Below are 288,358 nucleotides of genomic sequence, written 5' to 3'. Positions count from 1 at the left end.
TCAAAGCCAGCCTCCTCCCGTGCCCTGGTTTAACCATTACAAAATAAATAGATCTTATATTATAATAGCTCATCGTCTTAGGTCGGGACATATTCCATCAAAAAGTTTTGGATTCCTTATGAAAAAAATTGGCTCTCCTAATTGTGATACATGTGGAACTAAAGAAGATTTATATCACTTGTTGATAGAATGTATCAAATTGCAGACTCAGAGACAAGTATTGTTTAGGAACTTAAAACTTTGTTCGTTCGATGTTGGGGCAGTGCAAAGTATTCTAGCGGATCCCTTATCAGAATCTGCTAGAATGATTTTTGATTTTTATAAATTATCCTTTGTTTGATTTATGTAACTAGATTTTAGTAATTGAGGTATTTTTGTTTAAGTTTTTTGTGCGTGTTCCGATTATTTTGTAAAAGTTATAATGGGACTGGCATGTCCTTGTAGGACAAAAGTCCCTAAAATCAATAAAAGAAAAAAAAAAAAAAAACTTAAGAACTAAATATTTACAGATAGTTTTGGTATAAATCATGTCCGCGTGGAATTGTGGCAAGAATGCTGGCAGCATTTCCCCGTTGAATCGCTATGCCGATTCTCTGGGCAAAAAATGCACCAGCCCTCTTGTCACCAGTGGTGGCAATAAGGCGAGGTGTTATCTCATTTAAAAATTTTTTAGCGCTGCTACTCCAAGGTCCAAGTGTTTCGACTGCAAACGGCACAAAGATGTAATTTGGAATTAGTGACGAATATTTGTGCCGTTTAGTCGTTTCAGCTTTTTCCGCTGCGGCTCCCACTTTTAAGGCTGTTTCCCTGACATGAGACGGAGCAAGTGTGTCAACGCAGGTTGCGTCCCACAAAAGCGCCCGTCCCCTTTCCCAGGGAACCAACGTCAATCCATCAGGTCTCTTGCCATCATTGCGACTAATTCCAGTTGGCTCGATAAGAGCAGGAACGTCGATGGTGGCAAGAGCTCTTTTTATGATATCGTTTAGGGAACCGTGGCGGGAAAACCTACCTGAACTCTTGTTACAGGAAAGGCCGTGTAGTCCGAAAGAATTGACCTCTTTTCCGCACGGACATCTGTGTTCAAAGCACAGTGGAGCTCCCAACCGGAGACCGAGAGCAATTCTAAAACTTTCATTGTCTAAAAGTGTCCCAAGATTTTTTGACGGCATTGCGTGTAACCAGTGACCTGACTCTTTATTTGACACAGCTAGAAGCCTGGCACGGTTTTTGTCACTTGTAAGATTTTGCGTCAAACTTATATGAGTATTGTGAACTATTGGTATATCCCAAAGTTTTTGTTTTGTAACGTCCTTCGGGATATCGCCATTAGGACACATTAACTTCCAGTTTTCTATTGCATCTGTAGCATCTGTAATTTGGACTGAATTAGATTTTAAGATGTCAGAACATAAACCCTTGATACTATGCACAGAAGCAAGAAACGCAGGAAGAGCGACACTAGAAATTTTTCTCACGCCGATGCCACCATCTCTAATTGGTAAAGTAGCTTGGGTCCATGAATTTTCATCAAAAGATAAATTTAGAATTTTTTCTAATGAATTTTTTAAAGTGGCATCAAGTTTTTCGGTCATTCCAGGAAAATTCCAAATTGGGCTTGCGCGTAAAATATACATTAATTTTGGGACAAATAGACAATATTTTAATATAGTGTAGGCAATATGAGAATTTAGAGTGCCCAATTTGTCAGTGTTTTCAACAAATATTTTAATTTTATTATCCAAAATTGGCTGTATGCCTTCATCAAAAAGCGGTGCACCTAGAAGACAAAGTGTACTTCTTTGAAGTATTTTTAAATTAGGAGCAATTTTATTAAATAATTCCGTTGCCAAATTAATTTTGGAAAGTGATAGAATATCTGTGAAGAAAATTTCACATTTTGAAAAATTTAATTTGAGACCAATTTTATCAAACTCGTTTTTAATTTTAATTAAGTCTTCAACGACATCGTCCACTTTACCTCCTATGGTTCCATCATCTAGGTACCATATGTTCAATTTTGATTTTAAATTTGAGATACATTTGTGGATACCTAGACTAAAAAGAGCCGGTCCTAGTGGGTCTCCTTGCTGAACGCCGACATTAGAAAAAATTGTATTTTCGCCGAAAAGTAGTTTAGATAGTGAACTGTAACATTGCCAAACATAAGGATAAATTTCAGGAAGATGTAATGAAACTTCGTTAAGCAAGGTTGCTCTGTCTAAAGAATTAAAAGCATTCTTTACATCAACTTTCAGCAGAACTTCAGCCTCATTACTTTTTAAAAAAGTACGAGCCGCGTGAACTGCTGCTTCACAGCCTCCTTTGCTTCCAAAGCCCAATTGTATTGGTTGAAATTTTGTTTTTAGGCTGGAGACTATGTGTCTACATGCCAATTTAGACGCCAGACGGCGAAATGTGGTCCCAATAGCAATCGGACGGATACTACCGTCTTTTTTGTTAAAGGCACATAGTCTTGCACCGTAAATATGAGACAAAAAAGATGAAGATATCTTGCCAGATAACATGAAATTACAAAGATTGGTTATGTCATTCAAGAGAGCCCTGCCAGCGTCACCAGCTGAGACACTCACAAGATCTTTAAGATGTTGTGGTGTGATGCCGTCTATGCCGCTAGCAGAGCCATTTGTGAACGACATAATTGCAGCATAGGTGTCTTCATCTTCAACCTGTAAAACATTATTGAAAATAGGTGGACTTGGGAGCAAGGACGCCGGATTCGGTAAGGGATGCTTTTCACGTAAGGCTTCTAGCGTTTTATTATCAAAAGGTGCGAGGGTATCACTAGAGAAAAGAATGCGAGCTGCATTCTTAAGATCTCCATCCATTGCTTTATTTTCAATAATTTTACTAGAATCAGAATATAAAGGTCGTGGGTTTTTAGGAATGATAATCGGAATGTCTAACAAGCTATTCTGTTTTAATTTAGTTGATAAAGAACCATTTTTGGTTTTATCAACATGTAAAAATTTGTAGGAAAACAAAAAAAGATTTTGCCAGGCCGAATCAGTGTCCGAAATACATTTTTTAATTACAGATGATAGTGATCTAGCTAGAGACATCCTCGCTCCTCTAGGAGCTCGTTTAACAAGCGGGATATTTTGGTGACATTTTAAAATAAATTTTTCAAATGGAACCGAATTATTATCACTGGTTACGGTTGATGAAGTATCAGTTAAAATAGGTAATGAATGCACTAATGGATCGCTGTGGCAACGGGTGGTGTGAATTTTTAAGCCTTTGCGGCCCCTAAACAACTTTCCGTTAGTGCATTCTGGACAAGTGAAAAGTTCCGGTTGAGATACATTGGTTGTTTTAAAACTATTTGACATATTATCGCACTAAACAATGTACACTTAAATACACACACATAAAGTCACTATAATGGCGTTGCTGCGGCGTCGGCAGCACGAAGACCCGCTGCAGGGGCACCCGGCTGCTTGCCTCAGGCCGCCGTCATTGCTCGGCAACGCCACGCTCAGGAAATCTGAAAAAGAAAAAACGTTAAAGCGGAATCTTGTAATTTATATATAATTCCGATATTGTCGGAATTATTTTATGCAATTTGATGTCAATTTAATCAAGAAATATGATCGAAATAATAAAATATGAAAATAAAATTTAGAGAGAATATTTTTGAAGTTGACATCAAATTGACATCTCCATCATTTTGTATGTACCTAGATATGCATTTCTGTCATTCAAACACGGATGTGTAAAGAACGTGTGTCTAAAACGACTTTTACGATACAAAATTAAAGAAAAAATGAACACAACAACAATAAAATAAACAAATGCTTCTATAATTCAATTTTTAAGAAAATAATATAAAAATCCATCGTTTCCCTTAAACTAAAACCTTGCGAATAGCCCCTCTATTAAATAAAATAAATATGAGAAAATATAGTGTTTGATAAGCAGTTTCAAAATATAAACAATCGTTCTGGTGTTATGATGCGAGCATTTGCCTTGATGCCGACGATCGGGGGTTCGATTCTCACTTGTAGCAGAAATTAGCATTTGTACAAATAGTCTGGTCTAGATCGCGTGGATGTATCGCACCACCATGCCTCGAAGAGCACATAATGACATTGATCCTGGTTATTGTGATAGGCACGTAACGATCGACGACGACGACGATAGATAGCTCATGGCAAGAATATCCATATCCATATTACCTGCCAACCCGCAGTAGAGCAGCGTGGTGGAATAAAAATTCTTTAATACAGGAAAGAAAGGCTTTTGTCCAGCTGTGGGACGCTTAGGGCAAATTCAGTTCAGTTCAGTTTAAATGTAATTTTTTACCCACGTTAAGACATACCTTTTCTTCGTTAATGTGTTATCCGGTTTAATTCGTTTTAAAGTACAGTGTTTAAGTATTAAAATAATAATACTACATAGTTGTTGCAAACGTATTCGACAATTAGCATGTTAGTGTAATCATTTGAGGATGCTTGAATTTGGATGAAGATAAACCAAACATGTAGTACAACGATTTTTTAAATAATTCTTGCTTGGTTGATTCAGCCTGTTTTATTTTTATATTATTTTATTGAGAAAACCAACAATTTTACAAATTATACATCTTATAGCCAATAATAGGTTTCCCTTAAATTAACAAATGACACTGTAATAATCAAACTTTGTTAATGTTAAAGTTAAACAACAAAATAATAAAGTAAGGAATTCAAGGATGCTATCAACTTAAACCTATCGATATTATAATTAGACAGATAGACCTGCACACCACGCAAAACAAATCAAGTAGTGAGAAACATTGTACAAACGACAGCACATCGAGCCAAACATCGCGACGTCTTATGCAGTTGTAATAGAGACGAGTTCGCAACGAGAATGTGGCGGTTAAAATTTGTGCGAGTTTTTGATGATATCTGTCACCTTCTTTTTAAAAGATAACTTGTCTCTGAGCGATTGCTTTTGTCTCCTTATATGCGATAATTATAATTGTAAATAAAACTATAGCTACAAAAATGTATGTAGAATAAATTTTGCTTTTTAACCGACTTCCAAAAAAGGAGGAGGTTCTCAATTCGACTGTATTTTTTTTTAGGTTATGTATGTTACATCAGAACTTTTGACTGGGTGGACCGATTACAACAATTTTTTTTTAATCGAAAGGTGGTGTGTGTCAATTGGTCCCATTTAAATTTATTTGAGATCTAACAACTACTTTTCGAGCTATATCTAATAATGCGTTTTTACTTGACGCTTTTTTCGTCGACCTACGTTGTATTTATACCGCATAACTTTCTACTGGATGTACCGATTTTGATAATTCTTTGTATTCTTTTTGTTGTAAAGGAGATATCCCTAGTTTGGTACCATGATAAGGAAACCAGGATCTGATGATGGGATCCCAGATAAATCGAGGGAAACTCTTGAAAATCCGCAATAACTTTTTAATGGGTATACCGATTTTAATAATTTTTAATTTTATCGAAAGCGGATGTTTATCATGTGGTCACATTTAAATTTTATCGAGATCTGATTACTACTTTTTGAGTAATCTTTGATAACGCGTAGTTACTTGACTATTTTTTCCTCGATCTACGTTGTATTACTCGTCGATGTAATTGAAGTCGGTTTTTTTTCGTTTGCGAGCAAACACAATTATTTACTGTTAGTAAAGTAATTGTATTGTAGTGTACCGACTGCTAATGAGCAATTTTGGGACATGACCTGTTCTATTACTTATTAAGGAATAATCCGCTTTGCTATTTACCTTTTGGATCAAACTGTTTTATATTTATGACTAATAATAAAATAAATTAAGTATATTATCAATGAGATAAAGCTACGATGCCTAAATTGTAATAATTAAAAATAAAATTATATTATAGGAAAAGATGAAAAAAATTGAATATAAAATTTTACTTATAACTATATTCTACCTTAATCTGTACGTGGCGATAGAACTAATACTGATTACAATTTTATAATCATAATCTCCATCAACGATTGTCGACGCGTGCCGTATCGCTATCAAATTATCACAAAACTTGGAATTAATGTTGTCAAAACCCACAAAGCTCTAAAATTACTAAGGTCCGGCTTCGCCTTTTGTCGATAGTGCTATATCTGAAGTATAACGATATCAAAATTTAGCGAATGAGCTATTTAACGGTTGAAGTAATTAAAAAATGTAGCTATCTCCACCGACTCTTTATTAAAGAATAATAATAATAATATTTAAAAAAAACAATGTTCACATAGCAAAATATACAATATAATTCCAAAACAACGTGCTCGTGGTAAAATATAAAATAGAATTAATAAATTGTTAAACATAAATTATAAAGAAAAATTCAAAATACGAATTCTTGACATTTATCAAAAAATATTTTTATAATCAAAATAAAAACAAGAAATGAGATTTCGTTATTATTTCCATATAAAAAAGTCTATTTATATGGATACGCCACATAACCTATAAAAATTCTGTTATAATTTTGTTTTGCACTATTAGACTCCACTCTTTGCGTCAAATATATTAAACTAACACACCAGGAAATTTCCTGCTCAAAATATGAAGCAGCCCGACTGGGGTAGTACCGAGGTACCTTATAGAAGATCACAGCTCAATTACACTGCTTTCAAGCAGTTTTGTGCTCCTGTTGATGAGTAAGGTGACCAGAGCTCCTGGAGGAATTGGGGATGGGGTCGGCAACGCGCTTGCGATGCTTTTGGTGTCGCAGACATCTATAGGCTACGGTAATCGCTTATCATCATTTAAGTCGTACGCTTGTTTGTCAATCTACTTATATATAAAAAGATATTCGATTTCGTAACCTGCTGTTTATTATATGTGGTGAAGTAGGAATGGTCTATTTTACTTATCTTCTACTTCTAATATTATGGGTTGACTGGAAGAGATATCTTTTAGAGATAAGTTCACCCTTGCTAACTTCCTAGATTATAATCACTATTGTAAATTTGCTTAGTGTAATAAAGAATATATAATAAATCCTATTAATGAGTATCTTATGTTCGCGATAACTTTATCAGTAAACGTTGAAACAAGCTCTAAGGTTCACTTTGCGATTTTTACAATGCGTGCCGTATCGCTATAAAATTATCATTAAACACAATTTTAATGTTTTCACAATTATTAAATAGGAGAAGTACATGGCAATATTTTTCGAACTTGCCGTGGCATAGCTTTAGCTGTATCTGTAAATGCATGGATCTTATCAATATATAAAATTATCGTTATATTTATATGCAAATTAAATAGTACATCATATAAAACATTTTTCTTAATAACCCCTGCGAAGTTAATGAAAATCCGCGCTTAATTGTATCGATCCTGAGCTTGAATGCTGCCGTTTATTTACCTGAATTCTAAATAGTCTCCCCTCTTCAAATTACTCCACTCAACCAAAAGCAAACTCTTTAACTAAGGCAGACTGTTTCTGCTAGTTACACTGTTAGTATGTATATATGAAAAATAATCTCGTGGTGCTGTTAAAACTGTTCTACAAAACAACAAGAACAAAACTATTATGATGTCACACTAGGGAATATATTATAATATATCTAATATGACATCGTAGCTCTACGGCTAAACTTGAAGGATAATCATTAAATCGAAATAACATACTGTAGACATAGTATATATCGAATAGGATATACTGATTACTTGTTTAAAAAAAACAATTCAAAATGATTAACCGACTCCTAAAAAAGAGCATCTTTAAAGCAGCATAACCGATTTATATAGTGAACTTTAAGACCAAATAGGTCACTTCAAAAAATTAATTAGTGGTACTATTTATTATTTCTATTTTATACACAATGAGTATTATGGTTATTCATTTTAATAATTATGGGAGCTACGGTAAAGCATTGTTGGCTATAGTCAGTCATACAATAAAATAAATTACCACCACTTCATGATGTATTATTTGCCCTTACAACAAAATTTAATTTTTATCTTTAATTTTAAGATATTTTTAACCTTAAGTAAATATTATTAAGAGTAAGATATCAAATAACAACAACCCCAGCACGATCGTATAAAACCCTATCTCACTCTGACACTAGTTCATTAACTCTATTTGTCACTTTCCGAACAACTGGTGCGGCTATCATTAGAATACAAAAATTCAGATTGGAAGTGTTTTTTATCTGTTTTCAAAGTCATACTCCCAGTGAACACGACCAAATTTATTACAATTTTTAAACTTAAGTTTTCAAATATCAGACTTGTCGTATTTAAACCAAAATTTGGGGATGATGCCTAACTTATTGATTTTTTTATGGTAGAAACTAGATAAACTAAGGATGTTTTTAAAATTCTTTTAAATAAATTATTTTGTTGCTATCATTTTTTTTTTTTAATCTTCGAAGTTATAATTTTTTTTGCACTTTTTTTTTTAATTATTTCTTTTATGTAGCACATGATTTTACTTTTAGGGTTTATTTGTGTGTGTATCATTTAGGACCCAAGGTTTAGCTAAATTACAAAAAAAAATCAGGAATTTATCTCAATTATTTACGAAGTTATGATCAAAAATAGCGCTAAGATCGAAAAACATTGAAAAAATAAAAATAAATCATATCTCCTAAACTATAAAAAATCAGATCATATACATAGGGGTGATTTGGAATCCCTAAGGGATGTTCTAGCTCTGGACTTCCGCTTGACAGTCTTTCCTGGGCACCATGTATATATATATGACTTGGATATATGTATCGTAGCTGAGTTAACTTTCTTTTGAATTTTTTTATCAGTCAACTGAGGAATCGGGATATTCAAGAAATAATCATTATAGATAAGTGTATAGTGAAATGATAATAATATAACAAAAAGTTAAATTAATAGTTCCGTCAAAAAAGACAAAAATAAGATTAGAAGTTATACTTTATCTAGCTAGTCAAGCTTACTTCACGTTACTAACTTCTTCTTCGTTAACTTACTTCAGGTTGTCGGATTTTTTGCGCCAAAAGAAATATAACTTCAATAAAATAACTTCTTCTTAATTGAAAAAAATATATATGTATTTACTAGCTGACCTGGTGAACCCGAGTAGAAATTTTTTCGTCTTCCTTAGAAGGACCGGACCAGGCATGCCTGATCAGGACTAGATAAGGCATGTAACGCAGATGATTGGTCTGGACCTGATCAGGATGAGATGAGATTTCCTGATCGGGTCCAGATCAGGAAATCTCATCTCATCCTGATCAGGTTACCATACTTGATTATATTTTACATCAGACTATCCTGATCTGGACCGGACCGGGTCCTGATCCAGTATGCCTTACCATACTTGATTATATTTTACATCAGGCTATCCTGATCTGGACCGGACCGGGTCCTGATCCAGTATGCCTTACCTTACTTGATTATATTTTACATCAGGCTATCCTTATCTGGACCAGACCTGGTCCTGATAGAGCTTGCCGGATCTGGCTACCTCATTCTTTCCTGATCCGGTCCAGATGCATGATCTGGTTGAGTCTGACCTTTTTTCTAGTCGGGAACTTCGTACGACATATTTTTTATTGTTGCTATAAATATATTGCGGTCGTTAATCGAAATAAAATATTGCCTATATTTTAAGTTGGACAAAGCTACAAACATGTCTGTGCGAAATTTCATTAAAATCGGTCCTGTATTTTCTGAGATTAACACGGACAAACATCATGACATGAGATTTTATATATTACTAGCTGCTCGGACGACTTCGTTCTGTCAAAAGATAATAGTAAATTTATTTTATTTTATATATTTTTTTTTGTATTAAAACCTGCCGTGGGCCTTAAGGAAAATAAAAAAAAATAGCCGAATTGGTCAAGCCATTCTCGAGTTATGCGCTTAGCAACATTTATTTTTATTTATATAAAAGACTAGCGACCTCTATCCGTCCATATTTTTTTACACAATACGTAATCACCCGTAATCACCAACATATCATATATTAAAACCTCCGAAACGCATCTTATGGTATAAGTTCCGATCCGATCCGGTTTTCCGATCGGTTCAGTAGTTTTTGCAGTATAACCAAAAATCGGCTCTCCATTTATTAATATATATATATTAATACGTGAAGCAAAACCTTTGTACCCCTTTTTACGAAAATTGCGCGGACGGAGGAGTATGAAATACAGAATGCTAATATTTTTTTTTAAATTATGCATTAAAAAAAACATTACACATACTAACATATATTTGAGAAGACACACGCGTCAATCAAATTGAGAATAGATTATGGACTATAGATTAATATTGTTTGTTTTTACTCAAACATATAATAACCAATATGTATATATGTTTAAACTTATCACTTCGGCCTATTGCAGTCCTATAGGCCACATAGGCGTCCACAAGTTCGCGCAAAAAATGGTGTGGCTCATGTGTTTTGCCCATAGTCACCACGCTGGACAGGCGGGTTGATGACCGCAGGGCTGGCTTTGTCACACTGAAGGTGAATATGCAACTTACAATTTAAATTAATTATGGCCGATTTTCGACCAATGGGCGAGCACTAGTAGACAGATACATATATATATAACCAAAGAAACCTTATTTTACTTACGCCTATTAGCGCCATCTATGAATTAGCTACAACATTACACCATGTAAAAAAAAGCTTAATAGCCATCTGTTATCGAATAGTCATAAACTATATCTGTTTTCACAATTTGTCAATAGACATCGCTACCAAATAAACTCTATATTCTTAATTTTCTAATAAATCTTATATAATTCGTAACATTTGGAGTGTGATATTCAAGGGTGATATCAATTCAAAGTTCACGTAATATAATGTCTATAATGTAACGAAAAACAAACTTAATAAAAGAATAACTGATTATTTTTTGTAACTTTACATTTTATCATTTTATATTATTAAATTATTATTACCTGTTGTTACAGTGAACATAACAATACATATTCTTTAATATTTACAACAATCAACCTATAGTCCCAATTTTCCAAAGGTAACGATGAACGTATGAATGGACAAACCAGAGTAAGATTTCGTTGACATTTTCAAAATAGATAGATAACCCTAAAAAGGTTACATAATTTTCTTACAATTCAAAATCAAAATCAAAAACAACTTTGTTCAAATAGGCCCCCAGAGCACTTTCGAATCGTCATTTTAAAAATTAAAAATAATATATAAACTGTGTTTTAATACAAAATTAGTAACATGTTGCATAAAATACAGCATCACTAAGTCCACACATCTTTATCAATTATGTCATCCTGCACCGAATATTAAACTATATTTATCAATTTTTTTTAAATAAAAACTTTTAATTTATGTTGAAACAATTCCAAAATTGTTTGTGGGAAAGAAGGCGTTTACTTTGCGTTGTCGGAAACTTGGAGTTACAATCTCATTATTACTATTTATTTCAAAACAATGAATATTCTGGTGAATATACATAATATTGTTGTAAATATAATGCGACCACTTTAAGATCTAAAATAATATTAAAAATTGAAAAAAATTGAAAAAATTGCGACAGGGTTAGGACATTATTAATAAATATATAAAATCCGTTATTTCTGGAGTTAGGAACTTTCACTTTACATTTAAATCATTGACGTTTCGTATAAAAGTGCGTTTTATTTATGCATAAATATGTTTTTAACCTTTACTTAGATCTGGTTAGGTATTCGTTAAAAAAACGAGTGTGCTTTAGACTAAAGTTAAAATGTTAGCTTCATCTAACGTATATCTCCCTCTCAACTTCCGTTCGCCTCATTTACTCCCGAAGTCAAGCGTGGATACAAAAGTTTTACTTCAATAAATAAATAAACCAATGTAATTTTTTTTAGTCTTGGTGTAATTTTTACCCCTCAATATATCTTAAACGTTTTCCTGACATATCTTATTTTTAGGGTTTTGATTGCATATAACACAAATAAGTATCCAAGCGTTTACAAAAATTCTGTATGGCAAACCTAAAAATGGTTTGACACCTAAAAAAAAAAAAATCAGACGAATGTTCCATGAAGCGTAAATAAGAGCCATCTTTGCAAGCAGTCTAGTAGTTCTGAACCTAAGGGCCTAAAAAGTAAATGGAGTAAGGGCCTGTTACCAGTTGTGGATAACGCTATGTGACGGATGACAGTATCCGACAGTAAAAAGTTCTTCTTAATTTTATTAAATATATGATTATTTAATTATTATTTAAGTTAAATTTTTGAATTATAATACAAGTGATTTAGGAGTAGTTATTGATAGCGACGCGTTGACGCAACGGTTACAGCACTGGACCCCTACACATCATAAACATTTGTATTGGCTATACTGCTATACAGATGTTTGTGCAGTTTGTGCAGTCCTTGTGGGTCTCCCCACCGTGCTTCGGGGAGCACGTTAAGCCGTCGATCCCGGTTGTTATCATGTACACCTGATAGCGATCGTTACTCATAGTAGCGAATATATCCGCCATCCTGCTTTGGATCAGCGTGGTGGATTAAGCTCTGATTCTTCTCCTACGTGGGGAAAGAGGCCCAGCTTAGGGATATTACAGGCTGAACCGTCATTTATACTAAACTTGTTTTCGATAAACATCTAACCTCTATCTTACAATTAAAAATTATTTAATATTTTTTTTACCCGTTGCGAGTTTCGAGACCTCTTCTAAACGTGTAATTCTGGACGATAGCCCTGTAAATCCCTTTTTAATATTTTTTATTAAACCGTCAAAATCGATCGAAAATTGTTGCTATTCACCCCTTTTTATTATACAAACGGCCACTATTGACGTTAGAATTTTGTTGATGCCTTTGCCGCTGTTCATCTGTCTGTGTCTGTGGCAAATGGCAATACTGAGTGGATGTGGAGTAAATTGAGTTGCTGAATTGAAATGCATTTTTCGGTACCTTTAAAATTGTATTTTAAATAATTTTAGTGGAAATTTAGTGTTATGTATTATAATGTCGTTAGAGATTTTCAAATTATTAAGAACATTTTTTAGATTTTATGTCATTGACGGCTATTTTTATAACCTAAATTAGTCATCTAGTGAAGATAAATGAAGAGGTGACAAACGTTCTCGGGATTTGCATTAGTATAAATATAATTTTACATCACTAATGCTATATTTAAGTACCTACTGTATTATTCTGTGATGAATTACGGCGGTGATATTATCAGAGATTTTTTTGGTAAGTGAAATCCAATAAGTCACTATTTCATGTATGCTACAAAATTCTATGGAACTTGTACACGCCCATTCTCATACATATAAATATAAATTTTCTAATATTAACGTATCATACACGTTATGTTTTAATTATAAAATGTGAAATAAATGGTATAAACATATTGGCAAATATAATGTTTTACAAAACTAACTTCACGTTTATTTTCATGTAAAAATTTATTTTAATAATTACTTTAAAATATGTATAATGTTTAATAAACTATCAACCTAAAAAAAATTTAAAGTTAAGTAGTTAGTAATAGTGTAATATATTTTATAATATAAATAAAATCAAGTATATATTAAAGTATTTCTTCCATTAGTGCATGTTAAGGTCCTGACATGAAAAACAAAAATATGGATTTAATATAATGAAGAACAGATGCACATTACAAAAATCAATAATATACATTATTATGTTTGTCATAAGTAGAGCGGATTATATGCAATATAAAAAGTTTGTTATATGCATGCAAATATGCATATGCGAAATTAAATGATAAATTTTAGAAACCTCCGAAAAAAGAGAAAAGTAAGTTTTCAAAAAAAGAGAAGAGTAAATAAATTTTTGATAGGCGATAAATAAGTACAGTAACATTACATGACATTATAATTATTTAAAATTTTTGTAAACGTAAACAATCAAGTATTTTTCCAAAATTTCAATGGTAAGATTGTCTTCTACCATTTAGAATATTTTTGTAAGTGGAAAAGGTTCGTTCCACATAGACTGTTTTCTTTATATTATTTTAACTGTCAAAACAAAAGACGCGTGCGGCTACTGACTGCATTTCGGGTTGAATTTGCTATATTATCACTTTTATCACATTTGGGAACGCAGGGTGAGTGCAGTGCACTCTGAAAAATATTGTAAATATACCAATAATATGCATCATAACTAGATGTTAGGTAAAATATGCTATTACCGCTGAGAATGGCTTAAATAAGCAAATGCATATGCAAATATGCAAATGCATATAATCCAGTCCCTAGTCATAAGATTTATTTGCTTTACTATTTACTACTACTAAAACAAGATTTGATGTATCTAATATTTCTAATTAGGTATGTTAAAAATTAAAAGATATAGTTATTCATGTTGTTATGTCATATTTACATTTTCAACTTAGTGTATAAAACATATTCATTAAGTAATTTACGAAGCATAAATATCACAAAAATTATGATACTTCACTTCTTATTTATTATTTCAACAGTAAAATGAGAGCTATCATAAAGTTATTAGTAATCTTTGTTATCAAGTGATTTAAGTAAGGACTCTGATACTAAGAAAATATATCATTTCAATAGAGTTTTAACTATCTGTGCCGTGCAGTAGTACCTACATAAACTGTTTAGTAGTTTTTTGTGTGACAGAATAACAAATATCTATGTTTTTATTAATCCATCTTCTTAAAGTTACATTGTGTTGTTACAGAACTAGAAATGATATTAATTATGACTTATACAGCATAGCAGCTTAGACAATTCTTACTTTTGAATATTTTGTTTTGGTTCATTTATATTTGTTTGACTGAATCAACATATTTGAATAAGTTTTTTATACAGCTAGTTCGGCATACGAGCATACAACTCACCTGATTGTAAGCGATTACTGTAGCTTATAAATGCCTGCAATACCAGAAGGATTGCAAGCGCTTTGCTTTTCCTTCCCTCAATCCCCCAAGAGCTTTTTTATTTCTTGCTATGCTCTACCTCAGAGAAATTATACTAAGCAGTATGGACTAATAATTTATAGAATACTTACCAAGTATTAGTAAGAGATAAGTATTTGAATCTGCAAATTGACATTGACAGTTAAATTTACTATTCTTACACCAATAATGTCCAGGTCATAAGGTCGTAGTCTATTTTGATCTAAAAAACAAAGCGTTTGTTAAATTCCATTATTTCACTCTAAATACATACTAACATTTGATAATTAGCATTTTATTTGAATATATTGTGCGTTTCTAAAACAAATACTTTTAATTAAGTTATTCAGATGATTTATTTATTTATGACAATACAATCATTTGCATAGAAGTATCATTGACACTAATTGAAGGATTTGTAAGAACATTGACAGCTCTTGAAATACAAGGATTAATCTAACATTATGGCCTTGTTGAATTAATAATTAAATGACTGCAATTAGTATAAACAAAATTCAAATAAATACATACTAAGATGAATAAAACTTATTAAATAATCATATTATAATATAATCTTTACAAAATGTATGATTTTTTGATGTTTATTGCTGTAGCATGAGTCTAAGAACATATTTCTGATGTAAATGAATAATTAATGAGGCATTCTCTACTTTCTTAAGCATACATGTTAGAAACAATATCATTAATTGTAGATATCATACTAACAATTCTTATACAGTATTTATTCATTTGTGTTAAACGTTAGTGTTTGTTATTAATTATATTCTATGATTTATACTGATAATAATACTTTATTGCAGATATTCTATCAAAATTGTTCCAAGCTGACAATTCTGTTGCTGCTGTGATACAAAATCAGTTGGTAAGCATTATTTTTATCACATTATTTTGTATTTTTTAAATAAATTACTCTACTTACTACTTTATTTACTTTACTTATTAAAAATTATCATTGAATTGATATACTTATTATCTTTTTTTATAATAATATTCCTTCTATACAGACAATTTTTTTATGCATTTAAATATTTAGACATATTCCTAATTGATTATTTCAAAATTAAGTGATAGATACACTATGTTTATCAGTGTGTAAAAAAAAGTATTTAATGTCATGTAGACTAATGACTAAATGACTCATTGGTGAAAGTCATAATAATTAAATTGTATTTGAATCGAACATTACTCATACAAACCCATTAAACTATTAGGTAATGATGTACAATCCCGGCGAGAAATTTATGGGGTTGGGGGGAAAGGGGGGGTGGGAGGTAGTGTGGGTTTTTTCACACCCCCCCCCCCGCCCCGGACAACTATTTTCGTGTAAACCCCGTTGTTACAGAGATATCGTGGTCGAAGTTTTGAGGTTCAATTTTTAAATCGGAAAAAATTAACCTACCACCTTTAAGGTTAGAGTAACGCTTGGCTCCGGCGCTGCGGGAAGTGCAGCCCTTCCGCCCTTGCGTGCGAAAGCACGCTCACTCCTTTCCGCAGCCGCTCCTCTACGCATTCGTTCGCGCGCTTTCGCACGAGGGGCGAGGGCTGCCCTCCCTCCGCGCCTCCGGCTTAAAAAAACACTAGGGGTAGGGCAGACCAAGACCACGTGGACAGTGGGGAGCTCCGATTCGATTTTGGGTATTTTTCGAATTTCTATACCTATATTCTAGCACCCAATGTTACTAATTTTATTAGAATAATATTAGAATATTATGTCTGACGCGTTATTTTGTTTAAAAGTGTCTATTTGTCAGTCGTTAAAGGTCAGTTCGTATCGTATTTTGATCTTGCAGTAAAGATCGTTTTTACGTAAATTTGTTCAAAAATAACGCGTGATAGTCGCAGTACGGAGCATGAGTACACTTACCGCAGCACCGGAATTAAGGTAGAGTCAGAAATAACAAAAAATGTAACCTCCGATAAAAAAATCTATCTGTATTGTACATTATACTAACAACCAACGAGCAACTATTATTACTAACATAATGTATGTCGGCGATACGCCAGAGTTTCCTCGTTCGGAGTCCATTAAAGTGAAAAACACACTAAGATTTTCTCGTTTATTAACGCACAGTTGCTCGTATAGAACAACCTGATCTTTTCATAAATCGACTGCTTTTATAGTTATCATACAATCAAATACAACTCCTTTTAAAATTAACAAATAAATTAGATACTGTAAAATAATTCTTGAAATACATCTTAATATTTATAATAAATGTTTTAACGATTTTAAATGATTTATATAATATAAAGGTTACTTAATTTAATCTGAACAAACATTAATTTGAACAAACATTAGCAATGTAAAGATGGCGCTGCAAGCAAGATTCGAAATGAAATTTAAAAAAAAGACTTATTGCATAAAATAATAAAATTCAGTACAAAATAATTATATTAATTAAAATAGATATTAATTTGAATATTTACACAGTAAATTGAGTATTTTAACAATAAATGAAACATTAAACGTCTTCAAAGCATTCAAACAGTCAAAACAGTGTCTATTAAATATCAGATCTCAATAAGTAACGGTTTTATGTTTACAAAGTAACTATTTAAATCTTATACATTTTAGATATTCCTATAATATATTCACTTTAACAATAAACTAAAACATAAATATCAATAGTTTCCAATTATTGCCGATAGTCGGCGATTTGCGCCCATACGGCCATACTGACTCCAGCGCGTCCCTTGCGCTGCTTTTATGACATAATTTCAGGTGAGACCTTGCCCATACTAGGATCTAGTCAACACATAAGGCATCACCCATCCTGGGATCTAGCCGACACACAAGGCATCACCCATCCTGGGATCTAGCCAACACACAAGGCATCACCCCTCCAGGGAATTAGCCAATAAGACCAGGTTTAAAAGGATACGCATGGTGGCCAGCCAGCGTTTTAGGAAGGATACTGGATAGGAAAAATAAATTTCACACACATTAATAATTACAATGAATCACAAATCATATAAATTATCAACACATATGCAATTATACAGTATCAAAATTGCCCGCAAGGGAAGTGGAGGCACCCTTGGTCTCCACTGATTTCTCTGCCCATACGGTCAATTCGTCTGAGTTGTCAGAATCATTGAAAGGGTCTGATTGAGCTATAGGAGCAGGACGTAAGGCATCGTGACTTGCAATCTTTTCTGAACAGCCACGAAGATTAACATGCTTAAGTTTATATCGATCATTTGGTAATATTTCTAAAATTTCCATTGGACCTTCATATTTAGAGCCTAACTTAGTAGTGTGTCGTTCATGGCGTCGCATTAAGACGAAGTCACCGACTTTAAATGGATGGATTGTGGCTTTACCTTTATCAAAACGAGTTTTATCGCTAAGGGACCGCTCGTCCATCCGTTTTTTAGCAATTAATCTAATTTCCTCTAAGTCGTCTGTAAGTATGTCATCGTCAATTTGTAATATTTTAATGGCAGGTGGGGAACATCTTTTTCCTAATAATAATTCCATGGGACTTTTACCTGTACTTTTTGATATTGTACAGTTTATAGCTAATTGTAATTCTTGTAAAGCTGTGTGCCATGGCCGACTTAGTTCTACAACAGACATATTATCTTTTATAACTTTCATTAATCGTTCAACCTGACCATTAGCCCTACTCGCTCCCTTTGCTACTACGTGGTGTTGAATGCCATATCGTTCGCAAAAGTTTTTAAACTCTGTAGAAGTCATACTTTTATCTTGGTCGGTAATTAATCGTGATGGAGAGCCGAATATTGAAATTAGATTTTGAAAACACTTAATAGCAGTTTCGCTTGTACGATCATTTGTGTAAATCATATGGACATACTTCGTGAAGCCGTCAATAAACACAAAAGCATATTCTGGTTCATTGCGTTTTCCGTTCATTCTTCCAGTTATATCTGCATGCACGGTATGGAAAGGAACAGTTATTTTGTCAATGGGATGTAAAGTCACCTGTCTAGCACCAGATGCTCCTTTTCTTACTCTACACATGACGCAATTTTCTACAAATTTTCTAACTAATCTGGTCATATTAGGGAACCAATACTGCTCTCGTAATTTTTCAAGGATCTTTTCCCAGCCAAAATGTTGAAGGTTATCATGATAATGAGATATAAGATTCCATCTATAATTACGTGGGACTATAATTAACTTATGAGTCTTGTTATTAATCTGTACTTTACGTCTTAGTAATTTATCCTGAAGTATAACGTAAGTATCGGAGATATTTTTGGGAATCGAATCACTTTTCAATTGCTCAACAATACTAGCCAGAGTTGAATCGCGTTTTTGTTCTATAAGGAGCCAGTTGTGGTCAAGAGTAGAGGTATTAACGGCCCATATTAAGGGTCTTGATTTTTTAAATTCTAAACACTGGTTTAATCGACGTTCGTTAGAATTTTCAACTGGGTTACGACTGAAGAAGTCAGCATGGGCCAGTTTATCGCCCTTGCGGTATTCAATTTCAAATTGAAAATTTTGTAAGAAGGCCCACCACCTATGCACTCTGGGGGTTAGGTCGCGTTTGTGCCTTGAAGCTTTTAAGGAATTACAGTCTGTGACTACTTTAAATGACCGGCCATGAAGGAAGTGGCGAAAATGTTTTATAGCTTTCACAACTGCAAGAGTCTCTAATTCGTACGAGTGATATTTACTCTCTGTATCTGAAGTTCTCATACTAAAGTAAGCTACTACTAAAGGATTCCCGTCTTGTCTCTGAATCAATACGGCGCCATAACCAATTGAGCTGGCATCTGTATGTAGCTCCGTTGGCAGTTTCGGATCAAATATAGTTAAAACTGGGGAAGATGTGAGAATGGTAATTACTTCTCGTCGAGCAAGTTCATGTTGTTCAGTCCATTTAAAGGAAACATTTGCTTTAGTTAGATTGTATAAAGGAGCCATGATTTTAGAGAAATTGGGTACAAATTTCCGGAAATAACCAGCTAAGCCGTTAAATTGCCTAACTTCTTTTACATTTTTAGGCGTGGAAGAGTCAGTAAGAGCCTGGATTTTTTTCGGGCTTGGCCTAACAGTGCCATTTTCAATAATGTTACCAAGATACTCAATTTTAGTTTTGAGGAAAGAACATTTGGCAATATTTAGAGAAAACCCAGCCTGAGTTAACCTAGTCAAAACAAGATTCAAATTTATCAAACCCTGCTGTACAGATTCAGATACAACCAAAATATCGTCAACATAAACTAAAGCAATATTATCTTTATAATCACCTAAGGCGGCATTTATCGCACGTTGGTATACGGAAGGGGCATTGCATAGACCAAAGGGCATTCGAAGATATTCAAACTGCCCATCCGGCGTCACAAAGGCTGTCTTCTCGATAGAGTCTTCTGCTATAGGAATACCGTGGAAACCGGAAGCCATGTCTAAACAACTATAATATCGAGCTTTGCCTAATCTATCAATTTGGTCTGCTATAAGGGGTAAAGGATAATTATCTCTAACAGTATTTGAATTTAACTCTCGGAAATCAACGCAAAGTCGGTCCGTGCCGTCCTTTTTCTTAACTAATAATATAGGGCTGCTGAACGGGGATGAGCTATCTCTTATTATACCATTTTCTTTTAAGTCCTTAATAATATCCCGGACTTTCTCACGTTCCATAGGGGACAAACGATATGGTCGGCGTTGCACGATCTTATCGGGATTTTTTAATCTAATTTTTAGCTCCCCGGTGGTCACCTGTGACACGCGGTTCCCAGATGTGAAACTATCCCTGAACTTATTGATAATACGATAGATTTCTTTAACTTGAGTTGAGTCAGTAATGTCAGTATCTAATTCAAAAGAGGGTGTCAAATTTAAACATTCATTGATAAAAAACTCGCGATTAATAGATATATTTTCCTCGGTAAGGGTAACGCTAAGGCCGGGTATTTTTAGAAGATTAAAACCTATTAAAATATCAAATTGAGTTTCATTATCACCTATTACATAAAACTCGAGCTCTAAGCGAACGTTATCAATTTCAACAATAGTCGTAATGCTTTGTTTTGAAATAACTGTTTGACCCCCAATACCGATAAACTTCACATTAACTTGCTTACGTTTTCCGGCAACGGAGCCAGCTATTTTCTCTCGAATTAATGAACAGTCGGCTCCAGTATCAAAAAGACAGTTATAACTTTTATTACCAATAATTACATTAAAAGTGCTACGCTTAATAGATGAACAATAGTTAACAGTTTTATTTGAGGTGTTACGTTCATCACTTTGACGGCGGTAACAATTTTTCTCCAAGTGACCCTTACGATGACAGTATTCACACTCAATAAACTTAGTGTTATTAAGACTGCCACGGTAATTAGAATTATTATTTGATTGGGGTAAAACAGGGTTGGTTTTAGAGGTACTTTTGCAGTCTCGCGAGAAATGACCTGGCTTATTGCAATTAAAACATATGACTTGATCCTTTGAAGGTCCCGTGAAACGTGGTTTCTTAACATCATTATATTTACTCTCTCTATTTTCAATTTTACGTTTTCGGAATGTTTTTAATACCGATACTAATTTGGGGAGTGAATTGGGGGTATTTCTCAACAACTCAGAACGAATAAACTCAGGATAAATACCTGTGATCAGTGCTTCCACTACCTCGGCATCGGCAGCTTCTGGTCGAACCCTCCTGAAGAGCGTCCAAGCCGTTGTAGCATATTCAGCGTAGCTGCTCGCTTGATCCGAAGTGTAGCTCCGCCATTTCTGCACGTCGTCCGCGTACCGGAACTCAGTACCAAACGTATGAATCAGCTCTTCCTTCACTTGTTCCCACGTGGTTGAATGTAGTGACCAGGTGTCAGCCCATGTCTTTGCTCGTCCTCTCAATTGCAAGATGGCCTTCATTCGAGCTTCATGGGGCGAAATATTCAATTTCGTAATTGTTTCGTCCACGTTAGCACACCAGTCCCTGATGTCATGCGATCTTTCATCAGGGTTGAACGGCGGTAGATAAAAGTCATGGTGCCGCCGTAAGGGTGCAGTCTCCGTAGATAACGTCGCTCTCGCAGCGCTTGTCGCAGCAGTTTTCGTTATGGAGGTTAGGAGACCCATCACTTGTTCCATAGTAAAGGTTGTTTCATCTGGAGGCCCTGTGAAGTCTTGGGGCTGTGATCCCACCGCTGCTGTCGGCGATACGCCAGAGTTTCCTCGTTCGGAGTCCATTAAAGTGAAAAACACACTAAGATTTTCTCGTTTATTAACGCACAGTTGCTCGTATAGAACAACCTGATCTTTTCATAAATCGACTGCTTTTATAGTTATCATACAATCAAATACAACTCCTTTTAAAATTAACAAATAAATTAGATACTGTAAAATAATTCTTGAAATACATCTTAATATTTATAATAAATGTTTTAACGATTTTAAATGATTTATATAATATAAAGGTTACTTAATTTAATCTGAACAAACATTAATTTGAACAAACATTAGCAATGTAAAGATGGCGCTGCAAGCAAGATTCGAAATGAAATTAAAAAAAAGACTTATTGCATAAAATAATAAAATTCAGTACAAAATAATTATATTAATTAAAATAGATATTAATTTGAATATTTACACAGTAAATTGAGTATTTTAACAATAAATGAAACATTAAACGTCTTCAAAGCATTCAAACAGTCAAAACAGTGTCTATTAAATATCAGATCTCAATAAGTAACGGTTTTATGTTTACAAAGTAACTATTTAAATCTTATACATTTTAGATATTCCTATAATATATTCACTTTAACAATAAACTAAAACATAAATATCAATAGTTTCCAATTATTGCCGATAGTCGGCGATTTGCGCCCATATGTACAAACCTCTATCTACCTTTATAATGAAGACTGTTTTTGCTTTACTTGGTACTTGGTACTACAATATTGGTAGGTAAATAAAAAATCTTATACAGACACTTAAAAAATCCAGCAGTTGTTAGAAGGGCTCATCTTTTCTTCATAATGCACGATTTTTGGAGAATTATTGTCACTTTTCCAAGAGACATCTTTATTTACTTTTTTGCATAAAGACGGCATTCTTGCCCTTGTCCACTAAAAATAAATCAACATTTTCTATCATCACTAGCTCAGTGCGGCTTGCGGAAGAAATACCAGCCTACACGTGAACAGAGCTTCCGCTGTATGGAACTTTTTCTTCTATACAGACTGAGTTATAGCGTTCCCCGGTCTTCTATACACTCTTTTCCTCCCATCGTGCTTGTATAAACAGAATCTAGACTCGTCTGAATTACTTCGAAGATTTCGCAATGCTTGAAGACAAGCCTTCGAGCAATGCGTCCTGTCTGTGTTAACATACAGGGGGAAGGGGAGGGGAAAGGGCTGGTCCACAAGCTTAGAGTCGCTCAACGTGCAATGGAACGGGCTATGCTTGGGGTTTCTCGCAAAGATAGGATTAGAACTGAGACTATACGCGAGACGACGAAAGTAACCGACATAACCCACAGAATTAACAAGTTAATGTGGCAGTGGGCTGGTCACCTGTGTCGTAGAACCGATTGCCATTGGAGCAGACGCTTCCTGAAGGGTAGACCGCGTCTTGACAAACGCAGTATGGGACGTCCTCCGCTCCGCTGGACCAATAATCTATGTAAGATTACCGGTGTAGGCTGGATGAGGATTGCGGAAAACCGGAATGTCTGGTGCGAACTTGGGGAGGCCTTTATCCAGCAGTGGACAGCAATAGGCTGAATGAGACTCGTCTGAAAACATAACCATTCGTTCTTTAATTCTAACATCAATATAATAGTCTGGGTGACTAATATTCAATAGTCATTTTATAATAAATTGTAAGCATGAGGGGTATATAATAAAATCAGTCGGAGAAAAAATCTTTTCGTATTTTCTTGTAAAAAGTTGAATTTTTTTTTTTTTTTTTTGGTTGTATTGTAACTGGCTGTATTTGATACCATGAACAGGTGACATTTTAAAAATTAAATTAAAAAGTAAAATATTTCCTGCCACTTCATTTGTTTTTAAAGAGGGAAAAATGTGACTCAAATCGCGATAAAAAATTTGTGAGTTTTATGGACCTAATGCAATGTCAGTATTTGAAAAATTCTGGATATACAAAAAATCTCGATATACGGGTCTCATCACATCACATGAACTCACTGAAAGAAACCTAATGGACGCTGTACTCGTTTGCGATTCTCTCTAATGATATCGAAGTATCGAACTATTTTTGTAGAAATTGATCACTGGTGACGAAAAGTGGATCACCTACGATAAGAATGTACGAAAGAGAACGTAGTCAAATTTCAGTGAAGCTGCACAGACTATCGCGAATCCCAAGTTGATATGTAATAAGGTGATGTGTTGTGTATGGTGGGATTAGAAAGGCATCATTCATTATGAGCCTTTACCGTCGGACAAAATCATCGATTCGGATTTCTACTGTCAATAACTGATGAGACTTAGTGATGAAATTGTGAATAAGCGGCCAGAATTGATCAACAGAAAATGTGTGGTCTTTCATTACAATAACGTCTAACACACGTCTTTAGCCACTCAACAAAAATAGAGAGGGTATGACTCGGGAGTCTTTATACATCAACCACATAGCCCCTTGTTCCGGCTAATGTCTGAAACGGCTGGACCGTTTTCTACGGGACTTTCACTAGCTGATGTAGTAAGGAGTAACTATTAGGCTACTTTTATTTTAGAAATTAATTATTTTATAACTCTGCGAACTGAACAATAACTTTTTTGTTAAATTCCACACGGACGAAGTCCCGTGCACAGCTAGTATAAAATAAAAAGTAACTTTTTGCCCGATCTAATTTTTTAATTACGTATAATAATGTTATAGTTTTTAAATCACTTTACAACTCAGCAGAAGTACTAAATCTAAGGTTGATTTTCTGTATTATTTTCGTGTTTTATTAGTTAAAATCAAAAATTTATGCGATAATTTTATATTTAAGTAAACAGTTAAAAATCAACAACATAACGATGACCAGCATATTTACAATAAAACCGTTACAATTTTATTTTGTAACAAAGTAATTGTCATTGAAATAATATTTGCATTTCTAGTTACGAGTACTGTGCTAGTGTTTGTTATTTTTTAACCGACTTCAAAAAAGGAGGAGGTTACTCAATTCGACCGTATATATATATATATATATATATTTTTTTATGTATGTTTGGGGATAACTCCGTCGTTTATGAACCGATTTTGATAATTCTTTTTTTTTTGGAAAGGAGATATCCCTAGTTTGGTACCTGATAAGGAAACCAGGATCTGATGATGGGATCCCAGAGAAATCGAGGGAAACTACTTTTACTAGGTGTACCGATTTTGATGATTTTTAATTTAATCGAAAGCCGATGTTTATCACGTAATGATTACAACTTTTGGAGTAATCTTTGATAATACGTATTTACTTGACAATTTTTTCGTCCACCTACGTTGTATTACTTGTCGATATAATTGAAGTCGGTTTTTCTTCGTTTGCCTGCAAACAATTATGATTTTTATCTTTAAACTTTGTCATAAAGTCTGTAAGTATTGTTTTCAATTATCACAAATCAATTCTTACAGTAAATAAATTACAGCCTAAATATACATCAGCGGCCTTTGATGTTCAAAATATTGCCACGACGTTGCCAAGTTTGTTTTTGTTTACTTGTTATTTTCTAAATTTGTCTGATAATAGTGCTTTGTGGAAGGAATCAAGCTGTGTGGCTACGGTAGTAAAGAATATAGCCACCCCATCTCTTCTCGTGGGTATCGTAAGAGGCGACTAAGGGATAACACAGTTCCACTACCACCTTGGCACTGTTAAAGCCGACCGATGGCGGGATAACCATCCAACTGTTAGTTTTAAAATACACAGATCGAAGACGGGCAGCAGCGTCTTCGGTGCGACAAAGCCAGCCCTGCGTTCACCAACCCGCCCTGCGGTCACCAACCCGCCCTGCGGTCACCAACCCGCCCTGCGGTCACCAACCCGCCCTGCGGTCACCAACCCGCCCTGCGGTCACCAACCCGCCCTGCGGTCACCAACCCGCCTGCCTAGCGTGGTAACTATGGGCAATACACGCCATGTGAGTTCACGCCATTTTTGACGCGAACTTATGGAGGTCTATGTCAAGCAGTTGACTCTGAGAGGCTGAAGTGATGATGATGAGTGCTTGGCGAGAAAGTATTAGTAAAATATTTGTTTCAAACATTAATTATGCACGATTAGTGTGTAAAAATACGATTAGAATAAAAACAGAATCTTTAGACATGAGTTATTCATCTTTAGCGGTTCAATTTCAAATGACTCGATTTTGAATCTTATTTTTCTATTTTAATTTTTATCTTTATAATGTCTTGTTGTTGTTTTCTTTGATGTTGAATCAATTTTTTCTTTAAAAAATATTTTATTATGAAGAATTGAAGGGAACTCTCCACTTCTTCAAAACAAAATCCTTAAAAGTGACCTAGGAGAGCTGTGACATTTTTTTACTGTAAGGGACATATTTCGCTTAAGGACGCTATCACATTTTTCTACATATATCAGTGTTTTTCACGTACCATTTTAATTAATTAGGAGTCACCCTGAGAGGATATCTTGGTTTCAAATGAAAGATAATATATTCATCTCCGAGTGACACCATAAAAATTCTATAGCCCCATACAAACTTTTCACACAAATACGGTTTAACCATCACAGAAATCGCAAAAAATTAAAAAAAGACGGGTCTGAATTGGAACCATTATAGCCTAAATACACTGCACTAAGAAAAATAAATACACTAAGAAATTGTTGCTTATTTAGTCCTCTATGCGTAGCGCTAGATATTTTATATAAAAATAAATAATATTTCCATTTATGAGAAAAATAAGAAACGCTCTCAAATTTCTTCATACATTTTTTACAAGTGAACCATCGTCGTTCGTCATTCCGCGCCGAAACGCGCTCATGGAAGCACGCCTGTATCGCTTCAGCGCAAGTAATAATTACGTAAAAAATGAGTTCCTTGTGTGTACTGTGCTTGGACGAAATTGATACTTCACAATCGATTGTCTTTGCTATGCATCTGGTTTATATATAATAATAAGTAATCTTCGCAATTTGTCTTCTTTTCAACCGACTTCAAAAAAGGAGGAGGTTACTCAATTCGACCGTATATATATATATATATATATATATATATATATATATATATATATATATATTTTATGTATGTTCGGAGATAACTTTTTCGTTTATGAACCGATTTTGATAATTCTTTTTTTGTTGGAAAGGAGATATCCCTAGTTTGGTACTATGATAAGGAAACTAGGATCTGATGATGGGATCCCAGAGAAATCGAGGGAAACTTTCAAAAATCGTACGGGTGACTAGTAAATTTAATCATGTTTTCATTAAGTACTGTAAAGCACTACTATTTAATAAAGGTCTGGAGTCAATCTGATGATGGAGAAGAAAGAAAGTCGAGGGAACTCTTCAACAATTTATAGCAATTACCTGCTTTTTGATCTTAATTCGTTTCTATTGATGGGAACTTTGCACCTGTATTAGTTATAAGTGCCATTACAGTCTGATGATGGAGAAAAAAAAATAGTCGAGGGAACTCTTTAACGATTTATAGCAATTACCTGCTGTTTGAACTTAATTCGTTTCGATCGATGAGAACTTTGCACCTATATGAGTTACAAGTGCCATTACAGTCTGATGATGGAGACGAAAGATATTCGAGGAATTACCTGCTGTGTGGTCATCTGTGTCACAGGACCAGGTTTGATGATGGAGCCCATAAACACTCGAGGGAATTTCTTAACAATTTACAGCAGTTACCTTTTGCTGTTTGACGACCGCTTTGATATAATGGTGCATGTGCCGCGTCGGCAGCGCCTAAACACTGACGGTCGCGGGTTCAATTCCCGCTTGGAGTGGATATTTATGTTTATACAAATATTTATTTTCAGTCTAGTTGTTAATCCTTGTGGTTCTCCCAACCTAGCCTCCGAGAACACGCTAGGCTGTCAGTCCCGGTTGTTATTACGTACACCTGATAGCGAACTTTACTCATAGTATGTCGACGCGTTAGCGCAGCGGTCACAGCACTGGCTGTTGCGCTGGCGTTAGTGGGTTCAATCTCCGCGCAGGACAGACATTTGTATTAGCCATATAAGATGTTTGTCATGATCTGGGTGTTTGCGCTTGTGTATTGTGTATGTTTCCGGACCCCCGACACAAGAGAAAAAGCATCCTTGTTAGGTCTACCCATCACTAAAAATTGTAAAATAAAATAATTTTTAACAAAAAAAAAACCGACTTCTAACAGGAAACTAAAAAGTGAAAAATAAACTTACTTAGTACAAAGTAATTCGTATTTTGATTTAGTTAATCAGAAATGATTAAATAAATATTTTATAATATTGAAGTTTCCTGTTTGAAGTCGGTTTTTTTTTTTTTGTTAAAAATTATTTTATTTTAAATTTAGATTCATCATCATCATCATTGTTCCGTTTGCAGAGTTATAAAATAAATAAATTTCTAAAATAGAAGCAGCCTATGTTACTCCTTATTGCATAAGATATATCCCAGTGAAAGTACCGTCAAAATTGGTCCACCCGTTTCAGAGATTAGCCGGAACATACCGACAGACAGACAGACAAAAATTGGAAAAATGTTATTTTGGTATATGGACCGTGTATACATCCGTATGCATTTAATAAAAAGCAGTATTTTAATATAACTAAAGGACACTCCAATTTTATTTATTTGTATAAATTGTTTACGTAAAATATGTTTATATTATTATAATGTTAAAACTATAATAATATAACTTAAAATTGTATGTGATTTTGAATTATAAAAATAAGCGTATTATTATCTATTATATTTTATTGTATAGTACGACGAACGAGTAGTAGATACCCTGACGCCTTAAGACATCGTCATAAACAGACAGACATAGGGGAGAGGTTCCGTGAATAGTAGGTACTTAGTAACAGTTACCAAGTTCGACTTTAAACTTACAACTAAATTTACTAATCAATACCAGTAAAATTAAAAATTAATACTTTCAAGTACCAAGATTAGTTACGTCGGTACAAAATCGAGCAGATAGCGGTATCAATGTGTGCGTACGCGTAATGTTATTGTGTTGCGATTTAAATACCTAAACTTGAGCGAGTGAAAAATGTGATAGCGTCCTTAAAAAACATTTCATAGTTCTGACTTATTTGATACTAGCGACCCGCCCCGCCTTCGCACGGGTGCAATGCTGATACTAAATATACTACAGAATGTATTTATTTATAGTGTGAAGCTAACTTATAGCATGGCTATTAACATAATAACAACAACATTCAAATATGCGTCGTTAGATTACACGTTGTTACAGAATGCGTTGAAGAAATAAAGTTTTACTGCTCGTTCCCCGTAGGTGATAGCGTGATAATATGTAGCCTATATGTTGACCCAACTTCTTAATAATATTCGTGCCAAATTCGAAACAAATCCATGCAGTACTTTTTGAGTTTATCCCGGACATACATACAGACAAACAGACAAAAATTCTAAAAACTATATTTTTGGCTTCGGTATCGATTGTAGATCACATCCCAAGTATTCCTTTAATAAAATATTCAATGTACAGGTTTGATTTTCCTACCATTTTATTATATGTATATATAGATAGTGGTAGCGCCACTCCTTCCCTTTCAAAAACAATTATCAAAATGAATTAGTATTATGGTTTCTAAAAATTTCAACAATAATAAAAACTACTTTTTCTGTCACAACTACAACCTAGTTAAGTTGTGACAGCATTGTGTTTAGAGTACCTATTTGATGAAAAATACTATTAATATTAATATTATTGAGGGAGGGCGTGAACGCCTGACCCTAAAAAAAAAAATTAAAAATAACATAAAAATGACAAAATACATGCAGTAAAATAAGAAATCGTAAAATTTTAAACTGAAAGGTATTTTTTGTGTATTAAATTGCGTCAGCCCTATATAACGCCTCTCGAGTAATTGTACCTTCCGCCTCGTGTATTTCACATGTAGTCGTATGTCCTGTCCAAACGCCTTCATAGACGGCGCTATTATACTATAGTAGAGGAGCCCACGATGCTAAATGGGGATTTACTCGAGCGTCATAGAGACCTATTAGGTTACAAAGCTTAGATGATAAGAAGAAAAAAATGTTATATAGTATATACCTTTATATCGGTGAGGGAAGCGGCTATACATTTTTAAATATGTAAAAAAATACTGTTGCATGGACATACTCGAGCGCGTCAGATATTGATAGCATCAATGTCCTACGTATTTTTAATAATGTACGTATGTTAATCTGATCGTTTGCACGATGCTGGTGGTTGTAAGGGTTAAAAATGAAAAAAATAAATTTAATCGAGCGCGTCAAATTTTCTAAGGGGTCGTTAAGTGCACCAAAAAAACTCATTCAATAATCTGACGATTTCGATCTGACGCAAACTCGTGGACATTATTATAATGTGCAAAAAAAAATCGCCATTTTTAAATACTCAAGTGCGTCAGATTAAGATATATATGGTTCATCTTTATGTTTTAGACGTGCTGTCTCATAATCTGACGATTATCTAGAGGGATTCGCCTAATCTGACATCAATTTTTTTTTTAATTGTTTATATTCATTTCTTCAACTTCATTTATTGAAAAGCTCAGGAAATAGCATGTAAATAAATAAGTATATGATTTTTTAAGTAGAATACTTGTATTTGTAAGAAAATAATTTTAAAAAAATGCTAAAAATATTTAATTTTTTTAAAATTAATTGATTAATTAATCATCATCTTTATCTTCATCACTAGAATTATCTTCCTATTCTGGCTAGATTTCATCCTCAGATTGCGTATCTGTTACAAAAAGTCATTAAAATATTTGACTATTTTTTTTTCAATGGATAACGTGTTTTTTTAATTATTGGAGGAAAGAAATACCTTATTCTGGAGTATCTTCATGAATATCAGGTGTTATGACTACATCTTCGTGCTGTTATACGGGTTCCCAGTGAAGAGTTTAAAAAAAAACGATTTTTAGAAACTACAGAATTTATTTATGGGATTGAACAATATTTCTCTTAAATTAATAAAATAAAATACACGAGAACTGGTATAAAAAAGATATGTGACCGATATGAGGGATCCGAGCAGACTGACGCGAAGTTCTGTCCCTACTGCTTCGTTGGAGACAAAATGCTGATGCAGCATCTAAGGCTTGCATTTCAGCGCAAAGAGGTGCATGTACTAACAGTACGCTTTCGACAGTTGATCACCTGCAAACCAGATCATATTGAATTTTCCGTCGACAGCTTTCCATCCATAGTCCGTTGGTAAAAGATCAATAATTTTTGCATTATGTGCATTACTCCAAAAGCATGCAATGAATCTTGTGCGTAACACTTGCTGGAGTAACTCCGATTCACAGGGCGGCAAGTTGCACGCATCGTAATTCCGGACACTTAAGGAAAAGGGTTGTGATTTGTCTTTTACCTGTACGTCCTATTGAAGATGACAATCCTGACTAGATTGACATCGTCTAACTTTTTCAACCCATACAAGTGGTAAGTAAGACTGTATGATGGTAAAAGAATCCTGTACATTATGTTCCTTTGATCCCAAATCCAGAAATGCTTCTTGGAAAATTTCTGAATTCATCAGATATTGCAAAGGTTTCTTTTTCGCTCGTCGTTATAATGCTGGGTTGAAATCGCAACCAGTGAACGCATGCAAAGCTGTAAGCGCCTTCGAAATTTTCAGGCCTAATTTTTTGTAGAGAGTGGATACGTCAGTGTATTCTTAGTGCAGTGTATTTAGCTATACTGGTTCTTATTCCGTCTTTTTTATTTTTTTGCGATTTTGTGTGATGATTAATACGTATTTTGTGTGGAAACTTTGTATGGGGTTATATAATTTTTATGGTGTTACTCTGGAGATGAATATAATATCTTTCATTTGACACCAAGACATCCTCGCAGGGTTACTCCTAATTAATTAAAACGATACCTGAAAAACACTGATATTTGTAGAAAAATGTGATAGCGTCCTTACTTTAGCGTCGAATTTTTGTTATTACGGTTTGCGGAAATCGTCAGATTATGTATTTCTCGTTATCCTTGTATTATTCCCTTCAAAATAAAAACAAAATTATCTACGCTCGAGAATATCAAGATGACGTTTTTTTTCCAACTTTGCTGCCCTCCCCTTTCTTTACGTCACTCTCAAATTGTCAGATTAGTGGAATATACACTTTTTAGCATGTAAATAACTCACCCTACCTTAATCTGACGCGCTCGAGAATTTCTGATGATCATTTTTTTTTTACTAATCTGATCCTTTATCCTACACGTTCGACTTTATATATGGGGCTCATATTTGGTGGAGGTACTGAACCGGGTACAAGGTATCCCCTGTATATTAATTTGCCGCGCTGTAGTAAATCCCGAAATCCCCGCTTGGGCTCCCCTGTTACTAGATGATGATATGCTAAATGTTCATACTGCTTTAAAAAGTAGTTAACAACTAATCTGTAGGTAATAAAACCTCAACGCTATAGAAAATATACAAAACCATCTTAAATTATATTACAGTGTAAAATAATGAAAGACATTTCTAGCAATGCTGCGTAAATTAAAAAAATAAAATAAAATCGGGTGACGTAAATAAGAGTATGAGGAAGTATATATTTGTTTTTTATTCCTTTCGCCTACTGGAATAAGCAGATACTAGTTTAATTTACCCTTTTAATGACTTATTGATATAAATTTTGCATACCTAATTGTATTTAACTTACGTAGGAGTATTGTAGTGGCCCAATCTTTTTTATAATCAGTAGTATTGTATTGTAACTATTTATATATTTACACTTTTTTGCACACCAACACAAAAAGTAACAAATTTAATTAGGTAAACAAAAATAATAAAGTTGCATTAGTTGCAACAGGCGGCCTTATCGCTAAAGCCGCGATTTCTTCCAGGTAACCTTTGGGCAGAGGACTAGAATTGATTGTTAGTGGGGATATGGGCACAAAATATGTATTATCAGACATAAACTATATGCGTTTATTTTTTGTTTTATACTATCACTCCCCTTAACAGTCAATTTTCGCTTTATTTATTAAAGTATATTCGATTGTACAAACTCAAAATGTTACCTACCCAAGGTAGCTATTTCAAAAACGTTTATTGTATGTAGCTGATCGAATGTTTTATTATGTTGTTGTTGGTTACAATGTTGTGAATGAATGAATGTTGCTTACACATTTAAAACCTTTTAAAAGGCTCGGTGTTAAACTATCGTTTAATTAATTAAATATCATCAAAATCGTTTAAGTAATTTAAGAGATTTATTATATAACATATGAATGGTGTGAGCAGTGTCCTCATACGAGCATTGCAATCTCTTTATAGGGATTCTAGTGCTTGTGTGAATATAAACGGGGCATACACTGATTGGTTTAATATCGAAAAAGGTGTTAGACAGGGATGTGTAGCGTCACCGTGGCTGTCTAATCTGTTCATGGACAATTGTTTGACAGATTTAAAAGATAATGAAAGGTGGTTGAGAATGAATGAGTTACTCGTCAAATGTTTTCTCTATGCTGATGACCAAGTATTACATCCGTCTTCGGCCGAGGAGTTGCAAGAGATGGTAACTGCTATGAGTGGAGCTTTTTGTAAGAAAAGGAATGAACATGAATGTAAATAAGACGAAAGTGATGGTGTTTGAAGTAGATGAGGCAGTGACAGACTGCAATATCGTGATTGGAGTTGAACAAATTGAACAAATGAATGAGTTTGTGTATCTGGGTTCAAAGCTTACAAGATATTGCAAGTGTGAGAGTGATATTGAAAGAAAAGTGAATGCAGGAAACAGGGTGAATGGGCCTTTGCACTCCTTTATGAGCAGTCGGAGGGTGTCTAACAAGGCTCGCTTGGCTGTGCATGAGGGGGTGTTGGTTTCGATACTCATGTACGGAAGTGAAAGTTGGGTATGGCAGAAGAAACATGAAAGCAGAATAAATGCAGTTCAGATGAGAGCGTTAAGAAGTATGATAGGTGTTAAACTGAGTGACGGGATAAGAAATAGTGAGATAAGGAAACGTTGTGGTCTGAAAGAAGATGTAGTGACAAAAATTGAGAAAGGTATGCTCAGATGATTTGGCCATGTCGAGAGAATGAGTGAAGAACGATTGACGAAAAAAGTGTATAAGGCGAGTGTGAATGGAAGGGTTGGAAGGGGTAGACCTAGGCGGACGTTCCGAGACCAAATAAGGGACGTCTTGAAAAAAAGCCAGGTCAAGAGTACCCTAAACCGAAGAGCATGTATGAAGGGAATAATGAAAAAGGACGAAGCAAAAGAAGTATGTAAAGATCGTAGCAAGTGGAAAGAAGTGGTTTCTGCCTACCCCTACGGGAAAGAGGCGTAATTATATGTGTAATAAAAAGAAGTTTAAGAAAATTTATCCAAAAAATATTGAATTACAATCTGTATGCAGAATTAGCCTCACTATGATGTTATATTTATATATAAACCTACTATCATACCTACGGGTGCGCCGGATGGGGCAAGAAGCGCTAATGCGGAGGTAGGCGGAGGACCTGGCGGAGCAGCCGTACGGCACACGCGTAACGGCTGCCATGCGCCCGGTCCTTGAGCGGTGGATGCGCCGTCTGACGCAAGTTCTCACCGGGCACGGTTGCTTTGGTGAATACTTGTGTCCGACGGCCCAAAGTGAGCCGACGACTAGATGTCACGATTGTGGCACGGCGGTGGACCCAGCACACCCTCGAGGTGTGCCCGAAGTGTGTTCACATCGCTGATGGTTGCGCTAGCAGTCGCGGGTTCGGTCCCCGCACATGAAAATCATTCGTATTGGCCATACAGATTTTCGTCGTGGTCTGGGCGTTTGTGCTTTTATGTTTGCGGATAGTGTGTTTACGGACCCCTGACACGGGAGAAAATCCTAATATTCATACTATTCAAAATTTATCAGTAGTTTACTACTTGCAAAACTTAGAGTTTAGATTACTTATCTTTTTAGTATATCTTCTTCAGGACAATAGATCCCTTGTAACCAGTGCCGCTGCCTTAAAAATGTACAAGGGCAATTCGTGACGGTAGCCATGTAGATAACCGTGCTGTAACGGTTGAAAAACAATTACTTTCGTTCAAAAACTACTCTAACCGAAAAATAAATGTCAGTAAATAACAAAATATCATTAATATATAAATATAAAACAAAATAATTAATTTTTATATTATTTTATGTTTGTTTTGTAATAGATTACGGGCCGGATTTATGCCTAATGTAAATAAAGTTTATCCTGCACCTAAGTAACGAATAGACTTTAATAGAGTGAGGTAGAATAGGCCATTATGGCCAAATTATCTTATTTATTTATTTATTATTATTTTTTATTTTTATCTGCAATTAATAAACTACAACTTTAGATTATATCTCATAATATAGTGGAATTCGATGGTAAAAAATAAGATATATCATAAACTTACATGTTGTGGATACTGTTATTCGTCAAATAGCTTAACCACAACTGGTGAAACAAACCCTATGAGTTACAAACACCGTTATTTTACCCTATGATTAATGACGTCAATGAACTTTAACTGCAACTTCAAGCCCTTACATTGAGGAATGCGACAATCGGTACAGTCAGTCATTCGTATTTTGGTCAAGTAAGTTGCACCGTGACGTCTAACAAGTGATGCAAACGAGTGACTGGTGGTTGCGAGTCGTTCGACGTAAACTGGCGAGTCAGTTTCAGAGCTCGCCTCACTCATTGCCGTCCGCACCGTCGCTAGTGGCCACCACTCGCGTTTGCCCATCGGCAAGCATAAGACGATACGCGAAAGTTGACACGCGTATTTAATTTTTTCTTTAGCCGTACTCAAAACCCTTTTAGAAAGGATCGATATCCTTACTGATTTATGTAAGTACTACTGTATTTTTTAACGATAGTTTGTTATAATTAACTCATTGATTGAATTACAACACTTAAATCGAATTTAAACTACTGAAGTCGATATTTACGGATCGTATAATTTAATAAAATACGGTCTTACGATCAAATAAATCAATACACCGAATCATTCATTAATTGGATGTCTAACTTTAATATAATAACAAACAACAATCATATTGTATTTTCCGATTTTATGAAACAAAATACTTTACACTAGTGTTGAATTGATTTAAAGTTTAATTAAATTTAATTATATATTTTGTTTTTTATTATTGACTTCCTTTATTCTATTACAGTGTCTTAAAATTGGTTGCCAACTCAACCTGGTTCCTTAAACTTTTTCACATATTCTGAAGAAAAACAACTATCATTTAGTTCAAGAACTTTATTATAAAAAACCTTGTATAGGTATATATATATATATATATATATATATATATATATATATATTTTATCTTTGCAATCTAAAATATTCGTTCCAGACTTAATTATATTTTTAAAAGTTTATGTTTATTGTTATACACAACTTCCTCCCTCTAAACGTGTTTTATAAAACGAAGGTTTTTCCGAATGAGCAAAATACCGGTAATATGATTGTAATGGATGTACTAGATCGTTCTTTGAGTTGCTTGCTATTTTGTAACACTATTGACACATGTTTAATTACGAATGTTTTTAAATATGTATGTGTAATTATATAGACCTTTGTGCAGCCGATTTAACTGTGTTTTCTTGACTAAGATACTTTAAAAAAATATATTTATTTCAAGGTTAATTAAAGACTGGGCTTATGTAGTAAGCCATCAAAATTGAACCTTCTAATTTAAAACTCATTGATACAAAGATATTTTTTGTGTTTAGTGTTACTTAAATCCTTTTGCAATTTCATTATATATACAAAACGCGCTTTGGAATCATAGACGTTGTAGATGTATATTCTGCAGTGTTTCTCTTGTGGATTTATTAATTGTTCATTCGACACATTATATAAAGAATCGGAGTTTCTTAATTAGACATCGTCGTCGCACATCGATTGTATTAACTATTGAGCAACCCCTACGTTAATATGTTCGATCATAATTATGACAGTTCGACTCATACATGAAGTTGACAGTGTTGCAAATATTTTGCTTTAGAAGTGAAAATGTATCTGTACGACTTTTTATAAGCCAATAAATTTATTAATTATTATTAAATTTTTAACAAGAATCTCACACATTTAAGTGTTTTTATACGCTTCGTTAAAGTTACACAAAAAATTTATTTCAAAATCGAAGTTAATTAAAAGTATGTGTCCTACTCGCGACTGGAGCTTACTCCCTGTAAGCGATGGCTTTGATATTTAAAAATTGAAAAGTTGTATTAAAAATCAAATTGTAATTAATTAAAATAATAAAAATTAAAATCAAAACAAACATTGACGCTTGTTATCCTATTTTTACATAAACAGCTATAATAGGCGCTGTTAAACGTCACTTTCAGCGTCACTGCGCGTCAGCGTCAGTTGTTTCATTCAATGTCACGCCCTATATTTTTTCATACCGCGGGCGTTATATCGTTTCTTAAGGAGTAAACTCCCAAAAACTTTGGGAACTTTTAAACAACACAACTTTTATTCGGGTCACGTGTTGAATTGATTAAGATATCTCTTATACAAATTATCTTACATCTTATATTATTCATCCACATACAATAATAAATATTCAATCTTCTACTTATATATCGTATATGTGGTATAATTGTGTCCCGGAAATACTACATTGATGATTAAATTTGCATAATTCTTGCCATAGTTTGCTCGAGTCGAGGTCTATTCATGCTTTTATACTCTGCGGCCTCATTTAGTATGAGAGGCTTTTCTTTACTAAGAAACAGTATGAAGTTTAAAAATAAAAAAATCGCGTTGGTTACACTTTTCATTGTTTAAAATCCTGCTTCGATATAAAGCTTTATGTGAATTTTTATTACAACAGTTTCATAATATAAACAGTAGTGCAAATCATTTATAATTGTTTAAAAGTCAACTTAATAGTAATGAAAAACTAAAATAAATAACGGTAATAACATGTGGTTCAGTTTTTGACTCGTGAACTCTCAACTAAATAAATAACGTAAGTGAATTTAAGTTTTTTTTTTTTTCAAATAAAATAATATTTTATTCTGAACTAAGTAGATACATTTTTTATGTTAAAATTGTGTTCTTAAACTTTAATTTAATTCGTACAAGACCAATAAATTTAGTAATATTTTGTTAATCTCAGTTTGTTTACAAACATATTCAATATCATTTATTGTGCATCAATCAAAATAAGCTGCTTCCGTTCGTGATTAGTGATAATTATCTTAAAACATCGCTTATAATTAAGCAGATCGTCCCCAAAAACTTGTGTATTAAATAATAATAATTGTTTATAAAAATTATTCAAATTTCAGTAAAAACAAAACAAACATTAAAATATGTAAAAAAAGATCTTCTCTTTATTTAATATATTATTCGACCCCGCTAGTTAACCCACAGTCAAGGAGAAATAATTTAGATATTAATTGATACTGGCAAAAATACAAACTAATAGCGCTATTTTACAAAACGAAACCTATTTAATTCCGAGTAGAAAAATTCTGAGATCTATGTATTACATATATTCATAATGTAATACATTAAATTTTTCTATAAATAAAGAATTTTAAGAAGGTAATTTGATGTTTTTTTTAACCGCCTTCAAAAAAAGGAGGAGGTTCTCAATTCGATTTTATTTTTTCTTTTTTTTTATGTATGTTACTTCAGAACTTTTGCCTGGGTGGACCGATTTCGACAAACATTTTTTTAATCGTAAGGTGGTGTGTGTCATTTGGTCCCATTTAAATTTATTTGAGATCTAACAACCACTTTTCGAGTTATATCTAATAGTGCGTTTTTACTTGACTATTTTTTCGTCGACCTACGTTGTATTATACCGCATAACTTTTTACTGGGTGTACCGATTTTGATCATTTTTAATTTAATCGAAAGCTGATTTTTATCGCGTGGTCACATTTAAATTTAATCGAGATCTGATTACAACTTTTTGAGTAATCTTTGATAACGCGTATTTACTTGACTATTTTTTCGTCTACTTACGTTGTATTACTTGTCGATGTAATGGAAGTCGGGTTTTTTTGGTTTGCGAGCAAATACAATTATCTTAATAAGAGAACAAACGTGAATGTCACATTACGCCTAATAAATATAATGTAAGGTTGTGAAAAACATCTAAACGAAATTTTTATTCGCAAAAGGCAAAAAGTGAGAAGCGTAAAGTTAATACAGGCTTAGATACTCAAGCAGAACAAAACTAACAAGAGCTATTTTAAAATAAACGTGTTTACTCGCAAACGAAAAAAACCGACATCAATTTACAACGACAAGTATCTAATAATACAACGTACCTAGATAATTGATAAAAGAGCTAGTCAGTCAAATACGCATTATTAAGGATAACTTAAAAGTACTCGTCAGATCTTGATCAAAATGTGAATGGGACCACATGACATTCGATTAAAAAATCATCATAATCGGTACAAGTAGTAAAAAGTAATGAGATAACACACGTTTAAAAATACAGTCTAATTGAACCTCCACCTTTTTTGAAGTCTGTTAAAAATGTTAAATCTGATGTCCAAAAATAGAGACGCTCAAGTAAGATAGAAAAAAAAATGCTAAAAATACCCAGTTTTAATATCACATCAAATGTTATATTTACTACATTTATGTTATTGTTTTCTTGATTTAGATTAATCTGAAGTACAATATTTATTGGTATTAGTACTATGATGATACAGAAAATTTTACAGCAAGTTTTCCTTTTACGAAACATGATATTGTAACTGTTACCTGTGAATAAACACTACGAACTTGCACAATCATTAATATTTTTCTTTCTAAAACTTAAGATTGATGAAATCATTTTCAGGTGTAATATTAAATGTGATGCTCTGGTTAGTGTTCGCCTGCAGCAATAGCGTGTAATTATATTTCAAGGAATAAATAAATAAATAACTATTCGTATTTTGAAGCACGTAACACATGTAACGCAATGTTTGAGAACGTTCTATGGGATGGACGTCGCGTAGTGGGGTGCGACACTGTGGCAGTAGGTCAGTGGTTCCGCAGGGCACAGGCGCGAGCAAGTGGCGCTGTGTGCGTGTGCTCTGGCGCAACGTCCTTACGTAAAGCGTGCGCGCCACACCGCGGCTCTGCGCCCGCGCAAACCGCACTAGACGGCTGCGGTGAAAGTTATGGCTTCAGAGGCGCGTTGACGCGAAATACTGTCACCTGTTCGTTAATACCGCGGTTTTACGAAAAATGACGCGATATCAGCGACCTCATTGTATAATCGAACACAGGCGTTTCATTTGATGATTAGTGTTAAACAGTAATCGAGCATTTATCGATACTGATAAAATTATATAGGTCCAAACCGACGAACTTTTCGCTAAAGTCGAAGTTATGAGTAGGTACAGCTTAAATTTGGAGTCGATTTTGTGTCAAGGTCGCGTCGTATTTGATTGTATAAGACTAGGTTGTTCGTATCTGTCTTCGACTCTTACGTAAGATTTTGAACTTGTGTGTAAACAATCAACAAGTTATTTTTTTTTTATATACAAATCAATAAACTATTTAATTATTTATTAATTGAACTGATAAGAGGCCTTGATAAATATATCGTCGATGGGTTACTATATTTAACAGTTATCAGACACCGTAAACGATGTTTTATGTCTATTTGTAATTAAGCCCGAACGTCATTCCAATAATGTTACAATGTGATAAGCACGATTAATAGTTCTTGACTATTTCTGTCAACAACGTCTACTATTTCCTTGCGATCGTCGATGTTATGTTATGCGATTCAAGGAACGTGACAATAGCACGAAAGTAGTTTACAACGTGTTAAAAACAAACGTGTTAATTTTGCTTACGGCTTGTGAAATATTTGATATCAAATGTCGAATCATCAATGTAGTTATTACAATGGTAATCTCGTATAAAATGACACTTCATACATAATCGTTAAAATTTCCTAAAAATCTTGTATATCTTGGCAAATACTCACGCCCCCCTTTCTCTCGATATCGCAATTCTATATGCTGTAATTGGCGGAAATTTTCTTAATCGCTTATTCCGTATGCGAAATTCACAAATATTAAACGAAATGGGTAAATTTTTAAGGACAGTGTTGAAATTCTAGCTTACTATTTATTCGGCCCGACTTCGTCGGTTATGGTTATAGCCGAAATTGTAGCGTATAACTTTTAATTATATGATGATATGAATACTAGAACATCTAACTATCTATCTATCCAGTTTTCTAGTCTTCCTAGAAGACTCCAGCCTTCTTAGTCCATATAGTATATACATACAGTTCATACATACAAACGTTTAATTCCTATGTGTTTGCTTAAATAACCTTCCGTCATATTATACGTGTTTCTAAATGTGTTTTTAATCAGTACAAAGTTGAAACATATAGAAATAAACGCTTAGTGATGTACGCATTCCGCATCCGCGAATGTCTTTTATTCGAATACGTTATGTTAGTAGTGAAACGTGTCTTACGTGAGAATGTATGAATGATAATTCAGAAAGTAGGCTGATATCGATGATACAAGTAATCTCTTGTTCACTTACATAATCGGCGCTGACTGCCATCCGTATCAATTCATTAATACATTACTTAGAACGAAAACATTTTATAAACCTTTATTTTTGTCGTCGGTCGGTCTTAAAAATTTTGGTATAATAATAAACTCGCTTATTATATTTACTTTTAAATGTACAAGTTAATCACGTATGTAATGATATAAGTACGAATATTGGTTATGTCACAGAATCACCTGTGTTGCTTCATCAACGTTCTCACCGCTTTAAAAAAAATAATAAAATAATAATAAAAACTCTTTCTAGTAGATACCATAATTGTAATAACAACCTTTTGTGCTTTATTTCGTAGAAAAAATTTAGAAGTTCAAGGTTAAATATTTGATTGATGTCACGTTAGTTGAGCTGCTTTAATTTCCAGACTTAGATCAGTTAACAAATTTCACAACTAACCCGATATGTACTCGTAGAATATAACGTGACGCCGCTATACTACTTGCCATCCTTACAATTCAATGCCTTTCTGTATAATCATGCTATACTAAAATCTTGACGAATTTTTTAAATAGCCTTGTTACCTGTATTAACTTGTATTGCCGCTTCAGTTAGGTCATTTATAAAATATTCTTAGTTTATGACACCAGTATACATTACCTCTTGTTGTCAATAGTTCGATTCTAAATATATTTGTATAGTACCTATAACTACTGTCATATTATTTATTGATCATAATAATTCTACCTACTTATATGTATTTAAAACCTTGTTCTTATGCTATAATATATTCAATGACTATAGTAATATACAGTACCGTTGTATTTTTTACCTTCAGGTGCTAAAAAGGATCATAAATATATATAAAAAAAAACATTGAACGAGGTGCACGTGCCGAATTATCAGCACTCCATAGCGGCACCGAATAGCCATTTAGTCACGAACGCCTCGTCATGTGCCACCACGCCTTTATGTTAACTGGCCTAATTAAAATACCATGTCACTTGATCCAGCGTCACTATATAACGGTTTTTATTTTTTGTTTCAGTTATAATTAGTCGATAGTGTAACAATCCAAAGATGGAGAGCGTCTACAATTGGTATACCGACCTCATGGACAACAGGAGCGGTAAGTATTAAAAAAATATGGTGTTAATTTATCATTTTGCTAGATGAAAGACTAAATTAAGAAAATATACCTATTGTAATATTATACGTACATGATAAGTAATAAAAAGGTATTTTCCCATAGTAACTTAAAATACTCTTACCAATTAACATATTAGCTAACGTTCGCGTAAACTGTGTTCGGATTAACGTCATTGAAATTATGTGCAAAAAATGGAAAACAACCTAATAGATCGTCCATTAATTGAGTGATGTTTCTTTGCATTTTTTTTTTTTTTACTTTTCTGATATGTGGTGAGGTTATAGACTAAAAAATCACGTTCGTTTTTTTTTAAATGTATATAGAAATTTTTAGAATATCTTTAAATACTGGTATAATTTGATTTAATTTTGGAGAATTAAATACCGTGATACAAATTTCTACATATTCATGTTACAGTTTCTAGATATTTATGTTACAATTTGATGGTGGTTTTGTGGTTCAAAAAACGTGGGTTCTATGAAAAATACACGTGATATCTCATTACATCCCTCTCCGTCCTTGGTATTTCGTGATTTTTTCTAAGAAAGCAGGGCCACTACAAACTGCGCTAACGGGCTAGTCGCAATAGAATATGTTCCAATCGTCAGAAATGTGTGTAGGTACCTATAATATGACTCAAGATCCAAGTTTTTTTTAGCCTCATGTGCAAAGTGAATTAGCATTTACCGTGAAGTACCTCGGCTAAAAATTAAAGTATTTAAAAGAAATAAGTACTATACTGTTGGAAGTCATTAATCTGAATGAATAAATGAATGAAAAAATAAGTAAATAAAAAAAACGAGTGTGCTTTAGACCACACGATTGAAGTAAAACTTCTTTAGCTCCATCTAACTTATATCTCCCTCTCAACTTTCGTTCGCCTCGCCCGATCACACTTTTTGTTACGCTCTTGTCACGCATTCACCAGAGTGCCTAGTGCGAGTTTCGTTTAATCCGTCTCGCAATAACGGGCGTAAATCTTAACTTCATTTTGGGGAAATTCGGGATTTCAACATAGTTCTCGCGTTTGCCGCTAGATGACTCTGTATCGATTGTATCGTATACTATTCTTTATCTTCTAGGCTGCACTGTTTAAATTCCCATTCAAAATAATCTTCACGTATAAACGCGTTTCTGTCATGTTTCTGTCAATAAAACTCGCACTAGGCACTCAGCTTACTCCCCAAGTCGTGCCTAAAGAAGTTTTACTTCAACAATAAATGAGTGTACTTTGTGACCATACGACTGAAGTAAAACTTACGAAACGTAACTCTCTCTCTCTTTCTATCTTCACTAACTTATATATCCCTCTCAACTTCCGTTTGTCTCAGCCGATCACATTTTTCGTAATGATCTCATCACGCATTCACCAGCTTACTTCCCAAGTCAAGCGTGCGCAAAGAAGTTTTACTTCAATATTCGTATGATACTTATTACAATAATTGTGTTTTCAGGCAAACGAAAAAAAAACCGACTTCAATCATATCGACAAGTAATACAACGTAGGTAGACGAAAAATTAGTCAAGTAAATACGCATTATCAAAGATTACTCCAAAAGTTGTAGTCAGATCTCCATGAAATTTAAATGTGACCATATGATAAACATCGGCTTTCGATTAAATTATAAATTATCAAAATCGGTACACGTATTAAAAAGTTATGCGGATTTTCGAGTTTTCCTCGATTTCTCTGGAATCCCACCATCAGATCCTGGTTTCCTTATCATGGTACCGAAACAAAAAAAAGAATTATCAAAATCGGTATATAAACGAAGAAGTTATCCCCGAACATAAAATATATTTACATACGGTCGAATTGAGTAACCTCCTCCTTTTTTGAAGTCAATAAAGTATGTGAAGAAACATTACCAATGATGTTAACGTTATTTATATCCAGCTAACCCTGAAGTGTTTTTAATTATTTATGCCATCTAACCCTTTGCAGTTTAATAAAATCAATAATAACTACCACATTAGTTCTGTTCAATTAGCTAAAATAATAGTCTAGAATCTCGTTTGTTATTGAGTCACTAAAGTTCAAGACTATTTTACTCGGAAGTCGATTTTTCATTGTCACGGCACGTGACTGACTCGTAAGACAAGCGGAGTTCATTTTAATTATAAATTCCATATTTTCTGATTCTTTATAACGAAATATATCGCTACGCTGTCTTAAGATACCTATTTTTGATGTTGTATACTTTTTGTCTATTGCAATCGAATGCATTGCAAAAAAGTCTTAAACGAGCGTTTTGTAAATCTACATTTGCAGATTTAATAGGATAAATTTGGTAATATCGTCGTTTGAAGTGGTTTAAGCCGGCAATCGACGTCGAGGTCTCCAGTTAGAGATTTGCTCAATGATGTTACGTAAAGTGTTACAGAGTGATCCACTAGGGCATAACTCCGCAGCTACGCCATCTCCTGCCATCATTATGTCATCGATAATATGTAGTCAATTTTCACCTTGCCCGTGAATTTTGCTCACTAAATCGCGGTTGACATTGTTTAACAAGATACCTTTCTGTTTTTTCTTGTTCATATATTTAGAGATATGCAGAATGTAGATGAAAGCAAATATTATTACTTTAAGTGGAGATATAATATAAATATATAATTCTCATGAAATCTTGGAATTCCTGTCCTAGCAGTTTTTACAAGAAACCTAACCGACTTGGATAATATATTTTTTTTTCGGAAAAAAACAAGGCTAAAATGTTCGTAATAGTATGTACTTAGGAACCGTACGGACATTTCTGAAGGATAATAAATATAATTATAGTACTCTGAAAATCATTCTCTCGCTGTCCCAAACTCCAGATTTAAAATATGGAAAAAAGAAGTTTTTATGGAAAAATTTCTTAAAAAAATCTGTTTGTAACTATGGCTTGTTTATTGTAAATACATCAACTTTTCAAAATTTATATGAATTTATGATCATAAGTCATTAACAAGTGGTCTAATTTTTACTCAATATGTTTCCCATTTAAAATAATCCATAAATAATCCCATGTAAAATAATCATTCATTCACCCTCACATTACCAACAGTTCATAAGTAGGTAAATTATTGAGGACTTTAGTAACAGTCTCATAGTTTTTGATAGTTGGTAGTAAGGTCACGTTGTTCGGATTAGCGAATTGACTTGAAGCTGTTCAAAACTCATTTATTCTTAATGCAAATATTTTTCATTAATTTATTGATAGGTAATTTCAGGATTTCATGAGAATTACCCATATACACATTATTTATATTACCCATATATAAATTTTTTTTCTTGTATAAGGGTCAAACACAAAAACGTTAAAAAAAGTGTTCAGGCTACATAAACTATAGACATTAATTATTTTATCGTGCAGGCATTTTTTAAATTCAAGGTAAAACTTTGGACGATTTGATTTCTAAAATTTTTCAGATCTGATGAATGTCCCCTTCTGTGGACTGTTCGGATAAGACGTCCTTCAGTTTGACAGTGATTTAAAAATATTTAAGGATCGATTAGTATCTTATTTGAATTAAAGAAACATTTGGAAACTAAGCAATAATTTAAATATGTGTTCTTTAAAAAATCATCGTTCCTAAATTACGAATAAAAACATATAAACATATTGTTCTCATATTTATAGTCTTCTTCTGTAGACACGTAAAATAGACAATGTTTAAAAAATTTGGAACACATCCGATATTTATTTTTTTTATCGTATTGGCATTACTGTCTTCTCCAGTAGTCATTTCTTCGTAACTCTGATAAACGATTTTGGTATCGATGAAGAATATTTATTTAAGGAGTTACACAAGATTTTGGTCGAGTTTGGTGAGTCTTTCCTGCACTGCGTGTATGTTAGTAAGTAGACTCTTTAAAAATAAATGAGACCTAAGCTTCTATGCATATTAAGTAACTGATTGCAAAATCTAAATTGTTTTTATTCTAACTTCAATATGTAACACGCCATCTTTAATATATTTACAATTGTCTTTCCTGTAGACATATTTCCTGTAGATAAATTTTGCACATTTTAAGCGATGGTCCCTTAACTCCGCAACAAGTCTATGTTTTTTTTAACTTGCTACATTATTAAGTAAAGAGTTTTCGGTTACAACTATTAATTGGCATTTTACTAAGCGAGGTCATGGAAAAGGTGCACCTGATGGTTTTGGTGGGTGTATCAAGCGCATTTGTGACAGTCATGTTGCAAAGAGAAATGACTTATCGAATTTAGATGATTTGATGGCATGTTTAAGCTTAAATGTAGAGGTATAGAAACTTATAAGATCGACGAGTCGAAGTTTTCTGAAATCGATTAGGTTTTGTATGAGATTGCTGCACGTCCTTTTAAGGGAACGCTCGAAATACATCAAGCTTTGTGCAGCAGAATTCAAATATTATCCGTGCTAGATGACTAAGCTGTTTAAACTGCACAGCCCATGAAGAATGTTCGCATTACGAACTAGGATAAATTCAAATACAGTTTAAAGTCCCAAATTCCCTTACTAATTCTGTGTTATCTGAGCCTCATTTGGCCAATTTTTCGCCTGTTTCTTCTCAAGCAGGACCTTCTAATCATCACGATAGTCCTGCTGGAGCTCACTCTATTCAGTATTCTGGTAGCCCAGGAACTAGTGAAGCTACTACTGAGTCAATAACACCCGGTTACTTTGAAAGATTAACACCTGATAACTTAATTCAAAACTTAAATTTACCAAGCCAAAGACCCCTAAATAGAGTACGTCGCTTCGTTTCAGAGACTTCCGATTCTTCCGTAGAAATAAAACCAAAGAAACGACGCCAGCCTATCATATCAGACGATTGTGACGATAAAAATATTTTTTTTTTTTCTTTAATTTTTACCGGAATTTGTCTTTTGTGATGACATGACATGTGATGATTATTCATTATTTTCTAATATATACCAATTTTATAATATTATTTTCTTTACTATAGGCAATGACTTTATTTTGAACATTTGATTTCTAGCGCATGATAACATTTTTATTATGTAACGTTTATGGCTTGATAATTCTGTAGAAAATTAGATTTTTCTGTATAATTTCGACAGGAAAGGTGTCCCCTTCTGTGGTTAACTTTTGATTATTTTTTAATATCTAAAATACACGTATTATCAAATGTTAACTATTTAGTGATGATAGCGAATATTGTTTTGAGCACATTTAATTAGACTTTTCAAATGAATCGTAATAATGTAAGTGCTTAAATAAGGTTTATGTTATCAACTGTAGACAAGTAAGACTTTTCTGTGGACAGATAAAAATAAAAACTGTGATTATTAGCGAAAGTGTGTAAGACTGATCTGTATCCATATTGTTAACAATGATCAAAGAGTACAATGTAAATAAGGGCTGATTTTCAAAACGAAATTCGATGGTTTAATTTTAGGGAATTATGGATTACGCAATTTGTGTTTGACCCATAAACTGCAATGCGTGCTTCGCCGGACACTTATGACGAAGTGAAAATTTTTCTTATATATATGTAGCTAAAGAAAATGTATATGTATATAGGTGATGTTACATCTACTTTAGACAAAAACAAGACATCATATTCGTAATTAATTCAACACTTTAAATGTAACTTACAAATGATACACGTTTTTATAAAAATGAGAATATTTGTTTAAAATCATAATAGTGAGGAAGGACACTGCATCTTTAATACAGCAAGTGTTTGAAAATGACTTTTGAAATTCTTATATACAGTTATTATTTGCTTAAAAATATATTATTAATAAATTGAATATACATTGATACCTATATTCCGTTTTTTTTGGAAGAGTCTTATTTGGTAAACAAACCCCTGTCAATCGTTATTCACGTTTTTTCCGCACTTATTACTCACTTTCACAACACATTAGCTTACGGACATTTGTAAAACTCCATTTACTATTTATTTCACTAAAAACAAATATCAATTTATCATTTTAAACACATAAAAATTACTAAAATACGAATTCCGAGAGTACAGATGACAAATATTTTTTAATATGACATTTCAGTATCTTTTTTTAAAAGGCAAATAGGGATGTGGTCATAATATTTTTAGAGGCGAATGAGTATAAGTGAATGAACAGCATGAGCAATAAAATAGGCCATGTTATTTACCTATATTTTAAATTTTCACGAATTACCTATAATTTTTTAAATGATGTTACCGTAAAGTGATTTGTTATTAATTTGTGTCTTTGTTATTAATTGTATTTTTTTCTCTTTTTTTTATGTTGAGCGCAAAAAAATTCTTACAAAATATTGCAAATGTCAATCTTTTATGGTAAAAAGTGTTCATTGTAAAGGTTTTATTTTATATAATGAATATTTCTGAATATCAATTTCATCCTGTACATTTTTAACGCTAACCCATATAAATATTAAATTATACCACATAGCAATGGCATATTAGTTTACTGTAGTTCACAGGAAAAATTTTTGAGATTTTAGGATGAGACAGGATTACCCAATAAGAGCTTCGTGGAGAACAATGTTATTAGTCCTTTTTTTAGATGTTAGAGAGAGTTTATCGCCGGCGCAAGGTTTTTTATTCATAGTAAATACAAATAATGTGACAATAATATTAATAGGATCGACTTTTTTTCTTCTAGACACAGGCCGCCCTATTGTGTTGTAAATTTTATTTGTGACGTCTTTTTTACCGATCATTCTACATAAACGAAATATAATTTTTTTTTTTTTTTTTTTTTTATTTATTTAAGTTAACAAACAGTGTTCACAATAAAGTTTTACATAACAGACTTACAATACAAACATTATTAATCGTGACACCAACATCGTCAACTCCAGATTACAATTTTATAATAGTAAAAAATGCACATCAAGGAAAAGAAATGGTAGGTATCTAATATACATAATACATCACAAATACATTTTTTCCCTAAATACCATCAACCAAACACTAGTGATTATTATTGTTATTATTACTCAGCTAGAAATACATACTAAGCAGACAACTTATATATCTTTCTATCTCTTAAACATTAACTGTACATTGCGCAGCCAAAGTAGAAATAGGGTGCATTTTTGTCGATATGGATACCCTAGCCCTACGACTTACATCTTGGGATCAGTGTTAACTACTAGGCTACCCACACCGAGTCCGTATGCAAGGTTTGAATTCAATGAGTAAACCCGTTTACGTTTGTACTGTTAATGCAATAATTCAAAAATTTCTTTTTTAAACTTAGCAACTCTTGCGAATAAGATATCCACCGACAAAAAATGCTTATTATAAACATCAGTAACTCTATACAAGGGTGAGCGTTTACCAGCATTTGTTCTACAAAATGCAGTGGCAAATATGGAATGTGGCTTACGAGAGTGCGTTCCAGTTGGAATCTTATAACATAATTTATTATTTAGGGGGATACAATCATACTTATTATGACATAAGTCGTAAAGCATCATTAATTCAAGATATGTTCGTCTTGATTTAAGAGTGGAGAGTTTGTATTTGTCTAACATCTGAACATAAGGTAAATGCGAAAAGCAATATTTATAATGCATACAACGTAAGAATTTTTTTTGAACTGTCTCTAGCGCATCTATATATTTGCCATAATATGGGTTCCATATAGGTACAGCATATTCAAGTTGAGGACGTATTAGTGATTTATAAATATGAAGATATGTTGAAGCCAACTTAAACTCATTACAAGTACGCATCGCAAATCCGTATAATTTATAAGCATTGCTAATTATATAATCGATATGTATATTTAAATGTAGCTTTCTGTCTAGTATAACCCCAAGATCTCTGATGTGTTCCACAACCTGAAGACGCTCACCACATAACATATAGGAAAAACTGCTAAGTGTCCTTTTTTTTGTAAAAGTTATAGCTTTGCACTTATTTAAGTTAAGCGCTAATTTATTTACCGTGCAGTAAGCTGAGAATCTATCAAGGTCCTCTTGCAGTCTCCTATGGTCATCTGAATTTTGTATTTTATGATATATTTTAAGATCATCCGCGTATAATAGAAAGCAACTAGACTTGAAACAGTGGTGAATGTCGTTTATAAACAATATAAATAATAATGGCCCCAATATAGAACCTTGTGGCACTCCAGAGCTAATAGATACGAAATTAGATTCATATCCATTGATCATTACTTTTTGGGTGCGATTTGTTATATAAGATTTAAACCAACGCCACAAGTTTCCGCGTATTCCATTAAAGGCAAGTTTCTCAAGAAGTATCTTGTGATCCACCCTATCAAATGCCTTTCGAAAGTCAGTATAAATACTGTCTGTCTGTATGTTAAGATCTAGTGCTTCAAATAGATGACTAATATAAATTAATAAATTTGTTGTCGTAGAACGCCGCTGTACAAAACCGTGTTGCTGTTCTATTATATTTTTATGTAAAGATGGGTAAATATTATTATGAACTAATCTTTCAAAAAGCTTCGACAGAGTAGGTAGAATGGATATGGGCCGGTAATTTACAATGTCATTTTTAGTACCACCCTTGTGTATCGGCACAATCCGAGCGGATTTCCAAACAAGCGGAAAAGTCCCTTCACGTAAACAACAATTAAATATTATTTGCAGCGGCCTAGAAATAGATTCTGCAACATTTTTTAAGAATATTGGTGGAATGCCGTCCACCCCTGCTCCCTTATTAACATCAAGTGCTTGCAGTTCTTTATTGATTTCATTTTGGGTTAAAATAATAGTACTAATCATCAAATTCGAATCATGATTTTTATCCGAAATATCATCAATATCAAAATTATCATCAACTGTACTGGGTTCAAATACAGATAGAAAATAATTGGAAAATAACTCACATATCTTTACAGGATCACTGGTAGTGTCATTTTTATATGAAAAAAAATTTGGAAGGCCCCCATTGCTCTTTAAATTATTTATATAGGTCCATAGATAATTAATGTTGTTACGTATACTACTTTCAACCATATTCATATATTTTTTATAGCATTTACGCGACTCAAATTTAAACCTCTTTCTGTACATAGAAAACTCTTCATAATCAACTTGATTTTGATACACTTTCCATTTAATCCAACATTGACTTTTATTTTTGAGGATATGAATTAAGGCAGAAGTAAACCAAGTGGGATACTTAGAATTCTTAATTATTTTTGTAGGGATACAATTTTTGATTATAGAAAATAAAGTATCATACAAAGTAATGACAGCATCTTCTGCTGATTGATTCTCTAAAACCTTCACCCAGTCAACACCATTTATTTCTGTGTTAATTAATGAATAATTAGCATTTTTATAATTATATTGTTGTTTAGGAATAGTTCGTAATGGTTTAAAATGCCTATTAATTGGTACCAGTACATAGAAAGGCGGGTGATGTTCGTCTATCGGCAGCAGTGAAATAGGAACAAGTGAAGATCCGCAATCGTTAATATTAGTTATAAAAAGATCTAGTATTCGATCATTTCTATTTTTTAATTTATTAACTTGCAAGCATTTGAACAATTGAATTTGTTGTCTTTTATAAAGATACTCGATATATATATATATATATTCGTAATTCTGTACCTCTACTAATTCTTAGCAAAAATATTCAATATATTATCAGGTTTTGCAATAATTTTAGCAATATAATAATACCTATCGTTAAATATTTGATACTTTCGTCTATGGTTTATTAATATTGTTCATTCATTTGCTCTTTGTGTTACTTTACTAAGCTTACAATATTACTCTATTGTCTGTGGTCGGAAGTACGTCATATTTGTTTACTAAATAAGACTTTCAAAAAAAATAAAATATACATGTTTTAACGAAATATCGTATATATCGTATATAACTAATGAATATGTACAAACAATGCAATAAACGATCGATAGTTTTATATAGATGAGATCGTCAATAACGTTTCAAGGTACTTGCCAAAAGATTTATAGCAATTATAATAATCAAATCCTAACCAAAAAAAAAAAAAATCATTCTACCATTTTTGGAATAATATTTGCAATTTAAAGGTACAAGTATTCGTAAATGTCGTTAACCTTGCTTACCTTTGCTATCTTCGTGACCTACGAAATTAATAGGTTAACCATTATTTTATTTAAAAAATACTTTTAAGCTGATGAAAATGATGATTAATACGCTCAACGATTCGTTACATGTAAGGTACACCTTGAATTATATTTATAGTTTTAAATTATACTTTATGTAACGACCGAATACTATAAGGAAATAAAGCATATTTTCTATAAGATACGTGATATTTATTATCAGTTTATGTCGAATATTTAATGACTGATTCCGATATGTATGATATACCATGTATTAGCTAATTATCTTTATAATTTGAGTGAGAACTACTGACCTTAATATTTTGTTGCTGATTTCTAAAGTTGTTTCGTTTGTATGTCAGGTTGCTGTCAACTAATTTTAATATTAGAACGTGTATAAATGTTTTCAATTGGTTGAACGATTACAGCAAATCACCAACATTTTCTACTGTCCTAACCACATTGGCTCCCAACGTTGTCACGTTTTTTTAAAAATTTGTCACTTAAAACATTGACCATATAATTATATTAACTTTAAGTTTATTGACGTAAAGAAAAAATTTCCAACGAAACATAACAATTATCGTCGTGTACTTGAAGCATTTACGATTCTAATCGTAAAAATCTGATATTAATCTTAATTTTCCTTAAGTGTTAATCATTTAAATAATGTTTTATGCATTCCCAATTAGGGTCTTAGAGGTCAGATGACAATCACATTCTTAAAAGGACTAGATTATATAATTGATGTTTACACCACTCGCAATTGTTTGCAAAAATGTTTGATATAATTTGTGGAAACTGTTAACAAAAATTGTAATAATAAGAAAACTTTTTTTCAGAAATGTAATTGTCATACTAAAAACCTAATATTGTTACAGATCCCCGCGTCAAAGATTGGCCGATGATGTCTTCGCCCTGGCCGACACTAGCTGCTTGTGTCTGTTATGCTATATGTGCGAGGAAAATAGGACCGGCGCTTATGGCTAACAGGAAACCTTTCGAATTGAGAAATGTACTCATCGTGTATAACCTGGCGCAAACTATATTCAGTGCTTGGATATTCTATGAGGTGAACATTTGAGTCATGTATTTCTAGTTAAATTTAATTAAAAATTAATATTTTTATTGTAAAAAGAAGATACAAGTGGCTGTAGATCCAGGGATTTGATATCAAGAGCTACATGTCCATTGATAAAACCTAAAACTGCATCGTTATATAAATCAAGTTAAAATATAAACATTCACATAATTACACGACCGCTCTGGTGTAATAGAGCGTTTGCTGTGTCTGCGAGGCCGAAAACACCGATGGTCGCTTGTTCGATTTCCGCTTGGAGTGGATATTTGTGTTTGTACAAATATTTATTACCGTTCTGCTCGTTAGTCCTTGTGGGCCCCTCGGAGAGCACCTTAAGCTGTCGGCTCCGGTTGTTATTATGTACACCTGATAGCGTTCGTTAGGTACTCATAGTAGGGAATATATCCGCCAACCCGCATTGGAGAAGCGTGGTGAATTAAGCAGTGATCCTTCTCCTACATGGGCAAAGAGGACTATGTCCAACAGTGGGATATTACATACTGAAGCGTTAACTACACTACCCGACAGTGTTGCTTATAAAGAACAATTTCAAAATAATAAGAAAGAGACTTATTTAAAAGAAGGTAAATTTTTATATTGCAGGTATATATTGTCCTATCGTATAGATCGTCTTACTATATTTAAAGCAGTTAAACAATATCGAGTTAACATTTTTTCACATTTTATGTTAATTACTTTAAATATAAAATGTTACGTATAAAAAACGTATATTTCATAAACGTATATTTCTCAAGTACTTTAATAATTATAAAGGGTCAACGGCCAAACCTTATCCACCTTGAATTGCTTCTTAAACTTAATTTTTACTCCGGTACGACCTTTAATTAATTTAAGTTCAAACCGTTCTATTTAATCATACTAGTATATAATTCGTATAAAGACGAAGACTACATTTTCTAAATAAATCAAATATATAATTATAATTCCTATTCAAGCCAGTTTTTACATTTATAATGTTTACGTAAAAAATATGATAATATTATAGCGAATTAGCGTTTTTCTACATGTGCGGTTGATTTATGCACAACAATTAAATTAATTTTACTACATCTAGTAAAATAATAACTTTAACGATTAAAACTCAACGTAGGTACTTATTAACTGAGCGTTACTTACTATAAAATAAAATTAAAGATTTGTATTAAAGGTTGTATAGGTAATAAATTTGCTCTGGAACTAATACTGTAAGTGATTATGATAAGTCTTTACCTATGAAATTGCCTTTTTAGATGAAATAAGTTAACGCGCTTTTTTTTCTATATTTTTTATTTTTATTATTCAAAGTAATTTACCCATGGAATCAATGCATTTTTGCCAACGTAGTGGTAACTTATTGATGCCTTTCTTGAAAAACTGCTGGACAGGAGGCAATAAACTCTTCAAAGGCATTTTGTACTGCCTCTCAGGTATTGAATTTTTCCCGCCAAAAGTTATTCAAATTCTGAAAAAAGTGGAAGTCTGTAAGGGCAAGATCTGGTGAGTACGGCAGTGACGGAGAACTTCCAACGCCAGCTCTTGTAACTTGGAGACCGTCTGTTGTGCAGTATAAGGTCGCGCGTTGTCGTGCAGGAGCAGCGGAGCCGAGCGATTGAACAAAGCTGGTTGGAGACATGCGAGCTTCCCCATTATTGTGTTTAGTTCTTCACAGTACACATCTACAGTAATGCTCATGCCGTTTGGTAAGAAGCTGTGATGAATTACACCGGGGCTAGACCACCAAACAGTTACCATCACTTTCTTAGGAGTCATTTTTCGTTTAGGGCATTGTTAAGGTACTGAACCAGGATCGTGGAATAGACTCCATTTTTCGTCACAAGTAACAATTCGATTCAATATGCCTTCGTTTGTGTGTCTGTTGAGCAGTGCAAGACACGCCTCGATGCGTATTTCGCGCTGGCGTTCATTCAATTCGTGAGACACTCATCGAGCTTCTTTACCTTGCCAATTTGACGCAAATGGACCAATATTATTTTAGTGTTAACTTCGAAAGCTACTGTCGATTCGGCTGTAGTTTTAGAAACATCAGCCTCCTCAATTCGTCATTGTCGATCAACATTTTCAGCCGACCACGTGGTTCATTTCTAAGGTCAAAATTTCCGGAACGAAAGCGAGTAAACCAATAACGGGTAGTACCTTAGCAAAGCGACCTCTTTGGTCATTGGGCTGAATGCATGATGTCTATTGCCAGTATGGTGGTTAGATGTACGCGAACTTTTTGAAAGAGAAGTGTTTTTTTTTTAATTACTTACCGCCCTAGGGCTTTTCTAGCTACATTATTACCCTAGAGCGCTAATTAGTCACCTACAAGCCCCATTTGGAGGTAATAAGAAGCTACTTACCGAACATGAAAGATGTAAAAATAATTTGAAATTCGAGTTCTAACCAATTTTTTTTTTAGTTTTGAAATAATCTGTACTACGAAACGGCAATTTCAAATAGAGAAGAAATGTCTGTGAATACTTTTTGATTATGATATTATATTACTATAAAATTTATTTGTTTGTCATTACCACATGAGCTTAACATTTATTAATCGGTAATTAATGTTAAACTTTTTATATTTAAAAATTCAATAACTTTAAATAAATAAAAAAACATCTGTCGTATCATTTAAATGTAACAATAGGAAAAATATTTAAAGGACGTTGAAGTCAAGCTAGTTAAGTTAAAATATTACGATTCTAAAGTAAATGTGGTAAGATGTATTTCCTTATTATGAGGTACGAGAATTTTATTGCGGTTGTTGTTGTTTCTGTAGTATATTTTTAATCTGACAACACATTAAAGCAGGAAGTGATATAAAATTACCACAATATTTATGAACGGATTTTTTACACTAAAACTCACGGAGAGGACTAATTAATAGTTTTTGTAAGTCTTTAAATAGATATTTTTAGAAAAAAATGGAATTTTGGTGTGTAAACCTACCCTGTTATATAATTATAAAGCTTTCTTTAATCTATAATCTATCTATAATCTATATCTATAATATATATAAACGCGAAAGGTCATTCATCACGAAATCTCCGAAACTATAACACCTACAAACTTGAAATTTGGCAGGTAGGCTCCTTATAGGACGTAGACATCCGCTAAGAACGGATTTTAAGAAACTCAACCCCTAAGGGGGTAAAATGGGGGTTGGAAGTTTGTATGAGAGTCTCATGTTTTTGAAGTAAGATACTTGAAATTTAAAATGTATGCTCTATAGATGGTAACAAGGTGTCTAAATAATGTATCTTTAGAAATCAACTCCCTTTTGGGGTTAAAACGGGGGATGTTACGTTGACTCAATAATCACGAAATCTCCGAAAATATAATACTTACAAACTTGAAATTTAGCAGGTAGGCTCCTTATAGGACGTAGACATCCGCTAAGCATGGATTTTACGAAACTCGACCCCTAAGGGGGTAAACGGGGGTTGGAAGTTTGTATGAGAGTCCCATGTTTTTGAAGTAAGCTACTTGAAATTTAAAATGTATACTCTATAGATGGTGAAGAGGTATCCAAATAATGTATCTTTAGAAATCAACTCCCTTTTGGGGTTAAAACGGGGGATGGTAGGTTGACTCACTCAGCACGAAATCTCCGAAAATATAACAATTAAAACTTGAAATTTGGCAGATAGGCTCCTTATAGGTCGTAGACATCTGCTAAGAACGGATTTTATGAAATTCGATTCCTAAGGGGATAAAACGGGGGTTGGAAGTTTGTATGAAAGTCCTATATTTTTGAAGTAAGAGACTTGAAATTTAAAATGTATGCTCTATAGATGGTGAGAAGGTGTCCAAATAATGTATCTTTAGAAATCAACTTCCTTTTGGAGTTAAAACGGGGGATGGTAGGTTGACCCACTCATCACGAAATCTCCGAAACTATAACAGCTACAAATTTGACATTTGGCAGGTAGGTTCCATATAAAGCGTAGTCTTATGCTAAGAACTGATTTAACGTAACTCGACCCTCAAAGGGGTAAAACGGGGGTTGGAACTTTGTATGAAAGTCCTATGTTTTTGAAGTAAGAGATTTGAAATTTAAAATGTATGCTCTATACATGGTGCGAAGGTGTTCATATAATGCATCGTAATCTATATATATAAAAGAGAAAGATCACTGACTCACTCATCACGAGAACTCAAAAACTGCTGGATGGTCCATTCATCCAGGATGGACAAAGATGAAATTTGGCAGGGAGGTAGATTATAATTATTAGACGTCCGCTAAGAACGGATTTTGCGATATTCCACCGCTAAGGGGGTTTAATTGGGGTTGATAGTTTGTATGAAACTTATACAGCTGGGTCGGTTTAAAGCAAAATAACCGCGTTGCAGCCCTACGTGTTCAAGAAACATTTATATTGATCACTTATAAGTAGTACCAAAAAAATATATTTTTTACAATATCTAACCTTTACGTTACTACAATACTTTTTATTTACACCTGTCTTCACGGAGTCACGGAGGAGCGTGCGTTACGCTATTCTGTGGCATATAGTTACGTAGAACCATGTTAAAAACTAAATTGCATGCAGTATATTTAAACATATTTACACTACAATACTATATTATTACTACATAATTTCATACCACAATTCTGACGAATTCAACGAACCATTTTGTTAAACGCGACGCGCGCTTCACACGCACGTAGTCGCGGGCGACAGTCTGTTAGTGTATTATAAAACAAAGTCCCCAAAAGTGTATGTGATCGATTTCCTCAAAATCTACGGAACGGATTTTCATGCGGTTTCACCAATGGAGAGAGGTCTTCAAGAGGAAGGTTTACGGAATGGCTAAGCCGATTTTGATGAGTTTCACTGGAAGTTTGCCGGGAAAACTTTGTAACAAACTAATTTCAACGCGGGCGAAGCCGCGGGCACAGCTAGTATATATAAAAGCGAAAGGTCACTCATCACGAAATCTCCAAAACTATAACACCTACAAACTTAAAATTTGGCAGGTAGGCTCCTTATAGCTCCTTTTACGAAACTCGACCCCTAAGGGAGTAAAACGGGGGTTGGAAGTTTGTATGAAAGTCCTATGTTTTTGAAGTAAGCTACTTGAAATTTAAAATGTATACTCTATAGATGGTGAAGAGGTATCCAAATAATGTATCTTTAGAAATCAACTCCCTTTTGGGGTTGAATCGGGGGATGGTAGGTTGACTCACTCATCACGAAATCTCCGAAACTATAACACCTACAAACTTAAAATTTGGCAGGAAGGCTCCTTATAGAATGTAAACATCCGCTAAGAACGGGTTTTACGAAATTCGACCCCTAGAGGGGTAAAACGGGGGTTGGAAGTTTGTATGAAAGTCCTATGTTTTTGAAGTAAACGACTTGAAATTTAAAATGTGTGCTCCATAGATGGTGAGGAAGTGTCCAAATAACGTGTCTTTAGAAATCAACTCCCTTTTGGGGTTAAAACGGGGGATGGTACATTGACTCATTCATCACGACATCTCCGAAACTATAATAGCCACAAATTTGAAGTTTGCTAGGTAGGTTCGTTATAGGGTGTAAACATCTGTTAAAACCGGCTTTTACGAAACTTGACCCTTAAGGGGATAAAACGGGGGTTGGAAGTTTATATGAAAGTCCTATGTTTTTGAGTAAGAGACTTGAAATTTAAAATATCTGCTCTATAGATGGTGAAAAGGTGTCCAAATAATCTATCTTTAGAAATCAATTCCTTTTTGGGGTTAAAACGGGGGATCGTAGGTTGACTCACTGATCACGAAATATATAAAAGAGAAAGGTCACTGACTCACTCATCACGAGAACTCAAAAACCGCTGGGACCATCCAGCGGTTTTTAGTCCATCCAGGATGGACAAAGATGAAATTTGGTAGGGAGGTAGATTATAGTAAGTAGACATCCGCTAAGAACGGATTTTGCGATATTCCACCGCTAAGAGGGTTTAATTGGGGTTGATAGTTTGTACGAAACATAAATAGCAGCTAGAAGTTCGCCGGATAGGTTATTTATACTGCAGCCTGAAAATAAAGCTAAAAATGTGGTGTATAGAGAGGTTTTATAAAAATAACTATTAAATTATATTAAATTGTACCTTTTAAAAAGTTACTCAGTGTGATAAGCATTTCAAGTGACTGAAATAAAAAAATAGTTTGCGTTAAACATCTTAATAGCAATGCATATCTTCATAACCACGCGAACGTAGTCACAGGCAACAGTTAGTGTATTATAAAACAAAGTCCCCAAAAGTGTATGTGGCCGATTCCCTCAAAATCTACTGAACGGATTTTCATGCGGTTTCGCCAATGGAGAGAGTGCTTCAAGAGGAAGGTTTACGGAATGACTAAGCCGATTTTGATGAAAGTTTCATTGGAAGTTTGCCGGTAAAACTTTGTGAAACACTGATTTCAACGCGGGCGAAGCCGCGGGCACAGCTAGTAAATATATAAAGAAGCCTACATACATTCTCCTTTCTCATTTATATATTAGTATTTCAATGTATTTGACAACAATTATCAATAAAGTTTGCCTAAAAGAGATTTCTCTATAAGCGATAAGGCCGCCTTTGCATATTTATTTATTTGTAATAGTTCTAAATTGCGTCTTTTTTTGTGTAATAAATTTTTTAAAGATAAATAAAATAAGATTTACAGGCAGACAACAGTTAGACAGATCGATTAAATTACCAGTGATGTTTTCAAATCCATGACCCTTATTTCATAATTCATAAGTATGAGTCCGGGCCCATCAACAAACGCATAAAGATAAACGCAGTTAAAAAACAAAATTTATGCTCGTATGTCAATGAACAAAACGGTACAGTTAGATATTTCTAGCGTTGATAAAAGTATTTTTATGCGGTATTGTGATTACGTCTATATCATATTTTTTATTTATCAAAATATATGTAGTTAACTGTTACAATTGCAAAAAGTTTATTGACCCAGATAACAAATTCTTACAACATCATAATTATATACACACTATTGTTTGTAGCTTTCCATAAATGTGCTGTTTTTCAAGAAGTAAAAAAGTGTAAATTATATTTCTCGCAAGAAAGTGACAGAAATAATACATTTTTTCAGACTACAGTATTATAGTATCAAATATGACAAATTTTGTCTTCCTATCTATACATCTATACTGTATACAAATTAATAAAATTGGAGTGTCTGTAATATTAAAATAACCGCTTTTTACTAAATGCTAATGGATGATGTATGTGCCGTGTGGTGTCAGCCGAGTAGAATAGCACCACCCCCTTTCTTCCCGTGGGGGTCGTAAAAGACGACCGAGGGATAAACCTGGCTCAAAATCATCAGGGTCCTGGAGAAGGAAAACTTTACTTGAATCCCGGAATGGGGTTTCCGTCAAACATTCGTGGCATAGCTCTAAAATGCGAAACACTCCTGTAGCCGAACTGGCTCCACACTTATCAATTCGTCGTTCCTGTGGGCCTAGCCAGTAAGGTCGAGAGGGTGCCGCAGAGCTTAAGCAACTCTACGTTTTCCTGAAGAGTGTCCTAGGCAACACAGTGTCTGTCGGACACTGTCTAAATCGTCTGCAATAGACGGACTAAGGCCAATGATGATGAATTATGAATGGATTATACACGGTACCAACCAAAATTACATTTTTTACAATATTTGTCTGTCCGTCTATCTGTTTGTTTCGGCTAATCTCAGAGACGGCTCAACAGATTTTGACGGGACTATCACTGGCAGATAGCTGTTGTAATTTAGGCTAGTTTTATTGTAGAAATTTATTTATTTTATAACTCTGCGAACTGAACGATAACTTTGTTTTTAAATTACAACACACATACAAACACATCTAGTTTTGTGTAAGAAGGGGTATATTATATAAGTAGATAATTATAAAAGGGGTAAACACTTCGGTGTTGACTCCAACTCGAGACTTGTATATTGGCCAAATTCTTGTACCCGTGGTTTGGGCGTTGGTACTTGTCCTAAATATTTCAGACATCGTTTCCAGTATTTAATACAGTTATTGTAGAAGTAAATGAGTAAATTATAAATAAGCATAAATTTATGTTTGTTAGTTATAAACAGTTATGCATAAATATCTAGTTATAAGTTTTTTTATCATTTCAAGTTTTATTTATTTTTACATAAACGCCTGGTAAATATGCAGTAGTAATGAGTATTTTTACAAAAAGGTTTCTCAACATTTTTCCTTAAAATCTCTTTTTGCTTATACTCGTATATAATTTTTACTCGTATCTATATTTTACATTTATTTTTAAGACAACTTTCATAAAAGCATTTATCTCTTATTTTACCCCCTGGGAATTAGAAATTCCAAGTACCCTAATATATTTTTATTTTTATTATATTACTATTTAATTATATATTATTGAAACGAAAACAATTATTCTTTGTCTAGTACCTGGCGAGCGGATGGTGGGGCCACTACGACTTCAGATGTCAATTAGTCGATTATTCTCGAAGCCCCAAAGCCATGAGAGTAAGTATGACTACTATAATATTTAAGATTAATTAAAATTATTCATTTTTCAATTGATAATTTTACATAATACAATAAAATCTCATATTTGAAGAAAACGAAGTCTATTTGAATTATACTTCTTGTATTTAGATATAACGGTAAAGATCACGTAGTAATAGATGGGAAAAAGTCTTCGTATTTTCTAGTAAAAATTTGCAATAAAATATTTTTGGTAGTATACAGTAGATTGTAAGTAACGGGCTGGTTTTGATTCCATCTCAAATTGACAAGGTGGCATTTTAAAAATTAAATTAAAAAATAAAAAACAGTTTCCCGCCACTTTTCATTTGTTTTTCTGTCCGCTAATATGGGGGAATCCAACGAAGAAATTAACAACGGTATGGTAACGTGGTTGTGTTGAGTGTATGGTGGGATTGGAAAGGCATCTTTCATCTTGAGCGTACACCGCTGGGTGAAACCATCGATTCGGATTTATACTGTCAACAGCTAATGAGACTTAAGCAAGAAATTGAAAATAGGTGACCAGAATTGTTTAACAGAAAAATTGTGGTCTTTCATCACGACAACGTCCGACCACACATGTCTTTAGCCACTCAACAAAAATTGAGAGAGTTTGACTGAGAAGTTTTAATGCGTCCAGCGTGTAGCCCAATCTTCCACCCTCGGATTTCCATATGTTTCGGTCTCTTTAGAATTCTTTAGGTAGTGTAAAGTTAACACCAAAAGATGATATATGATATATATTATAATTAATGTAAATACGTTTTGTATAATTTTACCTTGGATTTCTTTATAAAATACGAATTAAACTTTTTCTCGAACAAATATTTGCACGGGGCGCATTTAATGTTGATGGAATAACCAACTGCGTCTAGTCTACTCAATAGTCACTTCGTCAGGGTTGTTATGATGCATAAAAAAAGTAATAATTTTAAAGCAAGCAGTAATCATTTTTAGTAATAATGTAAAAATATCTTCATTTGCATAATAAAATGACTATATTGTTGCATACTATTTAAAATGTTAAGTTTCTTTTTTCGCTAAACACGAAAACGAAAAATTTTAATTTATGTGAGACCTATTATAAAATTCTCGTGTCACAATGTTAGTTAAAATACTCCTCCGAAACGGGTGGACAGATTTTTATGAAATTTGGTGTGCTTATCGGGTACCTACCCGAGCTGAGGCTGAGAACCTGCCAACATCTATTTTTCATACCCCTAAATTGTAAGGGGGTTAATAACGTATAGGGTAGAACAACGTTTGCGGGGTCAGCTGAATGAATGTTTAAGTAATAAGCCCGCAATATAATAAGTACTTTTTGAGTGATTTACGATCACGCGTATTTATGAGACGTATACTTTCTCGCAACACACTCTATAATATATCCAATAAAACTACTTCGGTGAATATCGATAAAATGATTCATCATCATCATCATCATTTCAGCCTATTGCAGTCCACTGCTGGACATAGGCCTCCACAAGTTTACGCCAAAAATAACGTGTGTTTTGCCCATAGTCACCACGCTGGGCAGGCGGGTTGGTGACCGCAGGGTTGGCTTTGTCGCACCGAAGACGCTGCTGCCCGTCTTCGGCCTGTGTATTTCAAAGCCAGCAGTTGGATGGTTATCCCGCCACCGGTCGGCTTTTTAAGTTCCAAGGTGGTAGCTGTGGAACTGTGTTATCCCTTATTCGCCTCTTACGACACCTACCGGAAGAGACGGGGTGGCTATATTCTTTAGTACCGTAGCCACACAGTACGTATTATTAATATTTAATGCGAATGGTGATATGTGTCCATCTCGTATTTTGTTTCCAAAATTATTATTAATCAAGGCTGATGTTTGTGGTGCTGACGCGAAGTGGTCCAGCGGGTGGACGCAAATTGGATTTTATGGACGCAAACTGGGTAAATCGCCTAATTCTTTCGAACAAAACTGACGAACTAGTGCTGGAACATTTTTATTTTCTTCTTCAAACTTGCCAACTGCACTAAGTGGACGCGAACAGGCGAAATGACCCTAATATGTATAATAATACTTTTAATAATTTTGAACGTATTTTGAATATTTATTTAATTTAATTGTTTGATATATTTAATTTAATCTGTATAATATGTATGTATTTTGATTTCGATTTCTTATGTTTTATTGTTTTATTATATTTATTTGTGTTTTTATTTGTTTCTAAGTGTGATATTTTTTGTCCTGTTTTTTACTGTATAAACCTTGTCTGAAATGAACGTATTATTATTATTATGCAGCACAATAAAATAAACATATTGTTATAACCGATGCTACCATTGCTTTCGATAAAAAAAAAATCATCAAAATCACTCATAAAAAATAGCAGTTGAATTGAGAACCTCCTTCTTTGTTTCAAATCGGTAAAAAATCGTAATAATCGGTTAAGCCGTTTCAGAAGAGTACAACCACAAACACTGACACGAGATTTTTATATATCAGATTAATTTATTTAAATGAGCCCGAGCCTTATGACTTTAATAGTGAAATATACGTCATGCATGTTGTAGAGGTATATTCTCAATTTGTTTACAGTAACCTGCTATAAATAATGCACATCGACCTTTGGAAAGAGATAATCGGCTAATTTCAACTTCGTAGAGCGTTGTCTCTGTCGCAAATTACCTACTATGTGACTTATCAGACTGTCAGTATTACGTTTGACAGATCTAATAGTGTGTCCCAGACACTCCAGACCTTTCTTATGTTTGAAGGACAAAATATATACAATAAACGTATTTATATTAACTGAAGTACGTTTGTGACATTTGTTTGTACTAGCTTATAATTTATTTATTTTAATTTATTTATAATTTATATTGCTCATTACATTAATAGATTATTGTAAAAAATATAAAATTCATACTGCCAGACACCTTTTGTCGGCAGTATTTATTTCCAAACAGTAATTAGATATTTTAAAATGCGTACAGAATATTTTATCAACTACTAGCTGACCCGACAAACGTTGTTTTGCCAATAAACTATCTACTATAAGTATGCGAGGACTTACTTGTAATCGAAAGCGTTGTAGACAATGAAAGTATGCTTTATTTAGTTTAATAAACTAATCTTTATTAAAGTAAAAAATATATCTTAAATAACAATTCTCGATATCTATCTAAACATCTGTTTGCTGGATGAGAGGTGACAATAGAAGACATCTAGCAAGGCGAAGGCAGGAGATCAAATTGAAAAAAAATCATAATTAAAGGAAATTATTAAAAATAATAAAAAATAAAAATTGCGATGGAAAAATAGGGGTAATATATTTTTTTTATTCCAAGTCATGACAAAATAAAAATAAAAATCTTGCCAAAAAAATTAAAGTTTATAATTAACAAATAAAATATAGGGGTTGATCGTAGAGGGTTGAAAATTTAGGGTTGTATCTATTTTTTAATGTTGTATCATAAAAAAATAAGAAATAAATTATTTATCTTAAAATAAAAATAAAAATTTAGGGGTGGACTACCCTTAACATTGAGGGGGATAAAAAATAGGTGTTCGATTCTCAGACCTACCCAATATGCACACAAAATTTCATGAGAATCGACCAAGCCGTTTTGGAGAAGTTTAACTAAAAACACCGCGACACGAGAATTTTATATATTAGATTATTTGTACTATATTGTATATATTTTGTCAATCAGAAAATAAAGAATGTCTGGGGATTGGGATCTTAGACTATAACGCTCTACGAAGTTGAAATCAGCCGATTGTTTCTTTCCAAAGGTCGATGTGCATTATTTATGGCCGGGTTCTAGAATTCATTATGATGATCAGATTGATTGACGTAATAAAACCACGCAGAAGTACATAGTTCTACTCTGCTTCTATAGTGCTATTATAATCCTCCACGTGTGTTCAACTCAAAGTGTGCACACTTAACGTAGTTGTTTTTGTTTTCGAAATAGTTAAGGTAACTAAACAGAAGTTTGGTTACTTTAATAGATTAAATATGTTTTGTAATAAATTTTTAAACTCATATTAGTACTCAATTTCTTCAGTGTGAATAAAAGATAAGTATTTTTAAACGGTTTTATTTAGCTCACCCCGTTTGTTTTATTTTTTATTCTTGGGTCAAATTTAGTAATTCAAATTTCACCCTCTTCCTGTCAACCGATTAATCTGAAATTTTGTATACACTTTGGATTTTGGTGACAATACAATTATGTTTATTCATTATCATTATAAATTCAAGATGGCCGCCGCTACAAAATGGCGGATAATTTATGTTTTATTAATCCTATCAATATGGGTATCAGATGAAAGGGCTCAACAAACAAAATACAATATACTATAAAAAATTGAAATCCAAGATGGCGGCCGCTACAAAATGGCGGATAACGTAGGTTTTATCGATCCCATCAATATGGGTATCAAATGAAAGTGCTCAACCAGTATAATCAATGTACTATATAAAATTAAAATCCAAGATGGCGGCCTCTACAAAATGGCGGATAACTTAGGTTTTATCAATCCCATCAACATGGGTATCAAATGAAAGGTCTCAACAAGTAGAATACAATTTACTATGCAAAATTGAAATCTAAGCTGGCCGCCGCTACCAAATGTCTGATAACAATTTTTCATCAATCCCACCAATATGGGTATCAAATAAAAGGGCTTGACAAGAAGATTACAGTGCACTTCTAACTTCTAACGATTCTTCTATCGCACATTAAGTCGATAATTTGTAGACAATTGACGTGCCCCACGGTTTTATTTTAGTCTAGTCTATGCATATGTTTATAATTCCCACGACTGTATCTATTTTATTATTTTTTGGTTTTTAGTACATTTATCTTAAACATTGCAATGTATGTTTAACATAAAACCGTTTAACTTAAAAAGTTTTTTACCTATTTTTTAAATGAAAGTTTGAAGTGTGTACACACTATTGATGTGATTGTTATTTTTCTTTAAGCTTTTTTTTTGGCGTATAATAATTTAAGATCGACCAACTACCTTAATTTCATGTCTGTCATAAAAAGTTGTTTTCAATTTTTTGATGCACGAATTATAATTTTTTGCTCTTAACTGTGGAATAATTTGACGATACGTTACAGGTTTTGTTAAGGTTTTTTTCCATTAACAAATAATAGTTGGACTTTAAACGTAGTTATGTATATTGTGATGTTTTAAAAATAATATTGAATTTTTTTCGCTTTCTCTTAATATATATATGAGACTCCTAATGCATATTTTTTTATATGAACGTGATAGTACATAATAAATAAATGATAAACTTTCACGCAGTTTGGCGGGTTACGAAATTGTAAAATATTTGGTCCAATAAAGAATTTATTATTATTAAATACTGTATCAGAAAACTGGTGATATTTATTTGTACCACCAACCTTAACAAAACCGTATATAGTGTATTATATAGTAATATATATATATATATATATATATATATATATATACACGTAGGTATTTTTTTTGTTATTTTCTAATATTAAAGATACCTTTAATCCCTAGTACAAAAACTATGAAAATGGTGGGGGGCGCTTTGTGCTGTTAATAGCTGTTTTTGCGAGTTCCGCAACAATAGTGAAAAATAAAAATAGTAAAAAGTGCTGATAAGATCTAAAAATATAATAATTAGGACGAATAGTGCTGCAAAACAACGTAACTAAATATAAATTAGTGAAAAACAAGAAATACTCGGTCGGACAACAAAAAAAAGTGACAATTAAATAGTGCGAAATATCGGAAAGAAAAAAGAATTTTACCAAAAAGAATACAATGAGAACGAAAAAAAAAAATCAAGTAAAAAGTCTGAGGCAACACGAAATAGTAAGGAAAACCAAATTTTTACAAAAACTAAATTTAATAGTAGGTAGTCATACCACAACTTAACTAACAATAAAACGTCAAGTCAGCGCCATCCAGTATTGAGCAACGAAAGCACATACAATCAAGATAAGAACCACGAATAAGTTTAAAGCAGTTAGAAAATCAGCGACATCTACTGGCAGATAGCAAGCAACATGGAGGACTTAATGAAAATGTTAAAATCAATACAAATCGATATAGCAGAACAAAAAAGATAAAGGAAAGAAATGGAAGCAAATATTACAAGCAGTATAAACACTATGAACAAAAACGTAAGCGAAAATTTTGAAAAAATGGAACAGAATTATAATTCTGCTATAGCAAATTATACGAACAAATACAAAAACAAGAAAATATTTTGGATCGCATGGAGAGATATATCAGGAAGAAAAACTTGGTATTTTTTGGAATCGAGCAAGGAGAAAAATCATATCGAGAGCTAGAAAATAAAATTTTAACATTTATTAACGGAATTAATATATCTTGTGAGCGGAACGAAATTGAATCAGTAAAACGAATAGGAAAGAAAAGGGAAGTTGCTAGGCCAGTTACAGTCACCTTCACAACTATGGGGAAAAAATTGCATTACTACAAAACAAGAAAAATATTAAAAATAATGTTACATATTAAGAGGACCCACGGAAAGTTTTAGAGAAGAGAAAACAACTGCAACCAGAACTATTAAAATGTAAAACAGAAGGCAACAAAGCAATAATTAAATACGACAAAATAGTACTATTAAACGATCCTAAATAAAAAAAAGTGTCTACTAACCAGCAACAAACAAAGAAACGTAATCTAGAAATTTCCCCAAAGCAAGGCGGAACAACCCTCGAAAGCCAAGCTCTCAAAAATAATAAAATCACAGACTTTATAAGACAAAAAAAAAAGATTCCGAACATTCTACCAAAACTGTAACTCATACATTTCATTACAGCCTATACAGTCCACTGCTGGACATAGGCCTCCACAAGTTTACGCCAAAAATAACGTGAACTCATGTGTTTTGCCCATAGTCACCACGCTGGGCAGGCGGGTTGGTGACCGCAGTACTGGCTTTGTCGCACCGAAGACGCTGCTGCCCGTCTTCGGCCTGTGTATTTCAAAGCCAGCAGTTGGATGGTTATCCCGCCATCGGTCGGCTTCTTAAGTTCCAAGGTGGTTGTGGAACCTTGTTATCCCTTAGTCGCCTCTTACGACACCCACGGGAAGAGAGGGGGTGGCTAAATTCTTTAGTGCCGTAGCCACACAGCACACTCATACATTTAGCTCATAGCAATTAAAGGATGCCTCTCCACCATTCAAAAACCCAACTCGGCTGGTCACCGCGGGGGAGAAGAAAGAAATGTCCCCCCGTGTCCATGGTTGCTGAAAAGTATCCGAAACGTCGGGAATCAAAAGTTAACAATAAACCGCGATAAAATCCGAAAAAAGTGTTTTATTAAAAGAAAGAAATGTGTTCTTCTCTTGACTACAACCTTCCAACATATCAGAATGACACTTTAAAGAATGAGAAAAATAAAATCGATCTCCACATCGGCACATACAATGTAAGAAGACGACATCAAAGATATAGCAGGAGACGAGTGGCAATCAAAGGCGAAAAATATAAAACAATGGACAAAGTTGGAGGAGGCCTTTACCCGCAGAGGGGTTCTCATTTTAAAAACATGAAAATAATAAATCCTAAATAATAATATAGAAATATATTTATAAAATGAATAGTGTAATTAGAAAACACAACAATATAATTATAATCTATAATCTATAATCTATAATATATATAAACGCGAAAGGTCATTCATCACGAAATCTCCGAAACTATAACACCTACAAACTTGAAATTTGGCAAGTAGGCTCCTTATAGGACGTAGACATCCGCTAAGAACGGATTTTACGAAACTCAACCCCTAAAGGGGTAAAATGGGGGTTGGAAGTTTGTATGAGAGTCCCATGTTTTTGACGTAAGAGACTTGAAATTTAAAATGTAAGCTCTATAGATAGATGGTGAAAAGGTGTCCAAATAATGTATCTTTAGAAATCAACCCCTTTTTGGGTTAAAACGGGGGATAGTAGGTCGGCTCAATGATCACGAAATCTCCGAAACTATAACAGTTACAAACTTGAAATTTGGCAGAAAGGCTCCTTATAGGGCGTAGACATCCGCTAAGAACGAATTTTACAAAATTCGACCCTTAAGGGGGTAAAAAGGGGGTTGGAAGTTTGTATGAAAGTTCCATGTTTTTGAAGTAAGAGACTTGAAATTTAAAATGTATACCTTATAGATGATGAGAAGGTGTTCAAATAATGAATCTTTAGAAATCAACTCCCTTTTGGGGTTAAAACGGGGGATAGTAGGTTTACTCACTCATCACGAAATCTCCGAAACTATAACACCTACAAACTTGAAATTTGGCAGATAGGCTTCTTATAGGGCGTAGACATTCGCTAAGAACTGGTTTACAAAACTCGACCCCTAAGGGGGTAAAACGGGGTTTGGAAGTTTGTATCAAAGTCCTATGTTTTTGAAGTAAGAGACTTGAAATTTAAAATGTATGCTCTATAGATGGTGAGAAGGTGTCCAAATAATGTATATTTAGAAATCAACTCCGTTTTGGCGTTAAAACGGGGGATAGTAGGTTGATTCACTCATCACGAAATCTCCGAAACTATAATACCTACAAACTTGAAATTTGGCAGGTACATTTTTTATAGGGCGTATACATTTGCTAAGAACGAATTTTATGAAACTCTACCCCTAAGGGGATAAAACGGGGGTTGGAAGTTTGTATGAAAGTCCTATGTTTTTGGAGGAAGAGACTTGAAATTTAAAACGTATGCTCTTTAGATAGTGAGGTGTTCAAATAATGTATCTTTAGAAATCAACTCCCTTTTGGGGTTAAAATGGGGTATGGTAGGTTGACTCACTCATCACGAAATCTCTGAAACTATAACAGCAACAAACGAAATTTTGCAGATAGGTTTCTTATAGGGCGTAAACATCCGCTGAGAACGGATTTTACGAAACTCGATCCATAAGGGGATAAAACGGGGTTTGGAAGTTTATATGAAAGTCATATGTTATTAAGGTAAGAGACTTGAAATTTAAAATGTATGCTCTATAGATGGCGAGGAAGTGTCCAAATAATACATCGTAATCTATATATATAAAAGAGAAAGGTCACTAATTGACATCATGAGAACTCAAAAACCGCTGGATGGTCCATCCATCCAAGATGGACAAAGATGAAATTTGGCAGGGAGGTAGATTATAGTTAGTAGACGTCCGCTATGAATTTGGATATTCGGAGATTCCGGATTTTGCGATATTCCATCGCTAAGGGGGTTTAATTGGGGTTGATAGTTTGTATGAAACATATACAGTAGCAACAAGTTCGCCTGATAGGTTATTCATACTGCAGCCTGAAAATAAAACTAAAAATGTGGTGTATAGAGAGGTTTTATAAAAATAACTATTAAATTATACTAAATTGTGCCTTTGAAAAAGTTGCTCAGAGTGATAAGCATTTCAAGTGACTGAAATAAAAAAATAATTTGCGTTAAGCATCTTAATAGTAATGCATATCTTCATAACCACGCGGACGTAGTAAAGTTCCCAAAAGCGTATGTGACCGATTCCCTCAAAATCTACTTAACGGATTTTCATGCGGTTTCACAAATGGAGAGAGGGCTTCAAGAGGAAGGTTTACGGAACGGCAAAGCCGATTTTGATGAGAGTTTCACTGGAAGTTTGCCGGGAAAACTTTGTAACAAACTGATTTCAACGCGGGCGAAGCCGCGGGCACAGCTAGTATATACCTATACAAATATTGAAAAATTAATTTTTATAAAATACTAGTAATAATTATATAGCTCTAAAATTTAACCATTGTAATTGCATGAAAAAATAAAAATATTGTAAAAATTAAATTTATAAAAACGAATAATAATTATATAGGTCTAAAATTTAACCATTGTAATTGTATAAAAAAAAATAATCAAGAAATAAAGGTTTACACATTACTACCAGACAAAAATAAGGTTTAAAATTTCTCCAGTCTTAAGAGTGCTCTGGAGTAAAAATCTTAATCCCTGCTTGACAATACCTTAAGCCCTCTCTCTAGAGTTAATCCCGCGGTTAACTGGGTTGCGATGGGGAGTGAAGGTGACAGACAATATATGAAAAAGGATTAATGTTAATCTTGAACGTGTAGATGGCGAACACTTGCTGGTGGTACTACTTCAGCAAGTTCACGGAATTCTTCGACACACTGTTCTTTGTGCTGCGCAAGAAGAACGAGCACGTGTCGACGCTGCACGTGATCCACCACGGGATCATGCCCATGTCTGTGTGGTTCGGTCTCAAGTTTGCGCCTGGTATGTTATTGCTCATTTACTTGCTTAACTATCTCAACTAACTATGTAAAGTAAAAAATCAATGGATATCTTTACCACATGTAGTACATTTGGAGTACAAATAAGTTCCCGCCGTTTTTTTGTCAAAAATTAATATCTATTGTGCCACAATGGTAGTTTAACTTTAAGTTTTCCCATCCTTCTGGCAGCATTTGGATTATACGCCTGAAGAACTCCGTATCTTTTGAGGCTATCTACGAATTAATCCAAACAAAGGACAATGCTCATGAAGTATGAGAATAAAACCCAGGCCCGGCGCAAAAGAAATGTAACTCAAAATATAGGTAAAAAGAAGTAATTAAATATTACATAGGGGGCATCATCGAAATCAGTGGCTATATGTGTGAAATTGCTATTCGAATTTTAACATCTGCGCCACATTGCTTGCTACTCGAGATTTTAGAGGTAACATAATGTATTAGTAAAAGGAACAGTAAACAGATACAGTTGTGGTTTAAGAGTGTATATAATGACATTTTTATGGCAACTTCTCTACTATCCCAACTACTTTTACAAGATAATAGGATGATAGAACTAAAAACACGATATGAATGTACTTGTCGTTTTAATAATTACGCTTAAAAGTCATCGATTCTCTATGTCTAACACGATATGATCCAAAAATGATGCGGGATGCGCGAACTGCTCCTCATGTCTAGCCCACCCTAAGTAATATAAAACGCTCATGACGTGGGCGCAACAGCCCAATGTTCTCCTCCCATGAATACAGGAGCAGTAATATCCTGATATGCCATTCCTGCCATTTTTCCTTTTATAAAGAATGTAGGTGTAATAGATCTTGCTTCTTACGTGCCTCGATTGTATGCGACATCTTATGAAAGCGGCCAATCGTTCTTTACATGTCTTGACTCGTTGAGACACGCATCGACGTGACTCGTTGCCGACAGCGATTAATCATACCTATTTGTTTTGTCGCCGACAGCAATTAGGTAGTCGTTTTTAGTACAACCGGTTTAAAATAACAGGAAAGAACGCACAGATCGCAACGAATACTGTCGATAGACTGCGCGGGCGACGCAGCACTCGTGCACGAAGTGAGAAGCCTATAACTGGCTCCGACAACGTGTGAATGAGACAGAGAAGTCGCGCTTTCGACCGACGACCGATGGTTACTTGTTTGTTTTTTCCGATAGCACTTTAATTAAACTATAAGTCCCAGCTGCTCATGTTACCCTGTAAAAATTCAAATTGCAATTTCATACATATAGCCATTGATTTCGATGATGCCTCCTATGCAGTATTTCATTACTTATTATTACCTTTAATTTGAGTTACTTTTCTTTTGCGCCGGGCCTGGGTTTTTTTTTGAGCATTGTCTTTTGATATCTTTATATGGTGTGATCCGCTGCTCCGACAGAGCCTAGGCCATTGGCCGGAACAGATGGTAGTCGGGCGGTGCAATGTCTGGTGAATACAGGTGGGAAAACACTTCCCACTTTTTCACCGGAACCTCCATATGTGGGCGAGCATTATCATATAGGAGAACAATTTTTGTCGTGTTTGGTGTAGTATTAAGGGCGTTTTTCCTTCAGAGCTCAGCTCAATCTCATCAATTGTGTTCGGTAGTGAGTTCCAGTGATTGCTTCATTTGGATTCAGCAACTCGTAATACATCACAACCAGCTGATCCCACCAAATACATAGCATGAGTTTATTTTCCGTGAATATTCGGCTTTGCTGTCCACACAGGCCGCATTAGTACCAATGAGTTTCTTCTATCGACTTTTCATCACCTGTGATGATTCGATGTACAAAACCGTTTTTTGTACCTAACTAGTCTAGTGTTGTGCCTGGCAACGTCTCTCGGCTTTACGTATAGAACCCAATTACCTTATTTACGAATAATTCCTAAAGATTTTAAATGATGCTGTTTGCTAAGTGGCTTCTAATGTAAGTGCAATGTTTGAGACGAAAAATCCAATAGTAAATTCTACAATTCTGCGTCATAATATTTTTTTTCCTTCCACTGCGATATTTGCCTTCTACGTCAATATTGAAAATCTGTTTTTAAACTTTTGAAACCACACGACTTTATCGTCATATAATGCTTATTTACAGATTTGTTAGTTTTAACCTGAAATACCCCTACTGTCCTCAGATTATTTCAACTCATATTGAATCGATATCATAAAAATTATAGGGGTCACAATTGTTATCAGTTACTATTAATATTAACCTATTTTAGTAACTACATCTATATCTAGAACAATAGGGATATTAGTGTTCGACTCCTAACTGCGTTCCTTGAAACAGGGGGTTATGTAGGTGTAATAATAATAATGGTCTATTAGGGAAGAGTTTAGACCAACACCTTGAGAAACTCGCTTGACTGTTGGATCAAGGGTCGGATTCAAAAGGCAGTGTTGCTTGAAACGGTCCGCATTGTGAGGAGTTTCCTTAGCCTGGAATCTTAACTACCGGTGGCCTGGGCCGCAACCGGAGGACTACTATTTTTATATTTTTAAATATTTTTATTTGTCTTTTTATTAATATATTTAAAAATGTAATGATAAGGAAATATATTGAATAAAATACAATAATAATAATAAAGAGTATACGCATCGACATAACCAAGTAGTCAACACCATTCACCAAAAGTTAGCACTCAAACACAAACTTATAGAAAACACAAACACACCTTATTACAAATATAAACCATAAACAGTTTTAGAAAACGAGATACATAAACTTTATCTCGATCGCACAATACTTGCAGACAGAACCATTCACTACAATAGACAGGATATAACGCACCAAGATAAATTAAGTAAAATAACCTATCAAAATTTTTTTTAATTCTCAATACTCATAACCTTCAATAACCTACAAAAAAAATCCAATAACCCATAAAAAAAAGATACTTTTCCCTTCTCTTGCGTAATTTATCTTGCAAACATTTATAGGTATTATTTGAGGTTTCAGATGTATATTTATGTCAATCTTTCTGTCTATAATGAATCTATTACACTTAATTCGCTCAACAGATACGAAATACGTGTTGTTCAGGCTACAATTTTTTTTTTCACGTAAAACGTGATCTATAACAGTTTGAGTACCCCAATTCGAAGGAACGCAATTAGCAGTCGAACACCCATTTTGTATTAATAATCACGCCTCTTTCCTGTAGGGGTAGGCAGAGACCACTTCTTTCCACTTGCTACGATCATTACATACTTCTTTCGCTTCGTCCACTTTCATTATTCCCTTTATACATGCTCTTCGGTTTAGGGTACTTTTGATCTGGCCGTCCCTTATTTGGTCTCGGAACGTCCGCCTAGGTCTACCCCTTCCAACCCTTCCATTCACACTCACCTTATACACTTTTTTCGTCAATCGTTCTTCACTCATTCTCTCGACATGGCCAAATCATCTGAGCATACCTTTCTCGATTTTTGTCATTACATCTTCTTTCAGACCACAACGTTTCCTTATCTCACTATTTAGTATCCTATCACTCTAACTCCTATCATACTTCTTAACGCTCTCATCTCAACTGCATTTATTTTGCTTTCATGTTTCTTCTGCCATACCCAACTTCCGTACATGAGTATCAGAACCAACACCCCCTCATGCACAGCCAAGCGAGCCTTGTTAGACACCCTCCGACTGCTCATAAAGGAGTGCAAAGGCCCATTCACCCTGTTTCCTGCATTCACTCTTCTTTCAATATCACTCTCACACTTTTAATCTCTTGCAAACTTTGAACCCAGATACACAAACTCATTCACCTGTTCAATTTGTTCATCTCCAATCACGATATTGCAGTCTGTCACTGCCTCATCTCTTCGAAACACCATCACTTTCGTCTTCTTTACATTCATCTTCATTGCTTTTCTTACAAAAGCTCCACTCATTACAGTTACCATCTCCTGCAACTCCTCGGCCGAAGACACAAGAAAACATTTGACGAGAAACTCATTCATTCTCAACCCACTTTCATTCTCTTTTAAATCTGTCAATCTAAAATTACGTAAATTTGTTTTAGGTAATTATAATATGTACATATCTCGTCACATTTCGATACAACTACTCTTTATATACAATATTCAAATAAAGAGGATTTAATTACATATATGTACAGTAAATTCATTTTTATCTACTCATGTCTCACCAGACCTACCCAGCTTTTCATTTGAAACAGTCTCGCAGGAGGATATTAAGAGGCATGTCCGGTCTATATCAACTAAAGCAATTGGTAGTGACAACCTCAGCCTCGACATGATTCTTCCGGTGCTGGAGGACATTGCACCTGTAATAACTCACATAATTAATTTCTCACTTACATGCAATGTCTTTCCATCACTATGGAAGAAAGCCCTTGTCATACCCTTACCTAAAACCTCTAATCCTACAATCCCTTCTCAATTTCGGCCTATATCCATTCTTCCCTTACTGTCCAAAGTTCTAGAATCCGTTCTTCATAGTCAAATTTACACTCATCTCTCTTCTTACAACCTTTTATGTCCTTATCAATCCGGTTTCCGTCCTTCTCACAGCACAGTTGGAGCGCTGCTGAATGTGACGGAGGATGTGCGGTGTGCAATGGATCAAACCAAGCTCACTGCCATGATCTTGCTTGATTTTAGCAGCGCTTTTAACTCAGTTGATTACGACATTCTTCTTAGTACCCTGCGCGCGGTTAACATTTCAACCGCTGTCCTTGACTGGTTTCACTCCTATCTTTCTGGACGTCAGCAGTGCGTTACTTTCAACGGCACCACATCAGATTGGATGGAACTTACTGCTGGTGTTCCACAAGGTGGCGTCTTATCTCCTTTGCTATTTTCTGTATTCATCAATAATGTTTCTCGTGTTATCACTTCTCCCTTCCATTTGTATGCAGATGACTTACAAATATACAGACACTTCAAGTTGACTGAGCTGCATGAGGCTGTTGAAACTTTAAATAGCGACCTAGCTGCAGTTCAGGTCTGGGCTAAATCTTTTGGGTTGTTGGTCAATCCTGCTAAATCACAAGCTATTATTATTGGAAGTAGTCGATTGAGAAGCGGGCTTGACTGGGGATTGGTTCCTAAAATCTCATACTCTGGGGTTCCGATTCCTTACTGTGATAAAGTTAGGAATTTAGGGCTCATTATGGACTGCAATTTATCTTGGGCAGCTCATGTCAGCGAAGTCAGCAGAAGAATACACTTCACATTCCACTCTCTCAAGCGTCTCCAATATTTTCTTCCATTTCACACCAAAATTATGCTTGCACAAACCCTTCTACTACCTATCCTTGATTATGCTGATGTATGCTATCTGGATGTGACTGAGGAGCTACTTAGAAAGTTAGAGCGTCTCCAAAATCTTGCCATAAGATTCATTTTTGGCCTGCGAAAATTTGATCGCATCTCTCACTTTCGTGCTCAGTTAAAATGGCTCCCCATTCGTCTTCGGCGTGATATGCACATCCTGTCCACCCTCTTCAATATCCTTCATGATCCTAATGCTCCCTTGTATCTTCAATCCCGATTTCACCTCCTGCCCTCTCCTACTCGTTCCAGGCGCCCTGGCAGAGAGGCTATGTTAGATATACCGAAATGTAACACAAAATTTAAGTTAAATTCATTTACGGTACGCGCCTCCGTACTATGGAACAATCTCCCAAGTGACATCAGAACTAGTCCTTCCCTTGTTTCCTTTAAATATAAATTAAAGAAACACTTGCTTTCACTAGCAAATGTGTAATCATCTATAGAATATGTATGTATTTACGTATGTATTGTAGTGAGTTTGTATATGTTTATGTATGTGAGTGTGTAATTTTGTATTTTGGTATGTATCTATACATGTATTTGTTAGTATGTAGTATATTATATATATATATATATGTGTGTATATGTTTATATGTATGTATGTATGTATGTGTATATGTATGTGTATGTGTGTACGTATATGTATATATATATATTTGATTATATATGTATAGATTTATAAAATTTATTATCTTTTCTTTTTTTTTACGTTTTTTTTTTTTTTCTTGTTCTTAGTAAATCTTCTTGCACTGTTTGCCTCGCTATATTAAACACTTACTCATGACCATGGGTTGACTGGAAGAAATCTCTTTCAGAGATAAGTCCACCTTTGCCATAAATATTATTCCTATGTTGTTTTTACATGTATTTTTTGAGTGCAATAAAGTATATAATATTGTCACTTCTCTGTATACACTTCCCTACCGCTTTTTCACTACGCTGTGTCCTATATGCCCAAAGGTTGTCTGGAAGAGATCGCTACTCTAGCGATAAGACCACCTTTGTACACTGTTTTATTTTTATTTTTTTATTTGTAATATGTTATTGTTTTGATTGTTGTTGTAAATTTTATACCTTTATTGGTTATTACAATTTAAAATATGCACAAGTATCCGTAAATGTAAACGTAGTCGTGAAAACGTTGTCGTAAAAGGATGTTCCGGGGATATCGACTAGTCGCTTTCGTCCTTGGTTTAACGATAAACACGTTATAAGTATACATACCATTACAAGCAGCTAACGCTGTAAAATCAGGAAACAAAAATTGTGTATTTATGTTTTGGTAACATTTGTCACGGTTTTTATAATCTATTGAGCTCTAGCAGTTACCATCTCCTGCAACTCCTCGGTCGAAGACGCAAGTATACTAATAATCCCTATAAACAGATTGCAATGCTCGTATGAGGATACTGCTCACACCATTCACGGACAATGCTGACCACAATTCATTCCTCATCACTCTCTCACTCATTTTTATGATACAACATTTTTATATGAACTTTAAAATATAATGCCAGGGCTTAGGCTAATTTTAAAATGTTTTAAACAACCATTTTGATGACGCGTTGCAGCTGTGATCATACAGTAACTGGCTGATACGCTTAGTAGTTGTTGGGTCGATCCTATAATATTGATAATATTTGTATATCAGTCAGTCAGTCAGTCCACTGCTGGACATAGGCCTCCCCAAGTTCGCACCAGACATCCCGGGTTTCCGCAATCCTCATCCAGTCTACACCGGCAATCTTACGTAGATTGTCGCTCCAACGGGCCGGGGGACGTCCCATACTGCGTTTGCCAAGGTGCGGTCTCCACTCCAGGACAGTAAAAAATTAAACAAATTAAGTATTTAAACACACGATGGCCACTCCCCTATGATATAACCGGTTAGCATTATGGTAAAATGTATTTTCATGATTAAATCAAAAGTGGGGCAAAATATAAACCATAACAATATTGGCAATTTTATAGGTTAGAATAAAAACGTAAAATTAACTTTTATTTGAAAATATAATTCAAAGTTATCTTAAAGCTATAATTAACATTGATGAACACAAATGAACCCATGTAGCAATTCCGTCATAAAATTTCGACATTTATAGAAATACAACAGTGTTACTTTAAATATTTGTAGTAGCTTAATAGTACTAATAAAAATATTGTTGTTGAGTATGTCCTACTTCAAAAAAAGGAGGAGGTTCTCAATTCAAATGTATTTTTTTATGTATGTTACCTCAGAACTTTTGACTACTAGGTGGACCGATTTCAGTGATTTTTTCGAATCGTAAGGTGATACTTGTTGTGTGGTCTAATTTAAATTTCTCTACTACTTTCTGACTAGCACTTTTTGAGTTACCTATAATAATGGGCATTGACCTGACAATTTTTTCGTCTACCTACGTGGTATTACTGGTCGATGTAATTTAAGTTTTTCGTTTACAAGCAAACAAGTGCTGGAAAACGTAAACTTCAGTATCTATCATTCCTTCTAATATGAAACGTCTTCTTGTATTAAATCTAGAATATTGTACATCGTCACACTTAATTTCTTAATATATTTAATTTTATATATTTTAATATATTTAACATACACATAGTTATCAGTTCCTAAATAAGGCAACTTAATGACTCCATTGAAGGAAATACCCGGCTGGTATAAATACATTTTTTTTTTTCAAACCCACAACCCTTGAAGCAAAAAACAGGGTCACTGCTCACTGCGAAAACGGGCCATTCTAAAAATAAATAAAAATAATGTATAACTCCACAGCATTTTATGACTCTAAATAGTGTTTCGAAGTCAAAAAGTAATAAAAAAAAAAAACAATATTATAATTATCCCTGATTCTAAACTGTATTTCTACCTACAGGTGGTCACAGCACATTCTTCGCTCTGTTGAACACTTTCGTACATATCGTCATGTATTTCTACTACATGGTGTCAGCGATGGGCCCCAAGTACCAGAAGTATATCTGGTGGAAGAAATACCTTACTGCCTTCCAGATGGTAAGTCGAAATTATTATTTTTACTGTCGTGATTATAACGGACTTGAACTCGGAACAGTTGAATTATCTTTAAAATTACTTATTATTAAGTAGACTCTTAAACGCATCGGTAAACTCATACGAATAAATTATAACTTTAATTAAGCCTAAAGGATTAAAATAAGCCGCTTTTTTAACAAAGTACTTACATAAATGAATAAAATTCGAAATGTATTTATCGTGCTATCGTAGTTTTGAACAACGTGTCTAAAACATGTATTCTACGTAATAAATGTCAGCTAAATAGCGAAAAGGCACTACTCAAATATAATCGCGTGCTATGAGTATTGACAACATTACATCATTTCACGTTTACAATGGGATATAAAGCTAATACAAAGTAAACTTATAATTGATTAGTTATTCTCGTAAGTGCTTCTAAATTCTGTTAAAGTCGTCAAAGAAAACAGATTTTTTTTTAAATATACTTTATTTACTAAATTTAAACTCTCGTAAGCTACATATTTCTAAATTAATAGTAAATAACAATGAATTCGCACTAAACGACCCTAGAACTGTCCACACATTAGTAAAACCTGTTGGCATTGAACTCTCGACTTTTTATTTACAAATATCTTTTACACGCGCTTAGTCTAAGAATAAATCGCATTTTTAGAATTGTCTATACGTTATAGAAACATAATTACAATATAAACCATAATATATGGTAATTCTAGTGTATTTCTGACGTAAGTTGTTAAGAACAGATGTTGATGTTTATCTTTTTTTCTAGAGTAAACATATTACAATGCGTATTTTGAGATTATATTTATTTTAAATGAATTTCTGTAATGATTTGTTATTTAAAAACTAAATATTTTGTTGACGTCAATTTCGTATCAACTTATTTACATACATAATTATACGGTAAATTATTTTTTACATTATTCATTATTATTTTGAGATAACGCATAATCGAATTTAATTCACATGCTTCGAATAGATTTATACTCCTAGTAACTTTTGTTTAAACAATATATATAAAGGCTTAATCAGCAAGAATTCCTAATGCTGCCATTTCCATCACAGAGCCCGGAATCAACAATATGGAAAATATATTATGGGTACATCTGAAAAGTATTTTTATTAATAAATATAAAACATAAACATAATCGTTTTAAAATTTTAACAGAATTGTTTAATTAACGTAAGAATTGACGTATTTGTAAAATAATATGACATTTTTTTGTTTATTAATTATTATTTTATATGCTATTCTAACCAACAATTTTTCAACATCCTCATATGTAATATCCCTTAACCACTCCGTTATAACCTTTTTACTCTTTTGTCGTGCCATCGGCTAAATTTCGGTGCGAGTAGCCGCCTAAAACACCGACGGTTTGCGGGTTCGATTCCCGTGCGGAATGAATATTTTTATTTGTACAAATATTTCATTCCGGTTTGGATGCTACCGTGCCTGAGAAAACACGTTAAGTCGTCGGTCCCGGTTGTTATCATGAATACCTAATAGCGATCGTTACTCATAGTAGGTAACATATCCGCAACCCGCAGTGGAGCAGCGTGGTGGATTAAGCTCCAATCCTTCTCCAAAATGGACAAAAGACATTAGAGATTACAGGCTTAATGCGATGCGAATGAATTCTGTACTTAACAATCTACTTTTTAAATGTAAGGTACTGACTTGGGTTTTGCACCTAACTGTATATTTCTTTGAAATTGAATCTCATTGTTCTCTGTTTAATATTTGTGTAAAATTGGCATAAAAATAATTTCATATACTACTGCACTGTTTTTACGCTTCATTAACGGTTTACATAGATATGTTGATATGAAAAAGAAAAGCTACTTAATTTATTATAGTCTGATAAATCCTGTCCGGATCCAGCCGGTTTGATAAAAGTACCTGGGTGACCGAGCTAAGCTCGGTATTTTTAGTAAATTGTGAAGGATTAGTAGAAGAGAGAGTTAAAATGTTTTGTTGCCGGTTTGGATGAAGTCTTTTTTAATAATGAAGTAACGCACAATGTGTAAAAAAGGCAATGTATAAAATAAAAATAAAAAATACCGGTAAATTAAAAATTGATACAAATTACAAAATTACTAGATTGAGAGTAATTGCTTCTCAAAAACTGATAGGCGCGCCAACAAATCACATTTTTTGGAAATCATATTATATTTAAATATGAATTACGTATTTATAAAATATGAATAATATTTTTCGATTTTACCGACATAATAGTAAAAAATAAGAACTGGCTATTTAAATAAAAAAAAGAGTGAAATTTAAAAAAAAAATTGGTCTGGAAATTTGAGGATTTGAACACTAATTTTTTCGACCGGACGAGGTCGGAAACCACCCGAGCTATTACAACTATATCAACAGGTGCTAAATTTACCTTCGTATTCTAACGATATTGTAGCCATTTTTTCATTGTCTAAAAACTGCGATAAAACGACGTCTTCTAAAAATGAATCCTAGCTAGATTTATTTGTCTCCCCCGAAATTCCTGTATACTAAATTTCACGAAAATCGTTGGAGCCGTTTCCGAGATTCAGATTATATATATATATATATATATATATATATATATATATATGCAAGAATTGTTCGCTTAAAACTGATAATATATAATATGATATAGTGAGTTAAGATAGTGACCGGATGCGGCCGGATTAAAAACGACACCGGTAAAAATATAACATACAGTCGTTTAATTTATTAAATTTATTTAGATCTTAAATAATTCCGGTGAATCTGAATACGGTAAGTTAGTATTTATTTAGGAAAAAAAAAACGATTTTTTACTTATAAGAACTTGAGTTGTTTGCGAAATAATAAATTCTTAATAACTATGTATATTTTTCAAACAATAAATATCGCGTTACGTATAAACAAATATGTTTGCTTTGCTTATAACATATGTTTGTTTACTGAAAATGTAAACGTAGACTGACGATAATGCGAAGAACTTAAAACGATTAATTTTTGCCTCATACTTGGATGTCATTTCCTATATATATAGTTTTCCTAATAGTCGATAATAAATCATCATATAATTTGAGTGGTTGTCACTTTTTATACAGGGCGACTATCGTTCGACCTTTGGAACCCACAAGGATACGTCCATAAATCATCCATTAATAATATTAATATATAATGTAATAATAGTGACAAATTACAGGTAATAAATATAATTTTAAAAACTTAAATCATGTAGAAATAAGATACAATTAAATAAATTATTCTGTTATTTTCTTAGCATTTTACTTTTTTTTATCATCACAAAGAAAGATTAATTTTAAAGAGATAATGTAAACAAGCATAGAAACCTTTGTACCCAAATATTAAAAGATATTTATGATTGTATACTCGTATAAAAATGAGTGTGATACTTATGATTTGAAAATTACCTCATACTTAGTGGGAAAAAATTATAATATTAAAAACGTTTATACACCAAGCATAAACAATAAAAGATTTCTTAAAGTCTAATTTACATAGATTTAAGAAAAAATGCTAAACAAAGTAGCGAGTCACGCGAGACACACTATACGTTTATAATAAAGTCATAGATACTACAAATACAGCTCATTAAGCGTTTTGTACCAAACTTATGAAATACTATAGTCACCTGTATCAATATATTGATAGCTTCACTTTTTGCCAATTTGATTCCGATTTTTGCTGCTCAAGGAGCCATTTCTTGGTAAGATTTCGAAATTTCGAGCGAGTTGCAGCAAATCTAATGGGAGATTAGATGTCAATCCAACATTTGCTGTATAGCGAAAACTACCTCTAAATGCAACACGGCCAAGGCACAATAAGGTTTACGATTCGCGATGACCGATAATTATCGGTGTCAGATGCGCTTAGACAGCTCAGTTTCTGTGCTAAGTACGATGGTTTACAATACAATACAATACAAATATACTTTATTGTACAACCAAAAACAATACAAATAACATAAAAGAAAAAGAAAGCGAGAATTTATTGTGCTTTCTTAGATCAAATACGATCATCACAGTAATCCAAGAGAGAGTGTGTGTTCACAAGTTTCTTTCTAACAACAGTATTCAAAAATGGTCTTAACTTATAAAGCATTTTAAGTGAAGCGTAACTATTGGAATTTTTTTTTTATGAACGTGCTCTCTAAATCTTAAAGTCCCTTCAAAATCAACACCAAGATTTTCCACTTGAACTTCTTTTTGGACAAAAAACTCTAAAAGAACATTTATGTGGATTCAAAATAAGGTTATGTTTACGGGACCATTTACTAATGGATGCCAGATATTCATTTAAGACATTTAGGTTTTTGTTCAAGTCTACATTAAACCTGCTTTTGAATTTCATTAGGATCTGAGTATCACTTGCATACGGGAAGCTATACGTATAAAACAATATTTAATGCAATTGGGTTCGACATAAAAAACTTAACACAATTATCCATGCACTCTACAACCTGCGACTGCCCCAAGAAATAGTTTTTAAACCTACACTTACAGATTCTTCACAACCGTACATTTTGAATTTATTAAATTAAATTTATTAATTAAGATTTCATGATTGAGACAGTAAAAGGCGCGACTGTAATCAAGCAAGACAAATATACTTGCATTATTTTTATTTGACGCTGTTAAAAGGTCATCTACAATATGCAAAAGTGCAGTTGTACTGCTATGTATTTTATGGAAACCTGACTGCTGAAATGGTATAGTTTGATTTTCTTGAAATAATTAGATATTTGTGTGTGAACTATGTTTTCTAATATCTTTAACAAAACTGGTAATAGTCCTATTAGCCAAAAGTCTATTATTGTTGGAATAAGGGGAAAACATGAGTTGGCAGAAACATTAAGTCAAAGTCCCATTTGAAGCAGCGTTACATAATATTTTATATTCCTTCATAATAAAATAGGTAGCTCAAGATTTAATAAATAATTGTACTAATGTGTTCGACAGGTGCAATTCGTACTGATATTCAGTCACCAGCTACAAGTTTTGTTCCGGCCTTCGTGTCAGTACCCGCGCGTGTTCGTTTACTGGATCGCGATGCACGGCTTCTTGTTCCTGTTTCTCTTCAGTGACTTCTACAAGGCGCGCTACAATAAAGCTGATAGAAAACCTAGGAGCAATAACAACGGCCTTTGTATGGTATGTTTATTTGTACTATGTTCCTTAAAAAAAGTATATTTGTTTTTATCAACATGTTAAAATTAATTTCGTTTATATCCACTTACTTTTTTTTTCGCAAAATAACTATTTATATAGTCGAAAGTGAACAAAACAAAGTAAAAAAAAATGTAATTCGAATATTAGAATGATCGAAGAATGCATGACGTCAATCAAGCTTTGTGTTTCTCTCATTAATATTTAATGATAATTAAAAAAAAAAAAAACAATATTATTTGTAATTTCTTTGTTTTAAAATTTAAATATATGTAACTATTCCGTTGAATTAAAAGCCAACTTAATAAATATTAATCGCTTAATAACCAAACTACCAATTAATATTGATATTTATAATGCTCATCCAGGCTAATATAATAAATGTGTTGATGATGTACAAAAAACAATAAAAATAAAGTAAAAACCTGCATTACAGACGACATAATATTAATAAGCGGGAAAAGTTGTTTTAATTTGAACGATAATTTTTACAAGCTAAATATTTATATGTAAATCGACCAATCTATATACTATTATTATTATAAAGCTAAAATGTTTGGTTTTTTTTTTTGACCTTCCTAATCTCAGGAACTGCTGGTTCGAATTGAAAAATTCTTTTTGTGTTGAAAGGCCATAGGCTATATAATATTTAGTGTGTTATTTTCTCAAATTAACGCGGATAATTTCGTGGGGCACGGCTTGTGAAGATATACATGGAATATATTAACACGTATTTGTTTTCAGACGGTGTTCGACGAGAGTTCGCTTAGCAAGAACGGTTACAAGCAAGAAGACTCCACCGTCCCCAGCTCGTACGCGTCGTCCGCCGAAAACGCGTTCGTTCGCCGGCGGCCGGTCTCCTAGTCCACTTAGAGTACTTCGGTGTCAGTCAGGGTCTTGTTATACGCCGGTCAAACTTCGCCGGTCACCGCTCGGTCTCGGTTTATTCGTTAATATTTTTCCTAAATTAAAGAAAGATCTCGATTCGACGGAATTTTATATATGTTGCTTCTCACATTATTAACTACATATTGGACATTTATCTTTTTTTCGTTGTTTTTTTTTTACGCGTTGTAAATCACTACGATGACGATCGTAATCCGGTTCATCTTGATGTAATCGACTGGATAACTTGATCTATTTGTCTTTTAAACCTCCGTTGACTGATCGTTAATGAAATGCGATTAGACCAGAATATAAATTTTTGTAATAATATAAATGTTCTCATTGCTTTATATGGAATAATATTTAACTGAAAACCGAAACCGAGAACGAACCGTGGCAAGGCTTTAAAGTGCGATCAGCCCTAAATGAAACCTAACCTTAGTATTAGGAATTGGTCTTACCACCGTCGAGGACGAATCGTACGCACTAATGATTAACCGCGACTCTACTTGCGGGTGCGAACGCGTCGTCGATAGTATCCCGTCTCCCCGATTAACCTATGAATAGCTTTAATAAAAGTTAAGACAGTATGAACGATCGAGATTTTTGGAATCAAAGCGAGACGCAGTACTGTTTAAATTGTATAGAACCATCTCGACCACTGCCGACGTCTCCTGAGACTATATTTTGACGTTAAGCTTCTAGTATAAATTAAAATGTTTGATGTCGACTACAAAACTCGCATTTAACTTTTATACGCCTGTTTAAAACGTTTCTTCGTTTACTCTATGAAAAACGATACAAGGCATTTTTCGTTTTTAAATTTTGAATCGCAAAGCACAACGTCCCATTCGACCTTCACAAATTAACTCATCGTATGCCTTATATTGTTTTAAGGAAGTAAAAACTATTTAGTAAACTATGAATTTGTTAAATAACTTGTAAATGTTATATCAGTTTTGGAGATGGTTTATTTTATCTTATTTGTATAAATTAGTTAAGACTTAATTTCATCAAAATATTTTAAATGTAATTTTCACTGTAGTGTGAACAACCTGTACATACAATGGATGAATGAAACGAGTTATTTCCACCGTGTTACACCACAATATCACGTTTTTTTTTAAATGTAAATATAATACTTTCATTGTTGTGAATATGGGTGGAATATTGAGTCGAAAGTAATGTTACCATACAATTCTTCAAATCCAGATTTTCTTTTTTTATTGTGATTTTATTTTAATTTTGTATTCAAGCATTTAATGTCTACATGAATTTGAATTTTTTTATGAACAAAATACATTCTTATTATACTGGAAGTCACTAACATATTTATTGCAAGTATTATAGCCATATATGCAAACAATTGTTACAAACGGGTTGAGTTGCCAAAAAAGCGCTTTTTAGAAAAAATTGACATAGAACAAATAAGAAAAAAAGAGATAGATCATAGTCGTAGTCGAATATTACATAACCGAAACTAAATTATACTAATGACTTATAAATTATCATTAAAGTTAAGATAGTTATTGGCAGCTCGACCAGTTTTAAAGTAATAAATGGTATTATGGGAGGAATTAGTGCGTCTTCTGTCCTTTTTGTCACAGAGGGGTATATCTTAATATGTTAATTTTTATCAAGGTTTGGTGTATTAACGCTTCATGTGTTGTGTGAATGGCAAACGATTGCTTTGGGCGGAATCGGATGGTAACCCGAGATACGATGCTCAAATATTTGCTGCGAATTCACTATTTTGCAACCTGTATTTATTATTTTATTAAAGTATTTTACAAAACATTGATAGCACTTATTTTCATTACTTCACTCCTTCTGTCAAACCTATCCTAGTATATACAAAAAAAATACTTTTTGTTAGTTATCGACAAATTATTTACTAAACGATTTTTAATAAGATGATATTTAACTTTTTATTTTAGTCTCTGCGACACAGGTGACCAGCCCACTGCCATTTCAACTTGCCAATTCTTTGGTTTATGTCGTTTACTTGCATTCTCTCGCGGATAGTCTCATTTCTAATACTATCTTTATGAGAAACCCAAGCATAGCCCATTCGATTACACGTTGAGCGACTCTTAAGGCTTGTGGACCAGTCCCTTCGTCAGTGTCCACGTCTGGTCTCCGTATGTTAACACAGGCAGGGCGCATTGCTCGAAAACTTGTCTTCAAGCATTGTGGAATCTTCGAAGTGAAGACTCGAAAAGCCTGCTAAACGCCGCCCAGCCCGAACGAATCCTCCTATTGGCCTCCTTCTCGAAGTTATTGCGGGCTGGTATGGCCTAGGTAAACATAATACTGAACAATTTGAGAACGTTACCAGACGCCGATACCGGTCTCGCTATGACTTGGTTGTTAAACATAACTCTCGTTTTGTCCAAGTTCATAGCGAAATTGACACATCAGGAGGAATCGTTTAGGCCGCCCAGCATTTGGCCTAATTCACCCAACGTCTCCGCAAAGATGACGATATCGTCGGCGAAACGAAGTTGAGAGATGTGTTCACCGTTGACGTTGAGGCCTCGTCCCGTCCCCCTCAAATCCAAGGTCTTAAACACATCTTCCAGCGCAGTCGTAAACAGTTTCGGTGATATTCCCTGTCTTACCCCGCGCCGAAGGAAAACGGGTCTTATTTTCTGGTCTCGGATAGTGACGGTCATCAACGCCGCGTTATACATACATGTCACTACCTCGAAATATCGCCAGTCGATATGACATCTTTGAAGAGAATCCAGGGCAACCCAGCTTTCGACAGAGAGTCGAGTCGAGAGTCGAAGGCTTTCTCGTAGTCCACAAATACCATACACAGGGGCTGATTATATATTTTTAGCAGTACTTTCTGTGCGACAAAGCCAGCTCTGAGGTCACCATCCCGCCTGCCCAACGGGCTGACTATAAGCAATACACATGAGTTCACGCAAACTTGTGGAGGCCTATGCCCAGCAGTGGACTGCGATAGGCTGAAGTAATATGACCTACTTATAATAGTAAATAAATAAATAAATATTTACACAATACACATACGGTCGTCTGTTCCTAAAGTAAGCAACTTAATGCTTGTGTTATAGGTTACAGCCGACTGGTATATAGCTACATATTTTTTTTTTTTTTTTCGATAGACATACTTATAAATAATACATATATAAATATATAAATAAATATTTATATTACACCCAGACTCGGGGTGGGAATCGAACCCACAACCCGCGGAGCAGAAAGCAGGGTCACTACAAACTGCGCCAACGGGCTAGTCAATCAATAATATTTAATTAATGTCCGTAGGTATTAAATTTTATTAAATAATAAAATGTAAGCCTAGGCGGCTCAATACGCTATTTTAACTTATGTACAAAAGTGGAAGTCACTTAGTTTAAAACTGTTTTATCTCCTCTTTACTATGCACGATAAACTAACTTAACGACCTAACTTCGCCAGCAAAAACGGTGCACTTTCGATTTTGTGCAATCTCTTCCTAAACAGAAGTCGATATATCACTTCTATTTCGTCAGATATTTCATCGGTAGCTCCAATAATTCGCCGAAACTGATTTCGATTTTACCACAACTCTATGGTGTCTCATGTAGGCGCCTAAACACCGAAGCTTTTCGGTTTCTATTCCTGCACGGTTGGATATTTTTGTATTTGTAGAAATATTTCTGTCCTTGTCTTCCCCACCATGCTTTGGAGAGCACGTTAAGCCGTCGGTCGCGGTTGTCGGTACTCATAGTTTATACAAGAACGTATCCGCCAAGCCACAGTGAAGCAGCGTTGTGGATTGAGCTCCAGTTCTTCTTCTACATGGAGAAAGAGGCCTGTGCCCAACAGTGGGATGTTACAGGCTGAATGCATGGCAGAAATTCAAAGATAACAGATAATTTATTTTTTAGATACTGTAACTTTTATTCTGGGTGAACTACGAAAAACATAAACGAAACAAATAAAAGAAAATAAGAAAGTATAGATAAAATAAATCAATGGTATATTTTTTTGATAAAAAATAAATAATTAACGCAAGAGCGTCATATAACTTAAAGCTTGTGACTTAAATAAAAACCTTATTCGTATTCGTCTTTATACTTTCTAAATAAGTTATATTTATTTCTTAAAATGCCGTATGGTGTTCAGACTACAGTATTATAGTATCAATATGACAAATTTTGTCTTCCTATCTATAATACATCTATACTGTATACAAATTAATAAAATTTGGGTGTCTGTAATATTAAAATAACCGCTTTTTACTAAATGCTAATGGATGATGTATGTGCCGTGTGGTGTCAGCCGAGTAGAATAGCACCACCCCCTTTCTTCCCGTGGGGGTCGTAAAAGGCGACCGAGGGATAAACCTGGCTCAAAATCATCAGGGTCCTGGAGAAGGAAAACTTCACTTGAAACCCGGAATGGGGTCTCCGTCAAGCATTCGTGGCATAGCTCTAAAAAGCGAAACACTCCTGCAGCCGAACTGGCTGCACACGTATCGACTCATCGTTCCTGTGAGCCTAGCCAGTGAGGTCGAGAGGGTGGCGCAAAGCTTAGGCAACTCTGCGTTTTTCTGAAGAGTGTCCTAGGCGACTGTGTCTATCTGACACTGTCAAAATCGTCTGCAATAGGCGACCTAAGGCCAATGATGATTTCTTAAAAATTATGCACAAAGTATTTTAAGTACGTAGTAAAGTATCAAGTAAATAGTATTTATCATAATATTGTGTGCTTTACGCTAGACTAGACTTATGGGTTTCCTAGTTTTTGCGGAGTAGCTTATGATAGAAAGCAATAGTTCAAAAAATAATAGTGTCAAAAATTCCAGCATAATATAACACGTCTTACAATTTCGTTATTTAAAAACAAATTATTGAAATTATGTTATGAATTGAAGGCGAAAATAATAGTTGATGGCTAAGATAACCAACCTTTAAGCAGACCCTGTTATAAGATCATATAGGATTTTTACCATGTAAACTTCAAAGCACTCTTAAACAAATATAAAACCTATGTCGAAAACAAGGGATTGAAATAACCGTTAATAAAACAATTAGGTACAGTTACAGTTATTAGACCTTTTTACGGCGCTAGTCTTTTAGTCCTCCATTTAATCAGCTAAAGATTCCAGTATTAAATTTTATAAGGTAGACACGAGTAATATTATATGCCGTATAACTATATAATTACTAAAATTTCCGATTATGTGCGTATTACTGTTTCGCAAAAAACCTGTAAACGTATTAAATAAATCAGTATTAATATTCAGGAAATTATTATACTTAGCTCATTATTGCAAAGTTAGAATAAATTTAATGTTAACATATATTTTAAACGAATTTCTTTCTTGCATTTCCGTATTTTTATATAAAGATTTTGTCTTACTAAATTAAGAATAAAAAATGGCTTAAAAATGGCATCTCGCAAAGTTTAAAGTAGGTAGATAAGTACTTAATATTTATATTTAAGTAACTATATGCTTCCAAACAAATAAATTTACTTTAAAATCATTACAAGAAATACAAATATTATCGTAATCGGATGTAACAGAACAGTATTATTACATACATAAAGTGCAATATACTTTATTTGCAATATTTTTTGCTTAAATGTACAAGCCAGAACTGGTGATGTTTCTAGGGTGCTGTCTATTCTGAGTTAAAATATAATATTGCAAATCATTGGCATATTGGCAAATACACAAATGTGGTCGTTTGGTGTAGTCCTTGGTCGAGATAATTACACGTTAGAATTGTGTCATACGACCTCGGCGTGCCTCATTTAGACCTCTAGATCACACAGAGATATACACACCTCAGCCTATCGCAGTCTACTGCTGGACATAGGTCTCTCCAAGTTCGCGCCAAAAATGGCGTGAACTCGTGTGTTTTGGCCATAGTCACCACGCTGGGCAGGCCAGTTGGTAACGGCTGGGCTGGCTTTGTCGCACCGAAGACGCTGCTGCCCGTATTCGGTGTATGTATTTCAAAGCCAGCAGTTTGATGGCTATCCCGCCATCGGTCTGCTTTTCTGTTCAGTCCCGAAGTGGTAGTGGAACTGTGTTATCCCTACATTCTTAACTGCCGTAACCACACAGCATGACCACTAGATCCTTATTACGATAATTTCAATTATTTTCACCACTACGGGTCCAGGTAATGTATCCGAGATAAACCATGTTGATTACAGCAGTATTGAAAAATAAGGAACTCAAAAACTAATAGAATTGTTAAGAAACTTAATTTATATCCTATTTTATTTCTTATAACAGAATTGATTACCATGAAATTAAATAAAATACACATTCGTTAAATAATAACGACCGACGTCATATTTTATCCAAAGAAAATTGATATTTAGGTATCTAAGCAAAACAACGCGTCATTCTACTACTCATAAAATAAATTGTGTGAATAATAATCAGATTTTTTACTGACATCACGCCTTTACGTAATTAGTTACACAAGTGGTCGAAATTCGACTATAATTAATGTAAATTAGATATAAGTTTGAACATTATTATGATTTTGTTGTCCAAGACTATACTTCTATGATTTAACACACAGATATGTAAACCAACTCGAGTCACTAAGACATCTATTAATTACTTGTATAGATAAAGTGTTCATAATATTGAAATTTACGATAAATCTGTTATAACTGTGTGTAAAGAAAACGAATTGTTTCAAGGATATTGTGGCCCAAAATAGGTAGGTAGGTATATATATGTAGGTACAGTAGATATGATAGCACACGATCTAGCTGTACTTTATTTATTATTCAGATCGAAATAAACTGACTTCAATTTACATCGACAAGTAATTCTACCTAAGTAATCGAAAAAACAGTCATTAAAATGTTTAAAACGCATTATTAGGGATCTCAATATATTATCCAATTTAAATAGGATAACACAACAAACACTCGCTTTCGAATACAAAAATAATCTTAAACGTCAACACACCCAGCTTATTCTGGCTTTTAAAAGTTTTTTAGAAGATATAAACGCGTACAGGATACACAAGGATAAAAATAAATCAAGCCGTAATTATAAGTAGTTAGTAGATGCAAATAAAGATTATGTATAAAAAAATATTAAAAACATTAAACATTATTTTTAATTCGATTTTTATTTATAAGCAAAAAATGTCATTAAGAAAACATGCAAAATCTTTAATATTTTATAAATTAATATAATCATCTGCCTAGATTAATTTGATTAATAATCGTAAATATCGTAATTGCTTTAGAAATTATAAAGAGAAACAATGCTATAAGTAATACTTTGTCGTTTTATTAAATTTACACACGATATTAAATAAAATACGATACAGTTCATCATCATCACCACCATCATCATTTCAGTCTATCGCAGTCCACTGCTGGATATAGGCCTCCCCAAGTTCGCGCCAAATATCCCGGTTTTCCGCAATCGTCAACCAGCCTACGCCGGCAATCTTTTGTAGATCGTCGGTCCATCGGGCCGGCAGAGGTCTCACACTGCGTTTGCCAAGACGCGGTCTTCACACCTGGACACGTCTACTCCAACGGCCAGCGGTCTGTATTAACAAAATTAGATTATAAATAAAAATTTAAATTTTTATTTTTGTTTTAACATTGAACTAGATGGTCTACGCTATTTTGACCTCATATATGTTTACTATTCCTCATCGTGATGGGTGGTAGCGGCATTTTAACATACAAGACTAAGAACTAATCGATTGACCGAAATAAAATAAAATGCTATTATCGTGTTTTAACAAATATAAAAACGTTCGTTTTTTATTGACCTTGATAAAAATAATTGTGTTTGCTCGCAAACGAAAAAAAAACCGACTTCAATTACATCGACAAGTAATACAACGTAGATCGACGAAAAAATAGTCAAGTAACTACGCGTTATCAAAGATTACTCAAAAAGTAGTAATCAGATCTCGATAAAATTTAAATGCGACCACATGATAAACACCAGCTTTCGGTTATATTAAAAATTATCAAAATCGGTGCACCCATTAAAAAGTTATTGCGGATTTTCGAGAGTTTCCCTCGATTTCTCTGGGATCCCATCATCAGATCCTGGTTTCCTTATCATGGTACTAAACTAGGGATATCCCCTTTCTAACAAAAAAAGAATTATCAAAATCGGTACATCCAGTAGAAAGTTATGCGGTATAATACAACGTAGGTCGACGAAAAAAGCGTCAAGTAAAAACGCATTATTAGATATAACTCGAAAAGTAGTTGTTAGATCTCAAATAAATTTAAATGGGACCAATTGGCACACACCACCTTTCGATTAAAACAAAATTTGTCGAAATCGGTCTACCCGGTCAAAAGTTCTGATGTAACATACATTAAAAAAAAAAAAAAAAAAAATACAGTCGAATTGAGAACCTCCTCCTTTTTTGGAAGTCGGTTAAAAAAATACAGTCGAATTGAGAACCTCCTCCTTTTTTGGAAGTCGGTTAAAAATTGCATGCGTACAAAGTACACATGTCAGAAGTGAAACTTCTTTGGCAAAGTAATCGAAAAAAAAACGAATTGAAAAAAACTAATTAAAGAAAAAAACAAAAAGCCAACGTCACCGTGTTCCCAGGCGGTCACCCATTCAATTCAAGTATGTACTGACCGCGCCCGACGTTGCTTAGCTTGCTTAGCGGACGAGAACCGATGTATTCAACGTGGTATGGACGTTTAAAAATTCGTGACTTGTGACGCTGTGACGCGTTTGATCCGTAAAAATTTTACCCCTCATGCGCCTAAAGAAGTTTCACTTCAAAAAGTCTTTAATTGCTCTATGACCGAAATATAACGTCTTTGCCTTTAATACAATAATCCAATAACCGACGTAAGTGTACTATTTTCTAAAATAAATTAAAATATATTTACATATATACACATAGAAAATGATGATGCCATTTGTGCTTCTCGTTACTTTTTAACCGACTTCCAAAAAAGGACGAGGTTCTCAATTCGACTGTATTTTTTTTAACCTACTTCCAAAAAAGGAGGAGGTTCTCAATTCGACTGTATTTTTTTTTTATTTTTTTTTAATGTATGTTAAATCAGAACTTTTGACCGGGTAGACCGATTTCGACAAATTTTGTTTTAATCGAAAGGTGGTGTGTGCCAATTGGTCCCATTTAAATTTATTTGAGATCTAACAACTACTTTTCGAGTTATATCTAATAATGCGTTTTTACTTGACGCTTTTTTCGTCGACCTACGTTGTATTATACCGCATAACTTTCTACTGGATGTACCGATTTTGATAATTCTTTTTTTGTTGGAAAGGGGATATCTCTAGTTTGGTACCATGATAAGAAAACCAGGATCTGATGATGGGATCCCAGAGAAATCGAGGGGAAATCTCGAAAATCCGCAATAACTTTTTACTGGGTGTACCGATTTTGATAATTTTTAATTTAATCGAAAGCTGATGTTTATCATGTGGTTACATATAAATTTTATCGAGATCTGATAATTGCTTTTTGAGTAATCTTTGATAACGCGTAGTTACTTGACTATTTTTTCGTCGATCTACATTGTATTACTCGTCGATGTAATTGAAGTCGGTTTTTTTTTTTTCGTTTTCGAGCAAACACAATTAATTATCTGTGTTCTTTTACTACTGTCTTGGTGTATTTACAATTTTTCAAATTTGATGATAATAGGAGACTTTAATCTACCTTACCTTAAATGGCTGTCTGATTGTCCGTCACCACACCCAGTTGTGTCCGATACTGACATATCCAAATTATTAACTTACACTATGGCCTTAATAAACTTGCATCAATTTAATACTATTCTAAATGAGAATAGCAGAACACTAGATCTCGTTCTTAGTACCAGCAGACACATAACTGTTAACACTGCAGAAGATCCGCTACTCAACCTTGTTCCTCACCACCCTCCACTCGAAATATTACATTCAGCGTGCAATAGAGAACCTCATATGTCAACTTTATACGACCACAAAATTAAGAGAAACTTCTTTAAGGCTGACTACGAACTCATTAACAAGGATCTTTGTAATATAAACTGGACATCGGAACTCGCCAATCTGTCTCCCGAATCAGCTGTTGACAAATTTTACAGTCTCTTAATGACATAATTGAGAAACATGTGCCCCAGACAAAATCAAAACCCCCTCGCTATCCGAACTGGTTTTCTAAAAGTTTAATTTCTACACTCAGGCGAAAAACTAAGGTGTGGATGCGTTGGAAAACTTACGGTTCATTAAGAGATTATCAAGAATTTGATTTACTGCGGAAGCGAGTCAAACTACTAATTAGGAACTGCTACAATCTATATATTGAAAATATAGAAAAGTCTCTTAAAGATAATATCAAGTTGTTTTGGAAGTACACGTCTGATTTAAAAGAAACTAACTCAGGATATCCAAAAACCATGAAACTTAACAATTGTACATCTAGTAATCCAAGCATAATTTGTAGTATGTTTTCTCAATATTTTCAATCAGTTTTTGAGCCGGTAAATCTAGAAGCCTACAAAATTCCTGACACACTAGATACTAATGGGACCCTTATATGTTTGAATCAACTTTATCTACCTCAACTTGACATTTATAAAGCATTAAAAGATATAGATCCTGGCAAAGGGCCTGGTCCCGATAACATAGCACCTATATTCTTAAAAAGAGTTAGTAAAAATATCTCTTTTCCCCTTGAAATGATTTTTAATAACTGCCTCAGAAAAGGTGTATTTCCAAGCCAATGGAAAAGGGTTTTTATAACGCCTATATTTAAATCGGGTTCGAAAAATGAAATACCAAATTATCGGCCAATATCCATCCTATCAACTATTCCGAAAGTGTTTGAAAAACTGGTTCACAATTTCATATCATCGAGGCTTAAGCATACTATTATCGAGGAGCAGCACGGATTTGTTAGGGGGCGATCTACCTTGTCAAATCTATTAGTTTTCACAAATTACATATTTAAAAATTTAGACAAAAAGGGCCAAGTTGAAGCTATATACACTGATTACAAAAAAGCGTTTGACAAGGTGGATCATCTTTTGCTCTTAAGAAAGTTATCGTACAATGGCATTAAAGGTAATCTCCTTCGGTGGCTCTCTTCGTATTTAGAAAATCGTACCCAGGTTGTCGTCATGAATGGATACGCATCTTCTCCTGCACTTGTGACATCCGGTATCCCACAAGGATCGATATCGGGTCCATTACTGTTCACTTTATTTATTAATGACATCTCGCCTTGCTTTAAACATTCAAAGTTTCTTTTATACGCAGACGATTTAAAAATATACTCCACCGTAACAAACAATAATGATATCTGTTTAATGCAGGAAGATTTGGATAGACTAATTGAATACTGTAGAGCCAATAAACTATTTTTAGCCTATAGCAAGTGCAAACATATTCGATTTTCAAGAAATAAAAACATAATACCATCCACCTTTTCGCTGGGAGATCATATACTCGATACTGAAACGTCGATTCGTGACTTAGGTGTTTATCTGGATACAAAGCTTGCACTTGATACACACATTGATCATATATTAAAAAAATCTTACCGCATGTTAGGTTTTATCTGCCGCATCACGAAATCTTTTAAGCGAAAAGAAACATTCATGTGTCTATACAAAAGTTTAGTGCGCTCACAACTTGAGTATTTATCCCCCATTTGGAACCCATACTACGATACATACAAAAATCGCCTAGAACTTGTACAAAAAAAGTTTTTACGTATCCTCAACTACCGTATTCATTCCCCAAGGTGCTCTTATAATGAATTATTAGATAAATACAGCATGATTTCTCTTAACGATAGACGTTCGATGGCTGATGCACTTACCCTCAGACATATTTGCATGGGTGAAATAAACGCACCACAACTTCTTGCAGAACTGTATTTTCGAGCTCCAGCTAAACCAACTCGGTCTAAAAACCTTTTCCATATAGAATTAACCAGAACAAATATAGGTCAACGCGCGTCACTTTACAGAATGTGTGTCCTACACAATAGTTTATTTAATGAAATAGATATGTTTTCGTGCTCCCGGCATCTTTTTAAAACTAAAGTTAGGAAGTTATTTACTTAGATTAATAAGTTGCCTTGGTGTTTTCATTAGCTCTAGACTATTAATAGTAATAACTAATCATCATTACTGTCCTTGCTGTAAATCTTATCCCTATGTTCTTAGTGAGACATAGAGGGGACAATTTGTATCTATTTTTTCTGTTTTATGCTACGCTGTTATTCTTGTAATTGTTTCTGTACCGTTCTCCAAATAAATAAATAAATAAATAAATAAAAATATATTCTTTACGTGTTTATTTACTAATCAGATATATACGAGTTACGGAACAACAGTAGGCCGATGAATGTTGTACCAACACACTGAAGTTTCTGTTTAAAAAACAATCATTAATTGTTTTGATTTAGTCTACCACATTGTTTAAAGTTAGTCAGGGGCGTAACTAGAAGGTACCAGGACTGGAAAATGCCACGGCCCACATACCTGATGGGGCCCCCAGCCCGAAAAGCTGCAAGCACAGAAGTGACCTAACATTTTTTTAAAAAGACGAAAGTGACTGACATAGTTCAGAAGTGTAGCAAACTGAAGTGGCAGTGAGCTGGTCACATCTGTCGGAGAACCAATATTCGCTGAAGCAAGAAGGTTCTCGCTGCAGCTTTAGCAAACGCAATGTTAGACGCCCTCCAGGAAGACGGAGCGACAACTTGAGGAGGGTAGCTGATAGTGACTGGATAGCTAAAGCGTGTAATAGGGTCTTGTGGCGTACCCAAGAGAAGGCTTACGTTTAGCAGTGGACTGTAAAAGACTGATGATGATGTATCTATAAAAAATCAGCTGGTTAGCAATAACCTTTACGACGACGTTATTTTAACATGTTTGGAGTAGAGGATACTTCAGTCAAACCAAACATTTTGTAGAACAATTGTTTTCTGCGTTTATTATCCAACTAGCTGACACGGCGAACTTCGTATCGCCTAACACAAACTTTATCGCATGGTATTAAAGTTCAAATTGACTTTTAAGTATTATCACAAATCTTTTGTATGGGAGTATAGAAAAGTGTTGTTTTTAGACTTTTTCAGGAAATTTTAATTTTTTTTTTTTTATAATTTTTCTCTCCGTAAGAACCATCCTGGTTCTTCAAGGAATATTTTTAAAAAAGAATTAGCGAAATCGGTCCAACCGTTCTCGAGTTTTGCGCTTAGCAACACATTCAGCGACTCATCTTAATATAATTATATAAATCTCGTGTCACAATGTTTGTCCTCAATGGACTCCTAAACCACTTAACCGATTATAATAAAATTCGCACACCATGTGCAGTTCGATCCAACTTGAAAGATAGGCTATATTTTATTTTGATATATTAATTATTATATTTAAGAAAAAAATAAAGAAGGCGGTAGTAGTAGCAAAGTTCGCCAGGTCAGCTAGTTTTTATATTATAGATTACCTCAATCTTCACATCAACTTTCAGTTATTGAGACAATTTTGACACCCCACCGATTTAACATTTTCAATAGCTGCGACCTACAATGAGTACTCGTATCGAGAATTTTCACGGAGGAAAAAGTAGGATGTCTCGTCGAACCGAGTCTACTCATAAAGATTTAGCCTTTTGTTAATTTTTTTATACATAACTAAGCCGACAAATAGGCGTACGGTTCAATTGATGATAAGCGATTGCTATAGCTTATAGACGTCTGCAAAACCAGAAGCATCATAAGCGCGTTGCCGACCCTATCCTCAATGGGGATTGGGGTGAGGGGTCACGAGCTCTGTTCGCCTTACTCACCAATAGGAACTGCTTGAAAGCATTTTTATTTAACTATGATCTTCTGTAAGGTCGAGGTACTACTACCCCAGTTGGGCTGCTCCATATTTTGAGCAGGAAGTTTCCTGCTGTGCCCCTACCTCAGTTTCATTCGGCAGCTACTGAACTATTAAGTTTAAACCAAAAATAAAAAAAATATCAATTGATCATTTAATGGTTACTAGAGTTAATAGAAATGTTTCTACTCGTGTATACCTCTCAAGTGCTGCTAGTGTGGTCGCCAAACAAGCACTTAGCCAATACAAATACGTAGTAGGTACATGTTTTATTTACAAATTATTTCTACGTCGCAAATTATCTTCCTCAAAACCATGATGTATGTAACATCCACATTAGAATATACCTTCAGTTTTTTAAAGTTGTTTTTCTATTTTGTATCAGGATAAAAAAATCGATATTCATTTTATTATTATATAGGTCTGGTAGGTGAGGGCTATATAAGCAGTAAACTAACATATTATTTTCATGTTGATGTCGTCAACATCGTTCGTGTTACTTTTAAAAGTAGACAAAGTATCAATTACTTTGTGGTTTTCAAGGTGCATTATAGTGAGCTTTTATCTATATCATAGGTTATATAGCTTTTCGTTTGGTCGGTAGCCGTAGCGGTCCAAAGATAAAGTCCAAAGACAACGTTATAAAAGTCAAGGGGCAGTCGTGGCATCACGACCTATATTACTACCTATAGTTACACATTTAATATAATAAAATACATTGAAAATACATTTATTTTGATTAAAAAATTTAAAACATTTAAATAAGCATTAATAAACTAAGTAATTGATTCACTTTAGGATTGTCAGTAACAATCTAAGCAAGTTAATAAACAATGCAATCAAGCATGTTTCGACAAAAATACGAGAACTTGTGGCAACCTGTTTGCAGGGCAAGAGCACCGGGGCACCTCAAACAAATAAAGTCAGCGACCAGAGAAAATCAGAGAAAGGCAGAGATAGCTTTTCTAGTGTCTTACTGTTTTGGTGTACTTTGCCAGGCCATAATTGCACGTGACTGATAAAGTAAAGAAGTCATTATAGCCATTAATTCTATAACCGGTTGAAAAGTTTATGTATTGAAATTGTGAATTCCAAAATGTCTGAAACTTAGAAGAAATGTCGGCAGTACAACATTGAGTATTTGAAATATGAATTTATGCAATCTCTTACGTTTTGATTATTTAAAGTATTTATTAAAAATAAACTATTAAATAAAACTTATTATGCGATGCAGGATCTATGTATATATAATAAGAATGTGTGGACTTAGTAACGCTGTAACCTATATAAGATACTAGCTGTGCCTGCGGCTTCGCCCGCGTTGAAATCAGTGTGTCACAAAGTTTTCCCGGCAGACTTCCAGTGAAACTCTCATCAAAATCGACAGCCGTTCCGTAAACCTTCCTCTTGAAGCCCTCTCTCCATTGTTGAAACCGCATGAAAATCCGTTCAGTAGATTTTGAGGGAATCGATCACATACACTTTTGGGCACTTTATTTCATAATACACTAACTGTTGCCCGCGACTACGCCCGCGTATTAATGAAGATATGCATTACTATTAAGATCTTTAACGCAAATTATTTTTTTATTTCAGTCACTTGAAATGCTTCCCACACTGAGTAACTTTTTAAAAGGCACAATGTAGTATAATTTAATAGCTATTTTTATAAAACCTCTCTATACACCACATTTATAGTTCCATTTTCAGGCTGTAATATAAATAACCTATCAGGCGAACTTATAGCTGCTGTATATATTTCATACAAACTATCAACTCCAATTAAACCCTCTTAGCGGTGGAATATCGCAAAATCCGTTCTTAGCGGACGTCTACTAACTATAATCCAACTCCAACCAAACTCCAACTCCCTGCCAAATTTCATCTTTGTCCATCCTGGATGGATGGACCATCCAGCGGTTTTTGAGTTCTCGTGATGAGTGAGTCAGTGACCTTTTTCTTTTATATATGTAGATTACGATATATTATTTGGACACCTTCTCACCATTTATAGAGCATACATTTTAAATTTCAAGCCTCTTACTTCAAAAACACAGGACTTTCATACAAACTTCCAACCCCCGTTTTACCCCCTTAGTCATCTAACTTTATATGCGGATGATACGTGTTTATTTTAACTTGGAAAGTCATCATCATCAGTCACCCACAGGAAGATCTAAATCTTTTAATTGATTGATTTTACCGTAATTTATTACCTGTAAATTCTTTTAAAACATTTTATATTATATTTAAAACACACATCCCAAATTGGTGACCCGGAGCATGAACATCAGCGCAGCCTTTGCAAGCTACGTCATCGTGACGTCATCATCACTTTTTCAAACTTTCGAGCAGCGAGTCATACAGTCAGCCAGCATCCACGGCTACTACGGGTATCCTGATCACCAGCATGCAGCGGACGCGCATTCCTAGTCATCACCCACAGCCTTCTCAGCGACCTTGGCACAGCACACTGCACCTCAGCCGGTCAGCAAGCAGAGTAGCACTTCTCTCCTGGTCGACGCAGCAGCCAGCCACTACGCAGCACTGCACCACTCCGACTCACTGAGGCATCACGACAGACAGTTCCGACTCACCGTGAACTATGCCGCATCTGGTTCCAACTCACTAGAACATTTCACTGGCCCGGTAAGCATCAGAAGATCTATCTCAACCTCAACTGACTCAACCTGCTATCGACCTCCGGTCTCGGAGGGGAATGATGTGGCGGCATCTATCTCGCGACATACAAACTAGAGAAAACTGACGTATCCTACATCGCGATGTTAAAGTTATCCGAAGATTTAACATACATACTATATGCAAGAACCCGACAACAACCGTTGGAGCAGAAGACCACCAGACTCAACACGGTCGGTGGTCGGAGGATCCTCGCTTTGCGATGGCGGACGAGTATCTCAACACCCTGTTCCTCAAATCCCAAACATTTGTTATATTATTTGATTGAAGTATGGGGTAATTCCTCCAAAACAAAATTACAAGTGCTTCAAAGAAAACAAAATAAAATAATAAAAATACTATTTCGATGTCCATATTACACACCAACAATTAAAATATATAAAGAAACTAAAATCATGAACCTACTTTATACAATGGGTCCGGTTTCCGATGTCCGATACTTTAAGGGGTTAAAATACAATTAATTTTATCGACAAATCAGGGATCAATGATTTTTTTCGCCATCAATAAAAAATGGCGGCACTTTAAAAAAAATTGTTGGCGAAGCATAGATGCTTGTATTAATTTAATAATATTTACCCAAGTAGAAGACTTTCAAACACAAAAGTGGCCTCAAATGTTAGTTAATAGTGTAGACAATAAATGTAGATTATAGATACGGTTTTAAAGTAGTAGGGGAACTGTGTTATCCCTTAGTTGCCTCTTACGACACCCACGGGAAGAGAGGGGGTGGCTATATTCTTTAATGCCATACCCGAGTAGAAATTTTTTCGTCTTCGTTAGAAGGACCGGACCAGGCATGCCTGATCAGGACGAGATAAGGCATGTAACGCAGATGATTGGTCTGGACCTGATTAGGATGAGATGAGATTTCCTGATTAGGTCCAGATCAGGAAATCTCATCAAGTCAAAACTGTACATTGAATATTTTTTTAAAAGAATACTTAGGGTGTGATCTACAATCGATACCGAAGCCAAAAATATAGCTTTTAGAATTTTTGTCTGTTTGTATGTCCGGGATAAACTCAAAAAGTACTGCATGGATTTACTTCAAATTTGGCACAAATATTATTAAGAAGTCGGGTCAACATATTGGTTACAAATTATCACGCTATCACCTACGGGGAACGAGCAGTGAGCCTTTATTTCTTCAACGCATTCTGTAACAACATGTAATCTAACGACGCATATTTGAATGTTGTTATTATGTTAATAACCATGCTATAAGCTAGCTTCATACTATAAATAAAGACATTCTGTAGTATATTTAGTGTCAGCATTGCACCCGTGCGAAGCCGGGGCGGGTCGCTAGTGTTGATGAGAGATGAGATTTCCTGATTAGATCCAGATCAGGAAATCTCATCTCATCCTGATCAACCTGTTCGGTCCGGTCCTTTTAAAAAACACGAATGTATATTCTTGAAAAAATTGTTAAACGTTGAGCAGGGCTATGTGCGTAAGAAACGAGTTCCATTTTTCTTTATTTGTCAGCAATTATAAAAATAATATTCTAACATACGTCATCAGTAACACAATACATAAAACTCAACTGGTATGTGTTAATAAAAACAATATAAAAACCAGTTCTTGGTGTATAAATTGGCAGCAATGTTCAATGTCTGAAGTTCCGTTCGACAAACACGGGGCACGTTGTTTACAACTGTTAAAAATAAATCTATTAAACATTTTTGAATATCATATCAAAAATTGACCGCTCCAGCGGGATTCGAACCCGCGTCTCTCGATTTTTATCGATATTTATATATTATATCGATTTTTATCGATTATTCGCTTCGCTAAATCGAGAGACGCGGGTTCGAATCCCGCTGGAGCGGTCAATTTTTGATATGATATTCAAAAATGTTTAGAATTCCTAATGTGTGGGTAACACAAAAATAAAATCGTACATATTAAAAATAGCATGGTGTCGTCTCCTGTCAAAGATTTTCATTGTAATATGAAACTTTGAATAGTTACGGGTCTCTGTAAAGAACTCACTATAGACGGCGCCACGGTTCGCTTAAACCGAAAATAAAAATCATCATATCAAGAACTAGCTGTGCCCGCGGCTTCGCCCGCGTAGAAATCAGTGTGTCTCAAAGTTTTCCCAGCAAACTTCCAGTGAAACTATTATCGAAATCGGCTTAGCCGTTCCGTAAACCTTTCTCTCCAAGCCCTCTCTCCATTGGTGAAATCGCATGAAAATCCGTTCAGTAGATTTTGAAGAAATCTTTCACATATACTTTTGGGGACTTTGTTTTATAATATACTAACTGTCGCCTGCGACTACGTCCGCGTGGTTATGAAGATATGCATTACTATTAAGATGTTTAACGCAAATTATTTTTTTATTTCAGTCACTTGAAATGCTTATGAAACTGAGTAACTTTTTAAAAGGCACAATTTAGTATAATTTAATAGTTATTTTTATAAAACCTCTCTATACACCACATTTTTAGTTTTATTTTCAGGCTGCAGTATAAATAACCTAGCAGGCGAACTTATAACTGCTGTATATGTTTCATACAAACTATCAACCCCAATCAAACGCCCTTAGCAGTGGAATATCAAAAAATCTGTTCTTAGCGGACGTTTACTAACTATAATCTACCTCCCTGCTAAATTTCGTCTTTGTCCATCCTGGATGGATGGACCATCCAGCGGTTTTTGAGTTCTCGTGATGAGTGAGTCAGTGACCTTTCTCTTTTATATATCTAGATGACAATGCATTATTTGGACACCTTCTCGCTATCTATAGAGCATACATTTTAAATTTCAGGTCTCTTACTTCAAAAACATAGGACTTTCATACAAACTTCCAACCCCCGTTTTACCCCCTTAGGGGTCGATTTTCGTAAAATTCGTTCTTAGCGGATGTTTATGTCCTATAAGGAGCTTTCCTGCCAAATTTCAAGTTTGTAGGTATTATAGTTTCGGAGATTTCGTGATCAGTGAGTCAACGTACCATCCCCTGTTTTAACCCCAAAAAGGGGTTGATTTCTAAAGATACATTATTTGGACACTTTCTAACCATCTATAAAGCATACATTTTAAATTTCAAATCTCTTACTTCAAAAACATAGGACTTTCATACAAACTTCCAACCCCCGTTTTATCCCCTTAGGGGTCGAGTTTCGTAAAATCCGTTCTTAGCGGATGTCTACGTTTTATAAAGAGCCTTTCTGCCAAATTTCAAGTTTGTAGGTGTTATAGTTTCAGAGATTTCGTGATCAGTGAGTCAACCTACCATCCCCCATTTCAACCCCAAAAAGGGGTTGATTTCTAAAGATACATTATTTGAACGCCTTTTAATCATCTATAGAGCATACATTTTAAATTTCAAATCTCTTACTTCAAAAACATAGGACTTTCATACAAACTTTCAACCCCCGTTTTACCCCCTTAGGGGTCGAGTTTCGTAAAATCCATTCTTAGCGGATGTCTACGTCCTATGAGGAGCCTACCTGCCAAATTTCAAGTTTGTAGGTGTTATAGTTTCGGAGATTTCGTGATCAGTGAGTCAACCTACCATCCCTGTTTTAACCCCAAAAAGGGGTTGATTTCTAAAGATACATTATTTGGACGCCTTCTCATCATCTATAGAGCATACATTTTAAATTTCACGTCTCTTACTTCAAAAACATAGGACTTTCATACAAACTTCCAACCCCCGTTTTACCCCCTTAGGGGTCGAGTTTCGTAAAATTCATTCTTAGCGGATGTCTACATCCTATAAGGAGCCTACCTGCCAAATTTCAAGTTTATAGGTGTTATAGTTTCGGAGATTTCGTGATCAGTGAGTCAACCTACCATCCCCGTTTTAACCCCAAAAAGGGGTTGATTTCTAAAGATACATTATTTGGACGCCTTCTCATCATCTATAGAGCATATATTTTAAATTTCAAGTCTTTTACTTCTAAAACATAGGACTTTCATACAAACTTCCAACCCCCGTTTCACCCCCTTAGGGGTCGAGTTTCGTAAAATACGTTCTTAGCGGATGTCTACGTCCTATAAGGAGCCTACCTGCCAAATTTCAAGTTTGTAGGTGTTATAGTTTCGGAGATTTCGTGATGAGTGAGTGACCTTTCGCTTTTATATATATTATAGATTATAGATTATAGATTTCGCTCTGGCGGGTACATCGTTCCATAGCTTAATTGGCTAGAGCGCCGACACGGTCAGTCGGAGACGCGGGTTCGAATCCCGCTGGAGCGGTCAATTTTTGATATGATATTCAAAAATGTTTAGAATTCCTAATGTGTGGGTAACACAAAAATAAAATCGTACATAATAAAAATAGCATGGTGTCGTCTCCTGTCTCAAGTATAGTGAGATTTGTAACTCTAAACTTAGAGTAATTAACTTTCCGGAAGTAATTACTAATTGTTGTGATAGGTATTGTAATAATTCTGAGCATAGGGCTATTATTGACAAAATATATGACACTGTAATCAACATTCTGTCTGATGCTGCCGCAGCGACGTATCGAGGCAGGTGTCCCAGAAAGAATGGTTACATAGCCGGGTGGAATAGGTATGTCGCAGACTCACACAGAGTGGCACGGCTTAAATTTAGAATTTGGGTGGAACAGGGAAAACCGCGTGTGGGAAAAATTTATGAAGAAATGTTAGAAAGTAGAAAACATTTTAAAAGCAGATTAAGGTGGTGTCAAGGCAGACAAGAACAAATAAAAATGGATGTCTTGGCATCAGATTTATCTGAAAAGAATTTTGGAAAATTTTGGAGGGATACAAATAAATTAAATATTAGGCCCAGTATCCCCGTAAGCGTAGGGGGTAAACATAATTTAAAAGATATTGCGAATGTTTTTAAAGAATATTTCACGGTGACATCATACTTGGACTCTGCACTGGGTAGCAATAGAAACACTGTGTCTGGGAAATCTGTTCAGTTTTTAGCAAGAGATCTGTCTAAAATTATTACTAAAATGACGAGAGGAAGGTCTCCTGGGCACGATGGCCTAAGTATAGAACATTTTAAATATGCCGGCGAGCATCTGCCTCGTATACTTGCGATGCTTTTTAACTGTAGTCTGGGACATACCTATTTACCAGAAGCGTTAATGCGTACAGTTGTAGTACCGGTTGTTAAAAATAAGACGGGTGACACATCCGACACGAGCAACTACCGGCCTATATCTCTTGCAACTACAGCTGCAAAAATACTTGACAGTTTGCTTAACGGCTACCTCGGTAGGTATGTGGAACTTGACGATGCTCAATTCGGGTTCAGGCCAGGTGTTTCTACAGAAAGTGCTATTTTCAGTCTTAAGCATACTGTCAAGTATTATACTCAGAGGAAAACGCCGGTGTATGCTTGCTTTTTAGACCTATCCAAAGCTTTCGATTTGGTAAATTATGAGCTCCTGTGGGAGAAGCTGAGGAGCACGGGTATGCCGGCGGAATGTACCGAACTCTTAAAATTTTGGTATAAGCACCAAAAAAATCAGGTTAGGTGGGCGGGTGCTGTGTCGGATGAGTATACCCTTACGTGTGGTGTGAGGCAGGGTGGACTTAGTTCTCCCACCCTTTTTAATCTCTACATTAATCAGCTGATTGAGGGTCTCAGCAGCGTTCATGCAGGATGTTATATCGATGGACAATGCGTCAATAATTTAAGCTACGCTGACGACATGGTGCTGCTGAGTCCATCAATCGGAGGGTTAAGAAAATTATTAGAGATTTGCGAGTCGTATGCGAGGGCTCACGGCTTAGTGTACAACGCTAAGAAAAGTAAGATCCTCGTGTTTAAGGCTGGTAAGCGGTTACCAGGTCATGTACCGACAATTACTTTAAACGGGGCAGCATTAAGCAGAGTCAAAAAATTTAAATATTTAGGCCATATAATCACTGCTGATTTGAACGATGATGACGATATTGAGAGAGAGCGTAGGGCGCTGGCGGTGAGAAGCAATATGCTCGCACGCAGGTTCGCACGTGGTACTGCGGGTGTCAAAATTACCCTATTCCGGGCTTTTTGTCAGTCCTTTTACTCGGGTGGTCTGTGGGTGAGCTACACGCGTCGAGCCTACAGCGCACTACGTGTTCAGTATAATAATGCCTTCAGAATGCTGTTGCGGCTACCGCGGTTTTGCAGCGCTTCAGGAATGTTCGCGGATTCACGGATCGATGGATTTCACGCGATTATGCGTAAAAAAGCATCGTCTCTGCTGCGGCGCATGAGTTCCAGCAACAACAGCGTTCTGAGGACAATCATGGCTCGCCCTGATTGCTCTATTCAAAAATACTGGATAGAAACAATGACAGGCCAACTAAAATGATTATTTTATTTTATTATCATCCTACTAACACTAACTAACATAGATTATAAGTAAATATTGTAACTAACACACTAATAAACTATGGATGTAAACGTCTGAAATAAACGCTTATTATTATTATTATTATTATTATTATTAATAAATCTATTCCTTAAATAATAATTAGGTAGATATTATATCAGTGTAAAAACGTCATTGTATATTAATAGCTTATATAGGTCATTGCGCCTGTTCCCGTCCACTTAGTGCAGTTGGCAAGTTTGAAGAAGAAAATAAAAATGTAGCCGCACTAATTTCTATGAAAAATTTATTTACTGTGTTCATTATATAGTCTATTTAAAGATTAAATTTCAGTTTTGTTCGAAACATCTTGTTATTATTTTATTTAAATCCAAACTTCAGAATTAGGCGATTTACCCAGTTTGCGTCCATAAAATCCAATTTGCGTCCACCCGCTGGACCACTTCGCGTCCACCAGTTTAGAAAAGGAATAAAGAGGTGGTATTTTTATGATAATGTAAAGAGAGATTGGATTTTAATAATTTATTTATTGAAGAATTATAGTTATTTAAAAATCAACATATTAACATTAATAAATCACTATAAAGAAAATAATACACCTATTTATTCTTCTAAGCATTGATAGAACTTAAAATTACAAAACAAATTAGGTACCTATGTAGTCAGTAATTAGTAATTCCACTTTTAAAATTCAACAATTATCTGTTCTGTTAATTTTAAAGGAATGTAAGCTAGCTAAAGATCAGCCTGCAATTACAATCACAGCAGCCTTTCGCAGTCGACTACTGGACATAGGCCTCGACAAGTTCACTCCTGTGTTTTGCCCATAGTCACCACGCTGGGCAGACGGGTTGGTGACCGCAGGCCTGGCATTGTCGTACCAAAGACGCTGCTGCCCGTCTTCGTCCCGTGTATTTCAAAGCCAGCAGTTGGATGGATATCCCGCCATCGGTCGGCTTTTTAAGTTCCGAGGTAGTAGTGGAACTTAGTCGCCTCTTACGACACCCACGGGAAGAGAGTGTTTATATTCTTTGATGCCGTAAGCACACAGCACCACAAAGATCAGCCTTGATTAATAATAATTATGGAAACAAAATACGAGGTGGACACATGTCTCCATTCGCATTAAATATTAATAATACCGCTGTTTTCTTCTTCGTTACTTGGTTTTATTTGATACTAGCTGTGCTCGCGACTTCATCCGCGTGGAATTATAATTATAATTATAATAAAAAAATATTGTTCTGTGCGTAGAATTACAAAATAAATAAATTTCTAAAATAAAAGTAGCCTAAGTTACTCCTTATTTCATTAGCTATCTAGATGGTAACGTCAAAATCAGTCCAGTCGTTTCAGTGATTAGCCGGAGCAAACAGACAGACAGACCAAAATTCTAAAAAATGTTTTTATTTATTTATTTTATTTTCTTACATCTAATATTACAGACATAACCCAATTCATAGTAAAGGAGACAAAAAGCAAAAGGAAAAAAATGTTAAACTATAATTAAAAAAGAATTAGCTGACTTGAACATAATACTAAAAACAAAACAATAATAAATATAAAAATATTAAATTCATTTCTCATAACATATTATATACAAAGTAACTTTTGCAAATGCACTCCACAAACAAGAAAAAAGGTCTAGTGTGTCCACCACGCCACCAGCCACCAAGTTCAGCGTTCTGACTGAACGAGCAAGGGGGCCGTTGCGCACTAGCTCGGTTCTGCCGTGGGGTACTGCAAATAAGCTCGGTCGCTGTCTTCGTTGTAGATGATACCTATCGGGTACGCTCAAACCACTCGACTGCAGTACCCCTGGATTATTGACAACAACGCGGAATAATTTTAAAATATAAGTTGCCAGAGCCAGTTCTCTCCTAGTCTCCAACTTGTTGTATCCAACCATACCCAATACAAACAATGTTGGATACATCAAGGGATACAAGGGATACACGCCATAAAGCCTATGGTAAAGAAACCTGGTGAATTTATTTTGAATACGTTCCAGTATAAGACTGTATTTGACTTCATGTGGAGACCATACTACCGCATTATACTCAAGCTGACTTCTTATTAGGGCATCGTACAGTAAAGAGATTGCTTATTTTGGTATATGTACCGTGTATAAATCAATATGAAAAAAGCTGTTACTTTAATATTACAAACAGACACTCCAATTTTATTTATTTGTGTAGGTAAGTTTTGTACCCTCTTGGTCTGCACCCACTGATTTTGTCCAATATCGGAATAGCATATTTTTTGCATAGGTGCTTGTCTTACCGATTTCTTCTTCTCTTGGATGTCATGCAAATCTTCCCTTAAATCTTCCTCTGTGTATGTTCTTTTTTCCTTCTTCTTTCATATGTGCAAAGAACTCATCTTAAACAAAAAAAAATAAGAAAGAAATTACTTATTTCATTCAAAGTAGAATAGGTATTAAGCTTTTAGATTTATGTATTAAACTTATAGAATTAATTTAAAAAATGGACGCGATTTAGTTTTATTATTAATCCCTTTAGGTATAGTTTGCGTCCATTGCGGACGCAAAGTGGAAGTTTTATAAATTCGGTGTAGTAGTTCGCGTCCACCTTATTTTAACTGTTAACTATAAAAAAAATAAGCAAATTCATAATTATTATAATTCCTTTTATCATAACCAACGCCTAGAAACAGCTATGTATCCAAAATAGACATAAAACAATAAAAGACTCACCTTCAAACGAACCGCTGCCCACTATTTTATTCTCATTATTCCGTGCCTTCGCGCTCTCTTGTTGAACAGCCCTCACTAACTATTTTTTTACCCAGGATTGCTAGGACGCACGGAACTTTTGTCTATGTGTACGTGCGTGTAATGTCTTATACATTGAGGTATTAGCCGATAATTATTTTTCGACTTATTGGTGTTTTAGTATACTTAATTTCAAGACTTTTCAAAGTGAGATCCGTAAAATGGACGCGAATTGGGCGATGGACGCGAACAGGCGCAATGACCTAATTGTTTGTTATACCGAATCGCTAAATTGTAAGTAAATTACTACTTTTTGTAAATAGCACCAAATTTTAATTAGTTAAATACAAATTTAAAGTTTCGAGTCAGTATAAAAAATAAAGTACGCTATAGTGTAAGATATATTCATATACATTTTTTTGACTTTCGTTTTAATTTAAATCATAATTTAATTATTGCTATGTCCATAAGTAGTAATTACCTAAAAGTTCATACAATACAAAATAGCTTTAGAATTATCTACACTCATCATCTTATAAAAATACAAATGCATAATAATATTAAAAATATGTATACGCAAAAGTCAGGAAACAGTCCTGAGCACACTAATAAGCGACCGCCAATTACACACGTTTTGTCCCTGAGATACATATATATTTGTTGACTTTCACTATTTGCTTAATATTTAACACAATTTGCCACATAAATGTTTATGTAACATCAGTATTTTATCTCCGTTTCATTATATACACTCATACGGCACATTTTGACTATTTCAATATTATTTTAATAATCTTTATTGTTAACAATTTAACCAATAGCCATAACAACACCATCGCAGTATTCGGAATGCAGTTCCGAGTAAATATATTTATATAACTAAGTACCAATAGTCATTCAAAAACAAAGGTTATTAAGATTAATAAAAAATGAGAAAATAATCATTAATTCATTCTAATTTAATCCTAATTTTTTATTTCTGAGAGTAAAGCTAGTTCAACAGAAATTATACCATGACTTTGCTTTAACTATACATTCCACAAGGTATTCAACACATATTTAGTTTAAGCACTCCTCCATGGAGTTGGCCTTTGTACGTGTACATAAATAGCGCTTAACAAATATTAGTTTTCATGTTGTATACGATTATTCAATAACTTTGAAGTAACAGCAAGATTCATTCAATATTAGATCTATATTTTTCCTGTAATCGTATTTTATATTGCTTACAACGTAATAGGCTCTTGCGAATCGTTGCAAAAAGCCTATCATCGGATTCACATAAATTTTGACCGTGATTGCAAAAAGTATATTATTATGTTATACACACAGACTCAGAGGTCACAGACACACAGACAGAAAAACGATAATAAAAAATACACTCTTTGATTCGGAATAGATTATAAAGTGTCTTCCAAAAAAGTTTTCAAAATATTTTCAGTCTATAGAATTGGATCATATATACGCTAAGGTTAAGATGTTTGCTTCTCTTTTTAGAAAAAACCTCACAAGTAATCCACATAAATTATGTATCATTTCCTAGATAATAGCTTGCTCTACCGGCATCAACAACTAAAAAAATTATTATATTGTTGTATTTGTTTTTGTAAATTTAATTTTGAAACAACGTCAACATGGTTAACGGTCGGTAAGATTTTTACTTATTTAGTGCGAATTATTCGCACGGGTATTGCTAGTCTTCTATAATTTTATTATAGGTGTAATTGATAAAAATTATTAGTTGTAAAAAATTGATATAATGTATAATAAACACTTATGAAAAATCAATACCTAAAATCTCAATATGATATGAATTTATCGAAACGGATACATTTTGTAACGTGAGAACCAAAACTCCACTATCATCTTTCAAGGACGCATTAAGTCCCGGAGTTAAGTTAAGCAATCGAATAATTTGTTTAAAATTAGTCTTGCACAAAATAGAAAGAATCGTAAAATAGAAACCTGACGGTTTCAAGATAAACACCAAGACATGCATAAGCCAACCCTTTTCGAACAGTTACAAACTATTTTAGGCAAAGTTTTTTGATACCAATTCACCTATTTAATTATTATCTATCATCAAGCCACCCACCATACCCACGAACTTATCTAAATAATAAATTAAATACTTGGGTGACATTCTCTTCCATATAGCTAAATCTGCCAAACAAAATACCTAAAAAATACCTATACATTAAATAAATAAAGATTAGGAAAGTTATTCTTTATAATAAAGTTATTACAAAAGTAAAAATTGCTTATAAGCAATAAGATACCTGTTTTAATACGTTTTAAGTTTATTTTCATTTATTTCATTACGTTGCTTATTTTTAAATTTTGGCGTGTAATAAAATAATGGTTGGTTTCGTTGCGTATTGTTAGGTAAATTTTCAAATACGTAGGTATAGAAATTGAAAGCAAGCCCCTTTGAGTTATAACTTCCTAAAAATTCATATAGTTAGTATAATAATTATAATCTACTATAGTTTCAAATGAAGTAGGACACTAGGGGAAATCTTACTCAAAGTTTGGGGTTGCCTGACTGGAGAAGTACCTCAAATTTACAGAATATCATAGCTAAACGATACTGCACAAAATATCACGTAATATCGTGTTCTTGTGGCGAGTAAGGTTCCCAAAGTTCCTGGGAAGGGTGGGGCCAGTGTCAGCAACGCCCTTGCAATGCTCCTAATATTGCAGATTTCTATAGACTACGATGTCCCTTGCCATCAGGCAGATCTTATACTTGTTTGTCACCTTTACATAATAAAATAAAAATTTCGTTTCTTCAAAACATACAAAAGGCACTTTTCAAAAAGTTTAAAACGAGTAAAATTATAAATCACGTCTATTACTAACACACAGGCAGATAGAAGTTATTTCATACTTAACTTTAATCGTATTTATGTTGACTCTATAAGAATCCCATTTGTGTTTGTCTGTTTCTTAAAAGGCATTTTCATTATTTTTTGTACTAAACTTGGTGCTGAAATTATTTTACACTAAAAACAAAAAAAAATTATAATCATACAAACACTTTTCCTGGTATCGAAAGATACAAATAATTAAAACAATATATATTTTTGAGGTGGTTAATTTAATAATTTATATTTTATTGCACAGTATTTTCATAACCATATGGCGACTTCCTTGTTTCCATTAGTAAAACAAAAACAATATAATGAAAAAAAAAATATCTTTAATTTTTTACCTTAAATCTACTTAATTATTATTTTAAAGTCGGTTTTTTTTTATGTTATTCACTTCTCTAGTCCACTGCGTTAAAACAATGATATAGTGTACAAGTATAGTTGTGTTTAGATAACTTATATATAATTATGTATGTATTAGATAGTTTACTACTTAATATTTATTTTCGCTCAATGCGGGATTTTAGTTGCCAATGTCATTTCAATTTTAGTTGACAATGTAACACATTACCTGCTTCGGACATTGACTCGAAATTATATTTTGTTCGGCAATTAATCGACAACGCGGGGAAGGCCGGTGGCTGGCGTCACCTTGTAGCAACCAAGGCGATCTTGCACTTCACGAAGGGAAATTGCATAAGTCTCAACGCGGAAATTCGTTTTATTTTTATACAATGGAACAATTTGTCACTTACTCTTATCATATTCCCATTAGTCAACACTTTCAACTCATTTCAAAACTAAGCAAATAAAATACTTTAATTTAATGTTATGTAAATTCGCCTATTTTTACTGTTTGATTATTGCATGTTGTGATTACCTTTGATAAGAAATGCAATTAAACTTCTTAAATCTATTATGTAAAATATTTCTTTTTGTTTTATTGTTGTAGATTTTGTTAGTAATCCTAATAAATAAATAAATATTATATTTTAAAACTATCATTGTGTCATTGTGTATATAATTTATGTTTTAACTGGTAGTAAAATTTAATGACAATGTGACAGATTTTACAACTGTGAGTTATTTAATATACAATTATAATTAAAGAACTTTATTGTTCATATATATATTATACCTCATTCTCTACAGTTCTTTAATAACCTTTGCTATCTGAATGTGAATAAGTCAAAAAATAAGGTTTCATGTTTCTCAAAAATGAAGGACTTCCATACGAACTCTTGGCCCATATATACATTAGGGTGTGCCAAAAAATGAAGATAGTTTTTTTACTTTGCTCTCACCCCAAAATATCACAGAAAATATCCTAACGAATCTCTTGTTAAAAGCGGACCTCAAAATTCCAATTCTAGGAGGTCCTCCATCGAATTTTAAATTTTCCCTTGTAAATAACATGGAAAACATGATTTTTAATACTTTTATGTCCTGAAAACTGTGAAAAAATTATTTTTCAAGAAAATGAATTGAAAAGAAAATGATTTGAATTTATATCTTCAATATTTATTTGTTGTTTGTTTGCAGAATAAATTTCCAGTGTCTTTTTTTTGGATTTTCTAGCTAAGCTGTAAGGGTTAGAGAAAATTGTTAAATGGCAAATTTGGAGTAGCTAGGTTTAAAATCCTATATAAAAGTTGTTGTCAACTTTTTCATTTCATCAGTAACAACAAAGTCTCATGAATATCTATTTTTTCAAATTTTTGCTTTTACGGACTGAAATATCGATAATATAGTTTTTTAGAATTGGAATTTTTAGCTCCGCTTTTAACAGGACCTTTATTGGGTTCCAAGTCATTTTGGGGTCAGAGCAAAGAAAAAAAAATATCGTCATTTTTTGGCACACCTAATCTAAATTGGTTTAAAACAAACAACTTGATTTTGAACGCCAACAAAACTAAGTGCGTTGAGTTTCCATTGCCTAATTTTAAGCATCCAAATTATAATTTTGAAGTAAATAACGAGATTCTTACTGTCGATGATACTACAGTTTTCTTAGGGATACATTTGGACTCAAAACTCCAGTGGAATTCCCATTTGTCATCCTTGAGTGGTAGACTCAGCATTCGCAGTTAGAAAAGTAAGAAAACTAATCTACGTTGATACTGCGCGTTTAATATATTTTAGCTATTTTCATAGCATTATGTCTTACGGTCTTTTACTGTGGGGTAATGCTACAGATATTGAGACTGCATTTATTTTGCAAAAAAGGGCTATACGCGGCATATACGACCTTGGAGCTCGAGTCTCCCTACGGGATGTTTTTCAAAAGGTAGACATAACAATTGCTTCGCAATATATTTATAACAATATAAAATACGAAATAAATAGTAATAATCGCAGTGTAAACACGAGAAGGAATAACAAAATTGTAACTCCAAGTTTCCGACTGCGCAAAGTAAACGTCTCCTTTCTAGGTTGTGGTATTCGCAATGTATAATAAAATCCCACAAACAATTTTGGAATTATCTCAACATAAATTTAACGTTTTTATTAAAAAGAGATTAATAAATAAAGCGTATTCTTCGGTGCAGGATTACATAGTTGATAAAGATTAGAACGATGAGAGAAAGAACGAACGAGACGAGAACTTAGTGACGCTGTATTTAATGCAAGATATTACTAATTTTGTACTAAAACACAGTTTATATATTATTTTCAAAAGAGTAACTGCGAGTTTCTTGCCGATTCTTCTCTGCACAATTTACATTCCGAATCGGAGGTAGCTTTACTTTTACAAAAATAATAAACACCTTAAAATTTTAATTTGTAAAATGACGATTCGAAAGTGCTCTTGGGGGCCTATTAGAATAAAGTTATTTTTGATTTTGATTTTGACTATGTTACATATTTCCTTTCATATTTATTGTGAAAGTAGTTTACTCACCTAACTAGCGGAACAAAGACATTTTTGGTAGTAACTAGTGAATGGAAACCCTTGGACTTGTACTTTTACGTACCACTTACCAAATTTAATATAAAAAAAAATAGGTAAAAAAACTTTTTAAGTTAAACGGTTTTATGTTAAACATACATTGCAATGTTTAAGATAAATGTACTAAAAACCAAAAAATAATAAAATAGATACAGTCGTGGGAATTATAAACATATGCATAGACTAGACTAAAATAAAACCGTGGGGCACGTCAATTGTCTACAATCGTTGATTAAAATGTTTGTTTTGTAATGTTACACTATAATTAGGCAGTTGTTCAACCGACAACGATGGACGTGTGATAAGTAGGGCTAGAATGTGGAAACAAGCTAGCAAGCTCGATTATAAGCGAGTTTTAGGGTTTCATAGTGGTGAGCGAGTAGTACTTTTATCATATGTTTTGTCAGTGAAACGATTCCTCGCCAGCCAGCAGTGTGAATGTCCAACGATAAACTAGTTGAAACATCTCTTTTATTTACATGGAGTGTATAACTATTGGAATTTCCATGAGCAAGAAAATAGTAAGTAATTTCCTCACCGTCTGCGGGCCAACTGCCTATTTTAACGACGAATTAAACGATTCTTCTATCGCACATTAAGTCGATAATTTGTAGACAATTGACGTGCCCCACGGTTTTATTTTAGTCTAGTCTATGCATATGTTTATAATTCCCACGACTGTATCTATTTTATTATTTTTTGGTTTTTAGTACATTTATCTTAAACATTGCAATGTATGTTTAACATAAAACCGTTTAACTTAAAAAGTTTTTTTACCTATTTTTATTTTCTAGTTTTTAGTTTTTATTTCGCATTCTGTTTAATTCATTTAGTGCTTCATTATTGCAAGGCCCATCTTAAATATTGAGGTTGTATAGTGCACTGTATTCTTCTTGTCAAGCCCTTTTATTTGATACCCATATTGGTGGGATTGATAAAAAATTGTTATCAGACATTTGGTAGCGGCGGCCAGCTTAGATTTCAATTTTGCATAGTAAATTGTATTCTACTTGTTGAGACCTTTCATTTGATACAAATGTTGATGGGATTGATAAAAACTAAGTTATCCGCCATTTTGTAGAGGCCGCCATCTTGGATTTTAATTTTATATAGTACATTGATTATACTGGTTGAGCACTTTCATTTGATACCCATATTGATGGGATCGATAAAACCTACCTTATCCGCCATTTTGTAGTGGCCGCCATCTTGTATTTCAATTTTTTATAGTATATTGTATTCTGCTTGTTGAGCCCTTTCATTTGATACCCATATTGATGGAATCGATAAAACCTACGTTATCCGCCATTTTGTAGCGGCCGCCATCTTGGATTTCAATTTTTTATAGTATATTGTATTCTGCTTGTTGAGCCCTTTCATTTGATACCCATATTGATGGGATTAATAAAACATAAATTATCCGCCATTTTGTAGCGGCGGCCATCTTGAATTTATAATGATAATGAATAAACATAATTGTATTGTCACCAAAATCCAAAGTGTATACAAAATTTCAGATTAATCGGTTGACAGGAAGAGGGTGAAATTTGAATTACTAAATTTGACCCAAGAATAAATAAAGAAAAAATAAAAAAACAAACGGGGTGAGCTAAATAAAACCGTTTAAAAAGCTTGACGTTAACAGTGCCCTTGTACTTTACTTACTTTATCTAAAAACTAAATGTAACTTTGTATTGCATGTTACCTAGACAAATTATCTCTTTACATGTATTTCATTATTCTCATACAGATCAGTTAACAGCAAAACAATCCTAAGTTGAGATTGAGTAAATATAATGATAAAAATAATAGATGTTTATTTCACACAAAGTCCACAAAATTAAAAAGTATTCAAAACGTAGAAACAAGCAAAATAGAAATTAACATAACAAAATACTATAACTTAAAGAAGGATCTAAATACATACAGTAAGTTGTTTTTTTTTTTCATCTTTATTTTGGCTTGAGTGTCAGGTTTTTCCTATGACGTTATAATTAACAATTCCTTGCATTCACTCAACAATTTATTGGACCTTGATATTGCGGTTTATCGTATAACTTTGATAGTTTTGCATTATATTATTTCTATTTCTTTCATTATTTCTTAACATTATATTCTGATATCATATTCAATTTTAACAAATTAATAATATGTGTAGATATTATAGATTTAGAGATCATCGGCATCAAGATAAAGAGAAGTATATAACATTAATGACGGACGAATGACGATTTATTTTTTTCTTAATTTTCGTCCGAAACTTCTGGCACTATGATTATTTCCGTTTTACAAGCGTTTTATTTTGTTAAGCATAATATCAAATTTAATTTAGTTGGTGGCTTAATTAATTGCTGTAAATGGTTCGTATTATAGCCTCGCCGTTTCACCCACGCTCTTTTTGGGAAAAAATAGCCTTTCTTCTTCTTAAAGCATACCTAACATTCCTTTTAAATAGTTTAAATTTTTTAGTTATGTATGCCGGTAAAGCAAGCAATTATCGATAAAATAATGAGTAATTGTAAGGTTTTTTTCTAAAAAGAGAGGCAAACATCTTAACCTTAGCGTATTAATAATATGATTTATATTATGTTTTATTAATCATTTTAGATATCTACTATAAAATATTACTAAAAATATTTAGATGATCTAGTGATTACACGTATAATGAGAGTTAAATGAAAATAATAATATTAAATTTATAGTGAATAAGAGTGCTGTGTAGCTACGGCACCAAAGAATATAGCCACCCCCTCTCTTCCCGTGGGTGTCGTAAGAGGCGACTAAGGGATAACAAGGTTCCACTACCACCTTGGAACTTAAGAAGCTGACCGATGGCGGGATAACCATCTAACCGCTGGCTTTGAAATACACAGGCCGAAGACGGGCAGCAGCGTCTTAGGTGCGACAAAGCCAGCCCTGCGGTCATCAACCCGTCTGCTCAGCGTGGTGACTATGGGCAACACACATGAGTTCACGCATTTTTGACGCGAACTTGTGGATGCCTATGTCCAGCAGTGGACTGCAATAGGCTGAAATGATTATGATGATAATGAATGAGTGAACAAGTTGTTTTCATTAATCCACCTAAAAACGACCGCTCTGGTGTAGTAGTGCCTTGTAGACGGCTAAGCGCCGACGTTTGCAGATTCGTCTCCTGCTCGTGATGGTATGGCTCGTGATGAAATTGTATTTATAAAAAATGTGCGGAAAGAGGCTTATTATGCCCAGCATTCGTATGTTGCAGACTGAATTAATCAAAATCAATCAACTTAAAAAATCTATATATTTATACGTGAAGCAAAAACTTTGTACCTAATCCTTTTTACGAAAATCGCGCGGACGGAGATGTACGAAATTTCGCACACTTATTGTTTCTATAAAGAAGGAGTACAAAATACAATTTTTTTTTATTATGCATAAAAATACATTAAGGCGATTATTAAAAAAAAACATTACACACACCAACATGTATTTAACACACGCATATATACTCTTTTGTTTAAATTATGGAACTATGGTCCTTGACAACAAAACCTTAGTAATGTTCAAACTTATAATTTAAATTATTTATAATAGGATTTCGACCACTGAGCGACCACTAGTACCTTTAAAATCACGTATGTCCTTTCCGTAAAAATTATCCTTTATAGGCCAGTGTAGATAGATAGCTTTTGCAGAAAATTTTAGTAGGATGCATGCTTTGTATTTTCTGAGAATATTTACCATAGTAATGTATATTTTTTTACACTATCAAAAAAAGAGATTTCAAAGAATAAAAAACCCACCTGTGAGTTTTTTCTCCATAGGAATAATCCTTGTAGTTTAACTGGAAATCAAGATAAACCCGTTTCTTGCCTAAAACCCTTAACACTGCTTAAAACTCTCTACCACTTCCCGACCTCAGTACGCCCGTATTTCATTTTTCCTTTCATTTTCCAAATTAAAATTTTTAAAAATTCTCCGACAAAAATTACTTTTTTAAGGAGGATCTTAAAATTTTCTTCAAAAAAATAATCTCACGACTTTTCCAAAGTAAAGTATTTACGCATTACGATTCAAACCCCTACACTACTACAGCTAATAAAAACGTTGATAAACATAATATACCTCCACAGATCGATCGATCTAATTTTCGACCAAATCGATCCTGCCGTATAGAAGTTAGGTGATAAATACACACATATAGAGAAGAATATTTGAGGATATATAGTAATAAAAAGCGTAACAGAGTAGAGCAGAGTGCAAGCACGTGGAGTACAGCCAATAAGCAGAATGGAATTTTGAATAATAGTAAACGTTTATTATGTTCAAACAAAGTAGTGCAGTATACAAGTTTCAAGTTCATTAATTAATTCCTATAATTTATTTTGTATTAATTTATGCTCTGTGCGGAATGGAATCTCTTGGTTTACATTTATTGTCGAATACAATTAATCTGTATAACGGTACAGCAACGGACTATCGTGCGTAGTCGCGGATTCAATTCCTACTCACAACTAATATTTGTATTGTTTGTTTCTTCAGGACCTCCAGCATGACATTTTATTTTACTATGGCGTTTAAATATTATTGATATTATTTATTACGAAATCAATTTAAAAATGTATATATTTTTCATACAAAAATCTCGATTTATTTCTCGACTTACTTGGAACTACAAACAAATTTATTTATGCGGCGCCTTCTTTACGTCAGTAGATTCATTTTTTTTTTTTTTTTTGTATAGTTCTTAATCAAAAGTTTATTCACCAGTTTTTTCGTACGTTATAAAAAGTTAAGAACTTAGATGTTGTATTCACACTTAAAAAATGATATCAAACAATTATTATTTTTTGCTATAAATTTACAAATCAAAATGTAATCTAATACTTGCGTTGTTAGGTTATATTTTGAGTTGTAAATTTATAGCAAAAACGGACAAAGAACGACTTCATTCTTTTGGAAAAATACAACGTTGAATTATTAACTTGATTTAAATACCTATTGCTCGGTTTTACCATACGTGCGTCACAATCAAGATCGTTAAGAAAAATCTTTCTCAGAAAAAAGAACAATAATTTTCATCGCACTTCGTAAGAATACTAACCATTCCATCATTGCTATGTCCCATAACAAAACAAGATATATATGTAGGTATATATGTGTACTGGCTTACAATAGATATATATATTTTTAAATTATTTATTCTCGAAAATAATAAGTGCCAAGCGATACCAACTCTTGGGCTGCTCTATTTATTCTTTTTGTAGTACTACGTACAGATATTTTTTATGAATGTTTAATAAAGTTCGTATGAAAATGTATGAGTACCAGTGTTTATTGTCCAGCGTGCAGATCGTATGTTACCCTCAAACACCAAAAAAGCTTATTGAGCGATTTGAAAAAAAAACCGCCATACAGAAAATCGACGACGCGTTGTGGTCCTTTGCATAATTTGTGTGTTGTGTGTTTAGTGTGTTGTCTATTTCATGTGTTTTATAGTGTCCACAACGCGTTGGGGCTTTCTTTTTCGCTCAATGAGCGTTTTCGAGTTTTTGGGCGTAACATGTATTCTACTCATAACAAATTAGAATAATTACAAAAAATAGCAAGGTTGTTATTACATTTATTCGTAAAAACTAAAACGATGAACGACTAAAGACATCAAAATCGGTCCAGCCGTTTCAGAGATTAGCCAGAACAAACAGACAGACAGGCAGATAGACAGACAAACAAGATTTTTTTTGCTTTTTGATTAGATGCATTTAGTAAAAAGCGGTTATTTTAATATTACAAATAGACACTCCAATTTTATTTATTTCTATAGATGTATAAGTATAGATTGGTATATGTTCCAGATATTTTTTCTGAATTGAATAAGTTTGAACTTGCTTAAGCAGGTGTTAGTTTTTAAACTTGCAAGTCAGAATGGAGTGTTACAATCATTTCGTAACTGTAACATATACAAGTATAATATAAACATTACTAAAGTTAAAGAAACAGGTAAAAGTATAAACAACATTGTGTACAAGAAATATAACATAACGTGTAGATGTTGATATAGCTTTGATGTTACTATATATGATAATTAAGTTCCATAAACTCACGACCAGAAAATGCTACCATAATAACCAGTTTCTTTTAATTTTAGACCAAAGTACAACATTAGCAGTGGAATTATTCGTTGTAAAATGAACATCACAATTTTAGTATAGGTAAGAACTCGTGGAGATCGATCGATATCATTATGTCATACTCGTCTTGTGTATTCTAATAACTTTGCGCGCGTTTTTAAGTTCAAAACTCGTATATTATACATTCCTTTTAATTATATTGAGGTAGGCCAACAATTAAAAAACAGAAATTTCTCGCATACCTTTAAATTTTTTTTGTAGCAATCAGCTAAAGTTCTATTTTTGATATTTTATTTTGCACATTTATAAATTTTTAAAAAGCGATTTTTTCATCTAGTCAAGGTTTATTTAAGAATTACATATTTACCGGCAGAAACACCTTCTTGTTTACAGGAAATTAATAACTTGTAATATCGAAGGGCCTACTAATATTTCCTGTATTTATAGTTTATTGAACTTTACCCAAAATTTTATAACAGTCTCTACCGCATTAACTTAACTTCAACTTTCATTCCCTATGTGGTCGAAATCTCAATACCACTACGTTACTACTATGTATTTATTGCATATCAAATACTTAACTGTGATTTTATAGTCATTCTTTCGACAATGACAAACGTTCATGACCTATTTAAAGTCCTTCAGCCGTTGTTTCGTGATAAGCAATAACTTGTGTTCTTTCCCAAACTATAGTGCATCTCTGTACCTTTGCAATGGCTTAGGGATGAAAGCATCACACAACAGATAGATAAACAGACATAGATAGACAGAGATTTGTTGTCGCATTTTGAGTATTAGTAGGCACAGCTTTAATTCCTTCTTCAGCACTATTTTAATTTCTACGCTACCAAACAAATTAATTTCATTGTAATTATATTAATCGTAATAATAACGCAATCGTGGCAAAATAACTTCAATGAAGATAATTATTATAGTGTAACGCACACGATGTCCGTTTCAAAATTTTCCACTGGTGCAGACTCGAACGTTAGAAGTTAACATTGAAAAATTACTTCTTAAGCTACCGGATGTATCGTTGTTTATATTATACGCTCCAAAGATGTAATGGAAAATATTTTAAAATATATAAATTATCTTTTTTTGCTGGGCTTGTTCTTGTATACATTTTTATGATGCTTGCAATGAACTCCAGAAGATCTTGTTGTTATTAAATCGTTTATAAAAAGCAATGTAAAATCTCGTTGTGCCTGTAAAAAGAATAAATTATTAAAAGTATTATTTTTTGGAAAAGAACGTGTGAATTATATATATATATTTTTTTATATATATATGACTAGGTCGGCAAACAAGCGTACGGCTCACCTGATGGTAAATAAGATTACCGTAGCTTATAGACGCCTACAACACCAGAAGCATCGCAAGCGCGTTGCCGACCAAATCCCCAATCCCCCCCAGGAGCTCTGGTCACCTCGCTCTACTCACCAACAGGAACACAATACTGCTTGAAAACAGTATTATTTAGCTGTGATCTTCTGTAAGGTCGAGGTACTACCCCAGTCGGGCTGCTCCATATTTTGAGCAGGAAATTCCTGCTGTGCCCTACCTCAGTTTGTTCATATAAAATTCATTCCTCAGTTATATTACATATTAAAGTAAATACTTGACTGTACATCTTTAAGTGTATTAATTTCTAGTGTTAATGTGTTCAAAACTTTTCTAACGACTCTTATATATAGATATAGTTTGCCAGAACGATATGTGTAAGGTAACTTCTTTAAAATGATAAAATTCATCTTATCAAAAGTTAGTTGATTTGTCGTATTGCTCAATATATTTTAAAATATAATCACACTGGATTGTGATATCTTTCCACCATCAAATATAGGTATTATAAAACAAATTTCGTACTCCCTTGATTAATGGCTTTCAAAATAAATTAAGATATTCATACATTACTTCGTACATACATTTGCATGTCAATTTGTACTAATAAATAGTCATCAACGTCAACTGCCAATACAACTTCGTTTCGCCGAGGATATCGTCATCTTAGGGAAGACGTTGAAGAAGCTAGGCCAAATGCTGGGCGGCCTAAATGACTCTCCCCGACGTGTCGGTCTCGGTATGAATTTGGGCAAACCGAAAATTATGTTTAACAAGCAAGTTATACCGAGTGTTCAAGCAATGCGTCTTGGTGTTTTGACAGAAGGTGCTAAGACATGGACACTGCCGAAGGAACTAGCCTAAAGTCACTCAACGTGCAATGGAATAGGCTATGGCTCTGTAAAGATGACAAGAAATTAGACTATCGGCGTGAAAATGAAAGTAGTCGACAGAATCAGCAAGTTGAAGTAGTAGTGGCTGGTCATCTATGTCGCAGGACCGATGGCCACCGCAGCAGGCGTGTCCTGGAGTGGAGACCGCGTGTTGACAAACGTAGTGTGAGACGTTCCGCTGTCTGGCCCGCTGGACCGACGATCTACATAAGATTGCCTATGGATGAGGATTACAGAAAACCAGTGTGTTTGGCGCGAACTTGGGAGGGCTATATCTAGTAGTGGACTACGATAGGCTGAAGAGAAGAGACTAATAGATATGTACCTACATAATACATTTTAATTACTTGTCAATAACCTTATGAGCATTTACTATACACAAAATTTGTAATTTTTAACTGCATGGTTTTATTATCGTTTTGTGCATTATATTACACAAAAAAATAACAAATTTCAGAACTCCGTCGGACCGGTTCCAAAAAGAGCGTTCGTCATTATGTACCTACATTTAAACTAATATTTGTGTTCTATTTATCAAACATAATACTGCATACACAAATGTAAGTTGTTACTTAAATTCACTTGATTCATTACGAATGGTGTAAATGTATAATATTTATATAAGCATTTACAACATACATACTAATGAATAAAATGATTACATATTATGTTAAAGAAACAATATCTACTAAATATTTACTGAACATGTTGACTATGTCATGTAAAATTTATTGGTTGTATTGTTACCCGTCGATATATTGATATGTGTAAAAAGTTTTGTATGGTATGGTTATAGGTTAAGTGTAAAAGTATGAATTTTTAATATTTTAAGTCCACAAGTAGGTACGTGGGTACTTAAAATAGACATATGTAAAAAAGTTTTTCCTTGTATCTGTATATATACTGTTTAATATATTTGTATAATTTGAGGTTTTTTGAAATTACTAATAAAATTAATAAACATAAATAAAATGCACTAACATTCAAATGCACTTCTATCCTTATTTTAGATTTCTTGAAGTAAATGAATAATGATCTTGCTAAAGTACCTATTTTCCTTAATTGCTGCATTACCTAGTACAAAGTAAGAGAATGCTTACAGCATACTATCTGTGCCCGCGACTTCGTCCGCGTGGATTTTAACAAAAAAGTTATTGTTTAGTTCGCCGAGTTATAAAATAAATAAATTAATAAAATAAAAGTAGCCTAAGTTACTCCTTGCTACATCAGGTATCTTCCAGTGAAAGTCCTGTCAAAATCAGTCCAGCCATTTCAGAGATTAGCTGGAACAAACAGACAGACAGACAGACAAAAATCCATCCATCCATATGCATTTGTATAAAGTGGTTAATTTAATATTACAAACAGACATTCAAATTTTATTTTTTGTATAGATTAATTATCGTTTATATGATGTAGTGTAAAAGACGAAGTTTAATAAAAGTATTTTGATACAAAAATAAATTTGTTACTACCAAATGTGCATTAGAAATGTATTGTCAATTTTTATTGTATTTATGGTTCACTTTTTTGGCGATAATGACTTACTCACAAAAGATTTTTTTGTAGGACTAATTAAGATAAACATTTCTCCTGCACATTATATACGTGTAAACTCTACAGTTTTTGCAGCGTACGCCAGAATACCTCGTAGATGGCAGATTTTTTCCGACTTACTTGACAATTATCGTTATATTTTGGAGAATTCACACACTATCTTTCATTAAAATCCATTCAGTAGTTTTTTGCGTGAAAGAGGAACAAACATCCATACATCTGTACATTCATACATACAAACTTTCGCGTTTATAATATTAGTAGGATTTATAATTTATGATAAATTATTACATAATCCAAATAATTTATTTCTTATTGCATATGTACATATGTTGTCATTATAATAATACATTTTCTTATTTTATTTATTATTGTTAACAGTAAATCAACCTTTGTCTTCTCGCGTCAAACTTAATAACGATTATAAATAATTATCTACTATAGCAGGAGCTGGCTAGCTAGTAACCTGGTTAGTGCATACTTTCATAAATAATTGGAACGGGACGTACTTACGGCGTGTATGTCCTCTTCCAAAAATGAGTGAGAGGAGAAAAAATCAAATTTCACACCATCCGTTAAACAAGAAACGCATGTTTTCGTAAAACAATGAATGATACGGCAAATATTCATACACGTCACACGATTAGTAAAACTGTAACATAAAACAATTAAAAACTCGTACTTATTATATTGTAATTACTTATTTACGTATACAATATATTATTACGCAAACAACAAAAGAACAGTTTTAACATGATGACATTTTAACATTTACGCTTCAAAGTTCAAATGTAAGTTAAATTCCGTTTTAATTTGTAAACGATAAAAGTTTGGATGTTATTGTTTGTCAATGTTTCATTTTACATATAGCTGTGCCCGCGGCTTCGCCCGCGATGAAATCAGTGTGTCAAAGTTTTTCCGGCATACTTCCAGTGAAACTTTCATCAAAATCGACTTAATCGTTCCGTAAACCTTCCTCTTGAAACCCTCTCTCCATTAGTGAAACCGCATGAAAATCCGTTCAGTAGATTTTGAGGGAATCGATCGCATACACTTTTGGGGACTTTGTTTTATAATACTTACACTAAGCTCGGCCGCTGCGGCCAGCGAAATGTATGTACATCGTATCATAGAGCGCGCACTTTAGTCCAGTCATTACGTCGGAAAAATCGGGTTAGAAATGCAAATGAACCGAGAAAGCCAAATTTTGGATATTACGTGAGGGATGGCTAGAAAAGCTTAAGTTCAAATTGTCGACCAAAATAACATTGTGGGTTTTCCGCCATCTTGAAAAAAGGGTTAAACTCAGTTTTTTTATCATAACTCGGTTCCCCGTTGAGATACGAAATTTTTTATAAAATACTTTTTTGTTGCTCTTTTTACGATCTACAATTAAGGTCCTATACATTTTTCACCTATCGATCATCGTTATCGAGATATCGTTAAAAAAAGCCACAAATTTTGGGAGAAAAAATTGTTTTTCGCTATTTCCTTTTTTCTCGTGAAAAATATCGAAAAATGTTTGAAATAAAACTTGTAGAGCCTGTTCAGACCTACAAATTCGTTTTTTAATTTTTCGTTTTCGAGAAAAATTACGACCTCTAGCGCGCCGCAAAGTGAGTAAGACTGTGCCCGGTGTCGATTTAGCCGCTCGCACGGTTGTATCCACAACGTAAAAATGAATGAATTATTTGCTAAAGGGAATTATTTTAGCACCGACACGGTAAGTCGGAGATGCAGGTTCGATCCCCGCTGGAACGGTCGATTTTTGATATGATATTAAAAATTGTTTAATTATTACGATGCATTATTTGGACACCTCCTCACCATCTTATAGAGCATACATTTTAAATTTCAAGTCTCTTACTTAAAAAACATAGGACTTTCATACAAACTTCCAAGCCCCGTTTTATCCCCTTAGGGGTCGAGTTTCGTAAAATCCGTTCTTAGCGGATGTCTACGCCCTATAAGGAACCTACGGGCCAAATTAAAAAAGTCTAATTCATTAACGTTAGGATGTAGACTTCTCTCTATCTCTCTCTACGTACATCTCTAGCTCTACTACTACTAACAGTAGGTCTCTGGTGTTTTCAGGTGATCAAAATTTTGCAAATACATTATTATATCAGTCAAAATTCTATTAAAAAGCTGAAAAGCTTGCTTCTTTGTTTTTTCGGTAATGTGCACTAATTTTAGAAACTACTTTTTTTTTAATAAACGCAGATGAAACCGCGGGGTACAGCTACAGCTATACTTATATATTTTTAACCGACTTCCAAAAAAGGAGGAGGTTCTCAATTCGACTGTATTTTTTTTTTTTTTTTTTTATGTATGTTACATCAGAACTTTTGCCCGTGTGGACCGATTTCGACAAATTTTGTTTTAATCGAAAGGTGGTGTGTGCCAATTGGTCCCATTTAAATTTATTTGAGATCTAACAACTACTTTTCGAGTTATATCTAATAATGTGTTTTTACTTGACGCTTTTTTCGTCGACCTACGTTCTATTATACCGCATAACTTTCTACTGGATATACCGATTTTGATAATTCTTTTTTTGTTGGAAAGGGGATATCCCTAGTTTGGTACCGTGATAAGGAAACTAGGATCTGATGATGGGATCCCAGAGGAATCGAGGGAAACTCTCGAAAATCCGTAATAACTTTTTACTGGGTGTACCGATTTTGATAATTTTTAATTTAATCGAAAGCTGATGTTTATCATTTGGTCACATATAAATTTTATCGAGATCTGATTACTACTTTTTGAGTAATCTTTGATAACGCGTAGTTGCTTGACTATTTTTTCGTCGATCTACGTTGTATTACTTGTCGATGTAATTGAAGTCGGTTTTTTTTTCGTTTGCGAGCAAACACAATTATTTTAATTCCAATCGTTTAAAATCGCTCAAATAGTATATAAACTTTTAATGTATGACGATTCGATCACACGATAGTGTATGATACTTAATAATAATACAGGGATTTGTTTTGAATTATTATTTATTTATTTATTTATATACTTTATTGTCCAACAATATAAACAATTGTAACAAAAGCTGGACTTAATGCCTCGTGGCATTCTCTCCCAGTCAACCTTTAGACCAAACAGAAAATATTGTAGGCGGTAACAATAAGGTAGTAAACACATATATCTATATATAAATACACTACGGACATATATAAACACACACACACACACACACACACACACACACACACACATACTACTACACTATGCTACTATATGCTATATACATACGTACAAATATTCGAACACAAACACAGAATTTAATAATATATACTCATAATAAATAAAATACAGTAAAATTCATTTATTAAAATTCAATTTCATTATTATTAAGTCAAAAGTAGAAAATTACTGAAGTAGGAACGAACTTTAAAAAAAAACATATATTACCTGTACTTTTTGATGTAAAACTTCTTTATGCATGCTTAACTAGGGTAGTCAGGTAAATACGTGACGAGAGTGTTACGAAATGTGTTATCGGGTTAGGTGAACGAAAGTTGGGAGGGAGATATAACTTGGTGAAGACAGAAATAGAAAGATTAAGTTTTAGTTCTGTCGTGTCGTCTAAAGCATATTTGGAGAGCGTGAGGAACATGGTGTGATCACGTCGGGGTCACCAGTTTGAGGAGTTGAGGATCAGGGTGTTGAGTTCCTCGTCCGCTATCGCAAAGAGAGGATCCTCCGACCAGACGGGTGTTGTGTCTGGTGGGTTGTGACGGGTTTTATGACTGCCCCCTACAGTTGTCGTCGGGTTCTTTTATATATATATATTCAATCGCTCCGATAACTTTGATATTGAGATGTAGGATACTTCAATTTTTAAGTTCCAAGACCGGAGGTCGATAGCAGGTTGAATCGTCCATACATCTTGTGGAGCTTGCCAGGCCATTGGAATGTTCCAGTGTGTCGGAACCAGGTGCCGCATAGATCACGGTGAGTCGGAACTGTCAGCGGTGATGCTGCAAATGCTCCAGTGGGTCGGAGTGGAGCAGTGGTGCTTAATGGCTGGCTGCTGCGTCGACCAGGAGAGAAGTGCGCCTCTGCTTGCTGACCGGCTGAAGTGCAGTGTGCTATGCCAAGGTCACTGAGAGGGCTGTGGGTGATGACTAGGAATACGCGTCCGCTTCATGCTGGTGGTCAGGATACCCGTAGTAGCCGTGGATGCTGGCTGGCTGTATATCTCGCTGCTCGAAAGCTTAAGGAAATGAAGATGACGTCATGATGACGTATCTCGCGAAGGCTAAGCTGATGTTCATGCTCGGGGTCATCAGTTTGGGGGAGTGTGATGGACAGGGTGGGAAGTCCCTTCATCCCTCATAGAAAAGGGAAGATCCTCCAACCAGACGGATTGTGTCTGGTGGGCTTCTGCCCCGACGGTTGTTGTTGGGTTCTTGTATATATACTCAATCACTCTGATAACTTTGATATTGCAATGTAGGTTAAGTAAGTTCTTAGTTACGTTGTTCGTATGTCGCGCGATAGATGTCGCCACACACACTGGTTTTTTTCTTTAATTGTACCTGCTACATTTTAATTAAATATAATTTACCAGTTTAATCTTCTTTTGAGAAAATACGGCTTATAACTTGAAATTGTAACAATGTTTCACATTAACAGACATAACTAGCCACCCGCCCCGGCTTCACGGGGTTGCAAAAACTATCAGTGTTCCTCTACTATATTATGCATGTATTATACATATGAATTTTCCTCTGGAATCACGCTATTTGCTAAAGAAAACCGTATCAAAATCTATTGCGTAGTTTTGAAGCTCCTGTTGCTTCTATTACTATTGGAATGACAACCGTTTGCGTGTTCTACAAACGGCTGATTTTAGTTTTTAGTAGGTTGCTTAATTTTTCAATTTCTTTAGCTTTGATGTTATAATCTGACAGTACGTTAAATCTACTTGGTAAGTTTTGTTGTTTTCGTTGTTTGTGTAAATAAAATCCGGTCTATTGTGCGTTATGGTGACATCAGTTTGAACAGGGATTTCCCACATAATTTAGCTTGAATGATTTTCTTTTATTTTTTATTTTATGACAGTTCCTTGTCTATGTTACCCTAATCTAACACTTTTTAGGAAATTGTCCATGCAGCTGTTTATTTCTCTATATTTCATTATGCCTATTTACTATAGATTTCATCAATTCCTCATCTGTTTGTGCATTTCCTTGTGGTAGACGTAGTTTTCTTTCTATTTCTTGTGCTTCGATCATTATCGAATATTTATCCCTCCTTGTATCATGCTGTACTATTGTATTACATATTTAATTAATTATATTAAATTTATATGTATTTAACTATTTGTGTTTTATACGTGTACTCCACAGACCATATTCAGTAACCCATTTCCTCCCTGCTTTATTGGTAAGTACAGTTTTCCTATTTCTGCTTTCTGTTGATGTCATTTTTTAATCGTTAGTAGTTTTGATAAGATTTCGGGAATTTAAGTGTGTGTCAAGTAGCTTTTTGATTCTTTTTAAGTATTCTTTAGTTATCTGCTCAGCAGTTCTATTTTTCCATATTCATGTACTTCTAAATATTTATACCTATTATCTGTTATTGCAAGTTGTTTGAAAATTTCACCATTCCGAAATATGTGCCCTCCTCCTGCTACTATGTTTCTGTATCCTGCATTTAAATGTAACACGTTGCATTTTCCAAATTAAATTTATTTATTTATTTAGGATAACCAGTAATTGTTAACACTAATTACACAATAAACTTAATCTTAATGAATACGATACAGCTAAGTGTTACAGTTTCTTAAATTTCATGCGCTTGTAAATACATATGTCTATGCTATCAAGTAATACTTTTAGATTAGTCCTATTGTTTTCATATATTTTAAGATCATCCAACATATAAGAGATGATTAATCCAGATGCTATCTTTGAATTTATTGCCTTCCATTTCATACTTATTCAGCACGAATAAAAGTGGGTTTAATGCTAAACAGAACAATAACGAAGGTAGGGAATCACCCTAGAATGTGTGTCTAATATAAGTCGGTACGGTGGTTATTGATTCATGCAAGCCATGGGCTGTCATGATTACTCGCCAGGATGACATAGCTAAAAAAAGAAATCTCTTAATCGTAGGAGGACATCTATAATAGATGTCAAGCAGCTTACGAAACCATTCGTGTCAAACAATATCAAAAGCCTTTCGGTAGTCTATCCACGCCATTTTTGAAATTCTTTTGGGATTGGTTTGAATCCTCTAATATGGCTTTATTGACCATTAGGTGATCTTTACAACTTCTGACTCCGCGACGTCATCCCCTTTGTTTGTCTATAATTATAATATTCTTGTGGCAGTGGCTATACAATATAGTACGTTCGCTACTACAGAAGTAAGAAGTTGGTACATATTTGTTAAGAACGCTAAATGTCCCCAGTTTTTCGCGTTCTGAGTGTTTTCATTCTTAGGTACCAGTATGACTTTACCTGTCGTGAACCACTCTTCTACCGGCTTTGTTCCTGAGACTATGTTTGTAAACACTGAGGCCAAGTATTCGTGTACGATGGTCAGATATTTTATTAATTTACTTACTTAGTTTTTTTTTTTTTTTTTTATTCTGATTTGTATTTGTTTTTTCAAGGTGAATCACGTTTTGGTTTTATAGTCATTGTAGGTGCATACTGAGTTTGTTATTGTCTACGTTGTATAGGTTGCCCGCCCCCACGAGGTCTGGTGGTCGACTTGAGCCTAAGGTAGGATTTTGAGGTCTAAAAAGTTTTATTATAATTATTTAGTTTATTATACTGTACTAGTATTAGTTACCTTAATAAAGCCAACTGAAAAGATTATAAGAATCACGCTAAAGTTTATAGAACCAGAGTAGAGCAGTACCTACAAAACTCACAAAACACATCGATGATAACATAAGAACTTGTAAAAAAAAAAACAAAGAAATAAATAATGCAAAAAAATAACAAAAATAAAATAATAATTTAAAACCATACGTATGTATTATATGTATTTTTAGCTATGGGAAAAAAATTACAATGTTTGAAAATAAGATTTATATTTAATGTAAAATAATAAGGGAAACACATTATTTGACGACAAAAAAAAAAAAAAAAAAAAAAAAATACAGTCGAATTGAGAACCTCCTCCTTTTTTGGAAGTCGGTTAAAATATACCTAATTTACTTAGACACACGCTCGAACAAACGCTCAGTGGCTAATCCCCGTACTTATAGAAGATTACGGTATTATTCAGAATTTCAGATTCTTAAGGTCAATGACAGAAATATTAGTAAACATTTGTGTTTTTTGTATGTTTAAATAAATAATGATAGCAAGTAATCACTTGAAGCGGACGTTTATATTTGAATTATTTCCCATAAAACTTTTACAGTGCGCAGTCACTGTAAAAAAACCGTCGAAAATTATTTAGTAGAACCACCAACAATTTTGTTTCTTCGGCATAGTTATATATTTTTAATAGCATAAAAACACTACATTCAGTGAACAATAGTTATCTACGTGACTTATTAAACTCATCAGGTCATTTTCCTAAGTGACATAATTATATTATAAGTATGTTATTACTTATTAATAAGTTATTATTAATAGGTAATAACATACTTATTAATAATTTATTTATTTAAAACTTTATTTCATACAAAAAAGAAGACACAACTTAGAACCATTACAAACAAATAATTATGCAAAGGCGGTTATAAAATAAATAAAAAATATAATAGCGATCGCTATCAGGTATTTCCGACAACAACCAGGACCGACAACTTAATGTGGTCTCCGAGGTACGATGGGGAGATCCACAAGGACTGATATCCAAACTGGAATGAAATATTTATACAAATACAAATATCCATTCCGAGCGGGAATCGAACCCACAAACCGTCGGTGTGTTTGGCTACTACTCGCACCGCTATTCCAGAGCGTTTAATGTTCTGCCCTCTATGAAAATGGCCTTTCAAATTTGTTTTTCTAAAATTTCACACCAAAATTAAAAAAATATTGATTGATACTTTGAAGTGTACATACATATTTACATAATAAAAGGTAACTACACATTAAAGGTAATGTTTTATTTTAAATTAACAAAAAAAAACCGACTTCAAATGGAAACTAAAAAGTGAAAAATAAATTTACTTAGTACCAAGTAATTCGTATATTGATTTAGTTAATCAGAAATGATTAAATAAATATTTTATAATTTTGAAGTTGGTGCCAAGTAAATACTACAACAACCTGGCTACAATAACAAATACAAACAACACACACACAACAAACAAGTACAAAAAAATAAACAAGCACAAACACCCAGATCATGTTAAACATCTATATGGCCAATACAAATGTCTGTCGTACGCGGGGATTCAACCCACTACACCAGCACAACAGCCGGTGCTGTGACCGCTACGCTAACGCGTCGACATACTATGAGTAAAGTTCGCTATCAGGTGTACGAAATAACAACCAGGACTGCCAGCCTAGCGTGTTCTCCGAGGCTAGGTTAGGAGAACCACAAGGATTAATAACTAGACCGAAAATAAATATTTGTATAAACATAAATATCCACTCTGAGCGGGAATAGAACCCGCGACCGTCGTTGTTTAGGCGCCGCCGACACGGCACATGCACCATTATATCAAAGCGGTCGTCAAACAGCAAAAGGTAACTGCTGTAAATTGTTCAGAAATTCCCTCGACTATCTTTCGTCTCCATCATCAGACTTTAATGACGCTTGTAACTCATATAGGTGCAAAGTTCTCATCGATAGAAACGAATTAAATTCAAACAGCAGGTAATTGCTGTAAGTCGTTGAAGAGTACCCTCGACTATCTTTCGTCTCCATCATCAGACTGAAATGGCACTTACAACTCATATATATATGCAAAGTTCTCATCAATAGAAACGAATTAAGTTCAAACAGCAGGTAATTGCTATAAATCGTTAAAGAGTTCCCTCGACTAACTTTTGTCTCCATCATCAGACTGTAATGGCACTTATAACTCATACAGGTGCAAAGTTCTCATCAATAGAAACGAATTAAGTCAAACAGCAGGTAATTGCTATAAATTGTTGAAGAGTTCCCTCGACTATCTTTCTTCTCCATCATCAGATCGACTCCAGACCTTTATTAAATAGTAGTGCTTTATAGTACTTAATGAAAACATGATTAAATTTACTAGTCATCCTTACGATTTTTGAAAGTTTCCCTCGATTTCTCTGGGATCCCATCATCAGATCCTGGTTTCCTTATCATGGTACCAAACTATGAATATCTCCTTTCCAACAAAAAAAGAATTATCAAAATCGGTTCATAAACGAGGAAGTTATCTCCGAACATACATAAAATAATTGTGTTTGCTCGCAAACGAAAAAAAAACCGACTTCAATTACATCGACGAGTAATACAACGTAGATCGACGAAAAAATAGTCAAGCAACTACGCGTTATTAAAGATTAATAATAATAATAATAATAATAATAATAATAAAGACGTTTATTCACCAAGCATAAAAAAAAACAAAAGATTTCTTAATCTAATTTACAGAGATTTTATAAAAAATGCTGGTGAAAAGGTCAAAGACTCAGCTTATTGCTGCTTTTCAGTCCGCACCTTTACAAATGCTGCTAGCACAGGACGTTAGATTTACATTTAAAAACTAGATATAGTAACGAAAAAAGTAATGAAAATAGTATTTAATAAAATAAAAAAATAAAAAAAAACAGGATTAATAAATAATATATAAATAATATATAATAATAATTACTAAATAATATATAATAATAATTACTAAATAATATATAATAATAATTACTCAAAAAGTAGTTATCAGATCTCGATGAAATTTATATGTGACCACATGATAAACATCAACTTTCGATTAAATTAAAAATTATCAAAATCGGTACACCCAGTAAAAAGTTATTACGGATTTTCGAGAGTTTCCCTCGATTCCTCTGGGATCCCATCATCAGATCCTAGTTTCCTTATCACGGTACCAAACTAGGGATATCGCCTTTCCAACAAAAAAAGAATTATCAAAATCGGTACATCCAGTAGAAAGTTATGCGGTATAATACGACGTAGGTCGACGAAAAAAGCGTCAAGTAAAAACACATTATTAGATATAACTCGAAAAGTAGTTGTTAGATCTCAAATAAATTTAAATGGGACCAATTGGCACACACCACCTTTCGATTAAAACAAAATTTGTCGAAATCGGTCCACGCGGGCAAAAGTTCTGATGTAACATACATAAAAAAAAAAAAAAATACAGTCGAATTGAGAACCTCCTCCTTTTTTGGAAGTCGGTTAAAAAAATTATATACGGTCGAATTGAGTAACCTTTTTTTGAAGTCGGTTAAAAAAATAGCTCAATAAATTTACTATTCAGATATTTTTATATTAAAACTTTTCACCATAGTTTCGTACACGAACCTTAAATAAGAATTACTTTATCAGAAAATTTACGTTAGTGTTCATAAATTATTTTGCAATGATTATTAACATTTATAAAAATATTTCCAATTAATATCCTGTCCTGTGAAACAGAATAATCATAAGGCACCAGAAGTCAAGTTGAAGGCGCGTGAATGCGATGTGATAAAAGAGCGTGAGGACGTAGAGCGATGTCAGTATCGATCAAACCTATATGTTGAGCGCAGGTGTAGTAGCCGTAGTGCCGAGAAAATTGCGCGCGATTCGCGCATTCGAAACTACAGCGCCCCCACTTCTGACCGTTACCGTAGAATTGGACATTCGCTGTCCACTCGGGTAGTGACTGTGTTCTAACTGGACAAGTTATTAGGAAAGAATCGCTACGTTCCGCAGAAACGATCTCTACCAGGTGAGAACATAATGACGATACAAGTAATTATGAAATCAGTTTGCGTTGTCTGAATCATGTGATAGAGTATGACGGGTTTGTCATACTTGTATTCAGAAATACGTTAAATGTGTATAAGTACGTTAAATGATAAGACGAAACATAATCAAATAGGTTAAACCATTTTATCATATATTTTATTAAAGAAAAAACTTGTACAGACCAAAAGTTGATAACGTTTTATAGATAATAAAATTTGTTATAAAAATCAATGACTGCAAAATATCAAAATAATTAACAAAAATAAAAATTTAGGTTTTTATTTTATTTATATTTATAAATATTTTCGCTAACGCGTACTTTAATAACATTTGATTAACATTAATGACAACACAAAGAAACATATTATATGCCTCATTATTATTCTTAACAACATTATTTTCAATTCATAACTACGAATATACATATGCAACGATGTACTACGTAAAATATAATCTACAAAAATTTCACATTCGATTTAACATACCTACGTAACATTCGATTTAATGATAAATTGCATAAAATAAAAAACTCAGTTTATCCATAAATACTAATACATATTCTAATTCTCTCTCGTTGAAGGTCATGTCTATGAAATAAAGTTGATGACGATACGAACTGGTATGGAAATTTTAAAGTTTTAATTATCTTACCATTTTAAAATGAACAGAAAAATAAATTACCATGTGACGTATTTAAACGAGGTTACAGCTGAGAAAATGAGCTATTGTTTAAGGTCCAAATGAAAAATCTTCATTAAACGAAATAGTCTAAGAAAGGAGTTCGGTTTTGAAGCCAAGGATCCATCAAGGCGTTTTGTAGACGTTAGTATTCCCTACGCGTGTGTCGGCGCAAAGCTGTGGACGTGTGACGTAAGGTCACGTCGGCTGGCCACTGACATGACATGAGATTAACTCCCTTCTATCGCCCGGCGCCCCTGAAGATATTGTAATGTAAATTTGACTTAAAGTTTTTTTTAAACTTAATTAATTGTATACAATCACTATAATCCTCTGATGTACATACAAAACTGGTATTGATCAAGAGAATACGAGAAATCGTATTATTTTCCTGTATTACATTACAAGTTACAACTATCCTGTTGAATGGAGAATGAGTCTTAGAAATAAAACGAAATAAGGACACCTCGTGTTGACTTTGTGTACCTAATATTTTAAAACTTTGTTTGTGTCATCAAACATTACCCGTGTGGATAAAGTAATCATTTTGGAAGAAATAAGGCGGTAAAGGTAACTTATATTCACATGACATCTTTTGAAAATATATACCTATATCGGATTAATTTTTGTTCTTTCGATAAAAACGAAAAAACAAAGAAATGTACTTTAAACATCAGAAATGTACTTTTAAAAGAATTTTTCTCAAAAAAAATGACAGTTTTGTCATTAATTGCCCTGCGATAAAAATTCTGTCAATGTTGTGTTTGATTGACATCACTTTTTCACATAGGGACAAGGTTAATTTTTTCTCTTCATTCGTTATTTCCACCCAACATCGGAAAATGTTTTATCGAAATTTTAAAGAAATAAAAATAAAAGCTGTTATATCGGAGACAAGAAAACTAAACAAGGAAAGCTAACATCGGAAATCCTCGAAGGTCAATAAACGACTCTAGCATTTTAAATCGCGGATTTAACATTTTAGAGGTCATTTCATAATATTCCAACTATGAGACAGACATATTCATTTACATAGGTGGGTTCGAGATAATTTTACCTTACTGGAACTAGTTTTTTCAATGTCACGCTTAATTAATCTTTTATGTACTTTTGTTTATTAATATCGATTAGTCGTTGTAAAACGCGGTAATTATATGGCTACAATGGCTTTTGCACTAAACAAAATCTATTTTAAAGAATAAAACGATAAGTTAAAATGTAATCTCATATTTTATAAAATATTTGCTATCCACAAGTACCTATCTTCATTCATAAGATAAAAAACAAAACAAAGTTTTTGTGAACATGTTTTAAAATTACCAAGCGTGCCTAGCAAAAAAATGTTAACGTTTTATAATTTGTTACGTCTCATAATTTACTACTAATTTTAGGTACTTTTATAAATTGTAAACTTCTTTTTATATTCATCTGCGAGGCTTGTCTCCATTTGGACAAGTTTAGTACATGATCCTGTATTCTTAACTTTGGGGGGGACCTGGTGACTTATAGTACAGGTATTTTATACCTTTTTTGAGCACCAGTCCTTCGCTAATCGTATTGTCAAACTTTGTGTAAAAATTACTTATAACTTATTTTCCTCATAATGTAATCTTCATCTAAATAAAATATTTATTATTATTATTATCCTACTGAATGTCACTCCGCCCGCCCAATACATTATTATTATTATTATTATTATTATTATTATTATTATTATTATTATTTTATGAGTACATAATATCATTACAGCCTATACAGTCCACTGCTGGACATAGGCCTCCACAAGTGCACGCCAAAAATAACGTGAACTTATGTGTTTTGCCCATAGTCACCACGCTGGGCAGGCGGGTTGGTGACCGCAGTACTGGCTTTGTCGCACCGAAGACGCTGCTGCCCGTCTTCGGCCTGTGTATTTCAAAGCCAGCAGTTCGATGGTTATCCCGCCATCGATCGGCTTCTTAAGTTCCAAGGTGGTTGTGGAACCTTGTTATCCCTTTGTCGCCTCTTACGACACCCACGGGAAGAGAGGGGGTGGCTAAATTCTTTAGTGCCGTAGCCACACAGCACATACGACATACATAATAATACGAGTACATAATAAAGAGTAAATTAATTAATTAAGTAATTACATCTTATAATTAACTTACCAAATAAATTCACGTCCAGCGACCAAATATAATTTTTATAGTAATTAGGTATATTACAATTACAGAAAAATTCAAGATTTTTTCACATTTCAGGTACGCCTTGTCAGTTTCTTAGAAAAAGTACCATATCTGTGCTATACTAACATTATAAAGCTGAAGAGTTTGTTATGTTTGTTTAAATAGCTAATCTAGGCACTACCGGATCGAATTTAAAAGTTATTTATGTGGTGGATAGACTACTTACTGAGGAAAGCTGAAGGCTACTCGTAATATTTTAATCCTTTTTTTATTCAAACTAGCGCGGGTGAAAATACGGGTCACAGCTAGTGTGTTATAAGAGCCTTATACATTAGCTGATGCTTGATATATTAATGTAATAAATACACAATTCTTACATAAAAATTATAAAAAAAATATATATTTTTTTACCTTGAAGTTGTTAATCCTTGAATGTCCATTATTCAATAATAAGAATTGCTGCTGTTTGCTACTACTTATTATAAGCATTTGTACAATATTGGTTCTTTGACCTACTATTTTCTGTTTTCACCTGATATGAAAATTTTTCCCTCGAAATATGATAAATATCATAATAATATAAGACAGAGTAGAGGACATTAAAGGAGGATTGCTATTCGATGGTGTTCGGTGTCAGAGAGCACGTCCGTTTCGGCCTCGTACATTAGATCGACGACGCCTGTAAATGTTTACATTTGTGCCGACGACGGCCAGAGTTGTCTACCTAAGACGCAACGACCAGTGATTAGTTGCAAAATGATCGCAGCCGAATTCAGTTCAAGGTCGAGCGTGTTGCCTACGGGTGTTGCGCAAGCGGCGTGCAACTCACTCGACAATAAATACAATGGACTCGTCGCGTTTCCCGGACTCTCGTATGCTCGCTGCCTTATATGATCAAAGATCAAACAGAGTAAACAAACCGTTGATCGTTATGTATCTACATATTTACAGAAATAGCACAGTGCGAGTAAAATGTTATTGTATGCTTTTATACATAAAAGTGACAACACAGCTCATATACACATATACATATTATTTTCAAACATTTTTATGCAAACGTAAAGTTGCTCATAAAATTACCAGTCTTGAAAATCAATAATAGTGTGTTTTAAGGGGCTATAATTAATAATAGTGTGTAATTATAAACACAGGTCAATCAGTCAGTACTAAATCATATGAAAAAGGTTATAATATAGACTACAGCAGTGAGAATTTGTTTCAATAAAGTTTTTATTAATACAATAAAATGTCGAATTATGTTGTTAAATATGTGTTAAATATATCAATTTTTAATCAAAGTTTTGTCAACATACATTTTAAAAGACGATTAAGTACAAAACACTCGCATTATCCTGATTACAAATAGTTCTGACGCCATTAGAACATCTTAGTGGCGGATTATTGTACAACTATATATATATAATTTTGTTATAATTTATAAAAAATACATGAAAATATCTCTCATGAACATTTTCTGCTTTTTTGTATGTTTTTAAGTTATTAAATTAATAAAGGCACTTACTATCCAGCAGCAATTCCCTGTGAACAATTTGGTCATGCTCTACTTCTAAGTAAACGTTATGTAAGAGATTGTATATACCCCACTACAAGCTTTCATATGCACACACATATCATTCGCATGAATATACTTTATTTCTCATCGTTTACCCAATTAATTGCAATTCTTAGAAATAGTGAAGGTTACGTAGTTTATTTAGAACTGTATTATTTTAATTTATATTGTTAGCAACATTAAATTAGCTAATCTGTCTGAAAACTGTTTTTGTAATGGCGGTGGTATGAAAATATTTATTGTATGAATTTTCATTTAAATATTAAAATATTTCTTAAAACATTACGATACACACTTTTTGTTACTACTAAAAATAGAACGGCTGGTTCCAAAGTATCACCTTATGTGACGTTTTCATGTTCTAGGGCGCAAAAATCAAATATCTAGATAAAACTGAAAACATTTACAGAGCAATTTTGACCTGGCAAAAAAAGGACGGCCATATACTCATAAACTTGAAAAATACAATTTCGAAATTCGATCCTATTTAAGATTTATAGGCAGTTCTAACAATGATGTTTTGAACATCGTCTTCATTACCATTATTAACATGATTGTACTGTTACAAAACGTTGGCCTTAAAGCTTTCAATGCCTCTCACTGTTTTGAATTAAAAAATAGTAAAATCATTAGTTGACCCTACACCTGTTTTAAAAATTATACTATTCTAGTTTAATTTCGTGAATTTTTAAATATTATGCTTAGGCAGCGTAAAACAAGGCTAAAACAAAAAACAAACTGTTATTATATATATTTCGATAACAATTATGCCCGTGACTTAATTCGGGTTGGCCTTCGTTAATGTTGAATAAATTTTGAATTTTGCTCAAAACCTTATCTATGAAAATTTTCTACACAATTTAATTGTTTACTTAATATTATACCATCGCAATATAAAGATGATTGACTGTCTTAAATAAAAGTAAGAAATATCTTCGAATAAAATATGCTTATTCTACATTATTGTTTGACATTTTTTGCGTATTAAATAAATATTTAAATATGCAACTGCGTTGAAACACTAGGCTGGTCATAGAATGGCTGGCCAAGTTTAATTGACACCTCCCTTAATTATCGGCAATTTGTTCAAGCACGAGCTACTTACTATACAAATGTTTTGTTACTTTGCATTTTCTGAGAACATTTACAATAGAAATGTTTATTTTTTACACCATCAGAAAATAGAGATTTCAACAAGCAAAAAGCCCACCGATTTTTTTTTTTTTTTTAAAGTTGATATTAGTGAGAATTTTCGATTAAAAAGGAGCGTGCTATATCGACATTGACTTGAAAATAAGGTGAAAAAATAAATATTTTAAATCAAAAAAATTACAGTGTGTTTGGGAAATAAAAATATAAGTTTTCTACAAATTTCGTAAAAAAAATTTGTTCTTGTAAAAGAAAAATAAAAAACCAAGATCTTGGTTTTTAAAATTTTTCACATGAACTTTGAGGTTATGTGAAAAAATGTAAATACAAAAGTTGTATATCTTTTTGGAACGAAGTTCCTTATGGCAGGCTTGACATTTCGCTGGGCGAGCGAACTGAAAAAAATGTGATACTAAAACCGTAAGAAAAATATATAACGGAAGTGACGTAATATTAGTCACACGACTGTATAATATGACGTTTGTATAACTAAAATATTACTATTAAACTTTTTTTAAATTATTTATGTAATTTTATTCTGTCGATAAAAATAAATAAAGCCATATGTTTTTTTATTTCACTTAATAGTTTGAATTATTATTATTATTATTTGGTTTGATTTATTTTATTTTACAGTATTTCTTATTTTCTAAAATACTAAATTTCCTAAATACTTTTATGTACTTAATTAAAAACCAATCAACAAAATTTAAAGAAAAATCAAGAACTAGAAAATATCTATAAAATTCAACATTTTTGTTTTCAATTTGTGTTGCTTCCAAGTAGTAACTTATCCGAAGGAACTTCGTTCCTACCTGGTTGTCCCATGACACCACATAATTTTATTACCTACAACTTCGCCATTTAAATTTTTTCCATAAAAAGTAGGTATTCAAAAACTTAACACAACTAAGGCCGAAAAGGCCTTTTAAACACTTCCAAGAAACTCATATCAAACTTTAGAAACAAAGAATATAGATGTTGCTAAAAGTATTCGTGAGATTTCTTAGTGTCTGAAACGGACTCTGCCTCCAGTAGACAAACAATTAACCGACTTCCAAAAAAGGAGAAGGTTCTCAATTCGACTGTATTTTTTTTTTTTTTTTATGTATGTTACATCAGAACTTTTGACTGGGTGGAGCGATTTCGACAAATTTTCTTTTAATCGAAAGGTGGTGTGTGCCGATTGGTCCCATTTAAATTTATTTGAGATCTAACAACTACTTTTCGAGCTATATCTAATAATGCGTTTTTACTTGACGCTTTTTTCGTCGACCTACGTTGTATTATACCGCATAACTTTCTACTGGATGTACCGATGTTGATAATTCTTTTTTTGTTGGAAAGGAGATATCCCAAGTTTAGTACCATGATAAGGAAACCAGGATCTGATGATGGAATCCCAGAGAAATCGAGGGAAACTCTTGAAAATCCGCAATAACTTTTTACTGAGTATACCGATTTTGATAATTCTTTTTTTGTTGGAAAGAAGATATCCCTAGTTTAGTACCATGATAAAGAAACCAGGATCCAGGAAACTCTTAAAAATCCGTAATAACTTTTTACTGGGTGTACCGATTTTAATAATTTTTAATTTAATCGAAAGCTGATGTTTGTCATGTGGTCACATATAAATTTTATTGAGATCTGATAACTACTTTTTGAGTAATCTTTGATAACGCGTAGTTACTTGACTATGTTTTCGTCGATCTACGTTGTATTTCTCGTCGGTGTAATTGAAGTCGGTTTTTTTTTCGTTTGCGAGCAAACACAATTATTTAAGTGTCAATTTTTTATTGTAAATTTGCTTAGAATACTATAATACGTTGATTATTACAACAATTTTTAAATATGTAGTATAAATAAATATACAGTAATGATATCATTAAATAAATATATAAATAATTCGAATACGGTCGTCTGTTCCTATGGTAAGCAACTTAATGCTTGTGTTATAAGTAACAGTCGCCTGTTATAGGTATTTTGTATAAATATTATTTGTTTATCATAATTTTGAAATAAAATCCTATTGATATAATTACAATAAAATATACAAAACAGTGTTAACATACGAAATAATAAGTTTATTAATGAGATATATGTATCTCTAGTTCTATACTTTCACAGTGTCGTGCCGCTCGTCGTGTGCACACGTCGCTGTAATACATTGAAAGTTATTTCAATTACAAAGCGGCATTTTCGTTGACAAATAGCGTGCAGGCATGCGCTATTCCACTGTCAATGTCGATGGCGTTGTTTTACTATTACTAATAATACGTAGATGTGTTGTAACATGTAATAAGTAAATTATATATTTAATTATTTTTTGTGCTCCAAAAAAATCAGACAATTTTAAATGTATAACTAAACTAGAAATCAGAGAAATATTTAGAAACTTTTTTATACAACTAGTGTATTTACAACTAGTTTTATTTACAAGAGGAAAATGAACAATTTGATACAAATGTTGACTGTCAAATCATTAACACGGTGAGGTCTCATAGAAACATCACAACTATTTTAATTTGTTTAATTAACAACATTATAAACAAAAACAATATTTGAAATAAAATATTACTTTCTGCTGTTAATCTGCGTTTAATTTAACATTCTCGTACAAAATATACATAATCTGGCCATAAATAAATACTGTTACGATTAAAAGTAAATAAAATATAACATTTGAAATTGGAATCTGACATTTTTATATGATTGTTCATTTTTTTTAGGGTTCCGTACCTCAAAAGAAAAAAACGGAACCCTAATAGGATCCCTTTGTTGTCCGTCTGTCTGTCAAGATCGTTTTTCTGAGGAACGCGTGGAGATATCAAGCTGTTACTTATATTAAAATTTTAGGTCTACTGGACCTTGCAGTTGTGAAAAAATTAAACTACTAAGTTAACGCAATCTAAAGATACAGCCGATTATGCTGCAAATTTTCGACACTCGCTAGGGAATCAAAACCTACAGGGTAATTCCCGTGAACTCAGAATCTTGAAATTTGATACGAAACAACCTCTTATAGCATAGAGAAGAAAAATTACCAAAAGCATAAACTTTTTGTTACATCATATAATAAAAATATTTTTAATAATTTTGTTTGTTCGGAGCCTTCGGTGTGCGAGTCCGACTCGCACTTAAAAAAAAGTACAGTTGAAATATATTACGGATATTTTAACTTTAATTTGATATTTAGAGCCTGTTTCACCAGATGTGGATAATGCTATTGGATGGGTTACGATACAAATAGACTTTGACAGTGGGAGGTAGAATATAATATTAGGACCTGCTTCTCCTAAGTTAATAAACTATAACTTTAAGATTAGTATATGCGTATGATGTTAATACTTTTCTAATGTGCTCCATCTCTCCTAGACCTTATTCTTGTTTCTTCACATGACCACGTTGAAAATCATGGTCAATGCTCGGCCAACGCATTCTCCTACCATGATCACATATTTCTTTCATACAAAATAAGACCCCCTAGAGCAAAGTCACGCATTATTCTGCAGCGTAATTTTAGTGACATGGATTTGGACTTCGTGAGGATGCTGCCGGGAGTGATTGGTCGATGGTATTTAACGCGTCTGGAGTTGATGAAAAAATGTCATTATTTGATATTCACGCCCCTATACGTCCTGCTCGTATTAAGCATCTTCCTGCTCCACGGCAGGCCGACGAAATCAAAGCTGCAGGACCAGAGAAACAAGGCTAAAGCGAGGTACAAGTCCGATTCGAGTTTACATAATTTAGAAAGGTAAAGAAAGATTCAAAATCGCTGCAACATTAATTGTAGAGACGCACAACGATACCATATCCATTAATCTGTCCTCGAGAAAGCAGACTCTGCCAAGGTAGGGAAATTCCTCAAGTCACTCGAATTTGGCAAATTTAAGCAATGCATTCCTACAAATTCTGTCGACATTAACAATGACTTCATTAACTCTCGTAGTATCAATAGTACTCCACTAAATCGAATACTATTAACAATCTTTCAGCCTTACGTACTCCTTTTGAGTCTTCGTCTTTTAATTTTAGTCAATTATCTGAGTGTGTGCAGTGGACTGCAATAGGCTGAAATGATGATGATGATCTGAGTGTGGTGTTAAAGAGAATGTACTTGCTGTTAGCTCCATTGCAGTAGGCTGTGACTTAATTAGCCGAAAAATGATCGTGTCTATCATTGACTACATCATTCCTGCCATCAATCATTCCTTCGCATCTAGTACTTTTCCCTCCTGTTGGAAAGATGCTCATATAACCTTAACCAATCCCTCTGACTCTGAATAGAAATCCAATCCGTCTGACTTTTCCGACTTTCGCCTAATATCTATACTATTTTTCTTGTCCAAGGTTTTAGAGAGTCTGGTTCACCAACAGTATCATTCCATTCCTTTAACATCTTCTAAATCCATTTAAATCCAGTTTCCGGGGGGTCATAGCACGGTAACAGCACTTGTCAAAATCTCTGGTGACATCAGACACTCAATGGACAATTGAAAACTTACGGTTCTGGCTTTACTTGTTTTTTTTTATAATGCCTTTATACTGGGGACTTCGACATACTGTTGTTTAACATATCTCCACCGGTAATTAACTGGTTTCAAAGTTACTTGTATAGGCGTCAGCAGCGTTTGCAAGTTCAAGAGTCTTTCTCTGACTGGGCTAATGTATTTGCTCTTTTTTCTTTATATATAAATTAATTAACTACAAACTTATCTTCTCTCGATCACTTGAATGCAAACGATCTTCAAAAATACACTTAGTCTAAGCTGGCTGATCAACCCACAAGTATTTACCAACTGAACAATGACTTGGACCTTATTTTTAAATGGAGCTGTACGGGTTAAAAGTTAATCCTTCTAAGTCCCAAGTGATTATGTCGTGAGTAGTCCAAAACTAGTCAGTAGCTTGTACTCCTGTACTTTTCAACAATTTTGTTTTGAATTTTTGTTATAAAGTGAAAAATCTGAGAATAACATCTGATCGGCATTACTCTTGGTCACTTCAATTAACTGAGCTTAGTCGAAAATCGTTTTCAGCCGTCGGTTTACTTATGTAGGTATGTTATTTACATCCATAAGTATGTCCATTACCTCGAAGTTTATATCTATGTAGGTATATAAATGATAAACGTCTGATAATGCCTCCTTAATATGTGCACACTTCTAACCGCTCCTACTAGTTCGTGTCCTGCATCCAAAGGTTATCTGGAAGAAATCGCTTTTTAGCGATAAGATCGCCTTTTTACATCTTATATTGTATCTTTTTTGGTCTATATTTCGATGTGAATTACGAATATATAAATAAATGGTAACAAAGAATTATGAATCAAAAACTTTTATCTGTCGGATACGGTCAAATAGCGTTATCTACAACTGGTGAAACAATACCCTTAATGTAGTAGAGGCGGTCTATAAAAACTTGGCGAATACTTTAATTTTGATCCACATACGACAATTCTACGGCCTCGGTTCAGGTTGTAAACACTGCGTTTACCTTTAATATATGCTCCATACCCTGAGATACGCACCAACTGGACAACAATGGAATGTCAATATCATTCGGGCTTCCCCACTCCATTTTGAATTATAAAGTTTGTGACTCACGCAATCGTGTAGTATTATTATTACCATAATATGGAAGTATTTAATTTTCTTAATTTATATTCTGTCTTTGAGCGGATACTTCTAATAAATATAGGTAGTTATTACTTGAATTTTAAGTAAAGTAAACGCACTTATTAGGTAAATTAGAAATAAGTACCTAAGTCTATTGTGTGCAAAACCATAATAAAAAAAGGTTAATAAAATAATTAAATTTTAATAAAGGTATAACAGAAATATATTTTAAAATGAAGCAAAAAAATAAAAAATATTTAATAGTTTATCTTATAAATATTTATTATAATTTAAGTTTTAATTTTGCTACTTAAATTTAACATGAATGAAAGACTTATTGTTGTGGAACTTAATGATAAACGTCTCTAAATTATAAATACTAGAGGTCGCCCAATATATATGTGTATATATATATATTAGTTATTAGCTATTATGTTTGACATTGATTAAAGACAATATTAATCTATAGTCTACGAGCTGATCTGGCGAGCTTCGTACTGCGTTATTTTTTTTTTTCTTAAATATAATAATTACATATATCAAAATAAAACATAGCCTATCTTTCAAGTTGTAACAAACTGCGCACGGTGTGCATATTTGATTAAATTCAGTTTAGTAGTTTAGGAGTCCATCGCGAACAAACAACGTGACGTGTAATCATATATCATATTTATATAATAAAACTAAGTTGATAAAATGTGCGTGCCGATAAAACTTAAAAAGGAGTCCCAGTAATAATTGAAATACAACCCTAAATGTTCACCCTTCTACCAATCACTATTTTTTAATAGCGTTTAGCGGCAAGAGAATTTTTGCCGGGCCAGATAATCTTATATATAAAATTCTTGTGTCACGATGTTAGTTAGGTACCACTATCTATTTTTATACCCCTAAATTATCAGGGGCTGGGGGTTAAGGGGGTTAATAACATATACGGCAAAATAGCGTTTGCGGGGTCAGCTAGTTTGTATACATATATTAATATAATCTACTCTCGATTCGATTGACGCGTGTGTATCAAAAACATGGTAGTGTGTGTAATATTTTTTTTATTGAAAAAAACTATTTTTATGCATAATTTTTAAAAAATATTAGCATTCTACACTTCTTCTCTATACATATAAATCATACGTATGTGAAATTTCATACTCCTCCGTCCACGCAATTTTCGTAAAAAAGGGTATAAAGTTTTTGCTTCACGTATTTAATATATAGATGATAAACGCTTGCCGTGTGGTGTCGGCCGAGTAGAATAGCACCACCCCCTCTTTCTTCCCGTGGGAGTCGTAAAAGGCGACCGAGGGATAAACCTGGCTCAAAATCATTAGGGCCCTGGAGAAGGAAAACATCATTTGAAACCCGGAATGGGGTATCCGTCAAGCATTCGTGGCATAGCTCTAAAATGCGAAAGACTCCGGCAGCCGAACTGGCTCCACACGTATCGACTCGTCGTTCCTGTGAGGTCGAGAGGTCGAGAGGGTGGCGCAGAGCTTAGGCAACTCTGCGTTTTCCTGAAAAGTGTCCTAGCCGACACAGTGTCTGTCTGACACTGTCTAAATCGTCTACAATAGACGAACTAAGGCCAATGATGATACGCTCGAGAATGTTAATAAATTGAAACTGAAAATTAAAAAGAAATGTAACTGATATCTTTAATAAAAGGTTAGAATAACAACATAGTTAACAACAAAAAAGCAGGAGGTTCTCAATTCGACTGTTATTTTTATGTATACCTAATATATTATATATATATACATAGTCGAGACATAAATACTGTTACAATTAAAAATAAACAAAATATTACATTTTAATTTGGAATCTGTCATTTTTATACGATTGCTCATTGTGTTTTCTTATTTTTGCGCATACATTGTAAAATATATTACATACATTGTAAAATATTTTGTGATATTATTGTGAAGCTTTCATTCTTATCTTTACCCAAGATTATTATAATTAAATAATAATCTTATATTACTGATATAATTACTACATTGGTATGACTAGAATGATGATGAATGCAATAATATTGGTAACTTAGCCTATTAATCCATGGTTCTGATAGTATTTTATCATTACTATTGCGAAATTGTTACATATCAATTGGATGTTATTACTAAACAGTGTCATATTATATTGGCATGTTTTATAAATTGAGTAACGCTGACCGCCCCTGAGGCTATGCACAGAGCCCCTGGCAAAATGGCCAGTGCGAAAGCAATGAATGGTGGTTCACTTTTATAATTTGTTACTGGTAACAAAGTACACGATATCTCTTTGGTTTAAGACTTTAAAGTATTAAATGTGGGAAGTTTAAATAGATGGACTTTATTTGGAACAGTCTCTTTTTAGGCGCAACCACTTAGTAAAGTTATGGAGTGTAGAAGACAGGAGCATCATCTTTATAATATCAGAAAGTGTCCGTTCAAAGTAATTAAATAGGAGACGCCACTGTAGCACGAAGCTAATTTTCAACTAAAGTGCTAAAAATTAAATAATAAGGAGAGGTAAATATATACGGATAGAAATACTTTCGCTTTTACAATTTTTATCATAATTGACACTTTATATTCATAATAATTAATTGACTTTCAAAGTTATCTCACATTAATAATATAATTTGATATATAGTATAATATCAAATGTTTTTCGATTTTTTTTCGAAATAATGTCATACTTTTTGTGATGTTAGCCCCATTTCGGTCTAATTTTGAACGAAGTATACCTAATTTAACATCTGTTACTTTTTCAGCTGAATTGTATATAAGATTGTACTTCGTTCTTCAACACTCCATAGTAAAGTAGCAAAAACGATATGTGAGCTTCTCAATAACTCTTTAATAATTCTAACCTTATAGACGCACTAACATTAGTCACACTCATTTGCTCTAATGCACAAGTGCCGCCGTTAAACAACAACATGCAATAGCACTAACATGAAGCTGATCAATGAATAATCATTTGATCAACTTTATCTTGCATCACGAGTTTAGGTACAAAAATTGTTTAATAAAATTTAAAATACAACATATAACGTTGCAAAATTCTAACGCAAAATCTAGGTATCCGATAAAATTGTGCATTACATGCATTATGGGCGTTCGGTTTACAGAAACAGCTTGTTTTCGACATAGACCTCCTCTAAAAATTAAACATACCCATCGCTGACTCTTGGGCTGTAATTTTGTATATCATAAACAATAATATATGCATATATTACATAATTTAAATGTCAAATGTCAATTAAATATCAAAATTTACCGCAATATTCTTGTTTTGTTTATGCAATGGAAGAATAACTGCTTCATTATGTCATAACTATATTACGCATTAGTTTTTTATATCTAACATTCTTCTCGGCTAAAGTTTCCGTAACCATAAATAATATTTAGAGCAACTTCGACCTTTTTAATTTTTCATAAAACACAATTCTGATTATTAAAAATAATCGAAAACATATAAATAGTCACGTGTAGGTATATACTATCTAGCCGACTCGAGTAATTTTGCAATTTTTGTATTTAAATTGGTGCCTACAAAAATATTAATTACGCTTCTTATTTAATTTACTAAAATATTTTTTATCTTAAATGGAATTATCTTATGTGGAAAAAACTATTAAGTACCTACATCAAACATTTTGATTATTGAAACGATTTGATGCAAAATTTAATATATAACATTTTTATTATTTTACCTATCTCTTTCCACATCGAAGACATATTTAATTATGTTTATTGGGGACCATCCATAAAAAAACACTTCAGCATATCGCAGTCCATTGCTGGACATAGGCCTCCCAAAGTTCGCGCCCTAAATGCGAGTTTGTGTTTAAGTTCCAAGGTGGTAGTGGAACTGTGTTATCCCTTAGTCGCCTCTTACGACGCCCACAGGAAGAGAGAAGGTGGCTATATTCGTTACTACCGTAACCACATAGCAGAATAACGCACGATATTTTTTTTTCGTATCGCAGGGGAACCCATTTACGGGTGATATCCAGGATGCCTGGGTAGGCATTCCTAGACCGTATGTCGGCTTCAGCACTTGGTGGTGCAATACCGACCAAAACCCCTGCGGGAGCCTACAGCCGCTTTAATTGGAGGGTCCCCGATCTGCGTCGCCGCGCATCGCGGTGATGACACTCGGCAGTGACAAGTCCCCTCCGAGGACTGTTGTCAGATAGCGACGCAGAGCCGCCCATCTAGGGCACACCTCGAGGGTGTGATGGGCCGAGTCCACCGCCGCGCCACAATCTCGACATCCAGTCGTGGGCTCCCTTTGGACTGTCAGATACAAGTATTCTCCAAAGCAACCGTGCCCGGTGAGAACTTGCGTCAGACGGAAGGTGAGGGGCTTGCGCTTACGGCGCACCCACCGCTCAAGGACTAGGCGCAAGGCAGCCGTTACGCGTGTGCCATACAGCTGCTCCGCCAGGTCCTCCCCCCACCTCCGCATTAGCAGTTCTTGTCCCATCCCGCGCACCTGTAGGATCCCGTCCAACGTAGGGTTCTCACCGAGAGCCCTCTTACCTGAAACGTATGAGTAGGTCTCGGCAAAGTCGGGCACGAATCTTCAATCAATCTTCGGTCCCACCATAGTGAAGAATCATAGTCTAGAATCTGAATACGTAGAATTATTAAATTCATGAAACGTCTGTATCGTATACCTATGTAGACAAAATAATAACACAAATTGCATTGCAAGTATTCTGTATATCTGTTATTTATGTATATTTACTGAGGCCATTGCCCTACTTTAAATATTTCGTTAACACTTTGTCGTTTGTTTAAGAGCAACTATGCACAACTTTGTAATATATTCTAATTTATTAAACTCGTTTAATGTACACTATTATTGTCTAGAAAATATTTTCTTGCAGGTGAGAAGAGTTCTTAATGCAACTAACCGCGAGTTGCGAGCGCGGTTCCATATTACGTAATTAGACGTGCAGCCAATGACCTACTTAAGAGATTACTATGCTAACAACAATAAATATATATATAAATGTAATACAAACCAACCAACTTGGGAACGGTCTATATTTGTAATTTTTTTGCATTCCCAACCAATGTTTTGTGATAGTGGGTTGGTGTTGAAACACGTTACGTCATTATTTACAAAATATGCAGTAATTGATTTTGTTGTAGGTACCGCTAAAATTATAAGATAAGTGATACAAACATTATATTTATCACGAGCTATAATGTGATACTCTGTAAAAACATTAAACACTATAACAATTAACTAAAATATATTTTGCTTTGTTTAAACATTGCTTTAATATCTAATCTTATCTATTTATCTAATCAAGAACGAATGGAACAATGTGTAACATTATAGTATCATATGCTGACGCGCAAAACGTGAAGAAATGCTTTTCTTCATGGTTAGGCGACCATTCACTATAATGAACTGTAGCACGTAATATTATTTGATGTGACGAAATTACTAGTATCTCGAATAGATATAACGTTTCATACTAATGAAATATAACTGAATAAAGATCTTTATTGTTAGGTACACTTACATAAGTGTGTATTTAAGATAAAGCAAAGCCATTACAATAATCGGATCACAAATAAGTACGTATTAACTCTAAAACTCGAAATATATGAATCAACGTTTCAAACAAGCGGTGATCTAATGCCAAATTAAATTACAAAACTTATATCTACATAGCCAGCAGAGATGATCCACCTACTTATATGTGTGTATACTTATTAAATACACCGTTGTGACTCTACGTTACTTGTATGCTTTGATTCGTAAATTGCACGTACCCTTTTGTATTATCAGCATTTAGTTTATTACAAAAGATAAAAGCAACACGTACCACCTATCATTAAATTCCAAATGAAACATATAAATGAAAAAATGTAAGGCTATTAAACATGTAAGTCTTAATTTACTTTGTAATTCTTATCCAAGCAATGATTTATCAATTTTATCACTAATGTGTCGCGTCTAAACTTAACCATCAAAGAAATGGAGTTGATTCACACAATTTAAGTAGGTCAATGTAAAAAGCCTAAAAAACTATAATAAAACACCCATATGATTTGTCAACACCAATACTACTTATTATTGAATTCGGCAAAATTATTTTAAATAAAAGAATTGTTTAAATTATAAAGTCGCTAGACATTGTATATAAAACCGAACAAATAATTTTACAATAATTACATTTTATTTTATAATTAAATGTAAATAAATGCGTGTACTCATAAATAGTGTATCTAACTCATGGGCAATTTTTTTGTTTTGGTGTGTGACCTTCATTATTAGATTTTGAGATTACTTAGTGATTTGAACGTCTAGTCACAAATTCGAATACACTGCCAACAAGCACGTGTTACACTCAATCTTATCGTCAAATATAATCGTACCGGCCTTCAAAATGAGAGTCATATAATTTAAATTTCTCTCTCTTGCGCATATAACTAGCTTTATTAGAAGGTAAGTAAAAATTGATTAGCAACTTAATCCGGGATTACCACTCTTATTATTTTTTTACATTTTGCAATCGGTAAATCATATAGCTTTTTTCTAATTTTTTTTTGAGTCAAAGTAGACCTTGTTATCTGGGTTACAAAATATTCAATACTAGGTAGTTAATCACATAATAATAGTGAACGACTACAAGTAAATTACCCGTCTAGATACAAGATCAGTCAATTATGTACCTACAATCCTATGCTTATTTCTGATTTTCCACCTTTTTTATGTATATTCATACTTCTTTCTTATAAAAAACAGATAACAATAGTAAATGAGTTATGAAATCTATGAAGTTGTAGTTTACCTGAAGTAGCTATAAGACCCTAATAATCTGTCAGAGACTTAGCTACCAGTCAATTAGAGGTGAAACAGGCCCTAAAGCTACCTAATACCTTTATTAATAATTAGTAGGTAAAGACAAAGTTTATCTTTATAAAATTGCCTTTTCGGCGAAGTATTTTTCATTCGTAAGAGTTCACATGACAGGCTAATAATAATGCAATTAAATCACCAATAAGTTATTTTAAAAACTAAGATATTCTAAAATACTCATTGAAATACAGTAAAGACAATGAAAATTTTGTTTAAAAAGAAATACTACCTGTACTTAAACTGACGTAGAGAAAACCAGGAAATTTCCTACTCAAAATATGGAACAGCCCGACTGGGGTAGTACCTCGCGACCTTACAGAAGATCACAGCTAAATAATACTGGTTTCAAGCAGTCTTGTGTTCCTATTGGTGAGTAAGGTGACTAAAGCTCCTGGGGGGATTGGGGATAGGGTCGGCTTGCGATGTTTCTGGTGCTGCAGACGTCTGTCTATAAGCTACGGTAATCGCTTACAATCAGGTGAGCCGTACGCTTGTTTGCCGACCTAATTATATTAAAAAAAGAGAAAAAAACTAGTGATGAATAACTTAGGTACTTATTTGGATAAGAATTTAAATCATGTCTATAAAACGATCGCAATATATGCATTATTTTCACCTTAAAAAAGCTTATAATGAATTTACCATAAAAAATAAATATGTGGTGTCGCAGAATTTTTTTAGAACTTTTTTGTCAATCAATTTCAATTCCAGAAAAATTGTTCATTTTGTCATAATTTTTAGTTATTGTAACTACTTGTTCATCGGCTTCCTTGCAAACTTCTCACGAAGGTCAAAAAACAAAAAACACCGACTGACCTCTCAAATATCATAAAATATTTTAATTTCGAAGTGACTATTTTAATATCTCTGTATAATTATGTCTGTCTAATTATAAGTAGCAGCACAAGTACTACCTGCCAATTTTAGATAGTTTACCGAATAATAAAAACTTTTATATTATTTAAAAAGTTAGAACTTTTAGTGTTTTTTTTTTATACTTGTTATATTTAATATTTTTATTTTTCAGAAATCTTTCAACTAAAGATAACTAAGTGTTCTACCGTCTCCTCGTTAGCAGTTATTTTTAGGTAAGTTTTTAATTGCTTTACCATCTACTGAAATTGTTACAACAACAAATAAACTTAAAAAAAACTAATTATAAGACTTACCATTTGCCAAAACAAAGTACTGGAAAAATGAAAAAGCAAACCTTATATTTTAATAAACGTATTTTGTCATTGAGGTCAAGGTTTTATTGTTACATTTTAATAGGTATTTATAATTTTATATAAATATTGTATACCTATATAAGCTGTAGCAACGTCACTACATTACGCCATCTATCGCAGAAACCTCATAAACCAGTGGCCGGACAGACAGAACAGTCAGTGACTAATAACAAGTAGGGGCAAGCAAAAGTAGTTAAAAATAATAAATAAAATGTTTAAGTCTACGTTATAATATCCTATGATGACATTTTATCAAAGAAAATAACATAATATGTTTCTCAAAATTATATAAAACAAATTGTGTATAATGAACTATTATTAGTGATATAGTTGGATGTTTCGCACGTCTTGTGTCAGAGCTCCTCCGACACAGGTACATTACCTCGATGTTATCTCATCCTCGCCTTAAACAAAAAATACTTCTTCTTTTTCCATTATATACCTCACCTTTTTTCAGATAGCACGAAAATGGCTCTAATTCTCCAATATATTAATGATATGCACGTTTTTATGGATAAATATGGAGGTGAGCTTATTATTGTTATTATTATTATTGTCAACCTTTTAAGTGATAATTTATTCCCATAACCACTAGAACATTTTTTTAATAATTTTGTATTTAAAAAAAATATTATATTTTATTTTGTGTCAAATCTGTCATACTTTAGATAAATTTAAAACAAATATAACCATATTGGTATTAGCTTCTCGTAACCTCGCTGGGGAAATTAGATTTTCATTAAGGTAGAGCATAGCAAGAAATATGCTGATTCAAAAATTGGAACAGCCCAACTGGTGAAGTACTTCATCCTTACAGAAGATCACAGCCAAATAATACTGATCTCAAGTAGTGTACAGTACATTCTGTTCCTGTGGTGAGTAAGGTGACTAGAGCTCCTGAGAAGGGTTGAAAGCATGGTCGGCAATATTCTTGCGATGCTACTGTAACAACTTAGAATCAGATTGGCCGTATGTTTGTTTGACACCCTTGAATAGTATAAAATCCTATAATATAGAATATTATATGATTGATATATGTTTATTATTTTGAAATTGTATTTAAATGATATTACCGTCATATTTTTATTGGTTTAATTAAAAAATATTGGTACCTATAAGAATGAAGGACATGTATATTAATTTTAAGTAATGCGTGTATTGTTTTAAAAAATAAAAATTCATGACATATTTTTTCAGATCCTCGGACAAATCCATGGTTCCTGATGAGTTCCCCATTTCCTACTTTATTAATATGTCTAAGTTATGTTTATCTAGTCAAGGTAATTCATTTCAATAATTTTGTATGTTTTAATTACGAATATAAATATATATATAAAAAAATTAAGTATATTTTTCTAAAAAAAAATATTAGACTAACTTTTAAATCAACAATAAATATTGAAAACTTTCATTAATTCTTGCTTAAACTTTGTATTTATTTTTCAGGTTCTAGGACCACGTTTTATGGAAAACAGAAAACCCTATGAATTAAAAAATGTTTTAATAGTTTACAACTTTGCACAAGTTATATTCAGTGCATGGCTATTTTATGAGGTAAGTTTCCTAGTAATAATAATAATAATAGTAATAATTCTGTTTAATATAATATTCACAGTCCTCTTTTTGAGGTAAGCAACTTAACACCTGTGTTTTAGATAATAGTCAGCTGATATATTTTAAGTATATATATATATATATATATATATATGTTATATATATATATATATAGTATACATTAATAAGACAGGAATCAAACCCACTACCCCTGAAGCAGACAGCAGAGTCATTGCAAACTGAACCAACGAGCTGTAATGAGTCAATAGTAGTAAATTCTGTTAAGTTGCCACATATTTTACGTTATTAACCCTGTTATTCTAACTATGTAGTCATGTTTTATGTGTTATGCCAAGGTCTTATACTTTTGATTCATTATTTGAAACAACATAAGCACAGTTCATGTTTTTTAGTAGTTATAGTAAATTATTAATCATGTCAATTATAAAGAATATTTTTTTTTTATTTTATTTACAGTAACTTTTCTTTACTATTAATTAAGAGCATTTCTTTCAGGTATTTAAAATTTACTTTCTTTTTTTTAAGTGGATATTTAAGAATATATTAACTAATGATAAAAAATATTTAAAAAAAAAAAACTTTATTTTGCTAAATAAAATTAGATGTAATTGTAACACCATACAATCTATGTATTTGTACATCATAGGCAATCTTAAAATATTTGTGATCATTGTAAAAGTAATTTTTGGAATCAAAAAAGTTTTTTTAAGGTAATAAACTCGACGATTATTTGTTACAATAAAATACGTCATCTTATCTTTGTATAAAATAATAGTTATGTCATAAAGGGAAGTCAGTAAATGATTAAAAATTTAACAGCCTCCTCCTACATAAATACACATAATTATGCAAATATGTTTACTATGCCCAAGGCGATGTTTGCCTTAATTATAAAAAAAATCAAGTTTATAAGGCCATAATTTACATAATTAAACATGGCGAATTCTGATAATTCTTAATGTAGAAATGGATTTTAATGTTATTTTAATGGTTTACTATTTTAACTTGTTTCAACTTCTAACTATAGCTATATATGTAAAAAGTATATATTATTTATGCCCGTTTTTCCAACTACTGATTAAATAAACCTAACATTTCAATTCAAACAACATAATAATTCGTACCTACTATTTATTTTAACATAATATTGGTAAAAGATTTAAGACACGTAGTGAGATAGTGGTTAATTTATAAAGTAGTAAGTAGCCTATAAATTGATTTGATATAATGTACCCAGAGCTTGATGGGAGGCTGGCTGAATCATTACAGCTTACGATGCCAACCTGTGGACTACTCTGACAATCCTATTGCTAATAGAGTAAGTGACGACACGTCCAGCAATGTTCGTCTCAAATTATGCTCGGAACTAACCTCATTGTATATAGACATCGAATTTTTTTTCAGAAATATATCAACCTGTACATAGATACTACAATATAGGGTAATAAGGGTATACAAAAATTATGAAATGTATATGTTTAGTTATTATACACTAACGTTAAAGCGCAAATGCAATACTCGCATATGTAACGCATAAAAAGGTAAAGTAGTTAGGTCCAACGACCTAAAAATGATATTGATAACGGTTATCAGTTACAAATTTTTATATAAGAGTTCTTACACGTGTGACACGCATTTGCTCTTTAAAATGTGTTACGTACTTCTGCAGTCGGTATATGGTGATTAACTGAGGCTCTGCGTGTGTGAAGGCATGCACTCCTTGCTATGCAAATATTGGAATAACACAGGGCCAGGTGTCGGCATATTGTTTCAGATCGGGGCCGGTGGCTGGTTCACAGGCAGGTATAACTTTCAATGTCAGCCGGTCGACCACTCGAAAAGTCCACAAACGATGAGGGTGAATTACCTATAGTACTTAAACCAAGTTAGCCCTTTCGGTGTTTTCTGTTCCCTTAGTACGATAACTTAGTAAATCCCAACCTCCACAATTTATTGACACTTCACTTTTAGCATTAACATTAAGAAAGAAAATCAAGAATTACATTTTAAATTGATAATCGTTTTCGCCGTACGAGGCTCTCATTCTAAGTGATTTGAAGTGTACTCTGATCTAGCTCCCCGATCAAATATTTATCATAATTTGTTGGAGACAAATTATTAATCCTTCATTATCGTAATTAATTGTCGATTAATATTAACAACATGAAAATAAAAGATAAGATGTGTCTAAAATGGATGGATAAAATTTTAATTTATTTTTATAATCAATACGTGTTATTAAACTGGCGCCCTTCCATTTAACTGCGATATCAGAATCGATATTATAATCTAAATAACGAACATACTTGCCTAACACGTAAATAAAAATAATTAAATTAACTATTAAATCATTATTATTTATAAAATTACTATCTCGTACACAACGTTACTGTCGTGTCAATGACCAATTCATCTGTGTTTTTAAGTTGGTTATGTATACCCAATTTTGCCATGGCCTCGTCAACATTTTTTTTCTTTCAATTTTTCGATTTTAAAGTTGCGTAGTTATGACCTTAACTTACTACTGCTTAATTTTTTCACGTATTGTTTCGGCTATGGCATGCCTCCATGTATCTATATATCCTAAACAGAACGACGCCAGTTTAATAATATGTTGTATATAAAATACACTAATACTCACTATTTATAATTGTCCACCCGTTTTTAACACAACGTAAACTGAAAATTTACATTAAATGTAATTTGTATAATTTTTAAATATATAGACATTATACTTAAATGGTTGTGAATTTCAACAATCATGAGAACGGTAATAAATTATACAAATTATTTCATAATTTTCCATTCGCCTCATTATATATATCCAGTTGTATATACATACATTCGTGCCACGTACTGCCATACCAATTTCATTATTATCGCAATATATTCATCCATATGCTAATTTTTTATTGTTGAAATATGGAATATTAAAAATAAAACATCCATTTAGAACCATAACATTACTTTAAATGGTCTTGCTTAAAATTTTAGATAATTAAAAATAGTAATATGTTAGAAATATGCTTGCTTAAAATCGCTTTAATGTGTGTATGATTGTTGCTATTTACCTAAACACATTTGTTTTTATGACGTAAAGCTACAATATATTTTTATATATTTTAGATGGTTCATGCTTGTTGGTGGTACTACTTCTCAAAATTCACAGAATTTTTCGATACGGTAAGTTAGTTATATGGTGTTATATTTACTGTTTAAAATTAAAATTATGATTTATTGATTTATTATTTTTAAACATTGCAGACGTAGGTAATTATTATTAACTTTAAATTTGTAAACAATAATAAATTAGTATTGTCTGTCCCTTGACAATTATTTACATTTAAGTCAAATATGTACTAACTATACTTCCCATATACTTTTACTTATATTTTAGCGTGGATGAATAGCCGATTATACCCTTGTAATTTTGCCGTGACGGTATGATCTATGCTCAAAACCTCATTCTAATGTCGAAAGAATTTCACAAATTTTTTTTAATAAATTCCACTATATTAGTATATTTTGCAGCCACGCTAGAACGGAATATTAATATACATTATACTAATGCCTGGATAAACAGTAGAATATAAAAAAAAGTTTAAATAATCAATACCTACAATTTAAGTGTGATGACTTATTTCAGATCTTCTTTGTACTAAGAAAGAAATTCGATCACGTATCAACTTTGCACGTTATCCACCACGGAGTGATGCCCATGTCTGTGTGGTTCGGAGTCAAGTTCACTCCGGGTGGTCACTCGACGTTCTTTGGCCTTTTGAACACATTCGTTCACATCATAATGTACACCTACTATATGTTAGCGGCCATGGGACCTCAAGTCAGGCGGTACCTGTGGTGGAAGAAATACCTCACAACACTGCAAATGGTAAGTCATCGATAACATATCATTTTAAAATTACAATGAAATTAACAATTCTTGTAACTTTATATATTTACTAGCTGTGCCCGCGACTTCGTCCGCGTGAAATTAACAAAAAAGGTATTTTTCAGTTTGCAGGGTTATAAAATTAATAAATTTCTAAAATAAAAGTAGCCTAAGTTACTCCTTACTATATCAGCTATCTGCCAATGAAAATCCCGTCAAAATCGATCCAGCCGTTTCAGTTATTAGCCGGAACAAACAGACAGACAGGCAAAAATTGTAAAAAAAATTATTTCGGTATATGTATCGTATAAATTTCCATAAGCATTTAGTAACAAGTGGCTATTTTAATATTACAAACAGACGCACCAATTTTATTTATTTGTATAGATAATACTATAATAGTAGTTAAAGGTTTGGAGGACTAATATGAAAGTTTTAACCGATTTTTAAAAAAGAAGGAGGTTCTCAACTCGACTGTATTTTTTTAAATATGATATCGCAGAACTTTTGGCTGGGTTGACCGATTTCGACGATTCTTTTTTAATCGAAGAGGGTATCATGTGGTCCCATTTAAATTTAATTAAAATCTTACGAGTACTTTTTGAGTTATCGCTAATGCCTATTTACTTGACTACTGTTTCGACCTTGTATACGTTGTATTATACCTCATAACTTTTTACTATAGTTGTACCGATTTTGTACCGTCTAATATTACTATTTAATTTTTTGATCGAAATTTGATAACAATTGTTTTGAGTAATCTTTGATAATGGGTATTTACTTGACTATTGTTTCGTCTACCTACGTTTTGTTACTGGTCCATGCATTATTGAAGTCGGTTTTTTTTTCGTTTCCAAGCAAACACAATTATTATTAACAGATTTGATAAACAATAATTAAACATGTTTTGTATGTAAACCACTTCCCTGTTGATTATACTTTTACTTTCAGTTATCCTTCGAATGCAATAAACCGAATTTCTCATTAAATTAATGTAATTAAAATTCATTATACATTTTATGAATACTTATTTTTATTTAAATTTAAATTTTTTGACGTTTTCTCATCAATGAGATTTAATTACATATATGAAATATATGTATATTTAGAAATAGATATATATTTCAAAACTTGACAACAAAATGCGTTTTTTTTTTGGATTTCAATAATGAAATTATTGATGTTCTATTATAAATACTATGTACATATTGCCAAGATAGGAAATTCCATATAATCATTATAATTTATTTTATAATCTTTGACACATTTTTTTATCTTTATAACACAATCGCTAAGCGCACGTAGCAACAGCAGTTGTATTAATACTGATATTTACTGTCATACTGTACATTACATACTTATAAAGATAGATTATTTTATAATCTCTTATGATACAGACGAACAACAAGACATTACCTACTTAAGTACCTTGTTTTTTTTTCTTGTATAAAACCGCTTAATATACCTATTTTTTTTTCTCAATTTTAAGTTGTTTCGAATGTACTTTATTAATAGACCTTTTATCCTTAAAGAAGGCCTCGTTTCAATGACACACTATACGTTCAATCGTTGTTTCCGACCGTCTAGTGTCCTGTTCATTGAATTCCGAACGGCCATTATCAGTAAGTTGATATCTTTACATGTAAAACTAACACGCGTCTGCACATGTTTATTCAAAAATGTTGTCTATCCGTTTGCACGCATGATACGAAATCAATGACGTTTTTAAATAAATTATATGAGAGATATTTTTTATTAAAACCTTTACCGGTCAACTCATATACTTAGGGCGTTCGACTCCTAACTACGCTCCTTCAAATCTGGGTTTCTGTAGGTGCAATAGATAACAACCACGTGAAAAAAAATTCTGGCCATATTTTTTTTTTTTTTTTTTTTTGAAAAGACATTATCAAGATAGAGACAAATGATAGGCTGAATTCCAGTTTAGCCACCATATTTAATGTGATGTGATTATTATTCAATCAATCAACCATCTAAAACGATTGACAGGTGCAGTTTGTTGGTATAATGGTGCATGCCTTCCAACTGCTGTTCATCGAGTGTGACTACCCACGAGCCTTCGTCTGGTGGATCGGAATGCACGCTGTCATGTTCTTCTTCCTCTTTAAAGACTTCTACAACCAGTCCTATTCCAAACCCAAGGTAAAAATTTATTTCATATAATCGTTGAAACATATAATGTAATTGTAACGTTTTTAATATCAACCTATTAACTATACACCGTCCATTCGTTTATTTTCTTTTTGACAGTTCAAGAAAATTTGAAATTAGTGAATCCCTCACACGTTACCAATTCGTTTTGAAATAATAATAGATTTTATTTAAGAAAAATTTTCAATCGATTTAATAAAATATTTTTAGTTTAAAAATATTAATTATTTATTCGTTTATTAGTTGTTTTGTTACTTTATTTAATAATTTTACTTGTTTTATTTTTTAAATAAATAAGTAGGTAAGTATGTGATTTTCCAAGTATATATGCTCATAACTTTTAATATAAACTTGATTTAGACTTTATTAACTACGCTTTTTAAAGTTAAATTTCAGTAACGCGTGCATAGTTCACATTTTAAGGCAGCCGTCAAAAAATAAATAAATGAATGAACAGAGTTATTGTTCTTTACTCTTGGTTTGAAATTAAATTCCAAGATTTCTACTGAATTCCTTGCAAATAAGCTATCTTGGAATCATAGATACTATTTTTATTTCTTTTTTTTTTTCATTAAATTTATAGAAACAACTAGCTGACTCGGCAAACGTTGTCTTGCCGCTAAACGCTATTTAAAAATAGGGGTTGGTGGTGGAGGGGTGTATGTATTTTTCAAGGTCAAAACATAATAAAATAAACAAATAAATAATTTATAAAAAAAAAAAAAAAAAATACGTGTGGACTAACCCTTAACATTTAGGGGGATGAAAAATAGATGTTGTTCGATGCTCAGTCCTACCCAATATGCACAAATGCAATTTAATGAGAATCGGTCAAGCCGTTTCGGAGGAGTTTAACTACTAACACCGCGACACGAGAATTTTATATATTAGATAATTACATGACGCAAAATTATTTTAAGCATATGATGGATTTATTGTATTTCAAGAACTTTTGATAGTCTGTAGTTGTTTGTTATGCACAGAGCACTGCACTAATCACTATTCGCCAATAAAGTATGATATTACTGTAGAATTTTATTGTACACTAGCTGTGTCCGCGACTTCGTCCGCGTTTTTAACAAAAAAGTTATTTTTCAGTTTGCAGAGTTATAAAACAAAAGTAGCCTAAGTTACTCCTTATTACATCAGCCATCTGCTAGTAAAAGTCCCGTCAAAATCGATCTAGCCGATTCAGAGATTAGCCGGAACAGACAGACAAAAATTGTAAAAAAATATATTTTGGTATATGTACCATGTATACATCCACGTGTATTTAGTAAAAAGCGGTTATTTTAATATTACAAACAGACACTCCAATTTATTTATTCGTTATTCGTATAGATTATTCCGAAAAAAAAAAACTACTTTGTAGGCGTGAGCTGTCAAAAAGAAAATAAACTGTTGGACAAGGTATAACTGTAATATTTATATAATTAATTGATTTTATGCTTAATAGAGACCTTTAAATGAAGAAATCAATATTTATGCATTCACCTGCTTAATTTACACATTATATGATGTCGTGTCCATTTTTATATATATATATATCGCCGAGCCTTCAACATCCGCGCCGATATCTATGTGTAAAACAACCGTTTGCCAACTTATACATCATTATAAATTTTGACTAGCCCATTCGCGCAGTTTTTAGTGGCCCTGTGTACCTATAAAACAAGCATTAAATTACTTAGGCATATACAAACCAGTATCGTATTATATGGTTCAGCGCCTTTTAATTGGCGCCCCACAAATTAGGGGAAAAAGGTAAAAGCAGCGTATGTAAAAAAAGCAATGTATTAATAAATAATCGATTTTTTTTAAATATTGAAAGTATATATATATAATATTGGGCTAAACTTTTTTTTAAGTATCCATTACGAAAGTCGATAAATTTTCCACTAGGTACTTATCGCTTCAACCTGTAATATCCCACTACTGGGCATAGGCCTCTTTCCCCATGTAGGGCAATGCGGTCATGTAGCTTCAATGCGGGTTGGCGGATATATTCCTTACTATGAATGACGATCGCTATCAGGTGTACATGATAACAACCGGGACCGGCTTAACGTGCTCTCCGAGGCACGGTTGGGAGACCTACAGGGACTGCACACTAGATAATTATATTCTCTCCGAATGCCGCCCCGGGCCAAGCCCCTTTAGTCCTAAGGTAAATACGCCTATGAGACGTCCGTGAGTGAATGTTAAAGATATTTATTTAAAGAGTTTGTTACAAATGTTCGTCAGGTCCGCGCGCGGTCCCCGCAGCCGGCGGCGACGACGCTGGAGGAGGAGCTGAAGTACAAGAACGGCGCGCTCGCGAACGGCTTCAGCAACGGGCACGCCAACGGGCGCGTGCGGGCGCGCACCGTGCTGCCCGCCGGCAACTGACCGCGCGCCTTGGACATCGTTAACCGACATGCGTGCAACTGAGACGTTTACGTGCTTCGTGGCGGACATTTTTTTTGGAACCGAGAACGTTCTCGTGGTACGTGGCGTCCGAAATTTTTATAACTGAGAACGATTTTCGTGATTCGTGACGTGACACTCGGTACGGCGCCCGTCGAGGTCCCGTCGTGTCCGTGAACGTTATACTGACTTTTTTGTAACCACTTAACGTTTTTTAGCCTGTTTATGTAAAAAAAAATTATTAAAAAGACATAGTATTTAATATTAAATCGACTGACGGAATGGAATCTTATCCATTATTCTTTATTTCTTTGTTAACATCTCAACTTGTATTGTCTCCGCCGGTCGCTGTGTTGGTGAACTTTGTGTGACGACGGACAAATTAGACTATGAATACAGATTTACTTCGAGCTATTTATGTTTATTGGGTCTTACGTAATATGGACCTTCCGGGCAAAGGTGTAGGAATGAGGTGCAGTGACATCTCTGATCCGTTTTAGTGTTAAATGTGATTTATCTAGTGTATATAAAGTTAGGCGGTATCGATGGTGTATATTTTATTTTATTGATACAAAGTAAAGCTAGATTTTGTGATCGCATGGTGTTTTGTACTGATATTAAAATTTAATACACAACTTCAGAATTTAGAAACCAGTTTTAGTTTTGTGTTTGTATAAAATAATCTGTTATTGTTATCATTTTTTAAATAAAAAGATACATCGTTCTATAGAAACAAATTGTCAATTATTTAAAATAATTTTCATTAAATTATGAAATCTTATTATTATTAATGCAATATTTTCAATTGTTATTAATGTTATGAAATTAAATTTTATAATAAATTTTATTGTTTGAACAAAAAAAGCTTGTTGGTGATCTAGGAATTGGTACATCCTCATCATTTTTATTGTAAATTTTATTTATTTCAATGAAGATCTTGATCATACCTCTGATTTTAGTAAAGATGTCATACAAAATGCAATGCTGTTACTTTAACACTTAGATGGTTGTGTTGGTAATTTATTTTGTCTAATTTTAATTTTATTTATATACCAAAAATACATTTTGGAAATCACCCCGTGTCACTGCAAACTTAGCATTATAATTTTATTGATAATAATATTTTATCATGAGGGTACAAAATTAATTAGTCGAAATTATATTAATTATTAGTTAATTGGAAAATAATAATGATAAAGTTTACAGTGACATTACGACAAATAGCGATATATCATCTATCTATTATTGGTTACGTGCTGTGAAAATAGAAAATTGTTTTTCACTACACATAGCAAACAAAGATTAAAAATAAGAACGGGTTAGTAGCAATATAACCGTTGATGTTCACATTTAGTCTTCCGTTTTGTTTTGTACTTATCTGAAATTAGGTGCTTTGCATTATCCATACAGCTCCATTATTATTATTAGCAGGTACAAGCTAAAGCTCGCCATTTATTGTAAATATTAACTCTGTTTTATTAGTGATATTGAAATCAATTAATGTAATATTGCAATTTTATACAAAATGCAAATAAATTATAAGAAGAATTTTTATTATATTTTCTACCATACAAGAAACAAACTCCTTAAACACAATATAACAATAAAAATCATAAGACTTGAAAATACAACATTAAAAACACATGTGACATGCGAGGTATGCAAATTATATAGACAATTAAGTACTTTTAAAAGTAAATTCGTATAAAAATATCCTGTAAAATGGACAAGTTATGCAGACTTAGCACAGCGAAATCCTAAATTGCCGGCAGAGCTGTCGTCGGTATTATGTGAGCGTGAAGAACATCTGTATCTATAACAGTATGATCGATGGCATAAGTATGAACCACCTTTCTTCACTTTTTCACTGGGCTGGAATACCACAAAAATGTTTTAAAAATTATAAGAATTAAAGTAATTATACGACGCGACGGGTTAACATTTTAAAATGCTTTTCATTGTAAATGCTACACTAATTACCTTTATAAGTATCAAAAAGTCTACAATATAGATATATTTTAAATTTAGGCTCACATTTTCATCGGACCAAACATCTTCAGTCCATTCCCAAACATTACCAGCTATGTTGTGTAGACCAAAGTCATTCTGTGGATACAGGTGTACTGGATTTGTGCCAATGTATCCATCCTTTGCGGAATTGTGATTTGGAAAGGTTCCTTGCCAAATGTTAGCCCTGAATATATATATTTTTTATTTTATAAATTAATAAGTTTCAATATTAAGTAATACATATTTATTATCACAGTTGGCGTTAAGGTAAGTTCGACAATAAGATAATGCAAATTTTAGTAAAATCTAATCTTATAATTTCAATATAATATAATAATTTTTTTGCTCAACATATTCCCTTAAGGTGGCCATTGACGATCAGTTTTTGGCGTCAGTTAAAATGATCACTTTTTCGCGTCAGTTGAAATATTTCCCCACTGACTGGCGTCACTCCGGCTTTTCAGTTTTCGACCGACCGGGCTATTTTAAGAAGAAAGTAAGTACTACCTATTTTTGTTAAAAAAAAAAATGGATTCTGATTCCAAAGAAGAAACATTAATTCTTAAAGCGGCTACTGTTTGTTGCCATATACTGGTCTATAACAGTTTTTATTATTAGTACCTCATCTGTAATAAGTATGTCAATCGATCATGCACGGTGTCTTTAATGACATTAATTATTATAAATTTATTTATTTATTTCTAAGTATTATTTATATGTATTTTTAAAAAAAGTGTATCTATCACAAGCATTACATTTGCTTACTTGTAGGATGAGACGACCGTGTGTATGTTATAAATATAAAAATAAAATAAAAATAGTAGGTGTGTAAAATAAAACTTTTTGTCGATGCTGTTTAATTGTTTCAATAATTTGTTTTCCACAAACATTCTGAAGATTTATATATATACCAATATATATATATATATATATACAGGGTGTGGCGTAAATAGTGGTCCACCGTTAAGGATTCGATAAACCAGGTAATTTCCTATAACATATTACAATTTTATCCATTTTTACCCAAAGGTTCCGGAAATATTTTTATTTTTTATTTTTTTACGATATTTGTACCCCTTGTTACAAATTTGGTTGTAGTTTTAACAAATACCATAATTTTTTCATTTTGATTACTGGCAATTACTGCTGAACACTAGAGCTATCGTTTAATAACATGTTTTTAATGTAAATTTAAGGCTTTTGAAGAAAAAAATTGGTTTTACTCTACTTTAAACCCAAATTTTTAACATATCATGCTAATTCAAGAGCGATTTTTGTAAAAAAAATGTACTAAGCTGTCAGTGCCCATTCATTTAAAAATATGCCTACTAAATACCAATTTCAAAATGGTATCACAATAGCAGATCCTATTGTTTAACAGAAAGATATACAATTTTAGTTGAAGAAAGGAAGATTTTCATTAAAATACATTTTAAAATTTAGTTGCGTTAATACTTATGATTTTTGTAAAAAAAGTAACTACACTGTCAGTGTCTGTTCATTTTAAAATATTCCTACTAAACACAGATTTTAAAACGATTTGCCATCCCATTAATAAAAAAAATTATTGCAACTTTAATTGAAAAAGACTTAAAATTAAAATAAAAAATTACTACTGTTACAGAGTGATCTTGGCCTAACTTGTAAATTAGAACAAGGTATTAAAAAAAAAACAAGTCATACTGTCATCGTTTATTATTATTCTTTGACATGATTACAAACACTAAAAATTACACCAAATGCTCGAAATGGCCCCCATTCGCAGCTATACATGCTCTGCAACGTCGAATATACAGTGTTTGTAATCATGTCAAAGAATAATAATAAACGATGACAGTATGACTTGTTTTTAACCGACTTCCAAAAAGGAGAAGGTTCTCAATTCGACGAACTTTTGACCGTGTGGACCGATTTCGAGAATTTTTTTTTTTTTAATCGAAAGGTGGTGTGTGTCAATTGGGCCCATTTAAATTTATTTGAGATCTAACAACTACTTTTTGAGCTATATCTAATAATGCGTTTTTACTTGACGCTTTTTTCGTCGACCTACGGTGTATTATACCGCATAACTTTCTACTGGATGTACCGATTTTGATAATTATTTTTTTGTTGGAAAGGGGATATCCCTAGTTTGGTACCATGATAAGAAAACTAAGATCTGATGATGGGATCCCAGAGAAATCGAGGGAAACTCTCGAAAATCTGCAATAACTTTTTACTGGATGTACCGATTTTGATAATTTTTAATTTAATCGAAAGCTAATGTTTATCATGTGGTCACATATAAATTTTATTGAGATCTAATAACTACTTTTTGAGTAATCTTTGATAACGCATAGTTACTTGACTATTTTTTCGTCGATCTACGTTGTATTACTCGTCGATGTAATTGAAGTCGGTTTTTTTTTTCGTTTGTGAGCAAACACAATTATTTTTTAATGCCTTGTTCTAATTTACTAGTTAGGCCAAGATCACTCTGTAACAGTAGTAATTTTTTATTTTAATTTTAAGTCTTTTTCAATTAAAGTTGCAATAATTTTTTTTATTAATGGGATGGCAAATCGTTTTAAAATCTGTGTTTAGTAGGAATATTTTAAAATGAACAGACACTGACAGTGTAGTTACTCTTTTTACAAAAATCATAAGTATTAACGCAACTAAATTTTAAAATGTATTTTAATGAAAATCTTCCTTTCTTCAACTAAAATTGTATATCTTTCTGTTAAACAATAGGATCTGCTATTGTGATACCATTTTGAAATTGGTATTTAGTAGGCATATTTTTAAATGAATGGGCACTGACAGCTTAGTACATTTTTTTTACAAAAATCGCTCTTGAATTAGCATGATATGTTAAAAATTTGGGTTTAAAGTAGAGTAAAACCAATTTTTTTCTTCAAAAGCCTTAAATTTACATTAAAAACATGTTATTAAACGATAGCTCTAGTGTTCAGCAGTAATTGCCAGTAATCAAAATGAAAAAATTATGGTATTTGTTAAAACTACAACCAAATTTGTAACAAGGGGTACAAATATCGTAAAAAAATAAAAAATAAAAATATTTCCGGAACCTTTGGGTAAAAATGGATAAAATTGTAATATGTTATAGGAAATTACCTGGTTTATCGAATCCTTAACGGTGGACCACTATTTACGCCACACCCTGTATATATATATATATATATTTTTTTTTTTTCAATAAATTCTGTCATTATGAGTCGTCTAGGGGACACCGACCACGACATTTTAAAAACAAACACTACACTAGTGCACTCTCAATCACCGCGGACGCTGCAAGCAGAATGACCCGATTGGTTGGAACGACGATTACGGATTTTACGATACCGATTTGGATTCACGTGGCGCGTCGTCAGTTAAAACTGGAGCGATGGTTCTACACTTACGATCAAATTTTGGAGAGCGCGAAAAACTGATCAGTTAAACTGATCGTCAATGGCTACCTTTAGACATTGAATTAATATGCACTTGGCATGGACATAAAAGACTACATAATTATATTATTCCCTTTTTTGGATACAGTATACATACACTTTTCAACTTACTTTTTTGTTTACATCACTCATTCATGATGTCAAATTAATAAAATGTTCTTGTTTATTTTTTAGTCAATTCTAGGGTTTCTGACGCCGCGTTGGCGCAAAGGTTAAAGCCATGGATTGTACCTGTGGCGCTGGCGGTTGCGGGTTCGATTAACGCACATGACAAACATTTTTATTGGCCATACAGGTGTTTGCCGTGGTCTGGGTGTTTGTGCAGTCCTTGTGGGTCCCCACCGTGCCTCGGAGAGCACGTTAAGCCGTCAGTCCCGGTTGTTATCATGTACACCTGATAGCGATCGTTACTCATAGTAGGTAATATATCCGCCAACCCGCATTGGAGCAGCCTGGTGAATTAAGCTCTGATCCTTCTTGTAGATGGGGAAAGAAGCCTATGCCCAGTAGTGGGATATTATAGGCTGAAGTGAGGGTTTTCTAGTGCATATGTTTATCTGTCTACATGTGGAAGGACTATCTATACTTTTAAAACCACAATAGCCAAACAGTATTTTTACAGAATGTTTATCAACCTTTTAAGCTCATCTTAAAAATATAATGTTAAATATTAATACTTCTGAAAGACTTTTCATAATAGGTTTAGTGGTTCCAGAGATTAGCTCCCACCCAGTGAAAGTTTTAGCTACTTACATATGTTTTCTATTTGGAAATAACTTATCTCCCCAAGGATAGGTGTTGTTGTAACCGCCACCACGACAGGCCGCCTCCCATTCCACTTCAGTAGGAAGTCTGGCACCCCTCCAAGCACAGTAAGCTTTTGCATCATTCCATGATACATGAACCACTGGGTGATCCATTATATCTGAGAAAATAGTGTGTAGTGTATGTATATTTATAACTAAATATTTCCCGCTTATACCTAAGTTGATGTTAAATACGCAATGTCTATATAGTTACTAGTTCTTTTATAAATAAATTATTAATTTTAAAAAATAACCCGAATTTAAATAATATTAATCATAACATCATTAAATAAATAAATTAAATATGTTATAACATATACACATGGTCATCTATTCCTAAAGTAGGCAACCAAGCTTTGGTTTCAAGTAAATAAATAAATTATAAAAATTTTATTTCAGATTTTTACATCCATAGAATATTAAAAATAACTAAAATAAATAATTTAAGTAACAGCTGGCTGATAAAGCTACATATTTTTGTAATAAACAAACATATAAATATGAAATCCAAATTTTGTATGACTATATTAAGAGACAAGCCCCGAAATAGAGATCAAGGTCACTGCAAACTGCACCATCGGACTAATCTTATCAATATTATTAAAATGTATGAAGTCTGTGTTATCACATGTATATTAACACATAGATTAAGTTCATAATTCCAAAAATAATACATATCTGACAACAAGCAGTAAGTTGTAAAAGTATTCTGAAAAATTTTAAGATTAAACACTAAAAATATAATTTATATTTGCTTCAGCCTGTAATATTCCGCTGCTGGGCGTAAGCCTCTGTCCCCATATAGAAGAAGGATCAGAGCTTAATCCACCACGCTGCTCCAATGCAGGTTGGCAGAAATATTCCCTGCTACGAGTAATGTTCGCTATCAACAGTCACAGCACTGGTTTGTGGCTGTTGCGCTAGCAACTGCAGCTTAGATCCCCAAACATGAAAAACGTTTATATTGGCCATATAGATGTTTGCCGTGATCTGGGTGTTTGTGCCATCCTTGTGGATCTCCCCACCGTGCGTCAGAGAGTACATTAAGCCATCGGTCCTGGTGTTTGTCATGTAATTTATATAAAGTAACAAAATTTTTCCAATTTGGGATAAAAAGGATAATAATTTGGCTACTCATAATTAAAATAGCCCGCTTCTTACTAAGAACATAAAAAAATCTAAAACTTGAATGAATAAAAAGACTTAAAACAAACATACCAAATATATTTGTATCTGGTCCATTAGGATTTTTCCAGTTTGTTCCAGAAACTTTATACCACCATGGGGCTTGCATAACGCGATAATCTTTTAATTTTTCCTTAACAGTATTATTAAGAAAAAGAGTGAACACAAAACTATCACCAAATTTTTCTGCTTCAGTCTTATAATTCGTAGATTCAGTAAAAATACTGAAATCCTTGTTTGAAACTTCAAACTTATCTATGTAAAAACTTTCTACTAACACTAATCGTTTTGGCCCTTCGTTATCACTATCAATAACAATGTCATCAGTACCATACTGATAGGTATTTCGTGGTACCAGGACCATGTCTGTAGTGCCATATTCCTCTTTTTTATTCTGATACTTAATTGGACATTGGTTTGTCAGTATTGTGTTATAAGGACTTTGTTTTCTGATATTAGATTCAGTTTTATCTCTATTTACATTACATCCACACTGAGTTTCTTTGTTACTTATTACATTAACTTGTAGAAAACTTAATAAAACAAATGCTAACAGCATTTTGATTTTAAAAAGTGTTTAATGAATCAATTTTTATTTATTAATAAACTTTTTTATAAAAATTAAACAATCACCGATAGAAAAACAAACAGGTACCAACATAACATTATTAACATTACTGAATCAGCTGACAACGATGACACAGGCTGCGTTCCAAATAGCGACCGCAACGACTACAAAGCCCTTTCTATCGTTCCACCTAAGCTAAGGCAATATTTTGTGGGCGAAGTGGCCGCGATGTAGTCGCGAGCAATGACGTCATCTACGACGTCGAGCGATCGCTTGTGACCAATGAATTTCTCACCTCAATGCTTGCGACGACCACGGTACCATGGTGCCTTTTGTGGAACGATTTAAGAGGTTGCTACAGTCGTTGCGAACATTCAGTGGAACGTACTGTATATTGAAGGTACATACTAGTGATGTCCCGGATATCCGTATCCGAAGGAAAAATGAGATCCGTATCTGTACACTTTTATCACGGATCTTTTACGGATCTTTTATTAATTTCCATATTCAATTGACAGAATAAAATGCTGCATAAATAACATAGATTATGTGATTAAGTAGCATAATTTAAAAAAATCTTTTCGAGTATTTTTTATTTCTCAAAAATAAATATAGGGCATCTTAAATTGCAAACATATCTTCTAATAAGTTACGATACTTATAGTATATAACTCAAAGATACTAAATCAACTATCTTACGAGATCGCTATTACACATAGGAAGTTATGACATTACTTTTAAAAATATAAGAAAATGAAAAACACAACTTTTTTACTGAAACAACTTTTTCGGATTTTATCGCGGTTTATTAAGCTTTTTAGATGTCCAACGTTTCCTGGACCTGGTTGCTAAATAATTGTGTTTTTCGCAAACGAAAAAAACCGACTTCAATTACAAAAGTAGTTATCAGATCTCGATCAAATTTAAATGGGACGACGGGATTAAAACAAGAATTATAATTTTTTTTACAAACAATAAACTGTCACTTCCCTCTAGTGGATAATATAGCTCACTACGTTATACGATAGTTCAAACCGAAGTAGATTCTTATAACGTAAACGAAAAAATAAGTTACGAAAAACGACGCGTACACCGTTACATAAATACCCGTCATTAAAGTTTACTCATTATATCCATCAAATTTAAATGAAACTACAAGACAAACAACAGCTTTCGATTAAAATAAGAATTATCAAAATCGGTGTAGTCAGTGAAAAGTTATGCGGTATAATACAAACGTAAATCGACGAAAAAATAGTCCAAAAGATACGTATTATGTATACGTAAGATAACGTAGATACGTAAGATACGTATTATCTATACTTATAAATCTGAAGAGTTTGTTCGTTTGTTTGATTGTTTGTTTGTTTGAACGCGCTAATCTCAGAAACTGCTGGTCCGATTTGAAAAATTATTTTTGTGTTAGATAGCACATTTATCGAAGAAGATTATAGGCTATATATCATCACGCTAAGACCAAAAGGAGTGGAGCACCAATGAAGAATGTTTTAAAATCGGGGGTTCTTTTTTCCTTTTGAGAGCTTCCGCAACGTGCGCTGTGAAAACAGTTAAAGTTTCGCAAAAATCATGTATGACAGAATTGGTCCTTTTTAAAAGTTCTTAAAAAAAGTCCGAGATAGTATATATATATCTTTTAAGGTTGGCTCACTATAACCTCTTTTATGCTAACCAAGTTTGTTCTAAAATAATGCATTATTTGCGAAGATGTTTTCATAAACATTTTATTAATCCTCATCTAAATAAATACGTTATTCATCACAAGTATTTAATTTAAAACATAATAGCCTTTTACATAATTCGATTTCAATGAGTACCTCAGAAGATATCGCAGTTTTTAAAATAACATCGCAGCAAAATAATGATCAAGTATTGTGCGCGCCTCTCTTCCACGCGGACGAAGTTCCACGCAGAAGCTGTACCTAATAAAAAAATTAAACACAGGTTTTTGGAATTACTTAAAGAATATTGGTTTTTACTAGCTACAGTATACGAACAAATTTCTTTGGGCTATATATTCTACGTCGTCAACTATCGTTTCAAGGTCACGCACCAACACCGATTGAGTGAGTAAATAAAAATCCGTATCCGGATCCGTATCCGCGGATATACATTTTTGACGATCCAGCACATTACTAGTAGGTACATATCTACTCTCAACCAAAACAAATTAAGAAGAATGTTACAACATAATTGTCATATTTACTCTACCAAAGACTAGTCGTAGAATTGAGTTTAAAGTCTAATAGCAATAAATAAAGGAAGAAGCGCGGGTAAATAAAAAGGTCTTGGTAGGGCATAACTAAATAGCTCGATTTAATACTAATATTTTAAAAACAATTCAATATGTGGTGATGTAGTCTCAAAACAATCTCAAACACAAAATTTAAATCTAATAGTAAGTAAAGTAATGAAAGGTCTAATTTTCTTAGAAAAAAATACGTGTTTTTTAGACCATACGTCTGAAGTAAAACTTACGAAACGTAACTTTCTCTCTCTCTTTTTCTATCTTCACTAACTTATCTCTCACTCTCAACTTCTGTTCGACTCACCCAATCACACTTTTCGTAACGCTCTCGTCACGCATTCAATAGCTTACACTCCCCAAGTCAAGGGTGTGTAAAGAAGTTTTACTTCAAAAATCGCACCTGGCAGGTACAGCATATTATGCCTATATTGTCGCGCGTAAAAAAAAAATAAGATTAAGAGAGAAGGAGAAAATAGTTCTTTTTTACGCGACGAACTAAACTAGAGAGAGGTAAAAAAAATTAATGGTTAGCTAATTACAATTGGATTTGTAGGTCAAAATTAAAAAAGACAATAATTAGAAAGTAATTTAATACAAAGTTATTCAATATCCTGGATTTTACCGAAAAAATTTGGTTTTACACAGATTTATATGAACTTTAACTTACTTCTGAGAATTAAACGTTCGTAATGTTTCTGGCTCATGGGTGGAGGTTAACTACGGTCACTTACCGTCAACTGGATTCCGTGAACACGTGGCTCCGCCGTAGCACCACCGGATGAACTCACGCCGACTCTCGAGATTCGTCGACTACACAATTCCACAGCACCATCCACTCCCGCGATGACAACCGGAGGCAGGAGAATTATCACGACTGGGTTAAAAATATAATCTTCATGCCAGAGGTTAGGTTTCTAATAATGCGTACTATGGTAATAGTAATCGTAAATCTGTATTTTTGGGATCCCAGCGAGTAACCCACAATTGTCTTGCCACGTGGTATTAACAGGCACCAACAGCACCGCCCGTGACCGCCACGCCAAGAACTCCAACAAAATCGCACTCTGATCCTGGCCGAGCCTGAAGACCAAGGAAAAGGAAGGAGCCACACACCACCAGCGCTTAAATACCGTTGAGCCTACCCTACTCAGCGGACCCCCACCTATGGTTGTTTACGCACTACCCTAAGTCACAAGAAACACGCGAGAATATGCTAGAACACGCGCTAATAGTGACAACGCCTAGCAAAAGATAAGTGCAATTACGCACCAAACAAATTAGTAACATTTATATATGTTACAATATATTATCTTTTCTGTACTACTTAAATAGAAAACTGTGGTTACCTAGTAGCGAGAGGCGCACATGAAGGCGGTTGCATTAAACGAGTCTCATCATGGATATAAGACCCGCGCTTGATTTTATATTCAAGCGCATTTGTCTCTATTCTAATATAAATCCTAATAAGTAATTAAAGAATTAAACGATTTTTTTCTTTGCTAAAATGATTGATTCCATCCATGAAGGCCCATTAAAATCATTTTGTGTCTAAAATTTTTTTTCTCAGCTCCCACACGCGACATAAATTTCCTTCTTAATAACGATTACAGTGACACTTTATAAAACCGACTTCAATTACATCGACGTAATATAACGTTGGTAGACGAAAAAATAGTCAAGTAAATACGCATTATCAAAGGTTACTCTAAAAGTTGTAATCAGGTCTCGATGAAATTTAAATGTGACCACATGATATACATCGGCTTTCGATTAAATTAAAAATCATCAAAATCGGTAACCCAGTAAAAAGTTATGCGGATTTTCGAGGGTTTCTCTCGATTTCTCTGGGGTCCTATCATCAGATCTTGGTTTCCTTATCATGGTACCTCACTTAGGATATCTCCTTTCCAACAAAAAAAAAAAGAATTATCAAAATCGGTTCATAAACGACGAAGTTGTCCCCGAACATACATAAAAATATATATATACAGTCGAATTGAGTAACCTCCTCCTTTTTTGAAGTCGGTTAAAAAATTGATTAAATTATAATTAATTGAAACAATAAAACTCTAAAACCGAAACATAAATCGCGGCTGTTCGTATCGATACAGTAAATGTTGTTTTTTTTTTAAACAACTAGGTCGGCAAAACAAGCGTCTGGCTCACCTAACGGTAAGCGATTACCGTAACTTATAGACTCCTGCAACACCAGAAGTATCGCAAACGCGTTGCCGACCCCACCCCCAATTCCTCCCAGGAGCTCTGGTCATATTTCTCACCAATAGGAACACAACACTGCTTGAAAACAGTGTTGTTTAGCTGTGATCTTCTGTGAGGTCGAGGAACTACCCCAGTCGGGCTTTAAACCTTTAACTTGCACTAATAACGCTATATCTTACACTAAAAAAAAGAATTGCTTAGATCGCCAGACCGTTCGTTTTGTTTCTTTTTCGTATTTGTGTAATATCTAGAACGTGGAGCATAGAGAGAAGGAGAACGATCGCTACGTACTAAAAAAGCATAGCCCGCCTGTCCCTAAAAACTTGTACATAATTATAGTTCATTTTTCAGCCACCAGTCGCGCTGCCGACGGTAAGTTGTCTCTATGAAGTTAGCTGTTTATGCCATGTGCATATGAGTACAAGTAGCTGAAGTGGGATGTTAAAATATTGATCTTATAAAAACAATTTCACATCTTACTGATAAAGTCTCAATATCTGTAGCTTATTGAATGTATAACGATATGAAACGGTTAAGTTTCTGATATGTTTTCATTCCGCTTTAAACTTCACTATCTGGCAAATATTTCTCTATTCAGAACCTTTTTTAATTATATTACAGGTAATTTCATATTCGAATATTATTAATAGGTAAACATCGTAAATATTCTAGTTAAAGTACATTTACAATAAATGTGAACAAAATATTAAGATTATCAAAATGTATAAGTGTTATATTAACTGTGAAGTTTTATACTAAGCTTCCTATCGCAGCATTGCTGCGTTGAAATAGATTGTTACGTGTAATATCGTCTACTTCTGAATGAATCTTTATTGTGAATTAAATTAATGCCCATGGTTAAAAATATGTAAACAATAACACCTCACAGACTTATAAATAAGACAGTCTTCTCTATAATTATTATTTAGTACTATCTGATCCGAAAGGCATGTCCTTTTTTGCGAATTATCGAAGTTTAACCACTGTATTCTGATTTTTCTTTTCAATTTATGCGCAATTTTCGCATGAGTTCGCCACGTATACATCTCTGGAGTTGTTATATATGTTGAATTTTTTTTCTATCGGTCATTGTAACTTATACTTTAAATATACATAAGTTAAAACTAAAACAATATCAAGTAAAATAAAACCCAGTCTCTCAATTTATACGCTAGAGTAAATTCGAAACAACATCTGTACGCTTTTGCATAGAAACGTGTGTATAATATGACGATAACAACTTTTACAACTTTTTGAATTGTTGTATCTCAGAAACGGTTTTTCAGCTTGTTGGGAATTTATGCACCTTCGAATGTCTAATAAAATGATCGAACTAACAAATTAGCGCACAACAGCCCGCGCTTTTATTGAGACAACTTAGCGATCGCAGCGCTACGCTATTTCGTCGACATTTTCGGGACACTATTTTCTATAGCGATCGAAGTCCGTTTCTACGCTTGGGCCCAACCTTTTATTACAGTCGCCACTTAAACTATGAGTAGTGACTACTTTCTTATCACCGAGTATGAGAAATGGTGTCCTTTTTGAAAAATTCCTCTAGAGTTCTAGACTCTAGAACAAGATATCTTAAGTTCTTAATTAAGTTATAGCCGAGTTAACTACTAATGAAACGTAATTTTTTTTAAATATTGGTAAAAGTAATTTTATTACAACAAAATAGTATCACAAACATTTGATATACACAAAAATATTTTATTAACCAAATAAAATTCTATACAAAAAAGAAAATATAAAGAAATATAACGTGAATTTAATTCCTTTACTCAATACAATGTAGTAAAATGGGCGTTGCGGAACTCTGCAAATAGAAAATGTATCAATAGGATTTTAGAAGCAACGAAAGTTTATTTATTTGGTAAAAACAATAAGATGTTGTTTTAAAAGAAACGGTTTTGTTATGTTTTTTATTGTCTATTTTGATTATAGAGACAAACATGCAAATTTACTCAAAATTTTCTTTTTACTTCAACTTTTCTTAACGATAAAAAAGGTCGTATAACAGAGGCCTAAGGTCGTTTCTGATCAAAGTGGGGTCAATCACGAATTTATAAAAAAATATAGATACATTAATTTTCATTACTACAAGTAAGATTTAAAAAGAACTTTGCAGAAAAAATTGTACTTAATAGCTTCATAGATTATTGTTACTATTAATAGAAAATAAATTTTTTACTTAGTAGACAATTTTTTTTTTAATTTAATAGAATAATTAGGTACGTGACCGATGCCCATAAAGTAGCTATGCCCCGCGGTTACATTTCCGTTAATTTGAGAAAAAAAATGTAAGTACACAAATAGCTTGTAGCCATCCTCGGTAAAAATACTATCCAATATAAAAATATTTTTTCAATTCGAACCATTAGTTCTTGATTAGCGCATTCAAACAAAAAAGCTCTTCAGCTTTATAAAATTAGTATAAATTATAATAATATCATGTAGGCAATGTCTCACCTTAATAATAAAATGAAGTATGTACCTATTACTTATTGGTTGCTCATACTAGTCGCTGAAAATAAAAATAATATTTGCTTTATGCTAAAAAAAAAAGCTTAGATAGTAAATGCCCATATAATATTATTATGTATCGCAAGGGTAATAAAAAGATACTTAAACATTTTATTATTAGAATTTTTCTAATTTATATTCAAATTAATTTTATGTGAAGACAATTTTATAAGTTTAAGACTTACAAAAGTAATGGCACTATATCTTCTTGCTTCATTTTGCCATAATATTTTGTTATACCGTCCACATGACCCATACCCACGACAGCTAGCACACGTGGACTTTGAACTACAAATATTTAAGGTTAACATAACTACATTTTTAAAACGTGTTTTTTTTTGTAACGTACATTACACCAAAAATGTTGAAAACTTCATTGTTCGGTACATTCGGACATAATTTACGATTTAGTTGATTTGAAGTTACGTTTTTGTGTTATGTGTGTTAAATTGATGACATTTCTATCAATCTTGTGCTTGCATGGATATAACTTTTTCATAATGGTAAGCGATTCCCGTAACCTATAGACGCCTGTAACACCAAAAGCATCGCAAGCGCGTTGCTGACCTTTCTGACTGACTAACTTCGACCCAGGAACTCTTGTCATCCTACTCACCACAGGAAGATAACACTATTTGTAAGCAGTATTATTTAGTTGTGTACCTTCTGTACATATAAAGCAGGGAACATCGTATCGTGACCTACCTCAACAAAAACTACATATACATATATATATACTAGCTGTGCCCGCGGCTTCGCCCGCGTTGAAATCAGTATGTCACAAAGTTTTTTCGGCAAACTTCCAGTGAAACTCTCATCAAAATTGGCTTAGCCGATCCGTTAATCTTTCCCTTGAAGCCCTCCATTGGTGAAACCGCATAAAAATCCTTTCAGTACATTTTGAGGGAATCGATCAGATACACTTTTGGGCAGTTTGTTTTATAATACACTAACTGTTGCACGCGACTACGTCCGCTTGGTTATAAAGATATGAGTTACTATTAAGATGTTTAACGCAAATTATTTTTTATTTCAGTCACTTGAAATACTTATCACACTGAGTAACTTTTTGAAAGGCACAATTTAGTATAATTTAACAGTTATTTTTATAAAACCTCTCTATATACCACATTTTTAGTTTTATTTTCAGACTGCAGTATAAATAGCCTTTAAGGCGAACGTATAGCTGCTGTATATGTTTCATACAAACTATCAACCTCAATTAAACCCCCGTGGCGGTGGACGTCTACTAACTATAATCTACCTCCCTGCCAAATTTCATCTTTGTCCATCCTGAATGGATGGACCATCCAGCGGTTTTTGAGTTCTCGTGATGAGTGAGTCAATTACCTTTCTCTTTTATACATATAGATTACGATGCATTATTTGGACACCTACTCACCATCTATAGAGCACACGTTTTAAATTTCAGGTCTCTTGCTTCAAAAACATAGGACTTTCAAACAAACTACCAACCCCCGTTTTACCCCCGTAGGGGTTGAGTTTCGTAAAATTCATTCTTAGCAGATGTCTGTACCCTATAAGGAACCTACCTACCAAATTTCAAGTTTGTAGCTGTTATAGTTTCGGAGATTTCGTGATGAGTGAGTCAACCTACCATCTCCCGTTTTTACCCCAAAAGGGAGTTGATTTCTAAAGATACATTATTCGGACACCTTCTCACCATTTATAGAGCATACATTTTAAATTTCAAGTCTCTCACTTCAAAAACATAGGACTTTCATATAAAGTTTAAACCCCCGTTTTATTCCATCAGGGGTGGGGTTTCGTAAAATCAGTTCTTTGCAAATATCTACGCCCTATTAGAAACATACTTGCCAAATTTCAAGTTTGAAGCTGTTATAGTTTCGAAGATTTCGTGATGAGTGAGTCAACCTACCATCCCCCGTTTTAACCCCAAAAGGGAGTTGATTTCTAAAGATACATTATTTAGACACCATCTCACCATCTATAAAGCACACGTTTTAAATTTCAGGTCTCTTGCTTCAAAAACATAGGACTTTCAAACAAACTACCAACCCCCGTTTTACCCCCTTAGGGGTTGAGTTTCGTAAAATTCATTCTTAGCAGATGTCTATACCTTATAAGGAACCTACCTACCAAATTTCAAGTTTGTAGCTGTTATAGTTTCGGAGATTTCGTGATGAGTGAGTCAACCTACCATCCCCCGTTTTAACCCCAAAAGAGAGATGATTTCTAAAGATATATTATTTGGACACCTTCTCACCATCTATAAAGCATACATTTTAAATTTCAAGTCTCTTACTTCAAAAACATAGGACTTTCATACAAACTTCCAACCCCCGTTTTATCCCTTAAGGGATCGAGTTTCGTAAAATGCGTTCTCAACAAATGTCTACGCCCTATAAGGAACCTATTTGCCAAATTTTAAGTTTGTAGCTGTTATAGTTTCGGAGATTTCGTGATAAGCGAGTCAACCTACCATCCCCCGTTTTAACCCCAAGAGGGGGTTGATTTCTAAAGATACATTATTTGGACACCTTCTCACCATCTATAAAGCATATATTTTAAATTTCGAGTCTCTTACTTCAAAAGCATAGGACTTTCATACAAACTTTCGACCCCCGTTTTACCCCCTTAGGGGTCGAGTTTCGTAAAATTCGTTCTTAGCGGATGCCTAGGTCTTATAAGGAGCCTACCTGCCAAATTTCAAGTTTGTAGGTGTTATAGTTTCGGAGATTTCGTGATGAGTGAGTGACCTTTCGCTTTTATATATATAGAGATATATATCTATAATATAAAAATGAGTCGCTGAATGTGTTGCTAAGCGCAAAACTCGAGAACGGTTGGACCGATTTCGCTAATTCTTTTTTAAAATATTCCTTGAAGTACGAGGATGGTTCTTACGGAGAGAAAAATTCTAAAAAAAAAATTTAAATTTCCTGAAAAAGTCTAAAAACAACACTTTTCTATACTCCCATACAAAAGATTTGTGATAATACTTAAAAGTCAATTTGAACTTTAATACCATACGATAAAGTTTGTTTTAGGCGATACGAAGTTCGCCGGGTCAGCTAGTATATTATAAAAAATGTGTGTGTAGGCTTCGATACATGACTGGAATAACATCCTTAAGAACGATGACTGTGATAATTGAGTAAAAATACAACAACTGAGGACGCGTCGGCGCAGCAGTCACAGCAGGGGTTATTGCGCTGGTGGTCGCGGGCTCGATCCCCGCTCACGACAGACATTTTTATTGCCGATGTAGATGTTTGTCGTGGTCTGGGCGTTTGTGCTTGTGTATTGTGTGTGTTTCTGGATTCCTGACATAGGAGAAATTCCTACTAGGGCCCGTTGAGTGTGGAGCTTTTATTTATTTAGGTATTTATTATAATGTTCGATTAAATGAATAAAATTATAAAAGTTTAAAATTAAAACAAATTGACGCTTGCTATGGTTACGGCATCAAAGAATATAGCCACCCCCTCTCTTCCCGTGGGTGTGTAAGAGGCGACTAAGGGATAACACAGTTCCACTACTACCTAGCCGACCGATGGCGGGATAACCATCCAACTACTGGCAATGAAATACACAGGCCGAAGATGGGCAGCAGCGTCTTCGGTGCGACAAAGCCAGCCCTGCGGTCACCAACCCGCCTGCCCAGCGTGGTGACTATGGGCAACACACATGAGTTCACGCACTTTTTGGCGTTAACTTGTAGAGGCCTATGTCCAGTAGTGGACTGCGAAAGGCTGCTGTGATGATGATGATGATGATGATGATGATGACGCTTGCTATTCTTATCGGTAGAGTAAATGCTAGTATATTATTATACCTATATATCGCTTCCTTATACAACTAAAAGCTTTGTAAATCATCACCTTCAGCGTTACTAAGCATCAGTATCACAGAGTTAGTTGTTTCATATGGTTTCACTCTCCATATTATTTCATACCACGGGCATTATATAATATGTTAAATTCAAATAGAGAAAAGTTACTTAAAACTACACTTATCTAGCGTCACTTACCAGTACGGACACATTCCTGCAAAGAAAACGCAAGGCACTTGTCGCGCTCGTCAACGAACACGTGAAAGATTTTTTTGAAAGCAGGCACGTCTCTTATAATCTCTTGAAATTGTTCCTGTACGTAATCTTTGTTTTTATACTTTTCCAATTGAGTTTTACTACAAAAAGTGAACGAAATGACAATTTTTAATAGTCTAGTAGGCACAATGACAAACGATAACAAAATTCAACAGTTTTTTTAAATATAAAATAAAAAAGACCTACTTTAGTGGCTTAGGATTTGCTGTTGTGAGATGATAAATTACTTGTCCTACTTCTAGAACACTTAATGATTGAAAAGCTCTTGCGATTGTTATTTGTATCGGGCGATCTCCTAAAAATAGTTTGCAACCCGGTATTTTTTTCATCTAAAAAAAATAGCCAAAGTAAAATTTGCGATTATTTAGTACCCCAAAAACATAACTTTTACCTCTTGATAAGCTCTTCGAAATTCTCCACCTGGCGCTACACCCAACTCCTTTGCTATATCTGCGTATGTCTTCAACAACATAGCGTGGAGCATTCCGGAAACAAATCCTTGTCCTTTTACTGCCTGCCTAAAGAAACTCTAGATTATTCGAATGTTTATCGGTGTGTTGAATAATTAAATTAGAAATAGGAAGGTAGTGTATAACAAATAACTCCGCCAGTTTTGTTTATTTCTCGTGAAGTTGATTGTAATTATTACTCGATAAACATGGAATTATGTAAAAATGAAGGCAAAACAATATTATTATTCATTAATTAGTTCAAGCTAATGATGATAAGTATTTGACCGCGCTCCCTCTGAGAGACAACCCGATCGCTGGAAAAATTCTCACAAACCTCATAAAAACATGTGCAAATGCAGACAAAATTCTCATACCGTGAAATGCTAGATCTATGAGAATTTGGTTTGCATTAGGCCATGTTTTTATGAGGCTTAAGGTATTTTTTCCATAGGGCCACTCCGGTAAATGTGAATCGTCTTTACATTAATAATTTTAAAAAGCTAATAAGTACACGAAACAGCCTGATCGTATGTAAAAATAAAAAGTTTTCTTACTTTATTTTTTTCGCATCCAAATTTTTTGCATCTTCTAAAAATTTTTTGTCATCCAACTCCAATAAAGACACTCTTTGTCGACATAATTCTATGAGAATTGCATTTGGATTTAAAACTTTCACTATCTGTTAAAAAAAAAAAAACAAATTTATTTTGATATTATTTTTATTTAGGTACCTACTTATAACCTAGTGCTTACTAAATTACAGGTTACGAAGTGCCAACGCATTTCTATTCATGCTTTTTATAATTTTGTATAATCATAACAACAAAACCTTCTTTCTTATTGTAATTTTTTATTGATATACCAATAACCTACCTATCATATTTGAAAAGATAATTTTTTTAAAAACGCTTTTAATGTCAATTAAAAGTCCATGTCTAGAGAAAAGATTAGGTACCTGGGAGACATCTTCTACAGATTGCTTACTAAAATGAACAGTTCCGAGCAAAACAACCTTTGCTTCGTCATTATTTTGCAGTAAAGTTGCAGAAGACGGAAGATCACCAGGAACTACATTTGCGAGGCCTCTTTTAAGATTTGCCGATAATATATCTAAAATTAAGTTACCATTTTACATAATAATATTTCGAAAATATCCTACAAATTTTACACTTAATGCGAACAATTGCCAAGCGGGTTTTTTCTAAATAAAACTGAGTTATAATATTTTCTGACAGTAGAATATTTCTTAGCAAGCAACATGTTGAATTTTTCATTTTAATGATAAAATATATTGCACAAAAATTTTTGATTCAAACATGGTTAACTTAAGTTTTGATCTAAATAGACAATGTATCGTATATATCAAAATAATTACGCTTTTGTCAGCATATATTTTTTTAATTTGCCTAATACCATCGTCCAGCCTTATCTAGTACCACGTTCAAATTAAATATTTTAGAAATTCAACTTATAAATTGTGTAAAATTCAATTGAATTGCATTTTTCAAATGCAACATACACATTTCCTAGCTCTTTTTTAATTCTCAAAGTGACTTATTTTATGTTTATTATGCATAAATTTTTACTAGGTGTACCGATTTAGATTATTATTATTATTTTTTTCGAAAGCTGATGCTTGATGGCTCCTTTTATTGACATCTAACGAGTACGTACTTAATATATATTTTTTACATTACAGACAAAACTTACTTTGTAATATTTATTATCAAAAAAATAAATAAATACATATTTAGGAAGGAGGTCACACTAGTTTATTACAATGTAAGGTAACACAAGATAGTTATTATTTAACAATATTATAGATCGTATTATCACTTCAGCCTATCGCAATCCACTACTGGACATAAGCCTCCACAAGTTCGCGCCCATGGTCACCACACTGGGCAGGCTGGTTGGTTACCGTATTATAATATGTAACAATGTAACAATTCGTTTACACAAATTAATTACACAAAGCGTCTAAATTAAGCTAAGTACTAGTAGAATACAAAAAGTACACCGTGCCAAGCCAGAGCCTAGACTGCTCTAGGACCGCGGGATTGCTCCGGTCATTTTATCCAGGGCAGAATTACTCGAGTAATAGGATGAGTTAGGGTAGGTAAGTAGTGAACGATGTTCCAGGTGGCGTTATCGGTGCACCTGTTGTTTATAAATTCCTTCCTAATTGCGTACGACAGCGCAGGTGCCGACACATACTTTTTTGAGTTATCCCTAATAATGCGTATTTAATATACTGTTTTATCAACTACCTACGTCGCACAGAGGGTGATTTGACCCAAAAAGCTGGTCAAAATTCAAAAATTCAAAATTTATAAATATTAGAAAATTTTGCTACATAATCATAGATAAGGACATAATGAATGATATACCGTAAACTTTCATTCACTCTTGCTTCGTTAAACATATCAATCAATCGTCATTTTAGCGTCTCGTTTAGATCGTCTTTGTTCTATACGGTTTGCTGCGAAAAACAATTGAAATTTATATTTTATTTGAAACAAGATTAAGTGAAACTGAACTTTTTTATACAATGGACCTTTATGCACCAGGTATGTGTAATTAATGTTTATTAGTAACTTGGTATTATATTGCTTACTATCTTTAGAAACAAGTTTTTTTCTAACTACCTTCAACATATTATTTATTTTATTCAAAGATTAAATACTTAAGTTTTTTAAATATGTTCCCCGAATGGTCCCAGCTTGTATTTTTTTCTACTATTAACCTAATGAGTTGTGAAGAGAATTACATAAAATTTAGGTGCCACTAAGTGCCACTTTTGGAATGATATTTTTTAAATTAAATTGACTCTTTTACAAAGCAAAGTTTTATTTGCGTTCAGATATTTATTTACCGTATTTTATGGTTGTAGGTTCTTCTGGGTTAACTGTTTCATCAAGACACAGTATATAATATGTGATGATTAAGAACATAAATGAGAAGAGTTTTAGCGAAAAAATAGATAAGGTACAAGAAATAATAATAAATAAATACAGTTTAAATAGTAAGGAAAGGAAAAAATTTATCATTAAATTTTCAAAGCTAAAGTCGGAAATGAAGTCACGGTGGATAGCTGCAAAAAGAACAGAAGATAAATTTTTGAAAATGAATCGAGATTAACTGCAAGGGACAATATCAATGACGAGAAAAAAAAAATCAAGTGTTGGTCGTCCCTCTAAAGACTTTGAAGACTTATCGTAGCGTACAAACGTCGCGACGTGTAAACACTATTACTTATTAAATACTAACTGTGCCCCGCGATTTCACACGCATTAATTTTAGAAAAAAATAGAATTCCTCACTAAATGAGTTATAAAACTAAAAATTTCAATATGACCCAGTAGTCCTGAGATTAGCGCGCTTAAACAAATAAACAAACTTTTCATCTTTATAATATTAATATATGTATACTGTGACTAGCCCGTTGGCGCAGTTTGTAGTGACCCATCTTTCTGTTCTGCGGGTTCGATTCCCGAGCGAATATTCGTATTTATATATGTATTATTTCTATGTATATTTATCAAAAAAAGTTATAACAGTCGGCTGTTACCTGTAATACAAGCATTAAGTTGCTTACCATAGGAACAGACGACCATGTGTGTATGTTATAAGATTTATTTATCATTGAATAAATCTTATTTTGAACACTAGCAATAGGCTTATTTTAAGTGTTATTCTTTATTTATTTATAAAGAGTAGATACGGAAAAAATAATAAGTATACCTACATGCGGACATGTTCTTAAAATATTCAAAGTTCCGCAAAAATAGAAGGTTGAGAACTTGAGAATCGAGGCCATATTTTAAGTACTTATCATCGTGTTTAATGTTTCATTCGAATTAAATTATTGAAAATTTATTAGTAGTTTTTGAAGGTAGGTACGAGGTACTATCACTGGAACTACTGAACCGATTTTGAAATTTCCACTCTCTCAAGCGTGCTCAATCACTCCTCCTCCCCCCCTCCCATACTTGACTACGCTTATGTGTGCTGTAGATATGTATGCGACTGAGGAGCAACTAAACAAATTAGAGCGCCTTCAAAATTTCACTATTCGCTTTATTTTTCGCTTGTGTAAGCATGACCATATCAAACTTTCGTGTTCAACTGAAATGGCTCTCGATCGGTCTTCCCCGTAATATGTACATCCTTTCTGTCCTTTTAATCATACTTAATGACCCCAATTGTCCAACATGCCTCCGTCCTCGCTTTTAAATTCTCCCTATCCCGCAACGTTCCAGGCGGTCTTGCATCACTATAATGCTTAATATACCCATGTTATATTATGTTATGTTGTCGGCTTGGTTTTCCGCATTTAGACACAAAGGTGGTCCATTATACGTGAAAAGAGGGCTGACTAGTTCAGCCAGCCCAGCTCCTTCCAGAAGCTCAGAAGCCTCCTGGGGCGGTCACAGGCTTCTCGGAGCGTCTTTATTTCCTTAAGGATGGTTGCCCGGTGTGCGGCCACTCCTTCGCATTCCAGGATCACGTGGGCGGCTGTTTCTTCAGCAGCCAGACATCTCCTGCAAGAGTCCGTTGCATTCATAATGAATAGTTGGTGATTGAGTGCCATGTGACCGGTAATCGTGGCAACAATTATTCTGATGTCCAGACGGTTTAGACTGAGCAGTCGCCACGATAGATGCGGTGATACTTCCGTGAGTATCATTTTGGACTGTCTACACCCGGTTTGGTTTGCCCAAAGGGCATTGTGAGTTGCACGTGTGCGTTGCCTTATCCATGAGCGCAGTTGTCCAAATGGTAGCGGCATTTAGATGGTTGGGCCGGCAACCTTTGTATTGGACCCCTGTCTTGCAAGCTCATCGGCGGCATCGTTTCCATGTGATCCGCTATGTCCTTTTATCCACTGGAGGATTACCTCATTCATCATTCCAGCCTATTGCAGTCCACTGCTGGACATAGGCCTCCACAAGTTCGCGCCAAAAGTGCGTGAACTCATGTGTGTTGCCCATAGTCACCACGCTGGGCAGGCGGGTTGGTGACCGCAGGGCTGGCTTTGTCGCACCTAAGACGCTGCTGCCCGTCTTCGGCCTTATTCGGATTACCTCATTATGTGAGGCCAATAGTTCCAGGGTTTGATGACATTCGTATATAAGACTAGAGTTGATCGAATTGCTCCCTAGTGCTTTAAGTACATCACATCACATCACGCACGTCACACGTTGCAATCCTTTATGCCTTTTGACAGGACAGCGGTGGCTGCGTGGGTTATCGCAACACACTCGCATTGGAAGATGGAGATGTATTGGCCCAGCGTTAGTGATAATTTGATATTAAGGTCTTGTGAGTACACTCCGGCACTGGTGCCAGACCCCATTTTGGAGCCAGCAGTGTAAATGCGCACTTCGTGTATGCCGGACTGGTCTCTTTCAGCCTCAAATGGTTGTATATGGTATTCCTTTCGCAAATATCTTGTTTGGAAATCACATGGAGCAGCAAGTAGTGGCTCATAGCTCACAAGGCTGCTCCAAAGTTCATTGTGTGGACCCTCCTGGTTACACCACAAGTCCAAGTGTTTCAGTCTGATAGATATACATAGCCGCTTCCTGTTGTATAAACAGATCAAGCGGTGCCAGGTCAAGCATAACCTCAAGAGCTGCCGTGGGGTACGCATGCAGCCAGTGATGGCAGAGCATGCTATTCTCTGAAACCGCTAGAGCTTATTCTTAACGGTTGTAAGTTCTGTTCTCTGCCACCAGATTACCGCACCGTAGGTGATTATAGGCCTGACAATGGTTTTGTAAAGCCACAGAATAATTTTAGGTGATATGCCCCAGCTTTTGCCGAGGAGCCGTTTGCATTATTTGTTGTTTGGCAGAGGATTATGCTGGCTTTGTTGATTTTTGAGTCTTAAATGTTCCAAAGAAGTTTGCTATCTAGGAATACTACGAGATATTTGACCTCCTTGGTTAAGGCAAGACCAAATAATTTAGGACGCTTAAGGTCCCTTAAATTCCGTTTATTTGTGAACATCACAAGTTCCGTCTTTGCGGGATTCACTGTTAGTTCGTGGTCCGTACACCACTGTCCTCTCAGAAGGTCCACTGATGAGTACAGTTAAGTCGTCTGCATAGCGCACTGTGAGAAATCTGCGGTCGTTAAGCAAGGTGATCAGTTCGTCGATCACTATATTCCACAGAAGTGGGGATAAGACCCCCCCCCTGCGGACATCCTCTCGCTACAACGCCTCTAGTTGTTCCATTCACAATGAATTGGATGGCCTTGTACTTTAGCATGCTGTCAATCCATCCGGTAATTGTGTTATTGACTCCATGCCCGGGCCCATGCGTCAGGGCCCAGCTTATGCTGGTAAACTTAGTTTTATCAAAGGCCCCTTCGATATCGATAAAGGTGGGTAAGGTTAATATCTTGTGGTGGAGATTGCCTTCTATGTAGGATATAACCTTATGTAGGGCACAATCTGTTGATTCGCTCGTTGAGTAGGCGTGCTGTTGTTTTTCGAGAGGTTGGGATTCAGAGGTTGTTCAACTAGAGTTGTGCTCCTCAGCTCCCGATCTATTAGCCTTTCCAGAACTTTCAATAGAAAGGACGTAATAGTTCTAAATGATTTTGGTTGCGAGTAGTCTCCTTTGCCGTGTTTGAGTATGAAGACTACCTTGACTTCCCTCCATGCCTTAGGAGTATAGCAGTAAACTAGGCAACTCCTATATATGGAGACAAGGTGGTCGATTAGTTTCCTATCACTCCATCTTAGCAGGCCTGGAAAAACCTTATCCAGTCCTGCCGACTTGTATGGTAGGAAACTGTTGATGGCCCATATTATTTTGTCATGCGTGACAATTTTCTTGTCGGTGATCCAGTCCACCATTACAGGTTTCTTCTTTGGTTCTTCCTGCCACATTTCCTTCGATTTGGCATCCTGGAAAGTGTGTAGTTATTAACAGTTCTGAAGTTTGCAGATCCGTTTTGGTGTAGGTTCCATCCGGTTTGTTCAGACACCCCAGGTTGTGCACCGGTTCGCTGCACAGTATATTCTTGAGTCTGTTTGCCTGATTGTTAGTTTCAATGTTGGTACAAAAGCGCCTCCAGCACTTCTTCTCATTCTGATGCGCTTTTTGTATTGATATTGGGCTTGCTTGTAGGCATCACAGTGGTGTACTAGACGAGTATTCTTTGCTCTATTCGCTCTATTGAACAACTTCCTCACCCTGCGTCGTAGCTTTTCGAGCTTCGGTCCCCACCAGATATACCCATGAGTAACACAAAGATCCTTCTGCGTTCTTTTTCGGTATATACTACACGACTTTGGAAAAAACAATTAAAAAAAAAAAAAAAACTGAAACAGTAGGTACCTATCTTCTCACACAAGAAGTTCCAAAAGTGTATCGAGGCATTTTTTATAAATTTCATAATTACGTATTTATGTATGTGTGAAAAGGTGTGACATTTTTATAACTATTTAATAATATAAAAGCTTTATTTTAATTTATTTATTTCGTCTTAAACATCAAATCAATTCGTAAAAAATATTTCTCAAGAAGTTTTAAACCGAAACCAGCCAAATTTTATATTATTACGAGAATTTTATATAAGAATTTTGCAAGGACAAAGGGACAAATGCCAATTTTAAATATAGAATAAGATTAATAAGATCATAATTATGTTAATTGCATATTATTATTATACAATTTTTAGTCTCCGTTCTTTCTTGTTATAAAAATAAAAGCAGATGTTTATTAACAAAACGACAAAATAAAATTATATGTGAGTAGGTACTTACTATCATCGCAAACAATCAAACATAAATTAATTCTTACGTTAATTGCTATTTTACAATATTATACTGTTCTATAAATAGCATGAATATTATGCTGTTTCAATATCAAAAAGTTTATAATGCATTTACAGATATAAAAAACATATAACAATAGATATAATCAAACATGATTTTTTTAATCAATTAGAATTTGGGAGTTCTCATTATAATAGCTATCTTATTATTATAGTTCTTTCTAAGTTTTAACAGCAAGGAATTTTATCTTTCCCCTTTCTCGCGCCCTAGGCTGCAGCCTAATTAGCCTAAGGGTTAATCAGGCCCTGATTTTACTACTATTGGTTTACCAACTGATTTTTTGCCATTTTTGCCAATACAATTATTATCTGTCACTTTCGTCTACTAAACTTTTTATTGATTCTTCATTAATTAAAAATAAAAGTGTGCTTTCGGACATACTTAATAATATTTATGCGGTAAATAAAAAATAATCCTTCCTTTTAAAGGTCTTTTTAATGTTGGATCAACACAAGAACAAAAATAATTATTTTATTTGTAATAATAAACGTGCACATTTAAAGAAAATAAACAATCACATAAAATTACTTAATTATTTATATAAACGAATAATTTCACGGGCTCAGATTGTTATTTAAATAAAGCCATTACTATAATGGTAAAATTATTAATGTGGTTTATCATGTTAAGAAATGCTCAATGGACTTTACGCTCAAAGTGATAGGTCTTAATACTGGCAAATCTGAACTTAAACGGCGCTGAAAGTTATAATTATTCTAGTTTACGATAATATAGGTACAGTTTCCAGTTGCTTTTACGTGAGTGAAGCCCGCTGAAGGAAATTAATGTGATGATTATTGACAAAACTGAATTGAAAGGAAACAATTTGTATAGCCATTAGGACTTTATCAATTGCACGGCAACAGCAGATTTCAATCATGTAACGCAACTGACGATCAATCCTCTGAGAGGATAATCGTATTTATCATTCACTTTTTTTATGAGTAACGCCAATAACATATTTTTATTCAGAATTAATATAAAGTTTGACGCGAATAATCTATTTTCATTTCATAACATGTTAAAAAGTTCCAAACATTGCTCAGGCTTTATACAGATCGTGATTTAGATTCGAATGTAAAAAATTATACACATATCATTCGCGAATAAATTTAAAGAAACACAATTCAAGAATAAGCCCCGTTTTTAGATTTATCCTTAAATAACTTTATTATTTATCTATAAAAATATACATTTTTCGAATCGATGCAAATTTATCTCGTCTAAAGATCGACGAAGTCTTCGACCCTGAAAGTTAAATACTAGTGTCGCTTATTTTAAATTATTTTCATATATTGAACCGAATCTCTTAATAATGAAAACTTTTCCTTTAATAATATAAACGTCGTTTGCGTCTATTTGATGGTAATTTAGAACGTTTACGTTGAATAATTAATTTCTTTCATTTTTTTTCTACTCCTACAAAATTGCAAAAGTTGGAGCACTGGAGTTTCACCGTAGGGTTGCCAACCATACTTTATAATAAAGTATTCTACTTTATTTTTGGTAAATATACTTTATACTTTTGCATACAAATAAAGTATATGAAAATACTTTATTTTCAATCTTTACTTTGATGCGTGAAACAAAATACTTATTATGAGTACTTAACTATTTAACAGTACACATAAGGTAAAACGGATGATGGAAAGGATTTAAAATTACTGAACGAAATATTCGAGATGTCAGATGTGGTGTTTTGAATGTGACAGGACAGGTGACAATCTGACATTTCTCACAGATGTCACTGCTCATTATCAACGATATTGTAGAAAAATTGACCGTTGGCTTTGATTATATGTAGTTAAGGAATCAATGGTTGGAGAAAATGGTTTGACCTTAGCGAAGATAACTGGCTTTCAATACTTCCTAACGTGTCCTTAAAAAATGCGGTTAATTATTTGATATTATTTATTATAATAAAAATTTGGACATTTTGAAATGATAATTATAAAAACTAAATTACAAGACGGATTAAATATTAAGATGCAGGATATATATTCCGAATACATAAGACTTGAAGAGATCCAAAAAAAATCACTAATGATGATAAAGAATTTTCAGTGAAAAGTACAGTTGAAAAATGGCAATATATACTTAAAAATGCACCTGATAGCTTACCAAATATAAAAAAAAAATCTTACTTACTCTCTGTTCCCACTACTTAAGCTTTCATTGAAAGGGTTTTTATAGTAATGAATCTAAAGTAGCGAGAAGAGAGAAATATAGCGTCAATAAATTTAATTAGAAACGAATTTTTATTTATATAAATTTAAATATTGATTGTTAAACAAGTTTAAAACATTTAAACATAGCAAAAAATTGTTAGCATGTGCTAAAGGCACACAAAAATACGTTTTTAAAGCAATAAAAACATAAAATTTGAAAAATACTTTTTTTTTTCTTCCAAATACTTTATTTTTCCTATCCAAACCATTTTATACGTTTTTTTTTTTTTTGTCAAAAAAAGTTGGCAACCCTAGCTTTCACCCGAACTATATATACCCCAGAATTTCTTTCGAAACGTACAATTCACTAAATATTTTCTTAACGTCGAGCTAAAGATGAGTTTTAACAATAAATTCAGTACAAGTAAACCATTTTATGAGTTACATAAGAGTCTAGTTTCTTTACTGCATGAGCGCCGGGGGGACAGGACAATAGCAGGGTAGAGTCAATATATAAGGTAGGCAATAAATAAAATGTATAAGTGTAGGAGCGCCCCAGCGGCGCGGCGCCAGTCCCGCGGGCGCGGCTCAGGGCAGCCAGCGGCGCGGCGCCAGACCCCACGGGCCCGGCTCAGGGCAGCCAGCGGCGCGGCGCCAGGCGCGCGGCCAGCAGCAGCAGCGCGCCCGCACACGCCACGCGCGCCGACACGCGCAGCACGCGCGTCGACAGCGACGGCGGCGGCACTCTGCGCGACATGCGGGAGACAGTGTTGCCGTTAGGACAATCTAGTTTGTGGCTACATTAAAGAAAAAAAATGCCAGTTTTGTAAATAAATCACTTTCGAAATTCCGCTAGATGTGGCTAAAGTGTGCGTTTTCCAATTACAGAACATAATGTGACTCAGTGGAGCACAACGCTAAATTATGCTGATGCTTAATTGGAACTTGAATTATTTTTGAAATACACCTAAAAAAACTACGATGACATTACTTTACTTTGAATTACTAACTATAATATACTAGCTGTACCACGCGGTTTCACACGCTTTAATTTAAAAAAATGCGTATTGCGTATGCTTAAACAATAACAGCATTGCGCTCCGTTTGACATTTTGACACGAGTAGTATTGACGTTATGCAAAACAAACTAGGCTCAACAGTAATAGCAATACGGTCCATTTTCATTCGATCGAACCTAAATTAAGTTAAAGATAAACATTCATTCGGGAATCCCCCTGCCATAATGCGGACATTATTGGTGCTGCCTAAAATTAATTATGTATTTTAGTTTGGTGGTATTGGTACCGTATGGTGGTATGTATTAGTCGGTAGACTTTTTATAGTAATAAAAATATGTATGTATTAACAATCTAAAAAGCAGCCAGAAGTAGCTAGATTTATTTTGGTGGCTAAAATGGATTGTTTATGGCTAAAACCGTTGAAAATCCGCTAGATCTAGCCACAAAATGGCTAAAACGGCAACACTGGCGGGAGAGCGCTCTTAACTGGGTGGGACACGGCAGGTAGTTCCCTGCTCGATATATGGAGCAGCCCCACTGGGGTAGGACCTCGACCTTACAGAAGATCGCAGCTAAATAATACTTGCTAACAAGCGGCTTTGTGTTCTCGTTGGTGAGTAAGGTGACCGGAGCTCCTCGAGGGAAGCATCGTCAAGACTCTTGCGTTGCTTCTGGTGTTGAAGGCGTCTATAAGCTACGGTAATCGCTTACCATCAGGTGAGCCGTATGCTTCTTTGGTGACCTAGTTATATAAAAAACGTGCATATATATGTATATGTATTTATTACTGTAACAAAAAAATTTTGCGACCTATCCTGCAGTCTCTATGTTAGTCCTCTGCCCAAAGAATGCCTAGAAGAGATCGCTGTATTAACGATAAAGCCGCCTGTTGCAACTCCATTCTATGAGGTCTTTTTATACATCGCCATAATAGTTCTTAAAAAGTGAACTTTAGTGGGGTGTCAGAATTAATTTACTCAATATAATTAATTCGTTTTAGTTCTATATTAATAAAAATAATAATAAAAACCAAGCACTATTATGACCCTGGATGGTGATACCAGATAAAAAATATACAGTTGAACTAGACTTTATTTTTTTTTTTATATTACTTGTTTTATTTAAATGTACTCACATCATCAATGGGGCGATATCATTTGTTCCAATTTTTCCCCAATGTTCGACAATGCCGGCCACGTGACCAATACCGACCACTCCAACTATCCTGCATGGTTCTCCATCTGCGAAATATGATATTAAAAAAAAAAAAAACAATATATTCAAATTGTAAAACAGAAATATTGTAGAGCAAAACCAATTTTGTTATAGAAGAGTCAGAAGCTGCACACAAAGAAAATTTAGTTGAAGAAACCATTTAAAATAATTCGAACTTTTTAAAATATTCTTTAAAAATGGCTCAAAATTTTTATGCAGCTAAAAACCTGCATTACGCATTTATTGGGTTGCCTGTTTATTGGGTTGCCTACTTTGTACTGTGTGTATGGTAAACATCTTTTCTTTTAAATTTAAAACTTACGTTGTTGTAAGGCGGCGACTTGTAGAGAGTGACACAAATACATATCCCTTTCCACAACGAACACACGTTTCAATGGTGGAAAGTCTTCTGCCATTTCTTCTAACATGTCTTCTAGCATCTTTTTCTGTTTACACCGTTCTACTTCTTCTAAGCTACATGAAGAAATATAGGTTTTTAAACTTTCGTGGTTTACCGACGCTGTGATTTAAATGTAAATTGGGATATTATTTTTGGTAATTTTGGCTTCCCTATGGATGCACCCATAACCGCTTCAAAACGACCAACAACAAACAAAATAAATATCCCGTTTTAAATATAAAATAAAATATAGTACTTTAGCGCAGTGTAATGTTGTACGTAGGTTTAGTGGAATGACGTTGTCATTAAGAGCCATTTCACAATTTTTCACTCTGCAAGTTTAGGTAAATTTGGTCGCATCACGCGAGTCGTACGAGCCGCGCGATCTTGAGGGACATATCTAGATATTGAGGGACAGAATTTTTAAATATTTCTCACCTTTAGGTTCCCACTGTCCCTTTAGATTATTTTCCAATCAGGTTTGAACCCTAAGTTTACCTCTTAGTTTGAAGCCCTCTAGCAGACATCCCAGTCGGGGTTTTTAAGTGGCTCACAGAAGGGTGGCCAAAGTTCGTGGAAGCGAAGATACTTTGGTCACCCGAGCTGAACCTCACACATCACCCTATCATCAGGGTGACGGTTCTGTTCAGAATTTTTGCGCCGACTATAAAATAGGTAGGAACAAAAAACTGCCACATTCCAAATCTTTTTGACAGGACGAAGTCTGTCGGGTCCGCTAGTGAATAATAAAAATTAATAACTATGGTATAAAATGTTTTTTACATAGTTAATTTGTTAAAAATTTCAAGTATGTTATTAACAACAGGCAATAAATTTAAAATAAAATAAAAAATCAATTTTATGAAACTTTTTTTTTTAAATTGATTTAAGTTTTTGAGTTTACGAATGAATCTAATATTTACGATATAAATAAAATAGAATTTTATTATGCCCCAGAAAATCTGTGTGTGTGATTGTGGGTTGCATAGTTTTCGATGAAAGTAGACCATCAAATTTTTCCGTTTTCAATTTTTTTATAAACTCAATGACACCGACAAACATATTAATTAACAAATAACAAGACAAATAGATTTACATGCCTATTTGTATTTATAATGTGAGAAAAAAAATGAAATTATACATTTATTTACAGAAATTATCATTATATTATTTACAGTGATTTTCGTAACATGTTTTTATTTTTATGAAAGTATCAAATGCGGTTTATCACACTATAACAACAGGCTCTTGGCGCGTGTGAGCGAAAGAGACGGCTACGCAGAATTTGGCGTGGACCTTACCTCTAAGAGCGCTGGCACTCGACTGATTTACTGGGCTTGATGCGTGGTAATATATACTATCTTTTTATTATTTAATACAAAATGTATAAAAATAATTACTAATAATATTTTTTTTTTTTTGGTATTCCTTAATGATGTAAGTTTACTTTGATGGAGATAGTTCGTTAAAATTTCTTAGTTTCCTATGAAAAATATCGCTTTTAAAATTGTACTTATTTGGAAAATAATCGTAACTTTAATTTTTTTTATCGATTAATAGAGATACAAATGGAATAAAAATTTATTCTAGTATTCAACAAAATTATATTCCACATATTACGATATTTTTTTAAACGGTTTCAACGTAGAGGTTATTGAAAAGTAGGACTTCAAAGTATACGTTGCGACCGTTTACCCAGGGAAGAGGCTGCTGAAATTCTGATCCGACTATCTTACTACAACAAAGGTTGCTCTATTATATTTCAAGAATATAAATTACATTATTGCATCCAACACCGAGATTAACGACGTCAAAAGATTACAATTTCGCTGATTGTTTTCGATTTTTGTGAAATGGCTTCAGGGCAGTCATTTTAATTTTTATTTAAATCAACTATAATAGTTTTCTCCATTTCTGTAAAACTTACAAAAGCACGCACAGGTACACACAACACCCTACAGGTACAGGCAGTGACGTAGCGAAGGGGCGCAAGGGGGGGTATAATGGCCCGGGCGCTACTTACAAATAGGCGCCAAATGGTCCGCGAAACAAAAATTGCTGGACATAAATATAGTTTTCAATGGTGGGCTAAAAAGGTATTGTGAGTTAAGCTCGCTATGTCACTGGGTACAGGAGTACTACATCTACACAAAATCTCTCAAAATGATGTTTTTTTTTCTTTTTATACAACTGGGTCAGCAAAAAAGCGTACGACTTTATTGATTCGGTCGTCTGTTTCTAAGGTAAGCAATTTAATGCTTGTGTTTTAAGTAACAGACGACTGTTATAAAAAAATTGTTGATAAATATTTAAATACAAATATTACACCCAGGCTCAAGCAGGAATCGAACCTGCAACCAGCGGAACAGAAAGCACTACAAACTGCGCGAATGGGCTAGCCGATCAGTTTCCCATCTTGTCCCTTTCCGTTGTTAGCTATTTTATTCTTCGTAATAAAAAATACTGAGAATTATACATTGCATATATTACATTAGAATACAATACTAGAAATTTAATTAACTAAACAACTTTATTACTAAACCGAGTAAAATATGAATAAATTGATTTTTAGCATTTAAACCTTACCTGATACTCTTATTGGAGGTTAGCAAGTGCCAAATAAATCGTATAGTCTGTCCCCACGTGAGAGACGATATAGCCCTTTGGAGAGTGATGTTTATACTACGATCACCTAATTGAACTAGGCAATTTGGGATCTTCTTGGCCTGTTAAAAGTTATTTAATAAATTTATTATAGTTTGTTTGATTTTATTTAAACAACTTTATTCTTCATTATAAATAAAATTTCTAAGTATCATAAATTTTATGTTATGTTTATGTGTGCTGTGCGGCTACGGCACTAAAGAATTTAGCCACCCCCTCTCTTCCCGTGGGTGTCGTAAGAGGCGACTAAGGGATAACAAGGTTCCACAACCACCTTGGAACTTAAGAAGCCGACCGATGGCGGGATAACCATCCAACTGCTGGCTTTGAAATACACAGGCCGAAGACGGGCAGCAGCGTCTTCGGTGCGACAAAGCCAGCCCTGCGGTCACCAACCCGCCTGCCCAGCGTAGTGACTATGGGCAAAACACATGAGTTCACGTTATTTTTGGCGTAAACTTGTGGAGGCCTATGTCCAGCAGTGGACTGTATAGGCTGGAATGATGATAAATTTTATGTAATGTGGGTACATATGATGTAACACAGGTATTATCTATTCATTAATATTGTATGTCTATAAACATATATCTCAACAAAAAAAAAAAAAAACAGAATATAGTACATAATTGATTTAAAAGAAAAAATATAACCCATAATGTTTAAATTTTATAATAAATAAATATCTTATTACATTCAAACACAGTTATCTGTTCCTAAGGTAAGCAAATTAATGCTTGTGTTACAGGTAACAGCCGGCTGATATAGCTCAATTTTTTTCATAAATATACATGGTAATGACACATATATAAATACAAATATTACACCAAGACTCAGTCGGAAATCGTACCCACAACCCGCGGAGCAGAAAACACGGCCTCTACAAACTGCGCCAACGGTCAAAACTACGTGCTTATTAGCATTGTGGGTATTTTCATAATTCACAGATATATAAATCTATTCTAGTTTTCTTTAAATAGTTTTAAATAGTTTTAACAACATAAAATAGACATAATACACAAATAAACACTGTAATATAATTATTTTATTCTACTTATAACTGTCGTTGTATTTATGCTAATAAATTAATATTATTATCAATTGTTTACAGTAATTTTATTATTGACTTAATATTATCAAGTCTATCACTACTTAATATTATCAATAAGGTACGTTCGGATAAGATCGGACAAAGGGTACCGAACTGGGAAATCGAGACCAGTGGCGTAGCGAGCTTAACTCGCACCCGGGGAACAATACCTTTTTACCCCCCCCCCCCCCCTCATCCGCAAACCATGTAATATTATATGTTACATATACTCGCAAATAAATAAATAAAGTAAAATAAAATCCTGTTCCTAATTTTTTGCGTAAGCCTTGCCAGTAGAAAAGACTTGCCATTTCTATGTGTATTTATTATATTAGGTAGTGTTCCATCTTTTCCTTTTTATTTATGAATTAACATTTACTATATTACACTCACACTAATTTTGAAATATATTTTCCAGAAATCAAATACAATTAAAATTTACGGACTATTTAGCACCTCTTTGTAACGACCGGGCATGATGCCCCTTTGCCCCCCCCCCTCGCTACGCCACGGTACGAGACATTTCTTAGTGTTGATAACATTTTTTTTTTTATGTCACTAGGTCGGCAAACAAGCGTACGGCTCACCTGATGGTAAGCGATTACCGTAGCTTATAGACACCTGCAACACCAGAAGCATCGCAAGCGCGTTGCCGACCCAATCCCCAATCCCCCCAGGAGCTCTGGTCACCTTACTCACCAACAGGAACACAATACTGCTTGAAAACAGTATTATTTTGCTGTGATCTTCTGTAAGGTCGAGGTACTACCCCAGTCGGGCTGCTCCATATTTCAAACTTCTTCTTCTTCAACATAGAAGAAGTTAAAAAATTATAATATTAATTTTTTATTTATTCTTCTTTGCTTGCAATTTAATTGATTTTGAGATTTTAGTTTTGAATTTGATTATGGTTATTGCATAGATATAGTAAAAAAAAGTAGATATTGCGCGGCCTTTGTTGTTAGTGAAGCCACAAAACTCGGCTCCTTCAAGTAAATACACGCGCTTACGCACACATATGCATCAAACTACGCTCATTTTCGTTAGTATGTCACGAGGCTTCATACAGTAACTTTGCTTATAAAATGCCGTCTTGTGTGATTAAATAGTGCAAAAACAATACCAATGTAAACAAAAAATCTGAAGGAATATCGTTTCACACGTAAGTACATATAAAACTTTAAATTTATTGTTATTCCAAAATAATATTGAGGTTATTCGGAACTTATAATTTCAATGTCACGAAATGACGTACTACGGGAGTGTTGTCAGTAGTTCTTTTTTTCAATACCCCAAAATGTGGGTAAGTAAATTGTACGCAATCAGAAAAATAATTAAGTAAAAAGTAGACATAGTTATTGTTTTTTTTTTCTCGTGTTATTTTATGTTACATAAATTGAAAATAAAAAAATCAAAATATATTTATGAATTATTAACTCGTTTGTTTTATGTTTTAACTTTTTACAATTTTTGAGTAAACTAGGTACCCATATTTTACTATCAAATTTCATGGTTTTAGGTTTCCAACGAATACTTTAATAAGAGGTGAATGGGTAGCGGCTTTAAGACTGAGAAAATGACCACAATTATGCTGGCCATGCGCATAAAGTCAATTTAATACGATTAGTGATTGAAAAATATTTGAACATAAGACTACATCATATTAGTAAAATGCAAACAATGACGATGACTCTGAGTTCTAAGCGACAAAAATTTAAAAAACTTATACAACATAAAGGATTTTAGGTTTAAGAAAAATAGTTAAAAAAAACCGACTGCAAACTGAAAAAAGATAAACAGAGCGGATAGGAAGTGTCCATTCATACGATTATCTTACGAATATATTTTTTTATTATTCTACCGATTTTTTGTTTTATTTTTAGTAAATTTATTTAAAACTAAAAACAGGTTTTTATTTTCACATACCCATTTTACCTATATTAAATTAATTGTTTAATAAAAATTTTAGGGACTTTTTTTAAAAGGTGTCAACACTTCACTCACTCACACATCTTTAAAAAAGTGGCTTCAGTTTTCTGTTCTAGGTGCGTTATCTACCTTTTTTTACTTGATCTATGGGTTATTGTAGCTCGTTGGATAGCTTCGGAAGTGTAGATATTTTTGATACACGTTCATAATTTTTTTTTCAGTACATCATAAGTTTGTAAAACAAGAATTAAACAAGAATAAAGTATTTAGAATATTGTTTATCATTCTATGACGATTTTACGAATATTCGTCAATTAATTTCTTTTAATGCCATTTAAAGTGATAGATTTGGGGATTTTTCACCAATTATAATAAAATTTAAAAAACATCTAAAATAGGTGAACATGGATTTTTCAAAATATATTTTTGTGATTGCCCATACCCCTCCCGACAACCCCTTAAAGGGATCGTGACATATTACTAGTAACCTAACATTTATACAGATAAATATTATATTTAATAATATAAAAAATAAGGCGGTAAGAAGTTCGCCAGGTCAGCTAGTATATTATATAAACAAAGGAAAACAAAGCATATAACCTCAGCCATAGCTCGTCGAAATTCTCCTCCTGGTGCCATTCCGAGTTCCCTTGTAATGTGTGCTGACATATTTAGCAATAACATATACATTAATCCATTAAAAACGCCGTTCTGTGCCATTGTTGCTCTACAAATTAAAATAAAAAAGGAATTTGTCATAAGGCTACAAAAAACGACGACGCGTTAGCGCAGCGGTAATAGCACTGGCTGGTGCGCTGGCGGTCGCGGGTTCGATCCCCGCTCACGATAGACATTTGTATCGACCGTATAGATGTTAGTCGTGGTCTGGGCGTTGTGTTTGTGTATTGTATGTTTCCGGACCCTCAACACAGGAGAAAATCCTACTGGTTGATCTGATAAGTGTGAAGCGTTTGTTATTAATTCTTATAAAAAAAAACAAATTAAAGTGTTAAGGGCCATTTAAGTAATACGTAATCACCTAATGAGTGTGGGTCTTTGTTTTGCTTATTTCTGGTGACGTGGAGGCCGGGGAGCGGGGTCTAGATTGTGGTTACGTCAGGAATATTTATTATTTCTAATATATATATATATATATATATATATATATATATATATATATATATATATTAGAAATAATATATATATAAATATATATATATATATATATATATATATATATATATATATATATTATTATATACCAATGTTTATATACGCATAGGGGGAGGGAGTATAGTTTTGCTGACTTTCGTTGACAAGGAGGTGGGGGGTTAATGTTACTAAAATTCTGCTTACGTAATACTTGAATGACCCCTAATCAACCATAGCTTATAAAAATTAAGTTCTTTTTTTTTAATGAAACAGTCTATTGTAAGCTTCCTCGCTAAACATAATTTTAAAATGTACAACTTTAAGATTAGCACAAGTACACACGAAAATATTTTTTAAGTTGTAAATAATACTCTGCCTACTCAATCTATCCCATATATGAGTACTTTGAAATGCTACTCATCTTTTAAATTTATATTATCATATCTTTCTGTTTAAATATTATATTATATATGTACTTATATTGTGAATGTCTCTTTATTTTCTTACCTTAATTTTGCTATATTAATATTCTTAGCCTCCCTTAATATAACTTCTTCGTCAAGTAATAAAATATTTGTTCTTTGTTCGCACAATTCTACCATTACGATATGTGGACATACTTTCTGTATCACCTAAAAAAATCCAATAGTATGAGCTGTATTCATTATTAAAATTATTTTTACATAGTGACAAAAAAAGAAAATAAAACAGTCTTAATTAAAATAAATAATAATAAATAATTAAACTTATTGTACACCAAAAAAATCAACATAAAACATTGGAAATACGTTGTATGTACAAAACTCAAAATTATAGCAAGACTTATTGCTGAAAAAAACAATCTCTACTAGGCAACCTTAGAGCCAATTAAATTATATATTATAATATATATATATATATATATATATATATATATATATATATATATATATATATATATATATATATATATATACTAGCTGACCTGGCGAACTTTGTACCGCCTTCTTTATTTTTTTCTTAAATATAATAATTAATATATCAAAATAAAATATAGCCTATCTTTCAAGTTGGATCGAACTGCACATGGTGTGCGAATTTTATTATAATCGGTTAAGTGGTTTAGGAGTCCATTGAGGACAAACATTGTGACACGAGATTTATTTATATATATATATATATATATATATATATATATTACCGTACCATACTGACCGTATATATATTTATATATATATATATATACAGTCTATTGAGTAACCTCCTCCTTTTTTTTAAGTCGGTTTAAAATATACATATTACAATAATTTAAAGTACCCAAGACACATAACAATGTCGATCTAATTAACAATGTAGTGTGTTATTCAATAAATTAAACATTATCTGTATCAATTATAATGAAACAACTGTTTCAGATTTTATCGCTGTTTATTAGGTTTTTTAGATGCCCAACGTTTCCGATACTTTACAGCAACCGTAATCACGGCAGGACTGAGGTGATAGACGTCCTAATGATACAGTTATTTAAAACTACCCTATGATACATCAATATTTTAATTACTCCTCTCTACACAGAAAGTGCTGAGTCTTTAATCTGTGGCATATTATGCTTGGTTGTAGAATTAATTATTTTAATAATGGGATCTCAAGCAGATGGTAATAGCCAGCCATCTTCTATATCGAAATTTGGATTTTTTTTTAATTTTCAATAGCCTATCACGGATCATTGTTAGTGCAAGGACATACCATAGGAGGAAACACTAACGCTACACTAAGTCCACAATCTGTAAACATAGTCTAGGCAAAACTCGCCATCATATTAGATTTGATAAACCACAGTTTTGCGCAAAAGAATACCGATTACAGATATTTTAATTTAATACTTACTTTTGCAACATCTTCTTGGGACTCTAAGCTGAAATGGGCTGTCCCAACTAAATAAACTTTCCCTCCATTTGGAGCATCTAAAATCGTAACGGTACTTGGCAACTCATCTCCTAATTGTTGATCTTCAGCATTCTCAAGTGATTGTCTATCGTTTGCTTAAAAAATTATAACATTAACAGATATACGCCGAGTTGCACGAAACAAAATTAAATATTAAGTAGAGATTAAACTAATTTAATCACAATAATTTCATACAATTCTTGCGATTAAATTAGTTTAGTCACTACTTAAATTTTAATTTCTTTTCGTGCAACTTGGCGTTAGTTACTAAAAATATATCAATTAAATGGTATGTTTCCAAATTTACTCGGGTAAGGGGACATCCGTTTATTACGTGAGCTCAGAATGGGAGGAGGGATGTCTCCAGTGAAGTCTCATCAAATCTCATTAAATTCGAGGGGGAGACAATCGAAAATCTCACCTCAACTTCAAAAAATATAAACAAAATTACAGATATTTAGAAAAAAAAAATATTTTGAGTGTTCATTTTGCCTGGTAAAATAAATCTCATGGCTATTAAAATCATTAAGTTTTTGCTTTGAATTTTATTTAATTTAAATAAATTAACTATAGTATTATACCTGAACGATTTATTATTTTCCCGAATAATAAAAATACATTTAGTTTAAAATAATTTAAGCGTCAATCTCACGTAAAGGGAGGTGTCCAGTCAAATCTCACTAAATTTCACCTAAGGGTTGGGAGGTGTCTAAACTGATCGAGAAATAGCTCATGTAATTAATGGATGCCCACTAATGGAATATAAGGTAAATTTGATAAGAAATGTAACCGTAAGTATTATTGTGTTTGCTCGCAAACGAAAAAACTGACTTCAATTACATAGACAAGTAATATAACGTAAGTAGACGAAAAAAAATTAACAAACGCACTAGTCGTTGACACAGTCACTACCTTCATGCCTATACTATAAGGAGCCATTATAGAAGAAGAAGAAGAAGAAGTACTATAAAATACAATAATTTTATATAAAAATAACTAAATTATTTAGAATATAATTTAAACTTACCTTCGATATTATTGTTTGGAATAGAATCTGTTATAACACCTTCAGATAATGTTTCTTTTGTTGGATAAGGAGAGGAAGTAAAAAAGTTAGGCCTATCTGAAATTAAGTAATTTATGTATTAACAACTAAACAAAGTACTTAAAATGAATCATCATATAAGTTATACTTTTTTTAGCATTTTTCTTTTTTGCCATTTTTATTTCAACAATATGCTAATAATTAAATTATAACAGTTACGTCCCAAGGTTGTAATACAACTAAATCTAGTACAACTTCAAAGAAACCATACAAATTAATTCTGGTAGTAGTTATTAACCTTGTTAACTACTATTAACTAACTTCTAAAAATACATACATTCTCATTCACTATTAAGCTGCTATACAAACAAGATTCAAAAGACAGTTTGGGTTTATTGTTTGTATATTAAACATACTATATTATTTATATATTAAAAATGTGGTAGATTATTGTGTAAGTTTACAAGAATTTTATTTTCTTATTTATTGATTGGATTACTATGATATAATAAATAAATTCCTAACACAAGATGGTATGAATATATCTATTTATTCTTATAATAATAGATAATCAAATCATGTTTGATGAGTGATTTGTTGATCTACTAAAGATTTAATAGAGAAACTAAATAATCAATATAAACATAACACTAAAATATATTATTTTAATAAATTGATCAATTTTATTCATTTATTTCTGACATTCTTCATTAAAAACTTTTGTAAAATGTAATGATCTTAATACATTGTACTTATGTTCACTTTTGTAATTTTTCATATGGTGTTGTGTTACTTAATAATCAGTAAGTAACTTTAGCAGCTTCTTCAGCAGCGTCTTTGGTGCGACAAAGCCAGTACTGCGGTCACCAACCCGCCTGCTCAGGGTGGTGACTATGGGCAAAACACATGAGTTCACGCCATTTTTGGCGCGAACTTGTGGAGGCCTATGTCCAGCAGTGGACTGTATAGGCTGTAATGATGAAGTAACTTTACCACTATCTGAAGTACTTTGATTCATGTTAGTGTGAGCATCACCACCTCCTTCTTCAGCCCTTATAAAGAGTTGACATTCATTTACTATATCACATTTGACTGGCGGTTGCTTTGAAGGATTGTTTACGAGCAGCTGTTCCCTCTCTGCATTAGAATCCATTTCACAATTTTCACTGAAAAATATCAATGTATCCTAGACCTTAAATATTTTGAATACACCTTTCCGTTTTACTCCTATTATAATAAAAGAAATCATACATTAGTTATGTATGGAACGTTATAACTCATGGAAGATGTGCCTACGTGGTTCACATATTACGACAATAACAGCTTCTAGTAACCGTAAAATATTATGAGCTTATATTATTTATAAAATATTATTATTGTTGTTTCTTTCATTTAAGTATCTCTTAGCATTGAAACGCCCCAGTAAAGAAGATAGAAAGTGAAAAATAAAAAAGTAAATAAAATACTTGCGGCGTAAAAATGATTCATTATTACAAATCTATCTATCAGTATTTATTTCCCCGTAAACTTAAAAAAAAATTAACCATACCTATATGTATATTAAATAATATTACGTCTGTAGTACTACAATTATATATTTAAATTTAAACATTTATATTAGGAAACAAATGTAATTATTGAGATAACAATTAACATTTGTGTTAACTTTTTATAACATGTCAACCATAGACAAAGAGGCCATAGAATTAAGATATCAAAGAGCAAGTAATATATGACGGACAAAGAGGGGACGATCTACAATCCTAAACACAGTCAGTATCATATAAGTGCGATAAGTAAAACGGTATTACGCTAAAACTGATTTGAGGAAAATAGTTCGTCGAAGTGTGATTTTACTTTATTCTGAAAAATATTAATCAAAAACTGTAAAAAATTTAAAATTATCACACATTTTTATTTAAAAAAAATCTTTTCCCGTTTATTAATTGAATATTTCAAATGTTTTATTTAATAATGATTACAGATTTTATTAAAATGTTTTGCTTGAAAAATAAAGTTTAATGTCTTATCGCAATATTGAAAACGAATATTTATAAAATTATTTGTAATTTTTCGTCTATGTTCATTTACAGTCAAAAATTATATATTATCTACGCGCTGTTACATCACAGCTGCATTCGGAATTTAAGATTAAATTTCCCGATTACTTTCCAGGATTTCTACTGTGCTTCAATTTTTAAAACTAAAAGCTATAAATATTTAAAAATGAGTGCCTGGAGACAAGCAGGTCTTAAGTAAGTACATAAAGTTATTAAGATTTAATAACAATAGAAATTGTATCTAAAAATTCATCATTTTAGTTACATAAACTACTCCAACATTGCTGCAAAGGTTTTGCGCCGAGCTTTGAAGCCTGAATTACGAACAGAAGCACTAAAAAGAGACGAGTCTCATATTCGTATAACACCATGGGCTAACGGCAAACCAGCACGTAAGTTGCTAATTAAATGACTCTTTAGTAATTTATAAATAGGGTTATAATTTTAACATTTATTTATGAATAAGGAAAATGTAGGAAAATCTGTTTTGAAATTAAATTAAATTTTAGCTTTAAATCACTCAGAATTAAGTGAGAAAAATCTTATTAAAAGTAAGGGTAATTTATTGATATGATTTTGTGTCTCATTTTATTTTCAATTTTTCAGATGAAAAAGACTAAATAATAGTAAGTTTTATGAAGAAGAGTATTAAATAATTTTGTGCTGTTTAGCTTATAGGTTTTTTTATATAATATTACAACTAACATTAGTCGGCAACCAATATACTACTGTACTTATTAAATTTGTTGTTGCAGTGTGTCCCTGCGTAAAATACTGAATATGATTAACAATATTTCTGTTTTATGTGAAAAATGTTTTATACTAAGTGCAACGTGTGATATTTTATTAACAAAATTTTAAGTTGCAACCTGCAACTAGTAACAATAACATGTTTTGAATATGTATCATTAATATCATTATTACTGATTTTCAGATTTACAAAATAAAGCTGCCAAGTAGACAACTGTAATTTACGAACATCAATAAAGATTGAAGCATGGGTTATTTAATTGTACTATATATGTATAATAGTCTTAATGTAATAAAAATCTGCTAAAAACTTATTGTTTATTTAAATAATACTAAAATATCTAATTAGAATTGTCTAAACTTCACCCTCTTTCAAGAGAAATTCATAAAAGCATTTGGGTTGTCTGGAAGAAATGGCTAAAAAGTGTAAAAGTATTATAAATAAAAGAATATTTTGTGTTGGATGTAATATGGTAGTGGTGAGGTGGGGTAAGATAAGTATATATAAATAATGATAAATATATAATGCTTTAAAAATGAAAATCAAAATTCCCTAATGTAGAAATTACAGTAATTAAAAAAATACAAGCATATTAATTGAACATGTCTTTTAATCTTGTTGCTTTTACATATATGTTAGCTTTCTTGACTTTATCTGTAATGTTGACACCTAAAGGAGCTTTAGGATCAATGCTATCTAATGTAATATCGGGAAATTGATATTGTTTCTTTATTTTTTCAATAGCATTCCAAGCTATCATTACTCCATTATCTGTGCATACTTTAGGAGGTGGCCTAATAACATTACAATTCCACTGCATACCAACATTTTGTAAAGTTTTGAAAATAAAGTCATTACATGCAACACCACCAGATACTACAATATTCTTATTGTCTTCTTTTAGAAATTGGTTTTTAGTGCAAAATAAAACAGCTCGTTGCACTCTATGAGATATATGTTCTGCAATAATTAACTGAAAAGCAGCACAAAGGTCATTTATTTCTGGTATAATTTCATCTCCTACAGCATTATGCTCCTTTTCTTTTCTTACAAGATGCTTCATGAGAACTTCCTTAATACCACTGAAGCTAAAATTACAATCTCTACTTTTTACTAATGGGGTTGGAAAAGCAAATAGTTCGGGATTTTTTGCACATTTAGCAGCTTCTTCAATTGCCTTTCCTCCGACTAATTCAGAGTAAGCTGGAATATTTCTCAGCTTCATTCTTCGTGCTGCCTTATCTAAAACTTCTCCTGGTGCATTATCTAAAGTATTTCCCAACAAGAGGAAATTGTCAACGTCTTTGACAACTGTAAGTAAACAATGTCCACCAGATATTAATAAGGCCAAAAAGGGAAATTCTATATCATAAAACATTCGAGCCACTAATGCATGGGCTTCCATGTGATGTACTGGTATTATTGGCTTATTATAAGATTTTGCTAAGTATTTAGCATACTTTACGCCTATTTGTAAGCTAATCAGTAACCCAGGTTTCGTTGTCACAGCGATTGCATCAATATTGCTTGCATTAAGTTTAGATTTTTCCAAAGTTTGTTTTACTGCAAATTCTATATTGTCTCGATGCAAATCCCTTGCAACAAGAGGATTAATACCACCATATCTTAAATGTAACATATTTTGTGAGAATAAAGACTCTCCTAAAACATTCGCCTTGCCATCAACAACAGCACAGCCGGTATCATCACACGATGTCTCTATTCCTAAAATAGTAACGTTGGGATCATAGCTTAGATGTCTATAACAGTTTTTTAATTTCGAAAATCCTTTTAATGTAATTTTAACTCTTTTTGGACACCCAGTTAAAAGATACATCTTGAGTCAATCCCTTCAATTGTTTAGATTTCACATATGAATTTTTTCACTACAACAGTAATATTATTAAATAAATATAGCAGACATGGTTTAAACCTGAATTGAATACATTTTTTATGACGATCTGAATTAATTACAGCTTTATCGTTGTAATTGTAATCGAAAGGTTAATAATTTTTATATTTCAAATTAATCTTTGAGAAAAACTGGACAATGTTTACATCGAATTCACAGGCCCAACGAATTTTTTGTTTTTTACAATCTATAGGTTCACTTACAGTAGTTCACTATAGGTAATTAGGTATATAGTCGTCAGTTCGTCACAAAATAATAGTAAAATATATTAGGCCCGTTTTGACATTTGTCATCGGGACGTAAATAGCAAAGAACCATACGACTCAGATTCGATACTCACGATAAATCGATTTAAGTTTGTATGACTAATTGATCGATTCGATTATGTAATGTAAGTAATTTGATTAAAATTTTGATCAGAAATTTAACCTAAACTTTAATATTGTATGTGATTTGAAATAATACAATGATACAAAAAGTCAATTTGTCTTTATTTTATATTTGTATATTGTTTTATAATGTTTACAGAATTTTAATCATATATGAAATATTTTTTTCGGATTTAATCGTGGTTTATTAGCCAAATCAAAATTTTATTTACGGCTTTGAATGCCAAGCTCTTTTTTTCAGTAAAGATCACTACACAATATTCAATTACGATTAAAATCGAATGAAACTGGTGAAATTCAGTAATTAATTGGTAACAATAATTAGAAATTGCATGCTACTAAGTTAAGCGCGATAAAAATACTCCCAGTATATTCTGCAATATTATTTACCGCACCAAAAAAATTTACGTATTTTTTAAAAACACTATGTTATTAATAATCATTTTATTGTTTCTTACAGTCGCGTACCAAGTTACATCCTAGGGTATTTTTCAAATATCAAAACAGGCCTCTTATTTTGTGATACAGTCGTGGGGGTACGTCAGCTTAATGGTTTATAGCTATTAGAGGCATGACGATCGCTTGGTGTGCTATGCAACGAAGACAGAATAGCATTCTGTCTCTTTTTCTATCACATATCACGCATTAATGTTTTAAAATATAACCAATTATAGTGAAACGTCACTCAATATAACAAATTACATTGAAAAACGTCATTCAATATAACCAACCAATTACGGTGAAGCGACACTCAACCGGCGTGCGTAGTGCCCACACGACCGCACACAGCAATAGCAGTGACGAACAGCGGCATTGATGCGAACGAAAAGTTATGACATTATCGTACCAATTTTTTGTACCAACCTTTGAAATTGGACTTAGTTTCCTGACCTGGATATAAGACCATGTCGTAGATGCAATCACCGTGATGCAATCCAAGAAGCAATAAATCCATGCGTTCATTCCACAGAGTACTTTGTATATATGTTCATTGGCAAAAAACCATTAAACCAATCAATCAAATCAATTATTATTTAAAAAAAAAGTTTCACTACAATACTTATAAGGGTCAACTTAATACAACATTTAAACGTCAAAATCAATATAATTTACTTCTGTATGCAAAACTACTAATGCTGAGTGGCTACGGCAGTATAGAATATAGCCACCCCCTTTCTTCCCGTGGCCGTCGTAAGAGGCGACTAAGGGGTAACACAGTCCCACTACCACCTTGGAACTTAAAAAGCCGACCGATAGCGGGATAACCATCTAACTGCTGGCTTTGAAATACACAGGTCAAAGACTTGCAGCAGCGTCTTCGGAGTGACAAAGCCAGCCCAGCCTGCTGAAAAGAAATAATTCCATCATTTTCTTAAAGTTTAGATTTTAATCTTTTACAAAATAAAAGATAATAATACAAAATAACAATACAAAACCATTCACTACGAAAAGATGACCTACTTTGAGATGTACATATTACTTTTCACATGACACAGATTAGATATGCTACTTCTACACAACTTTTCATGCAAACCATTGCTAATTCAAACATTGTTTATTAAAAAAAGTAAAAGAAAATCCTTACTATAATTTACAAAAGAACAAATTAAAAAAATGTTGTAACGCATAATTTCTGGATCTGTATTCGGTTGTCTACATAAAGGCATTATATTGTAAGTCTCCTATTGACAAAAATCGTATACTAGATATTAAATATTAATTTCAAGTTCTATTAAAGGCATTAAAAAAATAATTATTCAAGTATACATTTTTTATTATGATTTTTATTGGTAATAACTGTATTTGCAGGCAAATGAAGAAAAACCGACTTCAATTATATCGACAAGAAATACAACGTAGGTAAACGAAAAAATAGTCAAGTAAATACGCATTAGCAAAGATTACTTTAAAAGTTGTAATCAGGTCTCGATGAAATTTAAATCGAATCATCTTTCGATTAAATTAAGAATCATCAAAATTGGTACACCCAGTAAAAAGTTATGCGTATTTTTGAGAGTTTCCCTTGATTTCTCTGGGATCCCATCATCAGATCCTGGTTTTCTTATCATGGTACCAAACTAGGGATATCTCCTTTCCAACAAAAAAAGAATTATCAAAATCGGTTCATACGGTCGAATTGAGTAGCCTCCTCCTTTTTTTGAAATCGGTTAAAAAAAAAAATACTACTTTACCAAACGATCTTAACGCCTTCATTCTATTTACAATCTATACTAATATTATAAAGAGGTAAAGTTTCTAACTTTTGCAGGGGGTAATCTTTGCAAATACTAATCCGATCATGAAAATTCTTTCACTAACAATCATCATCATCATCATCATCATCACTGGCCTTACTCTGTCTATTGCAGATGGTTTAGACAGTGTCAGAAAGACACTGTGTTGCCTAAGACACTCTTCAGGAAAACGCAGAGTTGCCTAAGCTTTGCGCCTCCCTCTCGACCTCACTGGCTAGGCCCACAGGAACGACGAGTACATGTGGAGCCAGTTTGGCTGCAGGAGTCTTTCGTATTTTGGAGCTATGCCACGAATGTTTGACGGAGACCCCATTCCGGGTTTCAAATGAAGTTTTCCTTCTCCAGGACCCTGATGATTTTGAGCCAGGTATATTCCTCGGTCGCCTTTTACGACCTCCACGAGAAGAAAGGGGCTGGTGCTATTCTACTCGGCCGACACCACACGGAAAATTCACTAACAAAAAGCTACACTATTCAGGAGTGATATAGGCTATATTTTATTGTTATGGAACAAAAAAAATCAGTGAAAAATAATAGTATATGTAAATCAAGTCGGAGAAATGCGAGCGAGAAGAAATCTTTACTACATATTTGTATCACAAAAATAATTAACGCTCCAACGAAGTGGACACGAGTTGGCTTGTGATTTATAACAATATATAATAATTACCGAATGATATAATAACTTGCAATACCCGTGCGAATATTTCGCACTAAATAAGAAATAAAATAGTTTTTTATTTGTGAAAAATATTCAGGAAACTATGTGAAAAATATGTCAATTTTATTTCATAGATTAGTGCTCTTATCCCGTTACACCGAAAGCGCCGAAAACGATTTTAAAAAAATAGATCACATAAAATTTGGAACGACAGAGCTCATAAAATTACTTCGCTTTTGTGTTTTGATTTTATTACTTTATTTAATTTTTAATTTCATGTAGTAATTGGGCGATGGCGGGATAACCATCCAACTACTGGCTTTGGAATACACAGGCCGAAGACGGGCAGCAGCGAATGAAAATTATCAAAATCGGTTCATAAACGACGAAGTTATTCTCGAACATACACATATATACGGTCAATTCAGTAATCTTCTCCTTTTTTTGAAGTCAGTTAAAAATTTACAGACCGTAATCATGTTGACGTTGTTTCAAAATTAAAGCCGCCATATATATGTAATTTTAATAGTTAATTAATTTACAAAAACAAAAGCGATAATATTTTTCTAATTGCTGATACCGGTAGATCAAGCAATTATCTATAAAATGATATATCATTTATATGGAGTAATTCTGATGTTTTTTTCTAAAAAAGTAGGCAAACATCTTAACCTTAGCGTATGAATATACATGATAATAATAGCAAACTGGATTAATAATAACAGTCATCACTACTATGATAAAGTCATCACTATAAATTAAACACTGTATAGCCAACATAAATGGCTATACATAAGAATTTTACGATTTTATTTCACGTTATAGACGTTTTTTGCCGGTTATGGTACCCCACCACAACGTTTCATAAGGAACTTCGTTTCAAAAATAAACTTAGCTATTTGAAAACAAGCAAATAGAAAGGAAGATTTTAGATAACATTTAGTGGTCAACCTTGAATTTTAGTGAAATTAACTGGATATTATCGATTCGATGTTTTAAGAAAAAACATCGATGCATCGAGTATATCGATAGTTTTTCAAAACATCGGATGGATTCGATGTATCACATTGTAAACATCGATGTTTTCGATACATCGATCGAATATCCCTACTTTATATACTTTTTGACTATATCTATACTATATAATTGTAATAGTTCAAACTTCATACCTAATTTATGTTTTCTCTGCCTTCCTTTACTAATACCGTATAGTCTTGTCGTATAGTTTTATTCACAATTGTCGGAAGACAGCGGTTAAAATTTACATATTTTAGTGAAATATGTGTGAGATTATCAACGATTATAATATTTTTTAAATAACTAAGCGTAAGTTCAATGAAGTTAACCTTTAAAAACTAATATCCCCAATTATAAACAGTTAAAAACTAAATAAATATTTACTATTTCATGTTTTTAATGCAATCATACTATGTAAAATTCAGCCAACAACTTTATTCCAGATACATTTTAATTTAATAATTAATTTAACTACCCATGGCTATGAATATTAGCAACATTGAAAAAAACGCGATATTTATAGAAACTGTTATTACTGTATTAAAATTTGACTATCACCGCTAACTTCTACAATTCAAACTTTAATATCAATTATAAATAAAAAAATAAAATTACTAAGTGATCCTATGTACGAAAGATTATTTTTGTTACAGATTTTATGAGCAAGTATAGTAGCTGACAAATGCAAGATGCTTTATTTAAATGTATTTAAGCAATCCACTATTGTTCACTTATGTTTTGCTATATCATACTTCACGTCAGGCTTGATATTAAGTACTATTCAAGCCATTTTGTTCTTTAGCCTAAAACCATTTAACAAAACTCTGTACAGGAAAATTAACTATTATCTTTCTTACTCCTTTTACTGTCGTAAGTATTATTTTTATATATATTTATCGCAATTAAAAGAAAAATGATAAGAACATGTTTCTAATTTAGAAAAATCATACATTAAAAAAACTAATGTGCTTTAGACCAGACGTCTGAACTAAAACTTTGTTAGCTTCATCTAACTTATATATCTCTCTCAACTTCATTCGCTTCGAACGGTCACACTTTTTGTAACGCTGTCGTCACGCATTCACCAGCTTACTCCCCAAGTCAAGCGATCGTAAAAAAGTTTTACTTCAAAAATTTTACCTACTTTATTTTGATTTTGAATTATGCATAATTGTTTATTTTATTGTAGAATTAGTGTTCATGTCAGAATGGTGGTCAGGTACTAAGTTGTCACTGTACATCAAGAAAGATGAATATGACAAATATTATGGTAAAGAGCATGGGTATCTTATCATGAACCACAGCTATGAAGTGGACTGGCTCATGGGATGGCACTTCTGTGATGGGGTTGAAGTTTTAGGTGTAAGTATTTTGGTTTTATTAACTATAAAATTATTAATATATAATGGTTAAGTAGATAATGGCTGAATTAAATTTAAAATGTACTATTCCATCATTAATTTAATAGACTTGATTAATATGTTAATAAGTAGGCATTTCTTGTAGTTATATAGACTTAATTTTTGTAACTTGTTAGTTTGGTCAGTGATTAGTTACATTCCCATGAGTTGTATCAAGTTTTGCAATATTAATTTGCTTAAAGAAGCATCATCATCAACATCATTTCAGCCTAACACAGTCCACTGCTGGACACATGCCTCCAAAAGTTCACGCCAAAAATGGTTTGAACTCATGTGTTTTGCCCATAGTCACCACGCTGAGCAGGCGGGTTGGTGACAGCAGGGCTAGCTTTGTCATACTGAAGATGCTGCTGCCCGTCTTTGGCCAGTTTATTTCAAAACCAGCAATGGTATTGTTATCCTGCCATCGGTTGGCTTTTTACGTTCCAAGGTGGTAGTGGAACTGTGTTATCCCTTCGTCGCCTCTTACGACACCCACGGAAAGAGAAACAAAGTTTCTGTTACATATATCACTACATGAGATAAAATAGTAATACACAGTAAAGCAATGTCAGTAAATTGTGTCGGTAAAGAATTGATTGATGCAGTGTTGCTTATTCAGGTCAATGTCCTTTGATAGCTACTCCAGCAAGGATTTCTATTATTCCAGACAATATATCAACATATTGGCCAAGTTGCTTTAAACTTTTTACCCCAGTAATATCATTAAAATTATAACATTAAAAAAGTTACAAAGCTACTTAGTAATAATGTGGTATTTGAGATCACATGTAACATTTTTAGCATCATTCTTTTACCTATAGATAATTATATTTTATGAACTTCTTCCAAGAATAAAATTAATATTATCAAAGTTTAAATTTTTTTTTAGTTTGACTTTGAGTCTTGTTAAATCACCAAGATGTCATGCAATTAAACAGTTGACTCATATGATATGATAAATATGTGGAAAATTTATTGATTACTTTTAATATAATCGAAGAGGAATCTTATCTCATTTACTTAAATCAACTGTTTCTGTAATTTAATGTATTGATACTAATTCTTTTTTTCGATTCATCTATACGTTTTCTTAAGTTTAATTATTAGATTGAAACATTTTTTACATTTATCATAAATAACAATACATAGGTAATAATAAAGTTTTTAAATCCTAACGCCTTATGCTGGGTTAACATAAATTTTTTTACAATTCATGTAACATTTTCGACTGATTATTATAATAACGAACTGTTTAAAAAAATAAATAACTTTCATTCAAGAACCTAGTATTGCAGGACGATATTAGACGCCCAAACTACAACAACATCTGTTTGTTCTACTTGTGTGTCATGAGCGGGCATCGAAACTGATCATGAATATAACAGCCAGTTTGTGGTTACTATGTTAAACTGTCGTAAAATGAACACGCAATAAAAAGCTTTTTATTAAGTATACAAACTCATTAAAAATAATTGTTAGTACTACTTATCATTTTGTGTCGTACCATTAAATACGTCCACTTTTCGATCTAATGAGTGTTTACTTTTTTACCTCTAATTATTAGAATTTATAGTTTTTAATAACATTACTAATCTATAATATTATAAAACGGAGTAATTTGATTGTTCGTAATGGATAAGCTCAAAATACAGAAGATCGGTTTAAAAATTCGTTTTCCGGAAAAATGCTATGTTATCATTGAGTGTTACTTTTTAATGAGTAAAAACGGAACAGCCAAAAGCGTGTAATACACGAAAGTAGTCGCATGCTAGTTCTAATATATACTTAAAAAATAATACTAATATTTATATTAGTTCTAACTCCTCTCGTCCGAATTGTCAAACGCGTAAAATAAAATAATTGACCGAATTGGTCCAGTCCAGATTTGCACTTAGAAACATATTTAGCGCTTAAATTTTGTTGCAATAGACTAGTATTATTTGTAACTGGCAGCCAGTTGAGACAACTGTTAAAAGCCTATCGATCTATTTTTGTTGCATTATGCACATAGCCGGATCTAACTAGGGCTTAATGGGCTTATGCCCAGAGCCCCGTTATACAAGTCAAAATACAAGGGCCGCCCTCTCTCTCTCTCTTGTCGGTCCCTCATGTCTGAGGATCGTGGTCAGCATCAGGGTTGCATCTGGAGCGGATGATGTGCCTCCACCGGTCTCTGTCCATGGCGTCTCTTTAAGGGCCGCCCTATGAAACTTCGTTTTTAAACATGACCATAAAAAAGTATGCAATCTTCTTTGCACTCATTTAAATAACGAAATAAGATTCTATGTAATTTAAATACATATGTACGTCGTCATTATCAAATGACGATACGCCTAAAAAGTGTAATATTCAAATTATTTATTTTAATGACGATTAAGATTCAGTCTGTAACATCCCATTTCAGGGCATAGGCTTCTGTCTCCATGTAGGAGGATCGGAGCTTAATCCACCACGCTGATCCACTGTAGGTTGGCGAATATATTCCTACTATGAGTAACGTTAATCATTAGGTGTATATGATACCAACCGCAACTGTTAGCTTATGTTGATGAGCACTTTTTTCAATTTACATTTCGCAAGACATTCACATACATATAAAGGTGATGTGATAGCCTATATAAAATTTAACGTAACTTGTTGATAACAGTGGCGTTTATCCGCTTTTACGTAATCCGTTTGTATTCGTAATATTTTATGTGATATTTATTAGTTGTGAATGGTCAAAGATCACTAACAATTGGTAGTTAAATCACTTTGCTTAGTTTCACCTAACGCAGTCTACTGCTAAACATAGGGTTCCCCAAGTTCCTGCCAAATATCCCAGTTGTTCACAATCCTCATTCACATTCGGCCGGTGATCTTACGCAAATAAAATAGGTCCAGCGGCCAACGGTCCTGCGACATGCGAAGGTTTTAGTTAAAAATATTTTTATTAAGTTACCGATATTATTATTATTTTTTTGGTTAAAAATAAAAACATACCTTTATTTTTGTAAGTTTTGTCAAGAATAGAACTTCCTTATAGCTTACATTTCCTAATTATTTTAGGTGATAAAATTTCTCAGAAGTTGTCTATTGGGAAAAAACTGAAAAATAAAGACTGAAACATAAAATTAAGAGTGCCTAGAAGATAAATAGATATATGGAATAAAGATTATTGACACAGAAATGTTTACAAAACATTAAAAATTGAGTGACCGGTGTTCATTTTTCCTAAACTAAGTAATTTTTTTTTTCAGAACTGTAAAGCATATGCGAAAAAGTCTATTCAGTACCTACCGCCTATTGGTTGGATTTGGAAATTTTCCGAATTCGTGTTCCTGGAAAGGTCATTCGATAAAGATAAGGAAATAATTAAAACACAGATATCAGAAATCTGTGACTATCCAGATCCAGTATGGGTAAGTTATATCATACATGTATACAATATTTGATTTGAACAAGTAATAAGTGAATATTTTTTTAAAGATTCCAATTTTAATTTGACGAAGAAAATGATAATGATAAAATATAATTTACTGTTGATTTGTAATGGTTTTTAAAGCGTCAGAGATAATAGGACTAAATTACTGTGACTAATTAAACAAATTTAAATAAAAAAAACAGCCTCATTTAATTTGAAAAAAAATCCTAATTAATTGTTTTATAAAAACTGTTTGAGTCAATTTGTAGAGCGAATTTTTCAGTTAAAGATTCAGCTGAAAATAAAACAATTATACTGTCTTAAAAAGAGACAACTTTAAAAAACAGAGACAACTCTCAAAAAGAGACAACTTTAGCAACTCTTTATTAATATCTAATAAATACATAATGGTACACACATTAGTATACACGATATTTTAGAATAGTACCTATAAGAGATATGAGGGACAAATCACTTAGTTCAAACGCTCAACTGTGAAACAGACCATACAAGCATAGTGGGTACCTTAGGGGACATCCATTAATTACGTGAGCTATTTTTCGATCAGTTTAGGCCCCTCCCCTTAGGTGAGATTTAATGAGATTAGCCTGGACCCCCCTCTTCCCCTTATGTGAGATAGATGCTGAATATAATAGAGATTGAAGGGAAATAGTAAACTGTTCCAGTATACTACTCGTATAGCTAATTTATTTAAATTTAATAAAATTCAAAGCATAAACTAAATGATTTTAATAACCATGAGATAGATTTTAGCGGCCAAATGAACCCTCAGAATATATATTTTGTAATATCTGTAATATTTTATATTTTTTGAAGTTGATGTGAGATTTTCGATTATCCCCCCTCGGCTTAAATGAGATTTGGTGAGATTTCATTGGTCCCCTCCCCCATTTTGAGCTCACGTAATTAATGGATGTCCACTTACTCAAATAAGTTAAATATAAAAATGGTTATTCTTCTAGGGACCTTGTGATTACTTTAGACCTACATTCATTCTAAATAGTCAGTACATTATTCTCAACAAGCTATCCCCGTATTATCAACCGTAATTGTTGTTTAAATTATCCTTCTTGCTACTGGGAACGATGTTCCGAATACTGACGAGTGCAGAACTACGTACCTAGTAGTAAACGCCTTACACTCAAACGATAAAGAAAACGAAGTAGAACATTTTATATGCGTATATTATAATACCAACATTATAAATATTAAAAAGGTATGCATGACAAAACATCGTAACAGTAAATCGTTTACTTTTACATATACATATATGTTATCAACATAATAAACAAATAAATAAGAGTAACCGCCTTATTTTTCATTTTTTGAGCGTAAAAGACAGCCCCCTACAGAGTCGTGCAATAGTGGCATGTATTCACTGCCAATTTACCAACCAATTCATCCATCGATGTAAATAAATATAAATTTGCGTTGCTCACTCATGAATCAACGGTTCCTAGCGGGATGCGAATCCTTTGTGACGACACACACTATATAAAAACAAATACACAGACCAATAACATCTGTATGGCATATATAAATATTAGCTGCGCTTCGCGGTTTCATCTGTAATTTCTGATCACATAAGATTTTTGGGATAAAAAGTAGCTTATGTGTTACTCTGGACCTCAAACTATTTATGCAGCAAGTTTCATTACAATTAGTTCAGTGTTTTCTGCGTGTGAGCAATAAACGTACATTAATATATCCTCACAAACTATCACATTTATTAGTAGCATTTGTCAAGATTGAACTCGATATCGCTAGCGCATTAGCCAGCTACCGTGACCACTGTGTCACAGTATCAACGCGTTGTAAAAAATACTAATAGACTATAAAAGTTACGTCACTAAACAATAAGAATAACTAACATATTGTTTTCTAATGTTTATGCGAATTTCACTCATTATAATGAAACAACTTTTTCGGATTTTATCGCGGTTTATTTGTTTTTTTTTTTTTTTAGATGCTCGACGTTTCGGTTACTTTACAGCAACCATTGTAACGGGAGGACCGCGAAAAAATCCGAAAAAGTTTGTTCCATTATAATAAGAATAGCGTTATGAGTGAAGGTTCAAGATAATAGCATAATACATGTAAAAGACATGTTTAATAATTATTTATGCAACTGTCGTATAATATGGGGTATTAAAACACGAAAGTCAGTTTATCAGACGAGGCGATGCCGAGTGTGATAATAGTATAACATGAGTGCTTAATACCTAATTATCAACAGTTGCATACAAGACTTTATCTACACCCATAATATGAATCCTCTATAAAAGATTCTGAAACAATTATTATATTTGAAACATCTATCGGTTTGCTGTCAAAACTTGAATCGCTCATTTTTTTTTTTTTTTTGTAAACAAAACAATAAAAATGTCGAAGAGAACTGGCTGAGATTCAAGTAAACTCTATGCAGAGAGGGTATCGAAAAAAAAAAAAAACAAAAACAAAACAAAGGAGTGTTATTATGAAATTCAGCACATTATATCATCCGTTTAGATGATATTATGGTTATTTAGGACGTTGGGTATTCTAATGTTAGCAATAAGCTATAACTGTTTCAGAATCTTTTATAAAGGATTTAAAGCATGGGGAAGATAGATTTTTTATATAATAGCTGTGTATTTTTTTAAATGAAATGCGTTGGACCTTGGAGTAACCTTGGAACTGTCCATACATAATCACTAGTTATCATGATGTAATAATAAATAATTTATAGTCAGTTGCTTGACTGTTGACACGTTTAATACTTCCTCGACCTAAACTAAAATAACGATTTTTATGTATTTTTTAAAGTTTTTTCAATACGTGAATATTCAAATAACGAAACGCGCACATATGTATATTGCGTATTTTATTTACGGCTCCGTGGTTAGTACTTAAAAGGTTCCAAACCTAATAGGGTTTCCTATAGGCGATTTCGCAATCTGTTAGACATAGATAAGGTGGTTAAAGGTTTAAAATAAAATTAAAATAATTCCCGACAAGACTTTTTTATATATAAATCCACTCAAAAAAGTACAAGTAGGTATGCATTAATAAATATTGTGGTAAAATGGTATTATGTATGTACGTTGGACTAGCCCTTATTAAAATAATCCAAAGTGATAACGGTGCAGTCGCCATAGCATTAATATGATTAAATAAATTTTATCGTCACAATTAAAAAACACTCGAACATTCCACAATAATAGATTAAACTGCTGTCTTTTTTATGTACTTGCATTGTCATATTCTCTAATCGTTTTTTTTTTGCACGGTCTAAAGTCCAGATATACGATCTTATTATTTTTATATGTACCCAAAGCAAAACTTTAGGTATTTAATTTTAAAGTTTATTGTTACATAAAATAAATATGATATAGTTGCTATTAATATTTCTTTGTTTGTTTGTATATTTCATATTTGTTTTAGTTATTGCTGACACCAGAAGGAACTCGCTTTACAGAGAAAAAACATGAGGCTTCACTTAAATTCGCCAAAGAAAAGAACCTACCTCTTTTAAAACATCACTTGACACCTCGGACCAGGGGCTTTACGACTAGCTTACAGTACTTTAGAGGAAAAATACCTGCCATTTATAACATACAACTCGCCTTTGAGAAAGATTGCAAGGTAAACTTTATAAAGTAGATTGAATTAAGTTAAAGCAAAAAAATAAAACAGTTGCTAACAAAAGGGTCATTCCCACTGCTCTACAATTAAGGTGAAGGGATGGAACTTACCTATTTTCTGCCATATTACCATATTGGATAGGCGTAGAAAGTTACCTATGTTCACTAGCACCGAAGTCTTATAATAATTTTTTTTATAAAAAATAAATACATTTTGTTACTTGACATTTTTGTGATATTCTCAATTAAACCACCTGTCAATTAAGATCCGCTTCGTATAATTTAAAATGGCAGAAATAATAATTTTAATACAAATTTATGCTATAATGTTTGTATCAAAACTATCAAGATTATTTTCTTAGTCTGGTCAACTCTTAGCTAAGAAATAATGAGAGTTCGAGATTTTAACAAAGTTTGTCCTTAAATCAAGGTAAATAATATACAGTCAAAGCCTTACATTAATCGGTTCATTATATGATATAAATCCCACAATATCGCACAAGAAAACACAAGATCTGTTTGGCTTATAAAATATTTGTTTTTTAAGCTAATCGGACTTAACGGTATGTGTGTGTAACTTGTGCTAATGCGTCGTTAATAATAAATTAATAATGTTTTTAATATGTGTTTAAAGGTTCCACCGACATTGACAAGTATGTTATATGGCAAGCCGGTTCACGCTCATTTGTACATAGAAAGAATACCCGTCGACACAATCCCCGAAGACGAGTCTGAGGCCGCGAAATGGCTACACGACCTTTTTGTTGTTAAGGTATAGTAATAAAGCTAATAACGTTGTACTACTATTCGTATATTTTAATAATATGTAATTCTTCTTACGATCTTGATGACAGCACTAAAAATGACACTATTCACGATTTGACGGTTTCGCACAGGAAAGCGAGGCTGATGTACGGAAACGTGAATCCATACCAGCTCTTTCTTTTAATAATGTAATTACACCATTTACCTCAAAGGTTAAGGAATTAGGTATGACATTGAATTGCTCTCTCAGCTGGGCGATTCAAGTTAGTGAAGTGTTTCGTAAGTTCTATGTCTCCTGAGATTTTACTGGTAAAGTACTTCCTTTTATCCTTCTTTTTCCCTTTTACTTCTCAGACTTAAGAGAAGAGCTTTAGACCAAGTTGTAAAGATTGCAAAATACTTGCATACGCTTCATTTACGGGTTGCACAAATACGACCATATTTCGATCGCAACTTCAATGGTTGCAAATCAGAGAACGGCGAAATTAGAAAATTCTCTGTAACCTTTATTCTTTAATTTTGAGCCCCTTTACTCCTTCTTATTTTAAAATTTAAATTTATTTTTCTTTCGAACAATCATTCTATGGACCTACGTTACTCTCAAAACTTAATTCTTTCCCTACCTTCTTACAAATCTAGTTTTGTGTCAAATTCTTTGACAATCACTGCCATCAGGCTGTGAATAAATTAGCAGAAAGTATCAGAAACAAGGAACTTTCTTTTAAAAAGGAAAGAAGTCAGGTTAAATAGTTAAGTAATAGAACAAAGTAAACTTAGTCCAGTCTTTCTTTACCTGTTTTTTTTCGCCTTTTTCATTTTGCGATTAGAGAGTCTAAAGCTTATTAGCGTGTTTATTCGTGTATGAATGTTTGTTATTTTGTTTTTATTTATGTATATTAGACTGGCTCTAAAAAAACATTTTTTTAAGTATATCGGAAATATTATTTGGTATGATAAAAAAATGACGATGATTTGATAATTTGAGTCCTTAATATTAAAATTAATATTAACATCGTATATTTTGATTTTTTTTCTACAGCAGGATTTTGGCTCATAACTCCTAAACCATCGAAGTAAAATAAATTGACTTGGAAACATTTTTTTAAGAATTAAATGTTCTGCAAAAAAGTCTGATTGATTTTTTTAAATAATAATAACACACTTTATTGTACACTAAAAACAGAAATAATATATAGCAAAGAAAGAAAGATTTTAACAATAATTATATTCATTAGGTACAAAGAGCGGCCTTATTGCTAATAAGCGAAATCTTCCAGGCAACCTCAGGGCAAAAGAAACGATCTAGCGTCAGCATATAGGTGTACAAGTTACAATAAATTTATAATAAATATTCAAATAATTAAATATATAGTACATATATACATACAAATTTTTGGCAGAGAACCGTTTTCTCATGACCACGCCTTGAAAATTGGTATGATTTAACACTGATTTTTTAATTTTGGAATTTTGTAATTCATTAAAAAATTAGTATCCCGAAAAAATCCAATAAAGGTTCTTGAAAGGAATTTAATCCCCTACAAAAAACGTCTTTTAAAATTTTAGCTAAATTCACTCCTTTGATTTTCAAAACAAGAATTTCATTCACTGCTGGACATAGGCCTCCCCAAGTTCGCGCCAGAGATCCCGGTTAATTCATCAACATAATGTTGAATATTTTGCTAATACGAAGTAGTTACTTGTATGTATGTGGGTTTGTATGTATGTATTTATATATGTATTTGTGTGTATGTATGTATATGTTTAATTATTTGAATATTTATTATAAATTTGTTGTAACTTGTACACCTATGCTGACGTTAGACCATTTCCTTTGCCCTAAGGTTGCCTGGAAGAGTTCGCTTATTAGCGATAAGGCCGCCCCTTTTTAATAATTTTCTTTCTTTGCTATGTATTATTTCTGTTTTTGGCGTACAATAAAGTGTATTGTTGTTGTAGTTCATGTTAAACTTGTTACACAATTCTCGAAGCTGCCACATAACAAACACCTCAAAAACTGTTATTTTATGTATTATATATTTATTTAGAAGTCTGTAAAAATATTTAATATTTATTTATTATTTGCATAATAAAATCATTTACAATTTTACAGGATAAGATGCAAGATTCATTCGTCAATACAGGGGACTTTTTCCTTGAATCAGGAGTTGAAAGAGTCGAGCCTTTCCAACGGCCTAATCGTATTTATTCGCTCGTAAACACACTGGGATGGGCGGTTGTAACCCTTACTCCGATGCTTTACTATCTCCTTGGACTTCTTTTTAGTGGGAAATTACTTTATTTTTCCATCGGTTGTGCGATTCTTGCGGCATGTAAGTATGACTAGTTTCTCACGATTTCATTCTATGAATTATTATATAATATATATTTTGAAATATTGTAATGGATTGAAAATCTGGAACAGCCCGACTGGAGAAGTAACTCGACCTTACAGAAGATCACAGCTAAATAATGCTTTTAAGTAGTGTTGCGTTTTTGTGGTGAGTAAGGTGATCAGAGCTCCTGGGGAGGGTCGGGGCGTAAGGTCAGCAACGCCCTTGCGATGTTTCTAGTGTTGCAGGTGATCTATAGGGTACAGTTATCGCTTACCACCCGGTTAACCGTGCGCTTGTTTACCGAAGTAGTTGTATAAAAAAAAGGAACTAATTATTGTAATTTTCTTTTTCAGTTTATATATTACTTCAAAAATCTATAGGAATGTCAAAAATCAGTCAGGGTTCTTCATATGGAACCGAAAAAAAGTAATAAATGAAAGTTTATTTATCATTTGTCTATGACAGTTTACAGACTTATATTAGGTATCTATAAAAACAGTATTCTGGAAATAGTTATAATAGAAAAAAATATGGGTCTTTTAATATTTGGACTACTTGCGATGTAAAGAATGTAGTGTATAGCAAAATTAAACATGTGTTTTGAAAGAGGTTAATCCGATATTTCTGGGTTATTAGATAGATTTTTCAACATTGTATTTATTTAGGAATGTAGTACTTCCGATTGTTTCTACCACAAAATCTGAAAATTATTATATATGATAAATAAGTGGTAATAAGAAAGGGCCTCATTCTGTTAAGAAAGTCTAATGTCATACATGTGAGTAATATGTGTATTGTAATTGAGTCTAGAGCTTGATTTCTTAACATCAAGCATTACATACTATTTTAATTGTTTAACAATTAAAGACTAATAGTATACTTTTTAGAAAAATCAAGCTTTCTTTACAGAAAGGGGTAATTAGTCTTAACTTAATAAAGTATTTGAAAATAAATTCACATTTTGAAGTATATTTTAGGTTATTTGGCTTGAGCATAAATTTTGATTTATAATTATACGCCTACGTAGGTCATTGACTTTTGAATAATTTTATACATAGTTGTTTTAATTCCGAATTTCATTTTTGTTATTAAAATATCGAATTAAAAAATGCTAATATATACCTATTTGTATCTACATATGAATGGCCCAGTTCAAGAAATCCCTAAGTCCACTTAAGGAGTTTATGCACTAGAAAAATCCTTGCAAAAGCTTAGATTGTCTATCGATTCGCTTCAGCCTGTAATATCCCACTACTAGGCATAGGCCTCTTGCCTCATGTAGGAGAAGGATCAGAGCTTAATCCACCACGCTGCTCCAATGCGGGTAGGCGGATATATTCCCTACTATGAATGACGATCGCTATCAGGTGTACATGATAACAACCGGGACCGACGGCTTAACGTGCTCTCCGAGGCACGGTGGGGAGACCCACAAAGACTGCATAAACACCGAGACCACGGCAAACACCCGTATGGCCAATACAAATGTTTGTCGTGTGCGGGGATCGAACCCGCAACCGCAAGCGCAACAGATACAATCCACGGCTGTAACCGTTGCGCCAACGCGGCGTCGTCGTCTATCTATATCTATATCGTCGTCTATCGATTATCTGTTTAATTTATTTCAAACGTGTGCCCCAAGTGTCACTCACTTAAGAGCCCATGGATGTTTATGTCTTGTATAAAAAAAAATTCTAGTCGAAACCTATTAATTTTTATTTTCCTCAATCAAAATTCATTAATGGTGACAAATGTTTTATCCAAAGATATCCCGTCATAAAATTTACCCCTGTGTTTAGGATTAAATTTTCAAAGCCTTGGTTATTTGACCGGTTGTAAGACCCCAAATTAAAAACGTAATTTCAATATTTCAAAGGCATTTAAATGGACTTATTGTTACTGATTTTTTTAAATGGACCATTTATATTGAACATATTACATATTTTCAATTTTCTCTATCGACGCACATTTATAAAACTGATTTTTATTTTACAAAATGCAAGTAAACTAATTTTTAGTAATAGAGATTGGCTTTTAACGCAACAACAACGCGCAATTTTTTTGTAAACATTTATAGTTAATAGAGTGTAAAAACTAAACTATGTGACAAATCAGACGGATTTTTTACGTTTTATATGAATCCCATATTTCTTAAAGTATCAATGTTATTTTGTAAAACTTGTAATATAAACTTATTTTTATATTAGACTTAGAGTTAACAGAATAAAGGTGACGGTTTTGATTAATAATTCTATATATATTATTGAAAAAAGAACTAAATAGTTTATAGACCATTATATTTTACACCTTACTTGTTGTTTTCACCACTTTTGTATAAATAAGAAGAAGATATAAAATGAACATACGCAGTAATCAAATCTCATCATATTATGGAAGTACATCATTTATATTATTTTGTGTGTAATGTTTTTGTGTGTGATATTAATCTGTATTAGAATTCATTGTTGTCTTTGTGTTGTTTTATAGAAAACTGTTAACAAGAGCTATCTCGATTGTCTTAATTTTTGTTGTACTTAGACGCCTTTAATAATTTATTTTATGTAGTTTTCTTAAAAATAGCTTTTCTTTTCTTGAATACTCTGTCACATACATTTTTTTAAACAAATTGTTGTGTTGGATGGTGTGGATACATCGAGAATTTGTTATACGATACTTTGTGCAAGTACTTTGTTTAATATTGTTATATGTAAACATTTTTATTAAACCCATTTTTAGGCAAAAATGCTGTATTTATTTGTTAAATATTGACATTAACACCTTTACTTCATGTTTTGCTTAAGCAGAGTCTGAACATCATTAGCAACATAAGCAGATCTTCCATTGATATGCAAATATGCTTAGGGGTCGTCTATTAATCACGAAATATCACAAGGGGGCTATAATGAGATATCACGTGACTTATTTTTCGTTGATCGCGCGATTTGTAAACCACCCTGGTACAAAAATTACGGTCTGAATTATTAGAATATTTGACTTTCAGAGTTTTACAGAGTTTCAAAGAAATTAAATGAAATGAAATGAAAACATTTATTTCGTCATAAGGTCATATACACATTTAACGAAAGTCAAAATAATGTCATTTACAGAAATAATAATACAAATAAATTAAAAAAAAACTCGATAATAATAAAAGAAAGTTAAGGCAACAAAAAAAATCAAACAATAAAATAAAAATTTATATCTTAACATTGGGTACACTACAAACCTAGGCAATATACCCAGTGCTATGTGTAACCTTGTGCCTTGGTGGCCGGCCGAGAAGAATAGCACCACCCCCTTTCTGCCTGTGGGGGTCGTAAAAGGCGACCGAGGGATAAACCTGGCTCAAAATCATCAGGGTCCTGGAGAAAGAAAACTTCATTTGAAACCCGGAATGGGGTCTCCGTCAAGCATTCGTGGCATAGCTTTAAAATGCAAAAGACTCCTGCAGCCGAACTGGCTCCACACGTATCGACTCGTATCGTTCCTGTGGGTCTAGCCAGTAAGGTCGAGAGGGTGGCGCAGAGCTTAGGCATCTCCGCGTTTTCCTGAAGAGTGTCCTAGGCGACACAGTGTCTGTCTGACACTGTCTAAATCGTCTGCAATAGACGGACGGGAAGGGCGGAAGGCCAATGAATGAATGAATGTGTAACCTTAACTTAGTCAAAATAATCAACATATTAAGTTACCTAAAACTTCTAATGTCTCGGTAGACATTACCTTCCTATTATGTCCTCGGCTTTATTAAATATTACAATAAATAAGATAAACTAATGTCCCTAGTGTAGGCCGAGAGAAAAAAAGCCGGAAAAAACCGACTTATTCTTCTAAAAAAAGTATACCCTAATAAAAATCTTATATAGAGTTTTGAAGACTTTTTAAGTTTCCCAGAATATTATTTCCACAAGGGCAAATACAAGACAAAAACACCTGAACTATAATGTCAGTGGACATTTTATTACGACGGTTAATTTTCAAAATTAATGCAGATAATATTCTAAGGATTTCAATATAGATACTTTGTACAAAAAAATGGATCATTATTTTCTGAGTATGGTAGTCCTAAAACCTAACTATTTATATCACGAGACCCTGAACAGCGAAAAGGGTTTCGACCCGTATCGTAAGTTAATGGATGACCCGTTAACTTACGATAAATTTTGAGATATTTTTGGTTTCATATAATATTAAACAATATATTTTTATGTACATGTTATTAAAGTTGCTGAACATGTTCCAATTGCAGTTTTAATGCTTTTTGCTTCTGGTTCTATCAAGTGAGCGGCAATTGATTGGGTTGGATCGAACTGAATGATAGTCTTAAAGTGAGACATAGGTACTTCTCAACTTACTCTTTACAAATTCTCATAACTTGGTATGAGAATTCGGTCTGCATTTGTCTATGTTTTGTGAGGTTTTATGAGATTTTTTCCATAGGGTAATATTGTTATTTTTAACTATTAACATTGTTTAATGCTATATTTTGCTTGGTGTGACTAAATTTAGTATCAATTGGTAGAATTTCATAATCACATCCATCAACGAAGTTTTTACTTTTGCACAAAAATATTCATAATTTAATAGGTTCTTTCATAATTACTCAGTTCATGTAATGAAAAGAAATATCAATTCAAATTTAACAGATTTATTATGACTAAAATTATGATATATCCATTTTACTTAATCTTAATATAAAATCTAAAAGGTACATTTGGACTTTAATTTCAATTGATTTATTTGTTACAAAAAATCCAGGGACTCCGGCTTTTTCTAATGTGTCTTGTTGGTCACTCACCTGTTGATAAAAAAAACAAATATATTCAAGAAAAAGTATCTAGTTCATGTAAATAAAGAATAATGTAAACTGATATCAAATATTCTCCTTTTTTTAACCAACTTCAAAAAAGGAGATTATTCAATTCAACCATATATATATTTTATGTATTGTGGGGATAACTTTGTCATTTAAGAACCAATTTTGATAATTCTTTTTTTTTTTGTTGGAAAGGAGATATTGCAAGTGTGATACTATAAAAAGGGAACCAGGATCTGAAGATGGAATCCCAGATAAATTGAGGGAAACCCTCGAAAATTGTAGTGACTAGTGCATTTGTTATTTTTTTTTGGTTTTGAGCAAACAATTATTGTCTCTTAATTCTTTTTATTTTAGTTTCTAAAACTTTGTTTGACACTTAAAATACAAACTAAATGTAATTTTTACTATATAACTGAAAACAACATAATTATGTTTGAAAATGCCTACATTCAAATTTATCTGTTATTAAAGGGTAATAAATGAGAGAAAAAATACATATATTTACTTTTTGATCCAATTGAATAACTAGTTTCATATCAGTTTGTTTCAATTCTTCCTTATGTCTTTTTAATAACACATTTCTTTTGATTTCTTGCTGCGCTGGATTTGGTGTTGTGTTAATCATTTCTTGAATTTCCACTGAAATTTAAATTAGCTCAGTAAACTACAAAGAAGTAATAAATAAAATGCAATATTATGAAAAGCTTACTTGTGTGTTTATTAATAATTTGTAGTCTCTGTTGAAATAAATGTTTTTCAGTTACATGTTGTATTTCCATTAAACCTTTTACTATTTCAAACACTGTATCATTAAGGAGACAATTTGCTAAACCTGACAACAGCTCTATAGGGACCCGCATTTGATACTTTCTGAAAAAAAAAAATACTCGAGTTTTGTTTAATAAGCATTTAATAAAGAAACTAAAAAAGTGATAACCTTACGGTGGTAATTCTCGGGCCATATCTTGTAATTGTTCTAACAAAAAGTAAAGTTTTCGTTGTAAGGCTTCAGGAGTTGGTTCAAGAGTTTCCATATTAATTTTAATTTCTATATTTACAAAATGATACTGTATCTATGATAGAAATGTTAAATTGTTTTTAAAAACTCAAACACTATTAAGACAATAATGTTCTTGATTTATAAATGGCTTTCAGTTGTGCCAGTACAGCACGGTTGATTCCACTGTCACGTAGAGTGGAGAATTGGTGGAGAATATAAATTTATTGAAAGTAGAAGCCATACAACGAAGATCGATTGATTGAATAATATGTGATTGGAATGTATTGTAATAAAAAAAGGCTAGACTTATGCGTTTTGAAGATAAACGAAAGTAGAATGTTTATAGTGTTATAATGTTATAGTCGAGATTTGACATTGACAATTTGACATTAATAATTTAAAATATAAACAGATCAGCGCTGCCAACTCTTGAAAAAACTTTTCCCTAATTCTTTTAACAAAAGTCCAAATTAAAAAACAAAACCCCTAAACCTAAAATTGAAATTATTAAAAAATCTGTCAGATTGTTTGACTACTTTTAAAGTTTCTTCTACGGAAAATAAAGACATTTTCTCAAGTACTTTAAAATTAATTGGTAATCTAGATCACAATTCTGTTACAAGTTTCAGGGTGAAATCCAGGCAATGTATACGTAAATTATTTGCCACTACACGCTGAACGTCGTATTCCTGTAATTTTGTGTCAAAGGCATATCTCATGTATGGTTTTGGATCGATATAACTTTCTATATTCTGTCCAAAAATATTGACTCTCGCAGTTGGATTCAAAATACGCCAACTTGTAGATTAAACTAAGGCACACAAATATTTGTAAAATTTTGTTAGATCAACATTGTTGCTTTCAAGCAGATTGTTCACAGCTTTAACTTCTCCCAAAATAAATTTCAACTACAATAAATAGAAATGATTCACAGGTTCATTATACATGTTGCATAGTGTTTTTGCCATATAGCAAATGTGTGTAAAAAGCATTAGTTATAATGTTTATAATAATGTCGCAGTTTGTATTTATAAACATGGTGCCAACTTTACGACATTTAATCCTACTTTAATCCTATGATGTAGATATGGAGGAACATAGTAAACAATAAATAGGAATGCACGTCATCCACCGTAGAATTCTGGAATGAAGTAGATTTATCTCTATTGGCTTCATCTTTGTTATAACTACCACTTTCTAACCCAAAAATTGATCGCGTTTCCAGCCAGGTGAAAGTTGTTAAAAGTAAAATTCTCAACCATATATTTGTCGATAAAAACTTTAAATTCAATTTTATACATCAGATTTGGCCTAAAGAAAGCGGAGAAATGCTGTTATTATTACACAGTCCCAGATAACGTACTGTGCTTTATAAGTACCAATGAAAGTTATCGTCTTGACAATGCGGCTTCCACTTCTACAAGTAAATCGGCTGCCGATGAAGACCAAGATATTTACATTTTATTTGATAACATAGTAGATTAGATCGTAATTTCTTTTTTATACAACTAGATCGGCAAACAAGCGTACGGCTCACCTGATGGTAAGCGATTACCGTAGCTTATAGACATCTGCAACACCAGAAGCATCGCAAGCGCTTTGTCGACCCCATTCCCAGTTTCCCTCAGGAGCTCTGGTCACCTTACACACCAACAAGAACACAAAACTGCTTGAAAACAGTGCTATTTAGCTTTGATCTTCTGTAAGGTCGAGGTGCTACCCCAGTTGAGCTGCTTCATATTTTGAGCATGAAATTTCCTACTGTGCCCTACCTCAGTCGATAAATTAATAAATAAATAAAAAAGTAATAAATATTCAAAATAATTTTATTTTGAGTTTTGATAAAAAAATATTAGCATTTTTTTTGACATTATTTTAAAGCACTTAGCTTACTTTTAGCAAAATTTTAACAGCAGTTTAGCAAGTTTTGTATTAGACTCGTTGGTAACACTACCTTATCTGATTGTCAAAAGCTGTCATCATAGATTATACCATGGAGCATAGAGAAAAAAAAAAATTCTCTATGCTCCATGGATTATACACTTATATACGCTGTCACTTCTTGTTATCACTTATCACCTTTATATAACCTACCCCACCCCAGCCTGCAAAATAATGATATTTGTAATAAAAAAAATACTAATTGATAGATTTTGAATTGCTCAATTCAACTACGTTGTCCTTTTAAATTGCTCACCTCAAATTATATAATTAAAAATCAAAATTTAAAAAAAAAATTCAAATATTTTCAAACTCCTATATCTTTTGATGTATACAATATTTTAAATTGCTCAAAGTGTTAAAAAACTGCTCAAGTTGCATTTATAATTGCTCAAGTATAGTTTAGAACAGATCCACTTCCCTTAATTTTTAAATAAATATAAATAGTTTGAACAAATAAAATATTGATACTTGTAAAAAAAAAAAAATACTAATCGATACATTTTCAATAGCTCAATTCGACTACGTTGTCCTTTTAAATTGCTCACCTCAAATTATTTAATTATAAATTAAAAAAGTCGTTGAAAAATATTCTTTTATCAATATTTTCAAACTCCTATATCTATTGATGTATACAATATTTTAAATTGCTCAACGTGTTAAAACCCTGCTCAAGTTGCATTTATAATTGCTCAAGTACAGATTTGAACAGCTCCACTTTTCTTAATTTTTAAATAAATATATAAAGTTGGAACAAATTTAACGTTTATATCGATAAAGTGAGCGCTGCAGATGCGCATAGACAATGATGGGAAGCCAAAAAAATTGCGGATATTCGTAATAAAAAAATGCTAATCGTTCGATTTTCAATAGCTCAATTCAACTACGTCGTCCTTTTAAATTGCGCACTTCAAATTATTTAATTAAAAATCAAAAAAGTCGTTATAAAATATTCTTTTATCAATATTTTCAAACTCCTATATCTTTTGATGTATACAATATTTTAAATTGCTCAATGTGTTAAAGAACTGCTCAAGTTGCATTTATAATTGCTCAAGTACCGTTTGGAAGAGCTCCACTTTCCTTAATTTTTAAATATATATAAATTGTTTGAACAAATAAAATAATGATATTTGTAAAAAAAAAAAATACTAATCGATACATTTTCAATAGCTCAATTCAACTACGTTATCCTTTTAAATTGCTCACCTCAAATTATTTAATTATAAATCAAAAAAGTCTTTGAAAAATATTCTTTTATCAATATTTTCAAACTCCTATATCTTTTGATGTATACAATATTTTAAATTGCTCAAAGTGTTAAAGAACTGCTCAAATTGCATTTATAATTGCTCAAGTACAGTTTTGAACAGCTCCACTTTCCTTAATTTTTAAATAAATATAAATAGTTTGAACAAATTTAACGTTTATATCATAAAGCAGGTGTACGCTGCGCGTGCGCATAGACAATGATGCGAAGCCAAAAAATTGCGGATATTCGTAATAAAAAAGATACTAATCGATAGATTTTCAATAGCTCAATTCAACATCGTTATATCGTTATCCTTTTAAATTGCTCACCTCAAATTATTTGATTACAAATCAAAAAAGTCGTTGAAAAATATTCTTTTATCAATATTTTCAAACTCCTATATCTTTTGATGTATACAATATTTTAAATTGCTCAACGTGTTAAAGGACTGCTCAAGTTGCATTTATAATTGCTCATGTACAGTTTTGAACGGCTCCACTTTCCTGAATCTTATTATCTATTATATAAATAATCAATTGCTGTTCTTTAGTCTCGCTAAAACTCGAGAACGGCTGAACGGATTTATCTTATCTTGGTCTTGAAATGTTCGTGGAGGTCTAGGGAAGGTTTAAAAGGTGAGAAAAATTCGAATAATTTCCGGGAATACCCTAAAAACAGCCCTTTTCTTTTTCCCATACAAACGTTTTCTAACTAAAATGTAGAGTCAATTTGAACTTTATTGCTAGTCAATAAAGTTCATGTTAAATAATATATTAGGGCGCATTTTACGTAAGTTATTAATGATTAAATTGATCTTAATCGTAGACCGCATTTTACATACTGTAAAAATTGTATTAACTAGCTATTTCACATTACTAATTATATTCTTGCGGGGGCGTTAACAATGGAAAATTCCCATTTTTAAATTATATCTCCTATTGACTCCAAATTTGGTACGAATCTCCTATATATGTGATCATAGAAATGATCAATGAGCGGATTTTAGGATAACTCATCCCCAATAAGGATTTCAGTGGTGGTCGTTAACTAAACGTACGTAACTCCGAAACTACTGAACCAATTTTTATCATATTTTTGCACGCATCTATAATTTGGTCCAAGTTGGGAGATCGGGTTATTTTTTATCTCAGTCGGACCCGGTAGGTGGCGCTACTATCGGTAAATAAGCTATCAAATTTGGTAGCTGTTTTCCGGGCAGGATTATATTTATTTAAAAATTAAGGGAAGTGGATCTGTTCCAAACTATACTTGAGCAATTATAAATGCAACGCGAGCAGTTTTTTAACACTTTGAGCAATTTAAAATATTGTATACATCAAAAGATATAGGAGTTTGAAAATATTGATAAAAGAATATTTTTCAACGACTTTTTTGATTTGTAATCAAATAATTTGAGGTGAGCAATTTAAAAGGATAACGATATAACGAGGTTGAATTGAGCTATTGAAAATCTATCGATTAGTATCTTTTTTATTACAGATATCCGCAATTTTTTGGCTTCGCATCATTGTCTATGCGCACGCGCAGCGTACACATGTCTTATGATATAAACGTTAAATTTGTTCAAACTATTTATATTTATTTAAAAATTAAGGAAAGTGGAGCTGTTCCAAACGGTACTTGAGCAATTATAAATGCAACTTGAGCAGTTCTTTAACACATTGAGCAATTTAAAATATCGTATACATCAAAAGATATAGGAGTTTGAAAATATTGATAAAAGAATATTTTTCAACGACTTTTTTGATTTTTAATTAAATAATTTGAAGCGAGCAATTTAAAAGGACAACGTAGTTGAATTGAGCTATTGAAAATCGAACGATTAGCATCTTTTTATTACGAATATCCGCAATTTTTTTGGCTTCCCATCATTGTCTATGCGCATCTGCAGCGCTCACTTTATCGATATAAACGTTAAATTTGTTCCAACTTTATATATTTATTTAAAAATTAAGGAAAGTGGAGCTGTTCAAATCTGTACTTGAGCAATTATAAATGCAACTTGAGCAGGGTTTTAACACGTTGAGCAATTTAAAATATTGTATACATCAAAAGATATAGGAGTTTGAAAATATTCATCATTCCAGCCTATACAGTCCACTGCTGGACATAGGCCTCCACAACTTTACGCCAAAAATAACGTGAACTCATGTGTTTTGCCCATAGTCACCACGCTGGGCAGGCGGGTTGGTGACCGCAGTACTGGCTTTGTCGCACCGAAGACGCTGCTGCCCGTCTTCGGCCTGTGTATTTCAAAGCCAGCAGTTGGATGGTTATCCCGCCATCGGTCGGCTTCTTAAGTTCCAATGTGGTTGTGGAACCTTGTAATCCCTTAGTCGCCTCTTACGACACCCACGGGAAGAGAGGGGGTGGCTAAATTCTTTAGTGCCGTAGCCACACAGCACGTAGTTTGAAAATATTGATAAAAGAATATTTTTCAACGACTTTTTTAATTTATAATTAAATAATTTGAGGTGAGCAATTTAAAAGGACAACGTAGTCGAATTGAGCTATTGAAAATGTATCGATTAGTATTTTTTTTTTTTTACAAGTATCAATATTTTATTTGTTCAAACTATTTATATTTATTTAAAAATTAAGGGAAGTGGATCTGTTCTAAACTATACTTGAGCAATTATAAATGCAACTTGAGCAGTTTTTTAACACTTTGAGCAATTTAAAATATTGTATACATCAAAAGGTATAGGAGTTTGAAAATATTTGAAATTTTTTTTTAAATTTTGATTTTTAATTATATAATTTGAGGTGAGCAATTTAAAAGGACAACGTAGTTGAATTGAGCAATTCAAAATCTATCAATTAGTATTTTTTTTATTACAAATATCATTATTTTGCAGGCTGGGGTGGGGTAGGTCTTTATATACTCTTTACTTGGTTTGTACGTGTAATATGTATCAGAAGATAAAAACCATATAGGCATATACTCTTTGATATAAACAAATGTCATGTCATGTCAGTAAAATATAGGGTTAAATTTTGCATAATTATGTTTACATATAAGATTAATATAAAATGTTAAAATATGTGTTAGTGGTTTTTTGTTCTTTAAGTGTTTTGAATGCCAAGTTTCAGAAGTATAGTCAATTACAATCAAATTTAATATTGTAAGAATTTTTATGAGTGAAGATTATAAAATAATAAAATATCGTTTTCATTTAAAATAATACTGTTTCAGACACTACAACGGAGAAAGTAGTACAACAGATTATCCTGAAAAATGTTTTGCAATATTAAATGATTTTGCCAATCATGTGTCGAATTTTACCTTTTGTTCCATATCTAATGCGAAACCAATAACCCTTTGTGAGAAATGTGTTGAGAAATATGTTAAATTCCGTGATAAATACCAAGAATTACTTAATACTGCGGTAAATGGCACTTCCTGTCGATCTATTTTTATTTCTCAAGACAGATTAAATGCAGTTCAAGAATTTCATGACAATGTTCTCTCTATATGGAATAAAGGAAAATGCAATGGTATGTACTTATTTATCATTTACAAATACATATTTACATCTATACATTATTGATCTGTACAAAATAATTAAAGAAAGAAGATCTAATCATAAAAAATATAATGTATTTTTGTAACCAAAAATATACCAATGCAATTGGAATTATCAGTTATCCTATATCATTTTGTGCATTTATTTTCAGGCTGCTTTGATTGGAATCATGGAAACCCATCCCTAAAAAATGAAACAATACACTTTCACAAGTTATCTAATGACACAATGAAATGTATTGTTACAAATATGGATCCAAACAATAATGAAGTTTGCAACAGATGTATGCAGTCATACCTTCAATTGGATGAGTTTTATAAATCTTTAAGCTCAGACTCAATAGGTGTTGATAGTGTTTGCATGGACATTGTAGATTCTGTATGTATTATACATTAGGAAGTAATAATTTTATGTGGTTATCTCCAAATTTAAATTTCTTGATTAAAATTACTTAATGATTTACTGAGGAATCAGTTCCTCTCAAACCAATTGTAATGTACAAAAAGAAGTATACTTTGAAATATTGTCATTACAAGAGTTTACTTTCATTTGTCTTAAGTGGAATTGTTGATGACGATGATGTTTAGTTTTGAAAATGACCTAACATATTATCATTTTTATCAATAAACTACATTATCTGATATATTCCATTTTTGTTTGATTTTTCTTTATAGATGAATGCAACAAGGTATATTTGGAGCAAAACCCTCAACTGTTGCAATTTGAGAAAAACACCAGAGGTAGTATTTTTATGTAGTGCAGCAATTATATCACTTTTGCCATTACTATATTATTTAGCAGTTCGCTTTTGTGGACCAATCAGAGATTTACCCAATGTACTAAAGCGTAAGTACTATTAAAAAATAAATTTACATACAAATTCTAAATAAACAATTTCATGTTTTTTTTTTTTTTTTTTCAGAATCCAGATTCAAACAAAGTATATTAAGGTCTATAAACAGGAGAAACTAATAGATTTTGTGAATGCTTAAGTTTATATAAATAAAGGACATAAGTAAAATATTGATTTATTATACAGTATTTTTATTTGACCTGTCATTGTCTTAACACTTAAGTATCCAAGAATACACTATAGACTCTGTAGGACAGTAAGTAACTTGTACACATGGAAAATGTTTATAGACTTTATCTGTGCCTTGCTTTTTTATTGTTGTTCTTTTTAATATTACTGTTGTTACTACTGTTCGATAACTTATGTTTTAAGGAGTTTGGTGTAGTTTCGCCTTTGTTTATTAAGCCAAGTCCACTGTCTTTTTCTTTTGGTGTGCTTGGTCTACTGTCTAATCCAATAGCTGTTAACATTTTGTTGTCATTGCCAAAAGCCTTTTGAAGTACATTAGATGAGGTAGCAATTTTCTGTGTAATACTTTGCTTTGTTAATACACTGTTGATAGTTTTTTCAATATTACCATTAGTGTGTTGTTTGCCAGAGGGCTTAGACGCAATGCTTTCAGTAGAACCGTGGATAGTAGTATGGTTCAAATTTCCAATCATGCCCGTACTGATTTGTGTATCAGAGGAATCTTCATTAGTCTGAGATTCGGTTTCGCTATTTCTTTCATCTAAAAATAATGAAAATTTTATATATATATACATATATACACGGTGATTTTATAACCGTTTTGGAAACGAAATATTTTACTTTGGAATCATCTATAGTACATATAAAAATGGATAAATCAATTGTAATGTTGACTAAAAAAAAGTTTCAATTTTAATATTCATTTTTATTTGATCGACTTGGAAAGTAGTAAGGCACTGATCATTCATTCATTATTTTATATGAATGAAACAATGATAGGCGCGAGCTAGCGAGTACTTACGTAGATAGACTCGTTTGTCCTTCATACTTTACACGGGCTTAGGACCGTCAGAAATACCTATTTTATTTAAACTTCTTTTCGATTATTAACCACGATTGTTCTTTTCACAACAAATCAATTTATAAACGGACTGTAGATATAAACTTCAGGCGTATTTAAAAAATCGGAGTTTTCTACAGAATAATTAACTTACATACCTATTAACAGTTTATTTACACTATTTACACTTCTCTGTATCGAAGCAACTGCTCAAAATGGAGTCCGCTGCGTTCAATACACAAACGTACGCGTTTAATACAATTGTCTTTTAATTTTCTTAATGTGTCTTGATCACTTTTCACTTTATCAAAAGCGTCCACTATCGCAATGCGTAAATCATCACAGCTTTCATATTGACTGACCTGTATAACTTTTTATTTCCGATCACAAGAAAAAATCCAGGGGCGTTAAGTCAGGACTTCCAGGTGGCCAAGACACAGGCCCTCCTCGACCTATCCACCTATCACTAAACTCACTGTCCAGGTACATCGTCTACTAACTCAGATATTACTCTCCTTAACATCTCTAAGTACGAATTGCCGGTTAGATGACCTTCAATAAAAATAGGCCCTATTAGTTCATCACTTCAGCCTATCGCAGTCCACTGCTGGACATAGGCCTCCCCAAGTTCGCGCCACATATCCCGGTCTTCCGCAATCCTCATCCAGCCTACACCGGCAATCTTACGTAGATCGTCGGTCCAACGGGCCGGAGGACGTCCCACACTGCGTTTGCCAAGACGCGGTCTCCACTCTAGGACCCGTCTACTCCAACGGCCATCGGTCCTGCGACACAGATGACCAGCCCACTGCCACTTCAACTTGCTAATTCTGTGGGCTATGTCGGTTACTTTCGTTCTCTCGCGGATAGTCTCATTTCTAATCCTGTCTTTGAGAGAGACCCCAAGCATAGCCCGTTCCATTGCACGTTGAGCGACTTTAAGCTTGTGGACCAGTCCCTTGGTCAGTGTCCACGTCTCGGCTCCGTATGTTAACACAGGCAGGACGCATGGCTCGAAAACTTTTGTCTTCAAGCATTGCGGAATCTTCGAAGTGAAGACTCGACGGAGTCTGCCAAACGCCGCCCAGCCCAACCGAATCCTCCTATCGGCCTCCTTCTCGAAGTTGTTGCGGCCTAGTTGGATAGTATGGCCTAGGTAAATATAATCCTGAACAACTTCGAGAAGGGTACCATCGACCGATACCGGTATCGGTATGACTTGGTTGTTAAACATAACTTTCGTCTTATCCAAGTTCATACAGAGACCGACACGTCGGGAGGACTCGTTTAGGCCGGCCAGCATTTGGCCTAACTCATCCAGCGTCTCCGCAAAGATGACAATATCGTCGGCGAAACGAAGGTGAGAGATGAATTCACCGTTGACGTTGATGCCCCGTTCTCCCCAATCCAAGGTCTTAAAAACATCTTCTAGCGCAGTGGTAAACAGTTTCGGTGATATTACATCCCCCTGTCTTACCCCGCGCCGGAGGGAAATAGGTCTTGTTCTTTGGTCATTGACATGAACGGTCATCGTCGCCGCGTCGTACATAGATTTTAGTACCTCGATATATCGCCAGTCGATATGACATCTCTGCAGAGAGTCCAGGACAGCCCAGGTCTCGACGGAGTCGAAGGCTTTCTCGTAGTCCACAAATGCCATACACAGCGGTTGATTATATTCTTCCGTCTTTTGGATAATCTGCCGAACAGTATGGATGTGGTCCACGGTGCTGTAGCCCTATTAGTTGGTCGTTAATAATTACCGGCCTACACGTTCACACTGAAACAAACCTGGTGATGGTTTTCTCGTATCAAGTGGGGGTTAATTAGAGCCCAGTAATGCTCATTGTGCACATTGTATAGTCCCACTCGAGTAAACAGTGACTCGTCCGTCCAGAGTATGTTGTCGTTTGTATTATTTAACAACCACTGGCAAAAGGCGATTCTTTCCGGTGCGTTGTTTATTACGTGAGCCTTACGAAAATGATACGGGTGTAATCCTTGTGTACGTAATATCTTCCATACGAAGTTTTGGCTAACATCGAATTCTCTTGCTGCCATCCTTGTCCTCCGCCAGGGATCGCGCTCGAAGTACTCAAGAACATCTTCAAACTCCGGCGAATAATAATTTAAACGTCCTTGACCTTGTTTACGCATGTACCGCTATGGTATTACTGACCGACTGAAAGCCAGGGACGCGGGACGCCGACGATTACAAGGACAAGTGAGCAACGCCGTCATTGGTCGACTCCGGCGCAACTCGGTAGCTTTGTTTTTATTGGCTAATACGATTTTGTGACTCGCTATTAAAACGTATAGTATTTCTATTTTTAGAATGTACCTACCGTGTAGCGCTACTACTGGTTCTCACTTTTTATCTGTAAACGATATGAATATCGACTTTGATGAAAAAAAAAAATACATATATTATTAAATTAACGTTATATTCTGTTCTGTTATTGATAAATAATTCAAAATTTTCGTTTCCAAAACGCTTTCAAAATCACCCGGTATATATACAATATAATTTTTTTTATTCATATAAAACTTACTTTTGGCTTCTGCAGGATCAACAAGTCCACTTACAGCCTGAAAAACAATTTTATTTCATAAACAATAAATATATATAAATATAACTGCAACTATATGAATATCATTACATTTTTAACCGACATCCAAAAAAGGAGGAGGTTCTCAATTCGACTGTATTTTTTTGACTGTTACATCAGAACTTTTGACCGTGTGGACCGATTTAGACAAATTTTTTTTTAATCGAAAGGCGGTGTGTGTCAATTGGTCCCATTTAAATTTATTTGAGATCTAACAACTACTTTTCGAGTTATATCTAATAATGCGTTTTTACTTGACGCTTTTTTTGTCGACCTACGTTGTATTATACCGCATAACTTTCTACTGGATGTACAGATTTTGATAATTCTTTTTTTGTTGGAAAGGAGATATCCCAAGTTTAGTACCATGATAAGGAAACCAGGATCTGATGATGGGATTCCAGAGAAATCGAGGGAAACTCTTGAAAATCCGCAATAACTTTTTACTGGGTGTACTGATTTTGATAATTCTTTTTTTGTTGGAAAGAAGATATCTCTAGTTTAGTACTATGATAAGGAAACCAGGATCTGATGATGGGATCCCAGAGAAATCGAGGGAACTTCTTGAAAATCCGCAATAACTTTTTACTGGGTCTACCCCCTGGTGAGGGTGTGTGTGTAATAATTTTTAATTATACGAAAGCTGATGTTGTCATGTGGTCACATATAAATTTTATTGAGATCTGATAACTACTTTTTGAGTAATCTTTGATAACGCGTAGTTACTTGACTATTTTTTCGTCGATCTACGTTGTATTACTCGTCGATGTAATTGAAGTCGGTTTTTTTTTCGTTTGCGAGCAAACACAATTATGAAGAAATAGAGTCTTACCGCCATAGATGTAATGGAAGATTTAGAAAACAGTCTTTCAGCTTCTTTAAATTTTCTATTACGTTTGTCCGCCTTTGAATTCGTACTTTTGTTTGTTGCTAAATATCTGTCCCATCCTCGAATTATATTCCCATACAATTGTGTATCTTCCAAATAAGAACCTTCAAAAGCATAAATTTGCCGCTCTAAATTAGCTAAAGTTTCCTAAAACCAAAAATTTTATTGTTTTCAAAGTATAACTAAAATGTATTTCTTGTTTATTGTTTTGTAAATATGCATACATAAAATATAAAACTATAAACAGTTGTAATACATACAGCGACCTCTGCTTTTCTCTTTACTAGTTCTGCTAATTCCGCTCTTGTGTCCGCTACTGAAGTTTGTTTGGCTGCCATATTGATTTTTTTTACTTGCACACTTTGGGTTTCGCTGGCTGGACTTTGCGGTGAAACAACCATTTCGTCGCCGTATTTATTCTTTTATTAATTAAGCATCCATAACATGTAAAACCAGGCAAATTAATAAATATGTTATAAAGTCTTAGCCTTCTTTAATCAAAATTTGTTAAACAGAATTGACACCTATTATGTAGCTAGAATGACGTCCAAATGACGTCAACATAACGTTAACGTGACATTTAACAGAGTACCTACTTGATATTGGGTGCGTTCCACCTAAGGTCCACAACGCCTGCGCCCACGACCGCTGAAATTGCCGTTCCACTAACGCAAAAACCGCCGCGTGCGTTGTGGGCGAATTTTATAAGTGGAACGCTTATTTGGCCAAATTGGGCGCTGTCAGGTGTCTGCTGTGTGCTCGCAATATGGCGGCATGGTGAAAACATGCAGCTGTGGGGGTTGTCAGTGAATATTTCGCTTGGATTGGAGTTATACTTAGTTCAACATGGATTCCCAGGAATTCATCGTTGTGTTTTTGGCGAATCGAATGAGAGATAACATTTACAATTTGACATTGACAGTTGTTTTTTCAAATTCCAAGTTTCGATGAAAGCCAACTACTTTTTTTAATCTAAACTACTTTTTGGCGAAAATACAAATTTTTTCTAATGTCGGCGTTCAGCAAGGAAACCCACTAGGTCCGGCTCTTTTTAGCCTATGTATCCACAAATGCATCTCAAATTTAAAATCAAAATTGAACATCTGGTACCTAGATGATGGAAACACAGGAGGTAAAGTGGACGATGTTGTTAAAGACTTAATCAAAATTAAAAACGAGTTTGATAAAAATGATCTCAAATTAAATATTTCAAAATGTGAATTTTTTTTCACAGATCTTCTATCACTTTCCAAAATTAATTTGGCAACGGAATTATTTAATAAAATTGCTCTTAATTTAAAAATTCTTCTTCTAGGTGGCATACAGCCAATTTTGGATGATAAAATTAAAATATTCGTTGAAAACACTGACAAATTCAGTACTTTAAATTCTCATATTGCCTACACTATATTAAAATATTGTCTATTTGTCCCAAAATTAATATATATTTTACGCGCAAGCCCAATTGGATTGACCGAAAAACTTGATGCCACATCAAAAAATTCATTAGAAAAAATTCTAAATTTATCTTTTGATGAAAATTCATGGACCCAAGCTACTTTACCAATTAGAGATGGTGGCATCGGCGTGAGAAAAATTTCTAGTGTCGCTCTTCCTGCGTTTCTTGCTTGTGTGCATAGTATCAAGGGTTTATGTTCCGACATCTTAAAATCTAATTCAGTCCAAATTACAGATGCTACAGATGCAATAGAAAACTGGAAGTTAATGTGTTCTAATGACGATATCCCGAAGGACATAACAAAACAAATTTTTGAGATATGCCAATAGTTCACAATACTCATATAAGTTTGATGCAAAATCTTACAAGTGACAAAAACCGTGCCAGGCTTTTAGCTGTGTCATATAAAGAGTCCGGTCACTAGTTACACGCAATGTTGTCAAAAAATCTTGGGACACTTTTAGACAATGAAAGTTTTAGAATTGCTCTCGGCCTCCGGTGGGGAGCTCCACTGTGCTTTGAACACAGATGTACGTGCGGAAAAGAGGTTGATTCTTTCGGACTACACGGCCTTTCCTGTAACAAGAGTTCAGGTAGGTTTTCCGGCCACGGTTCCCTAAACGATGATATAAAAAGAGCTCTTGCCACTCTGTGGCTACCTACCACTTCGAACTATTATTACTTGAGTAGTTATAGTAATTCAATGAGGCCGCCAAAATACGTATAACTACCATTACTTTTTAACCATTTAACCTTACCGATACCTTTACCGTTTATAACCTAAAACCATTACCGTTACTAAGAAACATGACGCTTTCGTGAAACAGGAAGTACATAGCTCTGAAAAGAGCTGTTTTAATGTTCGTGATTTAAGATTGTTAGCGTTGAAAACAACTGTTTCATATTCGAGAAACAAGACGTCTTTAGCTCTGAAAAGAACTGTTTGTAAATAGAACTATCTCAGCACACCATGCAAGAAGCACCGCTAATCACATGCACAGATTTTCACAGAAGTCTTCAAGCCAACTTGCACGTTTTATAATAATAATTATAATAATAATAAATAACTTTATTGCACACAGTAACATATAACAATTACATAAGAATAAAACTTAAAGGGAAAAAAAATTACGTTGCATGCAACGGGCGGTCTTATCACTAGATAGTGATCTCTTCCAGACTACTCACCAGAAAGGAGCTTGTTGAATTTAAGGGCTTGTGCAGCTTAAAAATATAATATAATCTATAATTATATAATGGATGATATATGGATTGTATATCCATATAAATACATACATTTATCTACACATGCGCAATACTCACTATATTAAAAAGTATAAATAGATAAATAATAATTAAATATAAAGTAAAATAAATAATAATATTATATATAAATAATAAAGAAGAAATAAGTAAAAAAATAGTAATATTAAGCATATATTGGGTACAAACATACGTCGTTTTGGGAAAATAATGGTGAATATATGCGTGTAAGAAATTAAGTCATAGTTTTGTAAAAGTTCTTAACTCGATTTTTGAAAAAAGATATAGTAGGGGATTGACGGATTTTAGAAGGAAGAGCATTCCAGTCTTACCGCCTTTACCGAGAAAGAACTGGAGTATGAGCTCGTGTTATACGTAGGTAAACTTTACTTATTATCATTTAGGGAGCGAAGATTTAGGTGAAAAGTAGGGTTACCCAAGAAAGAAAAGCGCTCTTTAAGGTATAGCGGGGAAGAAGTACGAAAAAGAATGGAAAAAAGGAGAGTTACGACATGTTTTCTTCATGTATATCTTCGCGATGTATAGTCTTGCTGCCGCCGAGTGAAGTACACGTCAGACTTCCGTTCGCCGCGCCGATCGTCGCCGAAAAGACCGAGCCGCGGGCACGTATGTCATATTTATAATTATCGCTCTGCGCTACCGCACCTCCGAGTTTTAACGATGCGCATGAATCATCGACAGTGGCATGCGCAGAAACAGAGAGCCACGTGCGGGAAAGAGACGCAAAGCACAAGTAATAATCATTCTCTGATTCGTCATAAAACTTCTTTACTATTGTTATACTTAGTTTTTTATTGTTAATACTTTTATGTAAATATTACCATTTTTTATTCAATATATATATTCGATCGACACGTTCTGAGAAAACATTTTATTTTGACACTACAATAGTGTGAAAAAGTGGTGACCCGACGAAGAACACGACTCTAAACCACCATCGACAATCCTGCTCTTATCGGCTCGATACTGGAATTAGTCGCAATCATGGCAAGAGAGCTGATGGATTTACGTTAGTTCCATGGGAAAGCGGACGGGCGCTTTTGTGGGACGCAACCTGCGTTGACACACTTGCTCCGTCTCATGTCAGGGAAACAGTCTTAAAAGCGGGAGCCGCAGCGGAAAAAGCTGAAATGACTAAACGGCACAAATATTCGTCACTAATTCCAAATTGCATCTTTGTGCCGTTCGCAGTCGAAATACTTGGACCTTGGAGTTGCAGTGCTAAAACTTTTTTAAATGAGATAACTCCTCCTCGCCTTATTGCCTCCACTGGTTACAAGAGGGCTGGTGCATTTTTTGCCCAGAGAATCGGCATAGCGATTCAATGGGGAAATGTTGCCAGCATTCTTGGCACGATTCCACGCGGACATGATTTATCAATAAATATTTAGTTCAAGTAGTTAAGGTGTGAATTGTAAATATGTATAAAGTTTAATAAACTATTGTTAATAATTGTAAAAAAAAGCCAACTCTGACCAACCTATATTTTGTAGGTGAAGTGGATGTGATGAGGTCGCGAATAGTGATGTCATCTATAACGCCGAGCAATCGCTTGCGACGACGACGTTGCGGTTGCTTAGTGGAACGCACCCCATAGCTAACATAATATATATTTACACTTTACTCTGTGGTTTGAGTCTGACACCCGTTATCAATGTCAGCTGTTATGGAAGCCATTAAGCTGAATGAATGAATGAATAGTTGTTCATATCATAGTACTCTGTGGTTATAGTATTATATTAATTATATATAATGTTACTTGTCACAAAGTAATAATGTTATAAAATGATATTAAATCTTGAAACTTGTTAGCGAAGAAAATAATATAAAGGATTCGTTGCCTTTTAATTTAAGAGAAAATGTCAATTACGTATATACCCCGCGTAACTCAAGTATTAAAGACCATATATATTATTGATTTAACATTTTTATTTTAATCCTTATAATATGCCTGTTTATTTTTTATTTCCAGTTGGATTCTATTCAGTTAGATAATGAATTAGAAGAATTGTTTAAGCAATCACTTTTTCAAGCTACTAAATATTTCGAGGTGATTTTTTTGAGAAGTATTTTTTTTGTTCCCATATAAAATATTGCCAAAAAACTTATCAAGTAGGTACTCTGAAAAAGGAAAACCTCATTGGTAACATTTTACAAGATAGTAAATTAGAAAGGTAGGTAGGGAAGGAGGTAAAAAGGCTTGTTGTTTTAAATTGAAATGTTGTTTTATTTCAGCCTGGAGTACTACAACCAATCCTTCCTGAAGTTGATTTACTTATTCGATCATGGATATTCAAAAATTCAATGTACGACAAAGCCTCCAGTTTTGGGCAACAAATGTTGTCCTTAAAATACAAAACAGAAAATTTAACTAAAACTAAATTATACTGGTATTTTGTATACACTGTTGCTTTAAAATATTTTAGAGATAGGGCAATGTACAGCCTCACATCTTATACAAAAATTCAAAATTTCTTAACAAAAATGGAAACATTCCAGTTAGTTGGTGATATTCTTAATTTCCTACAGTTTATAAATAGTGGCAAGCATCCAGCGCTCATTGATTTCATATTAGGTCTTCAATTAACAGCAGACAAACTTACGAGAGAGGACTTGACAGATTTCTCATGGACTCGTGAACTGTTGTGGCATAATCTTATAGTATGTAAATAATGTAATTTTAAATATATTTTTAAGAAAGTTATTAGGAATATTGCAATTGTAAAACTCAGTAATAATTATAAAATATGATTTAGAAATGTCTAATTGGTATAAATTTTTATTTGTGTTATTAGAAATATGTACTTAAGTAATGAGTACAATCCATAATATCTGATGTTATAGGTAGTGGTCACTTATTATACAAATATTTGTATTACTTAGTGAGGTGAATTTAATCTAATTGAAATTTCTTTAAAAAATTGTTGTATTGTAAGTTTATAAGAAATCCTTTTTATATCGTCTTGTAGGAGTTAATTGGAACAGTCCTTTCACTAGTGAATATGTTTGGACTAAAGCAAAGAATGTCAAAGATACTGAAATACATGTGGTGGAGAAACCAAATGAGATCAAGTGCCGGTCCAAGCTCCGCTACTATGACAATTCATACTACTTGTGCATGCTGTTCAGAAAAACCCATCCTACCTCATGTTATGGGCTGTTCACATATATTTTGTTACTATTGCTTAATGGTGAGTAATGCCCTTAATGATGGATCTAATTTTAGATTTGTTTTTATCTCAACTAAGGTAGAGCACAGCAGGAAATGTCTTGCTCAAAATATGCAGCTGCCCGACTGGAGTAGTACCTACCTTACAAAAGATAGCAGCTAAATAATACTGTTTTCAAGCAGTGATGTGTTTCTGTTGGTGAGTAAGGTGACCAGAACTCTTGGGCGGAATTGGGGATAGAGTCGGCAACGCGCTTGCGATGCTTCTGGTGTTGCAGACGTCTATAACCTATGGTAATCGCTTCCCATCGGGTAAGCCGTACACTTGTTTGCCAACAGTTTTTTTTTTAAATATCTTTATTAGGGACTTTTATACATATGTACATGACAGCCCTATATTATACTTATCCTATACTAAGACTAACAATTTTAACATTTTTAAATAAACTAAATTATAATACTAAATTATTATTAGATCTTAACTTAATACTACTAAATACAAACACTAGGTTAGATTTGGCACATTGGGATGTTAGTTCAGACAAGATCTGATTAAACAAGCAGACTTCCAATAAATTCAGGCCCAATTTGGACACCAAATCTCATCTGCTCCATTTGTAATGGACGCATTCCATCAAAACATGTTGTACGTCTTATGACGCTGACACTGGATCGTTTTATACCAAATGCTTTTTCAAGAGAGCGTTCCTCAAAATATTCTTTAAACTTTTTATTAATTTTATGTTAAAGAAGAAAGTGGTAAAATTTCCGAAAAGATTGATTTTATGCAAACAATTGATCCATCAATGACTGCTGCTCTTGCTAATCGGTCAGCCTCCTCATTGCCAGACAGGCCGTGAAGGTACCCATTGGATCTTTAAAAACAATATTACTTTTTTGACATTCTTCTATTTTGTTTAAAATGGAATATGCTAAAAATGTACCTCGACCACCCGAAGTGCATTTAGCAATATGGCAAACGGCGCTTCTACTGTCAGTAAATATAACAACACTAGAACTTGCTACAAAATAGCTAACAGTTCAACTGATATTATCCATATCGGGCCATCAACTTTAAAACGCCTGTTACAATTCCTGTTGGAGTTATAGTAGGCAGCACCTAGACCCACTTCACTCTTAGAACCATTGTTAAGATTTTATTCCACTGAAAGTATTATTGATATATCTCTTGAATTATTTGCGGTTTCAAAACATTTGTGTTGTAATTTTTCTTTGACATTGAAACACAATCGAGCCTAAGGATATCCATAAGGATATATTTGTACATGAGGTCTTTACGTCTTATGTTTAAGGGGGGGAGGGGTATATATCTCGCTTTCCATGGCGTGAACCGGCGATGATCTTATAAAACTACCAATTATTTTTAAAGCCTGATTTTTGATGAGTTTTCCTAATTAAAGATATATATAATCTTTGCAAATGTAGTGGATGGACTCCCCAAGAGCGGCCTGCTAAGATCCTTAGCAAAACCAAATATCTTTACTTTGTCACAGATTTCACATGTGTTTAGACCAACGTAGCGTCTTGTCTAGCTACATACCCAGGTATTTTGTACTATCTACAATTTTTTATTCAGATTTGTTAACTTTGAATGATATTTGATGCTTTTGTAACCTTAATAGAAAATACATAAGTTAAATTTATTAGGCTGTAATTCCAAACCAATAATTCTAATTTCTATAAAAATTATTTGTATACTTCCTAACCGCTTTTCTATACGCTGTCCTATACCCAAAGGTTGTCTGTAAGAAATCGCTCTTTTAGCGATAAGACTGCCTTTGTACATCTTTCTCTAATTATACTACTTTTGTTTGTATCTTATAATGGTGTGCAATAAAGAATATTATTATTATTATTATAATTATTATTATAATTTCCAACATTTCAGTCAATGTGTATAAAACAATTTGTAGTTTTTCTACACTATCTTGAATCTTTTTATTAGTTGCATATACAACAAAGTCATTAGCGTATTGTAAAATGGCCACTGTTTCAATACGTTTACAAATGTCTGAGGCAACAATGTTGAAAATTAGGAATGATAAGGGATCTCCTTGGGCCAAACTCTTATTGGTCCACCTTCCTCTTAATTAAAACATTATTATAGGCGTTATTAATATTTAAGAAGCAAGCTGTTGATGAACTTTGAGAAAAACCTAACTGTATGTGTGTTACTAAATTAGTTAAATTATCTAATGTGGATTGTCCTTTTCTAAAACCAGTCGTATTAGGTGACATTATTTTATTCGATTCTACTAATCATTCAACACGTTTACTAATCAGAAGATGAAATAATTTATAGATACATGAATAAGTGATATCGGTCTAAGTTTAATTTCATGATTCATGCTAGACTTAGGAATAGGAACTATACGAATACTGCGCCACTGATGAGGGATACAGCCCGAAATAAATATATTATTAAAATGCTTTATCATTACAGCCTATACAGTCCACTGCTGGACATAGGCCTCCACAAGGTCGAGCCAAATATGGCGTGAACTCATGTGTTTTTCCCATAGTCACCACGCTGGGCAGGCGGGTTGGTGACCGCAGGACTGGCTTTGTCGCACCGAAGACGCTGCTGCCCGTCTTCGGCCTGTGTATTTCAAAGCCAGCAGTTGGATGGTTATCCCGTCACCGGTCGGCTTTTTAAGTTCCAAGGTGGTAGCGGAACTGTGTTATCCCTTAGTCGCCTCTTACGACACCCACGGGAAGAGAGGGGTTGGCTATATTCTTTAGTACCGTAGCCACACAGTACTGCTTAAAAATGCTTAGAAGATATAATTTCCCGGTGTTGAGGTAAATTGAAAATCATCAAATATGTTATACTGTCATCTGCCGTCCTGGAGCCGTCTCTTTGTTTTTAATGCAATTTAAGAGTTCCTGAAGTGTGAAATTTGCGCTCAGTAATAGGTTATTTGAAGTTAAGATTGGTGACAAAACAAAAACATAAGCCGGTGCAAGCGATTGCAATAATTCTTTTTTTTTATCAGAAGAGACTAAAAAACTTTTGCTGTACACTTTTGTACTTTGTCCTTTTTTGTACAAAGTTTTGAAACGTCTTGTTCATCAACAACTTACATCATTCAATCCTTACCTCAAACAATCTCCTAAATCCCTACCAGTCCGCTTTCCGTAAAGGTCTTAGTACGGCTACGGCTCTCGTTAAAATCTCCGATGACATCAGACTCGCCATGGACAATCAGAGTCTCACGGTGTTGACCTTGCTAGACTTTAGCAATGCGTTCAGCACTGTAAATTTTGATATATTGCTTGCAGTTATGAGTTCCCTTGACATACCTCCATCGGTAATTGAGTGGTTTCGTAGCTACTTATTTGGGCGTCAGCAGAGTTTTCGCTTCCAGAATATTTTCTCAGACTGGTTAGACGTAAAAGCTGGCGTCCCACAAGGTGCGTCTTATCTCTTCTCCTCTTTTCAATTTTTTTAAATACTATATGTCCCTGTATATCTTCTCCTTACCAAATTTACGCAGAGGATCTCCAGATTTACTCCCACACCAAACTGATTGACTTACCAACATGTATTCAAAGGATAAATAGCGATTTAAACAACATTCTTGATTGGTCCAACTCATACGGATTGAACATCAATCCATCAAAGTGTCAAGTGACTATCATTGGTAGTCCAAAACTAGTGGGCCGAATAGATTGGTCACACGTACTACCTGTCATTTTTAATTATTCCGCTATTAGTTACAGCGACAAGGTAAAAAATCTCGGAGTGATTTTCGATAGCCGTCTCTCTTGGATACCGCAACTGAGCGAGTTGAGCCGCAAGCTATTCGCAGCCGTCGGATTACTTCGAAGGCTTCAATATTTCCTTCCACTGCCCACTAAAATTGCGTTAGCACAGTCACTCCTTCTACCAATTCTTGACTACGCTGATACTGAGCAATTGAATAAGCTTGAAAGCCTTCAGAATCTTTGCATACGGTTCATATTTGGTCTCCGCAAATATGACCATGACCGATGGCCGTTGGTGCGGAAAGGTTCTCGAGTGGCGACCACGTACCGGGCGCCGCAGCGTTGGCAGACCCCCCACGAGGTGGACCGACGATCTGGTCAGGGTCGCGGGAAGCCGCTGGATGCGTGCTGCGCAGGACCGATCGTCGTTGAAAGCATTAGGGGAGGCTTATGCTCAGCAGTGGGCGTCCGTGAGCTGATATGATGATGATGATAATCGAACGAATAATAATAATAACAATAACACGAGCGCTCACTAGAACTAAACTAATGAATTTTTGCTAATGGATTACATTTCTGTCTTATAAGTTGTCAGTCGATTGTCTGTCATTTGTTAAAAAAAGAATTACATTCAACAATATTAATAGCAACATTTTTGCACCAACAGGCAAATAAGATTGCAGACTCAGACTTCGCTTGTCCAAAGTGCTATTACAATGGAAGACAAGTTATGAAATATGCATAAATCATTATTTATTGTTTTTTTTTTTATGGAGAGGAAACGTTTAAGGGTAATGTTGTATTAAATAAAAATTATCTTTTGTTCATAAGCTTTTTATTTATACTCTCACATGCAAGGCAATTTTATACAATATTTACAAATCTCAGACTTTTTATATGTTAAAAACTTAAATTAATAAAATTATAATTATGCAATGGTAATTTATTGCTAAAATGAATTGATTTATAATGTATGAATATTTCATTCGTATGTACATGTACTTGATTACTAAACGAAGTTTCTTTATTACCCATGAATAGAAAAAAAAATCACTTTAAAAATGAAATTTTATAAAATATATAACTATACACAAGGTATTTATCTACGATAAGCTGTACGTTAATTACATTCTCTAAAATTGTATGGCACAAATGGATCATGTAGCGCTTACGTAGATAACTTTATAAAGCTGAAGAGTTTGTTTATATACGCAAATCTCAGAAACTACTTGTTAAAATTCAAAAATTTGTGTTGGATAGTCCATTTATCAAGAAAGGCTATAGGCAATATAATTTTTTTAGCTAGTTTTTTTTATAAAGGTAATTTGATGATGGCAATACAATATTTAACAGCCTATATCTATAAATATTCTAAATTTATTAACTATTTTATTGTATTATATTTTTAGGTGTTTAACTCACTATATTATATGTTTATTATTGAACATTAACCATAACTAATAAATGAAATAAGATGGTATGGTCGTACGCGTACGAAATGTAACTTAAAAAATGTAAACTAAAAGCGTCGACGTTAGTGCGCTTGTACTGCCATATTTAAGAATCCATGGCATGGTCGACGGAGAAATTGTGTAGATGTGATTCTTGTTTAATTAAGCCCATATATATAGTGAAAGATATCGGTAATTCGGTAACCCAAGTAGTTCGATGACCTAGGTAGTAAGTGTCCTTGTTAATGTCTAATGTTTATTGTCTTTGCTATTGTGAACGTTTGCGTGAAAACCGGTCTCCCAATCAGCGACGTAGTCCACTGTACGCACTGAGCCGTCCGGTTCAACCAAAGAGTACTGACCTGGTTAAATAAACACAACTATATAAAGTACTTATTTATATTATTCAACTGGTAGCGAAAGGCATCTAATTATTCTTAGAACATGATCGCAGGATTTAGCTACTAGCTCTTAGATAGTCTAGTTTTAATAAGTTACAATGTTACTATGCTGCTTCTGGTTAAGCTATAAATATAATAAGTGTTTGTATTTTTAAAGATTTTGGCCTTTTTACTTTGGATTACAAATAATTATTCAATTATTTTTTTAATGTCTCTGCAAATAAAGCACAATCGCTATGAAGTTTAATCGGAGTATAAAGTTATTTACTTTAGTTTTTTTAATGTACTTTAGTTGTGTATGAACTTTCAGTTTGCAGGACTCGATAATTAAAACAGTAACATAATGAGAAGTTGAACATACCCTTCACAACGTCGCCATCGCGTTGTTCCTTCTGTTGTTTGATGTCGCCTGTGTGAGGATCATTCACATTGTATTCGAAGGCGTAGCGGGGGTGTGCATCCTGAAAAACAGTGTATACCTAGTATATCGTAATGTTTTAACTATAAATGTTTTAGTTGCGGGCAAAAACTTTCTCTTCTAGGAAAGAAGATAATTTTAGGAGAGGTAAGGTAGAGGTATACACGTCACAAGATAAATTTTATCTTGAAAAATTCTGAACTTTAATTAAATCGGTTCTAGTCCGGATTTCGACCTACGCAAATCGATAGCGTCGGTATATTGAGCAACGAAAAACAGTTACAAAAACTTAATCGAAATTAGGTATGAAGAAATCACGAACCTATTAGTAATTTAACATATATTTACGATTTTCCGCCTTAATTCTCCACAGTACATATACTTAGAGACTTTGAAAAGCATTGTGTAATAGTAACACCAAAACATTTTTCGTATTTTGTTTTAATTGCTCCTATATGCAGTTTTTCAAAGTAAGTTTTAACTTCTATACCAATACAAAACATTTTTGAAAATCATATCAAAAATTGACCGCTCCAGGGGGGTTCAAACCCGCGTCTCCGACTGACCGTGTCGACACGTGTCGTGAAAAATGTTTAAAAAAAATGTTTAGAATTCCTACTGTGTGGGCAACACAAAAATAAAATCGTACATATCTATACCAATAAATAAAATTGGAGTCTGTTTGTAATGTTAAAATAACCGCTTTTTACTAAAAGCATATGGATTGTATATACGGTACATATACAAAAATAACATTTTTTTACAATTTTTGTCTATCTGTGTGTCTGTTTGTTCCGGTTAATCTCTAAAACAGCTAGACCAATTTCGACGGGACTTTCACAGGCAGATAGCTAAAATGTAATAAGGACTAAATAAGGCTACTTTTACTTTACATATTCATTTATTTTGTAACTCTGTGAGCTGAACAATATTTTTTTTCAAATTCCCCGCGGACGAAGTCGCGGGCACAGCTAGTGTGGTATATACTTATACGTATATACCTACTTTTATATTATATAGGTTTATATTTACAAATGTATAGGAGAGACCTAGGAGATTTGCGATAAAGAAAATTTCTCCCTACTTAAAATAGCGTGATGGCGACAATCCTAGTTTGTCGCTTTAGTGTTCCGGAGGGTCCGGTGCAAATTGCCAGATCCAGTGATCGGATCATTCACCGAAAATCATTGCTCTCTTAAAAGATATAAGAATGTGGTTTTTAAGTGTACGAGTCCTCTGACGCTGAGATAAAAAACTTTATTTATAGTTTTCAGACATTTAAATTAGCTATAGATTTCTTATGGTGAAGGCTTATTGTGCGAGAATTAAAAACTTCGCATTATAGTTACAAATACATACTGGGAGAATATTAAGAAATATTAAGATTCCAACTGGGAATGTTATGGAGCCTCGCAGCCGTAACTGAAAGTCTGAAACTATTCGATATCCGAAATAAGTCTATCCGTAATCGTAACAAAAACCGAAATAAAAGATGTTATTCAGATAATTTCGCAGGGATTTGTCGCAGAGGGAATTTAAATAAAACATTTGTATACTATATTTTTACATTTTTCAAACCAAATAAAGTGTTCTAGTGAGCCGTGTGGGTCCGGCGAACTAAATTGTTGCAGCTTTCATCGCTGTTTTATATAGTGTATTCAAAATTGGTAACAGGAACCAATACAATAAATGTTAATTATTAACTCTTTGTAGTAACTAAAGAAAGTAGTACCTATCTAAGTAGTTTGGCATTTCATTTAAAGTCGAATATATGTAATTGAAACTAAAATTTAATTCGGTAATATTTCTGATCCACACAACGATGCTAATACATTTACTATCTCAAATAAATAAAAAAAAAAAATTGCGACTTAAAATTTTTTGACGTGACAACGTCTTATAAATTGGTTTGCCGGGTGACACTTCAAGAAACTGCGTTACGCTCCGCTCACGTTATGCGCTCACAATGAGAGCGAGTGAGAGGCACGCGTCCCTTCCACTCGGGCATGGTTAGCCCGCCTAAGAGCGAGAGAGACAGACATAAAAAGTGAATGAAATTCAGTGCGAGATTCTTTGTATAAATTAATGTTTTAAATATAATTCTTTGTATAAATAAATGTTTTAAATTGTTACTATTATTTCATCCTTCTTCCTACTATACGAATGAATATTCACATTAAAATTATTTTACCACTCAAAGTCGTTGTCACGTAAAACTTTCGCCCGTATACCGACTTTACAGGCAACCAATTTTTTTTCAACCACACAACTTTTTTTTTGACCACACGACTGAAGTAAAACTTAGGAAAAGTAACTCTCTATTTCTATCTTCACTAACTTATATCTCCCTCTCAACTTCACGTCACGCATTCACCAGCTCACTCCCCAAGTCAAGCGTGCTTAAAGAAGTTTTACTTTTAAAAATAAAAACGAGTGTGCTTTAGACCGACCTGAATCAACTGAAGTAAAACTTCTTTAGCAATAGACCTGCACAATAGGCCTGCACTGTGTCTTAGATATACGGAACGTAACTGGCTATGAGAAAAAGAGCGAAAGAAAATGTGTGCTCGCACCTCTCTCTCTCTTGCTCCGTTCGCCTAAACCGATCACACTTTTCGTAACACTCGATTATTAAATAAATGGAACACCACAGGAAAAATTAAAATGAACAATACAGCTCTCTGGACCATCTCAAGGCTTGTTAGCACGACGTGTTCGAAATTTCCCTGTTCGTGAGTAAAACGAATCGTTGAGAAATCCTTCTCACAGCTAAATACATCTCTGCAGCTTTAAAAGAAGTTGATTAAAAAACATTTAGCATTGAATTTGTTTTGAAACTGAGATTTTCATAGTTCTCTTTTTAAAATTAGTATAAAATTATTTCATCAAAATGTACTGTTTTTACGATATATTAACTGTCTACTATGAAGTAATGAATAAGAAAAGTTAGGTTATTATGGTTTGATTCGGATCTTACCGGATCCGGCCCTATCGAAAATGATACCGGACTAAAATACCAAGTTGCACTACATGACTCAGTAATCGGCGCCACCACACAAAAAGTGGTTACGAAATTACGACGTCAGCATGCAGCATGCAGCAGTATGAGAAAAGTAAGTTTTTAAACATTTTTGAATATCATATCAAAAATTGACCGCTCCAGCGGGATTTTTGATATGATATTCAAAAATGTTTAGAATTCCTAATTGTGGGTAACACAAAAATAAAAATCGTACATATTAAGTAAGTTTTTCTTCAAAATTTTGATTGAATTTATATATGTCTATTTAAGTCTCAAAGTGTAGCATTGATATTATGCATTTGTTACGATTATATATTAGGCGAGTCGTGACAGTTTTTGACAACTCTCCTAGCTTAATTTTTTGGCTAGGTTATTAAATTTTCTGAAACCATAATACCTTAATACATTTTAATGATCCTTTTTGAAAGGAAAGAAATGGCGCTACATCAAATCACATAATTGAAAACTGAGGAATGTTTTTAAAGCGAGATATGTCCCTTATATTAGAGCTGTGCTTTTAGCCTCAGAAATTGGTAAAAGTGAAAAAAATTATAGTAGGATGAAACCCATTGGAAAAGGAAGATAATACAATGAAAATGAAAGGAAAAATAAATCACAGGCAATCTGAGGTCGGGAAGTGGTAGGGAGGGGAGGCCTAAGGATTAAAAACGGTTTATCTCGATTTACGGCAAAACTACAAGTCCTATGGAAAAAAAGTTTAATGGCAAAGTTGTAGGTAATAAAAAGATCTACAACTTTCGTATTTACACTTTTTTCGCATAACCTAAAAATTCATGTGAAAAATTAACAAAACTAAGTCTTTCGTTTTTTATTTTGGTGAAAACTTACCCTTTTATGTCCCAAGGGCACTGCATTTTTTTTGTTTTTAACCGACTTCCAAAAAAGGAGGAGGTTCTCAATTCGACTGTTTTTTTTAATGTTATTATTACATCAGAACTTTTGACCGGGTAGACCGATTTCGACAAATTTTGTTTTAATCGAAAGGTGGTGTGTGCCAATTAGTCCCATTTAAATTTATTTGAGATCTAACAACTACTTTTCGAGTTATATCTAATAATGCGTTTTTACTTGACGCTTTTTTCGTCGACCTACGTTGTATTATACCGTGTAACTTTCTACTGGATGTACCGATTTTGATAATTCTTTTTTTGTTGGAAAGCGAATATCCCTAGTTTAGTACCATGATAAGGAAACCAGGATCTGATGATGGGATCCCAGAGAAATCGAGGGAATCTCTCGAAAATCCGCAATAACTTTTTACTGGGTGTACCGATTTTGATAATTTTTAAATTAAACGAAAGCTGATGTTTATCATGTGGTCACATATAAATTTTATCGAGATCTGATAACTAATTTTTGAGTAATCTTTGATAACGCGTAGTTACTTGACTATTTTTTCGTATATCTACGTTGTATTACTTGTCGATGTAATTGAAGTCGGTTTTTTTTCGTTTGTCTGCAAACACAATTATAAAATATTTATTTTTTTACCTTATTTTGACCTCAATATCGAAAAAGCACCCCCATTTTTAATCGAAAATTCTCACGTCAAAATAGCAGCTTTTTTAAAAAAGTCGGTGGGTTTTTTGTTCGTTGAAATCTCTATTTTCTGATGATGTGAAAAAATATACATTACTATTTCAAATGCTTTCAGAAAATGCATCCTACCACTTCCCGACCTCAGATCGCCCGTAATTTATTTTTTCTTTCATTTTCGTGGTATTCTCATTTTTTTTACCATGGGTTTCATTCTAATATATATTTTTTTTGGTTTCAAAAGCTAAAAGCACTGGTCTATTAAAGTAAAAAATTTCACAACTCTTGTAAGTCTCCCCAACGGATAGATATCAAAATGCTCCAACTTCTACGAGTTTCTTAACGTAAAGATTTTGATGAATTTTAAACAAGTAGAGTTGATAGATATATTTTTTTAATTAACATATAATGTGTAACAAAATGAGTAAGAACAATGCAGAAAACGAAAGTTGTAATTGTATACTCGCCGTACTTTAAGGTCAGTCCTGATAGTAAAAAATCCTTTGCGGTAACATTTACCGTTGGTAGTTTTGTAACAGTTTTAGAATGTCTGAGAGACTCATGTTTCTCTTCTCAGCAAAATGAAAACGATTTGTGGTTTTACAAATTCGGGTTGGTTTGTAAGTAATATACAGAGAAAGTAATAAACGAGCATAAATAAGCCTTTACAGATAGGTACTACCACAAATTAACGAATTAATAATATGTTTTATAATCTAAAATTAGGTTTTTGATATCGGAAATGTAATAGATAGGTACTGTAGGCATTATAACACAATTTATTTAATTGGATTGATTAATGTAAAAAAGAAAACGAAATTTTGTGCTTCGTTATATTTCGTTCTTTTGCTGTTGGATTCACTTTGTTGCGATTAATTTTAATTTGCGCATTTGTAAATAAATAAATCATATGTCAGCTTTTTTAAACAAATATATCAACTATTAAGCTCCAGAATAGTTTGTGCATTCAACAAAAATGCTAATAAATACAAATATATATTTATTTCAAAACTCGTTTTGACTGATTATATAAAAGTGATTAAAATTTGATGTAATTCGTTTGATTGTCCTCGTTAATTTCATTCCATAAAAGTATTTTGTATTTAAAATAGAGTTTTGGGCATGCATGATGAATTAATTAGGCAACTTATGTAATTGATTATGTTGGTGTGCTTGCGGTCTCTAACAATTTAAACGGTATCTATAATACGCATGCAGCGTAAAAACTAAAAATTACCTACTTTAATTTAATAATTAATTATTAATTTTGAAACGCCAGTCTTATCGCACGATATATATTTAACTACAGCAATGCTACTAGATAAAAATCGTATAAGTAACTATATAAGTCTTTGTCGTACGTAGTAATTTTGAAGGTACATTTAAATAAAATGCAAACATCAGGTGAATGTACATAGATCTAAACTATTTGTTGACAACGCCGTTAATAATAATGATCTAAGCCTGCTCTGCTCTGATAATTAGCGATTATTATATAAATTATGTATATAAAACAGTAATTTAATAATTAAATATTATGATATTATCTCTGTTTTAGTTATATTCATATAAAAGTATGAATTTTTTTACCGACTTCAAAGAAGGAGGAGGTTACTCAATTCGACCATATATATATGTAGGTTCGGGGATAACTTCGTCGTTTATGAATCGATTTTGATATTTCTTTTTTTGTTGGAAAGGAGATATCCCAAGGGAGGTACCATGATAAGGAAACCAGGATTTGATGATGGAATGAAATCGAGGGGATTCCTCGAAAATTGTAGAGACGACTAGTGCGTTTGTTATTTTTAACCGACTTCCAAAAAAGGAGGAGGTTCTCAATTCGACTGTTTTTTTTAATGTTGTTATTACATCAGAACTTTTGACCGGGTAGACCGATTTCGACAAATTTTGTTTTAATCGAAAGGTGGTGTGTGCCAATTGGTCCCATTTAAATTTATTTGAGATCTAATAACCACTTTTCGAGTTATATCTAATAATGCGTTTTTACTTGACGCTTTTTTCGTCGACCTACGTTGTATTATACCGCATAACTTTCTACTGGGTGTACCGATTTTGATAATTATTTTTTTGTTGAAAAGGGGATATCCCTAGTTTAGTACCATGATAAGGAAAACAGGATTTGATGATGGGATCCCAGAGAAATCGAGGGAAACTCTCGAAAATCCGCAATAACTTTTTACTGGGTGTACCGATGTTGATAGTTTTTAATCTAATCGAAAGCTGATGTTTATCATGTGGTCACATATAAATTTTATTGAGATATGATAACTACTTTTTGAGTAATCTTTGATAACGCGTAGTTACTTGACTATTTTTTCGTCGATCTACGTTGTATTACTCGTCGATGTACCTAATTGAAGTCGGTTTTTTTCATTTGCTAGCGAACATACTTATTTTTATAAACTATTGGGGCTAGTCAAAATTGTTATGAAATTCGTTACTACAAGTATAGAGGTAGATAACAAATAAATAAATAAATATCTACACAATACACACACGGTCGTCTGTTCCTAAAGTAAGCAAATTAATGCTTGTGTTATAGGTAACAGCCGACTGGTATAGCTTACATATATATTTTTTTTGATAAACATACTTATGAATAATACATATATAAATAAATATTTATATTACACCCAGACTCGGGGTGAGAATCGAACCCACATCCCTTGGAGCAGAAAGCAGGGTCACTACAAACCAAGCCAACGGGCTAGTCAAATACATAGACACAATATACAAGATACTAGGTACATATTGATTGTCAGTGACGGATGGCTTAAAATTACGCTCATAGTTGCGGTAGTTGATGTGACACGTGGGGTTCCCCCATAGGGCCTAACAAAAACATGTTTAATTTTAGTATAAACAAATTCATGATTTTTATACTGTTTTCTACCCAACCGGAAACGGAATAATACTTAAAAAAAATAGTACTTACATAATTTTCTACAAATTCTTTATGGATGTTCTTAGCGGTGTTGTATTGTGCTCCTGCAGAAATTGCTGGTGCTGCGACGTGTGCTATCGACTGCTGTGCGTAAACAGGTTCTGAATATTGAATGGCGTGTGATTGATGTGCCGGACCAGCGAATTGTGCAACTGTAGGCGCAGAGTAGTGCGCTGTATACTGCGCATTTATTATTGGCTGAGAATATTGAGCTCCAGATGATGTTGAGTATTGATAGGACGGTGCGGAGTACTGTTGCAAAGCAGGTGCAGCATATTTTGTATAAGTCGGTGATGCATATTGAGTTATAACTGGAGCACTAACGTGGGATACAGAAGAAGTGGCATACTGAGAAATAGTAGGTGCCTTATAGGTTTGTTGAACTGCTGCAACATTATTACTGTTATATTGGTTGATAGCAGTAAAAACTGGAGCATAGGACTGTGGTTGAGTCTTTAAAGATGTCGCTGCTGTGTAACTAGCCCTTGGAGCAGCATAAACTTGAGAAACAACTGGTACTGGAGCGTGTGTGTAGGAGGTCAGAGATTGCTTCGCTAAGGATCCACTTGAATATAATGATTGATGTGCCAACTGGTTTTGAGACACATATGTGGTCTTCGCCGGTGCCAGAGTAAATTTTGTTTGTAAAGGTGCTGCAGTCACCTTTGCAATTATTGGTGCTTGATTGTATGTTGTTTGTGGTATAACTGTTCTTACTGCAGCAGAAGATAATCCTGCAGAAGTTGCATATCCATGTTCTTCCCTTTGAGTTGAGTATTCTGCATCTAAGGCAGCAGAGTGTTGAATTGCTACTGGAGCTTGGTATGAAACTGTTGGTTGGGCTTGATACAATACTTTAGGAGCAGAAGATTGATATAGAATTGACTGTAAATATTCCTTTGCATTATTGTATTTATTTGATGACGATAAAGAGGATGATTGTACGAACGCTGGAGCTGCAGCTTGAACATTTGTTAACGACAGTTGTACTGTCGGTGCTGGGTATGAATAGCCGCTATCGCCACAATCTTGTACGTTCTGTAGTTTGCTTAAGTGGTAGTTTAGATCAGGATCGTGATAAGCAAGTGCATTCGAAATGCAAGCGAATACTAACAGTATTATCTGAAAGGTAAAAATAATTTAAAATTGATATGTCAGTTCGTTATTTATTACGTGTTTACATAATTTTCTATGATTTATTTATATGTAAGATTATCACATGTAGCGTTGAGTATCACAGTATCACAGTACAGTATTACTTTAACACTAGGTACATATTTTGAAATAGTTTGCAAACAAATCCCGAAAATAACAATATATATATATATATATATATATATATATTGGAAAAAGTGAAAAAAAAAATTGTATTGAACTTTGTTAACTTTAAAAATTTACAAGTTTCAATCTACAAGACGACTCCAAAACTGAAAAACCGAGATGGATCGACGAATAATTGGTTACGCAACCCAATATTATTTCTATTATTATTTAGTAAACCTACCAAAAACAGCATACCTTGAAGATATCCGAAGATTATTTGGACTACTGATAGCGCTCAACACTGATTAGAATAAATTAGGCTATATAAATTACAATTTCTTTTTTATTTATACAGATGCTTAATATAATATTATAAATGTGAATTTAAGTTTGTTTGTTACGCTTTCTCGCGAAAACTACTTAACCAATCATCATGGTACATTGTACACATATTCTTGGAGGTATTAGAAATAACATTGATACTTTTTATTTAAAAAACTCAATGCGAACGAAGCCGCGGGTAAAAGCTAGTATTATATAAAAATAGACTAACACAGTTAAAGAATATAAAGTCTGCACAAATTAATTTAATAATTCATACGTTATTGTATCAATAATATAAACGTATAATTACTATTTTATATACTAATTGTATAAAAACTTACCGAATACATTTTGTAATGTAAAGGAAAAATCACTTTTGATAAAAAACACTTAACATATCACGTGTTAGCACAATTTAAGAACTAATTGTGTTTAGCAAAGCGTAATTCGAAATGAGAGCAAAATGGACCCGCAAAGTCTTATATAGTAAAGTCATATGTGTAAGAACAGGTCACACTTTTTCACATTCGCCGTCGGCAACGTGGGCGTGGCTCATAGGATATATGCTTCGATGCAGATTTACTTCACTCAGTTAATTTATTTTAATGAATATGTAAAATAATTATAAATAGGAAAATTCAAATTTAACTATTTTTTAGGCTCTTATTAAATCATATTTAAGTGGTATTTCAAAATAAGGAAATATTTTTTTATGCTTGTTACGGTTTGTCTATGTTGAGTTCGGAATCAAGAAAAGTCAATTTCCTAAATTAGTCTAAGTGACTGAATGTATCCAAATAGAATAACGTAACGATAGTAAATCACAAAGGTTTATATAAGAAGAAGTCGTAAGACCTATGCAAGAATTATGAATTGAGACATCTTATATGTGCCCAACTGAGGTAGGGCACAGCAGGAATTTCCTGCTCAAAATACGGAGCAGCCCGACTGGGGTAGTACTTCGACTTACAGAAGACCACAGCTAAATAATACTGCTTTCAAGCAGTATTGTGTTCCTGTTGGTGAGTAAGGTGACCAGAGCTCCTGAGGTGATTGGGGATTGGGGATTAGGTCGCCAATGCGCTTGCGATGCTTCTGGTATTGCAGGCGTCTATAAGCTACGGTAATCGCTTACCATTAGGTGAGCCGTAGGTACGCTTCTTTGCCGACCTAGTTATATTAATATATATATCCGGCTAGATGTATATTGATTTACTTTACTAACAAGAAAGCGTTACAGGTTTAAAAAGTTATGCAGACGGCATCAATTTGACAAAACAAATTACAAAAAAAGTCGAATATCTAGATTATATAGCCTCATTAACCGACTTCAAAAAAGGAGGAGGTTACTCAATTCGACCGTATATATATACAGGGTGTCCCAGGAAAGACTGTCAAGCGGAAGTCCAGAGCTAGAACATCCCTTGGGGATTCCAAATCACCCCTATGTATATGATCCGATTTTTTATAGTTTAGGAGATATGATTTTTTTTCTAATTTTTCAATGTTTTTCGACCTTAGCGCTATTTTTGATCATAACTTCGTAAATAATTGAGATAAATGCCTGATTTTTTTTTAATAATTTAGCTAAACCTTGGGTCCTAACTAATACATACACAAATAAACCCTAAAAGTAAAATCATGCGCTTAAACATAATAGAAGTACTTAAAAAAAGGAAAGTGCAAAAAAAAACATAACTTCGAAGATTAAAAAAAAAATAATAGCAACAAAATAATTTATTTAAAAGAATCTTAAAAACTTCCTTAGTTTATCTAGTTTCTACCATAAAAAATTCAATAAGTTAACTTTATGGCATCATCCCCAAATTTTGGTTTAAATACGACAAGTCTGATATTTGAAAACTTAAGTTTAAAAAATTGTAATAAATTCGGTCGTGTTTACTGGGAGTATGGCTTTGAAAACAGATAAAAAACACTTCATATCTGAATCTTTTGTATTCTAAGCAATAGTTAAACGGTATGATAGCCGGGCCAGTTGTTCGAAAAGTGACAAATATTCAAAAATGTTTAGAATCCCTAATGTGTGGGTAACACAAAAATAAAATCGTACATATTAAAAATAGCATGGTGTCGTCTCCTGTCAAATATTTTCATTGTAATATGAAACTCTTTGACAGAAAATTTTTTTTAATAGTTACGGGTCTCTGTAAAGAACTCACTATAGACGGCGCCACGGATTGCTTAAACCGAAAATAAAAATCATCATATCAAAAATTTCGCTCTAGCGGGTACATCGTTCCATAGCTTAATTGGCTAGAGCGCCGACACGGTCAGTCGGAGACGCGGATTCGAACCCCGCTGGAGCGGTCAATTTTTGATATGATATTCAAAAATGTTTAGAATTCCTAATGTGTGGGTAACACAAAAATAAAATCGTACATATTATGAGGATTATCGACAGCCCAGGAATGGTAATTGTGAATGTTGAAAATCCCAGTTCGCTTAAAATGTGATTCGCCAGTCCATAAAATAGTTTTAAAAAAGTTTTCATTGACTGCTTGACGCCGCAACATTTCTTGGCAAAATCTAACCCGTCGGGGTAATCTTCCGATTTCAATTGTTGGACTCTTTGAATGTGATATGGGTGATAGCCCTCACTCTGAAGTATGCGGTGTGTTACAGATTTTGTTATGGAGTGCGGAGTTCAATGGTTCTGACGCTTACACTGGGCTCTCTTTCTATTTCTTCAATAACTTCTTCTACCAATTCTGAGTCTCTTATTAGTGGCAGATGCCCTGTGATTGTTCCTGGTACTCTGCCTTCTCGATAGGCATCGCGAACTTGCAAGATAGTCCGATGATTAGGCCATCTTTCAGATGCACGATCACCTCTTCGTTCTACTTGTTCCTGAAACAACCCCGCAGCTTCCGCAGCATTCCCTCTTGCGTACCCGTAAAAGTAGTGCATGTGTTCATAGTTCTCACTTGTAAAATGGGCATTACAACGTCTTGTCATGATGAAGTAAACACCAGTTTTCACTTACAACCAATAGATAAGTTTGCACTCAAAGTCCTTAGGGAAAGCCAATTCGTCGAGAGTTCCAATAATACGAGTCCAAATCGAAATGCAATCAAAGTCCGGTGTGAAAGCCAATTATTATAGCTTTAATGTGTAACTATCAGAGAAGAGGAGTCGCTATCGTACTGTAAGCACAAGGGTAAGCAGACGACTAGCAGAGCAGCGTGACGTATTTAGTTCCCACCACACCACTAGTCACGGATTGCCCCTATCTTACTCTAACATTAGTTCATTGACTCTATTTGTCACTTTCCAAACAAGTGGCGCGGCTATCATACCGTTTAACTATTGTTTTTTAATCTGTTTTCAAAGCCATACTCCCAGTAAACACGACCGAATTTATTACAATTTTTTAAACTTAAGTTTTCAAATATCAGACTTGTCGTATTTAAACCAAAATTTGGGAGTGATGCTATAAAGTTAACTTACTGAATTTTTTATGGTAGAAACTAGATAAACTAAGGAAGTTTTTAAGATTCTTTTAAATAAATTATTTTGTTGCTATTATTTTTTTTTTTAATCTTCGAAGTTATGTTTTTTTTGTACTTTCCTTTTTTTAAGTACTTCTATTATGTTTAAGCGCATGATTTTACTTTTAGGGTTTATTTGTGTATGTATTAGTTAGGACCCAAGGTTTAGCTAAATTATTAAAAAAAAATCAGGCATTTATCTCAATTATTTACGAAGTTATGATCAAAAATAGCGCTAAGGTCGAAAAACATTGAAAAATTAGAAAAAAAATCATATCTCCTAAACTATAAAAAATCGGATCATATACATAGGGGTGATTTGGAATCCCCAAGGGATGTTCTAGCTCTGGACTTCCGCTTGACAGTCTTTCCTGGGACACCCTGTATATATTTTTTATGTATGTTCGTGGATAACTTTGTCGTTTATGAACCGATTTTGATAATTCTTTTTTTGTTGGAAAGGAGATATGCCTGGTGCGGTACCATGATAAGGCCAGGATCTGATGATGGAATCTCAGAAAAATCGAGGGAAACTCGAAAATCCGCATAACTTTTTACTGGGTCTACCGATTTTGGAGATTTTTAATTTAATCGAAAGCCGATGTTTATCATGTGGTCACATTTAAATATCATCGAGATCTGATTACAAATTTTGGAGTAATCTTTGATAATGCGTACTTGACTAATTTTTCGTCTATCTACGTTGTATATATAAAAAGTGTTAACTATGCCTCTTCATACTCATTATAAAAAAGTAATAAAAATATTTAAGCGTTAATCTATTTGAAATATGTAGATATTTATTCTGGATTTGTAAAAATCAATTTTCAGTTATAAACTATTTTTTTATGGATTAGATAACTTTATTAAAACTCGGTTGGTAATTAATCAAATTAAAAACAGGAACAATTATTATCTATACTAATAAAATAATGTTTATTCATGTGTATGTTAACTTTCCTTTTAAGAAACACAACATGAACATTTTTTCTTAAAACGTAAGCCTGCATTCAGATAATTTAATAGAGTTAAAATACAAATCATCTGTAAATAGTGTAGTACTAATGAAGTCGCAACTTTGTGTTATATCTTCACTTATAACTCACAAAATAATTTTAAGCAATTTGCCTAAATTGTTTTCTGAGTAAGGCTTACTCATACAGTCCAATTTAATGACTAATAGAAACGTTTTTTCTACATCCTTTTACTTTTACTTATTTATTTACCTTATTCGATAAAAATGATGATCGCTATAAGAAGTAGTTCTTATGTATAATTGATGACTGTTGATTTTTATAGATTTTAAATACGTTTTTTTTGGAATGTAACGCTTTTTTTTTGCATTTGGTTTCACCCTAAGAAATTGTAACACTTAGCTGTATCGTATTTATTAAGTTTACTTTATTGTGACATTAGTGTTACAATCACTGGTGATCCCAAATCTATACAAATAAATAAAATTGGAGTGTCTCTTTGTAATATTAAAATAGCCACTTTTTACTAAATGCATATGGATGTATACACGGGACATATACCAAAAAAACATTTTTTTAATTTTTGTCTGTCTGTCTGTTTGTTCCGGCTAATGTCCGAAACGGCTGGACCAATTATGATGGGACTTTCACTGGCAGATTGATGATGTAGTAAGGAGTAACAAAGGCTACTTTTATTTTAGAAGTGTATTTATTTTATAACTCTGTGAACTGAACAGCAACTTTTTTATTAAATTCCACGAGGACCAGCTAGTAAATAAATAAAATAAATAAATAAATAATTTAAAATTACTTGTTATAATTTCTTTTTTAACGTTAGGTTAGCGGTAGGAATGCTTAGGAGTGTTGCACCCCACAGCTAGGAAAGAATTTCTTTCTCCATATAGGAGAAGGATCGGAGCTTGATGTGGATTAAGCTTCGATTATTATTTTCTTTTTGTATAAGAAATGACCTCGGTTTTATCAAATCTATAAAACAGCATGAAAATAAACATGGCGCTACCATTTTTTTTTAACAAACTTTGTACACTTTAATAATTAAAATATTAGCTTAAGCAGTTGTTTTAATAACACTGGACTACAAGAAAAGAAGTGCTTCGTACCTTTGAACAGTCACACACAGTGCTAAATCCGAATTTGAGGTCTGTTTGGTCCCTACACACCCTAATTTTGAGTAAATTCTAAGTATAAGGATACTTTTTATGTGTTATGTATAAATATAATTAGTGAAGTTGTAGTCAAACTATATTTACATTTTTGTAAACAATATAAGCAATAGTTACGTGTCGTATCGATTCCATTTTGGTCAAAGCTATATTTACAAACGTAATAAATATAGTAATATGCCGTAATTATGTAATAGCCTTCCATACCTAGTCATAACTTAGACAACACCGTGCTGTGATTCATAAAAGTTGAATATTAATGTTACCGTGGCTAAAACAAGGAGATGTTTGTTTAATATTTTTTTTTGGAATAAGTAAACAGTACCTACTACAAAATATGTAAGATTAAATTGTAAAAGTATAATGTCGTCGTTAAGAATATTGATATTATTCTTAAGGTCATCTGCTTTCATTCTCTTTAAAACAACAATAACTCGTAATGTAGGTAATTAACTCAATGACACTCAATAAAGCGGGAATTAAGATCAAAGACTTCGCGGATTACTTATAAAAAGTTATACCCATGTATGTCTAAAGTGTGTAGTTCGTGTTGAAACATTATGAGTCGTATCACTTACATGTTACTAAGAAGGTTAAGTTCTATTAAGCTGTCGCTAATACCGATTGATTAATCTATACATACATATCATACTTGTAAGTGAGGTCTAGTATTAAAATAAAGTATGATTAAATGCGTGAAATTTTTTGATTAAATGTAATGTTGTTTTGATAGTTTTAAGGATTACCAAAAATAGTAAATTATCCTAATTCGTATCTTATACTGTAAGACTGGTTGTTTTTCTTTGTTCCTATTTATCACAGCCTACTGACTTTGAATCTACAAAACATATTTAATTGAAATTTGGAACAGGCATAGAATGCTATGATCCACATGCCTGACCTATAAAATAAACAAAAAAATAATTATAACTATGCTAGTCACTTTCGGGAAACAAACTAAAAAAAGATATTGTACTATGTATAAGTAATATGATGAAACATAAGAATTTAGAAATAATTATTTTTCAAGAATACTTAGTGGGCTAGGTAGGGTAGGGTGGGATAGGTAGTTCTTATTTTTAAAACTACTGAGCTTAAAGTTTTGCGAAAATGAAACTACAGAAAAAATAAAAGAATTCTAGAGTCACTTTTTGAGGTAAATATTATTATTACCACTCATTTGATTTATTAGGCTACTTATTATAACTATTTAAAATATATCATGGAGTAACGCATAATATTTGGGTCGGGGACAAATTAAAACTCTAATAATAAGTCAAACTAGCTATACCCGTGTGAATAATTCGCACTAAATAAGTATAATAATTATCACTTTACAAAATTACAAAAAAAGTATTTATACGTGACTTGATTTCAAATTGCACAAAAAAATTACCGAGCGTCAATGATGTTGACGTTGTTTCAAAATCTGATGGCTTTACATCAGATGGCAGCATTCTTAGACAAAGAAACTTTTCTTTGTCTAAGGCAGCATTGCTATATATATAACACGTGGTTCAATAAGTCCCGAGACTAAGTACTAAAAAAAGGTCTTTTTTATAAAATTAATTTTTATTCATCAACATAGTCTCCTCCAAGAGCGATACAGTCCCTCCAACGCTTTTCTAACTTTTCTATCCCATGTGTGTAGAACGATTTGTCTTTGGCTTCAAAATAAGCCTCCGTTGCTGCGATAACTTCACTATTTGAGTCAAATTTCTTACCCTGAAGCATTTTTTTGAGGTCTGCAAACAGCCAGTAATCGCTGGGGGCCAAGTCTGGCGAATAAGGGGGATGAGGAAGCAATTCGAAGCCCAATTCGTTAATTTTGGCCATCTTTCTCACGGACTTGTGACAAGGCGCGTTGTCCTGGTGAAACACCACTTTCTTTTTGTTCATGTGAGGCCGTTTATCCGCAATTTCGTACTTCAATCGCTCCAATAAGCACATGTAATAGTCACTATTTATATTTTGCCCCTTTTCAAGGTAGTCGATGAAAAGTATTCCATGCGCATCCCAAAATATAGACGCCATAACCTTACCGGCCGATTTCTGAGTCTTTGGACGCTTCGGGCGTCTTTCACCAGCCGCTCTCCACTCCGCTGCCTGCCGATTGGATTCCGGAGTGAAATGGTATATCCAGGTTTCATCCATTGTTACATACCGACGTAAAAAATCCTTTTTATTATGATTCATCAGCGCCAAACATCGCTCTGAATCATTGATACGTTGTTCCTTTTGATTAGTTGTAAGCAAACGCGGCACCCACTTAGAAAAAGCTTTTTCATGGCCAAATTTTTATGTAAAATAGTGAAAACACTACCAGCTGAAATCTTCACTATTTCGGCTATCTCTCGCACTTTTACTTTCCGATCTTCCAATACGATTTTGAGGACTTGGTTAATATTTTGTTGAGTCACTGCTTCATTTGGACGACCTGAGCGTTCCCCATCATTGGTGTCCATGCGACAGCGTTTGAAGTCGGCATACCACCGACAAATGGTTGCTTTAGAGGGAGCTGATCCTGCATAACATTTTATAAGCCATTGCTGTGCTTCAACGGTATTTTTTCCCATTAAAAAACAATGTTTTATCAACACGCGAAACTCGTTTTTTTCCATTGTATCGAAATTACAACCGTAGCGTCACTTAAATGTTTCAAAATCAATAATTTTATTGTTCCATTTTTAAAAATTTGACACATATTCTTGTATTCATAGCCAGTACTTTTTAAAAATCAAAAGAGTTTTTAATATATGCGCCATTTCCAGGTTAGTCTCGGAACTTATTGAACGATCTAGTATATATATACATATATATATATATATATATATATATATATATAGTTATAAATATATATAGTTATATATTTAATATTTTAATTAATTCTTATATATATAAGAATTAATTAAAATATTAAATTAATTAATTAACTGAGGTAGGGCACAGCAGGAATTTCCTGCTCAAAATATGGAGCAGCCCGACTGGGGTAGTACCTCGACCTTACAGAAGATCACAGCAAAATAATACTGTTTTCAAGCAGTATTGTATTCCTGTTGGTGAGCAAGGTGACCAGAGCTCCTGGGGGATTGGGGATTGGGTCGGCAACGCGCTTGCGATGCTTCTGGTGTTGCAGATGTCTATAAGCTACGGTAATCGCTTCCCATCAGGTGAGCCGTACGCTTGTTTGCCGACCTAGTGACATAAAAAAAAATTAACAAAAACAAAAGTAAAAAAAAAGTGTTTTATTCGTAACAAATAAAGGTACAATTCACACTTTTACAATTAAGGTGATATCAATAAATGTATTGACAATTAAAGTGCACCTGTTATCTGAACTAGTAAGACAAAACTGTATCTCAGAATAACAGGGTTCTCCCCTCTAGGAATCTAAATTTAATTATAAATGTTTTAGTTGTGGATGCCGGTAGAGCAAGCAATTATCTATAAAATGATATATATATATATATATATATATATATATATATATATATATATATATATATATATATATATATATATATATATATAATTTATGTGGAGAATTGTGAGATTTTTACCCTTACCGTAAGCTAAAAGCACTGGTCTATATGTGCTAATCATATTATATACAATATCAAAGTATTAATATATATAATAAGATTAGCACATATAGACCACTGCTTTTAGCTTTTTAAACCAACAAAAATTATAGTAGGATGAAACCCATTGTAAAAGATAGAGAATACAACGAAAATGAAAGGAAAAAAAAATTACGGGCGATCTAAGGTCGAGAAGTAGTAAAGAGGGTTTAAGGGTAAAAAACGGTTTATTTCGATTTCCGGCTATCATAAAACACTAGGTTTTTTTCTTTATTTAAGGAGTTTTAATTTATAAGGACTACGCCACTCCATAGGAAAGTCACACATGCTACGTACAAGAAAATTAATGAAGTCGTCACCGCATACCAATGTTTACAATCTTCTACAATAATTTATGTGGTTCTGAGAGAGGATAAGTCAAAAGTGAGTTCTTTAAAATTTTTATTACCAAGAAATGCAAGGTAGAGTTGGATTATTCCTTAGCTTATATGCTTTATATTATTAGCATTTCAATATAAAAATTTTAATGGTCATTTACCAAGTTTCGTTTATATTATAGTTTTACCAATGTACACATAAATCCATTATAAAAAAATAATGCAGATTATGTAAAACTAACATAAAGGCATTTTTACTGACTTACTTGCCTTTTACCGCGAGAGAGTTTAACCGGATCGCGAGAAGAGAGAATATGCTGTAATAGGTGATTTATTATATTATATTAATTAGCCCTACGAATCTAACTAATTACAAAATGCTACGTTTATATCAGATATGATATTTGGTGTTTCAGTAATGACGTAAATATTAGGAACTAAACTACATTTTCCGTGCTAAACATTTTTGAATATTATATCAAAAATTGACCGCTCCAGCGGGGATCGAACCTGCGTCTCCGACTGACCGTGTCGGCGCTCTAGCCAATTAAGCTATGGAACGATGTGCCCGCTAGATCGAAATTTCTGATATGATGATTTTAATTTTCGGTTTAAGAGAACCGTGGCGCCGTCTATAGTGAGTTCTTTACAGAGACCCGTAACTATTCGAAGTTTCATATTACAATGAAAATCTTTGACAGGAGACGACACCATGCTATTTTTAATATGTACGATTTTATTTTTGTGTTACCCACACAATAGGAATTCTAAACATTTTTGAATATCATATCAAAAATTGACTGCTCCAGCGGTGATCGAACCGGCGTCTCCGACTGACCATGTCGGCGCTCTAGCCAATTAAGCTATGGAACGATGTACCCGCTAGATCGAAATTTTTGATATGATGATTTTTATTTTCGGTTTAAGCGAACCGTGATATTCGAAAATGTTTAGGATTCCTAATGTGTGGGTAACACAAAAATAAAATCGTACATACATTTTCCGTGTTTTAAAATTTATTGGCATCAATATGATTTCTAATATTATAGTAGTTTACTGAACATGATATTTGAATAAGAGGTAGGTGAGGTGTAAAAAGTAAAAAAAGTAGGCAGGTGTAAGCACACTCATTTTTTGAAGTAAAACTTTTATACGCACGCTTGACTTGGGGAGTAAGCTGGTGAATGCGTGACGAGAGCATTCCGAAAAGTATGATCGGGCGAGGCGAACGGAGCAAGACAGAAAGGTGCGAGCAGACATTTTCTTTCTCTCTTTCTCTCATAGCCAGTTACGTTTCGTATATCTAAGACACAGTGCAGACCTATTGTGCAGCTGTTTTGCTAAAGAAGTTTTATCTTAGTCGCGTGGTCTAAAGCACACTGTTTTTTTATTCTGTTCTTTATTATACATAATTCCACATATTTGTTATTATACCTACAATTGCAATTGTCACTATACAAATAACAATTTTTTTTTGTTAATTTGTATTTAAATGATAATGTAAATTTATTTTTCGTAGCTTCCTATTACTGAAATAATTTATGTTGTATATAATTATGGAATTGTACGCTTACCTACTTATTAGTAAATATTCGGGACAGTAATATTACAGGTAAGTAAAGTCACAGGTTATATTTAAAGACGCCTCGTTGGTGCAACGGATTGACACAGCCATGGATTGTACCTGTTGCGCTGGTGGTTGCAGGTTCGATCCCCGCACATGACAAACATTTGTATTGGTCATAAAGGTGTTTGCCGTGGTCTGGGTGTTTGTGCAGTCCTTGTGGGTCTCCCCACCGTGCCTTGGAGAGCACGTTAAGCCGTCAATCCCGGTTGTTATAAAGTACACCTGATAGCGATCGTTACTCATAGTAAGAAATATATTCGTCAACCCGCATTGGAGCAGCGTGGTGGATTAAGCTCTGATCCTTCTCCTACATGGGGAAAGAGGCCTTTGCCCAGTAGTGGGATATTACAGGCTGAAGCGTTATATTTAAAAAAAAATCTATTTTGTTTTAAGGCCCATAAGGTCCCTTTCCTTCTACATAAATAAACACATTAAATTCAAGTATATTTTTATTTTAATGTATACGAGTATATGTATAAGAGCGCACATGTTTTTTACTTATGAAATATTTTTAATGTGGAATGTTTATTAGCTGTTGAAATTACATCATCATATAGTATATACATATAGTAGTATATTACATCATCATATATTCTAAATTAATTGGATATTTGCATATACATATTCTTAAGAAACTACCTACCTACTTTAAATTGTGAATCTTGTACCAGCCGTCTGGAAACACACACAATACAATCACTAATACCTAGACCACGACAAACATATTGTATGGACTATATAAAATTTTGTAGCATCGAACTAGCGAACAGTCACACTAGACATAGCCTAGCGCATCGGTCATTTGATGTCACTGCGCCAATTTGGCGTAAGATGAGTGAAACAGCAGTGGCGCTGAAAGTGACGCTTGACAGCGCTTTTAGCTTTAGCAAGATACTCGTGTGTCTCGCACTGATGCGATTAAAAAGCGTCAATTTATGTTTTGATTTCAGACTTTTATTGTTTTGAATAATTATTGTTCTATTAATTAAGTAGAACATTATAATTTTAAATATGATGACGGTATTATTTTATTTTTTACCTTAAAGTTTGGTGTTAATTCAAACGTATCACGAGACAAATTTTTATCACTACAGCTTTAAATTACTTTTACTGATTTGGTTTAATTCATTTGGTACACATTCTAAAATGTATGTATGTATGTAAGTATTTATCTATCAACTAATAAAACGAAGGTAAACAAATAAAAATTTAAACCTAGGCATCATAATTAAGTATTTAAAATGGGAAATCGTAATCAAAATGTAATAAATAATTAAATATGTTACAACATTATTTAGTAAAGGTTAATGATACCAGATTTATTTTAAAAAGTGAAATGTAACCAAATCGAACTGTCAAACGAATTTAAGTAGTAACTCGAAGAATCAGGTTTGAAATGAGACTACAATCTAAATCTCTTATCACCATCACACTAGATTTTAATAGTTGAAGAGATTATGAAAACATTACGTGCAAAGTAACCCCGTGTTGCGTCACAGTACGTCACATACATCCCAATATTATCGCACGTTGAATCTTATGACAATGATATCTAGGACAGATTTTTAAAGCGTGAAATTATTCCGACTCGATAACAATATAAGTGGCATTATTTTTTATAATTAATGTACAGTAGTGTTTTCTTTTTGGATGGTGAATTAATTATTGTAAATGAAAGAAGGCATTAGGTTTTAAACAAATTAATGTTTACCAACTAATGTGGTTCGATTCTTGTAAAATCACTTTAACTTGGTTGTCGCATTAGGTTAAAGTAAGATTAGTGAATATTGTAATAAAACTCTTTATTCTACATCATTAAAAGAAACAACAAGCTAATAAAATAAAATGAAAGATACACAAAGGCGATTTTTAGCATATCTATTATGTTTAATGTTATTTTTTTTCTAATACTTAACAGCTCACATTTCGCATGCGTTGCGTATCAGGTTCAATATCAAGTAAATCGATCTTTCCACTAACACTAAACTAGTTTTTAATATCTCTAACGCATGCTGTTCTAAATTACACATTGTGATTTATATCATAACGAAATATTTTTAAATATATTTTCATTACGTTTATTATTGTGAGCAGTAAATAGAGATATATCTACTAAGATAAGCAATATAATTAAGAGGTAGAAGTTTGTCCATAATTATAAGTATATATTAATTACATATATATTAAGTGTTTCCACTAAATTTATTGTTAGCTTCGAACAAGTGTTACAAAAATGTTTGCAATAATGATTGTAGTGTGATGTTTTGATCATTGTAAAATTTGATATTCTACACCGAATCAGAAATATAATATACTGTGATGTGTTATTTATTTACTATTATTTTTCTTACTTACACACAGATTATTTTACTTACTTTCACAGGAGACCGAAGAGCTGGCAGCTACTTCGGACAAAGAATTAGTCTAGCTATTCAAAGGAGGAACGCTGCCAGTATCTTCGGAACCTTGCCTAAAGGGACTCCTTTTAATAATATTTTTTAATTATTATATTATATATATATATATATATATATATATATATATACTTAAGGTTTTTTAGTTTAATGTTATTTATCTAATTACTATTATTATATTATAAGTTGCTAATAAATGTCGTTTTTATGTTTTTTCTTACTAGTACGTCACAACGTTGCACGAACGTGCCAAAATCCAGAAAATACGCTTTACTTTTAATAATATAGGTATGATTTCGAAGTAACATATTAAATCCAGGTCATATCTTAAGTGTGTGATACAGTTCTAACACATACACAGTAATTTAGAAGTTAAGTTAGACATGGGTGGCGCCTTACATAAGAGGCAAGCCCGTAAGCTCTTTTATAGCATAGGTTTATGCAAATTGCGCAAACTAAAGCTATCACATCGAAACTACATGTATATTAATTACCATGAAATTTGTGCGGTTTGAAGCAACGGAAAGTTTATGATGTGACTAGGATTCTAGGAGTGAGGTTCATAACATTTTCGAGAAGTTAACTCCAAATCACATAATCTTATTTCAAAAAGTAATTAAAATTATCTAATTTTAGTTTAAAATATTTTATATTAATATTTAAAACAAAATAAATTTGTTCTATCGTATGATTATAATGGACAGCAATTAAAGTGATAGATTATTTCAAAATAACATAGGTATGTAACATAGGTATGTAATGTAAATAGGTATGTATGAAAACCGCAAATGATCATTAGTTTTTCGTACAAAATAATAAAGTTTAGTTCAGTTTACTACGTATCTAGGTATGATTGAAATATCTTATTTCCTAGTCAGAGTCGTTACTCTACAAGTCTACATTTACTTGTGCATGCACCACATTCTTCAATTGCAAATATGAATCGACATCGTTTCTTATTTATTTATTACAAAATAAATTCATTTTATGATATTTAACAGATAAAGTATAATTGCTGTTCGTTGTATTTTGTTTTTAAATAGATGTTAATTGACAAGGTAAAATTCAGTCTTATTAAGAGAAGTTAAATCATGTGCTTGACTAAAAACGTTTTTGAACTCTATCGAAAATTAAATTCAACTTTGTTACATTAGAATTCAGTAACAAAATATTTAAAGTTAAAACTAGCTATATATATATATATATATATATATATATATATATATACACATATATCCAAATTTTTCAACAATCGGTTCGATAATGTACTTAATAAATATTAAGTGTGTATATAATACTGTATCCAAACGTATTCGACTCAAATATGGGCATTACGCTCTATGTTTATCACATTAAATCTGTCAATTAAATTAGAATTCGTATATATGCAAGACATTTGTAATCCTTAATGAAAATATTTAATACAATTCATTAAAATATATCATATGTGCTTTAGCAATCTCATGAAAATAGTAAAATTATAATTCTAACGTGAGACTTCTTTATTGTTTCCAAGGCTGACTGAATCAGAACCGAAATTTCGTTTCAAAAAATATCTTCCTTATAATCTACTTCAGAAACTATAAATTATTTCATTATATAGTTACAACACAATACTCATCTATACAAATAAATAAATTTGGAGTGTCTGTTTGTAATATTATAATTGTATTTGCTCGCAAAGAAAAAAACCGACTTCAGTTACATCGATAAGTAATACAACGTAGGTAGACGAAAAAATAGTCAAGTAAATGCGCCTTATCAAAGATTACTCAAAAAGTTGTAATCAAATGTCAATAAAATTTAAAAGTGACTACATGACAAACACCAGCTTTCCATTAAATTAAAAATCATCAAAATCGGTACACCTAGTAAAAAGTTATGCAGTATAATACAACGTAGGTCGACGAAAAAATAGTCAAGTAAAAACGCATTATTAGATATAGCTCGAGAAGTAGTTATTAGACGCTTCAGCCTGTAATATCCCACTACTGAGCATAGGCCTCTTTCTCCATGTAGGAGAAGGATCAGAGCTTAATCCACCACGCTGCTCCAATGCAGGTTGGCGGATATATTCCCTACTATGAGTAAAGATCGCTATCAGGTGTACATGATAACAACCGGGATCGACGGCTTAACGTGCTCTCCGAGGCACGGTGGGGAGATCCACAAGGACTGTACAAACACCCAGACCACGGCAAACACCTGTATGGCCAATACAAATGTTTGTCATGTGCGGGGATCGAACTCGCAACCGCCAGTGCAACAGGTACAATCCATGGCTGTAACCGTTGCGCCAACGCGGCGTCAGTATAGTTATTAGATATCAAATAAATTTTAATAGGACCAAATGACACACACCACCTTTCGATTAAATTTTTTTTGTCGAAATCGGCCCACCCAGGCAAAAGTTTTGAAGTAACATACATTAAAACAGTCGGATTGAGAACCTCCTCCTTTCTTGGAAGTCGGTTAAAAATAACCGCTTTTTACTAAATACACATTTATGTACATATGGTACACATACCAAAATATTTTTTTTTACAATTTTTTCTGTCTGCCTGTTTATCTGTCTATCTGTTTGTTTCGGCTAATCTCTGAAGCGGCTGGACCGATTTTGACACAGCTTTAATTGGCAGATAGCTGATGTAATAAGAAGTAACATAGGCTACTTTTATTTTACAAATTTATTTATTATATAACTCTGCGAACTGAACAATAACTATCTTGTTAAATTCCACGCGGACGAAGTCGCGGGCACAGCTAGTTAAGTATAATATTAATTATTACGATAACACATCTATCACACTCCAAAAAAAATTGTTTTACTTGTTGTTTTTGAATTTAGACAATTTCTTTTACTAATTATTCAAAGGATTAAGTACCTAAGTAAGAAAATTGAGTCATAGAAAGCCCATACACCTACAGAACACCCCCCCCCCCCCCTTGAAGGAACTTAGTAAGGAGTCGAAAGCCACATATATTTTAAACATATTTCTATTAAGTGAGGAGGTGTAAAACATAATAAATATCAAGCAATTGTCGTTCAAGTTTGATGAACAGTTACTTCTGATGTATGGGAAGACAGATAGCGGAGTTTTAGTAATAGTGATAGTGCTGATACTCGGATTACAAAATATATAAAATACATCTATATATTTTATAGTGAATTATTATACATTAAAATTTTATTTCGTATTTAGCTTGATATTTGAATAACCGAAAGTGAAAGATAACTTTAATACGTCTGTAGTGATTTACAACAACAATAACAAAAAGTTAAAGTTATTTGCTGACAACGCATTAGCGCAACGGCTGACTGACTTATACCGCATGGCACATGGCATACATTTGTATAGACCATATTTGCCGTGGTCTGGCCGTTTGTGCTTTAGTATTGTGTGTTTACGGACCCCCGACACATGAAAAAACCCTAGTGGCCCTCCGTTAAGTGTGAATCAGTTATTTATTATAAGTATATAGTTTGATATTTTTCGATTACATAACACTACATCGTACGTGTTTCAAACTATATGAGTAGTATCACTAAATCGTATTAATAAAATTTTATTATATTGAAGCACATACTATTTTAGATAATAGATAATCTATATAGGGTCGTAGTGGTCTCATGCCCTTTATTTGTTCGCGTTACTCAATGTTATTTAACCTTTGCAAGGCTTGCTTTAATATATGATATAAAACAAATCTGTTGAAAATAACTGTAGAATATCATTAACTAATGAGTAATTTTTTTTCCACTAATTGTTTTTAACTTTTATATTATTTTTTTATTCTTCTGCTTCTAGCAGGACAAATTTTTAAATTAATTTTTTTAAAGATATTTTGAGATTTTTTTCATATTTAACTACATCTGTTAACTTTTGACAAAATTAGAGTAGTAGAATGTAGAAACCTTTTTATTATTTCTTAACTATTTACTATAATTTCTTACTCGTACAAGGAAATCATGTGGTGTCAACATCAAATGTTTGTTTAGGTACTAAAATTTTATACTTCTAGATTAATTATTTTAATTTAGTAAAGATCACGTTTATAACTAGCCTGTGGCGCCGCTCTGATTTCATAACGGCAACCTCATCAATATTCAAAAATATCCATGTATGATCTGTTTATCCGTAATCATAAATTATTATATTACAGTAAAGTTGTTTTTATGTATATTTGAACTTCAGGATGTTAGTTAAATGTTGAAAGTAAACATAAATTTACGATAATTCTTCTTTGCCATCATAAATGATTCGATTGATGGTGATGACATTGAGCGTTCGAAAGTACACAGAAAATAAACAAAAGTACGTAGAGTATTGTGGTACCTAGAGCCTGTGCGCATCATCATCACTTCAGCCTAATATTCCTCTCCACAAGTCCTCCACAAGTTCGCGCCAAAAATGGAGTAAACTGATGTGTTTTGCCCATAGTGACCACGCTGGGCTGGCGGGTTGGTGACCGCAGGGCTGGATTTATCGCACCGAAGACGCTGGTGCCCGTCTTCGGCCTGTGTATTTCAAAGCCAGCTGTTGGATGGTTATCCCACCATCGGTCGGCTTTTTGAGTTCCAAGGCGGTAGTAGAACTGTGTTATCCCTTAGTCGCCTCTTACGACACCCACAGG

At 33.3% G+C, this 288,358-nt stretch overlaps 13 protein-coding genes and 1 long non-coding RNA gene across 16 annotated transcripts; 6 read left to right on the top strand and 8 right to left on the bottom strand.

Moving 5' to 3' along the window:
* The first annotated feature begins 53,575 nt into the window (after positions 1 to 53,575).
* LOC123654281 (elongation of very long chain fatty acids protein AAEL008004-like) lies at positions 53,576 to 87,215 on the top strand. The gene is made up of 6 exons (XM_045590193.1): positions 53,576 to 53,767; positions 62,182 to 62,262; positions 72,349 to 72,511; positions 80,702 to 80,838; positions 85,801 to 85,992; positions 86,752 to 87,215. The coding sequence occupies exons 1-6, from the start codon at positions 53,600 to 53,602 to the stop codon at positions 86,869 to 86,871; spliced, it is 861 nt and encodes a 286-aa protein (XP_045446149.1). The 5' UTR covers positions 53,576 to 53,599; the 3' UTR covers positions 86,872 to 87,215.
* Positions 87,216 to 94,367: 7,152 nt separating this feature from the next.
* On the bottom strand, positions 94,368 to 103,452 carry LOC123654282. Its single transcript, XR_006743219.1, has 3 exons — positions 103,335 to 103,452; positions 97,594 to 97,596; positions 94,368 to 94,380 (listed from the first exon to the last, which is right to left on the bottom strand). It is a non-coding gene; the product is annotated as an uncharacterized LOC123654282 (long non-coding RNA).
* A 35,431-nt stretch (positions 103,453 to 138,883) lies between these two features.
* Positions 138,884 to 169,988, top strand: LOC123654280 (elongation of very long chain fatty acids protein AAEL008004-like). The gene is made up of 10 exons (XM_045590192.1): positions 138,884 to 139,093; positions 158,197 to 158,257; positions 158,856 to 158,924; positions 159,596 to 159,678; positions 159,845 to 159,952; positions 161,748 to 161,831; positions 163,100 to 163,156; positions 163,620 to 163,862; positions 165,873 to 166,025; positions 168,279 to 169,988. The coding sequence occupies exons 3-10, from the start codon at positions 158,867 to 158,869 to the stop codon at positions 168,420 to 168,422; spliced, it is 930 nt and encodes a 309-aa protein (XP_045446148.1). The 5' UTR covers positions 138,884 to 139,093; positions 158,197 to 158,257; positions 158,856 to 158,866; the 3' UTR covers positions 168,423 to 169,988.
* Positions 169,975 to 176,739, bottom strand: LOC123654279 (formylglycine-generating enzyme). Its single transcript, XM_045590190.1, has 4 exons — positions 175,927 to 176,739; positions 174,656 to 174,827; positions 170,475 to 170,634; positions 169,975 to 170,312 (listed from the first exon to the last, which is right to left on the bottom strand). Exons 1-4 carry the CDS (start codon positions 176,450 to 176,452, stop codon positions 170,172 to 170,174), a joined length of 999 nt encoding a protein of 332 aa, XP_045446146.1. The 5' UTR covers positions 176,453 to 176,739; the 3' UTR covers positions 169,975 to 170,171.
* A 5,907-nt stretch (positions 176,740 to 182,646) lies between these two features.
* Positions 182,647 to 192,316, bottom strand: LOC123654536 (traB domain-containing protein-like). The gene is made up of 8 exons (XM_045590435.1): positions 192,313 to 192,316; positions 188,974 to 189,128; positions 188,573 to 188,697; positions 187,958 to 188,084; positions 187,753 to 187,895; positions 187,489 to 187,646; positions 183,659 to 183,761; positions 182,647 to 182,766 (listed from the first exon to the last, which is right to left on the bottom strand). Exons 1-8 carry the CDS (start codon positions 192,314 to 192,316, stop codon positions 182,664 to 182,666), a joined length of 918 nt encoding a protein of 305 aa, XP_045446391.1. The 3' UTR covers positions 182,647 to 182,663.
* A 6,356-nt stretch (positions 192,317 to 198,672) lies between these two features.
* LOC123654535 (traB domain-containing protein-like) lies at positions 198,673 to 211,635 on the bottom strand. Its single transcript, XM_045590434.1, has 9 exons — positions 211,472 to 211,635; positions 210,461 to 210,556; positions 209,374 to 209,528; positions 208,015 to 208,139; positions 206,956 to 207,082; positions 203,262 to 203,401; positions 200,598 to 200,749; positions 200,196 to 200,301; positions 198,673 to 198,838 (listed from the first exon to the last, which is right to left on the bottom strand). The coding sequence occupies exons 1-9, from the start codon at positions 211,629 to 211,631 to the stop codon at positions 198,673 to 198,675; spliced, it is 1,227 nt and encodes a 408-aa protein (XP_045446390.1). The 5' UTR covers positions 211,632 to 211,635.
* Positions 211,636 to 212,559: 924 nt separating this feature from the next.
* Positions 212,560 to 213,598, top strand: LOC123654278 (protein stunted-like). Of its 2 annotated transcripts, XM_045590189.1 has the most exons (4): positions 212,560 to 212,733; positions 212,800 to 212,930; positions 213,145 to 213,164; positions 213,473 to 213,598. In XM_045590189.1, exons 1-3 carry the CDS (start codon positions 212,705 to 212,707, stop codon positions 213,156 to 213,158), a joined length of 174 nt encoding a protein of 57 aa, XP_045446145.1. In that variant the 5' UTR covers positions 212,560 to 212,704; the 3' UTR covers positions 213,159 to 213,164; positions 213,473 to 213,598. The 2 variants fall into 2 exon arrangements, with proteins under 2 accessions (XP_045446145.1, XP_045446144.1); XM_045590188.1 differs by lacking the exon at positions 213,145 to 213,164.
* Positions 213,599 to 213,879: 281 nt separating this feature from the next.
* LOC123654277 (probable tRNA N6-adenosine threonylcarbamoyltransferase, mitochondrial) lies at positions 213,880 to 215,141 on the bottom strand. The gene has a single exon (XM_045590187.1). The coding sequence runs from the start codon at positions 215,124 to 215,126 to the stop codon at positions 213,882 to 213,884; it is 1,245 nt and encodes a 414-aa protein (XP_045446143.1). The 5' UTR covers positions 215,127 to 215,141; the 3' UTR covers positions 213,880 to 213,881.
* Positions 215,142 to 219,673: 4,532 nt separating this feature from the next.
* LOC123654602 (1-acyl-sn-glycerol-3-phosphate acyltransferase gamma-like) lies at positions 219,674 to 232,141 on the top strand. Its single transcript, XM_045590499.1, has 8 exons — positions 219,674 to 219,832; positions 220,177 to 220,393; positions 220,713 to 220,885; positions 224,166 to 224,327; positions 227,774 to 227,974; positions 228,608 to 228,745; positions 230,852 to 231,071; positions 231,428 to 232,141. The coding sequence occupies exons 2-8, from the start codon at positions 220,213 to 220,215 to the stop codon at positions 231,502 to 231,504; spliced, it is 1,152 nt and encodes a 383-aa protein (XP_045446455.1). The 5' UTR covers positions 219,674 to 219,832; positions 220,177 to 220,212; the 3' UTR covers positions 231,505 to 232,141.
* A 3,562-nt stretch (positions 232,142 to 235,703) lies between these two features.
* On the bottom strand, positions 235,704 to 237,281 carry LOC123654601 (gonadal protein gdl). Of its 2 annotated transcripts, none has more exons than XM_045590498.1 (4): positions 237,197 to 237,281; positions 236,600 to 236,760; positions 236,396 to 236,529; positions 235,704 to 235,869 (listed from the first exon to the last, which is right to left on the bottom strand). In XM_045590498.1, exons 2-4 carry the CDS (start codon positions 236,748 to 236,750, stop codon positions 235,735 to 235,737), a joined length of 420 nt encoding a protein of 139 aa, XP_045446454.1. In that variant the 5' UTR covers positions 236,751 to 236,760; positions 237,197 to 237,281; the 3' UTR covers positions 235,704 to 235,734. The 2 variants fall into 2 exon arrangements, with proteins under 2 accessions (XP_045446454.1, XP_045446453.1); XM_045590497.1 differs by lacking the exon at positions 237,197 to 237,281 and adding an exon at positions 236,833 to 237,162.
* Positions 237,282 to 242,985: 5,704 nt separating this feature from the next.
* LOC123654274 (osteopetrosis-associated transmembrane protein 1) lies at positions 242,986 to 244,665 on the top strand. The gene is made up of 5 exons (XM_045590185.1): positions 242,986 to 243,229; positions 243,301 to 243,602; positions 243,783 to 244,009; positions 244,306 to 244,477; positions 244,554 to 244,665. Exons 1-5 carry the CDS (start codon positions 243,138 to 243,140, stop codon positions 244,601 to 244,603), a joined length of 843 nt encoding a protein of 280 aa, XP_045446141.1. The 5' UTR covers positions 242,986 to 243,137; the 3' UTR covers positions 244,604 to 244,665.
* LOC123654275 (chromatin modification-related protein MEAF6) lies at positions 244,659 to 249,585 on the bottom strand. Its single transcript, XM_045590186.1, has 5 exons — positions 249,537 to 249,585; positions 249,273 to 249,431; positions 248,956 to 249,159; positions 248,067 to 248,103; positions 244,659 to 245,214 (listed from the first exon to the last, which is right to left on the bottom strand). The coding sequence occupies exons 2-5, from the start codon at positions 249,411 to 249,413 to the stop codon at positions 244,778 to 244,780; spliced, it is 819 nt and encodes a 272-aa protein (XP_045446142.1). The 5' UTR covers positions 249,414 to 249,431; positions 249,537 to 249,585; the 3' UTR covers positions 244,659 to 244,777.
* Positions 249,586 to 253,416: 3,831 nt separating this feature from the next.
* LOC123654273 (peroxisome biogenesis factor 2) lies at positions 253,417 to 259,478 on the top strand. Its single transcript, XM_045590184.1, has 5 exons — positions 253,417 to 253,647; positions 253,728 to 253,805; positions 253,991 to 254,416; positions 254,725 to 254,946; positions 259,321 to 259,478. Exons 1-5 carry the CDS (start codon positions 253,615 to 253,617, stop codon positions 259,396 to 259,398), a joined length of 837 nt encoding a protein of 278 aa, XP_045446140.1. The 5' UTR covers positions 253,417 to 253,614; the 3' UTR covers positions 259,399 to 259,478.
* A 586-nt stretch (positions 259,479 to 260,064) lies between these two features.
* LOC123654534 (paternally-expressed gene 3 protein-like) lies at positions 260,065 to 273,033 on the bottom strand. The gene is made up of 4 exons (XM_045590433.1): positions 272,743 to 273,033; positions 268,462 to 269,592; positions 260,867 to 260,966; positions 260,065 to 260,466 (listed from the first exon to the last, which is right to left on the bottom strand). The coding sequence occupies exons 1-4, from the start codon at positions 273,031 to 273,033 to the stop codon at positions 260,354 to 260,356; spliced, it is 1,635 nt and encodes a 544-aa protein (XP_045446389.1). The 3' UTR covers positions 260,065 to 260,353.
* Between the last annotated feature and the right edge of the window lie 15,325 nt (positions 273,034 to 288,358).

This window comes from Melitaea cinxia, chromosome 6 (genome assembly GCF_905220565.1).
Source record: "Melitaea cinxia chromosome 6, ilMelCinx1.1, whole genome shotgun sequence".
Classification (NCBI taxonomy): Eukaryota; Metazoa; Arthropoda; class Insecta; order Lepidoptera; family Nymphalidae; genus Melitaea; species Melitaea cinxia.
The sequence above is the reverse complement of the archived record's forward strand: the minus strand, read 5'-3'. Positions and strand labels throughout refer to the sequence as shown.

Excerpts from the sequence above, each read along its gene's own strand:
- LOC123654281 (XM_045590193.1), top strand. The coding sequence starts at position 53,600 with ATGATGTCTTCGCCCTGGCCGACACTAGCTGCTTGTGTCTGTTATGCT. Across the intron at positions 53,768-62,181 it reads GTGCTTGGATATTCTATGAG|TACCTGGCGAGCGGATGGTG; the intron begins GTGAACATTTGA and ends TTCTTTGTCTAG. Across the intron at positions 62,263-72,348 it reads GAAGCCCCAAAGCCATGAGA|ATGGCGAACACTTGCTGGTG; the intron begins GTAAGTATGACT and ends TTGAACGTGTAG.
- LOC123654280 (XM_045590192.1), top strand. The coding sequence starts at position 158,867 with ATGGCTCTAATTCTCCAATATATTAATGATATGCACGTTTTTATGGAT. Across the intron at positions 158,925-159,595 it reads TTTTATGGATAAATATGGAG|ATCCTCGGACAAATCCATGG; the intron begins GTGAGCTTATTA and ends ATATTTTTTCAG. Across the intron at positions 166,026-168,278 it reads AGTCCTATTCCAAACCCAAG|GTCCGCGCGCGGTCCCCGCA; the intron begins GTAAAAATTTAT and ends AATGTTCGTCAG.
- LOC123654279 (XM_045590190.1), bottom strand. The coding sequence starts at position 176,452 with ATGCTGTTAGCATTTGTTTTATTAAGTTTTCTACAAGTTAATGTAATA. Across the intron at positions 170,635-174,655 it reads TTTCCAAATAGAAAACATAT|GGCTAACATTTGGCAAGGAA; the intron begins GTAAGTAGCTAA and ends ATATATATTCAG. Across the intron at positions 170,313-170,474 it reads ATGTTTGGTCCGATGAAAAT|CCCAGTGAAAAAGTGAAGAA; the intron begins GTGAGCCTAAAT and ends GTGGTATTCCAG.
- LOC123654536 (XM_045590435.1), bottom strand. Across the intron at positions 187,896-187,957 it reads TTCGAAGAGCTTATCAAGAG|ATGAAAAAAATACCGGGTTG; the intron begins GTAAAAGTTATG and ends TATTTTTTTTAG. Across the intron at positions 183,762-187,488 it reads GCAGGAATGTGTCCGTACTG|TTCAAAGTCCACGTGTGCTA; the intron begins GTAAGTGACGCT and ends AAATATTTGTAG.
- LOC123654535 (XM_045590434.1), bottom strand. The coding sequence starts at position 211,631 with ATGGATTCTAATGCAGAGAGGGAACAGCTGCTCGTAAACAATCCTTCA. Across the intron at positions 207,083-208,014 it reads ATTAATATAGCAAAATTAAG|AGCAACAATGGCACAGAACG; the intron begins GTAAGAAAATAA and ends TTTAATTTGTAG. Across the intron at positions 200,302-200,597 it reads AGTCGCCGCCTTACAACAAC|ATGGAGAACCATGCAGGATA; the intron begins GTAAGTTTTAAA and ends CATATTTCGCAG.
- LOC123654278 (XM_045590188.1), top strand. The coding sequence starts at position 212,705 with ATGAGTGCCTGGAGACAAGCAGGTCTTAA. Across the intron at positions 212,734-212,799 it reads TGGAGACAAGCAGGTCTTAA|TTACATAAACTACTCCAACA; the intron begins GTAAGTACATAA and ends TCATCATTTTAG. Across the intron at positions 212,931-213,472 it reads GGCTAACGGCAAACCAGCAC|ATTTACAAAATAAAGCTGCC; the intron begins GTAAGTTGCTAA and ends ACTGATTTTCAG.
- LOC123654277 (XM_045590187.1), bottom strand. The coding sequence starts at position 215,126 with ATGTATCTTTTAACTGGGTGTCCAAAAAGAGTTAAAATTACATTAAAA.
- LOC123654602 (XM_045590499.1), top strand. The coding sequence starts at position 220,213 with ATGCTTTATTTAAATGTATTTAAGCAATCCACTATTGTTCACTTATGT. Across the intron at positions 228,746-230,851 it reads ACGACCTTTTTGTTGTTAAG|GATAAGATGCAAGATTCATT; the intron begins GTATAGTAATAA and ends ACAATTTTACAG. Across the intron at positions 231,072-231,427 it reads TTGTGCGATTCTTGCGGCAT|TTTATATATTACTTCAAAAA; the intron begins GTAAGTATGACT and ends TTTCTTTTTCAG.
- LOC123654601 (XM_045590497.1), bottom strand. The coding sequence starts at position 236,924 with ATGGAAACTCTTGAACCAACTCCTGAAGCCTTACAACGAAAACTTTAC. Across the intron at positions 236,761-236,832 it reads ATGGCCCGAGAATTACCACC|AAAGTATCAAATGCGGGTCC; the intron begins GTAAGGTTATCA and ends TTTTTTTTTCAG. Across the intron at positions 235,870-236,395 it reads TTATTCAATTGGATCAAAAA|GTGAGTGACCAACAAGACAC; the intron begins GTAAATATATGT and ends TTTTATCAACAG.
- LOC123654274 (XM_045590185.1), top strand. The coding sequence starts at position 243,138 with ATGTTAAAATATGTGTTAGTGGTTTTTTGTTCTTTAAGTGTTTTGAAT. Across the intron at positions 243,603-243,782 it reads GAATAAAGGAAAATGCAATG|GCTGCTTTGATTGGAATCAT; the intron begins GTATGTACTTAT and ends ATTTATTTTCAG. Across the intron at positions 244,010-244,305 it reads GCATGGACATTGTAGATTCT|ATGAATGCAACAAGGTATAT; the intron begins GTATGTATTATA and ends TTTTCTTTATAG.
- LOC123654275 (XM_045590186.1), bottom strand. The coding sequence starts at position 249,413 with ATGGTTGTTTCACCGCAAAGTCCAGCCAGCGAAACCCAAAGTGTGCAA. Across the intron at positions 248,104-248,955 it reads CTTCCATTACATCTATGGCG|GCTGTAAGTGGACTTGTTGA; the intron begins GTAAGACTCTAT and ends ATTGTTTTTCAG. Across the intron at positions 245,215-248,066 it reads TGATCCTGCAGAAGCCAAAA|ATGAAAGAAATAGCGAAACC; the intron begins GTAAGTTTTATA and ends CATTATTTTTAG.
- LOC123654273 (XM_045590184.1), top strand. The coding sequence starts at position 253,615 with ATGTCAATTACGTATATACCCCGCGTAACTCAA. Across the intron at positions 253,806-253,990 it reads AAGCTACTAAATATTTCGAG|CCTGGAGTACTACAACCAAT; the intron begins GTGATTTTTTTG and ends GTTTTATTTCAG. Across the intron at positions 254,417-254,724 it reads TGTTGTGGCATAATCTTATA|GAGTTAATTGGAACAGTCCT; the intron begins GTATGTAAATAA and ends ATCGTCTTGTAG.
- LOC123654534 (XM_045590433.1), bottom strand. The coding sequence starts at position 273,033 with ATGACAAGACGTTGTAATGCCCATTTTACAAGTGAGAACTATGAACAC. Across the intron at positions 260,967-268,461 it reads AAGAATTTGTAGAAAATTAT|GATGCACACCCCCGCTACGC; the intron begins GTAAGTACTATT and ends ACTGTTTTTCAG. Across the intron at positions 260,467-260,866 it reads CGATGGCGACGTTGTGAAGG|GTCAGTACTCTTTGGTTGAA; the intron begins GTATGTTCAACT and ends TTATTTAACCAG.